The sequence below is a fragment of the Notolepis coatsorum genome (genome assembly GCF_963971535.1).
Source record: "Notolepis coatsorum genome assembly, chromosome: 10".
NCBI lineage: Eukaryota > Metazoa > Chordata > Actinopteri > Aulopiformes > Paralepididae > Notolepis > Notolepis coatsorum.
Genome location: NC_140174.1, coordinates 81,966,161 through 82,254,518, shown reverse-complemented (window position 1 = coordinate 82,254,518; position 288,358 = coordinate 81,966,161). Strand labels below are relative to the sequence as shown.

Below are 288,358 nucleotides of genomic sequence, written 5' to 3'. Positions count from 1 at the left end.
GAATGGTTGGTCTCCTCATCTGGCTTAATGCAGATGAAGAATAAAACGTGTACGCCAGACAAACCAGAATTGTAGTTCAACTCAGCTGATTTATTTGATCAGAGCCAGGGGTGAATAAAAGGTTGACTTCTACATACAACAGATGATCAGAGAATATTTAACAGCTGTCTGTTGTACAGAAATATCACACTCAGGTTTGCATCTCAAACCTAAATACTGCACATCAAACAGTCACTTGGTTAACATAATTTGAACATACATGTTTTACTGTACACATTATACATGAGTAAATCTGGTTTACAGATCAGGGATCTGTACAACATTACTCTAATCTATAAACAACCATTTGGTGTTTCCCATGATTTTACTCACGTAAAATGCAATCAGCTCACAGTTGTTTCTGGGTGGTTTAGCGGTGGGGGAGCCCCCAGACCCTCTTTCGGTGGTTTTGGCCTGAGAGCTCCTGAATAACCCTATGTAGGGCCTTATATCCTATCATTTCTAGCCAATAATACATATGGCTGGTCCAATCCAGCGTCTGCTTGTGGGGGGTGTCCTTGTGGGCGCTGGCAGCCCCCCCCCTGGGGTTGTGGGGACATGATGGGACAGAAGGGGCCCATCGGTGGCCCACGTCCGTGTGATCTTTTGCTGAGATGAAGGGACCTGGCTTGTCTCACGAGGGGGGGTGTGACATGATCGCTTTAACCCTTTGGTATGGCTATAGATGTCTAATATCATCCAAGTACAGTCAGTGCTTTCTAAGACTGATACCAGACATCATATGAGACCTTTTGATACTAAACAGTTGATTAATCGATTACTTTGTTTGTGAGTTAGTGTCCATGCTTCAACAAGTCTAAACTGGTCTGCCCTGTGGTCAACCCAGCTTTCTCTGATCAGCATTTACATATAGTCAGTTCGAGAAGGTGTCGTTTGTTCTCTAATTTAGTCATTGCTTGAGTGGGGGTTGAAATAACTGTTGCAGCTGTTATCTGATGCAGCTGTCTCAACTGACAGTTGAGACTGTTTAACCACTGAGTCCACTCTGCTATTGAAAGGTACATCTGGCTTTATATTTATGGTTCTCCAATTTATTCACACATATTAATTATGAAATTCCAAGGCAATATTACCACATTTCCCCACTTTGACAATTCTCATTGTCACATACTGTATATTGACTTGATTTTCTATACATACTAACCATACAATATAATAATAAAAATAATTTTTTCTTCAAATTTCTCAATTTTTCTTTTTTCTCATATTTTTTCTTTTTCATTATTCTTTGGTACATATCATCAATTAGTTTCTTCTTGTCTTCTTCTTTTCTCCCCCACATTCCCCTGACTATGGCCCCCTCCCGGGGAATCCTGGTGACCCCTTCATCCAGATCCCCAATTAAACTATTCTGCCTTTAATGAAACAGTGTTTACCACCTACTATCATCAGGCTTTGTTCCTCTGGGCTCACAGCCAGAGGCTTATTTGTTGAAAACAATTAAAACAATGTAATCTAAACATTACACATTAAAGTAAAACACAATTTTTTAAAATTATGGTATCCGTTGACATGATCTGTGGAGACAGAGATTATTCTTCATTCTTTCATACATTTTGCTTCTCCTCTCCTGTTAATTCCTTTTCCAAGTCAGCCCAATCACATTTTGCACAATCAACTCAGTTGGTCTTCTCACCTCTCCCCCCTTTTATGAACATCCCTATGGACATAAACCTTACCACCTCCGCGCACAGACGGACAGGGAGGGAGGAGCATCACGCAAGGGAAAAAAAATTTCACCATATCGGCCATAACCTACACCTTACTTTTTACTCTACCTATGTGTATGTGTTTAGTTTAGTACTCTTGCGTTGTGTCATAATCTATATCAGTCGTTACCGTTCAGTCACTTCCCGTCCAACACACCAATCAATCACACAGAGGCCCTTGTTCAACGCTTTGGTTGCACAGTCTCCGACCGTTTTCGCCCCCCCCCCTCCACCCCATGTCGGCCAGCCTCAGCTGAAGCCACTGTTTTTAGGCCTGGACCTCGTCATATTCTGTCCCATGACTGTATTTCCATGGATCTACAGACGAACGACTCCGTCAGTCTGGAGGTATGTCTCAACCTCCGGCCTTTGTATTCGGGGCTTATATTGAAGGAGGGGTAGAGTCCCAAGCGACCTCTCTTCATAATCCAACAATCTCCCACAGGAACTGACTGAACGGGTCACACCATCGTGTCATAATCTAATGAAATGTATTCCTACACATTTTCCCCATGATCCCCCACTTGTGATGGTCCATCCTCCCTCTCCGACTGAACTGCAAGGGAACAAAAACACAGAACAAATTTTCCTTATACAATATGTCAAATATTTCTCAAGAGACGCCAAATGGTTAATCATTATGCAAAACGTAATGGGACCACTTAACTGCCATTGATCTGATCCAATGTATCTCACGCTCCAACCGTCCTCACCCCAGATCATAGAGAAACAACAAACAAAACGCAAATAATCAAAAAAACATTCCAACAGATGTCACATGTAGACCACCTCAATGGTTATTAAAAAAGAAAAGAAAAAGAAATCTAAAACTCTACATCCAAACCTCATCACATCTGTCATTGTGATTTTGACACCTTTCAAGCCAGCACAGTCACCCTCTACAGGCTCCATTCACACCCATTCAGGCCACACAATCATAGATAAAAATAGAAAAGAAATCTAAAAATTTAAATTCAATACCTCATCCCTACAAAACATTCAACAGAAATCAAATCAAATGCAGTAAAACAAATGATATGAAACAAATGATAATGGTATAACCCAAGTGGTTCGATACACTCCTTACCTAAACACATTTTGTTATTTTTAAGACTAGTCTCACCTTAAGTGAAAGCTAAGTTGCGTGTGTGCATGCATGTGTGACCAAATTGTGTGAATGTGTGTCTGTGTGTGTCTGTGTGTGTGTGTGTGTGTCTGTGTGTGTGTGTGTGTGTGTGTGCGTGTCTGTGTGTGTGTGTGTGTGTGTGTGGGTGAATGTGAATGGGTGTGTGCAGTGGCGGACTGGCCATCGGGACGTTCGGGACGAATCCCGATGGGCCGGGACCAAAGTGGGCTGGTCCAAAAAAAAAAAAATTTTTTTTTTTTTTTTTTTTTTTTTTACTTTTTTACTTTTTTTTTTTTGGGTCAGTGTGTGGGCCAGTGTGTGGGCCACTAATGTGGGCCGATGTGTGGGCCAGTGTGTGGGCCAGTGTGTGGGCCAGTGTGTGAGTCGGTGTGTGGGCCACTAATGTGGGCCAGTGTGTGGGCCGGTGTGTGGGCCAGTGTGTGAGTCGGTGTGTGGGCCACTAATGTGGGCCAGTGTGTGGGCCAGTGTGTGGGCCGGTGTGTGGGCCAGTATGTGGGCCGGTGTGTGGGCCGGTGTGTGGGCCAGTATGTGGGCCAGTCTGTGGGCCGGTGTGTGGGCCAGTGTGTGAGTCGGTGTGTGGGCCACTAATGTGGGCCAGTGTGTGGGCCGGTGTGTGGGCCAGTATGTGGGCCGGTGTGTGGGCCGGTGTGTGGGCCAGTATGTGGGCCAGTGTGTGGGCCGGTGTGTGGGCCAGTGTGTGGGCCACTAATGTGGGCCGGTGTGTGGGCCGGTGTAGTGTGTGGGCCAGTGTGTGGGCCATATGTGGGCCGGTGTGTGGGCCATTATGTGGGCCGGTGTGTGGGCCAGTGTGTGGGCCGGCAATAAAACAATAAACAAGTTGCATAAACTAAATCAGATTAAAAATGATCACAGTTCTGGTTTGCCTTAAGATGCAGTTTAAGATGGGTCTTGAACATGGAGTATGTAGGGCACGCTCTAATCACAACTGGCAGGCTATTCCAGTAGTTACCACTTTTAACAGAGAACACAGTTTTTGCAATGGTAGTATACCGAAAAGGCACCTTACAGTCAGGGCCGCCTGGGAGAAATGCGAGGCCCTGTGCGAGATTTAAACGCGAGCCCTACAGACTATGTACACTGTACATAGTCAAGGATCTTCAGTCACAGTGCTCAGGTATTCTGCCACTGTGTACTCTCTGTTTAGGGCCAAATAGCATTTCAATTTCTTTCCAATGTGTCTCTCTCTCTCTCTCTCTCTCTTTGGATTTAAGTGTTGATCTTTGTCCTTTTGGATCTCTCATACATGCTCTCTCTCTAACACACACACACATGACAAACACACATGCTCTCTCTCTCTCTCTCTCTCTCTCTCTCTCTCTCTTTCTAACACACACAGTCTGCCTATGGCGGCCTTTCTCGATGGCTAGGCTGTGCTCGCTGAGTCTGTACATAGTCAAGGATCTTCAGTCACAGTGCTCAGGTATTCTGCCACTGTGTACTCTCTGTTTAGGGCCAAATAGCATTTCAATTTCTTTCCAATGTGTCTCTCTCTCTCTCTCTCTCTCTTTGGATTTAAGTGTTGATCTTTGTCCTTTTGGATCTCTCATACATGCTCTCTCTCTAACACACACACACATGACAAACACACATGCTCTCTCTCTCTCTCTCTCTCTCTCTCTCTCTCTCTCTCTTTCTAACACACACAGTCTGCCTATGGCGGCCTTTCTCGATGGCTAGGCTGTGCTCGCTGAGTCTGTACATACTCAGCGAGCACAGCCTAGCCATCGAGAAAGGCCGTCATAGGCAGACTGTGTGTGTTAGAAAGAGAGAGAGAGAGAGAGAGAGAGCATGTGTGTTTGTCATGTGTGTGTGTGTTAGAGAGAGAGCATGTATGAGAGATCCAAAAGGACAAAGATCAACACTTACATCCAAAGAGAGAGAGAGAGAGAGAGACACACACATTGGAAAGAAATTGAAATGCTATTTGGCCCTAAACAGAGAGTACACAGTGGCAGAATACCTGAGCACTGTGACTGAAGATCCTTGACTATGTACAGACTCAGCGAGCACAGCCTAGCCATCGAGAAAGGCCGCCATAGGCAGACTGTGTGTGTTAGAAAGAGAGAGAGAGAGAGAGAGAGAGAGAGCATGTGTGTTTGTCATGTGTGTGTGTGTTAGAGAGAGAGCATGTATGAGAGATCCAAAAGGACAAAGATCAACACTTAAATCCAAAGAGAGAGAGAGAGAGAGAGAGAGAGACACATTGGAAAGAAATTGAAATGCTATTTGGCCCTAAACAGAGAGTACACAGTGGCAGAATACCTGAGCACTGTGACTGAAGATCCTTGACTATGTACAGACTCAGCGAGCACAGCCTAGCCATCGAGAAAGGCCGCCATAGGCAGACTGTGTGTGTTAGAAAGAGAGAGAGAGAGCATGTGTGTTTGTCATGTGTGTGTGTGTTAGAGAGAGAGCATGTATGAGAGATCCAAAAGGACAAAGATCAACACTTAAATCCAAAGAGAAGAGGGTCTATACCAGAGAAACCAAAGCAGCAAGGAGCCAATGGCCGACATCAGCTAAATAGGCTAGCCAGGTACTGTGACACCAGGCCACACACAGCTTTGGCCAACGGCCCAACGCTACCCAAGCTACACAAACGACCAAGACATTCACACACAGCACATGTCGTATCTCCAAATGTTGTGAAGTAACATATGTTTTGCCTGGAAAAAAACATCGTTATTAACAAAACATTCGGGAGGGGAAGGAAGGAAGAGTGGGGTAATGTCATGACATTTTCATTAATCTTACCTGCACCAAGGAACGCAGGGCGAAAGGCCGCAACACAGGTCTCCACGTTGACGAAAGGCCTCTCGCTGTCGGGACAAAAATAAGCTATGGCCAGAGCCTTGTCATGGTGCAGGCCCGACTACATCTTCTGTCAAAGATGATGTCGTAGTCAGAGTGCCAGAACCCCCTGCTATTCTCACGGCTAATGTCAATGGTCGTAGCACAAGCTAACAGCTAACTCAAGGCTAACTGATAGCATCAAATGAACGTTCCCAGCCGAGCGCAGCCGGCAGCTAACGTCGAAGCTAAACAGCTAACTGGCTAACAGTTAGCTCAACCAGGCTATCGCTAACCATTAGCTAACGCAGAAGCAAGCTATGCGGCTACATACAGGTGCTGACACCAGGCCATACACCGTTAGCTACTAGTAGTACTACAACAGCTAGTCGGCCAGTTTAGCTCCAGAGAGAGAGAGAGAGAGAGAGAGAGAGAGAGCGATGTCCACGGCGGGAATAGAATAGAGTTAATAGAATAGGTTAAAAACTCACCAAACGTCCAAGAGGATGGAGACAACCGCGTGGAGTTGACGAAGTTCATCTGCCAAACGACCATCCTCTTCATCTTGGCTGCATGTCTCTAGGTTAGCTAACGCTAGTTAGCCTTTAGCTAAGCTAGCTACTAGCCGACATCATCATGGCTATATCCCGACTGCATCATGACAAGGCTCCGGCCATTTGTCCCGCCTTTCGTCAACGTTCCTTGGTGACCGACCGACTGATAATGACCGACCTCTTCGAGTTGGCTGGCATAACTAAGCATAATAGTCAAAAGCTGCACGCGCGAAATAGTCAAACGCAGCTGACTCACGCCAGCGTACTACACATGATGTAAGTAACCACTCGGCTCCCTTCGTTGAAACCAATAGTATGTCTGCTGCAGAGCCCCATAGCTCCCTTCGTTGAAACCAATAGTATGTCACTGCAGACCCAGGAACAAGTCAGACACATTCTACAAACGTGTCTAATGTGAAATATATAAGCATATAAGCAAAACTAGATTTTAGGTCTGTGATGAAAAAGGGCCTCGCGGGAAGGGGGGCCTCGCAAAAAAAAATAAAAATAAAAAAATAAAATAAAAAAAATAATAAATACAAAATATTTTTTTTTTATTTTTTTTTTTTATTTTTTTTGCGAGGCCCCCCTTCCCGCGAGGCCCTGTGCGACCGCACTGCTCGCACACCCCCTGAGGCGGCCCTGCTTACAGTCCCCTCTACTGATGGCCCTGGTGGTAATGCCAGTGTCTGCTTTCTGTTGGATGAACTCATTCAATGGGGGAGGGGCAAGTCCATGCAGAACCTTGTACATGAAGCAAGTATATTTGAAAACTTGGAAATTCTCGAAACTTAGCATGTTATGTTTTTCTAAAACATTACAGTGATGAAATGAAATTGGTTTCCTATCAAATACTTTTATGGCTTTTTTGTAGAGTAATTATATTGGTGTAAGAGTAGTGACATATAAAAGAGACCAGTTGATAAACAGTAGGCCTACTCGATGTGTGATAAAATCATTGAATGCAGAAACATGCAGCATTAACTGGCAGGCAGGGCCTGATCTGCCTGAAGTTTTCGATGTTAAACTTGACTGTTTGTCACTTTCTTCACATGACTTTTTGAAGGTCAATGTAGAGTCCAATGTGACCCCAAGATACTTGAATTAATGTACAATGTCCAGCTCCGCCTCTCCCAGAAACACATTAGAGTGAGTGACCTCTACTGGTGACTTTGTGAACATCATACACACTGTTTTCTTGGTGTTAAGTGAAAGACATGCTTTTGTTAGCCAGTCTTGAATGAGACATGAGACATCAGTGAATGAGATTCACGTTTCCTCCCAACCGCGAGTAGGCCTAGAAGCGCAGAAATGGAGAATGCAAAAAAAGAAAGGGTGGAGCTGAAAAAGCTAGAATTAAAAAACTAAAATTGCTAGTAAAAGACGCAGAACAATGTTCTAAAATTACAGACATGTTTACCCGCTGCTGCTGCTAATGATGATGAAGTTCAAGTGGAAGGAACCAACAGTAACATGACAGGTGCATGCAGTAGCCTAGTGCATATTCTACTGTTGGTGTCTGCCGGTTCATGAGGGCTAGCTAGCCTATACTAGCTCTTGCAGTGATTTCAGTCATTCTATTACAAGACAATGTGCTTTCCGTATTCCTGATTCCTTACAGCACGTGGACGTAAATAGTTGTGACTCGTGACGTTTTTTCTCTGACTAAAAGTTTAGTTAGCAATGTTAGGACTAGTGCCCACCACAGCATCAGAAGCTAAAGTGCTAACCTAGAGAGCCAATCAGAACCTAGGACGGGCTTCAAATTAATCGGCTACTAATATTATAATAGTAAATACTAAAATAAAATACTATTATGTTCCCTTGATTGATTGCTGATGTTCTTCTTATGCAGTTGACTCTGAGGAAAGAGAGAGCGCCCAATCCAGCACAGCTGACCCTGAGGGGAGAGAGAGCGCCCAGTCCAGCACAGCTGACCCTGAGGGGAGAGAGAGAGCCCAGTCCAGACAGACAGACAGACAGACAGACAGACACACAGAGAGAGAGACAGAGAGAGAGACACACAGAGAGAGAGACACACAGAGAGAGGGAGAGACAGAGAGAGAGAGACACACACACACACAGAGAGACACATACATAGAGAGAGAGAGAGAGAGAGAGAGAGAGAGAGAGAGAGAGAGAGAGAGAGAGAGAGAGAGAGAGAGAGAGAGAGAGAGAGAGAGAGAGAGAGAGAGAGAGAGAGAGAAAACAGGCTCTTGGAATGGGTGTCTGGGAGGAAGTGGGGGGTCTTTCAATGTTGATTAAACGGCAAGCAACTAATGTCATGAGTGCCAAATTAAAGGACAATAAATCCAATCTAACTGAAATTGTGTAGCACAGACCTTTCTATTAGGGATGCTCGATATTGGCTTTTTTACCGATACCGATATACCGATATTGTCCAACTCTTAATTTCCGATACCGATATCAACCGATACCGATATATGCAGGGTTTCCCGCCCCAAGAAATGGAATAATTTCAGGTAATTAACATTACATATCTCTTGTTGTGGAATTAACACAACATTATGCATACTTTTGACAATAAATAAAATAAGAATTGGTTCTTACTTGCTTGCCTGGGTAAATAAAGGTTATAGAAATGTAAATAAAATATTATTTCTTTAAAACCGATACCGATATTTTTCGATATCACATTTTAATGCCGATATCGGCCGATAATATCGGTAGGCCGATAATATCGGACATCCCTACTTTCTATGGATCAAAACCTCAATATTATTATGGTGTAGTTAATACTTCATGTATCCTTAATCTCTAGGCTAATGAGGCACTAAGATGTTAGTAAAAAAAAAACATATGCCAATGACGGGAAGTAACGGTATATGTATGTGTGTGTCTGTGTGTGTGTGTGTGTGTGCACTGTGCATGAGTGCACATCTAGGGGCGGTGTGTAGATTTGGTCTCCCTGATGTTGACTCCTTAGCCACAGCCTTGGGTTGTTTAATACTGGACAAGTGTTTCATAACGCCCGTTGTGTGGGCCGGTTTCGGGGCCGGTGCGTGGGCCGGTGCGTGGGCCGGTGTGTGGGCTGGTGCGTCTGAATGTCCCGGGCTGAATTTGTGTCCCAGTCCGCCACTGGGTGTGTGTGTGTGTGCCTGTGTGTGAATGGATAGACAAAGCCTCCTTGCCCCCATCCCCCGCTCAATCATTCACTAAAGGACATCTCAAACTCACACATACATACAAAAATTAAATTTAAATAAAAACATTCATATTATAAACATATATCTCTCTCATACACTCGTTAATCAACCACAGACCGACAATGGGTTAGTTCCCCTGCGCTCATCTCTTCTACTCTCTCATCTGGCTACACTCATCCCTGGCTAATACAATTCACACTTAATCTCTACACTCCTACCCTCACTTCAAAGATGGACTGGACCCATCTTAAATTTAGAACCATCCCTGCCGTCCAGTGCACAGACAGTTTCAAATTATTCCCTTATCAACCAGTTAACTTTCATAAGTCATAACCCCAAATGAATGCCACTTTCTTGATTGTCTCACTCACTTAACCCAGCTGTGTCCTGTATTAGCTCGCTTCCTGTCTCAACATTTCCCCTGTCATAAAAATAACTGCCAACTGTTCTCTCACTCTACAACTGTCTCCTGCATCTTCACCTCTGACCTCTCTCTCCTGTTGCATCTAATCTCACGTCATCCTGTCATAAAAGAACAAACAGCCATTGTAAACAACAGCTGTACATCCTGACCCCCCTTCTGGGCCTATTGGCCCGCCTCAAAAGGATTCCTACCCCCCTGGGTAATATAACCTTCATCTGTAAATCATTAAACGGTTAATCACACTTCTCATCTTCCCAGAGGCAAGCGCCCCCAGGTTTTTGAATTAATCACACATTCCCATGGAGAAGGCCAACCCCCTCCCCAGCGTATAAAATTATCAAGGATTAATAAAACACTCATGTCAAAATTTGTCATCTTCAGCAAGCCTCCATCAATAAATTATCCTACAAGTCGAAGGCTTGTGTCAACACTTTAACACTATATCAAAGACTTCAACAATCTAAAACAGCATAAACACATGTCCTAACCATATCAACAGTGTATTAAAGATTTAACAATCTAAAACAAGCATCAGTAAATTATCCTGCTTCACAACCGGGCTTGTATCAAATTCCACTACAAAAACATTTAGTAAATAATATAAACATTATCCTATTTAACTCTCCAGTGTTATTAAAGCTATAACAAGTATCAACCTCTGACATTTCAACATCAATGCATTCCATACAAGCATCTTAATACAAGCTACATAAAACAAAGCATCATTATTCCAAGCATACAATTGTACATGTTACACAAATTTAAAAAACTGGAAATGTCCATCAACTCTAATTATCATACATGTAGGCATCCTCCATCTCAGCATAACTTCTGTAGTGGTCAGTCCTAAATGCTCCTTTCTTCATACACATGTGATAAATTGATTTTACTGCAAGCATTGTGTAACTCTAGTGTAGAGCCATTTTCCAAATTCAGCCTATAACTACTCTCAAACTACCGTTTATATCATGTATGCAATAAAAGTTATGATGTATTTCAACACGGGTGACTGAATTTGCAAATCTGGTATGTAGTTGCAGCAGTACTGACTGACTATCTGATGAATTGAAACTGGGGGACCCTGATGTAAACAAGACAAAAGTCTTCCTCTGGTCTGCATCCCCTCAACAATTGTGTGTATTGAGCTGTACATATCTCTAATCAATCCCTATACATGTCACCGCTTCCCCTGCTTACACAAAAATACAATGCACAATATACAAACACCGCCATATTACATAATGCAGAATACCCTCTTACCCGTTTCTATCCCCTGAGCGAACTATTCCGAATGCACGAGACCCCATCCACGTTGTACCGCGCATGCGCAGTGGCAACCGAAGCGGCTGTTAACGTTGCTATGACAACCAAGGTCTGCCACGACAACATAATAACATGCCCCGATACTCATAATCTGCCACGACATTTATCACGTTTCTTTACCCCTTCCCCAACATCTTTCTCAAAACTCGAAACGTAACATATGCCGCCCCCCAAACGCCACAAAACAACGGCATGCAAGCTAACTAGCTTTAGCCAGCTCTAATGCGACGTTCAAGGCCCTCACGGGAACCGTGCCTTTCAAGATCCGTTCATCCACGCAATTCGCTCAGTACCATCCAAAGCATAAACAATTCACACAAGCCTAAAATAGCCAACCACTCTAACAGAAAATAATTTTTAAAACATTCACACCAACCAACGCCGCACACATAGTTCAACACGAACCCTTTCTCCTACCTTCTCCGCCTCACTCCATAGCACCGCGAACGTTACATACTCTCCACAACACCATGACGTCACCAAGCAGCGAATCCTCAATATCATTTACCACGTTACCGCATTAATAATAACCCTCAAAACGGCCACAATTTTGCCACCCTGCGTCTCAACCGCCTCTTACTTGTAATCGCCGCCACAGTGTTTAATCAATTCTCTCATAACGCCATCGTAACGTCCCCAGCTTCACAGCGGACTTTTCCACAGAGCTAGCCAGCTAGCCCCAACCAACAGCAGGGACTCGCCTCAAACATAATATGTCCGTTGGTCATTAAAATATCATAACAAAACCATTAAGTACTTATCAGCCAGTTCGACCGAATCGTTTTTGTATCACAGCGAACGTAATTAATCAACAGGCCGGTTTCGCTCAAGAGAACGTACTACGCACCCTGAACACGCCGGCACCCTACATTTCCATTAACTACTACGTTTTAATCCTGCAATCGCACAGACCCCTGCGCTGATCATGCCAGGGTCTAACAACCTTTCACCATACTTGACTCGTATGTTCTGAAATAGTAACAGAACCCTTAGCCCGACGCAATTATGCCCATACTGACCCGTCACTCACGGTCCCCGTCCCGCTATCTGTGACTACAAGCAGGGACACAATGCACCTTGGACCCAGCTCCCCTTCCATTTCAGAACAGTCAAATCTCCTCGTCTTACCTGCGCCCTCTTCCTGAGAATAATTTTAGGGCAATTATATACTCAGAACGCGCCCCTGTCGTATACAACAGAATAACCGTGCTTCCTAGCAAGAAAAGCCTTTTACCTGCCGTCATGCGACGCTATCTTCCACAACATGACCAGATAGTCTGTGCGCCACCACCCTTCTTGGTGCAACTCCCCCGTATAGTTCATAACGTACATTCCATACGAGTTAACTAACCCCCGTGGCCCGCTGGGCCGAGACCGGCCTCCTGTGTCTGAATGAACACACAAACACAAAAAGCCTACGTTTGCATGTTCACTGCACAACAAGCGCGATCGTCATACCTCCGGACACACAAGCTAAGATATTGTTGTTGTTGTTATTCTATTGTTAATAATATTGCATTTACCGCTCCAGTTGTTCCCACCGCAACCCCCAACCCTGCATGCAGACGCCATATTCACCGCGGGCCCCAAACAGTGGCGTACACAACCAACCTCCATCCTTCTCCTCTCCCTCATCCATTCAGACAACAAGCCCATCGTTAATCACTTCAAACGCAGCAACACCCCAGCTCTTCGCCCCGTGTCCCCAACACACAGCAAGATCCAGATATGATACATATAACAAGACCCTACCGCACCTTTCCAGGGGGAGACACAAAGGGTGGGGCAACACGGCACCATTTCTGTAGTAAAATCCCACAGACTTCCTACAATAATTTGTGGTTATTGTAGTACAATACAATGAGATTGATTATCTGGACGGAGGAGGAAAGATTCATATTTGATAGAATGGTTGGTCTCCTCATCTGGCTTAATGCAGATGAAGAATAAAACGTGTACGCCAGACAAACCAGAATTGTAGTTCAACTCAGCTGATTTATTTGATCAGAGCCAGGAGTCCAAGGTGAATAGAAGGTTGACTTCTACATACAAAAGATGATCAGATAACCTTAACAGCTGTCTGTTGTACAGAAATATCACAATCAGGTTTGCATCCCAAACCTAAATACTGCACATCAAACAGTCACTTGGTTAACATAATTTGAACATACATGGTTTACTGTACACATTATACATGAGTAAATCTGGTTTACAGATCAGGGATCTGTACAACATTACTCTAATCTATAAACAACCATTTGGTGTTTCCCATGATTTTACTCACGTAAAATGCAATCAGCTCACAGTTGTTTCTGGGTGGTTTAGCGGTGGGGGAGCCCCCAGACCCTGGTTGGTTCCGGCCTGAGAGCTCCTGAATAACCCTATGTAGGGCCTTATATCCTATCATTTCTAGCCAATAATACATATGGCTGGTCCAATCCAGCGTCTGCTTGTGGGGGGTGTCCTTGTGGGCGCTGGCAGCCCCCCCCCTGGGGTTGTGGGGACATGATGGGACAGAAGGGGCCCATCGGTGGCCCACGTCCGTGTGATCTTTTGCTGAGATGAAGGGACCTGGCTTGTCTCACGAGGGGGGGTGTGACATGATCGCTTTAACCCTTTGGTATGGCTATAGATGTCTAATATCATCCAAGTACAGTCAGTGCTTTCTAAGACTGATACCAGACATCATATGAGACCTTTTGATACTAAACAGTTGATTAATCGATTACTTTGTTTGTGAGTTAGTGTCCATGCTTCAACAAGTCTAAACTGGTCTGCCCTGTGGTCAACCCAGCTTTCTCTGATCAGCATTTACATATAGTCAGTTCGAGAAGGTGTCGTTTGTTCTCTAATTTAGTCATTGCTTGAGTGGGGGTTGAAATAACTGTTGCAGCTGTTATCTGATGCAGCTGTCTCAACTGACAGTTGAGACTGTTTAACCACTGAGTCCACTCTGCTATTGAAAGGTACATCTGGCTTTATATTTATGGTTCTCCAATTTATTCACACATATTAATTATGAAATTCCAAGGCAATATTACCACAATACCTTCCTTGAAGAGAGCTACATCACGGATTGACATTGACACAAATCTCGTTGCGCCTATTGATTGTAGCTGAGCTATAATGCCAGACCTAGACGTAAGGCCCATAGCCCCCAGAGCGGCCATGGGGTGTACGCGTCGATTAGTCCCTTCGGCACTGCTACCAGGAGCCGTTGGAATGCCCGGGGGAATCTCCATAGCCAATTTTTTACTTCTCCCAGAAAACAGGAGCAGCCAGCTAAAAATTACTCAGCTTCCTCTTCCCACCCAGGACAGCTGTGTCCTCTGTGCTGAGTTTGAGAAGGGAGAGAGAGAGAGGAAGAGAAAGAGAGAGCGAAACAAGAGAGAGATAGATTGATAGAGAGAAAAAGTTGAGAGAGTGAGTGAGTAAGTGGTGGAGGATGAAAAAGAACGAGGGAGAGAAAGAGAGAGAGAGAGCTTGGGAGAGAGAGAATAGTCAGGGTGAGCGCGAATGTAATAAGGAAAGGGGGCAATGTCAAAAACTGTTACTAAGGCCACAGGTAAGTGAATGTTAAGTGCCTCACTCAAAGGGGCTGTGGTGCTCTTTCACCCTGCGCCGGTTCTCTCTGTCGGGCAGGTAGGTACGGAGCCCTGTAGGGACATTCTCGGGACCAATGACCAGGCATAGAACACGAGAAACAATTTCCTGACCCTGGTTCGGGGCGTGGGTAGGGACATTCCCTGAACCGATGACCGGGCACGCCACACGAGAAACAATTTCCTGACCCTGGCACATCAGGTGGGTAGGGGGTATATGGACAGGGGCCTTCCCCGGACCACTGACCACACAAGGAACAGTCTCCTGATCCTGATGGGGGGTAACCCCGCGGTTCATTACCCCGCCCCCTTAGTACGCTCTCTGCCCATTTAACAAATTGTTTACTCGCTTTAGTCCTTTCTCTCTTGACTACCATGTCAACCCATCTTGAATGTGTGGCCAATAAAACCTGTTCAGTCATTTTTCTTGAGGAGGGAGAGAGAGAAAAAAAAGAGAAGGAGAGAGAGAGATAGACAGAGAGAGAGGTAGACAGAGAGAGAGTGAAAGAGAGAGTCAGTGAAAGAGTGAGTGAGTTAGTCTGAGAGAGAGAGAGAAAGAGGGAAAAGGAGAGCTTAGTTAGGGTGCGAGTTAGTGAGAGAGAATGTGAGAGAGAGAGGGGGAGAAAAGAGAGAGAGAACGAGAGAGTGAGAGAGAGCGACAGAGAGAGAGAGAGAAAAAGAGGTAGTGAGAGTGAGTGAGTAGGTCTGAGAGAGAGAAAAAGAAAGAGGGAGAGAGCGAGAGATAGCTTAGTTAGGTGAGTTAGTGAGGGAGAGAATGTGAGAGAGAGAGGGGGAGAAAAGAGAGAGAGACAGAGAGTGAGAGAGAGAGACAGAGAGAGAGAAAGAGAAAGAGAGTAGGGGAGAAGGGGAGGGAGAGGGTGCGAGTTAGTGAGAGAGAATGTGAGAGAGAAAAAGTATAGTTTGGGGTGCGAGTGAATTGTGAGCAACGGAGAGAGAGAGAGAGAGAGTGGGGAGAGAGAGAGAGGCAGAAAGAGAGAGAGAGAGAGAGAGAGAGAGAGAGAGAGAGAGAGAGAGAGAGAGAGAGAGAGAGAGAGAGAGAGAGAGAGAAAGAGGGGGAGAGAGGCAGAGGGGGGGAGAGAGAGAGAGGTTCTGTGCCACAAGCACTTTCCAGTTAAGTATTGAGTTTCACTTCTTAGGTCAAAGGTCAATCCTAGCCCTTTTAGAGAGAGGCAGGGGGGGTTTAGAGAAGGAGAGAGCGAGAGAGTGAGAGAGAGAGAAAGAATGAGAGAGAGAACGAGAGAGAGAGAGAAAGGGAGTGAGAGAGAGAGAAAGAGAGAAAAAGAAAGAGAGAGAGAGAGAACGAATACATCGCAACCAGTTCGAGAATGTGCCGGCTCACTGTATTTCAGCACCACCACGGAGAGAACAGCTCCAGTGCACGTCTCTGTGTCTGAGAGAGAGAGCAGACTCGCTCCAAACAAAAATAATCGAACAGTATAAAGTGGTATTATTGTCTAAGAAAAAATTGACAACCAGCATCAATCCAAACTAGGAACAAAATAACGCACTGGTTTTGTATCCCTTGATTAATATTAATTTAGCCACTTGACTCAAACAAAACACATGGCTTACATCATATGGAATTTCATACACTTGTTACACATTATTAATTCAACACACAACTATCAGCAACCATGAATAACTTCCTCGTACCACTTTCCTTCTAACTAATAGTGACCGTGACGACGGGAGCCACTTTGGAAAGGCGTTATTATACCAATAATCCACACCATATAGCTTCCTCGTACCACGTCCCTTGGAACGGTGCTATTTTCAATCAACACACAACTATCAGCAACCATGAATAACTTCCTCGTACCACTTTCCTTCTAACTAATAGTGACCGTGACGACGGGAGCCAATTTGGAAAGGCGTTATTATACCAATAATCCACACCATATAGCTTCCTCGTACCATGTCCCTTGGAACGGTGCTATTTTAACCAATAAACCACACCATGAATAGCTAGGCCTTCAACCCTCTTTCCAAAATGACTGTGAGTCATTGGAAAGGTGCTATACCAATAAATACCAATCCATTAATAGCTAGGCCTTTAACCCTCTTTCCGCCCTATATAAAAATGACTATGAGTCATTGGAAAGGAGCTATTTTAACCACCACAACCTGTAATGTCATACCTCTGGATAAAGAAAACAAAAAATGTATGAATTTCCATGTATCACAGCCACGTGCCTCACACCACATGTGTTCCAGAGTCAATATTCATGTCATCACAGATCTCAGCAGACGCAGGTACATTTCCTCATTAAAATGACAAAACAATTCTAAATTCGGAATTTGCCAATTTGCAGAAAATTATTAAAGGCTTTCTGCTTACCCTTTGTCATTTGAAGAAAAAGCACCGGCATTCGTTTCGACCTGGACCAATGCATTCAACCGTTACGACTCGTCAGTCAGTCCCGGGACGAATGCAGAATGGATAAGAAGACAAAACCAAATATAAAAAATACAGATTATGATCTACTCATCCTGTGTTCTCACCCCAGACAAAAATCATAAATTTGGAATATTCAATTTGCAGATAATCTACTCGGTCTTCTGCTCACCTTTTGATCAATTTCCGATCATCAATCCCAGCGGTGCCTCCAATTAAAAGGATAAAGATATTCTCTTGGATCTTCCACTTATACTGTAAATTAACCCTGGGTTCTTTTAATTGAATGTCGGCTTGGTGAGCAGAGATGAGACAGGAGTCAGATGGCAGTCCACAGTTTACTGAACTTCTCACAGACACAGGACAATAAGCATAGATCACAATCTGGACTCCAGGCATATGTACATCCACGCAGGGAGAGCACAGTTGCACAGGAGCCCCGATAATACAGAAGTCAGCTCATTTATACATTTGTCGTTGGACACCCCTCCTCCTGGCTTAATGATTGATAGTTGTCACCATCATAGCTTGAGGACAAAGAGAAACACGTGGGAAGAGAAGGTAGAGGGAGGGGTGTTTTCAGTACGTGCCTTTCATTAAGGGTGGGGGCCGAACTATAATTGGTCTCTGGGTCCCCCACATTTGGGCGGATTGTGTATCTGTGTGTATATGTTTGTGTATGCGTTTGAATGAGTGTGTGCGAGACTAGACACGAGTTCATGTCCTCAGTTTTAATCATTACTCTTTCACTTGACACTTTTGTGATACTTAAGCAACCAAGTGGTGGCCATAAATTCGATGTGTGTTTATCTGTGTGTATGTTTGTGTGTAAGTGTGTGTGAAACGAACTGTCTATCGGTGTGTGCGTGAGTGTGTTCGTGCATGTGAGACGGCCAGGGCTTCAGATGGCCAGGGCTTCAGACCAGGGGCGTTTTTAGGGTTAGAAAACATTGGGGGCTTCAGCCCGGGGGGCTTTTTTTTTTTTTTTTTTTATATAAACACAGAAATACGCAATTTTTTAGTAATTAGAGATGAATACTGAAGAACTCGAATCATTAGAGGTTCTCAAAGTGAGGTCCATGTCCATGAGAGGGATCTGGGCAGTTCCCATAGAAAATTCAAAGTTAACAGGACCAAATCATCAGTTTCTTATTTATTTATTTAACCTTTATTTTGCCAGATAAAACATTGATCTGGTCCAAGAGGCCCCAACAGGAGTACAAATATACATATATACACACATATATATATACATATATATATAATATATATACATATACTGTACATACATACACACATATACACCAATAACAAAATAAAAACAGTTAAGAATCATACACATAAGCAAATAAACAAACAAACAAACATTATGCACAGCCTATGTACAAAAGAAATAAACAGTTCATCTCTAGTCTTTACAGTTTTCTTCAATTGCATAAACACTCAAATCAAAAGTATTACACAATTATCAAAACCTTACACTCAAGGAGCAAAACGTAGGCCCAGATTTGCACCCCTATAAGCACAAAGTCAGCCTCACACTTTTTGCAAAACAATACACACAGTGATTTGCAAAACGCTAAACACACTTCCATTACATTAGACACAGAATGTCAAATTACCACACATATGAGCCAATTCGTTAAACACAGCCATCAGATGCACAAACACACCATTGCTTAATTGTAGATACACCAATCAGGTTTAAGCACTATAAAAATGCAGCAGGTGAGTTCACCTGTCTTCAACCAAAATGGAAAGAGAGTGAAGTACTGTACACAGAGAACGTGAAAATATACAATACATTCACCAAACACTACACAAGACAACCAATGATGCAGACTGATGAAAATATACATTTTCTCCCATTTTCCCAAATCAGTCAACATGTCAACATGGAGAATCACAACAAAAAATTATCTTGCCAGATCCATAGGCAAAGAGATAATGTCTAGTATTTTCTGTACTCTATTTAAAAAATTTCAAAATTGTTTTTGTTTTACTGTAATTTTAACCTGTACTGGATACAGTATTTTATGTTTGTCTGATATTTGCTGAGCTTACAGTGTTATGCACATAGTAGCATGAAAACTGGGACATGTTTTGTTGTGATTCTCCATGTTGAAATGGTGACTGATTTGGTTATATAGAGAGAACATTTATATTTTCATCAGTCTGCATCATTGATTTGGGTATATGGAGAGAAAATGTTTTTTTTAGCAGTCTGCATCATTGATTTGTGTATATGTAGATAAATAAATTATATTTTCATCAGTCTACTCTACAGCATTGGTCTTGTGTAGTGTTTGGTGAATTTATTGTATATTTGCACATTCTCTGCGTACTTCACTTACAGTACTCTAATCACTGAGAAGTAGAATTGCTAAATGTGTTTTAGGTTAAGCACAGCAGTGTGTGTAACTGGTTCAAACAGAATTGAGTCATATGAAACGTGTGTTTCATACGGTAACAAAATGTAGTTTTTATAAATTAGTGTATGGTTTTGACAAGTGTTTAATTTAGCAAAGGATCTGAGGTGTTCTGATAATTGTGTGTGTGGTTGTGCTAATTGTGTGTTTTGAAACACCGGGCCCCGTTTTCAAAATCATGCTTAAGCAATCGGAAAAAAACTATTGTGTGTTTCATTATAATTATGTTTCAGTCTTCTCATAAAAAAATATTCGATTTTTGGGTCTTTTTCTGCCTTTGGTCCGCTTTGCATTCACATCTCAAATGAACCGTAGCAGGGTTCACTTGCAAGAGTGAATGAGCTTTCACACCACCCCAAACCAACCGGACTATCCGAGGAAATGAACCAGGGTTCGCTTAAAGCTTATTATAGTTTATCACAGTATAGTGAGCATGTCTTTGTCAGTGGACACTGGACATGGGTATGGATGGCTCCAGGTGCTGCTGTGTTAAAGTGCACATCTTCAAGTCCACAAATCGGTGAATGAAAGAATGATATAGGATCAAATGAAAACTACTTACTAAAAATGGATTAAAAGTACTAAAAACCAACAAAAAATACCAAACACTAACAAACATTCAGCACAGACAATGGGGATGCTGACAAAAAAAAAAAAAAAAAAAAAAAAGTAAAAAAAAAAAAAAAAGATTTAATCTTTTTTTTTTTTTTTTTTTATGGTCCGGGGCTAGGAGAAAAACATCCGGGGCTAAAGCCCCGGAAGCCCAGGGCTAACGACGCCACTGCTTCAGACGCAAGCAGCAAGAGGAGATGTGCGCGTGCGTGCACGTGTGTGTGTGGAGAGGCCCAGAGCCAAAAGGTCAGCAGGTCAAACCAAACTGTGTGTGGAAAACAGACTGGGCCCTAGCCTGCACCACGGGTCAGCAGGTCAAACCAAAATGCAGGAGAGGGAACACAGACTCATCGAATAAGATATTAATTGATGGTTGATATCCTTTCACCACCGGTCATTGAGGTATGTGGATACACAGAATAACCTAGCAGATGCTATCATTAGAGGAATGACACTGTCTGATCTAGCCAAGCAGAGGTTCTGTATTATTTTTTTTTTTTTAAATCTTTATTTCGAACATGCAATGAATACAAACAAACAATAACAAAAAGCAAAACAACTCAATCTACATGTTCGAAAAGGAGTAGGAAGAAGTATACACTTATTTAATCCTACCCCTTTTCCACTACTCAAATGAGTGTACTATTTTAAAACATAAAAAAGAAAAGAAAAGAAAAAAAATATATATATATATGCAAAACAAAAAACAAAAACTATATATGTAAAACCTTTAAATTGTGTTCTCCCCTCAGATTATAACCCCCCTCCCTATCAAAGAACAATTCTTGAATGTTTCTTGGAAGTGCATGACTTTTTGCTTTATACATTAATTGTGCCGTTTAAAATTCCACAAGATCATTTAACTTCAATGTCTTTGACTCCAAAAACAATATGTTAGTGTGATCACGATAACGCAATGTGAACTATCCTTTTTTTTATCCACTTTTTCTCCCATTTTCTATATTTTCTCCCATCCCAATTTCGTATCATCCAATTCAACCCTCCCCTGTCACGAACGCTGTTTCTTGCCTCCCACAAGCCGGCTGCAATGTGGACTAAGTCATACATAGCACAAGTCCCCTCCGGTACTTGAGGTAACAGCAGTCGCATCTTTTCACCTGCGCAGCTCGATCTCTCAGTGGCGAGGAGTAACGCGTGGGAGGCTCACGCTGCCCCCGACACTTCCTGATTCTACTGCGCAGGCGCACCAACCGACCTGTAGGAGTCGCTGTCCACAACGCCCGATCCCCACCCATCAGTTTCCCACCCCCTAATACGGCCAATGTGTATTAGTACGGACGACCAGCTAAACTGAATGCAAATGTGGAGCGCTGGGCTCGAACAGGCAAGCCCAGCGTCTCCAGATTTCGTGGCGAGCGCCTTGCCCACTACGCCACGTAGCCGCCATCAATGTGAACTATCCTTATGGCACTTTTTTGGAGTATAAAAAGTGTTTAGACTTCCGGTTTGAACGCAATGTGAAGCGATACGCGTTTGGTTACAGCTCCGCTCCCGTCAACGTTAATTTCGTTTAAAAACCTTATTTGAACAATACTAAAAGAGATTAAACCACATCGTATGTATTGATAAGACCTTCTACTAACTATATCAAAAGACATAAAGACTCAACATGGATACTAAGGATAAGAGAAAGGGTGGAAAGAGACTCGGCACAGATACTCCAACGGCGCCGATTTTGACACGGTCAAAGAATACAACAGACGAGGCAGCGGCGGTACCGTTGTTGACTAGCCCCGATGGGGGGACTATAGTGGAGAATATACCGGGACCATATATATCGGGTCCCTCATTGCACCCACAACATCAACTGACACAAGCAGTGCAATTTCACAACCCGACTTCAATTCTCTGACTATCCTGATGAAGGAACAGATGGTCGCTTTCAAATTACACATAGAGGAATTCAAAGCACACGTCGATGCTAAATTCGAAGAGGTTATGGAAGCAGCCGCTGCACAGGCCGGGCGAATCACGGCAGTGGAGAATACGGTGATAGAAATTACACGGATGGTCCAAGAGAACGAGAAGAACGTCAACGATGGATTTACAGAGTTATCGAAGGAGATAAAACAGGTGGAAGAAGAGTGTCGGAAGAAAATACAAGAAGTCGAAGAGGAAGCAAGGGAGAGGCAGCTCGAGACCCAACGTTACTACAGGCGAAATAATATCCGCATTGTGGGACTGGATGAATCAGTCAATTGCACAGACGACAGTTTTCCAACAGTGTTAGTAGATATTTTAGGTAACAACATCCTTCCCACAGCGCCGATAGTGGACCAATGTTACAGAGTCGGTACACGACACCAAAGAGTCAACGGTCCGAGGGTTATCATTGTTACCCTGCGCAAGACGGTAATAAGAGACGCCATCATCAAAGGGGCGCGCAATCAAAGGGGGAAACTGAAATATGGTGAAAATTCAATATCTATCTACGAAGATCTATGCAAGGAGGCCATCGCTCAGCGTTTCCCCTACAAGGATGTGATGCAGAGAATGTTCAAGAGTGGTCTCAGGCCAATCCTTAAGTACCCGGCTCTATTATCGATTTTGGAAAAGGACGGTATTAGGCATGGAATACGCACGCCTAAAGCCGCCGAAGATTACATGAAGCAACATGGATCTGGTCCCCCCGGGCAGGACGCAACACTGGCTCGAAACAGATAAGCCTATTCATCTCTCTCTTTCTCTTTGTATTTTAGTAATTTTATTAGAATGACTTTACCACGGCTCAACAAAAGTAACAGATGATATGCATGCTGGCAACAACAAGGCACAAGATGTTTAATATGGTTTGTAAGGCATTATATTTACAGTCTTCTGGTCTCTGTGGAGACAATAATCCAACATTGACATTATGAACATTCTGGAACATTCTGGGCTCCTCTCTCGCCTGACACAAAGGAATATCCCGGAAAATACTAGTAGGTCATGACCCCTGGGTAGGAAGATCATTCTGGAACATAACAGCAGTGTTTACATATTTACTAGGGTATTCTACAACCTTCTAGAATATAATGCACCCCTTCAACGAAGGCCTGCAAATTTAACATTAACATCCGGTGTGAATAAGCATATTATGATCCAAGGACTGAAGTTTAATTAGGCTTTAATAAGGCTTTTAAAAAAAATACATTAGCCACATCTAAATGTATAAGCACGACAAGGTTATTCTAATATTTTAAATAATTACTCCACTGATTTCGAGATTTGCACAATGTAGCTCTAAAAGTATCTGTTTTTCTCTTTTCTCTCTTTACTCAATTTTATTTTCTCTGTTTTTCTCTGATGAGTTTTATTTTAGTTCTCACTCCTTTTTTAATTTTTATCTTTCATTGTTATTTTTTTTCATTTTAAGGTGTTAGTATTTATCTCCACTCTTTTCCTTTTTTCTGATGTTTCCTACATAAGTTAGTAGAAGGTTCAAATGAATATATCAATGAAGGTATATTTTTCATTTTTCACACTATTGTTAGTACATTAATGGGAAGGCGCAAGACCAAAAGCGATATTATATTGAATTAGAATGAAAGTTTTAGATCCTATGGCAATTAGCATAGGAAGATGGTACCACAGAGTACTACTTGGTACTGCATGGCATTACAGGGTACTACATGGCTTACATAGCTCTACATGGCACCACAGGGTACTACATGGCACTACAGGGTACTACAGGATACTACGGGGTACTACATGGCACTATGGGGTACTATAGGGTACTACATGGCACTACGGGGTACTACATGGCACTACAGGGTACTACATGTCTGCTCCTTTGCAGCACCACAAACATGGGAACTCTCTAACTCTTCCCCCCCCCCCCCCCTCTCCCCCCCCCCCCCCCCTCCCTCCCCCTTCTCTCTGAGTACCCGTCTCCTGGCGCTGACCAAGGTGATGGATGCCTCGGGGTCTTGGCCAAGCTTGTAGTGACTGCTCTACATGCACCTCCGAGGCATTGGATCAGTTATTCACCGCCGTCTGTCCGTGGTCCTGTCAACTGATTAACAGACTGTTAACAGATTAACAGTCAACGCGGTTTCATTGCTGGGTTAAGTACTTCTATTCTATTCACATAATACGCTTACTTCATATATCTACTCCATTCACATATATGCCTACCACTTGTATCTATTGCTATGTCCGCCTACTACAATCTCATGAGCTGTCTAACGCCTGTCCCGTCTCCCTGTCTTCCTATGACTTGCTGTCCTGGAGTGTTGACCGGAGTGTTGGACGTCCCGTGACGAAGGCCGGGAGATTGCGACCCCCTCTGCGTGCCCCCCTGTCTTCGGAGGTCTCGTAGTGGTGACCGGAGTGCCGGATGTCCCGCGATGATGTCGGGGAGTTCGCGACCCTCTCTGCGCCACCCCCCTTCCCCCTGTCTCCGGCTGTCCCTGAGCAACGACCAGAGTGTTGAATGTCCCGTGACTAAGACGGGGAGGACGTGACCCTCTTGCGCCGCCCCTGTGCCTCAAATAGATCCGCTATCAACTCTATCTTTAATCTTTCAAAATGTTCAGTTGCTATCGCTATTAGCTCTATCTTTAATTTTTCAAAATGTACAGTTGCTATTGCATGCACTCATCTGTGTTTCACCACACACATGAGTGCATGCTTACCAACTGTCCGTCTGCAACACTACTATCACCGACATCTAAGAAGGGAGATCCCCCCTTGAACGGCCCTTCTAAGGTTTCTCTCCTCCACATTGCCTGTGGAGCTTTTTTCCCTATTGTTAGGTTTTAGTGAGTTTTTCCTTACCTTCGCGTGGGGTATGTCTGGGAGTGCTTGCATTCTTTCATTTATTTGCATTCATCTAAAAAATGTTTGGACCCTATGGTGTTCTTGTTCTGTTCTTGACTTATTGTTATGGTGTCTTCTTGACTTGTTTAAAGAAGACCTGTACGGCCCATGGGGACATTAACGTGTGTTGTCGGGCCCTATAAATAAATTTGATTTGATTTGATTTGAAGAGTAGGATTACAAAGCTCAATTTGGGTAATCCGGTGGCCTAAGGGAGGGAGTCATATGCGTAGGATGTGTCTATGGAACACAATCCTGTACGACTCTCGGTGGGAGGGGGGGAAAAGGGATTTTTATTTGTATATATGTATGTTTTTAAGCTCGGCTCTCAACGGGACCTCACTAGTTGGATGTATATCTATTGTAGCCTCGCACTCCAGAAGCATTACCAACAACTACACAACAACATGTATAGATTATGGCTAGTTTGAATATAATGATCTGGAACATCATTAAGTAGCTTCTATCCCCAGGCCATCAGGCTGCTAAACGAACAATAATCGCTAAACGAACAATAATCACTATGCAACAACCATCAAATGCACACAGCACACACACCCACACGCACACACTCACTCAAACAAACAACACACTGCAGCACCCACTCTCCACACTTTAGATCACACAAACACACTTACACTTTATATTTATTGATAAAGGATTTGCACTACAACTCGTATACCTACTGTGAATTGTACCTAAATTGCACCTTGTCCCATTTCTCCATTTCTGCCTTGCACTATATAGTATTGTATATTAGTACACTGCACAGTATTGTATATTGTATGGTAACTACGTCTATTCTGCATCGAACATTGTACATATGTCTAAACTGAACACTGTGACCTCTTTTTTTTTACTTCTAATTTTACTATGTTTTTATTTCATACTTATCTTGTCTTGCACAGTCTCTGGAGCGCAACAGTAAGAAGCATTTTGTACAAAAGTATTCTGTACTTCTGTATGACAACTATTAAAGAAACTTGAAACTTGAAACACTGGGGGAATAAATAATCAACACAAACGCAAAAGCGTGCTCACACTGATGAAAAAAGAACAGGTTGACGTGGCTCTGCTAAGCGAAACGCACATTCTAGAGAAAGACATAGATACGTTAGCGGACAACACATATCATAACATTAGTCACTCTTCCTTTGGTACGAGAACTCTGGGTGTAGCCATAGTCGTTAGACGGAAGTTGAATATTGAATTAAAGGGAGTATGGTCTGATGTAGATGGTCGGATAACTATAGCTAAGATTGTACACAAGAACAGGAAAATAGCGTTGGTAGCGGTATACGCCCCAAATTTGTACGAAGTGGGTTTCTTCACTACACTAACCAAAGCAATGTTAGACCTTCCCGATTACTCATTTATAATAGATGCAGATTTTAATGCCATTTGGAACCTGTTCCACCCCAGGTGAAAATCTGCATAAAATGTATACCTAGGTAAATGGAATATTGCTCCACTTCTACAAGGGCTATTTGCATATTCTTGGTATCTAGGTATATCTATGGACCTCAGTGAATGTATTCTCAGTGTCAGAAATATTGTGTCTATTACTAGGCTTGCTTAAATTGTGATGAAACAAAGGAAAATATGAATTATGATTTTTCTTTTCATCTTTGACAGTGAATAACACCATGATAATAATGACCAAACTTAAAAAACTAAAACTGAACTCATTCAGTACCCTCTTGAGATCATGTGTACAAAAGATCTAAGGAAATTAATAAAGGGAAGATGATAAAACTGAAGGTTCTGTATATACAGTACTGAATTCTCCCATCCGGACCAATGCAATTTGAAATATTATTATAGAATATAGAATATATGCTTATACATTACCTTATTATAGCCAATTCGCACATTTATATATATATATATATATATATATATATATATATATATATATATATATATATATATATATATATATATATATATATATATATATATATATATATATATATAGTATCTTTCAAATGGCCGAGTTCAATTTGGATATAGTATCACCAGGCGTGCATAATAACAGATACTGATATTTACTGTAATCGACTGTACTTTTTTATTTCCCCCACAGTGTAACCATTTTGAAACTAATTTCAGATCTAACTGTTCTTACATGGTAACAATAGTGAGGAGAAACTGACTGCGTTTCAATATTTGTCAAAAACGTTCCCTTTTGTAGCTTATTATCGCGAATCATAACAATTATTGATATGATTCATTCAGAACGCTGAACTTTGAACCACCATAGTATGTGACAGGAAGTGTAGATCGGAGAAATTTCAACGCTGGCCGATAGCTATGAATCTCCTCTACAAAATGGCAGCAACTACAATTCCCATGGTTCAACATTTCCATTTCCGGTTCCGGGTCAGATAGGCGATTGCATATCGAAAACTTAAAACGATATAAGTACACTTTTAACCTATTGCTAAACTATTGCCAACCTAACGTTTTACATTCTACATGCATTTGTGACATAGTGGTGATGTTAATACTTGAAAACGGTTGATTTTAAAATCACTAATTATTTTCATCATTCATAAAAATATGCCTATATGATTATAATGTCAAAAGGGGTCGGTACCTACCCCGTCGAGTGGAACAGGAATTCATTACACAACTCAAAGAAGCTCTTACAGTATTCCTACGGGAGAATGAAAACTCGGTGCAGGACCCCAGAATAATATGGATGTCGGTAAAGGGTACGATCAAGGATTTCACTGATAGCTTTTCCTCCAAAATGCGCAAGAATCGATGCTCAAAACTGGCTGAACTGGAAACGCTTTACTCAACGTTATTTAATTCTTTACAATACAACAACTCAATTCGACTAGAAAATCAAGTTAATGTACTAAAAAAAGAGATCAATGCCATATACAGACAACAATCGGAAATACAAATACGTAGCACAAGACAACAGCAGTACTCCCAAGGTTGAATGAATGAATGAATGAAAACTTTATTTAACAGATTGCAGAATGGGTACAATACAGTACGGCTCAATACATACAATTGTTAAGGGGATGCAGACCCGAGAAAGACGTTTGTCTTGTTTCCATCAGGGTCCCCCATTTTCAATTCATATAGACATTTATGACATACACAACATACATGACATTTATGGCATAGGGACATATAGGTATTTAGTACTGATACATTTGTGACATAAACGGTATTCAAATATACAGTACTGTTACCCCTAGATCCTGACAGAGTATATACATATGATGGGGAGGGGACTGTACATTAGGAGGGGGTGGGTGGGTGGGAGAGAAATATACATACGGCGGGGAGGGAATATATACATGCAGTGGGGAGGAGACTGTCTATTAGGAGGTGGTGGGGGTTTTGGGCATTTACGGTGGCCAGTTTCGAATTGCAGCCTCCCGTAGGTGCTCTTTAAGAGCGGTTTTGAATGTGGGCAGGGATTCACATTCCTTTACAGCTTTGGGTAGGGCGTTCCACATTGTTGTGGCATAATTGCGAAACGTGTTTAGTCCCTTGTTTGAGCCGAATCTGGGTTTAACATGATTTGTTGAGCTTCCTCTGGTGTAGTGGTTGTGGTATTCACTGACCTTTGGGAAGTATTTTGACATGTACATGGGCACCCCGGTCGTATCTTGTAGACCAGGCCCATTGCAAGTTGCTGTACTCTGTCGTCTACTCTAAGCCATCCTAGGTTGTCAAAGTGGGCAGGGGTGAGGTGGGTTCTGGGGTTCAGGTCAAGTAGTAGTCTGACCAGTTTGTTTTCTGATGTTTGTAATTTTGTTTTAAGCGCCTTTGAGGTGCTTTGGTACCATGAGGTGCACGCATAGTCATAGTACCCTTGAATGAGTGCTCCTGCCAGAGTCTTCAGGGTATTCTTGTTTACCAGAGAGGAGATCCGGTACAAGAATCTAGTTCATTGGTTGACTTTTTTTATTACATTGGATGCCATTTTGTCACAGGAAAGATTTGCCTCTAGGATGGAACCCAGGTTGGTAATTTCGTCTTTCCTTGTGACAATATTGTCACCCACTGTAACTGAGAAGCCGTCGGTCTTGCTGAGTTTGTTATTTGAACCGACGAGAATGGACTCTGTTTTGCCCATGTGTAATGATAGTTTGTTATCAGCGAGCCATATGCAGATTTTGCCTAGTTCCGAGCTGAGGGTTTTTTCAACCTGCAACTTGTTCTTGTCAGAGACCAGCAGGGCTGAGTCGTCCGCGAACAGGAACAAGTTGCAGTCACAGGCTGACGACATGTCATTTGCATAAATTAGGAAGAGTAGCGGTCCTAGTATGCTTCCTTGTGGAACACCACAGCTCACTGTGAGGGGGGTTCTAAACCTAGTCACCTATTAGCCATGCGATTAAGAATTAATGCAAAATTTGCAGATATAACTACCATTAGAGCACAACAAGTACTTGTTACAGACCCTGAAAAAATAAACGTGACATTCAAAGAATTCTACTCCAACTTATATAAATCAGAAACGACCTTCGATCAAAACAAAATGGACACATATCTTAATCAAATTATTCTCCCTAAACTTTCAGAGGATGACGCTAAACAGTTAGAAACACCGATCACACTAGAGGAACTCAAGAAGGCCATATCCGAAATACAAAGTGGTAAGGCTCCTGGAAGAGACGGTATCCCACCAGAAATGTACCTCTCTTGTTGGGACATAATTGGACCCTTATTACTAAATATGATCTTATACTCAGTCAAGGAGGGGAACTTCCATAAGAATGACAATATTGCACTCATAACAGTCCTCCTTAAAAAAGACAAAGACCCCACAGAGTGCGGTAGTTACAGACCCTTAAGCCTCCTCGGAACCGATATCAAACTGTACTCTAAGGTATTAGCCATCAGATTACAAAAGCATATGACGTCTTTAGTTCATCCGGACCAAACTGGCTTCATAAGAGGCCGCCTGATCACTGATAACATAAGACGATTACTGCACGTACTAGATGCCGACAAGGACGACACCATACCTAAGGCGATGCTGTCCCTGGATGCAATGAAAGCTTTTGACAGGCTGGAATGGTCGTATCTATGGGCAGTATTAGAGAAGATGGGGTTAGGTAAAGGTTTCATTGATATGATTAAAGTAGTATACAAAGACCCATCGGCCATGGTTACAACAGGTATAATCACCTCCGGAATCTTTCCGGTATCATGCTCAGCTAGACAGGGTTGCCCTCTTAGTCCCGGACTATTCGATCTATCATTAGAGCCTTTAGCACAATATATAAGACAATCCCAATCCATAGAACCAATCGTAATCAAGGGCACACAACATAAAATTAGTTTATATGCGGACAACGTAATACTGTTCATGCAAAACCCCAACACCACACTGCCTCATCTGCTCAAGTTGATTGAGAACTTTGGAGATTTATCAGGATTTAAGATAAATTGGCCGAAGTCGGCTTTCCTTCCACTTAACGCCCCTGCAAAAAAAGATATAACCCTCCCAGGAGAGATACCTATGGTAAAACACTTTAGATGTTTGGGAGTGGAAATATTCCCCACCATAAGACAAACGGTGAAGCACAATTACACAAAAATCCAAAACAAAATTAAAGGCGACCTTGATAGGTGGGCAAAACTTAAAAACTCAGTACAGGCACGGATATCAATAGTTAAGATGGACGTACTACCCAGGGGCGGGGCTAGGGGGTGGCTACTTGGGCTCAAGCCCTGAATGTTTTCTGAAAAGCCCAGAATCTATTTAAAAAAAAAAAAAAAAAAATTTGGAATAACAAACCACCACGTATAAAAAGATCCACCGCACAGAGAAATAAAGCAGACGTGGCATGGCATTTCCAGATTTTTTCCACTATTTTAAGGCGTACACTTTAGGACCATTGACAACATGGTTTGATCCCCAAGCATTAGTATCCTGGAGAAAATTTGAAGAAAATATAGTAGCCCCACATAGACTGAAGGACATAGCATACACTAAACTATCAATTAAGCAGTGCGAACGTAAATTTGGCCCCATAATTACTTATGCGATCCGGATATGGCGTGAAACACAAAAAGAATATCCTAACCCACATAAATGGCACAATCATACTCCCTTATTCAATAACAATGCACTCTTGATTGGAAAACGACCTATACGATTCCCTATATGGGAAAAGCAAGGCATACACTCATTAGGGGATGTTTTTAACAAACAGGGTTTTTGTAGTTATGAAGAAATACGCAAACATTTTTAGATAGATAGATAGATAGATAGATAGATAGATAGATAGATAGATAGATAGATAGATAGATAGATAGATAGATAGATAGATAGATAGATAGATAGATAGATAGATAGATAGATAGATAGATAGATAGATACTTTATTAATCCCCTTGGGGAAATTCAGGGTATCTCGCAGCTCACACAGTATATAGACATTGACCGTTCTCATTCAGTTATTACACGTTATGTCTGCATCATGAATTAAAAATAAGCACATGATAAAATTCAATTAAATCATATCCATCAATATTAATAGGAGCGTGATTAGATAAAAGCAGGTGTATAAAACAGTGTATAAAAACAGGTGTAAAAACAGGTGTAAAAACAGGTGTAAAAACAGGTGTGTGGGTCAGAGGTCAGGTCCCCCGCACTATATTGCGCTGTTGTACATTCTGATGGCTGTGGGGACAAAGGACCTCCTGTGCCGCTCAGTCCATGAGTGCAGGGAAATGAGCCGTCCGCTGCGACTGCTGCTCTGCCCCACTAGGGTGTGGTGGAGAGGGTGGTTGGTATTGCCCATGATGGCCAGCAGCTTGCTCCGCGTGCGGCTCTCCACCACGGTCCCCAGTGGGTCCAGTCTCCTCCCCACCACTGAGCCAGCCTTCTTGACCAGCTTATCCAGCCGCCTGGCATCCCTGGCCGTGGTATTACCACCCCAACAGACAGCGGCGTAGAGGAGAACACTTGACACCACCGCCTGATAGAACATGAACAACATTTCCCCACACACATTAAAAGACCTGAGCCTCCTAAGGAAGAACAGCCGGCTCTGTCCTTTCTTGTAGAGCGCTTCCGCGTTTGCAGCCCAGGCCAGCTTATCGTCTAGGTCTAGGTCTAAATATTTGTATGTCTGCACCATCGCAATGTTGTTTCCCCGTATGCTGACTGGTTGCAGAGGTGGTTTCGACCTGCGGAAATCCAGTTTAATCCAGATTAATAGTATCAAATGCTTTTTTTAGGTCAATGAATACTCCAGCTACATGTTTTTTTTATCTATGGAATTTGTGATTTTTTCAATGAGTTCTATTAACGCTAGTGATGTTGACCGGTGTGTTCTGAATCCATACTGGCTATCGGTGAGTAAATTATGTTTATCAATGAATTTATCTAATATGTTGTTGAAGAGTTTTTCTAATATTTTTGAAAACTGAGGAAGTAGAGAAACAGGCCTATAATTTGTGAAGTGGTGTTTATCTCCAGTCTTGAACAGAGGTATGACTTTTGCTATTTTCATTTTATTCGGAAATCGACCAGTTTTGAATGATAAATTGCAGATGTGCGTGAGTGGTTTTGAAATCCCACTAATGACATTTTTTACTATTTTCATATCTATTTCATTACTGTCTGTAGATGTCTTGTTTTTACATTTATTAGTAGTTTCTATAATTAAATTTTCATCTACCGCTTCCAGAAACATTGAACTAGGATTTCTTTCAATATAATTGTCTTTTATGTTTTCAGGAGTCACTGGATCTGGGATTTTCCCGCTGGTCCAATATTTACAAAAAATGTATTAAAGTTGTTAACCACATCATCCATATTGCTAATAGTTTGATCATTTATTTCCATGAAATACTGAGGATATGTATGAGACAGAGATGAAGAAGCCTGTCTTCTGTGGCCTCACGTCAACTATTTGAGCTCCAAAGACCCCAGCCGCTGAAGACCATTCGACCTTTGAAGACCTCCTTGAGGTCAAGTGCAGAATCCTTCAGAGAGCACAGGGTGATAGCTTTTCAGAAGAAATCAAGTGCCTACAAACAGGGAAAGTGATTCCATCTGTAACGGATCCCCGTATATTGAGTGGCTTATAAACGTACTGATGGTATAATCACTGTTTTATTTATCCTTTTACATCGTATTACATTCCTTTTTAAAACAATAACATTCTCACCGTAAGAGATATGGCCTCATACGGGTCCATTAAAACTTGTTGCGTATTCCTTCTCTCGCAATGCACTGTTAAACTGTCAACAAAAGCCAGTGACAGCGACCGGAAAACACTGTTGCCTCGCGACATAGATTTACATAAATTAAAGTCACACACACAGGCTTCTATCAATTCTAATAACAAAAAAGTCCTGGATATTCATATTATATATACATGTAAATGTAAATATTCCTAAACACAAATATTACACAGTGTTATGGTTTGACACCGACCCCAAACGCAACGACACAAGAGAGTAGGATTCAGAGTTGCCAAATACGAGGGCTTGTTTATTTGGTACTAGGAATAAGAGAAACAGGGAAGGCAAGTCAAACAAGACAGGTACAAAGATCAAGGGGCAAAGTTCTGCTGCTCTGCAGCTTCTCCCGTGAGGGTTGTCTTGGGAAGCAGGTGTTGACTTCTGAACCGCTCTGCAGAATCCTCTCGGTGGGTTCTCAGATGTTGTTGCGAGACCGAGAGAGGGAGAGAGGGAACGAGTCAGTGACAGAGCAGTCTTAAACGAGCAGGAGAACAGGGTGTACAATTCTTCGTGTTAACAACACAGTGAGCACAGTTCCAAACACAGCCCAAGTGAATCTCTTCGTGTTAACAACACAGAGAGCACAATTCCAAAAACAGCCCAAGTGAAACTCTTCGTGTTAACAACACAGAGAGCTAAATCCAAACACAGTCCCAGTGAATATCTTCATGTAAACACACAGTGAAAATCTTCATGTAAACACACAGTGAATCTCTTCATGTAAATACACAGTCCAATTGTGAAATAATATCTTCGGTGTGAGCAAACACACAGTGAATCTCTTCATGTAAACACACAGTCCAATTGTGAAATAATATCTTCGGTGTGAGCAAGCACACAGAGGGAGATGGTAGATCCCAAAATATTATTCCATAAAGGAAATAGCAAAAATAGATAATGGCTGGGTGAGTGACTGTTTGACAAAAAGGTGGTAGTCTTCAGTGTAAATTTACACACGAAAAATGGAATAGGTCAAGAACAGTCAAAAAGATAACTCACCCAGACGAGATGCGTAATTGGAACTGGATCAACAGTGGAGGCGAGCGCGCGCCACGGGAGCAGGTATCCAAGCGAAGGCTTCTAGGAATTACTGGAGAACAGCACAGAGAAAAAAGCAGCAGCAACAGCAACGGGGAAAAATCTCCAGAGACAAATCAAGGCGACAAAACAAGACGATCCAACAACTTAGGGTGGGGAAAAACGGGGTATAAATAATGAGGTATCGATTGATTGAAAAGCGTGGGGAAGTGAGAGAACCAATCAGCGACGTCTCTGATGACGTCAATGGGGAGAAAGCAGTGACAGCTGGGGAATGTGATTGAAAAGCGTGGGGAAGTGAGAGAACCAATCAGCGACGTCTCTGATGACGTCAACAGGGAGAAACGTGTGAACGAGGGGATAGAACCAATCGACAGAAAATGAATGAAAACAAAGCGAGGGTGGTTAAAGGAACAGAACGAGTGAGAGAGCAAGGACAGAAACCTCACAGTACCCCCCCCTCCACGGGAGCCACCCGGCGACCAGGCCGACCCGGCTCGCCAGGATGGGCTCGATGGAAGTCGGTGATCAAGCCGGGATCCACGATGAGCTGCCGGGAGACCCAGCTACGCTCCTCAGGGCCGTAACCCTCCCAGTCCACCAGGTATTGGAACCCCCGGCCCCGCCGACGAACGCCCATCAACCGGCGGACCTGCCACTGGGGGTGACCATCCACTAGCACAGGAGGCGGCGGATCAGGAGCCGGAGGCATAAGGGGACAGAGGGAGACGGGCTTAACCCGGGAGACATGGAACACGGGGTGGATGTGCATGGATGCAGGAAGCTTCAGGCGCAGGGCCGCCGGACTGAGTATCTTCAGGACCTCGAAAGGACCGACGAAGCGGGGGTTGAGCTTCTTGGCCGAGGACCGTAGCGGGAGGTCCTTCGCGGAGAGCCACACCCTCTGCCCAGGGCGGTAAGTCGGCGCGGGAACCCGGCGCCGGTCGGCACCACGACAGGCGCGCTCAGATGTTCGGAGCAGCGCGGTCCTGGTGATCTCCCAAACTCGACGGCAGCGGTCGAGGTGGACCTGCACGGAGGGAACTGCCACTTCCGTCTCCTGTGCGGGAAAAAGAGGGGGCTGGTAGCCCAGGGAGGCCTCAAAGGGGGAGAGGCCGGTGGCGGAACTGACCATTGAGTTGATGGAGTACTCAACCCAGGGTAGGAAACGGCTCCAGGATGCCGGCCTCTCGGCTGCCACACACCGAAGAGCAGACTCCACGCTCTGGTTCATCCTCTCCGTCTGCCCGTTTGTCTGGGGGTGATAGCCAGAGGAGAGACTGACCGTTGCCCCCAATCCTTTGCAGAAAGCCCGCCATACCTGGGAGGTGAACTGGGGCCCCCGGTCAGAGACGATGTCCTGGGGAAAACCGTGAAGGCGGAACACGTGGTGCGTCAGGAGGTCCGCCGTCTCGGCTGCTGAGGGAAGCTTGGAGAGGGCCACGAGGTGGACCCCCTTGCTGAATCGATCCACCACGGTCAGAAGGCAGGTGTTCCCCTGGGAGGAGGGTAGACCAGTGACAAAGTCGAGCGCCACATGTGACCACGGACGGCTTGGAACGGGAAGGGGCTGCAAGAGCCCGGAGGGTGCCTGGTGAGAGGCCTTGCTGCGGGCACAGACCAATACGAACTACTTGACGTCGTTCCGCATGGTGGGCCACCGGAAACGACGAGCCAGGAAGGAGAACGTGCGATGGACGCCTGGGTGGCAGGCGAACCGGCTGGTATGGCCCCACAGCAGTACCTGGGACCGGACAGAGTCGGGGACGAAGAGACGGCTCCTAGGGACGTTGCTTGGAGCACGTTGGAAGCGAAGGGCACGCCTCACCACACCCTCGATGCCCAAGGTGATGGCTCCAACCACTCGGGCCTCCGGGATGATGGGAGATGGGACCTCAGAGGGTGGAGCCCCCTTGGAGTGCATCCGGGACAGAGAGTCGGCCTTCGTGTTGCGGGAACCGGGGCGGAAGGTCAGCGAGAAGTCGAACCGACTGAGGAAACTGGCCCATCTCGCCTGCCGACCGTTGAGGCGCCTGGAAGCGCGGATGAACGTTAGGTTCTTGTGGTCCGTCCAGATGGTAAAAGGCTCCTCGGCACCCTCTAGCCAATGACGCCACTCCTCCAGCGCAGCCACGACCGCCAGTAGCTCCCGATTGCCGGTGTCGTAGTTCCTCTCGGCGGGGAGGAAGCGACGCGAGTAGAAGGCGCAAGGATGTACCTTCTGGTCGGAAGGAGAACGTTGGGATAGGACAGCGCCCAGACCAGAATCCGAGGCGTCCACCTCCACGATGAACTGTCTCTTGGGGTCAGGGTGGAGCAGGATAGGGGCGGAAGTGAACCTTCTCTTGAGGGAGCGGAACGCAGCGCATGCCGCTGGGGACCAGTCGAACGGCAGAGCGGGGGAGGTCAGCTTGGTAAGAGGCTCCGCCACTTGACTGTAGTTCCGGATGAACCTTCGGTAGAAGTTGGTGAACCCGAGGAAACTCTGTAACTCCTTCCGAGTGGTGGGTTCCGGCCAATCCTCCACAGCCTGGATCTTGCGAGGATCCGCTCGGGTCAAGCCCTTCTCAACGATGAAGCCCAGGTACTCGACGGAGTTGGAGTGGAAACGGCACTTCTCCGCCTTGACGAAGAGCCGATTGTGGAGGAGGCGCTCCAGCACCCGGCGAACATGCAGGATGTGTTCCTCGAGGGTCCTGGAAAAGATAAGAATGTCGTCCAGGTACACCACCACGAACACCTCCAGCATGTCACGGAGGACATCGTTCATGAGTGCCTGGAATACCGCCGGGGCGTTGGTGAGGCCGAACGGCATCACAAGGTACTCATAGTGGCCCCTGGGGGTCTTGAAGGCGGTCTTCCATTCATCGCCCTCACGGATACGGACAAGATGGTAGGCACTTCGGAGATCCAGCTTGGTGAAGAACGAGGCCTGGGTCAGTGGCTCGAAGGTGGAGCTCATGAGAGGTAGGGGGTATTTGTTCTTGATGGTGATCTCGTTGAGCTGACGATAGTCGATGCAGGGCCGCAGGTCTCCATCCTTCTTACCAACAAAGAAGAACCCGGCTGCCACCGGGGAGGAGGAAGGCCGAATGAGTCCTGCTTCCAATGACTCAGAGATGTAGAGATCCATCGCCTTCTTCTCCGGGACAGTCAGACTGTAGAGGCGGCTGCCGGGAAGGGGAGCCCCTTGGCGGAGGTCGATGGCGCAGTCATAGGGGCGGTGAGGTGGAAGGGCCTGAGCCCTGGTCTTGCTGAATACCTCCATGAGGTCGTGGTACTCGGGAGGAATGGACGAGGGGTCCGGGGGCAACTCACCAGCCGGTCTCCGGGGCGGGGGACAGGACGCCGCCTGCAGACAGCGGGCGTGACAGGAGGAGCTCCAGCCCCTGATGGTACCGGAGGACCAGGCGATGTGGGGCTCGTGCAGCGCGAGCCAGGGCCTACCCAGGACCACCGGGACAAGGGGGGATTGGGTAATGAGGAACTGGATTCTCTCGACGTGGTTCCCAGCGATGGTCAGCACGACTGGGCCGGTGCGTTGAGAGATGTCGGCCAGGCGGTGTTGGTCCAACGAAAAGATCTCCAAGGGCCTCACAAGGGCCTCAAGAGGTATGTTGGCTTGGGTGGCAAACTCGAAGTCGAGGAAGTTCTCGTCTGCCCCAGAGTCGATGAGGGCCTCCACCGTGGCACGTTGGTCCCCCCAGGCCAGGGTGACGCTCATCAGATGGTCAGGTGGTGCGCGGCGCTGGGACTGGGAAAAACGGCTCACCAGGATCTCCCGGGGTCTTGGTGAGCCCGATCTTTTGGCCGGATTGGGCGAGAAAATGTCCCGTACCTCCGCAGTAGAGGCAGAGACCGGACCTGAGCCTTGCCTGACGCTCCACCTGGCTCAGACGAGAGCGTCCCAGTGGTATGGGTTCCTCCTTGCGCACCGGACGGGGAAGCCTGTTACCATCAGTAGTGTTGGGGACGGGGCGTCCAGGAGTCCGGGGTGCTTCAGGAGGTGACAGTCGGGTCCTCTCGTGCCTTCTCTCCAGGAGGCGTCCGTCAATACGGATGACAAGGCTAAACAGCTCCTCGAGGGAGTCGGGCACCTCCCTGGTAGCGAGCTGGTCCCGAACTGCGTCACTGAGCCCCCTTATGAAGGTTAGGCGAAGAGCAGGCTCGTTCCATCCGCTCTCCACCGCCGCCAATCGGAACTCCATGACATAGTCCGTCACCCTGCTGCTCCCTTGTCGGAAGGTCCCCAACCGGGCTCCAGGGTCCAGACCTCGGGCTGGATGGTGGAACACTCTGCGGAGCTCCGCCACGAAGTCTGGGTAGGAGAACAAAAAATCTGCCTCCATTGCCCAGGAGGAAGTGACCCACTGGGCAGCATGGCCTGAAAGTAGGTTGGTTATATAAGCCACTCGGGACCCATGAGCAGAAAAACGGCTTGGTTGATGACGGAAAACCAACTCACATTGCATGATGAATGTGGCACACTCCTCGGGATTACCGTCGAACAGCCGTGGGACGGAGAGATGGGGTTCCCGAGGTGCGAGATCTGCTGGGGCTGCGGGGAATGTTCCTGAAGGGTATGAGAGATGAAAAGTGTTAACGGCGTCGCCCAGCGAGTTAAGCTGAGCGAGAATCTCGGACTGTTGTCCCGCCATAGCGGCCATAGAACCCTGCATAGGCAAGACCTGGTCCCTGAGGTCTTGCACCGCAGCCGCAGCCCGCTCTAATTGGAGACCGTGATCCCTGGTCAACTCGACTTGAATAGCAAGTGCGGTCTTGACCCTCTCGGTGTCGGCTGGGGTCGTCATATTGTCGGTTGGATCGTAATGTTATGGTTTGACACCGACCCCAAACGCAACGACACAAGAGAGTAGGATTCAGAGTTGCCAAATACGAGGGCTTGTTTATTTGGTACTAGGAATAAGAGAAACAGGGAAGGCAAGTCAAACAAGACAGGTACAAAGATCAAGGGGCAAAGTTCTGCTGCTCTGCAGCTTCTCCCGTGAGGGTTGTCTTGGGAAGCAGGTGTTGACTTCTGAACCGCTCTGCAGAATCCTCTCGGTGGGTTCTCAGATGTTGTTGCGAGACCGAGAGAGGGAGAGAGGGAACGAGTCAGTGACAGAGCAGTCTTAAACGAGCAGGAGAACAGGGTGTACAATTCTTCGTGTTAACAACACAGTGAGCACAGTTCCAAACACAGCCCAAGTGAATCTCTTCGTGTTAACAACACAGAGAGCACAATTCCAAAAACAGCCCAAGTGAAACTCTTCGTGTTAACAACACAGAGAGCTAAATCCAAACACAGTCCCAGTGAATATCTTCATGTAAACACACAGTGAAAATCTTCATGTAAACACACAGTGAATCTCTTCATGTAAATACACAGTCCAATTGTGAAATAATATCTTCGGTGTGAGCAAACACACAGTGAATCTCTTCATGTAAACACACAGTCCAATTGTGAAATAATATCTTCGGTGTGAGCAAGCACACAGAGGGAGATGGTAGATCCCAAAATATTATTCCATAAAGGAAATAGCAAAAATAGATAATGGCTGGGTGAGTGACTGTTTGACAAAAAGGTGGTAGTCTTCAGTGTAAATTTACACACGAAAAATGGAATAGGTCAAGAACAGTCAAAAAGATAACTCACCCAGACGAGATGCGTAATTGGAACTGGATCAACAGTGGAGGCGAGCGCGCGCCACGGGAGCAGGTATCCAAGCGAAGGCTTCTAGGAATTACTGGAGAACAGCACAGAGAAAAAAGCAGCAGCAACAGCAACGGGGAAAAATCTCCAGAGACAAATCAAGGCGACAAAACAAGACGATCCAACAACTTAGGGTGGGGAAAAACGGGGTATAAATAATGAGGGATCGATTGATTGAAAAGCGTGGGGAAGTGAGAGAACCAATCAGCGACGTCTCTGATGACGTCAACGGGGAGAAAGCAGTGACAGCTGGGGAATGTGATTGAAAAGCGTGCGGAAGTGAGAGAACCAATCAGCGACGTCTCTGATGACGTCAACGAGGAGAAACGTGTGAACGAGGGGATAGAACCAATCGACAGAAAATGAATGAAAACAAAGCGAGGGTGGTTAAAGGAACAGAACGAGTGAGAGAGCAAGGACAGAAACCTCACACACAGGTAATTACTCAAAAAAATAATAAACCATTCTTGGGGTTATTTACACTCCCACCAAATTATAATGTTTTTCTTTTTCTTTTCTTTTTACTAAAAGTAAACCTTCAAAACATATAATTCAATTCAAAACAATATCACATGTCATCAATGCATAGTGCTTAAACAGCTTCTAGCAATAAAACCAATTTCTGGACAGGCCGCTCCACTATGGAGGGCCTGCCGTTGCGCTCTCCTTTGTGGTTCAGTCCCTTATCTCCAAGCAAGATCTTGACCCGTCTCACAAGTCAATCCTTGCCCTGAATGACTTCTGAGACGCTCCCAAGCCCCAATTGGCTTCGTGGCAAGGTGTCATCTTTGTCCATGACTACATCACCAACCTGCAGGTTCCTTTTAGTGTTATGCCAGCACTGTCTTGTCATGATGCTGTGGAGGTACTCCGTTTTCCATCTACTCCAAAATTGTTCTGTCAAGTATTGAACCTGACGCCATCTCTTTCGTCCATACAGATCCTCTCTTTCGAATTTGCCAGGTGGAGGCAAGGCTGCAGTGGATTTCATTGTGATCAGGTGGTTGGGAGTAAGTGGCTCTAAACTATTTGGGCTGTTTAGAGTATCGACCGTGAGTGGACGGCTGTTCACAATAGCCATGGTCTCATAAAAGAAGGTGCGCAATGACGCATCACTGAGCCTGCCAGGGGCGAGCAGCAGAGTGGCACTGAGGATGCTTCTCACAGTTCTTATTTGTTCTTGTTCTTATTTATAAGTTCTAACCTGGGTATTGTTGTGACCTTCAGCGGCGAGACGCGCGCTTTCCCCATAAGAAGAGCACAGTGAATGTTTCCTCTTTCATTCTTCAGTCTCATGTAAGTGCATTGGCCATAGCCTGTGGTGCTGGCGTCTGAGAAATGATGTAGTTGTGTTTTGATCACCTTTCCAAAGCCAGCTGGCTGGTAGCAGCGAGCTACGTGTATCCTTTCCATCTTAGCAAGGTCATCTTTCCATTTCTCCCACCGTGGCTTCAGTTGCTCTGGAATTGGGTCATCCCATCCTGTTCCTTGATGGCACATTTCCTGGAGAATCTTCTTTTCCGTATATGGAGGCGACAGATGACAGGATGCCACGCCGTGTCGCTGGCTGGTTCTTTGATGTGACTTTAACGGTGAAACAGTCACTCTCGACATTCCAGTGTATTCCCAATGCTCTTTCTAGGGCTGTGTCGTTGAATGTGAGATTCTTTGCCTTAATGTCTGTGGCGAGTTCTGTTGAGGGAATTCTCTGGAGAACAGCACAGTTGTTCGACACAAATTTGTGGAGGCGTAAACCTCTCTCTGCACACATCTCACGTGCCTCTTTTGCCATTTGAATGGCCTTTTCAACAGACTCAACACTGGCAACACCGTCGTCTACATAAAAGTCTCTGGTAATGAACTGAGACCCTAATGGGTGTGTGTGACTGTGTTCTTTGGCGAGCTGCTTCAATCCGTAGTTTGCACACCCTGGTGAAGATACAGCTCCAAAAAGATGGACCTTCATCCTGTATTCATGAGGTGGGGTGCTTAGGTTGCCGTTCTCCCACCAAAGGAAGCGTAGGTAGTCACGGTCCCTCTCTGAGACGTGAAACTGATGAAACATCTTTTCTATGTCACACATCAGTGTAGGGCTGGGCGATATAACGATAACGATAAATATTGCGATATATTTTAATAATCGATATCGAATATCGAAATAAAAAAAAATAAAAAAATCGTTTTTTTTTTTTTACCTGCAACAGGGCAGTTTTAAAACCAGAGACAGTGGACAGACTTGTCTTTCTTGTCTGCAACTTAAAGTAATGGCTTTGCTTGTCCAAATGACAATACTGACCAAATTCAGATTTCTTTTTCTCTTGTCCATTTATTTTGTTTGCTTTCTAATTTAAAATACATTTTGAAACCGTCTGTACACAGTAGGCTATGTGTGCTAGCAGAGCTAGACTCCAGTCACGAGTCACGGTGCACATGTGCGGTGGTTTGTCCACCAAAAAAGCGCCAAAAGATCGAAAATAAACTAGCAGAGCCAGAACTGTTCAACTCCTCTGGAGCCACAGCCAGCAGAGAAGCCGGTTTACTTTAGCTTTTAAACCAGCTGCAGCCTGAGAACTGGAGTGTGAGGGGATGCTGCAAAATAAACATACATCTGTTGTTAAAAAAAAAAAAAAAAAAAAAAAAATGTTTTTTTATTTATTTTTTATTTTTTTATACTTATAACAATTCGATAATTATCGATATCGAGAAATAAAATAAAATTATCATATCGTTATCGCGATATGATTTTTTTCCATATCGCCCAGCCCTACATCAGTGTAATGCCATGCTGACGGAAACTAATCAGTACACCTGTAAGATTGTTGATCATGTCTGGGCCTGCGAGAAGGTGTTCATTTAGGCTACTTCCCTTGTACTTTGCCAAGCAGTCGAACACTACTCTCAGCTTCTCAGGCTTTTTGGGGTGATATACACCATGGTGAGGTATGTACCATTTTTCTCCATTGGTGCCTTCAGTACGTACCTCCTCTATGTCACCCCTGTCGATGATGTCCTTCATGTAGTTGGTGTAGTCCTTCTTGTAACTTTCATTTCCATCGAACTTCCTTTTCAGGTGACTGAGCCTCACAGCAGCAAGTTGCTTGTTATCTGGTAAGCATGGCCTCTCTCTGAAGGGGAGTGGCATCTCGTAATGTCCATGTTCGTTTATCTTTTTTTTTTTAAACTTTGACCAGTCACCTGGTTCTTTTAGCGTTTATCGCTTTTTCTTTGCATACATACTTGGTCAAGTTCGACCGACAGAAGCAGGCTGAAAGGGTTCAGATGGGGGGGAAAGACACTCTGGGAAAGGCACGGCTGCCGTCCGGGATTCGAACGCGCTCAGCCCCAGATCCGCGCGAGCGCGGTTGTCCACGGCGCTGAAATAGCACTCGCGGTACGTGGTGAGCTACTGGAGCTCCCCCATGTTCGTTTATCTTTATGTTTTCCTTCAATTTGTCTAGAAAGATCAAATCCTCTTGAGAGACCATTTTGTCGTTTCCCTGAGTGTCTCGTTTCAAGGATTCTGATTGCATCCATTGGAGTCACTGCAGGCATCTCCTTCACGGTTACTCTGTGACAGTGACCGGTTGACAGTTGTGGAGAGTGTGGTGTTGAACAGCCAACGATACTCCACCCTAAGTCTGTGAGAATGGCAAAGGGTTCATCATCTGTTCCTGTTATGACCCGCCTGGGTACAAGACTTCTTGGACAATTGTAGCCTATCAGTAGCCCCACTTCACAACTGAGGAGAGGCGGTATTTGGTCTGCGATCGCTGTGAGGTGGTGCCATCTTTTGGCCGTTTCGTGTGTTGGTATGTGTTCTCTATTTACAGGTATGCAGTCTTTGGTGTAAGCAGGAGGCAGATTGATATGCTCAATGGAGTTGAATCCTCTCACACGCAGGCCAGATGTCCGCTCACTTTTAAAGACCATATTTTCACCCATCATGGTAGTGAGTTTCAGTTTGACTGGGCAAGTAGTCAGCTGTAGTTCTTTACATAGATCTTGCTCGATGAATGTTGTGTCGCTTTGTGTATCTAACATAGCGTACACAAGTTTTTCTGTGGATGGATTCTCGTCTTTCGACACCCACACCGGCACGATCATGGAGCTGTTTTCTGACTGACCTTGGCTGGTGACTTTGAGGGACAGAGCAGGTGTTGGTTCCATTTCACTGCGTCGTGATGAATTCTCCCTTTTTGCTCATTCATTGTAGCTGTCATTGTGAAGACAGGTGGGATGTCGTCCTTTGCATGAGTCACATGTGTGGCGATGCCGGCACTCCTTATCGCTGTGACCAGGCTTAAGACATCCATAACACAGTCTTTTCTCTTTGACGTACGTCCTTCTGTGTTCCAGTTGCATTTTCATGAAATCTGGACATTTGCAAAGCTGGTGACTGATATCCTGACATAGTATGCAAGGGGCCCTGATCCTTTCTTTTGTTGTTGTCTGTTGATTATTTTCCACCACTGTTTGTGTGTTGAAAGCGCTAGCTTTGTTTCCTTTGCTTACCCTTGTGTTCAGTCTGTCTTGATTGGATTCAGCTGAATGGAGAGCAAAGAAGGAGGTGATTGGATTGCAGGCAGTTTCAGCCTCCATGGACATGAACTTGGTGAAGTCTTCAAAGCTGGGAAAATCCTTTCCCTCCCTGAGACGCGCTGTCACCTGACAGGCGTTTAAGTAATCTGAGAAGGTCCTCAGCCCTTCCGCATCCTTATGCTGTATTTTTGGCCAGGTGGATAGCTTTTCTCTAAAGGCCCTTTGAATGACGAAAGGTTGGCCGTACCTCTGGTTGAGCTTGCTCCAAGCGTCACCGTACGCTTCGCTGTCGCTGCGATAGAATGTCCCTTCTAGGCATTTGTTAGCTGCGCCACCTACATATCTCTTGAGGTAGTGCAGCTTGTCGGCAGGGGAAATGTTTTTACCATCTATGAGAGACATAAATGAAGACTTCCATTCAACAAAGTCAATTGGATTGCCATTAAACACGGTAGGCTCCGGCATTGGAAGTCTGTTAATAGCAATGCTGTCCTGGATAGCCTGTGCTAGGCAAATTACATCAACAGGAGGAGATGGAGGGGCAGCTATGCGAGGGTGCATTGTTGCAAGGGGGTTAGAGCTGAATGGCAGAGAGACATGGGCAGACCGAACATCAGACTCCTCTTTCACTTCTCTGTCGTAAACTTCAAATCTTGCTTGGGCAGCCTTTAAGTCTTTTTCAACTTGTAATCTTTCCAATTTGGCCTTGTGTTCATCCAATTCCTTCCTGTGTTCTTCCTCTAAAGCTCTGATTTTTTCCTTTTGTCTCTTTTCCTCCAATAGCATCTTATATTCAGCCTCCTTTGCAGCTAACTCTGCCGCTGCTTCTGCTCGCTTGGCTGCAACATTTGAGTGTATGGAATAATGACTGCCAGACAGTTCTGAAGCAGAGGAACTAAAAATGGACCGGGCATAGTGAGGCTTACTTAGCTCACGCAAGCGCTGTCCTTCATGTTCTGCATCGTATTCTCCATTTACACCAGTCAGTCTCTCATTCAGTATTTTGACAATGTCACTCGTTACTGCTGCACAAGCATCAACGTTGCGCCTTAGCTCAATGTCAGGCGTGCCGTTCATCATATAATTTCATGATGTCAAATTTCCTTTTTTCCAAATAGTCTGCAAGGTGTGCTAATTGATTATCTGTTTTGTCAGATTTTAGGTCTTGCCGTGTTTCACGTGCTTGGGCTTTCCACTGTTCATAAAGACTCAAAAGTCTCTTTTCCAGTTTGTTCTGTTCATCTTCACGGTAAACTAGCATTTTCCCCGTTGGGATTCGCACTCTTTCTGACAGCCTAACTAAATCTGCATCATTATCTTCCTCATCAGCAAGATTTGTTTTGTTTTGCAATGTCCCTTTTTTTCCCCCTTGTCTGACAGCTTGTTCTGTTTCTGTTTCCTTGTCGCGCAAAATAGCACCAGATCCATCCATTCCTTGACTTTTTCCGTTGCTCCCTTTATCACAACCGCTTCAACTCAACGCTGCTCAGATCCCTTTTGTCCGTAAAAGTAGTCCTGTCCATCCATAAAAGTGTTCCTTTAGATCCGTAATGTACTTTTATTCATGAAAGTCATCCTTTTCGTTGTAATCTCCGTTAAAGAGTAGACGGTTAGTTGTAATCTCCGTTAGAGAGCAGACAGTTGATTGGCGGTTGGAGAGGTGAATCTCTTACTGTAACGGATCCCCGTATATTGAGTGGCTTATAAATGTACTGATGGTATAATCACTGTTTTATTTATCCTTTTACATCGTATTACATTCCTTTTTTAAAACAATTCTCACGTAAGAGATATGGCCTCATACGGGTCCATTAAAACTTGTTGCGTATTCCTTCTCTCGCAATGCACTGTCAAACTGTCAACAAAAGCCAGTGACAGCGACCGGAAAACACTGTTGCCTCGCGACATAGATTTACATAAATTAAAGTCACACACACACACACAGGCTTCTATCAATTCTAATAACAAAAAAGTCCTGGATATTCATATTATATATAAATGTAAATGTAAATATTCCTAAACACAAATATTACACAGGTAATAATAAACCATTCTTGGGGTTATTTACACCATCCAATAGGCTCCTGACACTTGCCCCAGAGTATGGTGTCTTCTTCAAAGGCCTCATCCGTGTAGGTGGTAGGTTACGTTCTACCAGCCTGGAGGAAGATATTGTGCATCTGATCGTGCCAGAACCCAAGCACCCTGTCACTAAGCTCAGCATACAACAGTATGACAACAAGCTACCCTGGAGCCGAGAGGGTCTTTGCTGAACTCCAATGTAATTTCTGGATCATCCGAGGCCACGAAGCAGTGCGTCGCCATCAGAGATCCTGCCCGGAGTGCCAAAAGTGGAGAGCGAAGCCGTCTATTCCCAAAATGGCAAATCTGCCCCCTTGCCGTCTCCTGCCCAAGGAAGCATCCATTCTACTCAACAGGAGTGGATTGCTTTGGCCCGTTTCAGATCAAGCGAGGTCGGGGTACTGAGAAGATGGGGAATAGTTTTCAAGTGTATGACCACTAGGTGTGTCCACTTAAATGTGATACAGACTCATTCCTTATGTTGCCCAGAAGGTTTGTGGCATGATGAGGAGCCCCCTTCGAACTCCTCTCTGACCCGGGGACCAACTTTCGTGGAGTAGAGTCTGAGCATAGAGCAAGTTTCCAGACCATGAGTAAAGAGCTGCAGACCCAACTGGCAAAGCGCCAGATCAGCTTCCAGTTCAACCCCCCAAATGCACCTCCCTTTGGTAAGGCCTGGGAGTGGGAAGTCCGGTCCATCAAGGCTGTGCTATTTCTCTTGGAGCACAGACGGTGACTGAAGACGTCTTGCGGACAGTCCTGATTGAGGTAGAAGGTATCCTCAATTCCAAGCCACTGGGCTATGTGTCGATGGATGTAGCCGATGTGGACCCGGTGACCCCCAACTACCTGCTCATGGGGCGGCCCGACTCCTCACTCCCTCCAGTGGTGTACCCTGAATCCGAAATCCTCAGTCGGAGAAGATGGCTACACAGTCAGGTGTTAGCCGACCAGTTCTCGACCCACTTCCTGCGAAACTACTTACCTTTCTTGCAGTCAAGGCAGAAATGTGTGAAGGATACAGAGAACCTCACCGTCGGTATGGTGGTGATGGTGATCGACCAGAGGCTACCTAGAGCGATGTGGCCTGTAGGACGGGCACGAATATCATCAGGTGTGCCGATGGGAAGGTGCGGACTGCAGAGGTGCAGGTGGACGAGAATACCTACACCAGACCAGTGGCTAAGCTTATTGAGTTACCAGCCATCCCAGAGGACACCCCAACAACAGCTCCTGTGGACAGCTCCAGGAAATAATTCACACTGTGAATTAGGTGTGGCTGTGCAAAAGGCTCAAGAAATATGTAGACATAAGGACAGTGAGATTTAACCCATTGTAGCAATTTATCAGTATGTTTTATAGAGTGCTAACCTAGCCTATTGAGTATCATTGATGTTGTAGATTATAGTATTTAGTACCTGTTTAGCACTGATTATCTCCTAATATAGTAATATGTAGATAGATACTATATATATCTCTGTACATATCCCTGCTGGTCAGTATGACTACTACCATATTGTTTCTATACCTGTATCACTGTACATAATATAATAACTGAATGAATGAAGTTTATTTTTCGGTCTTGTTTACAGACAAATCCAAAACACACCCGTGTGGACTTACAAAAAGAAAAGAAAAAAGAAAAAAATCACAAATGTACATATTCAAGGCAAGCTCACACACAAAATCCAAAATCAACGACAGGAAAAAAAAAGGAATAGGCTGAAGCACATGCTTATTTGTGCCTATCCTTTACAAATTCTTTTTTTTTATCTACTTTTTCTCCAATTTTCTATTTTCTCCCATCTCAATTTCATATCGTCCAATTCTACCCTCCCCTGTCTCGAACGCTGTTAAGCCATGCCTCCCACAAGCCGGCTGCAATGTGGACGAAGCCTTACATCACGTGTCCCCTCCGGTACTCGAGGAAGCAGCCGTCGCATCTTTTCACCTGCACAGCGCGATCTCTCAGCGTCTGGGGTCTGCGTGGGAGGGCACGCCGCCCCCGTCGCTTCCTGATTCTGCTGTGCAGGCGCACCAACCGACCTGTAGGAGTCGCTGTCCACAACGTCCGATCCCCACCCATCAGCTTCCCACCCCCTAATACTGCCAATTGTATTAGTATGAACGACCAGCCAAGCTGATAGCAATGCGGAGAGCTGGGCTCGAACCCAGCGTATCCTGCATTGGTGGTGAGCGCCTTGCCCACTGCACCACCTAGTCGTCCTCCTTTACAAATTCTTAAAAACGAAATATATTTACATATATATATCATATTTTTTTTTGGTGTTTTACTCAAAACTGTATTCCTGAATAATTGTATCCTTTAAGGCTTTTTTAAATCTCCTCTGATAAGTACACAACTTCAACCCATCACCAAGGCTATTCCATAATTTAACTCTCAAAATTTAAACACATCTAGCTTTTACATTAGTTCTTACCTTTTTACATGATTTAAGAATACACAACCCTCTTAAATGATACTTTCCTTCTCTTGGTTTAAAGAGACATTGTATACAAACTGGTAGGGCTGACCCCTATTAGTCGATTAGTCGACTAATCGGTCGAAAGGAGCCGTAGTCGACTGCCAACCTTAGTCGAATACAAAAAATAAATAAATAAAAAATGTATAAAAGAATAAATCTTTTTTTTATCATTCTTTCCAAAAGAAAAGAGGCCTAGAAGCGTGGCTAACGCTAATGGCACGCATACCAGAGGCTAACTGCCTACGAAAACAGGCACAGAGGCACTGAAAGAGGATTTCATCCATCTAATGAACACACTAGACTAGACAAATATCAAGATGTATCCATCAGTGGACCAATTGCATGCTTTTGCAGAGGACAAGAAGCCTTCAGTCGACTCCTTCAGACATTAAGCACTCCCCACAGCCCAAATGAAGAAAAAAATTATAATAATTATATATATATATATATTTTTGTCGACTAATAGTCAACTAACGGCAAATTTTGGCCAATCATAGTCGAATCATAGTCCAAATCCTTAGTCGGGGACAGCCCTACAAACTGGTAGGCTTTGTCGTATATTTCTAATCAATATCTAAGGTTATTTGCAGTACAATGAGGTTGCTATCTGGAAAAGGAAGAAGGTCATAATGATACAATGGTGTCATAATCACAGCACGGGCCTACTTCACTCCCCCTCCTTTTCCCCTCACGTCCTCCACACGCTCCTCTTCATCCCCCTCTTTATCCACTGCGCACTCCTCATCATCCTCTCTTTCTTCAGTCACCCCTTCCTTCACCCTCATTCACCCAGCTGTATTCCATCCCCCTAATTCACACACGGGCAAGCACCTCACTCTCCCCAGCTGCACCCTATCCTCCCCTGATGAGGGGACTATATCTACACCTCGACGCTGACCAGAAGCTGTCGTGGTATTAATTACCACTGCCCAGGTACGACGTCTCTGCCACAAGCTCTACTGCTAGATACCCTCCGTGTATTGGCTTACTCTAACCCGTTTCTCTCCTGTGCCCCAAAGGACCGCCGTCCCTGTCTGGACGTCACCTGTTCCCGAAGAGGAACACCTAATCTCCCGCTGCCACCCAGCAGCTCCAGCGTCCCTGTCTGGACGTCACCTGTTCTCGAAGAGGAACACCTAATCTCCCGCTGCCACCCAGCAGCTCCAGCGTCCCTGTCTGGACGTCACCTGTTCCCGAGGAGGAACACCTATTCACCCGCTGCCACCCAGCAGCTCCCCCGACAAGCACCAGGACCGCTTGCTCGCTCACTGCCGCCGTGGCAGCCACAGGACAGAATATTAACCCCGTTCTAGTTCCCCCCAATTCCTGTGTTGCTCAATTTCCATTAAACACCCTTGAAACCGCTCCTTTCTCTTCTCGTGTATTCAGCAATTGGGCTGTGCTCCAGACTCCAGTTCTCACAAATGGTATTTCTCTACTGGGTGGAGAAATAAACTGTGCAGGCCAGATAAAAAGGAACTATAGTTCAACTCAATTCTGATTTATTTCAGAGTGAATTAGAAGGTTGCTTTTTACATACAAGGATTATTTCATAGTACATCAACACATGTTGTACAAAGGATTAATAAGGTTTGCACATCAAACCCAGTCTGTACATAGAACTGTATTCATGTTAACATCAATGAAATAGAGAATCTTACTGAGCATTTACACATGAGTAAACCTGGTTTCAGATATTAAGGATTACACTAAACTTAAACAACAAATGGTGTTCCCCATGTATTTACTCACATGAAATGCAATCAGCTCACAGTAGTCTCTGGATGGGTGGATCGGTTGAGAGACACAGAAACCCCTGGGGGTTTCTGGCCTGTCTCTCTAACACCGCGCTCTCTGTTATATACCCGGATATCCACCAATAGTAACAGTCTAGTAGTACGTTTTGGTCCAATTAGATTTGTCTTCTGAGAGGGCGTTCTGCCCCTGTCCATGTCCCTCCTCGGGGTGTGGGCTGGTCTGTGGCCCCAGGGGGGTCCTATGGCGGCCCCCTCCTTTTTGGGCTGTGGCTTCTCAGTTGAACAGAGGGGTATTTCACTTAAACATTTTACAAAGTATCTCTAGTGTATATGAATTACACTCTTCCAATATTATCACAGTTTTACTCTTTTGCTTACATTTTGATACTAAACAGTTGATTAATAGATAACTTGATATGTATTTTACCAGACTAAGCTTTGGTGATTAAGCCTTATTTTCTATTATGGTTTACACCAGGGGTGAAATGACACTATTATCTTCATAATTAGTTTGACATTTCTAAATGGCATTCAAATACATTTTATCTAATATGGTTTAATTAGTTTGATCTTGTTTATGAATTAGTTTCCATGTCTAACATCCTGTAAATACATTCTGCTCTTAACAAGTCTGGGCTGGTCTGCCCTCTGTTCAGACCAGCTGTCCTCTGCACCCAGTGGGGTGTTATCACCACATTAACATACAGTACTCAGTCACTATTTCTGTAACACCAATATCACCTTTGGCTGAGCACTGAAAATCCATTCTACTGTCTACACCTGGCTTTTGCATTATGGCTTTCTAATATTCACACATATTAGTTATGAAATACACAGTCAAAGATACCACAGCTTTTACTCTTAGCACAAACAATTATTTCCAAGTTTTTTATGTACACCATATCTACAAATTTAAATGTGCAGGACTTTATGAATAATGGATTTATTTCCACTTCCTGGATGCTGTGAGACTACGGAGTGGATTTCAGTGTTCTACGGCCCCTCCTTAAACACACAAAGCCGTCCACTGTTAAATTAGAACTTTTAAACGTTCGATCACTTACATCAAATTCCTGCTCCATCCATGAGCACATTCTGGACAGAGGGATAGACGTGATGTGTCTTTGTGAGACTTGGGACCTACTCTGTCCTTAATGAAGCCTGTCCCCCCGGTTACACCTACCTAGAGAAAGCCTGCAGTACTGGGCGTCGTGGCGGTGGTGTGGCCATTCTACATCCAGGTGAAATAGAGCTGACCCCCCTCCCCCTGCCCCAGCTCTCCTCATTCGAATGTCTTGCTGCAAGGTGCAAACCCCCTTCCCCATGACCATATTGGTCATCTACCGGCCACCCAAACCAAACCCAGCATTTATTCCCGAAATGCATGACCTCCTAACCACTCTCTGTACTACATCTGCAAACATGGTAATTCTCGGTGACATTAACATTCATGTTGACACCCCCTCCTGTCACTCTGCATCAGAGTTTTTACAAATGCTGGACAGTGTCAACCTGACACAGCACGTGCACGTCCCCACACATGACAGGGGGCACACACTTGACCTTGTGATTTCCGACCCTGCTGCCCCTATTAACAACCTATGTGTATACGACCCGGGCTTGTCGGATCACATGGCCGTGGAGATGCTGCCCCCCCTCCCCCATTCAAAGCCCAAGCGCCAGATCTGCTTCAGAAACATAAAAAACATCAACCTGGACGCTCTGGCCTTGGATCTCCAACATCTCACCCCTCCTGCCCTCTCCTCAGCCAGTGACTCAGTAGGCTATTACAACAAAGCGGCCTCCTGGATGTTCACGCCCCTGTGAAATCTAAGATGGTCACGTTCTCACGCTCTGCCCCCTGGTTCACCAGCGAGCTGAGGGAGATGAAGGTGGCTGGCCGTGTCCTTGAGCGACGCCTCACTACGTCGGGACTCACCGTGCACAGAGAGGCCTACAGAGAGCACCAAAAGGCCTACTCCAAAGCCCTTAAGGACGCTCGCTCGCGGTTCTATTCCAACATCATTAACAATAGCCCCGGCAATTCTAAACAGCTTTTTTCCACCATACACCACCTCCTCAAACCCCAAACCCAGGCACACAGAGAGACCACTGAGAAGCGGTGTAATGATTTCATGTCATTTTTCACAGCCAAAGTTGAGGGCATCCGCTCTCTCCTCCCGGCTCCTCTTCTTCACCTGCTCCACCTGCTGTCCCACAGCCTGAAGTCTCCCAGCTCCTACGCTGTTTCAATGACACCACGCAGCGTGAGCTTGAGGTCATCATCTGGAGGATGAAGTCATCTACGTGTGCCGTGGATCCCCTCCCTACAGCCCTGGTGAAAGCCAACATCTGCACTATTGGTCCCCTAATGACCAGCACCATCAATCTGCCTGCAGGCTGGCCACGTTCCGCCTGTTCTCAAAACTGCCATCATCACCCCGCTCCTGAAGAAACCCACCCTGGACCCAGAGGCCCTCGTCAGCTACCAGCCCATCTCCAATCTCCCATTCCTCTACAAGGTGCTGGAGAAGGTAGTTGCGGTGCAGCTCCAAGCACACCTCAGAGACAACAACATCTTCGAGAAGTTCCAGTCTGGGTTCCGCTCTGCGCACAGCACAGAGACAGCCCTGGTCAGGGTCACCAACGACCTTCTGATGGCGGCGGATGCTGGAACCCCATCCATTCTGGTCCTTCTCAACCTATCGGCTGCCTTTGACACGGTTGATCATGTTATCCTCCTGGATTCCGACGTCGGACTCCGTGACCTAGCCCTGGGCTTGTTCCAGTCCCTCTTGGCTGGTCGGACTGAGTGTGTCTCCCTGGGAGGTGCAACATCCTCTACCCACCCCGTCACCTGTGGTGTCCCCCAGGGATCTGTCCTCGGCCCCCTGCTGTTCACCCTGTACATGCTCCCCCTCGGCCGCATCATCAGCCGGCACGGTGTGTCGTTCCACTGCTATGCTGACGACACCCAGCTGTACATTCTAATTTCACCATCTTCACCATAATCACCCCCCACACTGACTGCTTGCCTGGAGGAGACTAAGGCGTGGATGAACCACAGGTTTCTACAGGTCAACAGCTCCAAAACGGAAGCCATGCTGGTTGGTACCCCACTCCAGGTCCGGTCATCCACCATCACCACCATCTCCTTCTCTGGCCAGGACATTCCTCTCTCCACCCTTGTCACTAACTTGGGTGTGAAAATGGACCCCCACCTCTCATTCGAGACTCACATCAAATACATCTGCAAGACCTCTTTCTTTCACCTCAGGAACATCTCAAAACTCCGCTCCTCACTCACTGAGAAACTTGTCCACGCCTTCGTCTCCTCCAGGCTGGACTATTGCAATGCACTCTTCATCGGGATCCCTAGTAAAAGCATTCAAAAACTGCAGACCGTGGCGCTGCTAGGATCCTGATGAGGGTGCGCACATATGACCACATCACCCCCACCCTCAGATCACTTCACTGGCTCCCCGTGGAACACAGGATCGAGTACAAGGTCTCCCTCCTCACTCACCAGTGCGTACACGGTGGTGCCCCTGCCTACCTCAAGAACTCCTCACCCCCCAGTCCTCCTCACACTCACTCTGCTCCGGCACAGCCTACCTCCTCAAAGCCCCCAGGACTAAGCTGCACACCATGGGCGATCGAGCCTTCTGCTCGGCCACGCCCAGACTATGGAATGCTCTCCCCAACCACCTGAGAGCACCACAAATTGTTAATACTTTTAAACGTGGACTCAAGACCTACCTTTTTAGAAAGGCCTTTTATTAGTTTTTATGTCTTATGTTATGTTTTTATGTTGTTCTGCTATGTGTTCTTCTTTCTTATATATCCATTTGTATTCTATTCTTTTTAACTCTGTAGCACTCTGAGACTCTCAGGAATGTAGGGTGCGTTATAAATTATTATTATTATTATTATTATTATTATTATTATTATTATTATTATTATTATTATTATTATTATTATTATTATTATTATTATTATTACTGAACAGTTAATCACAGCTCATCACTGCCATGCCTCTGCACACTGCACCATAGCACTTTATGGCACCTATCTCTCTTTTATTAGTAGTTAATTGAATTAAATCAGTTTGACTGAATTAGACTAGGTTTTGATTGACTGGATTCGTTTTCTATTGAATTAATTCGTTTTTTTAATTGAATGATTAGTTTTTACTGGATTTTTATTTAATCAGTTTGTATGTCTATCATGAGGATCAGTATTTATTTTGGTATTTATTCGAGTTATTTAGTATTTAAATGGCTATATAACCGAGACCTGAGTACTGTTTAATCACCTGTACATTGTATATTAGTATTGCACTTTACTGTTGCATTTGCACTCTGGTTGGATGCCAAATTTATTTTCATTGTACTGTACTTAGTTGTGCTGTATAATTATTTATAAATTCGAATCTAATCTAATCTATTCATCATTTGGTCACATGATACATTTCCGAATTTACGAGTTGGCGAGGACCGATCGAACGCAACTTCATACGCGGGCGCGCTTTCCTCGGCCGGTTATTGGTGTATCGAAAGAGGAAGTGACATGTAGTTCTATGGTCGAGCCTCATTGGTCACGCAAAATAAACCGGGAAACTTTGTTGCACAGACAACAGAACAGAACTCACCTGACAGTCAAAATTTCAGTCATTATTATTCCCAATTCGCGAGCAGAATGCCCGCTACGTCAGACATGTTGACAGCTGACCGTCCTGAGGTCGACGGCTCTAAAAAGGAAGAAGTAAACAAAGCGCCGCAGAGTCAGTTCTCTCTGTTCTGCGATGAACGAGGCTACTTGGACCAGATAAACTACATCCTGCAACACGGACACCGCAAGGGAGACAGGACGGGGACGGGAGTCGTCTCGGTGTTTGGTTCTCAGGCCAGATATAGTCTCCGAGGTATGATTATGAAAGACCAAAGTCTTGATTTTAAAAACAATAATAACAATCAACTTTATTTGTGTAGCACCTTTCATACAAGAATTGGAGCCCACAGTACTTCACAGCAACAATTTACACAATACAAGTAATGCAGAGAATAAGATAATTTACGAAAGAAAAAAAGTTAAAAGCAATCAATAATAACAATACAACAAAATCATCAGAAATAGCAGCATAAACGACAATAAAACAGCTCAGTGTGGATGCAGTGAGTGCAACGTGGCAGAACTCATAGCAGTGTCTCTTGAGTTATTCATAATACCCCTTCATATTACAACTACAATAAAATGTACATTTACAATTGTATGTTTGTGTACAAGGCCATGCTGGGCAAACTCCCCTCTTATAGCTGTCATCTCCTGACTGATCTGCAGCGACCTTCAGCTTCCTTCAACCAGGTGGCCTTTTTAAATTAAATGTTGTATTATTATTTTTAAGACAGGTTCCAAGGGTCCTTACTGAGTCCTTTCTCCTACTCTGCTCCCTGGACATGGAATAATCTACACAGGTGCAGACATCTGACTAATCTAGTCCCTTTGGGAAAATGTAAAGTCAAGGTCCATGTAACTGAGAATTGCACCTGCTTTAATTGAGCTGGATTCAGTCTATTTCTTGTGTGATTGATGCATGTGATGTATTCCCTGTCTGTTGTCTTAAAAATAAATGAAAATAAATAAAAACATAGACCGGGAATGCAAAATCTGTCTGTTTTTAATTTAATTTATTTTCTATTTAAACTGTAACTGGCAAACTGTCTTGCCCAGGTCTCCCTCGGAAAAGAGATTTAAATCTCAAGGGACTTCCTGGTTAAATAATGGTTAATTAAATCTTTCCAGCAACAAGGGACCAAATATTATCAGTAAATGTTATGTAACAACCCTGGTTTATCAACCGTGACAGCTTGCAGTACAGTGACAATTATGACAAAACACCTCCAGATTTATAAATGACAATATCTGATACATTTTGACTTTCATTTGAAAATGTATTATTCAGCTTCCTTGACTGGGATGAAAATAATGAAAAAACACTTCTTTATGAAGCTCATCATACTTGCTATATTCATTAAATGCTATATCCATACGTGTAAATGATATATCCATAAATGTAAATGTTATATCCACAAGTGTAAATTCTATATCCATATGTAATTTTTCAAAGGGTAAGCCTTGTCTTTTTTGTATTTACCAAGGATGCTGAGCAATATTTAAAACCCATTGCATTTTTTAGTGTCCCCTTGTGTTGTGTTGTGTATTTTATATGTATATATTTTTTTAAATTAGTTGTATATGTTGCTGTTTTTATCGGTTGTAGCCAATATTGAATTTCATTATATATTATATATATATAAATCATGCACTAAGTATCTAATGCCTCTCTCTTTTCAGACCAGTTCCCTCTGCTGACAACTAAGAGAGTATTTTGGAAAGGCATTCTTGAGGAACTTCTATGGTTTATCAAGGTAAGAAGGACACAAAATAAAAACAACCATATTTTACCCCAGAGTGCTATCTATCTATCCATCCAGATTGTTTCAGTGTGAACATTTGTAAAAACTCAAAAAGCAATGTCTCTTCCCAAAAATCATGAACCGGTTACTCAAGATGGTGGGGCAGAGCAGAGCTAAGTTAACAATATACCAGTACTCGTTATCACCATACATTTTTTTTTCTTCATATTTAAAGTTTTTATTTTTCACAAGCAAGACACTACATACATGACAAGACAAACTAAGACAAAAATAATAATAATAATAATAATAATAATAATAATAATAATAATAATAATAATAATAATAATAATAATAACAACAACAACAACAACAACAACAACAATGAGGGGGGGGGGGGGTTGCAGAGTGTTACAAATGTTCAGTACACAAACATATTCCAGATAGTGATCTAATAAAGTTCAGGGGACCTTGAAGGCCATCGGGCATATCACTCTCCCCTTTTTTTTTTTATCTACTTTTTCTCCCATTTTCTATTTTTCTCTCATCCCAATTTCGTATCATCCAATTCAACCCTCCCCTGTCTCGAACGCTGTTTCTTGCCTCCCACAAGCCGGCTGCAATGTGGACTAAGTCATACATAGCACGAGTCCCCTCCGATACTCGAGGTAACGGCAGTCGCATCTTTTCACCTGCGTGGCGCGATCTTTCAGCGTCAGGGGTCTGTGCTTTGGAGGGGCGCAGCCCTCATCGCTTTCTGATTCTACTGCGCAGGCGCACCAACCGACCTGTAGGAGTCGCTGTCCACAACGCCCGATCCCCAGCCATCAGTTTCCCACCCCCTAATACTGCCAATGTGTATTAGTACGGACGACCAGCTAAACTGAAAGTAATGTGGAGCGCTGGGCTCGAACAGGCGAACCCAGCGTCTCCAGTATTCGTGGTGAGCGCCTTGCCCACTGCACCACGTAGCCGCCCGGCCTATCACTCTCTTGAAGAGATGGAGCAGCCTGTTCCATTGATAACAAGTCCATGAAGTCCTTGCGCCAGTTCTCCAAACTGAAGCTGTTCAGTTTGCGTTCTTTCCAGTTCATTAAAATAATCCGTTTGCATGCTAGAAAAGCCAGTGCTACAATATTATTTACAATCTTTGCTTGAGCAGTGTCCATTTTTACACCCAATATACACGTTATAGGGCAAGGATTAATGTCAATTTGGAGAGTAACTGACAGGTCCTCAGCAATGTCCAACCAAAATTTCCTAACAAGCGGGCAGTGCCACAGCAAGTGCATGAGCGTACCCTCTACTCCACACCCATGCCAGCACAATTTGGGTAGGGTTTGATTAATTTTATTCAGTGTACAGGGTGTTATATAGGCCCTGTGTAGTATCTTTAATTGTATAATTTTATATCTAACACATTTAGATATTTTAGTACTATTCCTAAGTGCTGCTTCCCATTGTGTTTCAGATATGGGTATACCCATGTCTCGCTCCCATTGGACTTTAGTTTGGGTATTGGTATCAGGGGTGGTTGAGCTGAGCATGATAGTTTATACATTGCAGAGACAATGCCTTTCCTGCCTGTAATTCCCCTTAATGAATCCCCTCGTATGAATGTGTATGCATGTGAATGAATGTTGGTGGTGGTCGGAGGGGCCGTAGGCGATGATTATTCGCCACGCTTCTGTGAGTCTGCCTCAGGGCAGCTCTGGCTGCAATTGTAGCTTACCACCACCGGTATGACAGTGTATGAACGAATAATGGACTCTGTGAAGCGCTCTGGGTCTCATGAAGAGCGCTATATAAATCCAAGTCATTATTATTATTATTATTAATGTCTCTTCCAAGACTCTGTTTGTTCCTATAGCTATGCCTTTAGACAACAATGATTTAATAACTGATTGTATTTGTAAATAAGATAAAAATTCTGTGTCTTTCAGCCCAAACTGTGTTTTAAGTTCATTTAAAAGGTATCATATTTCCCCTTTCGATCACTTGCCCCACCTGTGTTATATTATGTTGTTGCCATACATTATTTTTAAGGGTTTTACCTCCTGCAGAGAGCAACGGGTTTTTCCATAATGGACATGATGGTAAGGAATATCCACTAAAGGTCAGGCGTTTATGTAAGAGTTATCACCATACATAACGCTTACATTGAAATATGTTGACATAAGGGCCGTTCTTTCAACCTAAAAGTGCACTTTCTTCAACCTCGAACCTAAATTCCTTAGCAACCAATGTTGCCAAAGTAAAAAAATAAAATAAAACGCACGTTCGAGACACTGATATGAAACGAGTCATACGGAACAAATAACGTATAACGGAGGCTGAAATTAGAGCAATGTGAGTCACAAACTCACGACAGTAGTACTACACATGCAGACGCATAAAATGTATTCTGCATTGATTAAGTGATAATCAAAACCCAGCTTAAGCCGTTAAACCCATGTAGTGAATCGCGAAGCCAATACGCACACACAGTCGAACGAACTGGAACGGTTTACCAAACATACACTCCCAGCATTCATATCTTATATGAATATCTTATATCCCATCATATCTTATATCCCAGCAACATAACATAACTTACTTACCCAAACAATGTGTCCCCGAGTCCACTCATGCACGAATCCATTTCAAAACAGGAACACGCACGTGGCTCTGCTGAGCTCTGACTGAGAGAGGGAAAGACAGACTGCCCTGCCCTCTGCTGGCGCGTGCTGTGCACTACAACCATTGGCGCACAGTATGTGACGTCACGGTATTGAAAATCATACCGACGGGATTTCAAAATATCCTGGTATACCGTAATACCGTCATACCGCCCAAGCCTAAACAGCGTCTTGTGTTTTTACACCGAATGTGAGCCCAAGTACCCCTACGTGCTGGTCTCATGTATGCCTGAAGGTGTCAGTATTTCACAGGGTTCAACGAACGCCAAGGAACTTTCAGAGAAGGGCGTGAAGATCTGGGATGCCAACGGCTCGCGGGAGTTCCTGGACAAGAGCGGTTTCACTGAGCGAGAGGAGGGAGACCTGGGACCAGTGTACGGCTTCCAGTGGAGGCACTTTGGTGCAGAGTACACAGACATGCATGCAGGTACGTCACACCTCACATGACCTATATCTGTCAATGGCTAAAATGTTAAATTTATAAACTTTATTAGTTGATTTGAATGCCCCGTATGTTATTTTAGCCAGTATACAGTTTAAAATATAACTCTACAGGCAGTAGAGAACTTATTCTAAATAACATTTTGTTTGAATTTTGACAAAACAATATCATAAAAAAGGGTGTCACAGATGAGTAGGGTAATGTTAGGGCATTGTTAGGGTACTGTTGGAGCGTTTCAGCATCTACCACAGCCCCAGTGCACAGCCTTTTATAAAGAATCTACCACAGCCCCAGTGCACAGCCTTTTATAAATAATCCACCACAGCCCCAGTGCACAGCCTTTTATAAAGAATCTACCACAGCCCCAGTGCACAGCCTTTTATAAATAATCCACCACAGCCCCAGTGCACAGCCTTTTATAAAGAATCTACCACAGCCCCAGTGCACAGCCTTTTATAAAGAATCTACCACAGCCCCAGTGCACAGCCTTTCTTAAAGTTGAAGTGTAATCTCGGCCTTCTGCCCAATCGGGGAAGTTGTCAGGCAAAGGTCTATACCTCATAGGCTGCTGCGGTTGTCAATCACACTCATGTGAAGGGATAGAAAACAACCATGGTGGATGAGTAACGATGCAGAACAGCATCAAAAAGGAATGAAAACCACTTATTTTGCGGGGACATTTTATAATTTTCTCAGCATAAAAAAAAGGACATAGTTGTGTGCATTTGACCACGATCACAACCTGCTGGCTAGATACCCACAGCAGCTTAATGTAATCAAGACATACAGTATGTTAGTGTAAAGTGCACACTCTGCAGCAGCTCTCTCCATGGAACGGCAGATTTATTGAGAATAATGTGTTTTGGTACAGCCAGGTTGTGTCGAGTGTTTGGGTCCATGTAGTCCAACAGCTAGCCACAACTTAAGCGTGTCTGTCCGTATCAATAGTAAAATATGAACGCTACACGAACATGAACCATTGTTTTTAAATCTTTTAGATAACACTGAGGTAGCTGTATTCCAACGCAACAAATATTTAGTGGTAACGTTAATACCTCCAGTTCCATACTTCCAGCTTCCACTGTTTGTTCTCCTGCTCACACACACACACACACACACACACACACACACACACACACACACACACACACACACACACACACGCCTCACATGATTTTAGAGCGAGACTTCTGTAGTGTCCACACTTGGACTATTAGTAATTATAATAAGCATGCAGGAGTCAGTAGGCTGTGTGGTTATTCCTCCGTCTTTATTCCATCCTCCAAGAACATCAACATCATGCTTGCTTCACTCGCGTACATACACACTGGACACACTTCCTAGTTCTTGCCTATAGCCTATTGTGCCGCCTAACGGTGGCGGTGGTTATAACCTAGTATTAACAATAATGCTAACCATGCAGAACACAACATCTCCCTTTTTCTCATAAGGTTAGTACTCTACTCACAGCAGATGGGAATGGGAATGGGAACGTCTCTCAACCAATTGAATCAAACCAAAATCAAAAACGTAAATTGACAGTCTACTCTACACTGTCGCCTGGCAGACCTACTGGTCTCTGTCCCTAGGCCTGCTCCCCTGAACCATGCACTACATAATCATTAAACCATACCGGGGGGTTTCTATCCCGTGTCGGTCTCCCTGGATCCGGTTCCCTGACGACTGGTGGCTCTTGCCCAACTTCTGCTGGCCACATTGCGTTTTCTGGATAAAGGGTCAGGTGGGAGGCATTCCACTTCTTTCCGTCACTCAGAATGTAAGTGCCAGGCCAGGCCCTATCTGTTTCTAGATGAACAGCGGGTCTGTGAAACGTGCATCAGCCTTGTGCACGTGCATCGGCTTGCGAACGCGGACCCTATCTCCACACTTGAACCGCGGTCTCTCCGCTCCCCTCTTGGCGTCGGCATAGATTTTCATTGCTGTCTGTCTCTCTCTCACGGTCTTCCGGACTTCCTCATGCGCTTCCAACTTCTGGGGTGGCAGGATGGTCAATTTGGTCCGCATCTTCCTTCCTCGGAGTAGCTCGAATGGAGAGACGCCTGTAGTCGCGTGTGGTGTAGCTCTGTAGTTGTGTAGGAAGGAGGTCACCTCTCGTTTCCATGGCAGCTGCCGCTTCTCTGCGCCCTGAATGCATTCCTTAATGCAGCGGTTCACGCGCTCAACGGCGCCGTTTGCGCGAGGATAATAGACACTAGACCTGACATGTTTAATGCCTCGCTCCTCGAGGAATAGCGCGAAAGAGGATGAACAAAACTGGGGCCCATTGTCACTGACCAGGGTAGTAGGATTCCCTTCTCTGGAAAATACAGTAGTGAGAAACGAAATCACGTTATCTGTGGTCACCTGAGACGTAAATGCCACCTCCGGCCACTTGGAAAAGTAATCGACCATTGTTATAGCAAAACGACAGTCGTGTGTACCTCTTTCGAACGGGCCCATAATGTCTATGGCAACCTTTTGGAAGGGCGCGTCTGGCATCTCAACCGGCTACAGCGGAGCAGGGCGGGTCCTGGCAGTTTTATCACTGTTCTGGCAAGCAACACATGACTTTATGATATTACTCACTTCATTGTCCATTGACGGCCACCTAGGGCTGGGCGATATGGCCTAAATATGATATCACAATATTTTCTGACCTTTCGGCGATACACGATACGCATCACGATGTTTTTCTTTTTTTCCCCAAACAATTCATTATGAGGCTTACCAAGACAGTATTTGAGTTTGCAAGCTAACATTAAAGACAAAATAAAATGCATTTAGCATTTTTATATTATATATTAGATTTAGATTATTAGATTATATATTGCATATATTTAGCAATGAGATATTATATGATTTAGATATGAAATATGATTAATTGAAAATGGGGGACCCTGATGTAAACAAGACGAAAGTCTTTCTCTGGTCTGCATCCTCCAGTCCACTGTTGACTGTTGTTGTATTGAGCTGTACTGTATTGTACCCATGCTGCAATCTGTTAATAACGTTTTCATTCATTCAGTCGGCAAACAGAATCATTTTGATTGACAGTCGCGTCTGCCAATTACGTCACATCGCTTGCACCCGCCCTGCTGTTCTTAGCACCAAACGGCAAGCGCGTATTCATTTTTTACTTCCGCCATTGGAGAGCTCAATGACAACAACAATGGCAGCGGTAGCTTGCCGCGGCAGACGTTTAGCTTTTAGCTACGCAGGATGACTAAACGACTGGAGGCATAATGATTTTACTGCAACGGATGTTATAATAAAAGCCTTTCCATACATCTGTCTGATTGAAAACGTTATTAACAGACCGCAGAATGGGCACAACTGAGTCAGCACGGGCTGAGATATGAACGACTAATGCTTGCTATATCTAGGTCGACCTCGGTCGTTGCTATGTAAATACGCTGATGTTATTGAAAGTGTAACTATATAACGTTAATGCCACAAAACGAATGCCTTTGTTATCATAAGTAGTAACTTTTGATGCAGTAGTGTGTGTGGGGCGGCGCTGTTCAAAAGTGTCAACGTGTGGACCAGATTGACGCGACACAAGCCACTTGGGCAAAACATCATGATATCCACGATACGTTTAAAAATATATCGTTAATGAACTGTACCCGATATTTATATAATATCGTCATATCGCCCAGCCCTACGGCCACCAGTACAACTCACGTAGCCGTTGCTTGGTGCGGACAATCCCCTGGTGGCTCTCGTGAGCCAAATAGATCAGTCTGGGCCGCAGGGAGCAGGGCACAACCAAGCGACTTCCCCGCATGACGTATGCGCGCCCATTGTGACTGCGCCCCGCTCAATAGGGCAGAGCTCTGAACAGCAGACTCGAACTGGCATGCTAGTGTAATAGCTGTTTTAAGTGTCAGATTATCCTCCAGCAGAAGCCTGTCCTTAATCACAGTGAGGGTGGCACATTCGATCAGCTGATCACGTATCATCTCGGATTCCATCCCCCCGAACTGGCATGTCGCGGCTAGTTCACGTAATGCAGAAAGATATTGCGTCACACTTTCATCCGGTTTCTGCGCGCGCTGTCTGAATCTATGGCGCGCTGTCACAGTGTTCACTTTAGGGGAAAATTGCCGGTCGAGAGCCGTCATTGCGTGCGCGTAAGTAGTGCCTACTTCTGGTAGCGTGTAAAACAGTCTCTGGCCCTCACTTCCAAGACAGTGTAGCAGTATCGCCAATCTCCTCGCATCCGGCCATGCATCCCCCGTAGCATTAATCACCCTCGGGTAATTCTCGAAGATCCTTTTCCAAGTAGCAAATGGTATTGCAGGCTCCCCCACGTCAGGAAGGAATGGAGCCGGCGCGGGTACCGAAACCGACATCGTCGCCAATTTGTAGTGTCCACACTTGGACTATTAGTAATTATAATAAGCACGCAGGAGTCAGTAGGCTGTGTGGTTATTCCTCCGTCTTTATTCCATCCTCCAAGAACATCAACATCATGCTCGCTTCACTCGCGTACATACACACTGGACACACTTCCTAGTTCTTGCCTATAGTCTCTTGTGCCTATTCTGCCGCCTAACGGTGGCGGTGGTAATAACCTAGTATTAACAATAATGCTAACCATGCAGAACACAACAACTTCTGTTTGAGCAACATTTCTGTTGTGACCAAAAGTAGTAACTTTAGTAGTAGACCAGTACGTTACTTTGTAACCGATTACAAATCTGAGGGAATTATTTTCACAGGACATTATGACCAGAGAGATTTAAATATGTCGGACTTCAACAGATTTTCCCGGTAAATAAAAATAAAATGGTAATTACCGGATAATGGAGACGCTGCTGTCTGTATGTTTGTTCCCACAAAAGCAAACCAATCGGAGCAATTCACTGACATCATATGCTGAGAAGGAGACCAATCAGAGCTCATGATTTTGACTGACCACCTAGCTCTGAGCGCTGGCTGTCAAGCCATGACAAGAACCATGAATGCACGATGAAACATGCGGATTACACCGGACAAGATCCTTCTGACAATAACTCATCTACAGATTACTCAGGACAAGGTGTTGACCAGCTGCAGAAGGTGATTGATACAATCAAGTCCAACCCAGAAGACCGGAGGATCATCATGTGTGCCTGGAACCCTAAAGGTACAGTAGATCCTAAAGGTACAGTAGATCCTAAAGGTACAGTCGTTTCTAAAGGTACAGTAGATCTAAAGGTACAGTAGATCCTAGTAGTTTCTAAATGTACAGTAGATCTAAAGGTACAGTAGATCTAAAGGTACAGTAGATCCTAGTAGTTTCTAAAGGTACAGTAGATCTAAAGGTACAGTAGATCCTAGTAGTTTCTAAAGGTACAGTAGATATAAAGGTACAGTCGATATAAAGGTACAGTAGAGATATAAAGGTACAGTAGATCTCATCATCATGATCATCATTTATTTATTCATACATGGAATTACCACAGTCCAACAGTACATATTAATATAATTCACCAAATTCCATGGCCGAAAGGAACAGGAAGAAGAAAAATTCTTATCTATACCTGCCCCTACACACATACAACACACCGATAGACTTATTGCGTAAAACCAAACAGAATATACCCATCCCGCAAAAATGGAAATATCAACACAACCAAATTAAATCAACATAAATAAACCCATCCTGTGCATCTATCAGTCAAACTACATATTTAGGTTCATTCATTTATACACACACACACATGTATCTAAAGGTACAGTAGATCCTAGTAGTTTCTAAAGGTACAGTAGATCTAAAGGTACAGGAGATCTAAAGGTACAGTAGATCCTAGTAGTTTCTAAAGGTATAGTAGATCTAAAGATACAGTAGATCTAAAGATACAGTAGATCTAAAGGTACAGTAGATCTAAAGGTACAGTCGATCCTAATGGTACAGTAAGTATACCTGGGGCCAGCTGGAGAGGTTGGCTCAGGATCAGGATACTTGTAGAACCCTTGTTGACGGCCTATGCCCCAAACGGGGTAAAAGGCGTAAGTAAGTAAGTAAGTAAGTAAGTACACACATGCACAACATACAGAGATCACCCACTGTCTATGGCAAAGAAAAAAGCCCAACTGTGTTGACAAGTCACTAGCCTACCAAGGACAGCTGATACAATACAGGGTGTGAGAGTGAACCAGTAACTAGTACTAACTAATTTAGTGCGAGTAAAGATCACATCCTCCGACCTCCGCTCCATATAATCTACTCGACTACCAAGATCTGTTGCTTTGACCAACGTCATTTCACTGGTTGCGTGGCTGCGTCAGCAAAGCATGTGAGCTGCAGTGGCTAACAGCAGTCAGTGGCTAACAGCAGTCAGTGGCTAACAACAGTCAGTGGCTAACAACAGTCAGTGGCTAACAATAATCAGTGGCTAACAACAGTCAGTGGCTAACAACAATCAGTGGCTAACAGCAGTCAGTGGCTAACAACAGTCAGTGGCTAACAACAGTCAGTGGCTAACAACAATCAGTGGCTAACAGCAGTCAGTGGCTAACAGCAGTCAGTGGCTAACAGCGGTCGGTGGCTAACAGCGGTCAGTGGCTAACAGCACCCAGTGGCTAACAGCACCCAGTGGCTAACAGCACCCAGTGGCTAACAGCGGTCAGTGGCTAACAGCGGTCAGTGGCTAACAGCGGTCAGTGGCTAACAGTAACAGCGGTCAGTGGCTAACAGCACCCAGTGGCTAACAGCGGTCAGTGGCTAACAGCACCCAGTGGCTAACAGCGGTCAGTGGCTAACAGCGGTCAGTGGCTAACAGCGGTCAGTGGCTAACAGCGGTCAGTGGCTAACAGTAACAGCGGTCAGTGGCTAACAGCAATAGACGCTTGAACGTTTGGTTGAGCTTCACAAAAAAGATGGAAAATTAGTATTTTGTGCAAGCAAGGAAGCACCTCCAATATGACTCCCTATTTGAAACATGTTGCAGTCTCTTGTGTTCTTTATATTACATTTTTACATTTAATATTTCACCACAAAATTAATATTAGAATCGGAACAGAGACTTGAACCAGATTTAATAAGTAGAACCAGAATCGATCAAATCCAAATGATACCCAACCCTACTGAAGATCGGTATGAAATTATTAAAATGGAAAAACACATCATGTGAATTATTAAAATGGCTGCCATTCCCCCCCCTTTTAAATATATACAGTATATATATATTCTTTTGGATCACATTTTATTAATCATTCCACTGTTGTCTGGTGAGCGGCTGTTCATTGTGTGTTTCTTTCAGACCTCCCCCACATGGCTCTGCCTCCCTGCCACGCCCTGTGTCAGTTCTACGTGTGTGACGGGGAGCTGTCCTGTCAGCTGTACCAGCGGTCCGGGGACATGGGCCTGGGAGTGCCCTTCAACATCGCCAGCTACGCCCTGCTCACGTACATGGTGGCTCACATCACGGGACTCAAGGTGAGGGCGGCGCTGGCCTAGAGGTTAGACGAGTGGGGCCTGTGACCAGACAGTCTGACACCCCAGACCAGCAGGAAGAATCTGGGTGAGGAAGTGAATGAATAAGCTCCAAATGGAGCTGTTCAGTGGTCAACAGTGTCAGACTGTGGTTGTACTGGGCAGCTCTTAGTCGTCAACAGTGTCAGACTGTGGTTGTACTGGGCAGCTCCTAGTGCTCAACAGTGTCAAGACTGGTTGTACTGGGCAGCTCCTTGTGGTCAACGGTGTCAGACTGTGGTTGTACTGGGCAGCTCCTAGTGGTCAACGGTGTCAGACTGGTTGTACTGGGCAGCTCCTAGTGGTCAACAGTGTCAGACTGTGGTTGTACTGGGCAGCTCCTAGTGGACAACAGTGTCAAGACTGTGGTTGTACTGGCCATCTCCTAGTGGTCAACGGTGTCAGACTGGTTGTACTGGGCAGCTCCTAGTGGTCAACAGTGTCAGACTGGTACTGGGCAGCTCCTTGTGGTCAACAGTGTCACTGTGGTTGTACTGGGCAGCTCCTAGTGGTCAACGGTGTCAGACTGTGGTTGTACTGGGCAGCTCCTAGTGGTCAACAGTGTCAGACTGTGGTTGTACTGGGCAGCTCCTAGTGGTCAACAGTGTCAGACTGTGGTTGTACTGGGCAGCTCCTAGTGGTCAACAGTGTCAGACTGTGGTTGTACTGGGCAGCTCCTAGTGGTCAACAGTGTCAGAATGTGGTTGTACTGGGCAGCTCCTAGTGGTCAACAGTGTCAGACTGTGGTTGTACTGGGCAGCTCCTAGTGGTCAACAGTGTCAGACTGTGGTTGTACTGGGCAGCTCCTAGTGGTCAACAGTGTCAGACTGTGGTTGTACTGGGCAGCTCCCAGGTATGAATGTATGTAACTATGTGAATGTGAAGCAGTGTGTTGCTGGAAGACTTAAATATAAGGTTAAAAACGTATAAGATGAACTGATTTTCAAAATGAACATTGGACTATTATCTCGATACAGTATAAACTGAGTATTAACACTATAGAAAGTAGTCTAAATATGAATACATTATGGATCATAATTTATATAACCAATGTAGCCAGTGGTTTAAATAATGAGTAGATATGAAATATGTATAGAGAATAGTGGTAATAAATCTGAATACATTATAGGAGATCTAGCCAGTATAGACGGTGTTCTAAATAAAAGGGTTGAGGTGAGAGGTGTCCTTGACAATGCTGCGTCTCGACCTCAGACACCGTTTGTGCTGGACAGGTGACGGATGAGTTGGGCGGTTTTCTCCACCCTCTGCAGTGCTTTCTGGTCCGAGGCAGAGCAGTTGCCATACCAGACTGATGCATATTCAAAACTGCACTCCAGGTTGTTATGATTATACTGTGATTTGAACAGCGCTAAGCTGACCTATGGCAGATGCCCGTTATCGCCGCGGTGACGTGTCTACTGCTTCATTCATAGGTAGAGCAGACACTAATTGTATTCATTTATTAAAGGAACATGCCAACATTATGGGAAATGTGCTTACCATCTCCTCCCCACCATATGTATATATTCTCTCCCCACCGTATGTATATTTCTCTCCCACCCACCCACCCCCTCCTAATGTACAGTCTCCTCCCCATCATATGTATATACTCTCTGTTAGGATCTATGGGTAACAGTATCGTATATGTCACAAATGTAACAGTACTATATACCTGTATGTCATGTATGTCCCTATGCCATAAATGTCATGATGTCATGTATGTGTTGTGTATATGTCATAAATGTCTATGAATTGAAAATGGGGGACCCTGATGTAAACAAGACAAACGTCTTTCTCTGGTCTGCATCCCCTTAACAATTGTGTGTATTGAGCTGTACTGTATTGTACCCATTCTGCAATCTGTTAAATAAAGTTTTCATTCATTCATCTTCTCCAGAGTCAGCAAGAAGATAGATACCAAATTCCTCTCTGTACGTTCAGTAGAAAGCTATCCAGCTGCAAGCTAGTCTAGCTTAGCACAAATCAATGGAAGCCGATTCAGACCACTAGCCTAGCTGTTAGCCAAAAACACCTCTCCCAAACGCGTGAACACTTTAGGCAACCAACATGCGCTTCCGCGTTTCTCTGATTGGCCGAGCGCCTTCCGTGTTTCTCTGATTGGCCGAGCGCGGCTCCCCCTTAAGCTCCAGGAGAGAGGAGAGAGGCTGAAAACCCGCAGTTCTTGCCCGACTGATGGGAGCCGAATCCCGGATCCGATTTTTCTGATGAATACCCCCAAAACATGGAGGTCCCGAACGCATGGAAGTATTGATTGCGCCGTAACGAATCATTAAAAAAATATACCGTTAACTGGAATATGTTGTGCCTTTACACATATGTTGGATTATGTAATTGGTTTGTCATGACAAACTAATAAAAAATCACGATTTACCCGGTGGCTACTACATGTCACTGTGTTGTTGTAGCCACCGGGTAAATCGCGAATTTTTTTTATCTGGGATTCGGCTCCCATCAGTAGGGCAAGAACTGCAGGTTTTCAGCCTCTCTCCTCTCTCCTGGAGCTTAAGGGGGAGCTTAGTATTCCTGCCTCTGAGGAGCGCGTCGTGGCTCATGCGCATGCGCGCGCTCGGCCAATCAGAGCAATTCAGAGCAACGCGGAAACGCATGTTGGTTGCCTAAAGTGTTCACGCCTCCCAAACAGCCAGGCTAGTGGTCTGTATCTGCTTCTATTCATTTGTGCTAAGCTAGGCTAGCTTGCAGCAGGATAGCTTTCTACTGAATGTACAGAGAGGAATTGATATCCATCTTCTTGTTTGTTATCGTCTTGCATTTCCCATAATGTTGGAATGTTACTTTATGTGTCTTTTTTTTAGTTTTTTTTTTTACTTTATTTTTTAGCGTTTATCGCTTTTCTGGTCAAGCATGACCGACAGAAACAGGTTGAAATGGGATGTAGAGCAGGGGAAGACATTCTGAGAAATGACGGCGGGTCCGGGAATCGAACTCGTGTCCCCCAGATCCGTGACAAGCACGGTTTTTCCCCGACGCAGAAATAGCGCCGAGATATGCGGTGAGCTACGGGAGCTCCCCTACTTTATGTGTCTTTACCGGCTTCCAGTATTTGATCCTCTCTTCCTTTCAGCCTGGGGACTTCGTACACACCATGGGAGACGCTCACGTCTACATCAACCACATTGAACCGCTCAAGATACAGGTAGGTGTTTCCCAGTTTCTTTCTCACACTTTCTGTGGTAGCGGAAAGCTGGGATGTGCAGTACATACGCACAGAGCAGAGAAAAGAGCTTTGTGCAGTTTTAATGTGTTATCAGTTTAGGAAATGTATTTGTGCTGGGACTGTGATATTGTCCACCACAAGGAACGCACATAATACCAGGAATGTATCATTTAACCATTCTAACTATTAGACCAAGAATTATCGACCATCCTAACTATTTCTAGACCAGGAATATATAATTGAACCATCCTAACTATTTACATACTGTATACCAGGAATGTATCCGCTCATCCTAACTATTTATATATACCAGGAATGTATCATCTCTCTCATCCTAACTATTTATATATACCAGGAATGTATCCTCTCATCCTAACTATTTATATATACCAGGAATGTATCATCTCTCTCATCCTTTCTTTTTCCCCCGATTTTCTCCCATCCCAATGTTAGTCGTTATGCCAATTCCCAATCCCCTTCCTGGTCGCTGCGCACTTACCCCCCACAGTCGGTCTGGGAGAGTGGAGGCTACCACGTGCTTCCTCCGACACACGTCCAGCCAATCAACCGCTTCTTTTCACCTGGCAGCGCGGATTCTCACTGAGAGGGCGTAGCGTGTGGAAGGATCACACTATCCCACTTAGATCCTATCCGCACTTAGCAGGCGCCCCGACCGAACTGTAGGAGTCGCTGTTTACAACGACCCGGACCCACCCCGCCACCTTCTCCCACCCTCTAATACTGCCAATTGTATTAGTGTGAACGGCCAGCCAAGCTGGTGACGACCCCTCATCTCTCTCATCCTAACTATTTATATATACCAGGAATGTATCATCTCATCCTAACTATTTATATATACCAGGAATGTATCATCTCTCTCATCCTAACTATTTATATATACCAGGAATGTATCCTCTCATCCTAACTATTTATATACCGTATACCAGGAATGTATCATCTCTCTCATCCTTTTTTTTTTATTTTTAATTTTTTTTCTTTTCCCCCCTCCTTTTTCCTCCGATTTTCTCCCATCCCAATGTTAGTCGTTATGCCAATTCCCAATCCCCTTCCTGGTCGCTGTGCACTTACCCCCCCCAGTCTGTCTGGGAGAGTGGAGGCTACCACGTGCTTCCTCCGACACACGTCCAGCCAATCAACCGCTTCTTTTCACCTGGCAGCGCGGATTCTCACTGAGAGGGCGTAGCGTGTGGAAGGATCACACTATCCCACTTAGATCCTATCCGCGCTTAGCAGGCGCCCCGACCGAACTGTAGGAGTCGCTGTTTACAATGACCCGGACCCACCCCGCCAGCTTCTCCCACCCTCTAATACTGCCAATTGTATTAGTGTGAACGGCCAGCCAAGCTGGTGACGACCCCTCATCTCTCTCATCCTAACTATTTATATATACCAGGAATGTATCATCTCATCCTAACTATTTATATATACCAGGAATGTATCATCTCTCTCATCCTAACTATTTATATATACTAGGAATGTATCCTCTCATCCTAACTATTTATATATACCAGGAATGTATCCTCTCATCCTAACTATTTATATATACCAGGAATGTATCATCTCTCTCATCCTTTTTTCTTCTTCTTTTTTTTAAATATTTTTTCCCCTCCTTTTTCCTCCGATTTTCTCCCATCCCAATGTTAGTCGTTATGCCAATTCCCAATCCCCTTCCTGGTCGCTGCGCACTTACCCCCCACAGTCGGTCTGGGAGAGTGGAGGCTACCACGTGCTTCATCCGACACACGTCCAGCCAATCAACCGCTTCTTTTCACCTGGCAGCCCGGATTCTCACTGAGAGGGCGTAGCGTGTGGAAGGATCACACTATCCCACTTAGATCCTATCCGCGCTTAGCAGGCGCCCCGACCGAACTGTAGGAGTCGCTGTTTACAACGACCCGGACAGGGGGCGAAATTTAAGCCCGCCGCCCGCCAGGGGCGCTCAGTTTTTACCTTTGGCGCTTGCCACTGAGAGGTCTGCCCGCCGTGTGGCGTGTAGACGTGTAGTTCATAACGATACTCTTATTTTGAAAATCTGTGCGAGTCTCATTTCCGCCCCAAGCGCAGCTAGAGTCATAATATCGATGGCTCCGGCAGTTAGCAACATTCAGTTCGTATGATATTCTTATTTTGAAAAAAACCGTGGCAACGAGTCGTATCCGCCCAGCCGGGCCAGCCCTGCAGCGGGATACTATTGGCTTCTGCTCGTATCAACACAGAGGCAGTCTGCTCTAGTCTAGATCGGACCTCCATGAGCTACCGTTACTGTTTAAACAATGACCCAGTCAACTATTCACTTTTAGTTTAATACATGACGAGGCATTGTCTAACGGTATCTAGCTGGCTAGCTACTGATATCTGCTGATATCAACAAATGCCCCAGCAATAGTCGACTCGAGTGCATAATACCTCCGTTCCCTCGTTAGCTAGCTCACGTTAGCTAGCTCACGTTAGCTCTATATGTCCCAGTAAACTAAATTGTCTTAACGTTATCTAGCGGGCTAGCAGTAGCTACAGATAGCTCCTGATATCAATGTCTTATAACATTGATTCAATGCGTATTCTAGCTGAGGGCTTGATGAATGTGATTTGACCAAAGAACCGTAACGTTATACCAATAGGGTCCAGCTGCATCGCCGGTGAATCCTTGCATGCTGAATGTAGAGTATTAGTATAGGGTCTAGCTGCATCGCCGGAGAATCCTTGCTGGAGCTGGAGGCTACTCAAGTATACACAGACAGTGGAGCTGTTTGCAGATGGCGAGCATTTTGACTTATTGCGTGGTGGCGATGTCTCGCAGATAATACAACTACAAGTATGATTATATAATATATATTTTATTTAAAAAAAAAAATTATATAAAATATATATATATTTTTTTTAATCAAAAGAAAGAAATATGCTTGGCGGGTAGATTCTTCCCATCTACCCGCCACTGGCCGGTGAGTCAAAAAGTTAATTTCGCTCCCTGGACCCGGACCCACCCCGCCAGCTTCTCCCACCCTCTAATACTGCCAATTGTATTAGTGTGAACGGCCAGCCAAGCTGGTGACAACCCCTCATCTCTCTCATCCTAACTATTTATATACCAGGAATGTATCATCTCATCCTAACTATTTATATATACCAGGAATGTATCATCTCTCTCATCCTAACTATTTATATATACTAGGAATGTATCCTCTCATCCTAACTATTTATATATACCAGGAATGTATCCTCTCATCCTAACTATTTATATATACCAGGAATGTATCCTCTCATCCTAACTATTTATATATACCAGGAATGTATCAACCATCCTAACTATTTATATATACCAGGAATGTATCCTCTCATCCTAACTATTTATATATACTAGGAATGTATCAACCATCCTAACTATTTATATATACCAGGAATGTATCCGCTCATCCTTTTTTTTGATCCACTTTTTCTCCCATTTTCTATATTTTCTCCCATCCCAATTTCATATCATCCAATTCAACCCTCCCCTGTCACGGACGCTGTTTCTTGCCTCCCACAAGCCGGCTGCAATGTGGACTAAGTCATACATAGCACAAGTCCCCTCCGGTACTTGAGGTAACAGCAGTCGCATCTTTTCACCTGCGCAGCTCGATCTCTCAGTGGCGAGGAGTAACGCGTGGGAGGCTCACGCTGCCCCCGACACTTCCTGATTCTACTGCGCAGGCGCACCAACCGACCTGTAGGAGTCGCTGTCCACAACGCCCGATCCCCACCCATCAGTTTCCCACCCCCTAATACGGCCAATGTGTATTAGTACGGACGACCAGCTAAACTGAAAGCAAATGTGGAGCGCTGGGCTCGAACTGACGAGCCCAGCGTCTCCAGCATTTTGTGGCGAGCGCCTTGCCCACTACGCCACGTAGCCGCCTGTATCCGCTCATCCTAACTATTTATATATACCAGGAATGTATCCTCTCATCCTAACTATTTATATATACCAGGAATGTATCCGCTCATCCTAACTATTTATATATACCAGGAATGTATCCTCTCATCCTAACTATTTTTTTTTTTTTTTTTAAATGATTTATTTTACCAGTGGGCAATGGCCACTAGATACATTTTTTGGTACACATAAGTGAGCAGAAGTTGGGGAGGAAAGAGGGGGGGAAGGAGAGAAAGAGGGAAGGGGTGGGGGTGACAAAAAGAGGAGAGAAGAAGAAAACATAAAAGATAAAATACCAGACAAACAAAAATAAGATTCAATAATAAAAACAAGGACAAAATCAAATTTAAATTAAGATTAAAAAGAAAAGAAAAAAAAGGGGGGGGGGGACATCACATAGGGTGAGACATAAGACAGAACATAAAACAATAATACAATATATCAGACAGGCTAGCGGTTGTTCCTGGGGAGGATCCTTTACATTAGATCGTTATTACTTTTAGCAGAAGTCAGATCGTGTGTGTTTGACATATTCTGTCCATTTCGACCAGATCCGGTAGAACTTCTCCTGCTGAATTTGTATTGAAAATGACATCTTTTCCATTATGTAGATGTCATGAGTTACGTCTATCCAATCTTCTACTGTAGGCGCCTCTGGTTTTAACCATCTTCTTGTGATAGCTTTCTTGCTTGCTATCAGAAGTATCATTATCAATTTTTTGTCGTTGAAGTCCCATTTTTCAAAGGGAATATTTCCTAGGTATAGGGTGTCAAATTTGAAGGGGATGTAAATCTCAAAAATCGCTTCTAGGTTCTTGTGTATCTCTTGCCAGTATGGTACCAGGGTTTGGCATTCCCAGAATATATGTGAATGATTGGCTTCGTTTAGCCCACAGGATCGCCAGCATTTTTCCCCGGTCCCCTGATGTTTTTTTTGCCATGGGGTGGGTGATAAAAAACCTTACTAGGTTCTTCCAGCCAAATTCCCTCCAGTTGTTTGAGCCTGTTGTTTCCCATTGTTGTGTACATAATCTGTCCCATACCTCTCCTGAGATTGACATACTGCGTTCTTTTTCCCATTTCTCCTTTATGTACATTGTGTTAATTGATTTTGATTTGGCCTGGCAGAGTCCTCCGTATATTCTGGAGACGATCCTATTACATTTAGATGATTTGACTGCTGATGTAAACACTTCCATGATTTCTTGTTCTCCCGTTCCTATTTCTCCCACTAAATTTTGATTGAAGTAATGTCGTACCTGCAGGTATCAAAAGAAATCTTTTTGCTCCAGTCCGTGTCTTCTCTGTAGTGATTCGAAGCTCTGAAACACCCCTTTGTGGACAAAAGTAGAATAATTTGTTAGGCCTTTATCTGTCCATACTTTGAATCTGCCATCTGATTTATTTGGGGGGAAATTGGAATCGAATGCACACCATCTCAACATTCTGAGCGGACCCTTCACTCCACTCAGCTTGATCGTGTCCTGCCAGATTCTCAGTGCTACATTAATCCAGGGGTTGTTTTTTTCTTTCATGTTGTCTATTAATTTGTTATCTGCCACTATTGCTGCTAGTGGGACCCCGTCTGTCATTTCGCTTTCAATTTCCTTCCATCTTGCTGAGTACGATGGGGCGCACCAGCAAACTATTGGCCTCAGTTGGGCTGCATAGAAGTAGTCCCGTAAGCAGGGTAGGTTTATTCCCCCTTTTTCTTTTCTTGTCTGTAGCGTTTTGTATCTCATTCTGGGTTTTTTCCCCTGCCAGAGGAATCTTGATATTAGTCTATCCCATTCCATGAATTGCTTTGTGGGTATCTCCACTGGGAGTGTCTGGAACAGGTATAGCAGTCTTGGTAAAATGTTCATCTTTATTGAGTCCACCCTGGAGGTTAAACTTAGGAAGGGGATGAGGCTCCATCTTAATATGTCTGACTTTAGTTTTTCATTTAGAGGGCCGTGGTTGAGATAAAATATTTTTGAGATATCCCTTGGCAGGTTCACACCCAGGTATTTTAGTGAGTCTACATCCCATTTCAGATTGTATTTCCCTCTAATATGGTTGGGAGGGTTGTAGTTGAACGTCAGAATTTGAGTCTTCAGGATATTTAATTTATAACCTGAAAGCGTCCCATATACTTCTGGTACGTTCATTAGTTTTGGTATTGTCTGTGTGGGTTGCGTTAGGTACACCATGACATCATCTGCAAAAAGGCTTAGTTTATGTTCTCCGTCTGCCATGCCCACTCCTTTTATGTCAACATTTTGTTGTATCCATTGGCTCAGTGGTTCTATAAAAAGCGCGAACAGTCCTGGAGAAGCCGGACAACCCTGTCTAGTCCCGCGTTCTAGGGTGAAGGATTCAGATAGGTCCCCATTAATTTTGATCCTTGCAGTTGGTTTGTCATATAGGGCTTGAAAGGTTGCTATTATGGACTCATGAAAGCCAAATTTCTCTAATACCTTATAATGAAGGACCACCTTACCGAGTCAAATGCTTTCTCTGCATCTAAACTTATTAGGGCTGCCTCTATTCCCGTTTGGTTGATGTGTCTAATAATGTGTAATGATCTTCTGATGTCTTGTGTCAGCCTCTGTCTAATGAATCCTGTCTGGTCCAGGTGTATAAGGTTGGGTAGGATCTTATCTATTCTTTGTGATATAATAGATGTAAACAGTTTATATTCCAAGTTTAATACACTTACGGGGCGGTAGCTGCCACATTCCAGTTTGTCCTTCCCTTCCTTCGGGATGACTGAGATTATTGCTTCTCTCCAGGAGGGGGGGGATTTTTTTTTTTTCTAGTACCCAATTGAATGCCTTCAATAGAGTTGGGGTCAGTTGGTCTCTGAATGTTTTGTACCATTCTGCGGTGAAGCCATCTGTGCCCGGGGATTTATTTGTTTTTAATCTAGAAATTGCAGTGTGTAAATCCTCTATTGTTATTTCGTTTATCAAATTTTAATTTTGCTCTACTGTGACTTTGGGTAGGTCTAGAGAGGAGAGGAATGTCGCGTTCTGGAAGTTATTGTCTATTTTAGGTTGGGAGTACAGAGTTTTATAGAAGTTTTCGAAGTTCTGTTGGATTTTGTCTTGCCTACATTCAATTGTTCCTGTGACGGGGTTCCTTATTTTATATATTGCATTATCTGCTTGTTGTTTCCTTAATCTGTATGATAGGAGTTTCAGTGATTTCCCACCCACCTCATAGTGTCGTTGTTTTGTGAATAGTAGTTTTTTTTGTATTTCTAGGTTGCTTATTTCATTTATCTCGTTCTTTATGTCTTTCATCTCGTTTCACTCCTTTGTCTAGATTGTGACTATGTTGTCTTTGTAGGTATTTTAATTTGATCTCCAGGTTGTGTAATCTTTGTCCTCTAAGTTTCTTTAAGTGTGATGTAATGGCGATGATTTGACCTCTTAGTACCGCTTTTAGCGCATCCCAGAGTATGGTTGGTGCCACCTCGTCATTATCGTTTATTTCTAGATAAGTTTCAATTTCCGTCTTCAGGGTTTCTTTAGTTCCTGGGTTATTCAGTATTTCTGAGTTCAGCCTCCATAGTGTAGACCTTGGCTTTCTGTTGAGGTGTACCGAAGGCGACATATATATAGGGCTGTGGTCGGAGAGAGCGATCGGGCCTATGTCTCATTTATTTATTCTGTGTAGGTCTTTATTGTAGGTGAAGAAATAATCTATCCTTGAGTATACTGCGTGTGGGGAAGAATAATGTGTGTAGTCCCTGCTGGTTGGATAAAGTTCTCTCCATACATCTATAATTCCCAGTTCTTTCATTAATGCATTTATTTTCCTAATTATTGGTCTTGTCTCTGTGTTGCCACTTGAGGCATCCAGCCGCGGGTTTAAACGTACATTGAAATCCCCACCACAGATTAGTATCCCTTGGGTTTGTGTGGCCATTAAGTCAAATATCTGTCTGTAGAATGTCCAGTCACTACTTGGGGGCGCATATACGTTCAGTAAGCTTACCAGTGTTCCATCTATTTTCCCTATTATCATTATATACCTGCCTTCTCTATCCTTGAACTCTGATACGTGTTCGTATGCCACCGTTTTTGATATTAATATGGCCACCCCCCTTCTGTGCCCCGATCCGTATGAGGATGAATATTCATGTTTATATCCCAGTTTATTCAGTTTAGCATGCTCAGTATCGGTAAGGTGGGTTTCTTGAAGGTATGCAATTTGTATTCCATCTTTTTTTAGTTTTGATAATATCTTCTTTCTTTTTATTGGGTTCAGTAAACCATTGACGTTGAAAGACACAACTTTTACCTCTTGCATTTCAGGTTGTGGTATGTAGTAATTCCGCTATGTACATGAGGATCCTCCCCGTCGCTAGCAAACAAACAATAACACGCATAAAAGAAAAAAACAATACAAAACTATCATCCTAACTATTTATATATACCAGGAATGTATCAACCATCCTAACTATTTATATATACCAGGAATGTATCATCTCGCTCATCCTAACTATTTATATATACCAGGAATGTATCATCTCTCTCATCCTAACTATTTATATATACCAGGAATGTATCCTCTCATCCTAATTATTTATATATACCAGGAATGTATCCTCTCATCCTAACTATTTATATATACCAGGAATGTATCATATCGCTCATCCTAACTATTTATATATACCAGGAATGTATCATCTCTCTCATCCTAACTATTTATATATACCAGGAATGTATCATCTCTCTCATCCTAACTATTTATATATACCAGGAATGTATCCTCTCATCCTAAATATTTATATATACCAGGAATGTATCCTCTCATCCTAACTATGTATGATCAGTGGACAGCCACAGTGGCAGCAGTACAGTATGTAGGATCAGTGGACAGCCACAGTGGCAGCAGTACAGTATGTAGGATCAGTGGACAGCCACAGTGGCAGCAGTACAGTATGTAGGATCAGTGGACAGCCACAGTGGCAGCAGTACAGTATGTAGGATCAGTGGACAGCCACAGTGGCAGCAGTACAGTATGTATGATCAGTGGACAGCCAGTGGCAGCAGTACAGTATGTAGGATCAGTGGACAGCCACAGTGGCAGCAGTACAGTATGTAGGATCAGTGGACAGCCACAGTGGCAGCAGTACAGTATGTAGGATCAGTGGACAGCCACAGTGGCAGCAGTACAGTATGTAGGATCAGTGGACAGCCACAGTGGCAGCAGTACAGTATGTAGGATCAGTGGACAGCCACAGTGGCAGCAGCACAGTATGTAGGATCAGTGGACAGCCACAGTGGCAGCAGTACAGTATGTAGGATCAGTGGACAGCCACAGTGGCAGCAGTACAGTATAACATGCATGTCTTTTATGGTGTGGGGGGGGAATTATTTGAGAAGATCACACGGCACACAAGACAAATAAATATGCTAAGGTGCCAGAAGACCAGAGCAGTACTTAGGTCCATGATGAAAGTTTCTTGACTTAAAAAAAAAAAGCCTAGCTTTCAGTCATAAGATAAGGTTTTGCCCTGATGAGGGTCTTATGACTGAAAGCTTGGCTTTTGTGGAATTAAAGGAACCTCCTTTCCTAATGGTGTGGGAGGAAACCCACATGAGAACAGGGTTCAACTTCCCGCCAGGGTTCAACTTCAAACGGGACCTTTTCGCTGCTGCCTGCTGGACCACAAATGCATCTCTGCATTGGGAACCCCTGTAGCGTGATGTGAGTTGAAGGAGTTCGTGGGAACCCGCGTAGCGTGATGTGTGAGTTGAAGGAGTTCGTGAGAATCTCCAGTAAATACCCACCTGTGTCCCACTTGGCAGCTCCAGAGAGAGATCCGGCCGTTCCCCAAGCTGAGGATCCTCAGGACGGTGGAGCGCATAGACGACTTCCACCCAGAGGACTTTGAGATCTGCGACTACAACCCCCATCCCACCATCAAAATGCAAATGGCTGTTTAAAGCCCTGATCCAAGACCAGTTATTTGATCATTTATGGGTGATTGTGCACATTGTTCTTCAAGGCAAGGGCTCAGGCCCTCAAAATATAGGTTGGTTTCTCCATGTAACTTAGTTAAGAAAGCTTGTACAACAGTATATTTTAAATGAATGTTTCCTTCTATTTATTCTATTTTATCTTTTTTATGCTGATTTTCTTTTTGTCTATTTGGATTATGAGTTGGACCTTTTCAGCACATTAATGCATTTATTGTAAATAGGGATAGCTGTTTTTTTCCCTTCTAACTTCACACATCTATCTATTTTAACCCTGTGTTTATTCAATTCTGTAAATAAAGAAATAGTAACATTTTGTCAAGGTTTATTGATGCACATTCACACATGTACAAATTTGTGGTAAAAGAAAAAGCATAACTTTTTTATTTGACATTTTATGCTGATGATAAATCAAGTTGGTGAATGAGTGAAACCGTTGTTTCTAAAATGTAAGAGCATTTAAGCCTTGCTACGGTAAACGGGTGTAATATGGCTTATTCCTTGGATTGTGCCAGCGATACTTCCTTCTCTTCACGCTAAGTGGACGGCACTGGTGAATTCTTGAAGATGGCATCTTTCTCATTTGTTTAGGAGCTGTTTCCATACTTCTCCCTCAGGGTACTGGTGTGTCTGGACTGAAGCCTCCAGCATCTCACAAGAATAACCTGGGTCCTAAAGAGAACGATGATGATTATTATTACACACAGTGTAGCAAGACAATCATTCCAAGGCCCAGAACTGTTAAAGGGCCAGTTATTGATATGATATTTTCATTTATAATGTGACCCGCAGCCAATTTTTTCATTGGTCCGGGGCGCAGCCCGGGGAGAAAAAATAATAATACGAATAAATGACGGACAGACGGAGAACATAAGAACACCTCAGACACACTACAGCAAAGTAACTCAGTGATCATCCAGAAAGAAAAGGTGGGTTTTAAGCAAGGCCTTGAATGTCTGTACGGTGTTGGCAGACTTGATGTTGAGAGGGAGCGTATTCCAGTGTCGGAGCCATCACTGCAAAGGCCCGGGTAAAGGAGTTTGAATATGGCCAACAGTGATGTCATCAGGGACAATCTTTGTGTTGTGTTAATTACAACTCAAATGAAATGATGGGTACCAGTCCCTATAAGACGAGGTATTGCTATTTTTTATCTACATAATTTCATTGAGCTGTAATTAAGACGGGGATGCAATGTCCCTGATGACATCACTGGTGGCAACTTCATTAACTCAACTAAATGAATGTGTGCAAAACAGTTTTTCAGTGGTATAGTGGTGGGTATACCCAACCCCACCTGCACGCACTTTTAAGCCATAATAGGTTTGTTTACCTTTTGTATTATTTGTAAACATTAACACTTTGATTACCAGCAATGCGGTGCACCTTACCCCTGTTGAATGCCACCACCCACTTCAATGATAGCGTTGTGAACGCATATACTATATCTTAAATTATGGCTATGTGTATAATATGGCCGTCGCTTATCAATGACTTGTTTGCAGTCAACATTGTCGAAACGGATTGTTTTTTTTAATCGGTTCATTTCCGTTTTATACCATTTTGAAAAACCCTTGTTTTCTTGAAAGTTTCAGGAAAATATAAAGATTCTGTGATAAACAGCCTTTACTGGAATATTCTGGAATACACAAAAAACGTAATTTTTTCTTATTTCCTGATCGCACACACATACGGCACACGCTGATATATAGGTGAAAATAGCTGATTATGCCAAGACTGGTAAAATAGATTCCTTACCTCAGATCAGATGTTCTCCAAAAAGATTATTCCAATTCCTGATCGCCATTCCAAATATCGATCGCGTTTATTGATCCAACGCTGGGTACTGGAAACACACATTCTCCGCTGTTCTGGTGGTCAGCGAAGACTTGGATCTCTCCGGATGGCTTGCCGGATAAGTAAAATGAGGAAATTGGATTCCCCCCCCATCAGTATAATCCAATGGGGTGCAGTTACACAGGGAGAGATGATAGGGGGCGGTATTTTCCCAATGGAGCTCAGAGAGAGGTTGCTGGACTAACGTGAGACTAGATTGATGAAATATGAATTCAAATCGCTAATATAAATAAAAAAAAAACTACAAACAAACACTATATGTCGTTGCTGGCATTCAACGGTCGGCATGAACTAACGACATAGCGTCGTTGGCACTCAAAGTGTTAAAGCAAAACTTGTATTTTGAAGTTGCATATTGCACCTTTAAGTTCTACCTCACTGCATGAAATGTGTAAGAAACATTTCTGCATAGGTCTGGAAATCATAGGCATGTTAAGATTTCATGAAATCGATAAGAAACAAAGTCTTACATGATTATGGCCCCTTTCATATAGCTACTGTATATAAAACATGATCTTTCACATAGCTACCATATATAAAACATGATCTTTCATATAGCTACTGCATATAAAACATGATTTTTACAGACCTATAGCATATGGGTGTGCATGTACACGCATACCCATTTTGAAAATTAAAACCATCCTCTAAAAAATGTATCAGTCAGAAGATGCTCACAGCTAAATATCCCACTGTGTCTCTTCCTGGAATCACTGAATAAAGCACAAACTCATAGTAAGATTGTAGTTTTATTATTATTATTAGCAGTAGTATTAGGTACAGGGCTGATATATATAGAGTCAGAATAGGCTACATGTAGCCTATGTAGATTGAATTGAAGACAGACAAGTCAACAACTAAAATTTCTGTAAAAACGAACTAACAAACCATTCACCCCAACATGATTTTCTTTTGTATACATATTATTGACAGTCAAAAAGATAGTAAAAAAAACACAACTTGTATTAAATTAGCTAGCAGTGTAAACTTGGGTTATGCTCAATCAAGATTTTGATCAATAACTAAAGGTGAGCCACAAGGTTCAATTCAGGCTTAACACTGTACTCAATGTGACTGTAAATGAGGGAAACCTCAGTTGCCTTTTTGAGTTTAAATAAAGGTTTGAAATGAAAAGTAGCTTATATAGTAAGTTGGGTAGCTTACTTCATATACCGTAATTCCTCTAATAGTAACCCCGGCTTGTATTTGTTTCAACTGTAGCGGATACCAGGCTTGTATTAGGAGGAGGCATGTATAAGAGAGAGGCCTATATTTCTAATTTTCAAACCGATCATAATGAATAAATCAACATTTTGTGTCAGTTTGAACCCAGTAAAATGTACTGGGTTCATTTATTGAAACCAAGTACTGTATGAAATACGGTAGTAAACAGTGCAATTACAGGTGGTCAAAAAAAGTAAAATAAAGTAAAATAGTGCAATCACAATACTGGTATAATAATAATAATAATAATAATAATAATAATAATAATAATAATAATAATAATAACTTCGTTTTATACAATTCTGAGGTAGGCTTACTCTCTTGGTAAACATTAACACCATACCATTATATGGTATTTACTGCACAGCCAGGCCAGCATATAACAACAATAACAAAATATACCCGGCTTGTATTAGGAGGCCGGCTTATAATTGCTTAGCTCAACAGCGCACCCGGTCATTAATAGAGACCTGGTTTTTAATTGAATACCGGTTACTATTAGAGGAATTACGGTAGTACATTAGGCAGCTTATATAGTAAGTTGGGTAGCTTACTTCATATAGTATATTAGGTAGCTTATATAGTAACTACATGCTATACTATGTTATTTGATACTATCTTGGCTAGCACAGTCTCTGGAGCGTAACAGTAAGAAGCATTTTGTATGAAAGCATTCTGTACTTCTGTATGACAACTATTAAAGAAACTTGAACTTGGGTAGCTTACTTCATATAGTATATTAGTAGCTTATATAGTAACTTGGGTAGCTTACTTCATATAGTATATTAGTAGCTTATATAGTAACTTTGGTAGCTTACTTCATATAGTATATTAGTAGCTTATATAGTAAGTTGGGTAGCTTACTTTATATAGTATATTAGTAGCTTATATAGTAACTTGGGTAGCTTACTTCATATAGTATATTAGTAGCTTATATAGTAACTTGGGTAGCTCACTTCATATAGTATATTAGTAGCTTATATAGTAAGTTGGGTAGCTTACTTCATATTCATATCGTATATTAGGTAGCTTATATAGTAACTTGGGTAGCTTACTTCATATAGTATATTAGGTAGCTTATATAGTAACTTCGGTAGCTTACTTCATATAGTATGTTAGGTAGCTTATATAGTAACTTAGGTCGCTTATTTAGTATCTTATATTCACCATGCTTTTCTTACCTTGGGGGGCATGTAGTGGGCGTCGTGGATCACCACAGGGTAGGTAAAGTGCTCGTGGAGATGGTCTACATATTCACACATTCTTAGACACAATTAATCCATGATTATAAAATGGGTTATTATCTCACAACTGAATTAACTGAATTTAACTGTCCTGGGGCACAGGAAGAACATACCGACTGAACTGCTCTGGGGCACAGGAAGAACATACTGACTGAACTGTCCTGGGGCACATGAAGAACATACTGACTGAACTGTCCTGGGGCACAGGAAGAACATACTGACTGAACTGTCCTGGGGCACACGAACAACATACTGACTGAACTGTCCTGAGACACAGGAGGAACATACTGACTGAACTGTCCTGGGGCACAGGAAGAACATACTGACTGAACTGTTCTGGGGCACAGCAAGAACATACTGACTGAACTGTCCTGGGGCACAGGAAGAACATACTGACTGAACTGTTCTGGGGCACAGGAAGAACATACTGACTGAACTGTCCTGGGGCACAGGAAGAACATACTGACTGAACTGTCCTGGGGCACAGGAAGAACATACTGACTGAACTGTCCTGGGGCACAGGAAGAGCACAGGAAGAGCACAGGAAGAACATACTGACTGAACTGTCCTGGGGCACAGGAAGAACATACTGACTGAACTGTCCTGGGGCACAGGAACAACATACTGACTGAACTGTCCTGAGACACAGGAGGAACATACTGACTGAACTGTCCTGGGGCACAGGAAGAACATACTGACTGAACTGTTCTGGGGCACAGCAAGAACATACTGACTGAACTGTCCTGGGGCACAGGAAGAACATACTGACTGAACTGTTCTGGGGCACAGGAAGAACATACTGACTGAACTGTCCTGGGGCACAGGAAGAACATACTGACTGAACTGTCCTGGGGCACAGGAAGAACATACTGACTGAACTGTCCTGGGGCACAGGAAGAACATACTGACTGAACTGTTCTGGGGCACAGCAAGAACATACTGACTAAACTGTCCTGGGGCACAGGAAGAACATACTGACTGAACTGTTCTGGGGCACAGGAAGAACATACTGACTGAACTGTCCTGGGGCACAGGAAGAACATACTGACTGAACTGTCCTGGGGCACAGGAAGAACATACTGACTGAACTGTCCTGGGGCACAGGAAGAGCACAGGAAGAACATACTGACTGAACTGTCCTGGAGCACAGGAAGAACATACTGACTGAACTGTCCTGGGGCACAGGAACAACATACTGACTGAACTGTCCTGAGACACAGGAGGAACATATTGACTGAACTGTCCTGGGGCACAGGAAGAACATACTGACTGAACTGTTCTGGGGCACAGCAAGAACATACTGACTGAACTGTCCTGGGGCACAGGAAGAACATACTGACTGAACTGTTCTGGGGCACAGGAAGAACATACTGACTGAACTGTCCTGGGGCACAGGAAGAACATACTGACTGAACTGTCCTGGGGCACAGGAAGAACATACTGACTGAACTGTCCTGGGGCACAGGAAGAGCACAGGAAGAACATACTGACTGAACTGTCCTGGGGCACAGGAAGAACATACTGACTGAACTGTCCTGGGGCACAGGAAGAGCATACTGACTGAACTGTCCTGGGGCACAGGAAGAACATACTGACTTAACTGTCCTGGGGCACAGGAAGAACATACTGACTGAACTGTCCTGGGGCACAGGAAGAACATACTGACTGAACTGTCCTGAGGCACAGGAAGAACATACTGGCTGAACTGTCCTGAGGGCAGGCATAGGAAGAACATACTGACTGAACTGTCCTGAGGCACAGGAAGAACATGTGTGAATTATTAAAATGTGTGGCTCCTTTAAATGCTGTTCCACTAACTGGTCTCACCGGTTGCTGAGGTTTGCAGACACAGAGATGAAGTCAAAGAGGATGAGATGTTGAACAAGTTCACACAGACCGACTCCTCCAGCATGAGGACAAACAGGCACTGGAGAAAAACAGATTGTTATTTATTTCAAGTCAAGTCAAGTCAAGTCAAGAGTTTTATTTGTCACGGCATACGAGTATACAATTAAATGCGGGTGGTCTTGCCCGCAACGATGTGCAAATACAATAGTAATAATATATAATAGAATCCAATAGAACGACATTGTGCAATAAAACAATAAAACAAGTAAACAGAGTAGGGCATATCGGTATATGTACATGAGTTATTTACAGAGCATGGTAGGACATGCTAGGTCCTGTGGTAGTGCAATACACTGTTAGCTACGGATGAGGCATTGGGTCTTTATGTACATGCTATATTATACAATCTCAAGTTATACTATAGTACTATACTATTCTTAACACTTTGAGCGCCACTCACGGCTAATCTCGGGTTTACGATCGTGACGTTGAAAGCCACGTCACAGCTTTTCTCAGATTTAATTTTTATTTTTTTTATTAGCGATCTGAAATCATATTGCATCACACGAGCCGACCGTTGGAGATCCAGGGGCCGCCGGCGATCAGATGTGAAAAAAGTGCCCCCTATCGTCTCCCATATGGTAAATCACCCTTTTGGAATGGACTCAATGAAAATGAATGGGGAAAAAAAAGATTCCAGTCCACATTTTACTTCTCACCCATGCAGCCGGAGTTACCAGAGTTCATTCTGGAGCCTCTGAGCCGCGGCGATCATGGGTTATACTAGGGGTGGACGGTATAAACGGTATACGGTATAAACGGTATGAATTTGCTCTACGGTATGGATTTTGACTATACCGTGTAACCGGTAGAGCAGCTCTAAAATAGCAATGACGTCATGTAACCACAGCGTGACTATTTCAATCGCATTTGCCCCTAAAAATAGATAGAATTAGTCATAGATAATAGATATGTGAAAACTGGAAAAAGTTATTTAGGAGGCTTCGCGCAGTGGGCGTGTCAACATGCAATTGTCATTTCATAATAAACACATATCACCGCGGCGCACAGCAAGTTTCAATTTCAGTTCCTGGCATTTTTAACCAGTGGAGAAAGGTAAGAGATTTCCCTATCGTTTTTCTTATATGAATTATTCTACGTTAATAAAACATACCTGGTGATCAACTACAGTTTGCTGTAAACATTATGATATGTGTGTAGTGTTATGATAACGACGGCTGCAGCGGGAGGACGGCTGCAGCAGTGGATTTGCGAATAGCATGCAGCTGCAGAGCCGCAGAGCCAGGGGCGCTTTCAGGTCTGGTCACAGGCCCACCCAACAGCGCCCCCCCACCCAACGGCTGAATTGCCAATGGCTGAATTGGAGTATTGCACAGTGCAATACTCCAATTCAGCCATTGGCAATTCAGCCGTTGGGTGGGGGGGCGCTGTTGAGCGGGCCTGTGACCAGACCTGAAAGTGCCCCTGGCTCTGCGGCTCTGCAGCTACATATGCTTCTAGCAAAATCCAGCATCCAGCCCCGCTGTGTGCAATGGGAGCAGCACGGAGTCTCGACTCTGGACTTATTTTATTTGGAATATAATGACTTTATACGCAAAAGTAGCCTAGTTTTAAGTTAAAATATTATAAATCTACATGCCTTGAGGATGTCATTCTTTATATAGCCTGCCTATCAGGCAAAAAAAAAATTCTAACGGAAACACTGATACCGTGATATATACCGTTACCGTCTATGCTTCAAATTATACCGTGATATAAATTTTAGACCATACCGTCCACCCCTAGGTTATACTGTACACACGTTGGATCAATATACTTATCGATTTTTTTGAATGGTGATCAGGAATTGGAATATACCATTTGGATACCATCTGATGTCAGGTAAGGAATCTATGTTATCAGTGTTAGGATAATCAGACTCGTTTTCATGGATATATAAGCGTTTCCACTATATGTGATATGGCTGTTTCACTGTAAAAGCCATGAGGAAATAATAGCAGCGTTTATCAGCGCACGGCACGAGCGTGCGTACGCACACATATACTATCGACCATCTAGCGTTTATTTGAAAACGATTCATAAATAGACCGACAAATGATAACGTTCTGGAATATTCCAGTAAAAGGCGATTATCATGGAATGTGTTGTTTTTTCTTCGAAACCGAGTGGTTTTCAAAATGCTATAAAAAGGAAATGAAGTGATAAAAACACAATCTGCTTTGCCAATGTTGACTGGAAAATGATTCTTTGATAAGCGATGGGCAGATTAGACACATAGTAGGGGTGGACGGTATGGTCTAAAATTTATATCACGGTATAATTTGAAGCATAGACGGTAACGGTATATATCACGGTATCATCGTTTTTGATAAAAAATTATTAAATTAAATTTTATATAATTTTTTTTTTATAAAATATATATATTATATAATTAGACTTGTACTTGTATTATCTGCAAGACATCGCCACCACGCAACAAGCTCCACTGTCTGTGTGTACTCTAGTAGCCTCCAGCTACGGCCAGGATTCTCCGGAGCTGCACCTGGACCTATACTCGAGTAGCCTCGAGCAGAGCTACGGCCAGGATTCTCCGGCGCTGCACCTGGACCTATTGTATTGGTATAACGTTACTTAACTGTGCCCTCAGCTCGAATACGCATAGAATCAGTGTTATAAGACATTGATATCAGGAGCTATCTGTAGCTACTGCTAGCCGGATATATAACGTTAATACAACGCCTCAGTGAATTATTTAGTTCAATGGGACATTTCGTTTTGAACGGTGAACTAACTTGCGTTAACGTGAGCTAACAGCTAACAGGTAGCACACACGTCTCTACTAGACTTTGTGGAGTGTTTGTTGATGTCAGGAGCTATCGGTAGCTGGCCGACTAGATACCGTTCGGTTAGACAATGCCTCATCATGTATTAAACTAAAAGTGAATAGTTGACTGGGTCATTTTGTAACGGTAGCTAAGCTAACGTTAGCTCAGGGAGACGCCGCCGTCCCGTCCCACTAGACTACTAGACCCGTGTTTACATGCGTGCGGTAGGGGCTGGCACGCCCACTGCGCGAAGCCTCCTAAATAACTTTTTCCAGTTCGCACATATCTATTATCTATGACTAATTCTATCTATTTTTAGGGGCAAATGCGAGTGAAATAGTCGCGCTGTGGTTACATGACGTCATTGCTATTTTATAGCTGCACTACCGGTTACACGGTATAGTCAAAATCCATACCGTAGAGCAAATTCATACCGTTTATACCGTATACCGTTTATACCGTCCACCCCTAACACATAGCATAATTTAAAACATAGATTAGGCGATATTAACGTTACATGGGCCGTGGACCGTGGCATCAATGGGGTAAAAAGGAAAACACGGCCCGGCACTGAAAGTGTTAAAGTGACCTTTCCTTTTGTAAAGTGGCCATAAGTGTGAGTGTGTGCAGCATGAGTGTGTGCTTGCTCATGTTAAAGTGGCTGCTAGTGTGTGAGCTAGTACAGTGTGTGTGTCGTGTGTGTGCTCATGTGTGCTTGTGTATTTCATGGCCATTGTTTAAAGGGACCTATTGTGAAAATGTCCTTTGCCTGTGTGTTGCATTGTTTTTACAGAATGAGGAGTTGTCTCAACACTAAGAAAATGTTAAATATGTACATTGTGCCTTTTCTGCAGTTCAGCTGTGACAAGAACCCTCCCTCTTGAAACGAGCCATTCAGAATTGCAGCCACAATTGCCAGTTACTAACAAGCATGAAGATATCTTGATACAAATGTGTGTATACAAGATGGCATGTAAATCATCTCTTTTCTACCTAAAGTTGAACCTAAAATATGTTTCTGACAACATTATTATCAAATTTGTACGATAAAAGCAGCCCGCTCGTTACAGGCAGAAACAGCCCATTGAAAACATGACTGAAACAGAGGGGTATAGGGAGGTGTAGTCTGATGTCACTTTGGACCGCCCGCGAGGTCCACCCGTTTAGGGATTTATAATTGGGAAGATGGATTATCGGCTATTGTAACAATTCTGCCTCATGAACATTGGCAAGCTTTCCATTTTTGCACAAAATGAGTTCCCTTCTATCACTATATATAGCATTATTGTTTAAGCATTTTTGGTTGAAATAAAATTTGACGTAATTATTTTACGATTAATTGCAAATATTTTCATGTTGAGCTATAGATTGTGGATGAATACACACAGAAAGGTACACCATGCAAATGTTCATGCTTTATTTGTTTTAAAACGAGACGATTTAGAAATGGGCAATGGGGAAATACGTTGCAATTTCAAGCAAGGTGGACCGGCCGGAAACAGCAATGACGTAACCACTACATCTACCTATAGAGGCTGCTAAGGATGCATAATCTGAGTGGAAGACATGTTTAGGGGACCTGAAAGACCCATATTAACTTGTTGAACATTTATAAAATGTCCTCTTTAAAATACAGTGTATTACTCTTTGGCTTCTGTGCTCCTGATGGTGGAATGCCCTACAGGGTAGATTTAAATGAGCTGCACTAGTGTCCATGGGTCGATTTAGAGCACTGGTGACCAGTGGCGGACTGGGACCATAATTCCTACCGGGAATTTGACTCAGGCAGGCCAGGCCAGGCCCATGACAAGTTAACTAATTCCTGCCTGCTTGCCTGAACTTATATAGAGAGCACATCTCCGCGCAAATAGAAACATGTATATGCTGACCTGGCCTGCTTCGGAGTTCAGTGGCCTGACTGCGGGCACAAACAAATAAAAATTTTTTTATTAAAAAAGCATTTTCCAGTCTGTCAGGGCAGCCAGGCCATGCCAGTCTGCCAGGCCACCGGGAAAACTCCCGGTGCTCCCAATGGCCAGTCCGCTAGTGCTGGTGACCAAGCAGGTCACCACAAACTAAAAATTGTTTTTAAATCGTGTTTTGAGTGTGTAACATTTTAAAATTATTCTATTCTTCTATTCTTATAGAACAGTTTTACTTATTTTTTATTACAATCGTTTTTAGTTTTCTCTTTCTTTGTGTATTAATTGATGACTATTTATGATGACTATGTGCACCCGACAACACTGTAAATCCCTTCAGTGTAGATTTTGAGTCAAAATAAATATTGAATGATGATCCACGTCCATCTTCAGACTGAAGAAGAGCAGTAGCTCCAAACTATCTGGGGGCGACAGTGGCTCAGGAGGTACAGTAGAGCGATCGTCTGGTAATATGAAGGTTCCTGGTTAAATTCCGGCTCCTCCCGGCAGCGTGTCGAAGTGTCCTTGAGCAAAACAGTTAACCCCTAACTGCTCCTGATGAACAGGTTGGCACCTTGCATGGCTGCCTCCGCCATCAGTGTGTGAATGTGTGAGTGAAATGTGTGAATGTGAGGCACAAGTTGTAAAGCGCTTTGGATAAAAGCTGTTATATAAATGCAGTCCAGCAATAGCAACCCCTCCCCCTATCCCCACTCAACTCCACCCACACATCAGACCAAAACAAAAAATTAAAACAAAGTACAATACCAAGAGGGGCTTTTCCCCCCCCTAGAGGTCGCTGTTTGACAGCACTACAGATTCTATTTTTAATGATGTCATAACTATATGTTGTGTATATAACCTAGTTATATGAGTACTGGCTGAGCGTCTTGCTCTTCGCCATCGAGATGTACCTCATCTCCAGTACCTACTGTACTTCATTAACGAAAAAACAAATGCACCCAGCATCTGACCAGGCCCCGCCCCAGTGCCGTACTATAAGGCAGCAGGCGTGGTCACCACTCGCCCTTCCTCGGAAAAAGTTTCCATCAGAAAAGTTTCCCAAGGGACCTCAGGGCGCGCTAAGAGCAAGACGCTCGTTAATGCCTAGTGGCGCAGATCCTACCTGAGTGTGAGGTAGCTCAATAGCTACACATCACACGCCGTCCCTCTGTCTGCTGTCAACAAGACGAGGAGACCCCAGTACAGACTCGACGCGGAGATGCATCAAAATGCATCCAGCTGCAGAGTCGCAGAACCCATACGAGCGCCGTCGGAACATGCCGAAGATTCCAGGGGTTGGCAAATCTCCGGCGAATACTCAACATTGCGCAATTTCTCTATACTTTTCATAACGCTAGTTCACAGGGTGCAAGCATCCGCCATGATGGAAACGAAATAGAGGAAGGGCGAGTGGTGACCACGCCTGCTGCCTTATAGTACGGCACTGAGGCGGGGCCTGGTCAGATTCTGGGTGCATTTGTTTTTTCGTTAATGAAGTACAGTAGGTACTGGAGATGAGGTACATCTCGATGGCGAAGAGCAAGACGCGATTCGCCAGTACGAATATATAACAATAGAATTCAGAATTGCAATGAAACATTCCAGAGATTGTCCATCTGAAAAGGTTAACTGGTCCAAGTTGATCTCTCTCACCCCGGAACTTGTGGGCCATCAGCAGCACGGCCAGGTTCTCATTCACGCTGCCCAGTCTGCAGCTATCGATCTGCACGAACTGCAGCGCAGACGCCTGAAGGAACTGCTTAAACATAACCCTGTTGTGACACTGGAGGCAATGGCAACATAGGACTGATTACTGACTAGTAATATGGATGGAACACATCTCTGTACTGATTACTGACTAGTAATATGGATGGAACACATCTCTGTACTGATTACTGACTAGTAATATGGATGGAACACATCTCTGTACTGATTACTGACTAGTAATATGGATGGAACACATCTCAGTATTGATTACTGACTAGTAATATATAGATAGAACACATCTCGGTACCGATTACTGACTAGTAATATGGATGGAACACATCTCAGTACTGATTACTGACTAGTAATATATAGATAGAACACATCTCGGTACTGATTACTGACTAGTAATATGGATGGAACACATCTCAGTACTGATTACTGACTAGTAATATAGACGGTAGGCATATGTGTGAGATACATCTGAACTGTGCTATATAAATAAAAACTGATTTGAAACAAAGCTGTAGTGTAGCATCAGCCCTGACCTGTTCCCCTGTCGCCACTCCTATCCCCAGTGGAGCCAGGGCCTGCAACACCAGAACCATGAGTTAGTACAGAGCACAGAGAGGGATGCAAAGAGGACCTTCTCAACCGCTTGTTCAGAACACATATTTTCATTTAGAGGTCTGCAGCTGTCTCATTTATATATCTGCAGCTGTCTCATTTATATATCTGCAGCTGTCTCCTTTAGATGTCTGCAGCTGTCTCATTTATATATCTGCAGCTGTCTCCTTTAGATGTCTGAGGCTGTCTCCTTTAGAGGTCTGCAGCTGTCTCATTTATATATCTGCAGCTGTCTCATTTATATATCTGCAGCCGTCTCCTTTAGATGTATGCAGCTGTCTCATTTATATATCTGCAGCTGTCTGCTTTAGATGTCTGAGGCTGTCTCATTTATATATCTGCAGCTGTCTCCTTTAGATGTCTGAGGCTGTCTCCTTTAGAGGTCTGCAGCTGTCTCATTTATATATCGGCAGCTGTCTCATTTATATATCTGCAGCTGTCTCCTTTAGAGGTCTGCAGCTGTCTCATTTATATATCTGCAGCTGTCTCCTTTAGATGTCTGTAGCTGTCTCATTTATATATCTGCAGCTGTCTCATTTATATATATGCAGCTGTCTCCTTTAGAGGTCTGCAGCTGTCTCATTTATATATCTGCAGCTGTCTCCTTCAGAGGTCTGCAGCTGTCTCATTTATATATCTGCAGCTGTCTCCTTTAGATGTCTGCAGCTGTCTCATTTATATATCTGCAGCTGTCTCCTTCAGAGGTCTGCAGCTATCTCATTTATATGTCTGCAGCTGTCTCATTTATATATCTGCAGCTGTCTCCTTTAGATGTCTGCAGCTGTCTCATTTATATATCTGCAGCTGTCTCCTTTAGATGTCTGCAGCTGTCTCATTTATATATCTGCAGCTGTCTCATTTATATATCTGCAGCTGTCTCATTTATATATCTGCAGCTGTCTCCTTTAGATGTCTGCAGCTGTCTCATTTATATATCTGCAGCTGTCTCCTTTAGATGTCTGCAGCTGTCTCATTTATATATCTTCAGCTGTCTCATTTATATATCTGCAGCTGTCTCCTTTAGATGTCTGCAGCTGTCTCATTTATATATCTGCAGCTGTCTCATTTATATATCTGCAGCTGTCTCATTTATATATCTGCAGCTGTCTCCTTTAGATGTCTGCAGCTGTCTCCTTTAGATGTCTGCAGCTGTCTCCTTTAGATGTCTGCAGCTGTCTCATTTATATATCTGCAGCTGTCTCCTTTAGAGGTCTGCAGCTGTCTCATTTAGAGGTCTGCAGCTATCTCCTCTAGAGGTCTGCAGCTGTCTCCTCTAGAGGTCTGCAGCTGTCTCATTTAGAGGTCTGCAGCTGTCTCATTTAGAAGTCTGCAGCTGTCTCATTTAGAGGTCTGCAGCTGTCTCCTCTAGAGGTCTGCATCTGTCTCCTCTAGAGGTCTGCAGCTGTCTCATTTAGAGGTCTGCAGCTGTCTCATTTAGAGGTCTGCAGCTGTCTCATTTAGAGGTCTGCAGCTGTCTCCTCTAGAGGTCTGCACCTGTCTCATTTAGAGGTCTGCAGCTGTCTCCTCTAGAGGTCTGCAGCTGTCTCATTTAGAAGTCTGCAGCTGTCTCATTTAGAGGTCTGCAGCTGTCTCATTTAGAGGTCTGCAGCTGTCTCCTCTCGAGGTCTGCAGCCGTCTCATTTAGAGGTATGCAGCTGTCTCCTCTAGAGGTCTGCAGCTGTCTCATTTAGAGGTCTGCAGCTGTCTCATTTAGAAGTCTGCAGCTGTCTCATTTAGAGGTCTGCAGCTGTCTCATTTAGAGGTCTGCAGCTGTCTACTCTAGAGGTCTGCAGCTGTCTCATTTAGAGGTCTGCAGCTGTCTCCTCTAGAGGTCTGCAGCTGTCTCATTTAGAGGTCTGCAGCTGTCTCAGTTAGAGGTCTGCAGCTGTCTCCTCTAGAGGTCTGCAGCTGTCTCCTCTAGAGGTCTGCAGCTGTCTCATTTATATATCTGCAGCTGTCTCCTTTAGATGTCTGCAGCTGTCTCATTTATACTGTATATCTGCAGCTGTCTCCTTTAGATGTCTGCATCTGTCTCATTTATATATCTGCAGCTGTCTCATTTATATATCTGCAGCTGTCTCCTTTAGATGTCTGCAGCTGTCTCATTTATATATCTGTAGCTGTCTCCTTTAGATGTCTGCAGCTGTCTCATTTATATATCTGCAGCTGTCTCCTTTAGATGTCTGAGGCTGTCTCCTTTAGAGGTCTGCAGCTGTCTCATTTATATATCTGCAGCTGTCTCCTTTAGAGGTCTGCAGCTGTCTCATTTATATATCTGCAGCTGTCTCCTTTAGATGTCTGCAGCTGTCTCATTTATATATCTGCAGCTATCTCATTTATATATATGCAGCTGTCTCCTTTAGAGGTCTGCAGCTGTCTCATTTATATATCTGCAGCTGTCTCCTTCAGAGGTCTGCAGCTATCTCATTTATATATCTGCAGCTGTCTCCTTCAGAGGTCTGCGACTATCTCATTTATATGTCTGCAGCTGTCTCATTTATATATCTGCAGCTGTCTCCTTTAAATGTCTGCAGCTGTCTCATTTATATATCTGCAGCTGTCTCCTTTAGATGTCTGCAGCTGTCTCATTTATATATCTGCAGCTGTCTCATTTATATATCTGCAGCTGTCTCCTTTAGATGTCTGCAGCTGTCTCATTTATATATCTGCAGCTGTCTCCTTTAGATGTCTGCAGCTGTCTCATTTATACTGTATATCTGCAGCTGTCTCATTTATATATCTGCAGCTGTCTCCTTTAGATGTCTGCATCTGTCTCATTTATATATCTGCAGCTGTCTCATTTATATATCTGCAGCTGTCTCCTTTAGATGTCTGCAGCTGTCTCATTTATATATCTGCAGCTGTCTCCTTTAGATGTCTGCAGCTGTCTCATTTATATATCTGCAGCCGTCTCCTTTAGATGTCTGAGGCTGTCTCCTTTAGAGGTCTGCAGCTGTCTCATTTATATATCTGCAGCTGTCTCATTTATATATCTGCAGCTGTCTCCTTTAGATGTCTGCAGCTGTCTCATTTATATATCTGCAGCTGTCTCCTTTAGATGTCTGAGGCTGTCTCCTTTAGAGGTCTGCAGCTGTCTCATTTATATATCTGCAGCTGTCTCATTTAGAGGTCTGCAGCTGTCTCATTTATATATCTGCAGCTGTCTCCTTCAGAGGTCTGCAGCTATCTCATTTATATATCTGCAGCTGTCTCATTTATATATCTGCAGCTGTCTCCTTTAGATGTCTGCAGCTGTCTCATTTATATATCTGCAGCTGTCTCCTTTAGATGTCTGCAGCTGTCTCATTTATATATCTTCAGCTGTCTCATTTATATATCTGCAGCTGTCTCCTTTAGATGTCTGCAGCTGTCTCATTTATATATCTGCAGCTGTCTCATTTATATATCTGCAGCTGTCTCATTTATATATCTGCAGCTGTCTCCTTTAGATGTCTGCAGCTGTCTCCTTTAGATGTCTGCAGCTGTCTCCTTTAGATGTCTGCAGCTGTCTCATTTATATATCTGCAGCTGTCTCCTTTAGAGGTCTGCAGCTGTCTCATTTAGAGGTCTGCAGCTATCTCCTCTAGAGGTCTGCAGCTGTCTCCTCTAGAGGTCTGCAGCTGTCTCCTCTAGAGGTCTGCAGCTGTCTCATTTAGAGGTCTGCAGCTGTCTCATTTAGAAGTCTGCAGCTGTCTCATTTAGAGGTCTGCAGCTGTCTCCTCTAGAGGTCTGCAGCTGTCTCCTCTAGAGGTCTGCAGCTGTCTCATTTAGAGGTCTGCAGCTGTCTCATTTAGAGGTCTGCAGCTGTCTCATTTAGAGGTCTGCAGCTGTCTCCTCTAGAGGTCTGCACCTGTCTCATTTAGAGGTCTGCAGCTGTCTCCTCTAGAGGTCTGCAGCTGTCTCATTTAGAAGTCTGCAGCTGTCTCATTTAGAGGTCTGCAGCTGTCTCATTTAGAGGTCTGCAGCTGTCTCCTCTCGAGGTCTGCAGCTGTCTCGTTTAGAGGTATGCAGCTGTCTCCTCTAGAGGTCTGCAGCTGTCTCATTTAGAGGTCTGCAGCTGTCTCATTTAGAAGTCTGCAGCTGTCTCATTTAGAGGTCTGCAGCTGTCTCATTTAGAGGTCTGCAGCTGTCTACTCTAGAGGTCTGCAGCTGTCTCATTTAGAGGTCTGCAGCTGTCTCCTCTAGAGGTCTGCAGCTGTCTCATTTAGAGGTCTGCAGCTGTCTCAGTTAGAGGTCTGCAGCTGTCTCCTCTAGAGGTCTGCAGCTGTCTCCTCTAGAGGTCTGCAGCTGTCTCATTTAGAGGTATGCAGCTGTCTCATTTAGAGGTCTGCAGCTGTCTCATTTAGAGGTCTGCAGCTGTCTCCTCTAGAGGTCTGCAGCTGTCTCATTTAGAGGTATGCAGCTGTCTCCTCTAGAGGTCTGCAGCTGTCTCATTTAGAGGTCTGCAGCTGTCTCATTTAGAAGTCTGCAGCTGTCTCATTTAGAGGTCTGCAGCTGTCTCATTTAGAGGTCTGCAGCTGTCTACTCTAGAGGTCTGCAGCTGTCTCATTTAGAGGTCTGCAGCTGTCTCCTCTAGAGGTCTGCAGCTGTCTCATTTAGAGGTCTGCAGCTGTCTCAGTTAGAGGTCTGCAGCTGTCTCAGTTAAAGGTCTGCAGCTGTCTCATTTAGAGGTCTGCAGCTGTCTCAGTTAGAGGTCTGCAGCTGTCTCAGTTAAAGGTCTGCAGCTGTCTCATTTAGAGGTCTGCAGCTGTCTCATTTAGAGGTCTGCAGCTGTCTCATTTAGAGGTCTGCAGCTGTCTCATTTAGAGGTCTGCAGCTGTCTCATTTAGAGGTCTGCAGCTGTGTGCAGCTGTCTCATTTATATATCTGCAGCTGTCTCATTTATATATCTGCAGCTGTCTCATTTATATATCTGCAGCTGTCTCCTTTAGATGTCTGCAGCTGTCTCCTTTAGATGTCTGCAGCTGTCTCCTTTAGATGTCTGCAGCTGTCTCATTTATATATCTGCAGCTGTCTCCTTTAGAGGTCTGCAGCTGTCTCCTCTAGAGGTCTGCAGCTGTCTCATTTAGAGGTCTGCAGCTGTCTCCTCTAGAGGTCTGCAGCTGTCTCCTCTAGAGGTCTGCAGCTGTCTCATCTAGAGGTCTGCAGCTGTCTCATCTAGAGGTCTGCAGCTGTCTCCTCTAGAGGTCTGCAGCTGTCTCCTCTAGAGGTCTGCAGCTGTCTCATTTAGAGGTCTGCAGCTGTCTCATTTAGAAGTATGCAGCAGTCTCATTTAGAGGTCTGCAGCTGTCTCATTTAGAGGTCTGCAGCTGTCTCCTCTAGAGGTCTGCAGCTGTCTCCTCTAGAGGTCTGCAGCTGTCTCATTTAGAGGTCTGCAGCTGTCTCATTTAGAGGTCTGCAGCTGTCTCATTTAGAGGTCTGCAGCTGTGTGCAGCTGTCTCATTTATATATCTGCAGCTGTCTCATTTATATATCTGCAGCTGTCTCATTTATATATCTGCAGCTGTCTCCTTTAGATGTCTGCAGCTGTCTCCTTTAGATGTCTGCAGCTGTCTCCTTTAGATGTCTGCAGCTGTCTCATTTATATATCTGCAGCTGTCTCCTTTAGAGGTCTGCAGCTGTCTCCTCTAGAGGTCTGCAGCTGTCTCATTTAGAGGTCTGCAGCTGTCTCCTCTAGAGGTCTGCAGCTGTCTCCTCTAGAGGTCTGCAGCTGTCTCATCTAGAGGTCTGCAGCTGTCTCATCTAGAGGTCTGCAGCTGTCTCCTCTAGAGGTCTGCAGCTGTCTCCTCTAGAGGTCTGCAGCTGTCTCATTTAGAGGTCTGCAGCTGTCTCATTTAGAAGTATGCAGCAGTCTCATTTAGAGGTCTGCAGCTGTCTCATTTAGAGGTCTGCAGCTGTCTCCTCTAGAGGTCTGCAGCTGTCTCCTCTAGAGGTCTGCAGCTGTCTCATTTATAGGTCTGCAGCTGTCTCATTTAGAAGTCTGCAGCTGTCTCATTTAGAGGTCTGCAGCTGTCTCATTTAGAGGTCTGCAGCTGTCTCCTCTAGAGGTCTGCAGCTGTCTCATTTAGAGGTATGCAGCTGTCTCATTTAGAGGTCTGCAGCTGTCTCATTTAGAGGTCTGCAGCTGTCTACTCTAGAGGTCTGCAGCTGTCTCATTTAGTGGTCTGCAGCTGTCTCATTTAGAGGTCTGCAGCTGTCTCATTTAGCGGTCTGCAGCTGTCTCATTTAGAGGTCTGCAGCTGTCTCATTTAGAGGTCTGCAGCTGTCTCATTTAGAGGTCTGCAGCTGTCTCATTTAGTGGTCTGCAGCTGTCTCATTTAGAGGTCTGCAGCTGTCTCATTTAGAGGTCTGCAGCTGTCTCATTTAGAGGTCTGCAGCTGTGTGCAGCTGTCTCATTTAGAGGTCTGCAGCTGTCTCATTTAGAGGTCTGCAGCTGTCTCAGTTAGAGGTCTGCAGCTGTCTCAGTTAGAGGTCTGCAGCTGTCTCATTTAGAGGTCTGCAGCTGTCTCATTTAGAGGTCTGCAGCTGTCTCCTCTAGAGGTCTGCAGCTGTCTCATTTAGAAGTCTGCAGCTGTCTCATTTAGAGGTCTGCAGCTGTCTCATTTAGAGGTCTGCAGCTGTCTCCTCTAGAGGTCTGCAGCTGTCCCATTTAGAGGTCTGCAGCTGTCTCATTTAGAAGTCTGCAGCTGTCTACTCTAGAGGTCTGCAGCTGTCTCATTTAGAGGTCTGCAGCTGTCTCCTCTAGAGGTCTGCAGCTGTCTCATTTAGAGGTCTGCAGCTGTCTCAGTTAGAGGTCTGCAGCTGTCTCAGTTAGAGGTCTGCAGCTGTCTCATTTAGAGGTCTGCAGCTGTCTCATTTAGAGGTCTGCAGCTGTCTCATTTAGAGGTCTGCAGCTGTCTCATTTAGAGGTCTGCAGCTGTCTCATTTAGAGGTCTGCAGCTGTGTGCAGCTGTCTCATTTATAAATGTCTCCTCTTCACTCACCCTGGAGATGGTAGCGTGTCCCAGGATGTCGTCGGGACAGGTGGGCTCCTCGATCCACAGAGGCTTGAACTCCGCCAGGCTGGTCACCCAGGAGATGGCCTCCTCCACATCCCACCTCTGGTTGGCATCGATCATCTGATGGTAAAATGAATGACCATACGTCATCTAAGTAGAGCTGTCCCTGAAAGCCTGTTTTTGGGATTCGAACTTCGCCAGGGTTTTTCGAAGGGACGTTCGAACAATCGTTTTTAATCACGCAAAGAATTTGCTCCTAAATAAAGTTTACTGGTTCAGTACTGTCAAGTCTTGACTTTAGGCACATATAACGTAGCGCATATGTGCATATTGTTGTGGTTATTAAGAGAAGTAGTACCTACTTACTGGTCACGGGAGGCTTCAATAACGTTTGGATGATAATACATTTTGTGAATACATTTGTTGAAACAACATCTTTGTTGGCCGACGGCTCCTGCTATCTTAACGTTAGCAAGCTAAACGTGTTAGTCTGACTTAATTAACGTGCATAACATACCTGTGTAACGTAAAGTAACTTGTGTTCCACTGGGAAAGTTCAGCATCACTGCATACACTTGGTTTAATCCAAACATCCATTCGGAAACGTTGTATTATGAAATAAGACGGGTGAGTGTGAGTCACTCAACTATTTTTTTTTTGCATGATTGATTCATTTCCTGATAACGTATGACGGTGACCCCTCCTCATCTGACTAGACTGTGTTGTTGTGTCTGTGTTCGTGTGTGACTTTTGAATTATTGTAAACACAACATAGTACTGTGATATTCTGATATATATTCTTCTATTCTTCAACACTCCTCGCCCCTCGGGCAGAGGGGGTGGAATAGCCTCGGTGTTCAAATCCACGTTCCACTGCCGCCTGTCACAGCCGGCAGCGAAGTACACTAGTTTCGAAGTTCAATCTTTTGAACTAAACTTGTCATCCGTCGTGTTCTGTGCCGTCATATACCGCCCGCCTAAATACAACAAGGACTTTTTAAATGACTTCATGGACTTCCTCTCCGGACTGATGGTTAGATACGATCACATTCTCCTATACGGCGATTTTAATATCCATGTGTGTTGCGAATCACATCCCCTGTCGCGAGATTTCCTAAATCTCATTGACTCTCTCAATCTGTCACAGTACCAACGCATGAAAAAGGACACACACTTGATCTCGTTCTGTCATTTGGGCTATCTGTCAATATAATTGACATATGTGCTGCTGCTTTTTCTGACCACTCACCTATTGTTTTCTCCATTAAAATCTCCTGCTCTGCTATTTCCCCTCATGTACCTACAAAACAATCCCGCACGTTTACCTCTGACACTGCTGCCCACTTTTCTGAAGCCTTCTCCAGCTCCCCAATTTGTGTCCTAAATGCAAACAGTGTCCCAAATATCGATGACTATCTCTCCATGTTCAATGAGTCATGCACCGATATTTTAAATACTGTAGCACCTTTTAAAACTAAACGCATAAAACCCCTCCCCACACCCTGGCTAAATGAATCCACGCGTACTCTCAGATGTGCATGTAGACGTGCCGAGAGGAAGTGGAGGAAGGACAGGTTGCATGTATCCCTCCAAATCCTACACAGCGCTCTGTCCATCTACCAAACGGCTGTCAAAACTGCAAAAACAGCTTACATTTCCAACTTAGTCATAGCAAATTCAAACAAACCCCAGGCCCTGTTCAAAGTCCTAAACTCCCTCACCAACCCCCTGTGCCACCCCCTGTCGTACCTTCATTAGCTCTATGCGAAGGCTTCCAACACTTCTTCATCAGCAAAGTCTCTGCCCTTAGATCTCTCTCCCCCTTGCCCCCCTTGTCCCCCCTACCCCCCCTCCTCCCCCCCCACCCACTGCCTGCTGTTTTTGACCAGTTTGCCAATTTTAGACCCATCTCACAACTACCATTTTTATCAAAAATCCTGGAGCGCATAGTCTACATACAGCTACAATCATTCCTTGAACACAACAACATCCATGACAAATTCCAATCTGGCTTTAAACCACGACATAGCACTGAAACGGCTCTCCTCCGTGTCTTAAACGACCTGATTACAGCTGCTGATGCAGAAACTCATCCCTACTATTACTCCTTGACCTCTCAGCCGCCTTTGACACGGTAGACCACCACATCCTTATAGCTCGCCTCGAGCATTACGTAGGCCTTAGGGGCCCCGTCTTAGACTGGTTCCGGTCCTACCTGAGTAATAGGACCTTCTCTGTCCAACTCGGTGATCTCACTTCCTCTGTGGCCCCCCTCACCTGCGGGGTGCCCCAAGGCTCGATATTGGGTCCCACTCTCTTCCTCCTATACATACTCCCCCTAGGCCAGATCTTGGCAAAACACAATATCTCATTCCACTGCTTCGCCGATGACGTGCAGGTTTACCTCCCCTTAAAGCCCACCCAAGGGAAGACGTCAATAGAACCACTGCTTGACTGCCTGGCAGAAATCAAGTGCTGGATGTCCGAAAACTCCCTGACATTGAACGAAGGGAAAACCGAGGTCATTGTTTTTAATAGTGCCCCCCCGCCCCCCCTCATTGACGCACTTGGTCCCCTGGGCCTAAACCTCTCCACCTCTGTCAGGAACCTCGGGGTCATCTTCGACAGCAATTTTTTATTCGATAGACAGGTCAGCGCCGTAGTTAAAAACAGCTTTTACCACCTTAGACTCCTGGCGAAGACAAAGGCATACCTCTCCCAAAGTAACCTAGAGACGGTGATACATGCCTTTGTCACCACCCGCCTCGACTACTGCAATGCTCTGTACACGGGCATCGACAAGTCCCTCCTCCGCCGCCTACAACTGGTGCAGAACGCAGCCGCGCGCCTCCTCACCAAAACAAGAAAACACGAACACATCAGCCCAGTTTTGGCCTCGCTCCACTGGCTGCCTGTTAGCTTCAGGATCGATTTAAAATTAGCACTAAATGTTTTTAAATCATTAAATGGCACGGCTCCCTCCTATCTGTCCGAGCTCCTGCACCGTCACACCCCCCACCGATCCCTCAGATCAGCTGACCAGATGCTATTGGTGGTACCCAGAACCAGGGTCAAGACTAGGGGAGACAGAGCTTTCTCCACCGCAGCGCCTAGATTGTGGAACAGCCTCCCCCTCAGCGTACGGACTGCCCAGACCGTACAGGCTTTTAAATCACTCTTGAAAACCTACCTGTTCTCCTTGGCCTTCCCCCCTACTTAACCACCACTAGACCCCTGGCCCTTCTATCCTCTTTGTTTTACTGTGTCCTACCAGTTTTTATTACTTTCATTGCTTTATTATGTTTTTAATCCTATATCTTGCACCATATTGTTTTGTTTTTGTTGCTTTCATTGCTTTGCTATGTTTTTTTTTCTTTCTTTTAATCTTATACCTTGCCTCACACTATTTTGTTTTTATCAACTTGCTTGTGAAGCACTTTGGTGTCAGCTGCCGCTGCCTGGAAATGTGCTATACAAATAAAACTGACTTGACTTGACTATATATGACATTCTGATATATATATATATATTTTGTGTAAAATAAAAAAAAATTGTTTTAAACGATTTTCTTTTAAATTAAAATAAATACAAAAGCGGAGGTTCGAACCCATTAATTAATTCAAATGTGTGAATGGTTAACCCTCTGTAGTGTTGTAGTGAAAGGTTAACCTTCTGTAGTGTGGTTGTGAAAGGGCTAACATTACTCCAGACAAGTCAGGGTTGTAAAACATTTATCAGATGTGTCATTTTGGATGGTTGTGGGACGGTAAACAGGTGTAACTGTGCCTTTTATCGTCGGTGAGCCTGTGGTCTGCCGTTTTTAAGCACGTTACATAAACATATATTCATCAATGGAGTTCATAGCTACATGATCAGCCAGTGCAAAGTTTACTAGCAGTAGTAGAGCAACAAACATCTCATCTCTAGTCAACAATCTGCTATAGTAAGAGATTGATCTGATAGTTATAAGATACCCAACGTTAGTTACAGTCGGTTGCATTTGCTAATGGGCTAGATATAGCCTCAATTCAACAAGTGGGCTTATGTTAACAGGAGGAGTTCCCAACAACCTGTTATCTAACATAACGTTTCTGCACGTGTGTGTCTCTCTCCCTCTGTGTGTATTGATTGTGTGTGTGCCAAGCCAACTTGCCAACAAATGTTTTAGGGAACGAATGTTCATGGGCTTCTAGCTAACATAACATTTCTGCACTGGTGTGTGCGTGTCTCTCTCCTTCTACACGCACCTGTGTGACAATCCCATCCCTCTCCTACAGGTGGACTCAGGGATATACCTGGGTATCTGTATTAACATGTCTGTCATTCACAGCCTGGCAATCAGACACACCTATTCAAGTGTGTCAGGAGGAGGAGGCACACCTGTGTAAAAGGACTGGGCCCTCATGCATCAACGTGTTCTACGCACAGATCTGTGCGTAACCCGTGCGTACGATCATTTCTAAGCAAAGAGTGGGATTCATCAATTTCGATTTGAACTTGACTTCGTGCGTACATCTACGCACATTTCAGACCTGGCGTACCTAGCTCCCAGTGGTAGAATATCGTTACTACGCATAAGCACTCCTCAGTCCTGCATTAGTTCCAAGGCGGAAATAAAGTCACTGGCGCGTGTTCTGTATGACCCCCGTGATTCATCATAGTTCATTGTGAAACAGCGATATTAGTGTAATTATGGTCAAAACCCTATAAATAGCATTTGGAATAATAGATCTTTCTCTCAGAATGAATGCAGCATGTCATATATGTTACGATGAATTGAAAATGGGGGACCCTGATGTAAACAAGACGAAAGTCTTTCTCTGGTCTGCATCCCCTTAACAATTGTATGTATTGAGCTGTACTGTACTGTACCCATTCTGCAATCTGTTAATAAAGTTCTCATTCATTCATTCATTCATGGTTTATATAGCGTTATCGGAATATACGGGGTGTATGCTACTGACTGACTGCGCTCCGCGTAGCTTGATTGATTGATTGATTGAAAAGTTTATTAACAGATTGCAGAATGGGTACAGTACAGTACAGCTCAGTACATACAATTGTTAATTGGGGATGCAGACCAACTTTCGTCCTGTTTACATCAGGGTCCCCCATTTTCAATTCATCATAAATCATAAAGCTCAACTCGTTATTATTTTGCGCACAGACCGCCGAAACACGGGAACGTTTTGATTATATTTAAAAGGCTTTACGTTAAACGAAACAAGTGGAATTTCGAAGCTGTAAGCAGAATAAGTCATATGAATATAGTGTTCTTCCCCCTTTTTACTGTACAAGAAAGAATAGAAAACGCATTGCAATGACACCATGCAGATAGTGGACAGACTATATGATGGAATTCAAGTTCATGTATTGAAAGGCAGGATACATCATACATGCAGTGAGATTCATTGTTCTTGTATATGCTCTCGTATTATATTGTTTATATAGGCTACCCAATACTGACATCAAAATAGATTGTAGTAGTATGCCTCTAGAAATCATGCAGCAGGTAGAAAATTGACGGGAGATCCATCGCGATTTGGAATAGAATTGAGGAGAACTTTAATCCGTGGGTATTAATCAAACAACACGGGAAAAGGCAGTCATATTCCAGCGCGGTCTTTATTAGCCGACAACAAAATAGATGCCTCTAAAAATCATATAGCCAATCGAACACAACTAATAAAGGCATTCATATTGTACAGCACGGTTATAATGACACACAACACAACCAACGCCAAACAGTGGTCAACGAACGGTCTTTATTAGTATTTTGAGCTGTCCAGGCAGAATTGCAGCAATGGTCTTAGGGAGCCGTTGATATCTGACATCACCGTTTACAAATCCGCCTTTTATTTATCCACCTCCGTTACGAGGACCTCCACCTCGGTGTCTGTGTAGTTTCTCTTTTTCGTTCGCTTTGCCATCCTCCAACATTCCACGCACAGGGATTCCCTCATGGTATTTGAAGGGGAGGGCCTGACCATATTTGGTTGGTCGGGGCGGTTTTGGTATGCAAATACGTGAAAGCGTGCACGAGCTGCGGCGCAGGGCCAAGGTGGGATTCATCATGACAGGTGTGCGTAGAGCCTGCTTACGCACGTGTGATGAATGCCGACTTCCCTGTGCGTGCGCTAGTTCTAAATTCCGTGCTTACGTGTGGAAGTAGGTCAAGGTCAAAGTCCACGTTGATGAATGAGGGCCCTGGCTTCTCCATTTTGGCTGTCTCTCTCCTCCAAGCTGGTCATGACATTTTTGTTTTGTTTGGTTTGTTTGTTTCTCGTCTTATCACTTACACGCACCACACACTGACTCCTCCATGCACTCACTAAATTACTGATCCACTCATTCTTTAATTACTTTGTTTGTAAATAGTTTATTAGCATAATTAAATAACTTTTCTTTAAAAAAATCCTCAAGTACTTGTGTGGTCTCCCTTGTTTTGTCTGTACCCTGAGTTTGGTTCATGACACCTGTGTGTCTCATAGTCAGCTTTAGTGAACTGGATATGGTGTTTACATGCGCCAACTCATAGACGAAATACGCAAGTACGGTATTATTCACAGTATCACAGTATTATTGTACATGTAAACGCTTGCATTGACCCAAACAAAAACAATATCTTGAGGGATAAGACATACCAAGGTGTTATTGGGTCCAATCATCTGCCTTATGAGGCGGCACCTGCGTGTGTCATCCTGAAGGTCAGCCCCGACCTTCACCTTAAACCTGGTCCACCCACTGTTCAGAGCATCTGTACACAGCTTCAACACACACACACACACACACACACACACACACACACACACACACACACACACACACACACACACACACACACACACACACAAACAGTTTTTTATGCCTTTATCTGTCAATCAAAGCCATTAAGTATTAGCATGCTAACGCTAACAAACACACAAACGAAAAACTGACTGACAGACACACTGACCACTCTCCAATTATAGTTATTAGCATTAGCATGCTAACGCTAGATGGTAATAGGAACCAAAGGAAGGGTGATAGAAAGGATCTTAGAAAGCATAGGAAGCATGTTAGGAAGCATGTTAGGAAGCATAGGAAGGATGTTAATTAAAAAAATGTCCCCTTATTTTTCTCCCATCCCAATTTCGCCTCGCCAATTCTCCCTTCAATTCTCCCCTCCCCTGTCTCGAACGTTGCTAGACTATGCCTCCCACTGGTCGGCTGCAGTGAGGACCAAGCCTTGCATCACATGTCCGCCCCGCGTGAACACTTAAGGCAACCAACTTGCACTTCCGCGTTTCTCTGATTGGCCGAGCGTGCGCATGCGCATGAGCCGCGACGCGCTCCTCAGAGGCAGGAATACTAAGCTCCCCCTTAAGCTCCAGGAGAGAGGAGGAGAGAGGCTGAAAACCCGCAGTTCTTGCCCGACTGATGGGAGCCGAATCCCGGATCCGATTTGTCTGATGAATACCCCCAAAACATGGAGGTCCCGAATGCGTGTAGCTTAATCCCAGCGGAAGAGTCGCAGAACGCTTCCGCATTCTTCGCCGCACGCCAGTACGGTAATGCGCATTTCCTTTTCCTTCGCCCAGGCGAATGAGATCCCCGCTTGGTTCGCCGCTTTGGTTCATATTAATCACATATTAACACGCTTTGGTTCATATTAATCACATATTAACACGCTTTGGTTCATACTAACGCGCCATATTAGCACACATATATACACGTGATGGACGCAGCAGGCGATCATATTAATCACATATTAACATGCTTTGGTTCATATTAATCACATATTAACGCTAACGCGCCATATTAGCACACATATATACACGCGATGGACGCAGGCGATCACTGCTACTGTTATTCAGCCGCGCCGAGGTACATGATTGATTGATATGTACTTTACATATTATCCAAACGAGGACAACGCAGCTGTCAACTGTACTTTACATATTATGGAATACATGTATATTATCGCGACGCGATTCACTCGCTGTCAACTATACTTTACATATTATGGAATACATGTATATTATCGCAACGCGATTCACTCGCAACGCCATAATGTTATTTCCCTGTACATTGTAACGATAACACAACGCAGCTGTCAACTTTACTTTGTAACATTGTTCTTTCGGTCATTCATAAAATTGATTGAATGAAATTGATTGAATGAAAATAACAGATTGCAGAATGGGTACAATACAGTACGGCTCAATACACACAATTGTTAAGGGGATGCAGACCAGAGAAGTGAATTTCCTGTGAAAAAACATTTATTTTTTACAGTAAGTTACACACACAAATGCTACATTATGACACATTTGACAAAGAAAGTATATTTAGATTCAAAGACTATTTTAATAGCTTTCTTTGAATACACGGTTTCTCTCCTGTGACGTACAAATGCATGTACCTCGGCGCGGCTGAATAACAGTAGCAGTGATCGCCTGCTGCGTCCATTGCGTGTATGTGATTAATATGATTAATATGAACCAAAGAATATGAACCAAAGCGTGATTAATATGAACCAAAGCGTGTTAATATGTGTCGAACCAAGCGGGGATCTCATGCGCATGCGCGCGCGAGCACCTCGCGAGCACCTGGGCGAAGGAAAAGGAAATGCGCATTACCGTACTGGCGTGCGGCGAAGAATGCGGAAGCGTTCTGCGACTCTTCCGCTGGGATTAAGCTACACGCGTCCCGAATGCATGGAAGTATTGATTGCGCCGTAACGAATCATTAAAAAAAGATACCGTTAACTGGAATATGTTGTGCCTTTACAGTGACTACATGCATGTAGTCACTGTGTGTTGTTGTAGCCACTGGGTAAATCGTGATTTTTTTATTTGTTTGTCATGACAAACCAATTACATAATCCAACATATGTGTAAAGACACAACATATTCCAGTTAATGGTATCTTTTTTTAATGATTCGTTACGGCGCAATCAATACTTCCATGCGTTCGGGACCTCCATGTTTTGCGGGTATTCATCAGACAAATCGGATCCGGGATTGGGCTCCCATCAGTCGGGCAAGAACGGCGGGTTTTCAGCCTCTCTCCTCTCTCCTGGAGCTTAGCGCTCGGCCAATCAGAGAAACGCGGAAGGCGCTCGGCCAATCAGAGAAACGCGGAAGTGCAAGTTGGTTGCCTTAAGTGTTCACGTGTCCCCTCCGGTACACGAGGAGGCAGCTGTCGCATCTTTTCACCTGAACAGCGCGATCTCTCAGTGGCGAGGAGTAACGCGTGGGAGGCTCACGCTGCCCCCGATACTTCCTGATTCTGCTGTACAGGCGCACCAACCGACCTGTAGGAGTCGCTGTCCACAACGTCCAATCCCCACCCACCGGCTTTCCCACCCCTAACACTGCCAATTGTGTTAGTATGAACGACCAGCCAAGCCGGTAGCAACAGCGAGAGCTGGGCTCGAACCCAGCATCTCCTGCGTTAGTGGCGAGCACCTTACCCACTGCGCCACTTAGCCGCCCACAAGTATATTTTCTGAAAGTATATATATATATATATATATATATATATATATTAGAGCTGGGCCGTTAACGCTATACTAGTATCGCGCGATAATATAGTTAACGCAGTAATCAAAAAAAAAAACAAAAAAAAAAAAAATACATTTTTTTCTTTTTTTTACATTTTTTTACCCAGGGTAGGTTCGCTGAGCACAGATGCTCTTTTTCAGGAACGCCCTGCTTCACATTCACACAGTTCCATTCACACCTGGGAGCTGCCCAGTACAACCACAGTTGACACCATTGGCCACTGAGCAACTCCACTGGAGCAGTTGATTCAAGCCATGTCACATAGTTCAAGTTTGAAATGATTCTTTCTGTTTTGCTCCTGAGAGTGCTAGATACTGTACTGTACTGGTAATATTATTTATTTGTGTTAACTTCTGAATAAAACAACTTATTAAACACAAGTACATCTTATTGAACATTATTTTGATATTTCATTACCAATTATCATAGCAAACAGCTTTTTCAAACAGTCTGTAATGCATTTTGGAAACGGGAGATGGGCTCATGGTGTAATGGGCCACCTGGCCTGAGAAACATAAGGAGGAAAGAAAAAGTAAGGACTTACTTCTGGTCATTATTTGGGTAGAACACACATATTTTGAATGCCTTCGGCAGGTTTTTTTTTCTTTCTTTTTGAGCCATTTTAATCTAGATTAATCTAGATTAAATCCAGGATTGCAGATAGATTAATCTAGATTAAAAAAATTAATCTATGCCCACCTCTAATATATATATATATATATATTTTTTTTTTATTGATCTTTTTCCCCCTCCTTTTTCCTCCGATTTTCTCCCATCCCAATGTTAGTCGTTATGCCAATTCCCAATCCCCTTCCTGGTCGCTGCGCACTTACCCCCCACAGTCGGTCTGGGAGAGTGGAGGCTACCACGTGCTTCCTCCGACACACGTCCAGCCAATCAACCGCTTCTTTTCACCTGGCAGCGCGGATTCTCACTGAGAGGGCGTAGCGTGTGGAAGGATCACACTATCCCACTTAGATCCTATCCGCGCTTAGCAGGCGCCCCGACCGAACTGTAGGAGTCGCTGTTTACAATGACCCGGACCCACCCCGCCGGGTTCTCCCACCCTCTAATACTAACCCCGGAGCTGTGAGCTGGATTCGAACAGGGGAATCCAGCCGCTCCGGGGTTGTTGACGAACGCAATCTCCGTTACGCCACCTGACCGCCTGAAAGTATATTTTGTATACTTTTTATGTATTTAGAAAATATACTAAAATTATGAATAGATGTATTTAGAAAATATACTAAAGTTATGAATAGAAACCACTTAAGTTGTACTTAGTGTGTTAAAAATTATACTTAAGATGTGTTTAAAATATATTTAAATTATACTTTTGATGTATTTTTGGTTACTTTTGCTAACCAAAATAGTACACTTTTATAAGTTTACTAAAGTACAACTTAAAGGGGCACATTGCCAATGTTCAACTTGATCCTATTGTTCTGTTGTGAGGAGGACATGTGATAATAAACTCATTCTCTGTCTTGTCAGCTGAATCTGTACCCCGAGAAATTCCTCCGGGTGACGTCACAGAAAGTTCACTAGAGGTCTGCTCTCCTCTCTGTGACATCATCCGGAGGAATTTCTCAGGTTTTTCTCGGGTTTGGCGCCCAACGTTCGGCGAGTTAACCCGACTTATCTCGGGTCTGGTGTCCAATGTGTTAATATATAATATACTTAATATACACTTAATAATATACTTAATATTTGACTGGTTGGTTCTTAGGTTTCCTGGAGTTTGATCTGAACTAGGAAAAACAGCCTTTTCCTTTGATGCTTCCAACTCCTGGAATGCCCTCCAACTGACTCTGAAGCTGAAGCTTCTTCCTTATTTTGCTGCATTTAAAAGTATGATCTCTGACCTATGTGTGTCGACTTGTCTTAGCTGATTTTATTTTCTTATTTATTGTGCCTATATGTATGAATTTGTTGATAAACTGTGTCTTATAAAAAAATATTTGATTGTAAATCACAAGAGACCTGTGTGAGTTGCTGGTCTGAGTATCCCAGCCAGGCACAGGACGTGGTGTAGGCAGGATAGCCTTCTGTCAGCATCTGTTCCTCTGGAAGAGAGCGGAACAGAGGCCACACACACTACAACCTCATCACCTCAATCTGGATTCAAAAGGCAAGGAACCATTTCAGCAACAAAATCACACTCGGTTAAATGTCTCCCTCTAGGGGGCTCACCTCTCTGCCGCTTTCCCTCCTGAGCACTAGTGAGTATGTCTGAGAGAGAGACAGAGAGAGAGAGAGAGAGAGAGAGAGATAGAGAGAGAGAGAGAGAGAGAGAGAGAGAGAGTCAGAGAGAGAGAGAGAAAGACAGAGAGTCAGAGAGAGAGAGAGAGACAGAGAGAGTCAGACATAGCTATATAGAGACAGCCAGATTGATTGATTGATTGAAAACTTTAATTAACAGATTGCAGAATGGGTACAGTACAGTACAACTCAATACACACAATTGTTAAGGGGATGCAGACCAGATACATATATATATATAGATGAACAGATATTACATTTATTTTATAATAATAATAATAATAATAATAATAATAATAATAGTTTACATCATTGGTATATAATTTCATTATTTATTTTTTTTCCATTTGACACCGGAAATGCCACTCTGAAAGAATTAAAAAGGTCCACGCACGAATAACATGCACGCGCGAATCAAAAAAGCTTATCAAAGGCCGACGTCACAACAGGTGCATATTAATGAGCCGAATCTAAAAGCTTATCAGACGCTAGCACGGCCGTGACGTCACTTCAGGAAACGTATGCCTTATGTCCGTCCGAGTCATAGATCAATGGTGGCCCACTCGGTGCATCACAGTTAGCCTATAGCTCCGCCGTCCCTGCTACAGTCGGGACCACTACACTGACGTTAGCCTATAGCCCGCCGTCCCTGCGGGTGGTTCTCTCCTCTTTGTGTGCCCCCGTCCCCGCGGGTGTCCCGCGGAGGAGCTTGTGGACGCGACAACAGCGGCGGCCGCAGGGCGCCCGAGCCCGCAGCGCTAGTTAGCTCATAGCTATCGTGTACCACTAGCCTTTACGGGCTCGAGCACCCTACGGCTGCCGCCGCCGTTGCGTCCATGGGCCCCCCGGCAGGGCACCCGTGGGGACGGGGTGTACAGAGAGGAGAGAACCATTTTGGGTCGGCCGTTCATGCCGGCCAGCGAGCCGGATGTCGGGATATGTTGTTAGCACAATAGCTACCAAGCTAAGCTATGTTAGCTACTAACGTTATAAACACAATATGTGTACAACGACACAATGATTTACATTATTACAAATATGGTAACGTGGTTGTGGCTTTTACAAATAGTGGTTAGCTTTAGAGATGGATGGCTATAATCACGGAGCAATAGTGTTAGGTGAAACAGATACATTTTCATTCGGCTAGTAGTAGCAAGCATATATCTATGGTAGCAAGGCTCTCTGCCTGCAGTGCCTGCCACTAGCTGTGTGTGACTCTCAGCGCCCCCTGGTGAGCCCCCTGGTGCCCTGCACCTGTTGTGACGAGATCATTTCGATTACACACGCACGTTATGAACCATTGATTAAAATATCCACGTGCGTGGTGATTGTGTTGGGCAGACAAAATGTTTGTTAAAAACGCTAAAACTGGGTCAATTTCAATACTTTTTTTTCCCTTCTTCATGAAAGTCACCGTTGGCCTAGTCCACATTGTTTATTGAACAAAAATACAACGTGAAGGTTGGCCTTTAAGAGTAGTAGAGCTTCCTGCTCCGTCAGAGGTCTACTGAGCTACAGGACCATACATTACCTAGAGCTTCCTGCTCTGTCAGAGCATCAGTGATGTATCTGAAGTCAATACAAGAGATGATCTTCTTTGGATCCTGAGACAGTCACACAGAAAGAACACGGGAAATGTTACCCTAAAAGGACAGGGTGATGTGGCTAAAATATTATGAGAATTATTTTCTTATTTTTCATGGCATAACAAAATGTGAATTTTATAAAACAAACTACACCGTGATTGTCTGGTCTAGTCCCACCCAGTTTCCATTACAATTTATTTAGTGCAATGTGCAATTTTTACCCTTAAAAGATAAGCATACAAAAAATGTAGGTAAATGAGAAGAATGAATAAAATCATGTATGATGCAATAAACAAATAAATATTCTTGTCTGACTCTGGAGAAGATGATAAGCTAATTTCCCATAATGTTGGCGTGTTCCTGAGTTAATCTTGTGAACCTACTTCAGTGAAAACTGTATAAACACTTGAGTCATCAATAAAACTCTGAAACTCACCATGTCAACAAGCAGTTTCCACAGCGGCTGGAGTAAAACAAGTATAGATGATTATGAGTCATGCTACACATTATGATTATGAGTCATGCTATATTATGATTATGAGTCATGCTATTATTATGATTATGAGTTATGCTATATTATGATTATGAGTCATGCTATATTATGATTATGAGTCATGCTACATTCTGATTATGAGTCATACTATATTAGGATTGAGTCATGCTATTATGATTATGAGTTACCGGTATGCTATAATGCCCTCCACCAGCACACTCCATCCCGGAACCTACGATCCTCTGATCTGGGTCTCCTCTCCATCCCTTGCACCAGGTTGCGGACTTTCGGTGACAGAGCCTTCAGCGTGGTGTCCCCTACCCTCTGGAACTCTCTCCCCCCTGAAATCCGCAATGCCCCAACCCTGGACACCTTCAAAACTGCTCTCAAAACACACCTTTTCACCAAGGCTTTCCCCATTAGTTAGTTGATTAGATTAGGTTCATTATCCCTTACCTGCCCTCACCCCCCCCCCCCCCCCCCCATTTTTTCCCTTATTGCCCCCCTTTCCCTAGCCCTCTTGATTGTGAAGCGACCTTGGGTTTCCTGAAAGGCGCTATAGAAATTTTATTTATTATTATTATTATTATATTATGATTATGAGTCATGCTATATTATGAGTTATGCTATATTATGATTATGAGTCATAGTATATTCTGATTATTCTGATTATGAGTCATGCTATATTATGATTATGAGTCATTTTGCAATTCTGCTTCATCTATTGAAGCCTGTCTCCTCAAGTAAAATGTCGTCCCACCTTGCCCTCCTCTCTGGCCCAGAGGTCCCAGATGGCATTCAGGACTGCAGCAGTGGCCAACTGGATCACTCCTTTCTCTGGACCGATCTGTTTTCAGAGAAGGAGACACAAATATTCTCTTCATACTCAGCTGAAAGAATTCAGGAGCAGTAAAGGAGTCTCCGTTTGGATCATATATGCCACCGCTATCCTGACAGTGGAGGTCTGTCAGCTAATCAATCAGAGGGCCCCCAGAAGTCGAAGAGAAGGCTGTGGGTAGAACCTTATAATAGAGGCCTTGCACAGAATGTTTTGTGTAGTTATCTTTCTTCCAACATGGCTGCGTGTACATTTACATTTAGTGATTTAGCCTATGCTTTTATCCAAAGCGACTTACAAGTCAGCAGGAAGGTTACAACTCTGGCAGCTAAGGGTAAGTAAGATTGTTCGTCAAACAGTGTTGAACTTGAGTGCTACAGTCTTAATTTTTAAGTGCATAGTAGTATAGACTATTAGCATAGTAGAGTAATATAGGCAAGGTAGATTCCTTAGTAGCAAAGTGCATAGTAGTTTTCTCTTCTTCATTTCAGTAACCGTTAGTAACCACTTAAAAGAAAATGCAAAATGTATGTGCAGTCGGTAGAGTAGCCACAACACTTGAAAAGCATATTATTGTTCCATTGTGACATTCAAATCAAATCAAACCGCCGTTTCTTCCAACATGGAGGACAAATGGGCATTCTAAATATTCTGTGAGAGGCCTCTACTTCGAGGTTACGTCATGTCACTGCTAGTGTGTGTGTATGTATGTGTATCATGTATGTGTATGTGTATGTGTGTGTGTGTGTATGTGTGTGTATGTATGTGTATGAATGTGTGTGTGCGTGTATGTATTGTGTATGTATGTGCACTGACCCATCGCATCTGGCCATCGCTGGTCAGGAGGCGGTAGAATCCACGGAAGTCACCCACAATCTCCTCTAAGGTCTTCCCCAAGACGAGTCCGGACAGCGCCTCCACCGCGCAGACCACTGTCATCAAGACCAGACAACCATGACAGCCATCATCTGACTCACTCACATGCATGATGCAGTAACCTATCATTGGGAATTCGTCCCTGGATGGATGCATCAAATGGATGCACCATTACCTGTGTATTATACTTGTATCAATGTACATAATAAATACTGTACATGCATATATATATATTCCATTTAATCACTTGTTACAGTGTTGTTACCTTGCACTCTGGTTACCAGTGTATTATACTTGGATCAATGTACATAATAATAATATGCATTCCATTGAATCACTTGTTACAGTGTATATGGTTACCTTGCACTCTGGTTATACGCCAACTTACTTTCGTTATATTGTACTAACTAACTAACCCAACCCCCTCCAATGTACAGTCATTTACCTAGTATGGTTTTGTCAATAGTCCAATGTACAATTTTGTTTGTTTGTACAGAGTCTCCCCCCCCTCAATGTACAGTTTTGCTTGCTTATACAGTGTGCCCCCCCCCCCCCCCAACCACCTCCAATGTAAATTACCCAGTATGGTTGTCAATATCCCAGTGTACCCAACCCCCCCCCACCCAACCTCCTCCAATGTACAGTTTCTACGTCAAATGTATATACTCCCTTTTCTTGACTCCTTCTGTATCACAAACAGTACTGTATTTGCAAATCTGGTATGTCATAAATGTATAGATGTAGCAGTACTGACTATCTGTATGTCATGTATGTCATATATGTCCTGATGAATTGAAAATGGGGGACCCTGGTGGAAACAAGACGAAAGTCTTTCTCTGGTCTGCATCCCCTTAACAATTGTGTGTATTGAGCTGTACTGTATTGTACCCATTCTGCAATCTGTTAATAAAGTTTTCAATCAATCAATCAATCATCTAAATAAATGGATTGTTATGGCACTGCATTAAAGGATATTACCACAAGGTGGCGCTAAATGGTACAAATGTGCCCAACAGGCATTTTTTTTTAAATAATATAAAAGGCTTAGCAGGTTGCATAACTGAGTAATTAACTATCTTACCAATCTCAGTGCCTCTTCCCACAGTGAATGTCAGACCGTAGCCTCTCGAGCCTCGTTCAGTTTCAATAACAACATATGCAGCTGAATAGTCTGGATCTGTATGCTGTAGAAAGTTGCAGAACCAGTACAGACGTCTTGTCGTCAGAAAACAAAACGTGCATATTATGGCTACAATGTGTCCACACGTGCATAGGTTTCTTACCATCGCATCTGAACCGTGTTGCTCCAAAGACGTTGGAAATCTCACATCTCTAACCGTCAGTTTAGTAATTTTCTGAACCATTTTTGCACGAAAGCAGTGTGTCTTATGTCAACTAGGAAGTAACCCGCTGGCAGGTGACCAACGAGTATCACCCGATGTAAACACATACGTCACTGCTACCCTAACCTCGTTCCCAGTTTTATCTCACCCTACAGCTGAACACAAGTTGGTTGCCTTTAATATTCACGCCGCATCCCGCCGCTAGCGTCTATATTAATCCCAGCCGAAGAGAAGAGTGCAAGAGCGCTTCCGCATTTTGCCCTGATTGGCCCCGTAACGCCCTCCAAATGCGCATTTTCTTTTTCGCCGCTCAGACGCCGAAATGAAACGGAATACATTTATCACGACGCGGACCAGATTCACTCGCAACGCCATAACGTTATTTCCCTGTACATTGCAACGTTAACAACGGAATCAACTAGGATGCAGTAAAAAACTTAAAACCAGATTCTCAAACATAAACATAAAAACGGACAACACGCTCATCACAGACAAGCTGGATGTAGCCAATTACTTAAACATTTTCTTCACAAACATAGCCACAACACTGGTAAACAAACTACCCTCCCACTCAGGGCTTTATGGGGTAGAACACATAGTAGCTTACTACAAAAACCTAGGGGTCCGCAAGGACGACTTCAAGCTGGAAATGGTAACAACAGATGAGGTACTCAATAAACTGAGCGCCCTCCAACCTAACAAGGCCACTGGCCATGACAACATCCCCTCCAGAGACTCAGCAGCCGCCATCACCCCAATCATCACACACATAATAAACCTCTCCATAAAACAGGGACACGTCCCCAAGGACTTCAAAATTGCGAGGGTGACCCCTCTGCACAAAAAGGGCAGCAAATTAGACCCAGGCAACTACCGCCCTGTTTCTATTCTCACCTCCATCTCGAAAGTCATGGAAAAAATTGTCTACGAACAGGTCGAAAAGTACCTAGCGGAAAAAAATCTAATCTACGAATTCCAATCTGGCTTCAGAACATCCCACTCCACTGACACATGCCTTCTCTATTTGAATGACCACATCAAACAAGAGGTGGACGCAGGCAAATACTGCGGCATGGTCATGCTGGACCTACAAAAGGCCTTTGACACGGTCAATCACTCCATTCTGATTGACAAGCTAAAAGCAATTGGTTTTGATAGTCTATCAGTGAGCTGGATGCAATCCTACCTTGAGGGGAGGGAACAGATGGTGGAGGTAAACGGTACCCTATCCCCCCCCCTCACAGTGAGCTGTGGTGTTCCACAAGGAAGCATACTAGGACCGCTACTGTTCCTAATTTATGCAAATGACATGTCGTCAGCTTGTGACTGCAACTTGTTCCTGTTTGCGGACGACTCAGCCCTGCTGGTCTCTGACAAGAACAAGTTACAGGTTGAAAAAACCCTCAGCTCGGAACTAGGCAGAATCTGCATATGGCTCGCTGATAACAAACTATCATTACACATGGGCAAAACAGAGTCCATTCTCTTCGGTTCAAATAACAAACTCAGCAAGACCGACGGCTTCTCAGTTACAATGGGTGACAATATTGTCACAAGGAAAGATGAAATTACCTACCTGGGTTCCATCCTAGAGGCTAATCTCTCCTGTGACAAAATGGCATCCAATGTAATAAAAAAAGTCAACCAACGAACTCGATTCTTGTACCGGATCTCCTCTCTGGTAAACAAGAACACCCTGAAGACTCTGGCAGGAGCACTCATTCAGGGGTACTACGACTATGCTTGCACCTCATGGTACCAAAGCACCTCAAAGGCGCTAAAAACAAAATTACAAACATCTCAAAACAAACTGGTCAGACTACTGCTTGACCTTACTCCTAGAACCCACCTCACCCCTGCCCACTTTGACAACCTAGGATGGCTTAGAGTAGACGACAGAGTACAACAACTTGCAATGGGCCTGGTCTACAAGATACACTACACGACCAAGGTACCCATGTACATGTCAAAATACTTCCCAAAGGTCAGTGAATACCACGATCACAACACCAGAGGGAGCTCCACAAATCATGTTAAACCCAGATTCGGCTCAAATAAGGGACTAAACACGTTTCGCAATTATGCCACATCAATGTGGAACGCCCTACCCAAAGCTGTAAAGGAATGTGGATCACTACCCACTTTCAAAACCTCTCTCAAGGGACACCTACGGGAGACTGCAATTCAACACTGGCCCCTGTAAATATCCTAACCCAACCCCCTCCAATGTACAGTCATTTACCTAGTATGGTTTTGTCAATAGTTCAATGTACAATTTTGTTTGTTTGTACAGTGTCTCCTCCCCCCCCCCCCTCAATGTACAGTATTACTTGTTTATACAGTGTGCCCCCCGGCCCCCCCCCCCCAACCACCTCCAATGTAAATTACCCAGTATGGTTGTCAATATCCCAATGTACCCAACCCCCCCCCACACAACCTCCTCCAATGTACAGTTTCTACGTCAAATGTATATACTCCCTTTTCTTGACTCCTTCTGTATCACAAACAGTACTGTATTTGCAAATCTGTTATGTCATAAATGTATAGATGTAGCAGTACTGACTATCTGTATGTCATGTATGTCATATATGTCCTGATGAATTGAAAATGGGGGACCCTGATGTAAACAAGACGAAAGTCTTTCTCTGGTCTGCATCCCCTTAACAATTGTGTGTATTGAGCTGTACTGTATTGTACCCATTCTACAATCTGTTAATAAAGTTTTCAATCAATCAATCAATCAATCAATCAATTAATAACACAACCCCCTCCAATGTACAGTAAATTACCATGGTCTTGTCAATATTCCAATGTACAGTTTTGTTTGTACAGTGTCCCCCCCCACCCCTCCTACCCAACCCCCCCCCCCCACTCCTACCCAACCCCCACCCACCCAACCACCTCCAATGTACAGACCCCCCCCCCCACCTACCCAATCCAATGTACAGTTTCTACGGCAAATGTATATACTTTTTTTTTTCTGGGCTCTCTTTGTATCACAAACAGTACTGTATTTACAAATATGGTATGTCATAAATATATAGATGTAGCAGTACTGTCTATCTGTATGTCATGTATGTCATATATGTTACGATGAATTGAAAATGGGGGACCCTGATGTAAACAAGACGAAAGTCTTTCTCTGGTCTGCATCCCCTTAACAATTGTATGTATTGAGCTGTACTGTACTGTACCCATTCTGCAATCTGTTAATAAAGTTTTCAATCAATCAATCAATCAACACAACGCAGCTGTCAACTGTACTTTACATATTATCCAAACGAGGACCACATAACGCCATAACACACCATGAATGAATGAATGAATGAATGAATGAATGAAAACTTTATTTAACAGATTGCAGAATGGGTACAATACAGTACGGCTCAATACATACAATTGTTAAGGGGATGCAGACCTGAGAAAGACGTTTGTCTTGTTTCCATCAGGGTCCCCCATTTTCAATTCATATAGACATTTATGACATACACAACATACATGACATTTATGGCATAGGGACATATAGGTATTTAGTACTGATACATTTGTGACATAAACGGTATTCAAATATACAGTACTGTTACCCCTAGATCCTGACAGAGTATATACATATGATGGGGAGGGGACTGTACATTAGGAGGGGGTGGGTGGGTGGGAGAGAAATATACATACGGTGGGGAGGGAATATATACATGCGGTGGGGAGTAGAGGAGACTGTCTATTAGGAGGTGGTGGGGGTTTTGGGCAATGCGTTCCACATTGTTGTGGCATAATTGCGAAACGTGTTTAGTCCCTTGTTTGAGCCGAATCTGGGTTTAACATGATTTGTTGAGCTTCCTCTGGTGTAGTGGTTGTGGTATTCACTGACCTTTGGGAAGTATTTTGACATGTACATGGGCACCCCGGTCGTATAGTGTATCTTGTAGACCAGGCCCATTGCAAGTTGCTGTACTCTGTCGTCTACTCTAAGCCATCCTAGGTTGTCAAAGTGGGCAGGGGTGAGGTGGGTTCTGGGGTTCAGGTCAAGTAGTAGTCTGACCAGTTTGTTTTGTGATGTTTGTAATTTTGTTTTAAGCGCCTTTGAGGTGCTTTGGTACCATGAGGTGCATGCATAGTCATAGTACCCTTGAATGAGTGCTCCTGCCAGAGTCTTCAGGGTATTCTTGTTTACTAGAGAGGAGATCCGGTACAAGAATCTAGTTCGTTGGTTGACTTTTTTTATTACATTGGATGCCATCTCGTCACAGGAAAAATTTGCCTCTAGGATGGAACCCAGGTAAGTAATTTCGTCTTTCCTTGTGACAATATTGTCACCCACTGCAACTGAGAAGCCGTCGGTCTTGCTGAGTTTGTTATTTGAACCGAAGAGAATGGACTCTGTTTTGCCCATGTGTAATGATAGTTTGTTATCAGCGAGCCATATGCAGATTTTGCCTAGTTCCGAGCTGAGGGTTATTTCCCTGTACATTGTAACGTTAACACAACGCAGCTGTCAACTGTACTTTACATATTATCCAAACGAGGACCTGTTGCTCGTTCCACCACTGCCAAGCAGTTCAATGCATGCTCTAGTTCACCAATATGAACCAAAGGCTTTAATATGGCGCGTTCTGGCATCTGTGATTAACCGTGTTGAATGGGGGTCTGAACCAAGTGAGGACCTCATGCGCGTGCGCGGCGAGCACCTGGGCGAAGGAAAAGGAAATGCGCATTGCTTACCGGCGAATGGGGAAGAATGCGGAAGCGCTCTTGCACTCTTAGGCTGGGATTAATATAGACGCATCCCGCGTGGGCAGGGGGAGGCTTATTTGATTGAGCAATAATATATTTACCTGTTTATGGTCTTAGAACTCGTAATGTCATTCAGCGGATCTTTTTAAAAAAGGGATTTTTGTTGTATTTTGGGTATTTGGACGATTTACAGACAACGAGGTTAATTAAACTATGCTAGATTTTACATTAGATTGAGAACATAATTTTTTTATTTACAATGTTCAAATGGGCATTCCTGATAAAGCAGAAACTGCTAGTGATAAGAGACTCCGCCTCTTTCCCTGGCTGCTGGTCCACCGGAAAACAACCAGAAGAGTCTCATTTTCTCACAGCTTTTTCTTCCAGTTGTATGAGGATATCTTGCATTTTTTCAATTATTTTGAACAATGCAATACAAATATAGAATAACAATTCCATTTAAACAATTATATAGATAAACAAATTAAACATACACACATAGAAATAAAAAGACAAACTAACAAATAAAAAAAGAAACACAAAACATGCCAGGAGTCAAGATAAATAAAAAATAAACAACATGAAAACATTGATTGATTGAAAACTTTATTAATAGCATTTTGCTGAAGTTATTGTATTCATATTAATAATATATAGCTCCATTTATTTCTGAAAAACATGAAAGTGACGTTCAGCAAATTTACACAATGAATCATACATTGTGTTGATCCCTGTGTTGAACCCAACATTTTACAATAAAAACTCAAAATTACAAATAATAATATCTAGATAAATCTATAAATATCTTGCCACAATTTACAGGTATTTATACATTTCCAGAACAGATGGTCAACAGTGTCAGTATGGGAATAGCAGAAGGCGAAGTCTAAACTGATATCACTTTTGATGATCTACGGCAGGGCTGTCGACATGGCCAGATTATACCATTAGGGGGCCGTGGTGCAAAAATGACATTTATGGGGCTCCCCTGTCTCTGAGGGGCGTTATTTTTAAACCTAGCCGCATTTTGCGGAGACGCTCTCTGATTGGCCACTGACTGACGCTCTCTGATTGGCCACTGACATGTTTGCCCAATCGCGTGACGAGCTGTGTCTTTGCCCATTTCCGGGTCTAACAGCAGCAAACTACCTAATGCGTAGTTTATCACTGGTTAAGCTTAGGCGACTCTTTCGAAGTTGGTTAAGGTTAGAGTTTGGAATCAGAGCTGGTGTTCTATCGCCCTGCTCTAAGACAAACTCTAACCGTAACCAACTTCGAAAGAGTGCCTAAGCTTAACCAGTGTAGAAACAGGCGTCGGCCTAGGTTTAAAAATAACGCCTCTGAGGTCTCGCGTCTATATTTTCTACAACGGAGTTCGGCGATTTGCGAATCTGATTGGCCACTGACGTTTCTGGTCATGTGACATGTGCGCCCAATAGCGTGACGAGCAGGGGCGGATTTAGGATTGTAGGAGATCCGGGGCTTAGCCCAGGATTTTTTTAACTTCGACACCACAACCTTTAACTTATACCACCACCTTAAAGCGGACAAAAGGCACTAGAGAACAATTAAATTCACACCCTTTAATTAATGAAGCAAACTATAATAATAATAATAATAATAATAATAATAATAATAATAATAATAATAATACACTGTTTGTATAGCACCTTTCATACAAGAATTGCAGCTCAAAGTGCTTTACAGCAGTACAAAAAGACAGGCATAAAATGAGCACAACATTGGCAGATCAAGAGCAATGCATAAAGTGCAGACAAAGCATAAAATAGATAGCAGTAAAATAGACAAAGTCAAGGTAAGACATAGAACATTAAATCACATCGTTTTTCATATTAGGATCTAAGATCTAGGGTTAACTCGCCGAACGTTGAGCGCCAGGACCCCCGAAAACCAGAGTATAGTCGGGTTTTCATCGTTGTTTCTTTTATTCGATATTTCCATTCATAAAGACATGCCGGCAGCCTGTGTTATCACTGGGGATGGGTCTGAGATCTCAAAAGTCCAATACCGCCTCCTAACACCTTGCGGCCGCTATTGCACTCCATTTGAAACGATGTGGCTTGGTGTCTGTCATTTTGGAAATGACACCAGACCACCCTGAAACTACACTCATATTCACGACGGTATAAAACGGAAATGTATGGATGGAAAAATTATCTGTTTTTTGCATCTTGACCGGAAGAAACTCAATGACAATCGACTATATTATTAGATCCATAGCTATAATATATAATATAGCTTTAGGCCTGCAAACACAGCCACGTATCCCCATGTTAAAAGGCGCTGGCCTTTCAACAGTAACAGTAAACAGCGTCATCTGGTGCTGAAAGTGTTAATATGAGTCTTTGTTTGCGGTTTGATTATCACTGATACAAAGTAAAATAGTGCAGTGCAATAAAATAGTTAGTAAAATATAATAAAATAATGCAATAGTGCATTGCAATAAAATAGTTATCGTATTTTTTCGGGAGGCCAGTAAGGAGTGCATTACAGTAGTCGAGTCGGCTTGAGATAAAGGCATGGATCTGGTTTTCAGCGTCCTTTTGATTTATAAATGGCCGTACTTTAGCTATGTTTCTAAGGTGGAAGAATTAGGTTTTTGTCAACTTGTTGATTGTGATGAGGTCGCTTTCACACAGGGGCTGTTTGGTCCGGACTTTCGGACCAGAATTCGATAGTCTGGTTTTTCGGGTTTGGAAATTAGCTTCTGCTAAATCTGGTGCAAACATATTTTCATGTAACAATGATTCATTAAAAAAAAAAAAAAAAAAAAAAAAAAAATTGTTTGTTTTGGAAAATAGATTCAGGGCTTTTCAGAAAACATTCGGGGCTGTGTCTTTGCCCATTTCCGCGTCGAACAGCCTGCAAAGCACCTGGCGTTCTATCGCCATGCTCTAAGACAAACTCTAACCTTAACCAACTTCGAAAGAGTGCCTAAGCTTAACCGTCGGAATCAGGGCAGGCGTTCTATCGCCATGCTCTAAGACAAACTCTAACCTTAACCGACTTCGAACGAGCGCCTAAGCCTAACCAGTGTAGAAACTTGCGGTCCCACGATTGGGCGTACATGTCACATGACCAGAAATGACACTGGCCAATCAGATTCGCAAATCGCCAAACTCCGTTGTAGAAAAATAACAGGCGTCTCGCAGGGGTGTTATTTTTAAACCGGGCGTCTATATTTTCTACAATGGAGTTCGGCGATTTGCAAATCTGATTGGCCACTGACGTTTCTGGTCATGTGACATGTGCGCCCAATAGCGTGACGAGCTGTGTCTTTGCCCATTTCCGCGTCGAAAAGCCTGCAAAGCACCTGGCGTTCTATCGCCATGCTCTGAGACAAACTCTAACCTTAACCAACTTCGAAAGAGTGCCTAAGCTTAACCGTCGGAATCAGGGCAGGCGTTCTATCGCCATGCTCTAAGACAAACTCTAACCTTAACCGACTTCGAACAAGCGCCTAAGCCTAACCAGTGTAGAAACTTGCGGTCCCACGATGACCAGAAATGACACTGGCCAATCAGATTCGCAAATCGCCGAACTCCGTTGTAGAAAAATAACAGGCGAGGGGCGTGACATAACTAGGGCAGTCCAGGGGCATGCTGGGAAGATTTAAAGGTGCTATAACATTCAGCCACTAACGTGAGCACCGGCGTGTCATTTGTCCAATCAAGTGCATTCCATGTGAGGAAAAAAATTTAATAAAATCTAACCCTAACTAACCTTACTGTCATGCACTTGTCCTAATAAACTATTTGTTTTGAATGATTAATTAGACATGTTTGACAATTTAAAAGTATAATTGTCAGCTAGCTAACATTACTTTATAGCATCAAAAGCTATCAATAATGTTAGCTAACTTGCGCGTCAATCAACTTTCTTGACTTGCAAAATTATCTTTTAATTTAAATTGACAAAACGTCATGTGTTTTAATTCAAAATGATTTGTCTCTCACCGTACTATACATATTATTTCTGAAATAGGGTCCCATGGTGGTTAGTGGAAGGGGAGGGACTTCCACTCTATATTCGAAAATTATCTTTGGTGTACTTATGTAGAGAAACAACACAAACGTATACAATCTTTTTTTTACATTTTTAATTTATTGTACAAATTCTTCAGGTTAGCATCTAACCATATTTTTCTTCTCTTTTCCAACCAAACATATCTTGGCACCTTGGTCTTTTCCTTTATCATTTTTATAAAATGAGGATTTTACAACTTTGTACAAAGCCCTTCTAAGGGGACATACCATGGAAAATGGATTTAGCCTAATCTCTGTACGGATTTGGCTTCAGTCTGAAATGTTATTTAGGCGGGGGAGAAGACATATGTAGCCTACTCCATGCTGTCTGGCCAGAAGGTACGATCAGTAGAGCGCTATACGGCTGCAAGCTAGCCTAGCTTAGCACAAATTAATGGAAGCGGATACAGACCACTAGCCTACCTTAAAACACCAGGAACTGTGTTTTTGGCCAACAGCTTGGCTAGCTGGTCCGTATCGGCTTCCATTAATTTGTGCTAAACTAGGCTAGCTTGCAACCGGATAGCTTTCTACTGAACGCACAAAGAGGAAATTGGTATCAATCTTCTTGTCTGACTCTGGAGAAGATGGTGAGCGCATTTCCCATAATGCTGGAGTGTTCCTTTAAACCCTTAACATTTTCTATATTGAATACTTTGTATAAATGTTTTCTCCACCAAACCGTTCAATAAACTACTGAAAATGGCTTAGCAGCATCTCTATACCTTCACCCTCAGATGCAAGGCTCTATGAATATGCTAATTGGCAATAAGCACCCATTGACATTAACGAGGAATTCCAAGTCTGCAGCACACACATTATTCTCCCACATGTCAGTACATTTCTGCTGATGCTCAGGTTACAGAGAAGCTCTCCCTCTCAATTCCAAGAGGAATTAACCGTACAAAAACATGTTTTTGAGTGAAGGGGATCTTTAACAAGTTTGTATTGCCCTTGGTGGTGACACAAGGGGGGCACAAGCAATTCATTAGCTTTGATGAATCAGTTAGCTGTGCTTTTTGGAGCCAGGAACTGCCTACCTAATGTACTGCCCTGTTTGTAAACGTTTTTTTTTCTTCTTTTTTTTAACTCTTGTGTGTGTGTGTGTGTGTGTGTGTGTGTGTGTGTGTGTGTGTGTGTGTGTGTGGGGGGCAACGAGGCAAGGAAGAAAATCATTTAAAATGTGGTGCAATTTGGGTCCAAACAGCCACAACATACGGCTTGTTCAGAACAGGGGAAGAAAGGGTGCTCGGAAATAAATAATAACAATTAGACGCTACTTAGACTACTTTCTGCAAAAAGAAAATTACAAAAATGTTCCACAAATTCAAGGAAGTCGTATACAATTCTTTGAAAGATACATAATATGTCTTCTTTAAAAGATACATAATATGTCCTCTTTAAAAGATACATATCCTTAAAAGATACAGAATATGTATTTAAAGGCTCAGTCATCATTCAACATGTTATTAACATTATAATACTGTTCTGATGAATTCATACAGAAAACAATGTAAAAATGTTTGTTAGCATCCAGACAGACTGAGCATGAAGAGGGTATCTCATCTTAGCTTGCCTGAATTCGGTTATTAGGACCATTTGGTGAATCTGTTCCCATTTCTTTCCACATGCAAAAATGACAAGCATTAAAAGAAACTAAAACAAAAAAACAACCTTAGATCGGCTTCAGATTCCTTGGTTACATAGTGGTTTTGATATTAGTTGGATTATTCTGTATTGACAATAAGCCGTGGAGTCTGACCCTTGACCTCTACTCTCCCGTTTAACGTGGGTTTCTGTTGCGTTTCTGACCCTTGACCTATAGTCCCCTGTATAACGTGGGTTTGTGTTCCTAACCCTTGACCTCTAGTCTCTTGTTTAACGTGGGTGTGTTGTGTTCCTGACCATTGACCTGCAGTGATCACAATGGGAGGTACTGTAAGAGGTCAGCAGGGCTCATAGTCGTTGAAAAGGATTCTGTGTTGCAAATATTACCACAAAAAAAGAAGGATTCCGTGTTGCAGGGTTTCTGGCTGAATGACTGACATGGGGGGAAACCTTCAAATCAAGGGATGAAACCGGGTCCATGATATGAACACATTCAAATCAACAGCAGGAGCTTAACAGAGGAGGTGTGTGGTGTTACAGATCATGTGTCAGTCTAGGTCCACGCCGCTGAAGTGAGTTCCCAAACTTTTTTGGCCGTGCACGTGCACCCCCTATCACCTCCCGACCTAGCTGACGCACCCCCCAATGGGTTTCTGTTAGAAAAAATTGTTGCTGGTCTCCGTGCACAGATTAAATTTTTTATTTGATCTCTTCCCACGGCGACTATGGATAGGGAATTTCTTTATTTAATTAAAATGTTCACGACAACATGGATGCATGTACTCTGCCAGCATGTTTAATATCCATAATACTAAATGTTTGACTAAGATTTTTATGAAATTGTATTGTTTAAAAAAATAACCACAGGGGGTGCACGCACCACAGTTTGGGAACCACTGAGTAGACAAAATAAATGAAAATTGTAAATTTTTGCAACCGAAATGTAAATGAGGTTAACCGTGAAGGATTTTCTCGACATATATCACTGTTCAAAGAATAGTGATTATGACCATCAATGCTGTATTCTATTCATAGTACTCAATTGTATTACAGTATCATGGCAGAAAACTCTGTTAGACGACAAGTATATCACAATATTATACTAATATATCTGCATTTTTTTTTAATATACTTAAAATGATACATATATATATGTATATATTGTGGATGACTGTATAGTAATAATCCATAACTTTGCATGCATCCATGATGGTATACCTTCATATTTGGTAGACCTCCCAGCCTTCATTTGTGGTATGTAATTAAGTAACACATTGAATTGACCACCATGGCCTGTGAGCGGTGTTGACAGCCCTGCTGCTGCGAATAGACTCTCTGCTCTCCATCAGCATGTTTAATAACCCTCGTCTGCCTCGGAATCATAATTTAACATTCCACAGAAAAAGGATTTAGTTCTGATGCAAATAGAGCCTAATAACTCCCAAGATGAAGCATTCCATTTAGCCGTCTTCCTTTTTTCCCTTGCATTAGAATGCATAATCATATTAAATTTCACAGAAATATATAATTTTACAGAGAAAATCCTGCACGTAGCATCTTTTAAAAGTAGAATCTGTAAATGCGGTCAAACAGTGACCTCTAGGCAAAAGAGCCCCGCTTGGTATCGCACTTTGTCTACATGTTGGAGTTGAGTGGGGATGGGTGGGGTTGAGTGGGGAGGGGAGGGGTCGCTATAGGTCTTCAATAAGGCCTTGTCCAGACTAAAACGATTTTGATCTTTTTCGTTTTCATTTCGTTTTAAGGTTTCCATAAAAACGAAAACGTCTCAAGATAATAAGTGCGTGCCACAAATTTACAAAAGAAATGTCTTTCCTGTTTTAGACGTCGCTCTTTTATTTTGAAAACCCCCGACCGGAAGTGTTATAGTGTCTGTTGCTAGCAGCTTAACTTGTGTCGGCCGGTTCTGTGCTTTTCGAGCTAACGTAACATTAGTTTCCAAAGGAGAGGAGAGAAAGACTGCGGCTCACATGCAGCTCAAACTACCTGTTGGAATAAATTAATTGATTGATGTTTAACTTGTCCCTGTGTGTGTCCAGTAATTTCGACTAGCAAACGTTGTCTGTATTTAACGTTACCTCAGGATACCACTGTCTATTGTATTTAGTTGGTTAGCTATTTAGCTAATGTGGATAACATTTTGAATAGCATCAATGCTAGCTGGCTGGCTAGAGCTTTATTTACTAAATTATGGAGGCTTTTTAATCGTCAAGGTAAGAGAGGATTTGTCATGATCAAATGAAGGCGTATGCTATGGAACAATATGTGCTTGGGTTTTCAGAAAAAGGCCAGCTATGTGACTCTAATCTCTAGTTAGTATCGTGTATTATACAACGGCATGCAAATTTCTCGATTCTGATTGGCTGAAACAGTCCATTTACACGTCTTTATTGGCAACAATCCACGGTCCTGGGCTCAGGACCCGCCCACAACCGAATCACATATCACTCCGCCGGCTCACTCCGGGAGAAAACAAGATCGCGGACAACAAATGGATATGTTGATAGCGCCATAACGACTAAATATGAAGCGATTCTGTCACTGCGAATGTGTTAGTCCTTTAAACAATGTTGGATGATGTAATTGATGGGTCTTGAGTCATTCTAGAACAAAAGAAAAATCGCGATTTGATTGATTGATTAATTTGCATTTTTTTTTCAATTTCTTTTTCCTTCTCTCTGACTGTCAGCGCTAGCTCTAGTCTCCACCCACCGCCACACACCCCCCCCCCACACACACACACACACACTCCTGTCTGCAACGCGGGGGATAGTCAGACTGAGAGAGAGATGGGTGCTGCGCTGTTCTAAGTGAGCATGGCCTATTGAGTTGATTGATTGCTAATTTTATTACTGTACGCTTGGTTTCCAACTGGTTAAGTTTAGGCCCTCTACAGTAGGTTTAAAAAAATAAATAAAAAAATAGGGCGAAGAAAAAGTTTTTTTCCTATAGGGCAAAGAAAACTTTTTAATTTGTTTTACCTACTTTCTATAGAAGCATCTAAGAATGAAGTTCTATGGAAAGTAGGTCTGCATTCCCTTAACAATTGTGTGTATTGAGCCGTACTGTATTGTACCCATTCTGCATCTGGTAATAAAATTTTCAATCAATCATTCCAATAATACACAGTTGGACGTGTTAGTTGGTTGGATGCACTTCAAGCTGCTTCCACATGAGGCAACTTCTCTCAATCATTCCAATAATACACAGTTGGATGTGTTAGTTGGTTGGATGCACTTCCGATCTGCTTCCACATGGAGGCAAATTGTCTTTTTTGTAGTTGTGGGAACAACTTTTTCTGGCGGATGGTTTTTTCAATAAATCTTCGTTTAATGTGTGTTTATTGTATAGAAATAAGGTTGGATGAATGTGGCAGTTGTATAAAAGCTTTACACCACTTGCAGTCGTGATTTGTGAACAATAAACCATGCCTAGGGGGGTCTAACAACCCTCGGCTGCGCCTCGGGCCTAACGACCACCCCTAGGCATGGTTTATTGTTCACAAACCACTCCTGCGCGTGATGTAATGCTTAATTGCATCACAGTAGCCTCCCGATCAAGCTCAATAGCTTCTGTAACACGAACGCAACTACTCTGATGCCATTGTTGTTTAATAATAACTCCCGTTGTTGAATAAACACTTCTAGCCAGGACATATAAGACATGTATCATGTTTTTTTTTTTTTTTTGGGTTTGCATGCAGATTAAGGGAGATGCGTGTGAGCATGTGTGTGTGCGTCTCGGTCGGGAGTGTGTGTAAGCACAGCAGAGCCTCGCTCCGCTTCAGACAGATAGAGAGAGTACAGCGCGTGTGTGAGCATGTGTGCGCAACTCGGTCGGGAGTGTGTGTAAGCATAGCAGAGCCCCGCTCCGCTTCAGACAGATAGAGAGAGAACAGCATATGTAAAGCTGTAAAATCCCGATCAAGCTCAATAGCTGTACATGCCATTGTTGTTGTGATGTTTTCACACGCGGGGTAAGGGAGAGGTGGGCTATTGCGTCATCGGTTCAGGAGAAGACGCATATCGCTTGTAAAGATGGTGACGCAATGGGGGGCGTCTTCAGAATTGCGCACTCTGGGAGCTGGCATCAGAAAGTAGCGTCTTCAGGCTGCCAGAACGCAGTTCCGTGTGGCTGAAAGGTGCAAACGATCAAATACTTTGCCTGATAGGACCGAAATCGTTTTAGTCTGGACATGGTCTAAGCATTCTGAACGTCTTCACTGCACTCAGCTGATTGAGTCTAGAATTGGTCTGACACATTTTTTTTGGGGAACCAATAAAGACCCCCTTCATCGACTCCTCTGGCTGGACGATGGAAATCACCTATTGTTTGGACACAAACTCCTCCTTGTGTCTGAAGGGAAAGTAGGATTCAACCCTGAGAACGGAGAGTCATTGTGAAATGCATCGCATGCCCGTGCCTCAGCGTTTTAACTGACCATTCTGGCCATTTCTCTAGGAAGTTTTTGTAACAGACTTTGGTCCCTGCCGCCGCGGGTCACGAGCAGTCCAATAGGCGAAGCAAGACGCTTTGCCAGTATTAATATAACTATTATAGTACCTACTGTAACCTTTGTTATTAAACTCCAATGTACACATCGAACCAAAACAAAATTTCTTTAAATAACGCAATACCGGGGCGGCCAGGAGGTGCAGTGGGCAAGGCACTCACCACCAATGCTGGAGACGCTGGGTTCGCGTGTTCGATCCCAGCTCTCCACATTGTTTTCAGTTTGGCTGGTCGTCCGTACTAATACAATTGGCAGTATTAGAGGGTGGGAAAGCTGATGGGTGGGTCCTGGGCATTGTAAACAGAAAAATACTCCTACAGTTCGGTCGGGGCGCCTGCTCAGCGAAGGAAGGATCTGGAGGGAGGTAGTGTGACCTTCCACACGTTACACTCTCCCAGTGAGAATCTGAGCTGCCAGGCTGGCTGCCGGCTGGCTGCGCATGTGTCGGAGGATAGCATGTGATAGTCTCCGACCTCCCGGACCAACAGTAGGGGGGGTGCGCAACAACCAGGAAGGGAGTTGGGAATTGGCATAACGACTAACAGTGGGATGGGAGAAAAATCGGAAAAAGAGGAGGGGGAAAAAAGATAGTAAAAAAAATATATATATAAAATAAAAAATAACGCAATACCAAGAGCAGGGCTCTTTAGCCTAGAGGTTGCCGTTTGCTGGCATTACAGATTGTACATTTAACTGAACCAAACTGAACCCAAACCTGCTCCAACGTGTCCGTTACTAGTCCAACCCCGACCTCCCCCTGACCGAACACACACTGTAAAAGGCTGATGACTAGTGTTAATCAGAGTTCAACAACAACAACATCAAATCCCTTTGTACATGGTGATAAAACTCACATAAAAAAGACAAATTAACACAACTATTACCTGTAGTAGGCTTACCAGAAAACCAACCAACAAACCAAAAAAAAAAACAGAACTGAAAAGAACAAACTGGTAAAAAAGAAAGTAGTGTTTTGTGCAACTGACCACCGACTTCCAAACAAAAACAACCCCCCCCCCCCGGCACAGTGGTGGTCAGGCTCTGCTCTAGGACTATAGGTTATCTCCCGGCTGGTACTGTGGTTCTGTGGCGGTGAAATAGTCCTCCAGGAACGACTGGATGTACTCGAACGTGGGTCTCTCGTCAGGCTCCTTCTTCCAGCACATCTTCATCATGATGTCGTGGAGGGACTCCGGGCAACCGTGGGGGCAGGGCATGCGGTACCCGCGCTCCACCTGCTCCAGGACCTCCCGGTTCACCATGCCTGGAGGAGGGAGGCAACAGTACATCACACCAAGCCTTTTGCAGAACAATTCTGGAAATTACCAATATCTCCCAAGAGTATGCCTTCGAGAGGACAGAAGTCAAATACACTACATCTAGTGGAGAATCTTCGGTAATTATGGTAGGTGGCTGCTAGGACCATATTTAGACAGTGGAAAACACCCACATCTCCAGAATTAAGGAGTGGGCCAAAACTATGACAAAAACAGCTTCATACGAGTTTATGCTCAAGTGGATGAATAACAGAAACAAGATTAAGGCACCAGTTTGGGTGACAGTTTGACTTTTTCTGGACTATCACATTGACTGATAAGCCTGTCTGATATGTCTTCTGATGTCCTCTCTACCAACTTTAAACCACACTCAACTCTATCAAGCAAGCAATGTGATTCATGCAGACAGTGCTGCCGAGTCTGCTGAGTGTTGTAAACAGTGACTGAGTATTATGACTGAGTTACATGTAAACAGTGACTGAGTATTATGATGACTGAGTTACATGTAAACAATGACTGAGTATTATGACTGAGTTACTGTACATGTAAACAATGACTGAGTGTTATGACTGAGTTACATGTAAACAGTGACTGAGTATTATGACTGAGTTACATGTAAACAGTGACTGAGTATTATGATGACTGAGTTACATGTAAACAATGACTGAGTATTATGACTGAGTTACTGTACATGTAAACAGTGACTGAGTATTATGACTGAGTTACTGTACATGTAAACAGTGACTGAGTATTATAACCGAGTTACATGTAAACAATGACAATGAGTATTACGACTCTTAATCTCTTCTCCTAGTGGTCAACAGTGTCAGACTGGTTGCACACACTCTCATGACCAGCCCTCACCTGGATAAGGCACTCTGCCTTTGGTGACAAGCTCAGTGAGCAAAATGCCAAACGACCAGACGTCTGACTTGATGGTGAAGCGTCCGTACAGGGCAGCCTCCGGAGCCGTCCACTTGATGGGGAATTTAGCTCCTGAAAACCAGAACATAGGACATGACTGAAGAGTAGTGGTGTGAGGAGCCAGAGAGGAGAGAGGAGAGGGTTGAGAAGAGAGGGTTGAGAAGAGAGAAGAGAAGAGCACTTTACAATGCAATGCAACTCAAATACCACTAGGGGGCACCAAGAGACACAGAAATCAAACCTTTACTTGATTCAATGAACTATTTTGGGCTCAATTTAATAAAAAAGGATTACATCATACAGGACCAACACATTTCGATAGAAAAACAAAGCAAACAACAATATACATGATTCATGTGTTTAAACTGAAGAAGCAGCAGGTTGACAGAGTTTATTAAGCGCAACTAATGAGCATCTGCTTTCCACCATTAACTTAATGTACCATGATAGGAAACATCTATAGCAGTCAGGCCATTGTTCCAATCCCCTTTTTAACCATCTCTGCCCAAGTAAAACATATATTTAAGTATCTTTTCCACTTTAGTATATTTTCTATGTATTCAGAAAGTATACTCAACCACTTAAGTGTGTTAAAAGATGTGCTTAAATATATTGAAATGATACTTACCAAAATAGTACACTTAATAAAGTATAACTTAAGTTTGTACTTAAGATTACATTTAAAGCATATTAATGACTATCATACTAAATATGTGCTTTGAATTAGTACATGAAGGCACATAAGTATTCAAAATACATACATGCAAATATACCCTCAAAAAGGTATGTATGGATAGAATATACTTTTAACACACTTTATATACCTTCAGTATGGTAAAATATAAAATGTTTCGACTTGGTTAGAAATATACTTTAACACACTTGATATACAAAAAAATTTACTTTCATTATGTAAAAACAAACCAATGTGTGACTCTGACCCAGGCTGCCTGGCTTCTGGATCAGCTTTGTGTTAAAGGGGTTTTATTGTGGACCCATGTTAAGAGGCCTGGAGCAGGTGCACCAGTGTGATGTTACAACCAGCAATTAAAAGGGTGCTGTTCATATTTGATTCAATAGATCTATTCTCCATAGAGGGCTTTTACAGGATGTTTAAATGCCCATTTCAGTCTCAAGTCTTTGGTCGCAAGTCCAAGTCAAGTCTCAAGTCTTTTGTCACAAGTCCAAGTCAAGTCTTTTTTTTAATCCACTTTTTCTCCCATTTTCAATTTTTTCTCCCATCCCAATTTCGTATCATCCAATTTAACCCTCCCCTGTCTTTGAACGCTGTTTCATGCCTCCCACAAGCCGGCTGCAATGTGGACTAAGTCATACATAGCACGAGTCCCCTCCGATACTCGAGGTAACAGCAGTCGCATCTTTCCACCTGCGCGGCTCGATCTTTCAGCGTCGGGGGTCTGGGCTTTGGAGGGGCCCCGCCCCCGTCGCTTCCTGATTCTACTGCGCAGGCGCACCAACCGACCTGTAGGAGTCGCTGTCCACAACGCCCGATCCCCACCCATCAGTTTCCCTCCCCCTAATACTGCCAATGTGTATTAGTGCGGACGACCAGCTAAACTGAAAGCAATGTGGAGCGCTGGGCTCGAACAGGGAGATGATCTGTTTGAGCCCAGCCTCCAGTATTCGTGGTGAGCGCCTTGCCCACTGCACCACGTAGCCGCCCCTAGTCAAAGTCAAGTCTCAAGTCTCTCTACGCTCTAATACATTGATATTTTTGTCTGAATATAGAGAGGGTGAGGAACATATTGATATAGACTAACGTTACTCAAGGTAACAGGAACATATTGATATAGACTAACGTTATTCAGGGTGAGGAACATATTGATATAGACTAACATTGTGTCATGCCACATTAGCTAGCATGACACATAAGCCTTCCACAAAAGCGACAGTGGCTCAGGAGGTAGAGTCGTCTGGTAATCTGACGGTTCACGGTTAGATGCCGGCTCCTCCCGGCAGTGTGTCGAAGTGTCCTTGAGCAAGACACTCCCCTAACTGCTCCCGATGAGCAGGTCGGCACCTTGCATGGTTGCCTCTGCTGTCGGTGTGTGAATGTGTGAGTGAATGGGTGAATGTGAGGCATGAGTTGTAAAGCGCTTTGGATAAAAGCACTATATAAATGCAGTCCCTAGTCCAGTAAATCTGGGGCAAAACTCCATCTCGTAAGAGAAGACAGTGTCCTTCTCACACACTCCTTTCTTCCTTGTGTGACTTCAGATTCACCTTCTTTATGGTCAGGTCAGTATATACCTTTTTTTACAGCAAACAAATAAATGGTAAATGGTGCATTTATATAGCAGCTTTTATCCAAAGCGCTTTACAATTTTGTTTGTGGTTCCTTGGCCATGCAGCAGCAACATCAATAAGATATGAACACACGAATAGGATATAATAGGATAAAAAGATCCCAGCATTAAAATAGTATGAAGTAGTAGCAGAAGACAATGTTGAAGTAGCTCTAAATACAGTACAGTGATTACAGAATGGTGTAGTGTGTGCAATGTGTGTGCCACAGTAAATGTGCATGTAGATTGTTTACCTGTTGTGTGTTGTGTACGTCCGTGTGGGTGTGCGAGTGGTGTGTGGGCAGGCAGCAGGCTGTTAGTGGTCTTTGTTCATGGGCCTGATTGCTTGGCGGGAAACTGTTCAGGAGCCTGCTGGTTCGGGCTTTGTGGCTGCAGAATCGTTTGACAGACTGCATCAGCTGAAACAGTGTGTGGCTGGAGTCTTTGATGATCTTGCGGGCCTTGCTGAGACACCCGTCTGTTGTATATCCTAGATGGAGGGAAGTTCACATCCACTGATGTTCTGGGCTGTCCTTCCTCACAACCCTCTGTAGCGCTTTGCGGTTGATGACGGAGTACTTGAGGACACAGTGGCCTGTCATTCCTCCGTGGAGTTTGGGAGTGGGGTTCGCTGGTATCCTCGTGGTGGCAAGGTCGCCGGGACCGGTGGAGATGGAGCAGCCCACGGGGGTGTCATCCCTGTCACCGTGCATGGCGATGTGAGTGGCACGCGGGCTGTTTGTGTTTTCCTTCGGTCATGGCACGCTTTATCGGGGGGGGTGTCTTGGATGGGGATGTGGTGGGGATTGATGTGTGGGGTGTTTGGGGGACTGACTGTTCCAGGGGGGTTCACATGCCCTTGAGCAACACTGTACTTATTGTACTTGTTTTATGCCTATTCTTATGTCTGCACGTTCTACATTGCACTACTTTTATCGTCTTTTATACCTATTCTTATGTCTGCATTTTATACATTGTTTTTATTCTGTCGACTGTATACTGATTTTATGCCTATGTACATTTTGTGCTACTTGCTGTGGGGCACGTTGGGCTGCGGTCCATGTGTGAAGGGTGCTATATAGATAGATAGTTGTTATTATTTGTTAAATTATTATTGTATATATATAAAAAAAAAAGTATGCATTGAAATGTCTAAGTCTCGACGACTTGTGAGGGTGACTTCGATTGTCTTTTTCGAGAATAAATAAAGGTTTGAGTTTCCATACCAGGCGGTGATGCATCCAATCAGGAGACTCTCATTTTGCCTCTGTAGAAGCCTGTAGGATCATAGGTCCCATGCCGATCATCTTCAGCCACCTGAGGTGGAAGAGGCTGCTGTGTGGCTGGAGCGCTCGTCCCAGGTGAGGTCCTCTTATCCAAGTGGCTGGAGCGCTCGTCCCAGGTGAGGTCCTCTTATCCATGTGGCTGGAGCGCTCGTCCCAGGTGAGGTCCTCTTCTTCACTATGTGGCTGGAGCGCTCGTCCCAGGTGAGGTCCTCTTATCCACATGGCTGGAGTGCTCGTCCCAGGTGAGGTCCTCTTATCCATGTGGCTGGAGCGCTCGTCCCAGGTGAGGTCCTCTTCTTCACTACGTGGCTGGAGCGCTCGTCCCAGGTGAGGTCCTCTTATCCATGTGGCTGGAGCGCTCGTCCCAGGTGAGGTCCTCTTATCCAAGTGGCTGGAGCGCTCGTCCCAGGTGAGGTCCTCTTATCCATGTGGCTGGAGCGCCTGTCCCAGGTGAGGTCCTCTTATCCACGTGGCTGGAGCGCTCGTCCCAGGTGAGGTCCTCTTATCCATGTGGCTGGAGCGTGTCCCAGGTGAGGTCCTCTTCACCACGTGGCTGGAGCGCCTGTCCCAGGTGAGGTCCTCTTCACCACGTGGCTGGAGCGGCGAGCGCCTGTCCCAGGTGAGGTCCTCTTCTTCACCAGGTGGCTGGATCGCTCGTCCCAGGTGAGGTCCTCTTCTTCACTGCGTGGCTGGAGTGCTCGTCCCAGGTGAGAGAGAGAGGTTGTTCTCTTGGCACCACTTTGCCAGGTTGGTGATCTCCCTCTTCTAGGCCGTCTCGTTGTGGAGATCAGGCCTTGCACTGTTGGGAAACTGAATCACCATGTTGGAGCTGCAGTAGGCTGAGGTCCTTCATACTCTGATCACGTGTGTCATAGCATCCATTTTGATGTCCAATTCAAAGCAATCAGATGAAAAAATTTACAATTCCCGCACTCACTTTTTCTCTGCTTTTATTGTCGTCAACGTTTCGGCTATTCAGCCTTCATCAGGCGGTGTACTCGTTGTCCTCACTATAATGTTTAAACAGGGGTGTGTGTGTGTAAACCTACCCTGCCTGGTGGTGTACTCGTTGTCCTCACTATAATGTTTAAACGGGGTGTTTGTGTACCTACCCTGCCTGGTGGTGTACTCGTTGTCCTCACTATAATGTTTAAACGGGGTGTTTGTGTACCTACCCTGCCTCGTGGTGTACTCGTTGTCCTCACTATAATGTTTAAACAGGGGTGTGTGTGTAAACCTACCTTGCCTGGCGGTGTACTCATTGTCCTCACTATAATGTTTAAACAGAGGTGTGTGTGTAAACCTACCTTGCCAAGTTTCAAGTTCAAGTTTCTTTAATAGTTGTCATACAGAAGTACAGAATACTTTTATACAAAATGCTTCTTACTGTTACGCTCCAGAGACTGTGCTAGACAAGATAAGTATCAAATAACATAGTATAGCATGTAAATTAGAAGTAGAAAATGAGGTCACAGTGTTCAGTATAGACATATGTACAATGTTCGATGCAGAATAGACGTAACTGAGTTACCATATAATATACAATACTATGCAGTGTACTAATATACAATACTATATAGTGCAAGGCAGAAATGGGATGAGGTACAATTTAGGTACAATTTACAGTAAGGTGTACGAGTCGAGTTGTAGTGCAATCCTTTATCAATAAATATAAAGTGTGGGGAGTGGGTGCTACAGTGTGTTTGTTTAAAGTGAGTGTGTGCGTGTGGATGTGTGTGCGTGTGGATGTGTGTGCTATGTGCGTTTGATGGTTGTTGTGTAGCGTTCATTGTTCGTTGAGCAGCCTGATGGCCTGGGGATAGAAGCTTCTTCTGAGTCTTTCTGTGCTCGCCTTGAGACTCCGGTATCGCTTGCCTGACCGCAGCAGTTCAAAGAGGCAGTTGTTCGGGTGACTGGAGTCCTTAATGATTCTCTTAGCCTTGCCCCTGCACCGCTTGTTGTAAATGTTCTGGAGGGTGGGGAGCCCCCCTCCAATTGTGCGTTCGGCTGAACGTGTCACTCTTTGTAGTCTGCTTCGGTCTTGTGCAGTGCTATTCCCAAACCAGGAGGTGATGTTGCCAGTCAGGATGCTCTCTATTGTACATGAGTAGAAGTTCTTAAGGATCTTCTGACTGACTTGGAACTTCCTTAGGCGCCTGAGGAAGTAGAGGCGTTGTCGTGCCTTCTTCACAACACTGTCAATGTGTGTGGTCCATGTCAAGTCCTCGGATATGTAGGCTCCGAGGTACTTAAAGCTGTTCACTCTCTCAACCGGTGCCCCGTCGATGCTGAGGGGGCTGTAGTCCTTGACCCCCGACCTCCTGAAGTCCACAATCATCTCCTTTGTTTTGCTGACGTTCAGGGAGAGGCTGTTTTCCTGGCACCATCCCGCCAGGACCTTGACCTCTTCCAGGTAGGCCCTCTCGTCGTTTGCAGAGATCAGGCCCACCACCACTGTGTCGTCAGCAAATTTGATGATTGTGTTGCTACTCCGCTGAGCCACACAGTCGTGTGTGTACAGGGAGTAGAGGAGGGGACTCGGAACACAGCCCTGGGGGGCCCCTATGTTGAGGGTGATGGATGAGGAGGTGCAGTTGCCTGCTCTCACCACCTGGGGTCTGCCCGTCAGGAAGTCCAAGACCCACTGGCAGAGGTCATAGTTCAAGCCCAGGTCCCTGAGCTTGGCTATGAGCCTGGCGGTGTACTCGTTGTCCTCACTATAATGTTTAAACAGGGGTGTGTGTGTAAACCTACCTTGCCTGGCGGTGTACTCGTTGTCCTCACTATAATGTTTAAACGGGGTGTTTGTGTATCTACCCTGCCTGGTGGTGTACTCGTTGTCCTCACTATAATGTTTAAACGGGGTGTTTGTGTACCTACCCTGCCTGGTGGTGTACTTGTTGTCCTCACTATAATGTTTAAACAGGGGTGTGTGTGTAAACCTACCTTGCCTGGCGATGTACTCTTTGTCCTCACTATAATGTTTAAACGGGTGTGTGTGTAAACCTACCTTGCCTGGCGGTGTACTCATTGTCCTCACTATAATGTTTAAACAGGGGTGTGTGTGTAAACCTACCTTGCCTGGCAGTGTACTCATTGTCCTCACTATAATGTTTAAACAGAGGTGTGTGTGTAAACCTACCTTGCCTGGCGGTGTACTCGTTGTCCTCTATCAGCCTGGCCAGGCCAAAGTCAGCGATCTTGCACACCATATTGTCGCCTACGAGGATGTTAGCGGCTCGCAAGTCCCTGTGGATGTAGTTCATCCTCTCGATGAAAGCCATACCGTCTGCGATCTGAGAACACAAACACATCTCATCATCACAGACGCCAGAGGAAATTTATTTATAACTTTTATCCACTCCGAACGTCAAGCCTCTCTGTCAAGCACAGAGAGAAGAGTGGAGAGCGAGGATGAAAGACGATGGCAGAGTGTTAGATCTGGAAGCATCCAGCCTGTGTCCCGAGGAGCCAGACGACCCTGAGGTCCTTGTTCTTTTAAAGATCCAACGGTAAAAATACGACTCTAAAAATAGCAACAATATCCACAGATTTTAATAAAAGGCATCAACAAAACCTACTCAAATTTTTTAGAAATGTATTATTATTATCCTCAAGGAATCCTAGAGATTTTACTGATCAATTAGATGATACAGAAAACGGTGACACTCATTTCACCAGACAGGCGCTAAGTGGTGACCTGGTACTTCCTCGACCTAGGATTAATACATTTAAATCCACAGTGCGCTATAAAGCCATATTCAACTGGAACAAGCTACCAGGATCCACAAGGCAAATAAAGAATAAGCAAAAAAGAATAAATATGGTTTTAAAAGACATTCAAAAAAGACAATGTAATTCTATTTGATTGTATTCGTCTTTAAAAATATATATATCAATGGAGTTACTTTTTCAGATATATATTTTTTCTTTTGTATCTTCAATGTCGAGTATGAATTTTAGATTTCCTTTACGCATCTGTATTTGTATTCTGTTGTATTATTTTCTTGTGAGGACCCCAGGAAGACTAGCGCTCATTAATTTCACAGCTAATGGGGATCCTAATAAAACATCAACATAAACCTAGTCAACAGAAACATAAATGTCCCATGAGGCTCTGCTCACCTGGGCAGCCATGTCCACCAGCAACGGCAACTTCAGGAATTTACCATCGCCCTCTTTGAGGAAGTCCAGCAAGCTTCCTACAACAACAACAACAACACAATTATAAATGGACTGTATTTATACAGCTTTTATCCAAAGCGATTTACAAGTTATGCCTCACATTCACCCATTCACTCGATACCGATACCAGCCTAAGTATCACATTACAGATAATAAAACGATACCACGGCAAAAACCTAAAATATCAGGAAAAGTAATGGAATATATTATTATATGACAAAACATGGAAAATTCTTTATAAAATTCTTTAATTATTTATAATTAAAATTATAATTAATATGTTGACGCTATCGAAACGTAAATACCGGTAATCAAAAATAATAAAACATCCCCAGAACATGGCTGAGAGACAGAGAGAGAATAATAATAATAATGGCTTGGATTTATATAGTGCCTTTCACATACCCAAGGCACTTTACAATAAAAGGGGGAAGGGGGGAGAGGATAACGGTGGCCTAAAACTGAGAAACAAATGACAAAAACAGAACAGAGCAAACAGAACAGAACAACAACAGAACAAAACAAAATAGAACAAACGGAATGGAATAGGATGGTAAGGAGCATCAGAGACCATATGACTGGTTTTTCAGCAGGTTTTTAAAGTGGGCGAGAGAGTTCGCATTCCAGATGTTCATGGGGAGGGAGTTCCAAAGGGTAGGGGCAGCGACACTAAAAGCCCTGTCCCCAATGGTCCGCAACCTGGCTTGTGGTATGGTGAGTAAGCCTGTGTCAGAGGAGCGGAGATTCCGGGAGGGGGTGTAGGTGTGGAGAAGGTCAGATAGGTATTGAGGGGCAGTGGTGTGTAGGGATTTATTTGTGAGCAGGAGGATCTTGAAGGGGACACAAGATTTTACGGGAAGCCAGTGAAGGTGTATGAGGGTGGGGATGATGTGCTGCCGGGGTTTGGTGCGGGTGAGAACCCTGGCGGGAGAGTTCTGAACCTACTGGAGCCTATCCAGGATTTTGGGGGTCACCCCGGATGCCTGAATGCCTTCTACAACAGAACTGCATTTCCGCGTCTCTGATTGGCCAGGTCATTTCTGGTCATGTGACATGTATTGTACGCCCAATCGCGGGACCGCAAGTTTCTACACTGGTTAGGCTTAGGCGCTCGTTCGAAGTTGGTTAAGGTTAGAGTTTGTCTTAGAGCATGGCGATAGAACGCCAGGTAGTTTGCAGGCTGTTAGACCCGGAAATAGGCGCATAACTTGCTGTCCCACGATTGGTGCACATGTCACATGACCTGGCCAATCAGAGCGCAAAACTCGAACGCGGAAATGCAGTTCCGTCGTCGAAGGCATACACGCACCCCGGATAGGACTCCATTACAATAGTCCAAACAGGAGGTGATGAAGGCGTGGATGAGGGTCTCAGCCAGGGGCCGGAGTCTTGAAAATGTTCTTGAGGTGAAAAAAGGCTGATTTAGTGGCAGATTTGATATGGGGGATAAATGAGAGTGTGGAGTCCAGAATGACACCTAGGTTGCGGACTTCTGAGGAGGGGAGAATGGAGCAGCCATCGATGGTGAGGACTAGATCCCCAACCTTCCTGAGCAGTACCTTGGAACCCACAACCATGAGAGAGAGAGGAGGGGGGTCTCGGCCCCTCCCCTCCCATTCCTCACTGTAGGAGAAAGAAACCTCTCCGCTCCCATAGAGACGCTGCTGAGCGGCTCCAGGACTAGTTGTAACTGTTTTGGGACCAGCTTGGCTGACATTAGCAGTTAACATTAGTTTAGGTCATGGAACTCTCACATGTGCTCCTGGGGAGGGAGTTACAATTTGCATTGTCGAGTCTGGGTTTAAGGCAGAATCACGATATATTTGCGCACATAGCGTAGCAAATTCTGCAGTCACAAAATGGTTAGGAAAAGTTAGATGTACGTAGTAGCTACTTAACACATTGAGTGCCACGGACGCGTTTTGTCGTTAGTTCATACCGACCTTTGAGTGCCCCCGACGCTATATAGCGGTTTATTTATTTTTTGGCGATTTGAATTCATATTTCATCAATCGAGCCTCGGGTTAGTGCTGCAGAGTCTCTCTGAGCTCAATCGGGAAGATACCGCCCCCTATCGTCTCTCCCTGTGTAACTGCACCCCATTACTTTACACTGCTGAAGGGGGGGGTGGCCAGTTTGCTCATTTTACTTTTCCCTCAAGCCAACTGAAGGATCGATTGTGCTCGCTGGCCCGGAAAACGTGTGGATTATGTATTTACAGGACCCAACACTGTAATCAATAAGCGTGATCGATATTTGGAATGGCGATCAGGAATTGGAATAATCTTTTTGGATAACATCTGATCTCAGGTAAGGAATTTATTTTACCAGTCTTAGGATAATCAGAGCTGTTTTCACAGAGATATAAGCGTTTGCCCTATGCGTGTGTGTGTCTGTGTGTGCGCGATCAGGAAATGAGAGAATCGATAAAAATTACAACGTTTTTGTGTATGCTAGAATATTCCAGTAAATGCCTTTTATCACGGAATCTATATATTTTCCTGAAAAACGAGGGCTTTTCAAAATGCTATAAAACGAAAATGAACAGATTAAAAAACAATCCGTTTCGACAATGTTGACTGCAAACAAGTCATTGATAAGTGACAGGCAGATTAGACACAGCCATAATTTAAGACCAAGATAATGCGTTCACAACGCTATCATTGAAGTGGGTCCTGGCATTTAACCATGTTTCCCATGTTAATGGCCGGCACTGAAAGTGTTAATGGTCACAGGAATCTTCAATAATGTTTGAATAGTAATACATTTTGTGAATACATTTGTTGAAACAACATCTTTGTTGGCAGACGACTCCTTATCAACACTGCTATCTAACGTTAGAAAGCTAAGTGTGTAACGTTAAGCAACTTGTGTTCCGCTGGGAAAGACCGTTCATCACAGCATACAACTTGGTTTAATCCAAAACGTCCATTCAAAAACGTTGTATTATAAAATAAGACATTTGGGGATGTCTGTGACTATTTTCCCTATGCTCATTTGAGACTGTTGACACGCCCACTACACACACAACTCATAGAAGATATGCATCAGGCTATTATTCTAAAAGTATCGATACTAATAAAATAGAGTATTGAACCGTTATTTTAATAGCTGGGTACGATACTTTTCTAGTATCTGTGGTTCTTAAAGACCTCTAGTCAAGAGTTTGAGTTGAAGGAACATTCTCTTAGATCCCCTCCAGATCTTTTTAAACCTTAAAAATTCCAAAATGGTCAACAAACTACTGAAAATGGCAGCATCTCTACACATGTACCCTCATTGAGAATGCAAGGATCTATGCACAGTGGCAACAAAGCACCCATTGATATTTACCAGCAAATCCAAGTCAGCAGCTTATATTATATAAACTTATATTATTATATACAAGACATGTCTATACCTACTCAGCTTTCTGTGTAGCTGAAGCTAAAAGGTGTCGAGTTACCACATTTGACCATGATAGGTTAGACCAGTGGTTCTCAAACTACGGGTCGCGACTCGCAACCCAAATTGGGGTCACAGGTAGGTGACAGCGCATTGGCAAGTAAAAGAAAAGATAAAAAAATATATATATATTTGTTCTGCAAACATATTTTGGCTAAATATGCTTATTTTTATAAATGTGTATTGATAACATAGTGCTGTAATTAAATGTTCTAATAAATATGCATGATCAAGTTCAACAATGTGTGCTTTTATTTTGATATTTCCTTAATTCCATGTTGAAATTACGCGATACATGTGTGGGGTGCCCAAAAGAAATCCTAAATAAAATGGGGTCACGGTATGAAAAAGTTTGAGGACCCCTGGGTTAGACCCATCACACATGCAACTCAGATTTCAAGGAAGTACAAAGAAGCTCTCCCTCTCCAGGGTAAGAATGTGGAAAAGGCGCTCTGGTGACAAGTTGTGCACAAATAATCTGTATAGTCAAAGTAAAGTTCAAGTTTCAAGTTTCTTTATTAGTTGTCATACAAAAATACAGAATACTTTTATATGAAATGCTGCTTTCTGTTTTGCTCCTGAGAGTGTGCTAGATAAAAATAGATATGTATAAAATAAGTATAAAATAGAAAATCAAGTACGTAAAGTGTTCAATATACATATACAATATACAATGCAGAGTAGAGAAAAAGTAACAATACACAATACAATATACAGTACAAGGCAGAAATGGGATGAGGTACAACTTAGGGTAAGGTGCAATGAGGTATGAGTTGTAGTGCAAATCTCTTTACCAATAAATATAAAGTGTGTTAAAGTGTCTAAAGTGGGTGCTACAGTGAGTTGTTTATTTAAAGTGAGTGTGTACGTGTGGATGTGTGTGCTGCGAGTGTATTTGATGGTTTGTTACAGTGTTATTGTCGTTGAGCATCCTGATGGCCTGGGGATAGAAGCTCCTTCTGAGTCTCTCTGTGCTTGCCATGAGACTCCGGTATCGCTTGCCTGACCGCAGCAGTTCAAAGAGGCAGTTGTTTGGGTGGCTAGAGTCTTTGATTATTCTCTTAGCCTTACCCCTGCAACGCTTGTTGTAAATGTCTTGGGGAGTGGGAACTTGGAAGCCCACCTTCGGCTGAACGGGCCACTCTCTGTAGTCTGCTACGGTCTTGTGCGGTGCTATTCCCAAACCAGGAGGTGATATTGCCAGTCAGGATGCTCTCTATTGTGCATGAGTAGAAGTTCTTAACCCTTTAATCGCCAATGATGTTTTACAGCGTCTTTGAGATCAATATTTCAATCTGTCATGGTAATCATATTTCACAGACGGATCCTTGACTGGTGCTGGGGATCTCCACTCAACTCTCCAACGGTTCAATATCGCCACCTGGTGGCCGATCGCCAAACCGGAAGTGGGTACGTGGGGCCGGAAGTGCTTGGTGTCCCCCCTATTCCGTCCGCCACTCGCGATCGCTCCCGGGACTCCATCTTGACACACTGGATAATCGATCGGTTGCCATAGCTCAATAAACAACGTTATTTGGACGTATATATTATTATACAACCCGGAAATGGTTCATCTAGATCAGGGGTGGCCAACCCGCGGCTCGCGAGCCGCATGCGGCTCTTTGCCCGTCAATGTGCGGCTCTTTCTTCCATAATGGTCACTCATTCCATAAGGACATAGAATAAACATACATTTTTTTTTTTTAAATGGTCCATTTGCGTGTTCTTGGTATCTGAATCTAGGGACATATGGATCAGTGTCAGAAATAGTGTGTCTGTTACTAGGCTTGAGTAAATTGTAATGAACCAAAGGAGAATATCAATTCTATTAAAAAAATAAAAATTATCTTTGACTGTGAATAACACCATGCTAAAATTGACCAGACCTGAAAAATCTAAGCAAATGAATAAAGGGAAGATGATTAAACAGAAGGTTTTGTAGATACAGTACTGAATTCTGCCATCTTTTTTATAATGTAAATTTCTCCACCATTTTTGCAAGACGTTCACAGAAAGGTAGAGAAACTAATTGCGTTCTGTTTTATGGCAATAACGTTCAGGTTTGTGGGAGATAATCCCAAAAAATAAGAGAAATAAAAAAGTTTATCCAGAAGTCAGATGATTGACAGGGGCTGGTGTGAGCTGGGTAGGGTCGTTTTTCGAAATTCGAAAGCCCTGAGTCTCTTCCTTCAAAAGACTACACTCACTTTTGGCTGTGCCACTTCCTCATGTCAATATGCGCCGGTTTCCGACTCAATGCCCTGAGATTTCTATAATCTTATATTTCACTAATAACAATTAAAAGCATTGGTAAACAAACGTAATGCTGAAAATATACACTTTTACTGTATATCTCGGGCTTAAGAGGTTAACCCTGGGCCCAAATTAAAAAGACATTAGCAACTTCAGAGGCCAGAGGGTGGGACATATAAACACATTTACTATCAAATAGCATTGTGAGGCTGAACAACAGGACCAATTGACTATACATGTGCTTAACATTTTTTAAATAAACATTCTTTTTTTAAATGGCTAAAAGTGATTTTGTAATTTTGCAACCGTGGGTCTCACAGGGTACTTTTAACCCTGTGAGGCCCAAATAAAAAAGACATTAGCAACTTCAGAGGCCAGAGGGTGAGACCTAAACATGAAGGGTGCCGTGACTGAAAAATAAAAGTTGAGAAACGCTGGTATATGTGGCTCTTTGTGGTACCACAGTAATTTTTGTGGCTCTTAGTCTCTGACTGGTTGGCCACCCCTGATCTAGATCAACATCCCATAGCGAACTTTTTGCTCCAGTATCATCCCCCATCGCTACGAGGAAGCTGCGGTGAGTTTCAGCATTTTTGATTATTATTATCCATACAAACTGCTATGATCAATATATCACCCATACTACATGATTCATTTAACGTCGGTCATTGCATTATAAACGACCCCCCCCCCCCTCCGGTCACCAGCAGATGATGAGTTATGACGTTTAGGACCTTGTACAATTGAAATTTTTTATCTGACGTCAATCGCTAGCAAACTGCATTTGATGATGTAATATATGCATAAATGGCTATATCTCACGTTCTAGGAATTACTGCAGAAAACGATAAAAACATATTTATACTCTAGACCAGGGGTAGGCAACCCTAGGCACGCGTGCCTGCATAGGCACGCGGGGGCATTTTCTTAGGCACAGGGGGCAACATTAAAATTTTTTTTTTTTTTTTTTTGCTTTGAAATATTATAGTGAAATATTTTGCACTGTTGTCACATTTATCTAGTTGAAATCCTCCCACAGGTTATTTTTACTACCACATATTTAATTGAGACCCTTTATTTGTTTATTATTTCAATTTAGCTGGAAATACATTGCTACATCATTCAGTAACATTTGCAGAGCCTTATAACAAAAACATTATTACGGTCACCATTGTGACCAGTGGGATTAATCAACACATTTTATTATTTATTTTTCTATTTCATTGAACATTGCACATGTTAAAAGCAATTTTTTTACTCAAAATGTGAGTATTACCAAGTCAACTTGTGTTCTTAAAACAATGACAATAAACATAGTTTTATTAGGTTGAAATAATGTGGTTGTGTACTTATTTTTCTGTTGACTTATTATGGATTGAAAACTGAAAACCTTAATGCACAGTAACTAAACTCAATATTTTTAAGTTCTGGTAACTTATTATTATTTATTTTTTTACAGTGTAGTCTTGCGATCAATCAAAACGTATTTACACGATATACCTCACATTCACCCTCCATTCACATCCTGGTGTTCTCCTGGTGTTCTCCATTAGGCCTGTAGGTGGAGCTATGACAGCACACGTAGTACACACACCGATGGTGTGTGATGTGTCCAAAAATGAATGGGCAAATGTGAGTGAAATGGTTGCACTGTATGCAGCTGTTTGTCTGCATTGCATCCCCCCCCCCCCCCACCCCAACTCAGATTTAGGGTTGATACAACCATCATAATAATATTGTTAATAATAACAATAACAATAATGATGTAATAATGTAAAAACTATCATTAAAAAAGACCTGATTATGAGAGAAAAAAAATTACGATGCATGGAATATTGTTGAGGCACACTAGTTACAACTATATTTCAAACAGGCACTCCATGTCAAAAAGGTTGCTGACCCCTGCTCTAGACAGTATTTTTATATGAATGTGTGAATGAAAAAGTAAAACGTTCCTACACCCTGAACAATAGCTAATCGATGTTGAATGGGCCATAGTAATGTCAATTTAGCAATACAATTTAAAAAGTTATAGCCCTGCAAAGTAGGTGAACATCTCCATAGACAAATAGAGCTGGCAGTGATCAAACATTGATGGATATAAGCGTGGCAGAGAAAGGGTTAAGGATCTTCTGGCTCACTTTGGCGCTGCCGTGCCTTCTTGACTACACTGTCAATGTGTGTGGTCCATGTTAAGTCCTCGGATATGTGGACTCCGAGGTACTTAAAACTGTTCACTCTCTCGACCGGTGCCCCGTCGATGCTGAGGGGCACGCCTCCAAGAGGAGTTAACCATAAAAGAAAACATGTTTTTAGAGTGTGGGGATCTTTAAATTGACCCCTCTATGAAGATCCAGCACCCAGTGGAACATGGCAGACACACCAACACATAAACACATCATTGACTTAACATTAGCATTGATTGATTGAATTGATTGATTGAAAACTTTATTAACAGATTGCAGAATGGGTACAATACAGTACAGCTCAATACACACAATTGTTAAGGGGATGCAGACCAGAGAAAGACTTTCGTCTTGTTTACATCAGGGTCCCCCATTTTCAATTCATCAGGAATTGCACATAAAGACAAGTCAAATCACTAATGAAAAAGCCATCTGAAGGGGTTGAAGTGGCAGGGATCAGAATCAGAATCAGAATCATGGCCACGGGCAAGGACAAAGGCAGGCTGCAGCGTGTCATCCACTCTGCTGAGAAGGTGATTGGCTGCAATCTGCCCTGCCATCCCTCCAGGCCCTGTACGCCTCCAGGACCCTGAATCGTGCAAACCTCACGCCACAAGAACAGTTTCTGCAGTGAGCCTCATCAACAAGGCTCGGGCCCCTCACTGACACAATGGTCTGAAATCATACGTTTAAACATACCAAGGGAAGGGAGAACCTCCAACTTCAGAGAGAGTTGGAGGACATTCCACGAGTTAGAGGCATCAAAAGGAAAAAGCTTCCCTAGATCAGAACAAACTTGAGGGACCCTAAGAACCATCCAGTCATTTGATCGAGTTGAATAGGTTCCAATATTCCAATCTAACAGTGAAGAGATATAAACAGGTTGTTTACCAATGTGTGTGTGTGTGTGTGTGTGTGTGTGTGTGTGTATGTGTGTGTGTGTCTACACAGGAACATACCTTTGACCATGTACTCGGTGACGATGTAGATGGGCTCCTCTGACACCACGGCGTACAGCGGCACCAGCTTGTCGTGCCGGAGCTTCTTCATGATCTGGGCCTCCTGGAGGAAGGCCTCTGGAGACATGGTGCCTGGCTTCAGGGTCTTGATGGCCACCTTGGTCGTACCATTCCATGTACCTGGTTAGAGAGGGGGGGGAGAGGGGGAGGAGGGAGGGTAAGAGAGAAAGGGGGGGAGAAAGAGAGAGGGGAGAGAGAAGGGGGGGAGAAGGGGGGGAGGGAGAGAAAGGGGAGGGAGAGAAAGGGGGAGGGGGGAGTGACAGAGGGGGAGAGAGAGGGGTAAGGAGAGAGAGGGAGGGAGAGAGAAGGGGGAGGGAAGGAAGAGGAGAGGGAAGGAGATGGGGAAAAGAGGAAAGGGGAGGGAGAGAGGGAGGAGGGAAAGTGCATGTGAGAGAGAGGGCAAGGGAGGGAGAGAAAGATAGAGAGTGTGTGTGGGAGGGAGGGGGGGATGGAGGGAGAGAGGGGGGAGAGAAAGAGAGAGACGGACAGAGTGAGAATGGGAGAAGAGTGAGGTCACAATGCTGTCTCTTAACAGCAGAAACACCATGACCAGATTGTAAACGGGACACTAAGTCTATGAATTCTGTGTATAAAAAAAGAAATAAATACAATAAAATAAAAACTGGACGTGACGGGACGTGTCCAGAGATGGTTATGGAGCTTACGACCCCTGTTGTACCACATGTAACCCTGCTGGCCTGAGATCAAATCCCTACATTTTCCCCGGCCCACTCTCGTCTCTCTCTCTCGGACCTCCCTACTGGCTCAATACAGCCATCTCTTCACCTTTAGTAGAAGAAGAAAAAAAACATCATGACTGATAACAGCACAGTGACTTGGACGAGGGTTTAAAAATCTGAGATTAATCTGAGATTAAAGAGAAACAACAAACACGTCAGGTTGAAGTTCTTCTACTGAAGGACGAGGAGGAGACTACTGGACTTCCTGTGAAGATAAAGAAAATACCACAGAGGAAGCATCTGCAGGAAGCCGATTCCCCAGCCTCCACAAAAATAGCCCTTCGTAAATATAAGTTGTTTGGTGTTGCATCTGTGTGCATAAGAACTATTTTTGGATTTACATGTATAGATATTTAGATAAGATTCTTTATTGTCATTGCATGTTAAACACAACAGAATTTGGTTTGGCAGCAATCCACTCCACTTAGCAGCATACAGTATATGAATATAGAAAAGACAGAGTTGCTAAATAAACACATCTGTGCTTGCAATTGATTGAATGCTAATCCATTGTTCTTCCTTAGCAAGCAATGATTTGACAGTCTGACTGTCTACTGTCTATGTGTGTCTGTCTGTGGCTGGTTAGTGGCTTGTGGGCCTGCATATGGCAAGATTTTGTTGGATCTCCACTGTTAATTAGAGTTCCACTGCCAAGCATTATTTTACTGTATTTTGGCCAATGACTCATCTATACATTCATAATTGTGTATCTATTTTAGCATATAGACTTTCCAAGCCAACTGCTACTGGGACACAACAAATGGCACCAATTGGCCCATAGGAGGCGCTATAATAAGCACTTTCAGTCTAAGGCTAATTGCTGCCACGCAATTGGTCGTAGAGAAGTGAAACCTGGTAGACTTGTGTAGCTGGAAATTCGGAACAATTCTGCAACTGGAATCTATAATGTCCGCCTATCTCTTCCCCCCCCCCCCCCCCCTCAGAATGACAGGAAATTTGCAGGGCAGGTCCATGGGATACACCTGCAGTTTTGCAAGCATGACACGGAAATATATACCCAGTCACACACATGATGGTAAACATGTTTACTAAGTGCCATGGTGATATCTTGATATTTGAAGAAAATATGGCACTTTCAAAAACCAGCACACTCCATTTACCATAATGCAGTGTGTGTTGCATGGGCAAACATTTAAGTCACTTGTGTAGAGTAAAGCCAAAAACATGAAACCATGAATGGATACAAAACTACAACACTGCTTGGTCCATAGGGAGCGCTATAATAAATACTCCAAGAGTAAATATGCATCTAGGACCTGTGTCTTCAGGTCATTCATAAAGTATTACAAGTGTGTTTGTCTGTGTGAGTAAGAGAGATAGGTGAGTGAGTGAGAGATAGAGTGAGAGAGAGAAAGTGAGAGAGATAGGAGAGTGAGTGAATAAGAGAGAGTGAAAGTGAGAGATAACGACAGTAAGAGAGATGGAGAGTGATAGAGAGGAGAGAGAGAAACAGAAGTGGAGAGTAAATGAGAGCGGAAAGTGAGTGAGTGAGAGAGAGTGGGTAAAAGGAGAGTGAGTGAGAGAGGGTGAGTGAGTGAGCAAGTATGCATGTGTGTGTGTGTGCATGTGTGTCTGTGTGTGTGTGCGTGTGTGCTCCTCTCTTACCCATCCACACCTCTCCAAAGCAGCCCTGGCCCAGTTTGAGCTCCAGGCGCAGGGACTCGCGGGGGATCTCCCAGGCATCCTTGGCCAGGCCCTGGGTCTGAGGCTTCACCGTGGGGCACACCGTGGTCAGCCTGTGGCAAAGACCGTCTGCATGCTCTGACACACAGAGACACACACCTCAGCACCACGTTACACTCAAACAGTGGGACACAAATATATACCTTTATGTAAATCAGTCCATTAAGTCTTAGACCAAACAGACTTTGTTTGTAAATTAACCTTTATTTTCTTACATCCACACTGATTATTGTATTGTAAATTAGAGCTATTTTATTGATGTATCAAACAGGGAAGAAAGACCGTCAGGTTTTAAACTGTGGGGGTATCAAACAGGAAGAAAGCTTCGCTCTCGTGGCTGCGGGCGAATCACAGCGTGGCAATATTCATGACATCCCACTGGCTTCCGAGTGTATTATTGCTTAATTAGATTAGAAACACATTCTAAGCATTTGGAGGTCATTATTCTAGAAGTCAGAATTGATATGTTAAAAGTCAATGGACGTTTAACACACACACACACACAGTTTAATAGTATTGCCAATAGTTGACCGCTCCTACCAAGTGTCATGGAGAGGGACCCTGTCGGCCACCCGCCCCCTGCGGACGGGTGTCCCCCAGGGCTCGGTTTTAGGACCCCTTCTCTTCTCCCTCTACACTAAATCACTGGGTAACATTATCACGTCTCATGGCTTCTCCTACCATTGTTATGCCGACGATACTCAACTCTTCCTCTCCTTCCCTCCCTCAGATATCCACGTCTCTGTGCGGATCTCGGCCTGTCTGTCCGACATCTCAGCCTGGATGACGTCCAACCACCTCAAACTGAACCTAAGCAAAACAGAATTGCTCCACCTGCCGGCCAAATCCTCCCCCCTAACCGACCTTTCAATCACAGTCGAGAATGCAGCTGTGACTGCGTCCCCGACCGCCAAGAACCTTGGTGTTGTCCTCGACGACCAGTTGAACTTCTCTGCTCACATCGCAGCGACGACCAGAACCTGCCGATTCCTCCTGAGCAACGTCAGAAGGATACGCCCCTTCCTGACAAAAGAAGCCACCCAACTCCTCGTCCAATCAACAGTCATCTCCCGCCTCGACTACTGCAATGCACTGCTCGCTGGCCTCCCGGCCACTGCCACTAAGCCTCTTCAACTCATTCAGAACGCAGCGGCCCGCCTGATCTCAAACCTACCGAAGTCGGCCCATGTCACCCCACTTCTTAGGGACCTGCACTGGCTCCCCATTGCTGCACGAATCCGCTTCAAGGCCCTCGACCTAGCATACCGTGCGGCAAAGGGAACCGCTCCCGCCTACCTCCGGTCAATGGTCTCTAACTACACACCCTCAAGACCCCTACGCTCTGCATCTTCTGGCCGCCTCAGACCTACTCCTATCCAAGCTCCGGGAGGGTCATCAAAGAGAAGTCGCCTATTCTCAGTCCTTGCCCCACAATGGTGGAATGAACTACCCACCCCAGTTAGGACAGCCGAATCACGTCCAATCTTTCGCCGTCGACTAAAGACGCACTTCTTCAACCATTATCTGAATTAAAAAAAAAAAAAAAAAAAAAAAATCTAACCCTAACTAACCGTACTGTCATGCACTTGTCCTAATAAACTAACCTACACTGTAGCACTCAACACTTTGATGAACATTGTTGCTCAGCTGATAGAGTTGTGCCCTTCCTGATGGCTTGTCGTACAGAACTTGTAAGTCGCTTTGGATAAAAGCGTCAGCTAAATGACTAAATGTAAATGTAAATGTAGTTGAAGAAATAACAGTTGGAGAACTGTTAGGACCGTCTGACTCTTATTTACTAAACACTGCACAGACTCTGGTGCAGTGTGCTACTACTCTATATACACCATGTATATTATTATTATTATTACTGCCATTCTACTATTATTATTATGTTCTACTCTATTATTATTTCTATCATTATCTTTTTCCCTGCCTGTACCTCCCATCCTCCATGCCGTGATGACACCTGTATTTCCCCAAGGGGATTAATAAAGGAACACTTGACTTGACTTAAGTCCTTAAGTAATAGACACCGTCTACATGACTAGACTATGACACACAGCACTCATTCCATTTTACGCATAATTTAATTTCATTCATCGGCCATTTGATACGGACAGATTCAGAGACGCTACTATAATAACTGTGATGAAATATGAATGAAGAGGCTTTTACACAGCAAGCCGTCTCTACAGGATTTAAATGCAGTCGAGTGGCATCGCAGAGAAGGTTTGACCCTGCTCCACGGGGCTGGGGTTGGTGAGGGGGAAACCACTTAGCGATGAGAATGTCTCCATTAATGATTGAATTGGAGGGATATCCATCTGCCTTGAGAGCGTCCCTCTCTTAGCCCTACAGCCACGGAGCCACAGAGAGAGAGTGGTGTTAACCAAGACTGAGTTTCAGGATTATTCTTAGAGGTTGGATGATGAGATTGATTGATGCATAATGCATGAGAGAGACAGAGAGTGAGAAAGAGCTCATACATGTCCCATACAGGCTTAAAGAAACACAACAACATTATGGGAAATGCTCTTACCATCTTCTCCAGAGTCAGACAAGAAGATAGATAGCAATATCCTCTCTGTGAGTTCAGTAGAAAGTTATCCGGCTACAGGCTAGCCTAGTTTAGCACAAATTAATGGAAGTGGATACGAACCACCAGCCTAGCTGTTGGTCAAAAATACCTCTCCCAGAGTTTTAAGCTAGGCTAGTGGGCCGTATCCACTTCCATTCATTTGTGCTAGGCTAGCTTGCAGGGTAGCTTTCTGCTGAACGCACAGAGGAAATTGGTATCTTATCTTCTTGTCTGACTCTGGAGAAGACAGTACATTCAGATACAACGCAAAGAGGAAATACATCTTGCTGTACTTGTTGCGTCAGTTTAACAGTTGATAACTCACTAGCTAAGGCTAGCCGGCTAGCCTTTTTTAATATCTATCGCCTACAGAGCATTCATAGCGGTCTATTTCAGATTCATTGTTAAGATATTCATGTATTTGCTCTGTTGCACAAATGTAAAAATGTTCAACTGAAGCGAACAGCATTTGCGTGGTCTAGAGTAAAGCTGTTTCTGTTAGTCTCTTTCTGTTGAGTCTTCATGCATTCGCACCCCCTCTAAATTTCATTTAGCTACGTATTGTTATGTATTTTTGATAACTTTTCCAAAATAGTACAAGTTTATCACTGTACATAATAATACTGTACATACATCAGATGAACATTTACTCAGTAGCTTTGTTATATATACTCAATTTAATCACTTGTTACACTGTATTGTACTGTATATTGTTAATGCACTTTACTGTTACATTTGTACTCTGGTTAGATGCCAACCTATTTTCGTTGTACTGCACTTGTGCTGTATGATGACAATACATTTGAATCTAATCTAATCAATTTGAACATACTGTAACAGTGTATTACAGAATGATCAAAGATGGTGCCATCTTTGAGACAAAGAAGCTGAGAGAGAGAGATGTAGAGAAAGAGAAGCTGAGAGAGAGAGAAGCTGAGAGAGACACAGCATACCTGTATAATGTTTCACCAGCTTCTGCAGGGTGTCAAACTGGGCTCGTGTAGTGATGTAATATCCCCCGCTGTCAAGTTTACGGATCTTGTAGTGCTTCACATTGTCTCCTTTGGTATCGTCCCAGTCACGTATGGAGAGAGAGTAAGCACCTGATGAGACAATGACAATGTTAGCTGTCCATCCAACCAGGACAGTTACAAAAGTAAAAATAAAAATGTAATTAAAAAACATTATTTGAATAATTATATTAATTAATTATTATACCGTAATTCCTCTAATAGTAACCGGTATTCAATTAAAAACCGGGTCTCTATTAATGACCGGGTGCGCTGTTGAGCTAAGCAATTATAAGCCGGCCTCCTAATACAAGCCGGGTTTCATGTATATGCTGGCCTGGCTGTGCAGTAAATACCATATAATGGTATGGTGTTAATGTTTACCAAGAGAGTAAGCCTACCTCAGAATTGTATAAAACGAAGTTATTATTATTATTATTATTATTATACCAGTATTGTGATTGCACTATTTTACTTTATTTACTGTTTACTACCGTATTTCATACAGTACTTGGTTTCAATAAATGAACCCAGTACATTTTACTGGGTTCAAACTGACACAAAATGTTGATTTATTCATTATGATCTGTTTGAAAATTAGAAATATAGGCCTCTCTCTTATACATGCCTCCTCCTAATACAAGCCTGGTATCAGCTACAGTTGAAACAAATACAAGCCGGGGTTACTATTAGAGGAATTACGGTAATTAATAATAAAAAAGAAGAAAATATATATAAGGGCTATATATATTTAATATGGCTATAATTTATATAAAAGTAAATTTGTATTAACACCACAAATGTTTTGACGCATAACACACATAAAAATCAAAGATTCAGGGGCAAATTCACAAAGGCCCCTGACGCTATGCCGGCGCAAATAGCTCTGAAACACAGTTTGCTATTCACAAAGCAAGCGCAAAGGGTGAAATACGGTGGTAATTATTGCGTTGCCATCAGCATTGCGTCTCGTGCGTCTATGGTATTTGCGGGTATTTAAATTAGGTAATATGGGCGAAACATGTGCTCCTTTCTATGCAAATGAGCCTCATGCTAAAACACTCCAAATTCCCAAAGATCGGCACTAATTGCCACGGGCAGTTAAAGCAACGCTATTAACGTCTTCAGATATTTGGTGGTAACTAAGTGCATTTATAAAGAGGCGTCATTGCCAGCGTATCAGGTGATCATGGCAGCAGTAATTGTTGCCAGGCGAAGGCATCGTAATGCCAGGCGTGCTTGTGAAAGAATATTTCTAGAATATTTTTTATTCAAGAGAGACCGAAATCATCCGGAGATACAGGTTGCCAGCTCAAGCAATTCTTGATCTACTGTATGAAATGAAGGATGCTATTGAGCCAGCCACCCAGAGATCCCATGCAATCTTATTTATTATTTAAATATTGTTATTTAATGTTGTCGGCTTTCCCAATGTTGTCGGCGCTATTGATTGATTGATTTTGTAACAAGTTTTCGATTTTGCATCATGCTGCAATTTGTATTTGTGTTATGCATTGCTCTTGCTGCTTGTTTTATTATATCTTCATTATATAAAGCACTTTGAACTGCAATCCTTGTATGAAAGGTGCTATATAAATAAAGTTTATTATTATTATTATTGACTGCGCTCACGTTCCAATTGTACCACCAAGCGAAAACGAACATGTTTTTAGAAATAGGAAGCAAACGTATTCAATCAACACAGGTAGTGTGCAATGCCAGTAATATGATAACAAATGTGGTTGCCAAATTCCCTGGGTTCACTTGCCGTGCGTAATCCTGCAAACATTGGAGAGGCGGTGTACAATCAGGCTCACATCAGAATGCGCATATTTGATCGAGCATACATTTGGCATCTTAAAAAGCCGGCTTAGATGCCTGGGATCGTAGCGGTGGGGCAATGCTATATATTCCCCCCAAAGCACATCACTCCTTTGGGTGCTGGTATGGTAATAATCACAATGAAGAGAATAGAACCCGCACACTCATATAATCCAGAATAAACGTTTAATTTATAACGTTTAGTCAGGTCCATGAGGAGTAGACGCTGGAAACACGGCCAATGAAACGTTTATTCTGGAGTATATGATTATGCAGGTTCTATTATCTTAACTAAACATTAAATACAACTTTCTCACTCAAAAAAGATTCCTAAATTAGATAATATTTTCACTGGCACAGTGCCTAACTTAGGTCTAAAGATTCAGCACCATGGACAGGTCTGCTCAAAATTGTTTATTTGGGGATGACATGACAAACAAATGCAATGACGAAAGATAGTGACAAAAACAAAGGATGCAATGTGTCATGAAAATACAAATTAAGCAAGCTCTATACATTACGAAATAAACAAAATACAATACGAAATAAAAAATGGTGAAAAATACTGTTATGTCTATGCCTCATTTCGGGTTTATTTCTTCCCCTTCCTGATATTTGCCAACAGTACTGCCAGATGCAAACTGCGCTGGAGCAGATCAGGAGCAAATTGCACACCTATGGGTGTGTTTGCGCTAGTATCTCATCCGTGCAATATCTTTAGTGAATGGCTCGCAAAGACGGAACACATAGCACACGCTAATCGCGCGCAGTTAAGGATGCTATTAGCGCCGCGCAATCCATTCTTTGTGAATTCGCCCCTCAGTCAGTTCATATAAGAAAATTGTTTTTTAATTTCAGAGTACATTTTAACTACTGACATGAATTTATTGTATGTATGTGTATATATGTTTTTGTATATAAGAATTTGTTCTTAATTGCTTGCCTGGGTAAATACAATTTTAAAAGATATGTCTGTCCCTCTCTCTGTAGCCCATCTCTCTCCCCCTGTATGTACCGGTATCTCCCTCTATCACCCCCCTCTCCCTCTGTGTGTTTGCTTCCCCTCTCTCGATCTCTCCCTGTGTGTGTGTGTGTGTGCATGTGTGCCTCCCCTCTCTCCATCTCTCCATGCGTGTGTGTGCACGCGTGTGCCTCCCCTCTCTCCATCTCTCCCTGTGTGTGTGTGCTCGCGTGTGTGCCTCCCCTCTCTCTCTCTCCCTGTGTGTACCTCCCCTCTCTCTATCTCTCCCTGTGTGAGTGTGTGCGCGTGTGTGCCTCCCCTCTCTCTATCTCTCCCTGTGTGTACCTCCCCTCTCTCTATCTCTACCTGTGTGTGTGCATGTGTGTGTGTGTGTGTCTCCTCTCTCTCCCTCTGTGGCCCTCCTCCTATACGTCTATGTCTTTGCCCTGAGCCATTTGCTTAAACAGACAATCTTGTTTACATTGTCAGATGACAGGGCAGCTCCCTTCTTCTGAACAATATGTCCAGACAATGAAAATAAACCTCACATGGTGCTGTGTGAGAGGGGGAGAGAGAAAACTTCAGTTTTACTGTACAAAAGTACATTAGCCTGTGAAAGGTTGGCAAGAGATTAACTCCAGTCAGTTGGATTTGTGACACAGTTTTGATTCCACACAGTAGAAGGGATGTTTTTGTGAGCCTTTATTTTCCCCATGTGAGGTTGGACATAATTATGATTTGCTTTAGAAGTACAAGGGACCCAGGGAATGATCTTTGAGTAATGGGAAATTTAGTTGACCAATGTACCTGTTGTACAATGTGTCACAATGTGTCCACCGTTTTAATGCTTACATTTTCTTTTGTGAACCTTTATAAGAGTAAAGTTGGACACTAAATTGTGCGAGTACTCATATTAGTATTAGAGTAATGTTACATTTAGCGGGTCAATATGGCCATCTGTTGTTGACTATTGGACATTGCCATGTTATGAGACATGGCAATGTGAAAATATTTGTTATTTTGGTTATTTATTTAATTTAATAAACTAATTTGCATAAAGCACACATATGTACACTCTCAATGTTGATAAGAGTATTAAAGGTACATTTTGAACAGATACAAAACATAATTATGGACAACCACATGCTGCCCTAATGTCTGTCTGGGGATGGTGTAGACTACCACATGCTGCCCTATTATCTGTCTGGGGAGGGTGTAGACTACCACATGCTGCCCTAACATCTGTCTGGGGAGGGTGTAGACTACCACATGCTGCCCTAACGTCTGTCTGGGGAGGGTGTAGACTACCACATGCTGCCCTAATGTCTGTCTGGGGAGGGTGTAGACTACCACATGCTGCCCTAATGTCGGTCTGGGAGGGTGTAGACTATGACATGCTGCCCTAATGTCTGTCTGGGGAGGGTGTAGACTACCACATGATGCCCTAATGTCTGTCTGGGGAGGGTGTAGACTACCACACGATGCCCTAATGTCTGTCTGGGGAGGGTGTAGACTACCACAATCACATGCTGCCCTAATGTCTGTCTGGGGAGGGTGTAGACTACCACATGATGCCCTACTGTCTGTCTGGGGAGGGTGTAGACTACCACATGATGCCCTACTGTCTGTCTGGGGAGGGTGTAGACTACCACATGCTGCCCTAATGTATGTCTGGGGAAGGTGTAGCTACCACATGCCTCCTCCTCCACGTGGAGCTGTTGCTTCTTTTCACCTGAGTGAAGAGTTTCACTGGGAGAGCGTAACGCACGTGCCGGTTCACGCCATCTCCCTCAAACCCCCTCCCTGCTATTGCAACGACCAGGACTCCCACCCGCAAACACTGACAATTGTGTTCATAGGGGACACGTGACCAAGCTGAGATGACAGTGAAATTCTAACCCTGGGTTGTTATTATCACAGAGTGAGTGTGTGTGCGCATGTGTGTGCCTCCCCTCTCTCCATCTCTCCCTGCATGCGTGTGTGTGCGCGTGCCTCCCCTCTCTCTCCCTGTGTGTGTGTGCGCGTGTGTGTGCCTCCGCTCTCTCCATCTCTCCCTGTGTGTGTGCACGCGTGTGTGCCTCCCCTCTCTATCTCTCCCTGTGTGTCTGAGGTGCCCTTATCACAGTGTGAGGTGTTATTATTACAGTGTGAGGTGTTATTATCACAGTGTGAGGTGTTATTATCACAGTGTGAGGTGTTCGTTATTATCACAGTGTGAGGTGTTGTTATCACAGTGTGAGGTGTTGTTATTATCACAGTGTGAGGTGTTGTTATTATCACAGTGTGAGGTGTTGTTATTATCACAGTGTGAGGTGTTGTTATTATCACAGTGTGAGGCGTTGTTATTATCACAGTGTGAGGTGTTGTTATTATCACAGTGTGAGGTGTTGTTATTATCACAGTGTAAGGTGTTATTATTATCACAGTGTGATGTGTTGTTATTATCAGTGTGAGGTGTTATTATTATCACAGTGTAAGGTGTTATTATTATCACAGTGTGAGGTGTTATTATTATCACAGTGTGAGGTGTTCGTTATTATCACAGTGTGAGGTGTTGTTATTATCACAGTGTGAGGCGTTGTTATTAGCACAGTGTGAGGCGTTGTTATTAGCACAGTGTGAGGCGTTGTTATTATCACAGTGAGGTGTTTTTATTATCACAGTGTGAGGTGTTGTTATTATCACAGTGTGAGGTGTTATTATCACAGTGTGAGGTGTTATTATCACAGTGTGAGGTGTTATTATTATCACATTGTGAGGTGTTATTATCACAGTGTGAGGTGTTATTATTATCACAGTGTGAGGTGTTGTTATTATCACAGTGTGAGGTGTTGTTATTATCACAGTGTGAGGTGTTGTTATTGTCACAGTATGAGGTGTTATTATCACAGTGTGAGGTGTTATTAGCACAGTGTGAGATGTTATTATTATCACAGTGTAAGTAGTTGTTATTATCAGTGTGAGGTGTTGTTATTATCACAGTGTGAGGTGTTATTATTATCACAGTGTGAGGTGTTATTATGATCACAGTGTGAGGTGTTATTATTATCACAGTGTGAGGTGTTATTATCACAGTGTGAGGTGTTATTATCACAGTGTGAGGTGTTGTTATTATCACAGTGTGAGGTGTTGTTATCACAGTGTAAGGTGTTGTTATCACAGTGTAAGGTGTTATTATTATCACAGTGTGAGGTGTTATTATTATCACAGTGTGAGGTGTTATTATCACAGTGTGAGGTGTTATTATTATCACAGTGTGAGGTGTTATTATTATCACAGTGTGAGGTGTTGTTATCACAGTGTAAGGTGTTGTTATCACAGTGTAAGGTGTTATTATTATCACAGTGTGAGGTGTTATTATTATCACAGTGTGAGGTGTTATTATTATCACAGTGTGAGGTGTTATTATCACAGTGTGAGGTATTATTATCACAGTGTGAGGTGTTGTTCTTGGTGTCCGTCATCACCTTTCGTTGTTTCACTTTCCCGCACCAGGAAGGTTCCTCGATGATTCCCTGTCCCCAGCAGAAGCCTCTCTGCGTCTTTGCGTCCCATTTTACCGAAGTACCACCTATACAAAGACGCGGGTTGGCATCATTAATCCACTTTTTTATATGTTTTCTGTTACACATTAAATACAGTTGACATATCAATGTCATATAAACATTCCCCACAGTCCCGTTTCCTTTGCACCAAATTCACAATTAAATATACATGTATACATAGATTTAACATACATCCAAAAGGAGAATAATGTTTTATAAATAACTAAGAAAATGTAAAGAAAAGCTAGTAAGGTAATTATATTAAGGTGAGTTACTCACTTTTCATCTTCCATCTTCTCTTGTGGCATATCTGATTTTCTCTAATGTCAGATGACTCATTAAATCTTTAATCTAAAGGACGGGGGATATCCATCTTTCCATTTCAGTAATAATAACTAATAAGTCTTCTGGCCTTAAGGGTTGAAAATAAAGTAATGTAGGCTGTTTTGCAGAGTGCAGACTTGAACAAGCAGCAGGAGGTAACGTAGTCCCGCTCTCTCTCTCTCTCACTCAGATGTGCAAATGGAACAAGAGGTGAGCTAGGGGGATTCTATCAATATTGATTTAAATCCACAACCAAGAAGAAGAGGGAAGGGAACGCAAGTAATGACCTTGTTAGATCAGTAACCGTTTACAATGTGATTACTGGAGTTGGAACGTAATGCGTTACAATGAGTTACTCAGGACCATTTCGAATGTTTATGTTATCACGTTGGAAAATGTCTCAGAAACTGAAACACCCGTTTGGGATGGACTCTAAATGACTACCCAATTTGCAACAAAAGAATGGCTTCTAAAAAATAGCACTGATCAGACTAAGAATAAAAGTCAGACACAGCACTGATCACACTAAGAATAAAAGTCAGACACATCATTGATCAGACTAAGAATAAAAGTCAGACACATCATTGATCAGACTAAGAATAAAAGTCAGACACATCATTGATCAGACTAAGAATACAAATCAGACACATCATTGATCAGACTAAGAATAAAAGTCAGACACATCATTGATCAGACTAAGAATAAAAGTCAGACACAGCACTAGGTGTCCATGCTGCCACATCAAAACCATAATTTACTTTTAGATCCATCTCCTCGCAGGTTGCAGACAGTGCTTGTGTTTCAGTGTATACTTAGTACAGGCCGTGTGAGTGCAGTAGCGAGGGGACAGGATGATGAGGTTAAGAGAGTGAGGGGATGAGGCCTTACTCTTCAGCCTGGATGGAGTCAGCAGGGGCCACATAGTTGCTGGGGATGTAGCCGTTCTTCCCCGTGTTGATGGAGCGCGCCTCCCACCAGTCTCCCTCTCTGAGGGGGGGAAACCACAGAGGTGAGGTGAAGTTAAAAGAACACGCCAACATTATGGGAAATACACTCACCATCTTCCCCAGAGTCAGACAAGAAGATAAGATACCAATTTCCTCTCTGTGCGTTCAGTAGAAAGCAAGCTAGCTGGTCCTTATCCGCTTGGGCAATCCCCCTATTACTTTTTGAGATATTTTGTTCTCAATGTGGCTTGATGGTGGTGCTTGAGTAAAGATCACAGGGTCATCAAAATCAATAGGTTTCTTCATCTAGGGGTCATGAATGTTCACAGAAAAGGTTGTAACTGTACAACTAATGGGTCAGAAGTACCTTCCTTTGATCCAGAGGGTGGCGTCCCCTACCCTCTGGAACTCTCTCCCCCCCGAAATCCGCAACGCCCCAACCCTGGACACCTTCAAATCCGCTCTAAAAACACACCTCTTCACCAAGGCCTTTCCCCATCAGTTAGTTTAGATTAGGCCATTATCCCTTACCTTCCCTCACCCCCCCCCCTATTTTCCTTGCCCTATTTTTTGTCCTGATTGTGAAGCGACCTTGGGTTCTATGAAAGGCGCTATATAAATTTGATCTATTATTATTATTATTAGAAAATGTTGGCCTCATGATGGTGCTACAGGAAATGGGGTCACCAAAATGAATAGGTTTCTTCAATCATGGTTAAGTAATGCTTATTCAGATCTTAGTGTTACTTAGGGCAGGGGTTCTCAACCTTTCTGCTGCCAAGGCACCCCTGTGTTCAATAAAATATTCCAGGGCACCCCTACATACGATAATGACTTTTCCGGTCCCGTCTTTTTTGCTACAATGATGACAAAAGTGCTTGCTTTCAAAATAATGTTTATTTAAGAAACCGGTAAACACATTTGTGTGTATATGCCTATATAATGCATTATTAACAGGTGTTTCAGGTCTAAATGGCTTAGTACTGTTGACATTACACTGCTTGTAGTAGTAAATCAAATAGCATATTTCTTTAAATAAAATTACAGAAAATTATCACTGAAGTGCTATCTGTTGCAGCTGCGCACTTTTCCATAAAAATAGCATATTTGGATAAGTGTGACCATTTCTCAAATTGAAAATCATGTATTTTTTTTTAATACAGAAAAGGATCACTAAAGTGCTATCTGTTGCAGCTGCACTGTTCTCCATAAAAATTGCATATTTGGATAAGTTTGACCATTTCTCAAAAACAGAAAATCATGTATTTTTTTTTAAATACAGAAAATAATCACCAAGTTACCATTTCTAAAAAAATATAAATAAATACAGAAAATAAGCACTTGTTCACTCAGTGGACATCTCTAGCTCAATGCGAGGTCTGCTGCTGCTGGCTAATAATACGGTCAATACGTGGGGAGATCTTTGACAAGGCAACACGCATGTCATCCTCAAGGCTCAACTTGGCCCTATAGTTTTCAGAGCTGTCATGGATGAAAAGCCAGCTTCACACAGATATGTGGTGCTGAATGGTATCAACACCATAACTGCTGCATCATGAGATACTTGGTACTCAGCACCACACTCTGAAACGAGCTCTCCAGGTGGTATCAGATGAGATTTCAATGAGTTCTTCCAAGAGTTTGGATGGAGATGTGTCAGGAAGATTTGTCTCAATGTTGTCTGTAAAGTTTTTTTTTTATCCAGAGTAACTTGGTGATCCTTTTCTGTGTTTTATTAAATAATGATTTTCAGATTTTGAGAAATGGTCAAACTTATCCAAATATGGTATTTTCATGGAAAACAGTGCAGCTGCAACAGATAGCACTTTAGTGATAATTTTCTGTAATCCAAAAAGATTTTTTATTTAATTTTTTTTAAATCTCAAGGCACCCCTGGCAGCTCTCTGCGGCACCCCTGTTGAGAACCGCTGACGCCCTGTCCACACGATCACGGGTATTAATGACACCGGGTTTTAAAAAAAATTGCAAAAAAATAACTGTCCACACGACTGGTTTAAACTCTGCACCGGGTGACGTCATATACATGTAGTACAATGCCAAAGCAGTAGGTGGCGATGTTGTTGAAGGCCATTTCAACAATCAGAAAAGGTTGAACGCTCATTACACTTCCTGCTTAAAAACAACAAAGTCACCATCTTTAAATACCCCGCGTTAGCCATTTAGCCAACGTAGCATTTATTTTTAAGCAAAGAAAGTGCAATAAAAGTGCAATAAACAAAACGGATACATTCACTGTGTGTTCTGCCTCATTTGTTGATGAAACAAAACCAACATCAACACAATTTACCACCAAGAGCGGATAGTTTAGTCTCACAAAAAGATCTCCGGTGTTGTTAGCTACATGCTAATGTGAATGGCATTCTCCATGTATAGTTAGCATCGAGGCTAGCTGAGGCGATTTTGTTAGCTTACATGCTAACATAATAATGTGGTAACGTTAACGCTAGTAGAATGAATGGATGCAAACGTTATTTAACACATTGCAGAATGGGTACAATACAATACGGCTCAATACAAACAATTGTTAAGGGGATGCAGTCTGGACTGGGTTCCTTATAACAATAACTTGACAACACATGAGTTTAGTTTAGCCGCAGCTACAGGTTTTACTCTGGTCAGGTCAGGAATGCAACAACAGACATCATCAGTCGATCACAACACTCTTCAACAGACGATACGTTTCAAACAAAAGTTTGTTACAATCATTTTCATATAACGCTACTTGGGACAGCTCTGCTGTAAACACTGGGAATAACCTCGGTTGCTATGCCCACACGCACCCACTGAAACCAGGATGTGCGCAAAACTTCACCCTGGACTCCGGTTTTCAAAGACCGCGGTTGCAGTGTAGCAAAACCCCGGTTGTGTGTGGGCGAACAGTGCAACTGCGCACATACAATCACGGTTACATTAAACCCAGCGCTCGTGTAGACAGCCCCTTAGGGGATACTTGTTTTCAACTTTACAATAAGGTTCAAACAGCACAATTAATGGCCAATTAATTAATAGTCTATACTTATTAAGCACTCCTATGCATTTATTACATGTTACTAGGGCTGTACCGAATGTCATTTTTTAACATTCAAAGCTTCGATTGAAGTATTCGAACGAAGTTTCAAATATCTATAAAAAAATAATTACTTAAATTTTTTTTCTTTTTTTCTTTTAACTAAATCCTTAATTTGAATAAAGTGATTAATCTGATTAAATTTGTCTTTTTCCTTTATTAAATCAACTTTCTTTAATGAATATAACTCATCAGTTTCGTCAACATAAATAATCCAATAAGGGCACGGTTGGTATGAAAGTGATGGTGACGTCTTATAGTATAATTAAGCATTACATCACGAGACAGAGTGGGTTATAGAAATTAGATCACGCCTATGGGTGGTTGTTAGGCCCGAGGCGCAGCCGAGGGTCGTTACACCCCCATAGGCGTGATCTAATTTCTATAACACACTCTGTCGTGTGATGTAATGCTTTTATACAATGGCCGAATTCATCCAACCTTATTGCTATACAATAAACACACATTAATTGAAGATTTATTGACAAAACCATCAGCAGAAAAAGTAGTCCAAAAAAGAATTTTAATAAAAAATTGCCTCCATGTGGAAGCAGCTCGGAGGTGCACTGTTTCAAGGCTAGAATGCAGTGAGCGTGGGTTATTGAATTGATTGATTGAACATTTTATTAATGTCCGCCCTGTTTCAACCTTAGCTTAACCTTAACCTTATGCTTAGTTATTTATCGCCCTGCTCTAAAGATAAACTCTAAGCATAACCAACTTCGAAAGAGGGCGACTTCGAAAGAGGGCCTTTTATTTTTTTTAACCTACTTTCTATAGAAGCATCTAAGAATGAAGTTCTTAACAGTTCTTAAACAGTTCGAAACAAGGCGGACATTAATAAAAATGTCAATCAATCAATTCAATAACCCACGCTCACTTACAACAGCGCACCTCCGCGTGAGCATGTGTTAAAGCATTACATCACGCGCAGGAGTGGGTTGTGAGGATTAGACCATGCCTAGGGGTGGTTGTTAAGCCAGAGGCGCACGTGGTGTAATGGCTTTTATACAACGGCATGCAAATTTCTCGATTCTTTTTTGTATTTTATTTTATTATTATTTTTTAAACAAACATATAAACAAACATGACAACACACGATAAGATATACAAGCATTAATTGTCAGGGCACATCCAATGAGATCACATTTTAGTTAGTTGTCTTATATAAGATATACCCCTAATACCTGTTATCTAAAAAACCTACACACATATGCTCAGCTCGAACCCCCCCCTCCCGGACCCCACCTTGAGAAGTACCTCCACTATCCCTCGCACCTAACCAGACACTACCATTATAAGCTAGCTTTTATTCTCTCCACCACTTCTAACCACATTGACATTTTGGATTCATTGAGACCCAGAATTCTTGCTGTAGATATTTCATGGTAAATTACATCGAGATATGTAAGAAACCAAACTTTACGGCACATTTTTTCCGGTTGAAACCAGCGTGATGCGATCAGCTTTTTGGCTACTGTGATACCCGATAAAACCAATCTCTTTAGCTGTGGATTCACTGCAAACTCAAAAACATCATTCAATAGTAATACCGAGGGGTGTACAGGTATATTCCAAGATATGAGTTTTGATATTTGTTGGGTCACATCTTTCCAGAATGCCTTAACTGGTGAGCAGTCCCAATACATGTGCATAAATGTCCCTTCGTCCCCATTTGCACATTGGGTGCATTTGGAATATTGTTTAAGCCCCATTCGGCACAGTCTTATAGGAGTCAAGTATGTCCTGTGAATATAGTTAAGATTGATTTGTTGATGATCCGGGTTCCTTGATGTAAGTCGGACATTTGCCCAGGCTCCTTGCCAATCAAAGTCATTTTCCAGGTCTGGTATATCCCTCCTCCAGACAGAGTCAAGTTGGAGGGTTTCATACGAGGACGTTAGTAATTGATGATAAAATTCTGAAACAAAACCTCTCGATGTCTCTCTTGCGTAGAAGAATTTGTGGTATCTGTGGTGTTCAATTGGTCTGTCTAATGGAACACCGTGAGACTTCAAACATAGCTCTAACTGTTTGTGAAAAAGCCATGTGGACTTGGTGAGATTAAATTTTTTGCGTATTTCTTCATCACTACAAAAACCTTGTTTGTTAAAAACATCCCCTAATGAGTGTATGCCTTGCTCTTCCCATATAGGGAATCTTATAGGTCGTTTTCCAATTAAGAGTGCATTGTTATTGAATAAGGGAGTATGATTGTGCCATTTTTGTGGGTTAGGATTTTTTTTTGTGATTCACGCCATATCCGGATCGCATGAGTAATTATGGGGCCAAATTTTCGTTCACAGTGCTTGATTGGTAGTTTAGTGTATGCTATGTCCTTCAGTCTATGTGGGGCTACTATGTTTCTTCTATTTTTCTCCAGGATGCTAATGCTTGGGAGTCAAACCATGTTGTCAATGGACTTAATGTGTACGCCTTAAAATATAGGCAAAAATCTGGAAATGCCATGCCACCATCTGCTTTATTTCTCTGTGCGGTGGATCTTTTTATACGTGGTAGTTTGTTATTCCAAATAAATTTGTATGTGGAGGAGTGTAATCTTTTCCAGTAACCCTCTGGAGGGGGTAACGGTAGCATTTAACTGAAGAAGTTGATTTTAGGTAGTACATCCATCTTAACTATTGATATCCGTGCTTGTACTGTGTTTTTAAGTTTTGCCCATCTATCAAGGTCGTCTTTGATTTTGTTTTGGATTTTTGTGTAGTTGTGCTTCACCGTTTGTCTTATGGTAGGGAATATTTCCACTCCCAAGCATCTGAAATGTTTTACCATCGGTATCTGTCCTGGGAGGGTTGTATCTTTTTTTGCAGGGGTGTTAAGTGGAAGGAAAGCCGACTTCGGCCAATTTATCTTAAATCCCGATAAATCACCAAAGTCCTCAATCAACTTGAGCAGATGAGGCAATGTGGTGTTGGGGTTTTGCATGAACAATATTACATCGTCCGCATATAAACACATTTTTTGTTGTGTGCCCTTGATTACGATTGGTTCTATGGATTGGGATTGTCTTATATATTGTGCTAAAGGCTCTAATGATAGATTGAACAGTCCGGGACTAAGAGGACAACCCTGTCTGGCAGAGCGTGATACCGGAAATATTTGGGAGATGATTGTGCCTGTTGTAATCATGGCCGATGGGTCTTTGTATAATACTTTAATCATATCGATGAATCCTTTTCCTAACCCCATCCTTTCTAGCACTGCCCACAGATACGACCATTCCAGCCTGTCAAAGGCCTTCATAGCATCCAGGGACAGCATCGCCTTAGGTATGGTGTCCACTGTCCTCCTTGTCGGCATCAAGTACGTGCAGTATTCGTCTTATGTTCTCAGTGATCAGGCGGCCTCCTATGAAGCCAGTTTGGTCCGGGTGAACTAAAGACGTCATATGCTTTTGTAATCTGATGGCTAATACCTTAGAGTACAGTTTGATATCTGTTCCGAGGAGGCTTAAAGGTCTATAACTACCGCACTCGTTGGGGTCTTTGTCTTTTTTAAGGAGGACTGTTATGAGTGCAATATTGTCATTCTTATGGAAGTTCCCCTCCTTGACTGAGTATAAGATCATATTTAGTAATAAGGGGCCAATTATGTCCCAACAAGAAAGGTACATTTCTGATGGGAAACAGTCTCTTCCAGGAGCCTTACCACATTTCATTGCGGTTATGGCCTTCTTGAGTTCCTCTAGTGTGATCGGTGTTTCTAACTGTTTAGCGTCATCCTCTGAAAGTTTAGGGAGAATAATTTGATTAAGAAATGTGTCCATTTTGTTTTGATCGAAGGTCATTTCTGACTTATATAAGTCAGAGTAGAATACTTTGAATGTATCGTTTATTTTTACAGGATCTGTTACAAGTACTTGTTGTGCTCTAATGGTAGTTATATCTGCAAATGTTGCATTAATTCTTAATCGCATGGCTAATAGGTGGCTGGGTTTGGAACCATGGGAGTACTGCTGTTGTCTTGTGCTGCGTATTTGTATTTCCGATTGTTGTCTGTATATGGCATTGATCTCTATTTTTAGTACGTTAACTTGATTTTCTAGTCGAGTTGAGTTGTTGTATTTCAGAGAATTAAATAACGTTGAGTAAAGCGTTTCCAGCTCAGCCAGTTTTGTGCATTGATTCTTGCGCATTTTGGAGGAAAAGCTATCCGTGAAGTCTTTGATCATTCCCTTTACCGACATCCATATTATTCTGGGGTCTTGCACCGAGTTTGCATTCTCCCGTTGGAATACTATAAGAGCTTCTTTGAGTTGTGTAATGAATTCCTTGTTATTAAGCAGCAACGAGTTAAATCGCCATCTTGGGGCTCGGGAGGATAGTATACCAAATGTACCTTTAAGGAGTAAATAACAGTGATCTGATAGTGCGTTGGGTATCATTTCCACTTCATAATTATCAAATAGTCTCTGTGATGCAAAGACATAATCTATTCTGGATAGTGTATTATGTCTCGCAGAACGACAAGAGTACTTTCGGGTCGTGGGATTAAGTAACCGCCATAAGTCATTTACACCTGTAATCTTCTACCAATCCTTTAATGCCTTCGATGAATTCTTTTGTTCGCTGGAAAAGGCGAGGTAAGATTTGTCCATCCTTGGGTTCCAGATGGCATTAAAATCCGCTCCTATTATAAATGAGTAATCGGGAATGTCTAACATTGCATTGGTTAGTGTAGTGAAGAAATCTTCTTCGTACAAATTTGGGGCGTATACCGCTATCAACGCTATTTTCCTGTTCTTATGTTCAATCTTAGCTATAGTTATCCGACCTTCTACATCAGACCATACTCCCTTTAGTACAATATTCAACTTACGTTTAATGACTATTGCTACACCCCGAGTTCTCGTACCAATAGAGGAGTGACTGATATTATGGTATATGTTGTCCGCTAATTTATCTATGTCTTTCCCTAGAATGTGCGTTTCGCTTAGCAGAGCAATGTCCACATGTTCTTTTTTCATCAGTGTGAGCACGCTTTTGCGTTTGAGTTGGTTATTTATTCCCCCGGTGTTCCATATCATTATATTCAAACTAGCCATAGTCTATACATGTTGCATTGTAATTTTTGGTAATGCTTCTAGAGTGCGAGGCAATAATAGATATACATCCCACTAGTGAGGTCCCGTTGAGAGCCGAGCTTAAAAACATACATATATACAAATAAAAATCCCCTACCCTTCCCTCCCACCGAGAGTCGTACAGGATTGTGTTCCATGAACACAACCTTTGCGTATGACTCCCTCCCTTGCACCACCGGATATCCCAGAATGATCCAATTATCCTTAACATTCCTATGTATACCATAGGATCTAACACTCTAAATTCTACCATAAGTAGAATGTCAACTGTGGCTTGGCCACTTTCCCGTAAAAAATAAATAAATACAAATTTAAATGAGATAAAACTAAAAATAAAGACCAAAAATAAGCTTCAATTGTCATGCCCTAATCACTTACATTTTATATGAACTTGTGTAATTTATAGTAACCCATGAATAATATGAAGGTATTGAACTGAAGAGAGAGCCTCAATAAATCAGAGAGAGCAGATGAAAAAGAAAAAAACAAGTAAAAGGAAGAGAACATTAACTTAGATCTTAAAAGAGCATTGCTATGCTTAAACATCTAAAGTATAAATTGGAGAAGTAGTGGAATTATTTCCCATTAATAAAAAACAGTTTTTAAATACGTATATGCAGCATTTCCCCTGACCGGGGTGGGCGATGATCGTTGTGTAGAGTGATCTTTCTGCCGGCCGGCTATGATGGCTCTGTGGTTCTGCATCTAGATAGCTGTTGATTATTCCCCCGATTCTGGGGATTAGTTAGTTAGCTCCCGGAGCTAACGCTGGTACCCGGCTGGTGCTAACTAACTAGCCATCGCTCCGGGAGCTAACGCTGGTACCTGGCTTAGCTAGCCATCGCTCCGGGAGCTAACGCTGGTACCTGGCTTAGCTAGCCATCGATCCGGGAGCTAACGCTGGTACCCGGCTGGTGCTAACTAACTAGCCATCGCTCCGGGAGCTAACGCTGGTACCTGGCTTAGCTAGCCATCGCTCCGGGAGCTAACGCTGGTACTCGGCTGGTGCTAACTAACTAGCCATCGCTCCGGGAGCTAACGCTGGTACCTGGCTTAGCTAGCCATCGCTCCGGGAGCTAACGCTGGTACCTGGCGCTAAGTAGCCAGCAGGCTAAATGGTCCAGACGCTCGGCTGGTTGAACTGGAGCTAGGTAGCCAGCAGGCTAAATGCTCCCGACGCTGAACTGCCTGCGCCGGTCTGTCTGTCGAAGACCGAGGGAACCGCATCAGGCCTTCTTCAGCTGATTAGTGGTCTTCTGGACAAACCTCCCACCCCCAACAACATAATCCGAGGCAATGAAGTGGTCGCTGGAGATCTTCATTCCCTGTCCAACAGGCTGATCGCGCCGCCTGAGTGCAGCCAGCCTGAGCCAACGTGCCAACAACACTTTTTTTCACTGGTAGTTTGTGGAAATTAACCAACTTTCCTCTCTCTTTCACACGGTAAAATTTGTTTGAACAGCCAGGAGCAATACAAAAAGAACCACGCGGTCCCGTTGTTTGGTAGGCAACATTTGACTGACCCGACAGTCCATGTTTACTATGCAGCTAATCAGCAGTGTATACACCAAACCAACACCGTGACGTCAGCAACAAAATGGCGCCGCCCATGGCGAAAACAGGGAAATTATATTTGATTTTTCAGACAAATAAGCAGGATTTCACATTTTATTATAGGACCCTGTCTTACACAAGGTACACCAACAAACAAACTAGGATCACATTGTTCACGGCTTCATCTCCCCTTTAACCAACTTCGAAAGAGAGCGACTTCGAAAGAGTGCCTAAACTTAACCAGTTGGAAACAAGGCGGACAGTAATAAAATTAACAATCAATCAATCAATTCAATAATCAACGCTCACTTAAAACAGCGCACCTCCCAGCTGCTTCTATAGAAAGTAGGTAAAAAAATTTATACAAATTTAATTTGCAATTAATCAATCAATCAATTGACGTGATTTTTATTTTGTTCCACAATGACTCATGACCCATCAATTACATCATCCAACATTGTTTAAGAAACTAACACATTCGCTGTGACAGAATCGTTTTTCATTTAGTCTTTATGACCCTATCACCATATCCTTTCGTAACGTTTACTGTCCGCCATCTTGCTTTCACTTCTAAAAACTCGCATGGCGGATTGATAGTAATGCGGTTGTGGGCGGGTCCTGGGACCAAGAGCGTGGGGTTATTACAAATACCCACGTGTAACTTGACTGTTTCAGCCAATCAGAATCGAGAAATTTGCATGCCGTTGTATAATATTGGTTTGATTGATTGCTTGAACATTTTATTAACAGTGAAATGAATGTCCTTTTGACGAATGGCAGACTTCCCGCAATTTATATTTTGTTCCACAATTACTCATGACCCACCAATTACATAATCCAACATTGTGTAAGAAACTAACACATTCGCCGTGACAGAATAGTTTTTGATTTAGTCGTTATGACGCTTTCAACATATCCATTCGTAAAGATTATTGTCCGCCATCTTGCTTTCATTTCTAAAACCACGAACGGCGGAGTGATTGTAATTCGGTTGTGGGCGGGTTCTGGGACCCCGAGCGGGGGTTATAAGAAATAACCACGTGTAACTTGACTGTTTCAGCCAATCAGAATCGAGAAATTTGCATGCCATTGTATAATATTATAATATTAGTGTAGCCTAATCTTTAACTGCAACTGTGAAGAAACCCCCCATTGGTTTAAACAGATTGAATAGACACAAAAAAAAAATAAAAAAAAAAAATATATATATATTTTTTTTTTATTCAAAATAAAAAATGCTAATGTTGATTTAGAATTCGAATGTCAACATTATGATCGAAGCTTCGAAGAATTCGGTACAGCCCTACATGTTACATAAAGGGGAATTCACAAAATATGTATACTAAATGAATAGTAGGGCCAACAATTTTTGTAATTGGTCCAGTATCGAGGGAGATCACTTCAGCAGACAGCTGCAAAACGGGCTGCACGTCAAAGTAGGGCTGGGCGATATGACGATATTATATAAATATCGGGTACAGTTCATTAACAATACACTTTTTAAACGTATCGTGGATATCATGATGTTTTGCCCAAGAGGATTGTGTTGCGTCAATCTGGTCCACACGTTCAAACTTTTGAAGAGCCGCCCCACACACACTACTGCATCAAAGTTACTACTTATGATAACAAAGGCATTCGTTTTGTGGCATTAACGTTATATAGTTACACGTTCAATAACATCAGCGTATTTACATAGCAACGTCCGAGGTCGACCTAGATAGATAGCAAGCATTAGTCGTTCATATCTCAGCCCGTGCTGACTCAGTTGTGCCCATTCTGCGGTCTGTTAATAAAGTTTTCAATCAGACAGATGTATGGAAAGGCTTTTATTATAACATCCGTTGCAGTAAAATCATTATGCCTCCAGTCGTTTAGTCATCCTGCGGAGCTAAAAGCTAAACGTCGGCCGCGGGGAGCTACCGCTACCATTGTTGTTGTCATTGAGCTCTCGTCAAAATCAATGGCGGATATAGCGGAAGTAAAAAATGTATACGCGCTTGCCGATTGGTGCTAAGAACAGCAGGGCGGGTACAAGTGGTGTGACGTAATTGGCAGACTCGACTGTCAATCAAAATTATTCTGTTTTCCGTCTGAATGAATGAAAACGTTATTAACAGATTGCAGCATGGGTACAATACAGTACAGCTCAATACAACAACAGTGGACTGGAAGATGCAGACCAGAGAAAGACTTTCATCTTGTTTACATCAGGGTCCCCCATTTTCAATTAATCATATTTCATATCTAAATCATATAATATCTCATTGCTAAATATATGCAATATATAATCTAATAATCCAATAATCTAAATCTAATATATAATATAAAAATGATAAATGCATGGGTATTTTATTTTGTCTTTAATGTTAGCTTGCAAACTCAAATACTGTCTTGGTAAGCCTCATAATGAATTGTTTGGGGAAAAAAAGAAAAACATTGTGATGCGTATCGTGTATCGCCGAAAGGTCAGAAAATATCGTGATATCATATTTAGGCCATATCGCCCAGCCCTACGTCAAAGTAAGTATTTTTGCTACCGACAAAAATTCAGACTGTGCCTGAAGTCTCTTCCAATTCTTTTACGACTGCCGGGATCAAACAGAAGACTTGCGCTGAAGCAGCACGTTATCTAAAAGATATAAAACAATGGTTCATGTTTATGTATATCCAAATTGTACCAAGAAAATGTCAAGGCACACTTTGCACCATTTACATAGACTACCTTTGTCAGATAGGGACACGCTGAAAGTGTGGTCTACTTCCTCAGAAGGCTGAGATCGTTCAATGTCTGTACAAGGATGTTGAGGATGTTCTATGAGTCGGTGGTGGCGGGTGCCTTCTTGTACGCTGTGACCTGCTGGGGCAGCGGACTGAGAGCAGGGGACACAAACAGGCTGGATAAGCTGGTCAGGAAGGCCAGTAGCGTGGTTGGGGTGGAGCTGGACTCCCTAGCGAGGGTGGCGGAGAGGAGGAGCCTTGCTAAGCTCCAGGCCATCAGGGAAAACCCCTCCCACCCACTATACACAGACTTGGCTGACAGGAGGAGCATGTTCAGTGCTTGGCTCACACTACCTAAATGCACCACTGAACGGCACAGGAAGTCCTTCATTCCAACAGCCATCAGACTATACAATACATCACTGTGCCTCACTGCATCACTGAGCACAGAGTGACAGTTACCATCTTCCTGGACTCTTACTTTTGAAACAGCACTGTGCAATACTACACCTACTGTAGACCTCAGTATATTTTTACTGTATTTATTTACTGTATATTTTATTCCATTTTTATTCTATTTTATTCTACTCTTATCTTAGGCAATTTGATTTGTTTTGTTATTCTTATTCGTGACCTGTTCTGTCTAAATGTTTAATGTTGAGCGATTTGCAGTGTCAAATTTCCCTCGGGATAATAAAAGTATTTCTATTCTATTCTATTCTACAAATGGATGTAAACACTCATCCTTATACTGAAACATTGCAGACCATTGGGTCTGTATAGCGATAATTTTTACCATGATGACTACTGCCAGTCCAAGAGAAGAAATACTATACCAAAGCACCTTTTCCTAAAGAAAAATGCTGACTGCTGCAGACAGAGTGGAGGTAATGTTATTAGCTAAAGTTATTGTGTTGACCTGGCATCAGAACACAAGAAAGCTTGGCAGGATAACGGCAAAAACAATCACTCAATAAGCCAGTAGTAACATTATGTACAAAATGTCAACTGAGTCATGAGGGATTAGTGTTGCACGATACACAGATACTAGAAAAGTATTGCGATACCAAACTGTTAAAAACGGTTCAATACTCTATTTTATTAGTATCGATACTTTTAGAATAGCCTGATGCGTATTTTCTATGAGTTGAGTGGATGCATGACCGGAGCAGTATGCGTTTCTGAATAGATGTTTGGATTAAACCAAGTTGTATGCAGTGATGAACGGTCTTCCCCAGCGGAACACAAGTTACTTAATTTTACACAAGTCGTGCTATGCACGCTAAGCTTAAAATCTAAAATAGCGGCGGTTAGGTGGCCGAGCGGAGATTGCGTTCGTCACCAACCCCGGAGCTGTGAGCTGGATTCGCCTGTTCGAATCCAGCTCACAGCTCCGGGGTTGTCACCAGCTTGGCTAGAGGGTGGGAGAAGCTGGCGGGGTGGGTCCGGGTTGTTGTAAACAGCGACTCCTACAGTTCGGTTGGGGCGCCTGCTAAGCGCGGATAGGACTTGAGGGGGATAGTGTGATCCTCCCACACGCTACGCCCTCTCAGGGAGGATCCGCGCTGCCAGGTGAAAAGAAACGGTGATTGGCTGGACGTGTGTCGGAGGAAGCACGTGGTAGCCTCCACTCTCCCAGATGATCTGACTGTGGGGGGTAAGTGCGCAGCGACCAGGAAGGGACTGGGAATTGGCATACGACTAACATTGGGATGGGAGAAAATCGGAGGAAAAATGGAGGGGGAAAAAGATAAAAAAATAAAAATAAAAATCTAAAATAGCAGCGTTGATAAGAAGATGCCAACAAAATGGATTACCATCCAAACGTTATTGGAGATTCCTGTGACCATTAAGTAGGTACTACGTACGTCGTACGTACGTCTAACTTTTCTTAGCAATTTTGTGACCGCAGCATTTGCTACGCTATCTGCGCAAAATGTATTGTGATTATGACTAAAGCCAAGACTTGACGTTTCATTTTTACTCACATTTGCGACTAAAAGAGCCAACCCGGAAAAAATTATATAGGAGCACACATGATGACCTAGACCTACTGTAAACTAACGTTAACTGCTAATGTCAACCAAGCTGGTCCCAAAACAGTTACCGCTAATCCAGGAGCCAAACAGAGGTTTCCTTTTCAAACAGTGGGGAGAGAGGCTAACAATCCTGATTCCTATTTTATTCAAAAGGAAGACATTGATTTACATGTATATATACATATATATATCATCTTTTTAAATATAACCTTATCTCCTGTGCTGCACAAGCTCTAACATATTGTGGAGTGGAGAAATAACACATAATAAATGTAGATTAGATACATTATATACTGTAGCTCAGAAGCTGTATCAATAATTTTATTATTTTTAGTTTCAACAGCATCTAAATATGTAAGGGATAATGTATAGCTACGAGGTCATTGTCGCAAAATAATTGACCGACACGGAGTTTAAAATACCGAGCCGCCTCGGCGAGGTGTTTTAACGTCAGTGTTGTGAGGGGCCAGATTAAACCGAATATGTATATTTATTATATATATATATTTAATTGTATTTGTATATTCTCTAATATTCCCTGATATTCCTTGTATATTCCTTGTACAATATGCATTGAATATCCATTCTAGCCTACTGAACATCCCATAATAGTCTCCATTCTACTATTGGTCGAGACCTTGGTGCCAGGCTGCCATACCCCCCAGACCCAGTTCAAACGTACCGCTCAACATGTACGAACAAGTCCTAGTTCCGCGTAGGAATCTGGCTACCGCACCACTAACGGTACTATTTGTTCATAGTGCGTATATATACTGCGCTACTAAAGTAGGACTTCCTTTTTAGTCCAGTTTCTTACCCTCCAATAGAGTGACAGACGTAAAGCCTCCCCGCGACGCCACGTGTGGGAGTAAGGCCAAGTTCGGCCTACCATCGGTATTGAGACATCGTGTATATTAATATTTGAATAGTCATATTTGGCACTATATCGTCGAGTTGGACGTAGTCTATTAAGCTAATAATAGTCTATTCATATGTAGTGCTTCGTGCGGTGAGAATACTATCGTAGTCACTACCCCATCGTTTCGGGCAGAGAACTGGCTGCTTATCCAGGGTGGCCGACCCCATGTGAGGCTGCACCCGAGGAGCCCCAGAGCCGACGAGCGAGTGGACCTGCATACCGGATTATTCTACCGACGACAGCCCGCCTTCCCAGGCACGGATTATGCTTTGTATACAGTGATTATTCTATGGATAAAGACCAACACTGCCGTGTGTTGGAAACCCCCCCCCCGGAGAGGACGACAGGTGAGGAGACGCTCTACACGACGAGGTCGCTTCACGTCTCTCCATCGTGGACCGAAGGAAGCCGGCCCACAGAGAGTCCAACTGCTTTCATCTGTGGATCGAGGATCGCTGAGGCACCGAGCCGCACAACCGTGGGTTCTCCCAGGATACCCTCGGCCAGACGGATACAGCCAGACTCTACCCCCCCCCCCTTCTCCAGTTGTCTTACAAGCGACCGGATTTCCCCCCTAGTGTATCCAGTTCTATAATCATTAAAGTATCATTGCTATTATTCCTTAAATATTCCAGGTTGTATATTTACCGCCTGCGCCACCAGAGATTGGACGTTCTCTATTGATATACCAACGAATACTCATTTGCCATAAAAGTGCATCCTATTTCAAATCATAAATGTAATTAAGTGATTGCTCTACATACCTTTTGCTATGTATTAATTATTATTAAACGCAGACTTTCGACTTGGTACATTTGTGTTGGATCGTTTCATCTACGTGGGAGTGTTTACCATAATTATTTATGCCTAGTACTGGGTGGCCAGAGTCTAAAGTACAAGAGGTAGTGGTAGTAAGTATCATATCTAACAATACAGTCAGGGAATTGTACCCCTCAGTTACAGTCAGTGAAGGTCAATTATTTTGCGATGATGACCGAGTATAGCTATACATTATCCCGCTTATTACATGGCTAACTTAACAATATACCTAATTCATTTGACAAATCGCAGTTGTTCTGTGGCTCTGTCAGCCCAAATAAAGTGATTATTATTATCGCGGGCAGCCCGGCAGGTGTGTCTGATTGGCTGCACTGAAACAGTGTGCGTCAGTGGGGCTTGATTACTCCAGCTGCGAAAAACAATAATCACCGGTGGTTATCGAAAAATAATTCACTGCTGTCGGGGGCTATTGACCAATCACAAGCAAGCATTTCGGCGAATGTGAAAACGCCATGTAATAATATTAATTAAAGGGGTCATATTAGGGCTGCACGATTTTGGGAAATAATCTAATTGCGATTTTTCTGACAGATATTGTGATTGCGATTATAATATTTTTTTTTAAGCAGCCCCACAGAGGTTTATTGTAAAATGCGGCTTGCATCTGGCCTACGCGTGGGTCTTTTCAGGACACCGAGCCTGAAAATGTTTCTTTTTACCTGGGAATCGATACCGGTACCAAACGGTACCTTTTTTTCTGTACTTTACTCTCCCTCTCTGAAGTCTAAACTTCACAACACACAATCTAAAACCCCTTACCTCCCTCTCCCAAACCGATCTTGTATCTCAATGGGACTTCCTGGTTAAATAAATAAATAAAAAATTATATATATAAAAAAAAATATATATATATATGTATTACCGGTAGTACAAAAAAAAAGATTTGCGATATTTTTTTTGTTTTTTGTGATTTGATAATTGCATCATTCCAAATCGCGATTTAGATTTAAAATCTAACACTTTGGGTGCCGGAAAACGCTTTCCAGCGTCATTCCCGGCCATGCTCAAGTTGCCGAAGGACGCTTTACAGCGTCTTTAATATCAATATTTCAAAAATCTGTGATCGGATTCATATTTCCCCTCCGCTGGCCTGAGATCCACCAGGAGGACCCACTGAGCTCTCTGGCGGTTCAGGAGCGCCATCTGGTGGCCGATCGGCGCAATCATAATCTGTTATTTAGTTTGAAATGTTCGTTGAAATAAGTAGATTTTTCGTTTTTGTTTATTTATTAAGTTAATATAAAACCATATAGTCACATTTTAGAATACAATAGAATAGAATTTTAGAATACAACTAGAAACACTGTCCTGGCCTGCTTCTAAGTTCAGTGGCCTGACAAAAAAAGAAAAAAAAAAAAAGAAAAAATTGATTTTTAATTTCTTTTAATCATCTCGCGGCCCTCCCGTGGCTGCTCGCGGCCCACTTTTGGGTCGCGACCCCGACTTTGGGAACCACTGCATTAGACCATACTTTACTATGAATATGTGAATGAAAAAGTTTAACGTTGCTACACAATGAACAATACATATAGGACTTTGAATGGGCCCTAATAATGGCAATGTAGCAATAGAATTTAAAAAGTTATAGCCATGCAAAGAAGGGGTACTTCTCCATAGACAAATAGAGCTGGCAATCTATGGTATATCATGAATTTAACCCATGGCACCCAAAGTGTTAACCGTGCAGCCCTAGGTCATATTTAGCTTTATTTTTCACTATTTGGGCAATTTTACACAATTCCTGTGAGTCTATGGAACACATCTGTACGTTTTTTTTGGTGCACCACTTTCTCCCCTTGCAAAGTCCAAGCTGTTTTTGGCTGGGCTCCGCCCATACTCGCAATGAGCTTTGAGTGACCAACATGTCTCAATGACTACAGACCGGTGGCACTCACCTCTGTGACCATGAAATGTTTCGAGAGGCTGGTCAAGGATCACATTTGTGCCTCCCTCCCCAGTGATATGGACCCTATGCAATTTGCATACAGGCCAAACAGGTCCACTGACGATGCGGTCTCCCAAGTACTGCACAGCACCCTCTCTCACCTTGACCGCCAGAAGGGGGGCTATGTGAGACTGTTGTTCATTGACTACAGCTCAGCGTTCAACACCATAGTCCCCACCAGACTGGTGGACAAGCTGATCAAGCTGGGTCTGAGCTCCGCTCTGAGCGCCTGGGTACTGGACTTTCTGAGTGAAAGACCCCAGGCGGTCAGGGTGAGGGGTCAGACCTCCAACACCATCACCCTGAGCATCGGGTCCCCCCAGGGCTGTGTTCTGAGCCCCCTGCTGTACTCACTTTACACACACGACTGTGTGGCCAAGTTCAGCTCCAACTCCATAGTGAAGTTTGCGGACGACACGTGGTGGTGGGGCTGATCTCGGACAATGACGAGAAAGCCTACCGGGAGGAGGTTGAGGTACTGGAACGCTGGTGCCAGGACAACAGCCTGCTCCTGAACATTGGTAAAACCAAGGAGCTGATCGTGGATTTTAGGAGGAGACAGCAGGAGACACACACACCACTGAGGATAAACGGGGCTACCGTGGACAGGGTGAGCAGCTTCAAGTACCTGGGGGTCCACATCTCAGAGGACCTGACATGGACAACACACATACTCAGTCGTAAAAAAGGCGAAGCAGCACCTCTACCACCGGAGACAGTTAAGGAAGTTCAGAGTATCTGGGAAGATACTCCAGTCCTTCTACTCCGGAGCTGTAGAGAGCATCTTGACTGGAAACATCACTGCCTGGTATGGCAACAGCACGGCACAGGACAAGAAGGCCCTACAGAGAGTGGTGCGCTCAGCCGAGCGTACCACGGGTATTGCACTACCAACCCTGCAGGTCCTATACAACAAGAGGTGCAAATCCAGAGCCTGCAGGATAATGAAAGACCCTCACCACCCCAACAACAGCCTGTTCATGCTGCTGCGGTCAGGCAAACGCCTGCGAGCACCAGTAACGAGGACAGAGAGACTTAGGCTCAGCTTCTTCCCACAGGCCATCAGAGCCTTGAACACTGAACTCTCCACGCACAAGCACACATGAGCACACACACAACACACACACTGTACACACTCACACACAAGCAGCCACTTTAACATGAGCACACACACACTCATGCTGCACACGCTCACACTACGGCCACTTTACAGAAGGAAAGATCACTTTAAGAATGTACAGATACCGATATGCCTACTTTGTTTACTTGTTATTGCACTATGTCGCTCTATTGGTTGGACTCTTATATTATATTATTACTTGTATTATGCACATCGTTGCGAGCAAGACCCCCCGCATTTCACTGTATACCTGTATGCCGTGACAAATAAAAACTCTCTCTCTTGTATCTACCCACCTGCACTGGCAGATACCTTTGGTGGAGAGAGAGAGAGACTATCTCATACACGCGAGGCGTCAGCAGCCTGGCCAATTTGTGTGTGCATGTCTCTGTGTGTTTTCGTGTGCGTTTGTGTGTGTGCTGACTGCTGACGCATGGTTCTGTGGGACTAATTAATTTCGCCGCCGGGGGGGGGGGGGGGGGGGGCGGGCATAATCCCACCGGACAATGCATTGGTAACCTGTCTCGCATGACAAGATTTACCCCGTGAATATTATTGCACGGATCGGAATACGGGCGCGCGCGTGGGAGCGTGCACTATGATATTTTGCAACAGGTTGACAGTGATACAGTGAGTGCTCTCTTGACGGAGAGAGACATAAGCCCCCTCTCTCTCAATGCGGTGGCTCCGAGACTCGCACCGTATGAGCCTCTCTCTCCCTCTCTCTATCAGTCTCTCCCTCTCTCTCTCTTTTTCTCTCTTTTGAGGAAGTGCTGACTGACAGGGAAACCGCTTCCGCATTATTTCCACTCTCTCTGTTTTGATAATAATTTCAACGTATCACAGTTGATTGTGGGCTGGCAGTGGCAGATCAGCGCCTTAACACGTCAGAGAGAGCGAGTCAATTCAGAATGGCTTGGTTCAGTGTGGGAGGTTCTTGTCTCAGCTGAACTGGAGGAATGGGACTGGGTAGAAATTTCACATCCAGTCAGTGTTGGTACAACCCCACATTGCTAGAAAACAATGCAAACCACTGGAAAAGGCCATTTATAAGATAGGGGACCTTTAAAACATTTCCATGTTCTGTCATCTAATATTCCATTCCATTACTTTTCCTGATATTTTAAGTTTTTGCTGCGGTATAGTTTTAGAACCGGTATCGTGATACTTATGCTGGTATCGGTATCAAAGTCAAAACAAATCTTGGTATTGTGACAACACTATGAGGGATTGTAAAATATATAGAGATTTATTTCCCCTTTGAGACTTATTTTGTACACATCAGAAAAAACCACGGTGGAACAGTGGAATGGATAAACAGAGACCGGAAGAAGATTACATTGCAGCCGGTTTTGCGGTTGCTGACCGAGGCGATCTCTCACTAATTACAAACATTGTTATCCCTATTATTGATTTAGACCCCATAGCATTGTTTTCAACTTTACAATTACAACATTATAGGGGTGTAACGGTACACAGAAGCCACGGTTCGGTACGTACCTCGGTATTGGGGTCACGGTTCGGTACGAGTTCGGTACAACAGAAAAAAAATATTTATAATAATTACATAATTTTTCTTTTAATATTTTTTTTTATATTATATTTATGATAATAATAATTATTATTATTAAATAGAATAATTTTCTATAGGCTTGCCGTGGTAGTCAGTGATACTGGTGTCATTCTGTGTTCAGGCATCCACTTGCCTACTGCCCCTTTAACAACTTATCCTTGCGTATCCTTAAGTTTCAGTTTAACTTCCAGAGAGAATTTACTTCACGACGACTAGAGAAGACTGAAGACTAGAGAACAGATGACATGTTACTTACAACAATGGCAGAGGATTACACAGTGGAGCTCAGATGATCTGTCCGGAAAAGTATGTTTCTTCTTTTTATTTGATTGTGCCTGTGAGTCCGGCGGGGGAGAATGTTGATGTGTTTGTTGGCACACGTGTGTGTGTGTGTGTCGGCGTGTGTGTTTCTTTCCATTGGTTTGGAAAAATCGTTGACGAGATATTGTTGCGTCGATTAGTCATTAAAAAAAATATAATTTTTCTTTTTTTTTTGCACCACCTATCTTTGTGAAAGTGGCTTCTCAGCTCTGGTCCAGCCAGCTGAAGACTTCTTAGCTTAACATAACAGACCAACAGTAAGTTTGGGGGAACTAATGGGATAACTGGGGATGTTGTTTGGTCCTGACAAGAGTCTCAAAGCAACTCTGAGGTCATGCTCAATGTCCAATCTGTTCCTCTGCTCTGTCTTCAGCTGGACCAGAGCTGAGAAGCCACTTTCACAAAGATAGGTAGTTAAAAAAAGAAAAAAAAGAAATTATATATTTATATATATATTTTTTAATATACCGGTAGTTGTTTTTCGATTAGTCGACTAATCGAAAAAATAATCGACAGATTAGTCGACTACCAAAATAGTCATTAGTTGCAGCCCTAATTACTAGAGACCTTCGTTAACGGTTCATTAATGCTTATTATTACTATATTAACTAATGTTAATCCATGTACCCTTGTTGTAAAGTGTCACCGTTAGACCTTGTAGAAAAAGCTCAGTCCACCAACCGGAGAATGAAAACATGTCTCCATTCAAAGGAAACGGGGGTTCGACAAATAGAAGAGGAGCGATGAGAGGCTTACGTGTTGTTTATGATCTGGAAACGGTCTCCTTTTTTGAACGACAGATCATCCGACGTCCTGGCTTCATAGTCGTACAAGGCCACGAAGAATGTTACCCCACCTGAAATGGCAGGAACACAGACGTGGTGTGCAAATTTTTTAATTCAAGATTCAAGAGATGTATTTGTCACGTACACAAGACATGTAGTGAAATGAAGGTGGCCATGCCTGCCTCGATTGTGCAAAAAATACAAATAATAAAATAGAATAGACATGCTAAAAAGTAATAAGAATTAAATACAATACAATGCAAAGCTTAAGAATTAAGGTAAAGTAATACAATAAGTATACTAATGTACAAGCACACACACGCACGTGCACACGCACACTGTATATCCGGTGACCTGCGAGACATAAATAGAAGCGTTTCCAGCACATAACTGCAGGACAAAGAGGACAGCGATGCAGGTAGTGGGACACTGAATTGACGGCCCTCAGGGGAACCATGCAGTTTGTTTACAAGGAGCAAAGAGCGTGTGGCGTGTTGGTGTGAGATTCTGAAAGGCTGATTGAGAGGTGCGACTGCGGTATGACTGTGTTTGACGGCGGTTCTGAGAGCCCCTATCGATTTCCCTGGGCTTGTATTTCTATTGTGTGCGGTTGTGTTTTCCTGCTGCATGGTAATGTGATGGTGGCTTTACGGCACACAGTAGGGACATGATATATATAATAATAAAACACAGATGTGGCCATATGGGCTGAGGAGGCAGAGAGAACACAGAGGCTACTGCAAGCCTTAGTGCTCAATTCTGATTTGTTGCTCAGATCCAGGGTTGACCTCGACTAATCGAATAGTCGACCAATCGATCGAAAGGAGCCGTAGTCGACTGCCAACCTCTTAGTCGAATGCAAAAAAATATATATAATAGTAATAATAATATTAAATTTATTAAAAAAGATTTGGGATCATTCCTTCCAAAAGCAAAGACGCCTAGAAGCATGGCTAACACTAATGGCGCGCATACCAGTGAGGCTAACTGCCTAAGAAAACAGGCACAGAGGCACTGAAAGAGGATTTCACTCATTTAATGAACACACTAGACAAATATCAAGATGTATCCATCAGTGGACCAATTGCATGCTTTCGCAGAGGACAAGAAGCCTTCAGTCGACTCCTTCAGACATTAAGCACCCCCCACAGCCCAAATGGAATGATAGATTTTTTTCTTTTTGTTATTCCTTACTACCAGTCGACTATCTGCACATTTTGGCCAATCAAAGTAGACTATACAAATCCTTAGTCGGGGACAGGCCTACTCAGATCCCATTACTTTTGTTTGGCTGTTCAGTGTTCACATTATTATATATACTCCTGAAGTGACCCGCAAATGAACAATAACGAAGATGGAAGTAAACATGGAGGACACTGAAGTCACAGTTTATGTTTTAATTTACAAGTTGATGTGCAGTGGGGGCTAACTAATTAGTGATGGTAATGGTGGCGAGGAGGAGGTGAAAGAGAGTAATTCCTTCTTTCAATATGCTTTCAAACAGGCCAGTTATGATACGTCCCTTCAGGTTTTGCCATCAGTAGCACCCCAAAATAAAGATAAACACCTCACTGTCCCTCCACTGACCACCACCATCACTGTCTTCCATGTTTGCATTCACTGGGACTCCTGCTAGTGCAGAATTGTGATGAATGTCAATTTAGAGTGACGTAAAAGTCGCATGAATTCTGATATGACTGTTCAGACTGAAGTCACATTGCAAAGAATCTGATTTAGGATTAACATATGAAATTGGCCCAAATCAGAATTGAAAAGATCAGATTCCATGTGATTTGTGCTGTTCACACCGCCATGAAAAAAAACCAATCTGAGTCACATTATGAGCAAAACACAAATTGGGTCACTTTCACCTGCAGTGTGAACGTAGCCTAAGTTATATCACTAAAGCGTGCAGTGTGAATGTAGCCTCATAGCACTAATGCCTGCAGTGTGAACGTAGCCTCATAGCACTAAAGCCTGCAGTGTGAACGTAGCCTCATAGCACTAAAGCGTGCAGTGTACTGTGAACGTAGCCTAAGTCATATCACTAAAGCCTGGAGTATGAATGTAGCCGAAGTCATAGCACTAAAGCATGCAGTGTGAACGTAGCCTCATAGCACTATAGCGTGCAGTGTGAACGTAGCCTAAGTCAGACTCATATCACTAAAGTGTGCAGTGTGACCGTAGCCTAAAGGCCTCTACATGCTACAGCAACTTCAAAGCAACTTCAACACAACATCAGCACGATTTCAACGCGATTGTTTTAGAGGGTCTTGTAGACTGTGTTGCGAGGACGTTGCGTACATGTCCCCCAAATCTAATCTAAACAACTGTTGCGTTGATATTGCGTAGCAGTGATTGGTTGGTAGTGAATGGGGGCGGGGCTGTCATATAATAATATTGGTCAGAGGAATACCATCCGCCATTGTTGTAGCCAGCCAGCTAGCGTTGAACTTGATGCTATTCAATGCTCTATCATACCCAACTAACGTTAATGCCATTCAGAATTTATTAACATAGCTACAACAACACACAGTAACGTTAATATAATTACATGCATCATTGTTTACAATGAACGGACGGTGGGGCAGTTCGAAAGGACTCGACACGGACAAGTTGTTAAACAGCAATCAATTAATTTAATATAACAGGTAGTTCGAGCTGCATTTTCGTGCCTACAACCACAGCCACAGGGATATATCCAGCTTTGACGAGCTCTCTCTCCTGCCGATTAAATTCAGCAGCTCTTCCTCGACCTCGAGTGCCTGTAGGCTGTAGCTGCCAGCTAACGTTAAAACTAACCTAAAGTTACACAAGCAGAATACATCACAAATACTTCCGGTCGGGGGATTTCAAAATAAAAGAGCGACGTCTAAAAGCACCGGAAATACGTTTATTTTGTACATTATCTAACGTTAACACGAACCTAAACTAACTTTAGTTAAACTAACTTTGCGCGTCGATTTTGCAGAGGCATAAATGCAGAATGTCTGCAACACCGTTGCTTTGTCGATGTTGTGTTGCAGTTGCTTTGAAGTTTCTGTAGCATGCAGAGGCCTTAAGTCATATCACTAAAGCGTGCAGTGTGAACGTAGCCTCATATCACTAAAGCGTGCAGTGTGAACGTAGCCTCATAGCACTAAAGCGTGCAGTGTGAACGTAGCCTAAGTCAGTGGTTCCCAAAGTCGGGGTCGCGACCCAAAGGTGGGCCGCGAGCAGCCACGGGAGGGCCGCAAGATGATTTAAAAAAAAATAAAAAATATCTATTTTTTTTTTTTTTTCTCAGGCCACTGAACTTAGAAGCAGGCCAGGACATTGTTTCTAGTTGTATTCTAAAATTCTATTCTATTGTATTCTAAAATGTGACTATATGGTTTTATATTAACTTAATAAATAAACAAAAACGAAAAATCTACTTATTTCAACGAACATTTCAAACTAAATAACAGATTATGCACATAAAACGCTGAAAACAACCGAAGCAACAATAGTATTTTAATGAGGCTATTATTATTATCATTATTATTTTGCAACAAGTTAGCCCTCTCATAAATAGCACATATAAATGAATAACTAACTTGAACTAACTTAATAGGATTGAAGTGATATTTGGCTTAAAAAATCGGTCACCTGGCAAAAAAAAAGAAAAAAAAAAGCCTGACGATGTGCATTGGGCCGCGGCTCTCTGACGCCTTATTTTCTGGGTCAGGCCTGAAAAGTTTGGGAACCCCTGGCCGAAGTCATATCACTAAAGCGTGCAGTGTGAACGTAGCCTAAGTCACTTGGGACTGGATTTCATAGTATTCTCATGATGTGTCGTACTTTTCCAACTGAAATGGCACAATGCCCATAAAAACACAAAGCTGTCTACACACGCATCTCTTTTCCAGGTGCCGAGTTGAAAGAGTTAATCCATGTGATTCAAAGAGACTCACAACACTGCATCAGCTCCCAATGCTTTTCTTACTTTATTGCATTAAAAGTCTACCATGGGCTCTTCTTCAGGTAAGTTTTGAATGAAAGCAGGTTCAGGTGTTTCTCATGTATACAAAGTGCATATAGGTCCTACCCATAGGTGTGGTCATAGAAAACCAATGGGATACACATCAGGATACCCATGAGATTTTGTTCAACCATAGCTCAAGAAGTAGACTTAATCAATCGCCTAATCAATTTACATTTAAATATCAAACAAATGCACAAAGCTGCAATTCAAATTTTCTGACTGCCTTCACATTTCACATTTTCAAAACGTCTCATAACCACCTGCCGTTATCCAAAGGTCTCATTGAGTCAGGGTGTCCATCTCAAACAAACCTGCTATCAGAAAGTCTCATTTAGTCATGATGTCCTTCTCAAACAACTCTGCTATCAGAAGGTCTCATTGAGTCATGTTGTCCTTCTCAAACAACTCTGCTATCAGAAGGTCTGATTGAGTCATAGTGTCCTACTCAATCAACCTTACCCTGCTATCAGAAGGTCTCATTGAGTCATGGTGTCCTACTAAATCAAACCTGCTATCAGAAGGTCTCATTGAGTCATAGTGTCATACTCAATCAAACCTGCTATCAGAAGGTATTGTGGAGTCATGGTGTCCTACTCAATAAACGCTGCGCCACCAGCAGCCAGTCTGTTGTTATTCCATTTATTTTCTTTGTTGACAAAACACGGACCATGCTTTAGTTCTGCCTATTTTTCAACCGTCCTACGGACGCATCCATGTAGTTGATAAACCTAAGGATTAAAACCTTTTAACAAAGTATTTAAAGCTACAAAGAATACTGACCTCTGAATAGTCTAAATAAAGTACAATATCTTTAGTATTGAATAATAAAGTATGATATATCTTTAGTATTGAATATATAAAGTATGATATACAGTATCTTTAGTATTGAATACATAAAGTATGATATATCTTTAGTATTGAATATATAAAGTATGATATATCTTTGGTATTGAATAAATAATGTTGTCTCTAAGAGCAATGTTGGTTCACTTTGTTTCAAAGGGTGATTTTTTCTGGATTTGTGTCGAGATTATAAACAATATTTCAAGAATTTGTAACTAGTTATTGTAGATGTATCTTTTTCATCTGAAAACTACCCTGTGCAGCTTTAATGTTCACTATTGGTCATTTTGGTCACCTCGTTCAATAACCAGGACATGTCCTCAAAGACCGTCAATGAAGTTGATGAATCTAGTAATCTATGCATGAAAACGTTGTTTTCTCTCCAGTGAATCTCCGTTAAAAAGAACTGTGCGGGGGAGCTCCCGTAGCTCACCGCATATCTCGGCGTTATTTCTGCGTCGGGGAAAACCGTGCTCGTCACGGATCTGGGGGACACGAGTTCGATTCCCGGACCCGCCGTCATTTCTCAGAATGTCTTCCCCTGCTCTACATCCCATTTCAACCTGTTTCTGTCGGTCATGCTTGACCAGAAAAGCGATAAAACGCTAAAAAATAAAGTAAAAAAAAAAAAAAAAAACTGTGCTGCAAGACAGTGTTATGTTATATGTGATGTGAGACTGAGCTGCTCTCTCGGCCAAGCTCGCCCCTCTCTCTCTCCCTTTCTCTGAAACACAGTGTTGTTCCTTAACACTTTCAATGCCGGAGCTCGGTGCGAGCTTTAGTGCTTCCTTGCCACCACCCACTTCAATGATAGAGCTCTCATATTTGCAAATGCATAAACTATGTCTTAAATTATGGCTGTGTCTAATCTGGCCGTCGCTTATCAATGACTTGTTTGCAGTCAACATTGTCGAAACAGATTTTTTTAATAATCGGTTTATTTCCGTTTTATACCATTTTGAAAAACTCTTTTTTTGAAAGTTTCAGGAAAATATAAAGATTGTGATAAACGCCCTTTACTGGAATATTCTGGAATACCCAAAAAACGTTGTAATTTTTCAGCCTATTTATGAATCGTTTTCAAATAAACGCTAGATTATCGATAGTATATGTGTACTTATGCAGCACGCTAGAGAAGCGAGCTGAAAAATCGAATCTCTTATTTCCTGATCGCACACACACACACATAGGGCAAACGCTGATATCTCTGTGAAAATAGCTCCGATTATCCCAAGACTGGTAAAATAGATTCCTTACCTCAGATCAGATGTTCTCCAAAAAGTTTATTCCAATTCCTGATCGCCATTCCAAATATCGATCGCGTTTATTGATCCAATGCTGGGTACTGGAAATATGTATTCCACGCTGTTTTGGGGCTCGGAAATGACTTGGATCCTCTCGGGTGGCTTGCGCGAGAAGCAAAATGAGGAAGCTGGATTCCCCCCCCCCCATGTGTTTTCATGCAATCCATTCCAAATGGGTGCAGTACCACAGGGAGACGATAGGGGGCGGTATTTTCCCAATGGAGCTCAGAGAGAGTTTGCAGCACCAAGGTGAGACTAGATTGATGAAATATTCATTCAAATCGCTAATAAAAAAACAAACGACATATCGCAGCGTTGGCAATAACCGGTCGGCATGAACAAACAACATATTGCGTCGTTGGCATTGAAAGTGTTAAGCAGGAATCATAAATCATTACTAGAGAGCAAATGGTTATAAAAAAAATAAGAGACATCTCTCCTCACTGCTCTGCTGTGTGTGCCACTATAAAAAGGAAGTCACAATGACACTCTTACAACAGACACCGCTTACCTGAGACAGTACCGGGGAACGAGTTGGGGATGGAACCAGAGAGAGACGACGTGGCTCCTCCAAACGGGGTGATGGTGGACGAGGCGCCACCGAAAGGGGTGATGGTGTGATTGAAGGCTGCTGCGGCAGGACCAGACGAGGCGGAGGAGGGAGGCTGATTCTGCTGCAGCTGGGTGGGGTCGGGCCCATAGTGGCCTGTGTGGGCGGCGGCGGTGGTGGTGGTGGCAGTGGGGTCTGAGGCCATGGTGTTCTCTGGACGATACTTTATTGCAGGGCCCTTGTCTTTGCTCTTGATGCAGCCCATGGTCTCTTCTAAAACACACAAACGCATCAACTAAGAGCGCAGCACAAACACATCAACTAAGAGCGCAGCACAAACACATCAACTAAGAGTGTCAGAGAGAGAGAGAGATTTTATTTGCCATGTATGGACGAATACACATTGGAATACAGGTACAGAGCAATACTGTGTGTCTACAACTAAACCAATACAGGAGCAGAGCAGAAACAGCACAGAAAAAAAAGACATGGACAGTAAGAAAAAGAACACACAGTATAAAAGGACAAATGCTAGGTTTAAGATCAACATCCCCTAAAGTGCATATTATAGTAAAGTGCATGATGCATAGAGGCACAATTTACAATAAAAGTGCATAATGCACAGACACACAGAAACAGCACTTCCACAAACCTGACGAGTAACACACCAAATTCAGTGTGTACAGCACTTCACATCAGGTCACAGTGCACTAGACTGCCACAGTAGTCAGTGATACCATTGTTACTCTGTGTTCAGGCATCCACTGAGTACATTACTTGCCCACCAGTGTATGCTTAAATTATTATATTTTTTTTAAGAAATAAAAGCCATTTAGTTAATTCTCACATATCAGTGCCCACATTCGAGTAGATTTAATTTCACTTGAAGCAGAGAAAGAAGACTAGAGACAACACGACAGGTTACACAACGATGGTGGAGGATTTGGCAATATTTCGGATTTAAACCCTGCAGCAGCTCGACTGGAGAGGATCTCAGAGGACCAGTCCAGACCAGCCAAAGTATGTTTGTGCTATATACAGTATGTGTGCACATAAAGAGCACACACACATACAGTACATACACAGCACAGCACACACATACACCGCACACAAACATACAGAGCACACACACATACATACAGTACACACAACATACACACAAACATAGAGAGCACACACACATACATACACAGCACACACACACACACACAGCAGACACACATGGCACACATACACTACAGCACACACACATGGCACACATACTGTACATAGTACTAGGGATGGGTGTGAGTAATCGATTACACTTTTATTCGCCATTTCAACTGAACTTGAGTGGTTTTTGAAGGTGCTCGTTTTTTTTGGTTACCATCAAATACGTCCACCAAAAGTGCCCGTTTGTGCCAATGAAACAGAAAACACGCTTTGAAATCCTGCTCTGAAATCCCACAAGGTGTGAGTTTCTTGCAGGAAGCTGGAAGCTGTGGAGCATGGAGAGTACATGTGTTACCACGAAAAGGTTTGTTAGCTTAGGGTTATCCAAAAGATAAAAAACAACTATTCGTGTTTGTGCGTTTCCAAATTGTGCCAACGACATATTGCCCACATTGCATAGCATTCATAGACTATTGATTGACAGACATGCCGTTTCCATGAGTGGAGAGAGCTGCTGCAGACAAGAGTGGAGGTAATTATTAAATATGGTAACAGACTGTTTTGACTGACAATATGCATTAAGCATAGAGTATATTGTGGTGCATTGTTATGTCCGCAGAGCGAGGTAGTGTGTGTGTTTCTGCGCAATATCTCATTATGGCTGCTGCCATGCGCTTTAAGATGCGTTCTAAAAATAGATTTCCCTAAACAAGCACTACTTGAGTAATTCGTTTCGGGGTACTCGATCTGGGAAAACATTACTCGAGCCCATCCCTAATACATACATAGCACACATACATACAAGGGTTGGGTACCGTTCACATTTGAACCGATACTGGTACCTGGTACTGGTACTGGTACTGGTACTCAAAATGGTACCTTTTTCTGTACTTTACTCTCTCTGTAATAATGTTTTAGTAACTTTTGTAATAAAGTCTAAACTTCTCAATTTCAACATTGTTACCACACCACACATCACACAAACTAAAACCCCTCCCTACCTCCTGTTAGTTTTTATAGTGTAACTTTTGGCTACTTAAAATCATTGAACTAGAGAGAGAGGAGGGGAGAGAGAGATACAGGCTCAGTCCCTCCCATTCCTCACCATCTGCTGTGAGAGTTTCCAGGGTTAGTTTAGCTTAGTTAACATTAGCAGCTAACGTTTAGGTTTTTATTTTTACCGATACAGGAATGACAATGATGCAAAGCATGCTAGATGCATTGGACTGGTTGCTCGCAGAGTTTTCACTGCATATAGAAAGTTGTCACAGGGCTGTCGAACGCAGGGCTGAATAGCAGATGTCATAGCTTCTAAAATTGAAGGTCTGCTCTGGTCTGTGTCTATTATGAAATGACAATTGCGTGCCATTGAAGGTCCGTGCTGGTCTGTGTCTATTATAAAATGACAATTGCGCATCCACGCTGGTCTGTGTCTATTATGAAATGACAATTGCGTGTCATTGGAATTCAGATAATTTTCTAACTGAGCGGGTCTTAAGGTACCGGAATGTGAATCGGTACTCAGTAGTACCTACGTAATTCGGTCGGTACCCTTAAAAGTACAGAGTTCGGTACCCAAACCTAATATACAGCACACATACATAGTACACATAGATAGCACACATACAGTACACATCACACACACATGTATTTCTCATGCTTCTATTTTCTGAGGGAGAGCAGAGAGGGAGAGCTGTGAGGAAAGCAGAGAGGGAGAGCTCTGAGGGAGAGCTGTGAGGGAGAGCTGTGAGGGAGAGCTGTGAGGGAGAGCTGTGAGGGAAAGCAGAGAGGGAGAGCTGTGAGGGAGAGCTGTGAGGAAAGCAGAGAGGGAGAGCTCTGAGGGAGAGCTGTGAGGGAAAGCAGAGAGGGAGAGCTGTGAGGGAGAGCTGTGAGGGAGAGCAGAGAGGGAGAGCTCTGAGGGAGAGCAGTGAGGGAGAGCTGTGAGGGAGAGCTGTGAGGGAGAGCTGTGAGGGAGAGCAGAGAGGGAGAGCTGTGAGGGAGAGCTGTGAGGGAGAGCAGAGAGGGAGAGCAGAGAGGGAGAGCTGTGAGGGAGAGCAGAGAGGGAGAGCTGTGAGGGAGAGCTGTGAGGGAGAGCTCTGAGGGAGAGCTGTGAGGGAGAGCAGAGCGGGAGAGCAGAGAGGGAGAGCTCTGAGGGAGAGCAGAGAGGGAGAGCAGAGAGGGAGAGCAGAGAGGGAGAGCTGTGAGGGAGAGCTGTGAGGGAGAGCTGTGAGGGAGAGCAGAGAGGGAGAGCTGTGAGGGAGAGCTGTGAGGGAGAGCAGAGAGGGAGAGCTCTGAGGGAGAGCTGTGAGGGAGAGCAGAGAGGGAGAGCTCTGAGGGAGAGCAGAGAGGGAGAGCTGTGAGGGAGAGCAGAGAGGGAGAGCAGAGAGGGAGAGAAGAGAGGGAGAGCTCTGAGGGAGAGCAGAGAGGGAGAGCTGAGAGGGAGAACAGAGAGGGAGAGCAGAGAGGGAGAGCTCTGAGGGAGAGCAGAGAGGGAGAGCTCTGAGGGAGAGCAGAGGGAGAGCAGAGAGGGAGAGCTCTGAGGGAGAGCAGAGAGGGAGAGCAGAGAGGGAGAGCTCTGAGGGAGAGCAGAGGGAGAGCAGAGAGGGAGAGCTCTGAGGGAGAGCAGAGAGGGAGAGCTCTGAGGGAGAGCTGTGAGGGAGAGCAGAGAGGGAGAGCAGAGAGGGAGAGCAGAGAGGGAGAGCTCTGAGGGAGAGCAGAGAGGGAGAGCTGAGAGGGAGAGCTGAGGGAGAACAGAGAGGGAGAGCTCTGAGGGAGAACAGAGAGGGAGAGCTCTGAGGGAGAACAGAGAGGGAGAGCTCTGAGGGAGAGCTGTGAGGGAGAGCAGAGAGGGAGAGCAGAGAGGGATAGCTCTGAGGGAGAGCAGAGGGAGAGCTCTGAGGGAGAGCAGAGAGGGAGAGCTGAGAGCTCTGAGGGAGAGCAGAGGGCTCTGAGGGAGAGCAGAGAGGGAGAGCAGAGAGGGAGAGCTGAGAGCTCTGAGGGAGAGCAGAGAGGGAGAGCAGAGGGCTCTGAGGGAGAGCAGAGAGGGAGAGCAGAGAGGGAGAGCTGAGAGCTCTGAGGGAGAGCAGAGAGGGAGAGCAGAGGGCTCTGAGGGAGAGCAGAGAGGGAGAGCAGAGGGCTCTGAGGGAGAGCAGAGAGCTCTGATGGAGAGCAGAGAGGGAGAGCAGAGAGGGAGAGCTGAGAGCTCTGAGGGAGAGCAGAGAGGGAGAGCAGAGGGCTCTGAGGGAGAGCAGAGAGGGAGAGCAGAGAGGGAGAGCTGAGAGCTCTGAGGGAGAGCAGAGAGGGAGAGCAGAGGGCTCTGAGGGAGAGCAGAGAGGGAGAGCAGAGGGCTCTGAGGGAGAGCAGAGAGCTCTGATGGAGAGCAGAGAGCTCTGATGGAGAGCTGTGCCTCCTCACACTCTCGTGTTTTTGGCTTTGTAACGTGATGTAAACATTACCTGGGACGCTTGTTATGGGTGTTTTTCTTTTAGATCCTGACCGTGTCAAAAACATCTACATTTTGTTTTATGATTTTTTTCCTCTCCCTGGTTGGATAGCTCACGTTGCAACCTAGCAACCGTGTTTGTTTACAGCTCTTGTGTTCAACACATTGTATTTAAATCTGAACACATTTATCTCTGCTCTTTTGTTCCACTGATAGATGGCCAGATATCTCTCCACACTGTGTTAGCGCTGTGCCAGCATTCCACTAGACTAGTGGAACAACTATTATGGGAGCGTCTTTTTTCTCCCTCCATCTCATCTCAGCGCATCTCAGTCTGGGAACCACTGCTCTATCTGTTCTGAAGGTGATTATACAGTCAGACTATTGATGTTCCGCTGTCTCATCATCACAAACCTTTTCCATTCTGATTCATTCTCCAGGTGGTCCAGAACAGGGCAGCACGGTTGGTACTGGGCTGCTCACTAAGGTCTAATGTGAGCCGTATGCATGCCCGCCTCTCTTGGCTTAACACATCCTGCGCCAATCACGTTGTACGACGTGTTTCAAGTTCATGCTAATTCTGCCAGATCACGGCGTACGACGTTATTGTGATCATATTTCATATTTTCGCCATGGTATTCATATTTCCCTCACGGAGCCTTGTCTGATGCAGTGGGACTCGGCACAACTCTGCAACGCTTCAATACTGCCCCCTGGTGGATGATCGGCGAGTTGCCAAACCGGAAATGGCCGGTTGGATATCGGTGCGTCTCCTAAATCCGTCTGGCCTCTCGCATATTGTCGCGGGACTCTAGCCACACACCGTGGATATGGATCGCTGCCATAACTCAATAATCGACATGATTTGGGCGTGTATTAATAATATTATACAAACCGAAAATGGATCTACTCGATCCCCATCAAATAACTGGGATCTTTTTGCTCCAGTCTCATCGCCCAACGGTAAGAGGAGGCTGGCGTCATTTTCAGTGTTTATTATTATCCATACAAACTGCTCTGATCTATATATCACCCATATGCGTGGCTCAGGGGTAGAGCGGGTTGTCCAATGATCCAAGGGTTGGTGGTTCGAATCCCGCTCAAGCCCATGTCCATCCCACTGCCGTTGTGTCCTTGGGCAAGACACTTAACCTACTTGCCTCGTATGAATGTGTATGCATGTGAATGAATGTTGGTGGTGGTCGGAGGGGCCGTAGGCGTTGATTATTCGCCACGCTTCCGTGAGTCTGCCTCAGGGCAGCTCTGGCTGCAATTGTAGCTTACCACCACCGGTATGACTGTGTATGAACGAATAATGGACTCTGTGAAGCGCTCTGGGTCAGTGAAGAGCGCTATATAAATCCAAGTCATTATTATTATTATTATTATACTCCATAAAGCATTTAACGACGATCACGGAATTATAAACGACCCCCCCCCCCCCCCCCCGTTCACCCGCGCATGATCAGTCATAACGTTTAGGACCATGTACAGTTGACATTTTTTATATAGCGTGGATCGGTATCAAACAGCATTTGATAATCTATATATGCATTTATGCCTATATCTCACGTTCTAGGAATTACTGCAGAAAACAATAAAAACATATTTATATTCTAGACCAGGGGTGTCAAACTCATTTTCACAGAGGGCCACATGAGCATTATGGTTGCCCTCCAAGGGCCAAAGACCGTATAAATGTTAATGTAAAATAAATGTAGCTACTCATTTACATATTGTTAAACATGTTGTTTCTGTATTTATTACTTATTCAAGTTATATTGCATGCATTTGCATATATGTAAAAATATATGTTAGCTTATGTTATTTTAACAAATTATTTTAGTTTATCAGAACCCCATATTACTCCATTAATCAATGATCAAACCATTCAAGTAAATAACAAAGAAGAAGATCATCAAATACAAGCTATGACATTAAGTTTGTTCAAAACCTTTTTGTCACAGTCAAGAGGGGCAGAACTAACAACTGAGCTGCAAAGAACACGTGGGACAGATGTAGCAGATGTTACAAAAACAAATGGCTGCACACAACCTTGCAGAGGCCATACATCCAACTAATGGAAGATAGTTTAATTAACTTTAATTAACAGATTGCAGAATGGGTACAGTACAGTACAGCTCAATACACACAATTGTTAAGGGGATGCAGACCAGAGAAAGACTTTCGACTTGTTTACATCAGGGTCCACCATTTTCAATTCATAATGAAATTGCTATTATGTGTCTGCATGAACACACAACTGTAACTGTACTCAAACATAACAAAATAAGGGTTGTCTCAGTTCACAACTATATTGGTCAAGTTTTGGGTGGGACTTGTTTGCGTCCCTACAGCTTCTTATTCAATTGAGCGAGATGCTTGGTTATGTCACACAGCCAGTTTGCATCTGACAGTTCAGACAATATTTCTTCAACCCTTTGTTACCTATTCCGCCTGGATCTTTTTTGTATTTTGGGCTGTAAAATTGTCAAAGAATATCTGAGGAGTAAGTGCTTTTGGCTTTTTTCCTTTGTTACTTCATCAATACCTCAGATGTTCAACATACATGTATGTGTAAGAATGTGTAATAACTAAGGCTGTCAAAGTTAAAGCTTTATTAATACATTAACCCACAATTATTTTAACGCCACTATTTTTAAACCCAAGATTAATGTTAAAAAAAAAAAAAAAAAAACTTTTATTTTTTTACCAGAGCTCTTGGGGGGCCACATCAAATGACGTGGCGGGCCACATTTGGCACGCGGGCCATGAGTTTGACACCTATGTTCTAGACGGTATTTTCGTATGAATGTGTGAATGAAAAAGTAAAACGTTCCTACATCCTGAACGATAGATAATCGATGTTGAATGGGCCATAGTAATGTCAATTTAGCAATACAATTTAAAAAGTTATAGCCCTGCAAAGAAGGTGAACATCTCCATAGGCTTACAGTGCTGGCAGAGAATGGTATAAGATGATCAAACTCCGTGGCAGTTAATGTGTTAACGTTGAAAATAGATTGTCTTTTAATATACTTGTGCTGTTCAAGTTGGTCATGAGCAGTAAAACTCCTGTTTTTATACATAATCAGATTGTTTTTAGTAATACTGTGCACAAGCATTACACTAGAGCAGTGGTTCTCAAACTTTTTACACCAAGTACCACCTGAGAACGTAGCTGGCTCTCCAAGTACCACCATATGACCAGCGTTAAAATACAGTCTATTCAGCTATGCACAGTTCACACAGGAGGCAAATGTAGTCCTAATACCATTATTTATTGTTAACTTTTGTCAGACACAGCCACAATGTACAAAGGGATAGCACTAGAACTAGCAAACGCTTCCACACAACTCATACAATGCAAGGTGCATTGAGAACATAATAACTAACATTCTCACATAGCAAGTGAGAAAATTAAGAACAACTGTATTTCAGCAAATGTACTTAATTCTCTCTCTCTCTCTCTCTCTCTCTCTCACACAGCAAGCAATTGTCCGTCATTCTCTCTCTCTCACACTCACACACACACACACACACACACACACACACACACTTATTTTGTTACAAAAACTTAATTTCCTGCATTCTGGTGCAGGAATATTTGAATTTTTACCCTTTAAATGCCAGTGTTTGTGATGGACATCACAAATTATTGTAAAAAAGAAAAGAAAACACATATTCAATACATTTTTGAATGTTTACCCTTTAAATGCCAGTTTGTGTGATGGCATCACAAATTATTGTTAAAAAAAAACACAAAAAGTAAAATATTTTCAATATATCAAATGCAAAGTAAATTTTTCTGGGGGGGATTATTACAGGCTAGGCATGTGTCAATGATTAGCAGCAATTACAAAAAAAATCTAAAAATAAATGGTTATGATCAGGGCTGAAGTTGAATTAAAGATTTATGACTGTTTAGACTGCATTACTCTCTGTCACAGTGATCTCCTGGTTGTTCCCCACTTAGATTATCTAACTATCGCGCCGCCGCAACCAGAAACACTGGCCTGGCCTGCTTCTAAGTTCAGTGGCCTGACAATTTTTTTTTTTTTTGCTTTTTTGGAACTGTTTTCAAGTACCACCAGCAGTACCACCAAGTACCACTAGTGGTACGCGTACCACAGTTTGAGAACCACTGCACTAGAGGTTCCAGTAGTGGGCAGCTTGAATTGCCAGGTCCTAGAACCAGCGCTTTGGGGAGATCTTTTATTTTTAGAGCATTAAATCTTTGGAATGGCCTGCCTCGGAACCTCTGCTGCATTTACAGTAGATTCACTTTTAAAAAGAATCTTAAATTGTTTTTAACACTAAATTTTTGTTTTCGTTTTACACTAATGCAATTTTAGCTATCTTAATTGTTACAGTTGTTTCATTATGCATTGTGTGTACTGACTTTTAATAATTTTGTTTTTGCAATAGTGATTGTTTTTGTATGTTTTTTGTGTGTGGACCCCAGGAAGACTACCTGGTTGCTATCGCACCAGCTAATGGGGATCCATAATAAAATAAAATAAAATAAAATAAAATAAAATAAATTCTAAACTGTTTCACTTATTTAGCCTGAACCAAGGAAGCAGTGTGAACTGGGACAGAACATGTCAGTAATAGTCAAATACATAAAGCCTATAGTGTTATCAGTGTTGGGCAAGTTACTTTTAAAAAGTAACTAGTTACAGTTACTAGTTACTTCTTCCAAAAAGTAACTAAATTACTTACTCAGTTACAAATTATAAAAGTAACTAGTTACTTCAGAAAGTAACTATTGCGTTACTTTCAAGTAATTTTTTTTACATAAACAACATACACAAATCTAAACTATTTTAATGTTGCTGTGGGACAAAGTGAGACTAGCCTCCAATCAAATGCCATGTATGTAGATATTATTATAATTACTACGTTTATATAGTGATCATACAAATACAATAGATGTTTTGGAACTTTTGATATCATGTATTGCCCCTCAACAGGCCACAACTGGGCAACATTCAATTATGCTTGTTAAGCACTATACCAAAATAAATAACAAATATATACTGATTGATTGAACATTTTAATTAACAGATTGCAGAATGGGTACAGTACAGCTCAATACACACAATTGTTAAGGGGATGCAAACCAGAGAAAGACTTTCATCTTGTTTACATCAGGGTCAGGGTCCCCCATTTTCAATTCATGACATTTATGACATACACAACATACAGATATAAGAATCTAATCTAATCATCTAAACAAATCTAATCATGACATTTAAGACATGCATGACATACAGTCTATATATATATCTCTGACTCTGAGTCTGAGCACCTGAAGACTGTGCTATTAAACCAGGAAGTGCAGCACTATGTCAGCAGAGTAGAGCCTCCACTACTGCAGTGCAACACACAACTAACACAAGACTAGAGTGAACAAAAACGCTCATGGACCCGCGGTCTGTCATTGAATGCTCGCGTGTGTTGTTCGTTGGATTCGTTTTGGATTATTTGGCCACCAAAACAACTATCAAAACGTACACGGACCGCGGTCTCACGTCGACTGGCTTGTGTTGTCGCACTGTGTTTCAGACTCTGGATGAACCCGCCCACCTCTACCTTTGATTGGCTTACCATGGCATTTTACTCAAGCTCAGCCAATCGCGCGCTGAGGTTGGCTGAGAAGGACTAACCTCGTTCCCAGCTTTATAGAATGCCTATCGTCGCAGAGATCTTTCTGATGAAAAAAAAAGCTTCAATCATAGACAGTAACGCGCTGCATTTTTTGCCAGTAACGGTAACGGCGTTATTAAGATTGGATGAGTAATCCGTTAGATTACTCGTTACTGAAAAAACGAATGCTGTTAGTAACGCCGTTCTTTATAACGCCGTTACTCCCATCACTGAGTGTTATGCTATTCTCCACTTGCACAATGTGGGCACGTCATATCCGGTTAGGTCTTTAGCCCCGTAGACTTCTTCCGGTCCCATCACAATACATTGAGTTTAGCAACTTTTCTCCCGTCAATTAAACAACCTTATCATCACTTTTTTCTTTCCAGAATATCAAACATGGGTCTAACAGATCCCACGTCGATACTAATTTAGTTATATGTCTCATTTTATTCCCCATATCTAACAGATTAATGTATTGGATTTAGGCGGAGCTAAATGCTAATGTAACAGTAATCTTTTTTTTTTACATGAAATACAGCCCAAAGACCTTAGAAAAAAGTGACGATAAAGTTGTTTAATTGAAAAGTTGCTAAACTCAATGTAATGTGATGGGACCGGAAGAAATCTTCGGGGTTAAAGACGTAACCGGATATGACGCCCCCACATTGTGCAAGTGGAGAATAGGCTCTGTAGCACACAAAGGAAAGGTTATAGTGATCAGGAAAATGTTTAGGCGCAGGCCATAAGTACCACGAAGTATAAGTAAATAGAAATAAAATAAAAATAAGAATTAAGTACACATTCGACAAGTTCAAAATAATTGCACATTATATTGATGCACAAGGGTGCAGTAAAGTGGCTGAGCATTGTAGCAGCATTTGAGTCCAGTAATGAGCGGATTAACTGTTCATCAGGCGTACTGCCTGTGGGTAGAAACTGTTCTTGTACCGGTTTGTGTTTGTTCATATGCTGCGGTACCGGCGACCGGATCGCAGGGGGGAGAACAGCTGGTGTCCCGGGTGGTTGTGGTCCTGGATGATGGAGATGGCTTTGTTCCGACACCTGGACTCATGGATCTCCTCGATGGACGGCAGTGAACACCAGATGCTCAATTCTCAGACCCTCTGGATGGATTTCTTAGCCTGAGTGGTGGTGTTGCCATACCACACGGTGTGATAATACTACACCCCCAATATTGCGTGTTGTCTCCCCTCTTATTTATTATGCACAGCTGCAGAGCTCTTCATGACCACAGGCATCTGGTTACGTTTTCAGATGACACCATCCTTGTATCCCTACTGCAGCACTCTGAGACTGATCATGGACCTGTACTTCATGACTTTGTGAAATGGATCTTGGTGTGTTGCTGGTGAATGGATCTTGGTGTGTTGCTGGTGAATGTAGCTTGGTGTGTTGCTGGTGAATGGATCTTGGTGTGTTTCTGGTGAATGTAGCTTGGTGTGTTGCTGGTGAATGTAGCTTGGTGTGTTGCTGGTGAATGTAGCTTGGTGTGTTGCTGGTGAATGTAGCTTGGTGTGTTGCTGGTGAATGGATCTTAGTGTGTTGCTGGTGAATGGATCTTGGTGTGTTGCTGGTGAATGGATCTTGGTGTGTTGCTGGTGAATGTAGCTTGGAGTGTGTTGCTGGTGAATGGATCTTGGTGTGTTGCTGGTGAATGGATCTTGGTGTGTTAGTGGTGAATGGATCTTAGTGTGTTGCTGGTGAATGGATCTTGGTGTGTTGCTGGTGAATGGATCTTAGTGTGTTGCTGGTGAATGGATCTTGGTGTGTTGCTGGTGAATGGATCTTGGTGTGTTAGTGGTGAATGTAGCTTGGAGTGTGTTGCTGGTGAATGGATCTTGGTGTGTTGCTGGTGAATGGATCTTGGTGTGTTGCTGGTGAATGGATCTTGGTGTGTTGCTGGTGAATGTAGCTTGGTATGTTGCTGGTGAATGGATCTTGGTGTGTTGCTGGTGAATGGATCTTGGTGTGTTAGTGGTGAATGTAGCTTGGAGTGTGTTGCTGGTGAATGGATCTTGGTGTGTTGCTGGTGAATGGATCTTGGTGTGTTGCTGGTGAATGGATCTTGGTGTGTTGCTGGTGAATGGACCTTGGTGTGTTGCTGGTGAATGTAGCTTGGAGTGTGTTGCTGGTGAATGGATCTTAGTGTGTTGCTGGGGAATGGATGGGATACCAGTGGAGGTCTTCAACTGCTTCCGGTTCCTAGGACTCCAGATCTCCGATGACCTAAGGTGGACCTACAACACGGAGGTCATGCTCAAGAAGGCCCACCAGCGCCTCTACCCCCTGCAGTGCCTCAGGAAGTGTGGCATAAGCACGCAATGGCTTGTGAACTCCTACAGAGGCACCGTAGAGCGCGTACTGACGAGCTGCATCCTCAGATTCAGACAACTTTATTGATCCCACATGGGCCAATTCTAGGGATGCCCCGATCGATCGGCCAGTGATCGGTATCGGCCAATATTCAGTATAAATATGAGATCGGTGAATTCCGATAATGCTTTATTTTCGCCGATCGTGAAAACCGATCGAAAAACATGATCCAATTCTTAGCGGAGATCTCACTCGCTGACTTCGGGGGCCGAGCTTTAATTCGAAGCTTCGAGAGGAAAAAAAATGTTTTCTTAATTTTTTTTTAATTTTTTATTAATTTTTTTTATCTTATGTTGTGGGAATTGTACAGCACTTTGGTAAACTTTGTTGTTTTTAAATGTGCTCTATAAATAAAGTGGATTGGATTAATTAATTAAGTAGCCCCTTTCGTGACTGTGACGCAGCCAAGGTTTCACTCGGCTGTGTGATTTAATTCGAGGTGGATCGCTGTTGTCGTTTGAACAACTTCAGATTTCATGGGAACTACCAATCCCCCAAATCAAGAATGTTTAAGATGAATGAAGTAAGATTTTGATTATTTGAAATATGGCCTGTGTAGACTAAACTATGCACAGAATTATGTCAGTCTACAAGGTCCGGATTCTACATGGTCCGGCAATGTAGACCTTGTAGACTCCACTACAGACCAATTATCAGTGAATGTTCATGCATTTTTAAGAAGGGCTACTTCCTCACCAAAACATCTCAGTAGCACCTTATCTAAATGTTCTATTTCATATATGGAGATTCATATTTATTTATGTATTGCATGCATTTCTACATTTTATTTCCTATTTTGTTTATTCATCCCAGTATCTTTCTTTCTTATGTGTGGAAGTCTACAAGGCATGTAGGTAGGTGTATATGTGTTTGAGGATGATATCCTTCAAACAGGCAATAGTGATGATATAATTTGGGCAGTGCTGAGCTGGGTTACTTTCCTCCAGTGTATTTGTCAAGTCAAGTCAAGAGTTTTATTTGTCACGGCATACAAGTATACAATGAAATGCGGGTGGTCTTGCCCGCAACGATGTGCAATACAGTGGTACAACATATAATAGAATCCAATAAAAACAACATTGTGCAATAAACAGGTAACAGGTAACATGGTGTGACATCTCGGTATCTGTACATAAAAAATATTTACAGAGCATATAGGACATGCTAGGTAGCTTTGGTAGTGCAATACACTGTTACTGTTGTTATACTAATTTAAAGTGGCCTTTCCTTTTGGCCATAAGTGGTTGTGTGCGGCATGAGTGTGTGCCCGCTCATGTTAAAGTGTTAAAGTGGCTGCTAGTGTGTGAGCGTGCACAGCGTGCGTGTCGTGTGTGTGCTCATGTGTGCTTGTGTGTGGATAGTTCAGTGTTCTGTGGCACTCAATGTTCATTGTTCAAGGCTCTGATGGCCTGGGGGAAGAAGCTGAGCCTAAGCCTCTCTGTCCTAGTAGCTGGGGTTCGCAGGCGTCTGCCTGACCTCAGCAGCTGGAACAGGCCGTTATTGGTGGGAGTCTTTCATTATTCTGCAGGCTCTGGATTTGCACCTCTTGTTGTATAGAACCTGCAGGGGAGGTAGTGCCATACCCGTGGTACGCTCGGCTGAGCGCACCACTCTCTGTAGGGCCTTCTTGTCCTGTGCCGTGCTGTTTCCATACCAGGCAGTGATGTTTCCGGTCAAGATGCTCTCTACAGCTCCTGAGTAGAAGGACTGGAGTATCTTCCCCGATACTCTGAACTTCCTTAACTGTCTCAGGTGGTAGAGGCGCTGCTTCGCCTTCTTTACTACTATGTGTGTTGTCCATGTCAGATCCTCTGAGATGTGGACCCCCAGGTACTTAAAGCTGCTCACCCTGTCCACGGTAGCCCCGTTAATCATCAGTGGTGTGTGTGTCTCCTGCTGTCCTCTCCTATAATCCACGATCAGCTCCTTGGTTTTACCAATGTTCAGGAGCAGGCTATTGTCCTGGCACCAGCGTTCCAGTACCTCAACCTCCTCCCGGTAGGCCTTCTCGTCGTTGTCCGAGATCAGCCCCACCACCACCGTGTCGTCTGCGAACTTCACTATGGAGTTGGAGCTGAACTTGGCCACACAGTCGTGTGTGTATAGTGAGTACAGCAGGGGGCTCAGAACACAGCCCTGGGGGGACCCGATGCTCAGGGTGATGGTGTTGGAGGTCTGACCCCCCACCCTGAGTGACCGCCTGGGGTCTCTCACTCAGAAAGTCCAGTACCCAGGCGCTCAGGGCGGAGCTCAGACCCAGCCCGATCAGCTTGTCCACCAGTCTGGTGGGGACTATGGTGTTGAACGCTGAGCTGTAGTCAATGAACAACAGTCTCACATAGCCCCCCTTCTGACGGTCCAGGTGAGAGAGGGTGCTGTGCAGTACTTGGGAGACCGCATCGTCAGTGGACCTGTTTGGCCTGTATGCAAATTGCATAGGGTCCATATCGCTGGGGAGGGAGGCACAAATGTGATCCTTGACCAGCCTCTCGAAACATTTCATGGCCACAGAGGTCTGAAGCTCTTATACAGCATGTGCTAAGGATGGAGCATACATATAAATGAGTGTCATCAGCAAGTCATTGATTAAAAAAAAAACAGATGTGTGGCCCTCTGCATGGACACAGAGTTTGACCTACGAGGTAATTTCTGAACCATTTGGTCCTTATGACTAGGGATGCACCGAATGGGAAATTCTTGGCCGAAACAGATACCGAAAATAGAAAACAGTTGGCCGAAAACCGAATGCCGAAAGGCCGAAAATGATTCATAGAATAGAATTTTTTTTACCAATGTTGTGGAACATTATGATTATGGAAAAATATATGATTATGGCTAAACTCAACTTAAATAATAAATAATCACTATTATGGGTCCATAAAACATTTATTCAGCACTTCTGAATGCATACACCACATTAATTCCACCTTTTCTCTGGCTGCCGCGGCGGACATCTGTGCTCTACTGAGCGCACCTTTCTAGTCCCCAGTTGAATGTGCTCTCTTGACTCGGCACAGTAGACGCGCGACGTGTATGCTCGAGAAAGATTATATTATCAACGACAGACAGCGTCAATGTGAGAAACACTATCCCCCCCCCTCTCGCTCTGAATAATATGCATATTAGATCACTCAGTGATTAACCGCGACGGGCATATAGTAAATAAGGATGTTAAAGACGCATTTATTGGACGCGTTGCGCGCAGAGTTTACATAGAAACAGCGCGACTCCCGACAGCGCGACATCATCACAACAACACGCGTTAGGTTACAGGTTGTTTCTGTTTCGGTATTATATTTTCGGTGAAAAAACTCTTTCGGTAGCCGAAATTTCGGTGCATCCCTACTTATGACCAAATCTATCATCCCTAACTTTGTTAAGCAACTATTCATAATCAACTGAATTGAATGCCTTAGATAGATCCATCCAATTGAATCAGATTATGATATAAACCAAGTGGTATTAAGAGTTTTAACAGATTATCAGACTAAAGAAATCACATGCAGGGGGGGCCTGCATATATCGGTATCGGTTGATATCGGTATCGGAAATTAAGAGTTGGACAATATCGGTATAGGTAAAAAAGCCAATATCGAGCATCCCTAATTAGTACCAATCCTGATCTCAGTCACTGTGTAGTAGGGCTGGGCGATATGACGATATCATATAAATATCGGGTACAGTTAATTAACGATACACTCTTTTAACGTATCGTGGATATCGTGATGTTTTGCCCAAGAGGATTGTGTCGCGTCAATCTGGTCCACACACCCATTCAAACTTTTGAACAACACACACACACACACTACTGCATGAAAGTTACTACTTATTATTAACAAAGGCATTCGTTTTTGTGGCATTAACGTTATATAGTTACACGTTCAATAACATCAGCGTATTTACCCAAACATAGCAACGTCCGATGACGACATAGATAGCAAGCATTACTGTTCATATCTCAGCCCGTGCTGAGTTGTGCGTGCCCATTCTGCGGTCTGTTAATAAAGTTTTCAATCAGACAGATGTATGGAAAGGCTTTTATTATAACATTTGTTGCAGTAAAATCATTATGCCTCGTTTAGTCATGCTGCGGTGCGCTGGTAATCACTCGTCGGCCGCGGGGAGCTGTTGTTGTTGTTGTTGTTGTCGTTGAGCTCTCGTCAAAATCAATGGAGGACTTTCAGGAAAGTAAAAAACGCATAGCGCTTGCCGATTGGTGCTAAGAACAGCAGGGCTGGTGCAAGCGGTGTGACGTAATTGGCAGACTCGACTGTCAATCAAAATTATTCTGTTGCCGGCTGAATGATTGAATGAATGAAAACGTTATTAACGATTGCAAAATGGGTACAATACAGTACAGCTCAATACAACAACAGTGGACTGGAGGATGAAGACCAGAAAAAGACTTTCGGCTTTTTTTCCATTTTCAATTCATCAAAACATTTAGAGACATACAAATATACAGTAGTTTCATAAAAATGCTAAAATGCTATTGATTGATTGATTGATTGATTGATTTAAAACTTTATTAACATATTGCAGAATGGGTACAGTACAGCTCAATACATACAATTGTTAAGGGGATGCAGACCAGAGAAAGACTTTCGTCTTGAGCAGGGTCCCCCATTTTCAATTAATCATATTTCATATCTAAATCATATAATATCTCATTGCTAAATATATGCAATATATAATCTAATAATCCAATAATCTAAATCTAATAATATAAAAATGCTAAATGCATGGGTATTTTATTTTGTCTTTAATGTTAGCTTGCAAACTCAAATACTGTCTTGGTAAGCCTCATAATGAATTGTTTGGGGAAAAAAAGAAAAACATCGTAATGTGTATCGTGTATCGCCGAAAGGTCAGAAAATATCGTGATATCATATTTAGGCCATATCGCCCAGCCCTACTGTGTAGCCAAGATACGTTTTTTCATGGATTGGAAATACTTGCTCATGTACTGTCACTGACTGAACCCACATCAAAAGGCAGTGAATTAGCTTCCATCATCAGTTGAGTTTATTAAATGTGAAAACACTGAACCTGAGCAGAGCCGTGTTGAAAACACTGAACCTGTGCCTGGTGCGGTTTCATGGATAGTCCTGAACTAAAAAAACTCCTCTACATGGGATCCTCTCCAGTAAGATCGGTCACAATATGAGTCATCTGTGCATTGAGCAGTCTATTGCACGAGACCTTTTTCACACGTCAGTGGAGTGTAGGGCTGTCTTAAATACTTTTTTTTTCTTCAAATTTTTTTATTTTATTTTTATTTTTACTTCGGTGTGTGTGTGTGTGTGTGGGTGTGTGTGTGTGTGCATGGGGCCATTGGGTGGGGCCGGGGGACAAATACACTGGAGGAAAGTAACCCAGCTCAGCACTGCCCAAATTATCACTATTGCCTGTTTGAAGGATATCATCCTCAAACACATATACACCACCTACACGCCTATTCTCAGTCCTTGCCCCACAATGGTGGAATGAACTACCCACCCCAGTTAGGACAGCCGAATCCCGTCCAATCTTTCGCCGTCGACTAAAGACGCACTTCTTCAACCATTATCTGAAATAAAATTAAAAAAATAAAATAAAAAAATCGAACCCTAACTAACCTTACTGTCATGCACTTGTCCTAATAAACTAACCTACACTGTAACACGCAACACTTTGATGAATATTGTTACTCAGCTGATAGAGTTGTATCCTTCCTGATGACCTGTCGTACAGAACTTGTAAGTCGCTTTGGATAAAAGCGTCAGCTAAATGACTAAATGTAAATGTGAATGTAAATGCCTTGTAGAATTCCACACATAAGAAAGAAAGATACTGGGATGAATAAACAAAACAGGAAATAAAATTTAGAAATGCATGCAATACATAAATAAATATGAATCTCCATATATGAAATAGAACATTTAGATAAGGTGCTACTGGGATGTTTTGGTGAGTTCTTTGTTTTTTTGTGGACGTAGCCCTTCTTAAAAATGCATGAACATTCACTGATAATTGGTCTGTAGTGGAGTCTACAAGGTCTACATTGCCGGACCTTGTAGACTGACATAATTCTGTGCATAGTTTAGTCTACACAGGCAATATTTCAAATAATCAAAATCTTACTTCATTCATCTTAAACATTCTTGATTTGGGGGATTGGTAGTTCACTAGTTCCCATGAAATCTGAAGTTGTTCAAACGACAACAGCGATCCACCTTGAATTAAATCACACAGCCGTGTTGGCTGTGTCACAGTCACGAAAGGGGCTACTTAATTCATTAATCCAATCCACTTTATTTATAGAGCACATTTAAAAACAACAAAGTTTACCAAAGTGCTGTACAAGTCCCACAGCATAAGATAAAGAAAAAAAGAAAAAAAAATGTATATATATATAAAAGAAAAAAAATGTATTCGAAGCTTCGAATTAAAATCGAAGCTCGGCCCCGAAGCTTCGATTGCCAAAAAAAATTCGAAGGTCAGCCCTAGTGGAGTGGACACATTAGCCTAATCTTCATGGCTCTTTACACTGCGGTGGAAACGCCGAGAACAATGGGTTGAAGGAACTTAAAAGTTCCATGAAATGTAGTTCCTGGCAATTAAACGTTTCTGGTAGTTTCGGTGCAAACGTAGCTCATCTGTGAAACTGTGTGTCCTATCTATGTGTTAGAAATCAGTGTTTTACATATTCCAGAATTGGTCAGAATGACTCGTATACTAGCTGCTCTCAGGAATGACATACAGCTGCCTCCACCTGATCTAGGTTGCTGGTTTGTATGGGTAGTACATACAGTGCCTGCGTGCCCCTGAGCAAGGCACCCAACCTTCCATGTATGTAACCCACCAATAGGGCTGGGCGATATATCGAGTATACTCGATTTATCGCGGCTTCTATCGTGAACATCGAGTATATGTTGTCACGTCGCGGCTGATGAGACTTGCTTTAGCGCAGATCTGTCCTCTCATTTCATTATAGACACATGACCAGTGCGGACCTAAAATGACATGCAATTGTAATTTCATTAGACAGACCATGGCAGACCTTTAATGACATGTAATTTAATTGATGCAAGCAATGGGCTAACGTTAGCTGCTAACCAAGATGACTAGGCTAAGCTAAGTAGCGTTAGATGCTAACCCTGGAAAACGCTCAAAGCGGACTCCACAACACTAGTTCCATTTGTGAGGAAAGGGGGTGGGTTATATTGACGACGCTTGACAACAGAAGTTTAAACATAACTTCATATTTATTGGTTATTCGTTTCTTTATATCATCCAGTTTCCATCTCCGTGTGTTAAACTCTTCCTGTTTACATTCGAGTGTGACATCATCACTACGGCAGCTTAGACGATCAAAACGCAAACCTAGAACAAAACCCGAGGGGGGGGGGGGGGCTGGCTCTCTCTCGCCCTCTCTCTCTAAAACCAAGGAGCTGATCGTGGATTATAGGAGAGGACAGCAGGAGACGCACACACCACTGATGATTAACGCAGGGCTGTACGCTAAGCTTTTTCACTAGGGGCACACTTGCCCCTAAATGAGAAATTTAGGGGCAAAAAATATTTTTTAGGGGCAAATTTTTTAATAACAATTTTACCATTATTAAAAAAAATATGTTCCTCCTGCCTCATTACTGTGGTCCTTTTATTTAACATTTAAGTGCGTTTGTTTTCAGGTTTGTATCTTTTATAATGAACCAACTGAGTGTGTAAATCACTAATAGAACAAAAACAACAAACTGTGTGTGTGTGTGCGCGCGCTTGTGTAGTGCTCCTTGAATGAGATCATCACAACACACACACACCATTAATCAGGAGGAGAAGAAACTCTGCATACATTTGTTTCACAATGAAAAGTGCTTTAGAAATCAAATGAATTATTATTATTGTAAATAACCTCATGAAAGGTTTATTATTTGTATGGGTAATTACCTGCTTCATATTTGTGATGTTACTGGTTTCAGTGTGTGCCTAAAGTGATCAATGTGTTGGGCCGTTTATAGAGATCTATGCCAATTAATGTTTATGTATATCCGGGACTTTTTTTTTATAAGAATTGAGAGGTATTTGTATATATGACCTTTATTTTGAAAACTGTTGCAACGCAACCTTATTTACATTTGCGCTTTTGACAGTGAAATGTTCAGTCCAACTTAGCTCGAAGGAAAGACTAATAAAAAAGGTTTAATTGACCCGTATGAGGCTCTTACGGTAGGACTTTGATTGTTTATAGAAGTGGAATGTAATACTATGCAAAACGAGAAATAAACAGTGATTTTACCAGCAGTCATTTCATTTCATATACGGGGAACCGACAATTATTAGTATTATATTATTTGCATATCGTCTCATTATTAGATAGATAGGTTGATACTTTATTGATCCGCGGTGTCAATTTAAGTAGACAGTATTTCACGTCCTAATAGTGGGGTACTCACGTAATGCATGGCTGATCCTGAACGTTAGAAGTTTCCGTGTCCCCGTCAATCAATCATCACATCATCACGTCAATCATAATCATCTTATCATCTCTCCACATCGGACGTGGTTGTCATAAAATTGACTGATATCCATTATCCACTCCGTTGTTCTTGCGGAGCAAGAGCCATATTATTATTTAAAGGAAGCGGCTACATTCAGTTTCGTTTCGCTAGGAATTATGGGATTTGGTGTTGGATGTATAGACTACGCAGATAGGGACATGGTCTTTAATCGCACGATAGACTACAAGTTCCAAGTATATAGCGTGACCCAGATTCACTCCGCGCAAATCTTTTTTTTCACTCAGGCTATCGGTGATCGCAGTAAGTTCATTCATTGCCGACAGATTCTTTCATAGCACCACAAGTAGCGTGAGTGGCGTCATCACACGCCTTGGATAATTTAGGAGTGAAATGCGAATGCAAGGCTTGAAAGCACTACTCGCAAGCCCGCCCCCAGATAATATTTACCAATCGCAACGGCCAATTAAAGGGGCAATTCGCGATCATATCATCGCAGCGTACAGGCCTGTAACGGGGCTACCGTGGACAGGGTGAGCAGCTTTAAGTACCTGGGGGTCCACATCTCAGAGGATCTGACATGGTCAACACACATAGACACAGTAGTAAAGAAGGCGAAACAGCGCCTCTACCACCTGAGACAGTTAAGGAAGTTCAGAGTATCGGGGAAGATACTCCAGTCCTTCTACTCAGGAGCTGTAGAGAGCATCTTGACCGGAAACATCACTGCCTGGTATGGAAACAGCACGGCACAGGACAAGAAGGCCCTACAGAGAGTGGTGCGCTCAGCCGAGCGTACCACGGGTATTGCACTACCTCCCCTGCAGGTTCTATACAACAAGAGGTGCAAATCCAGAGCCTGCAGAATAATGAAAGACCCCCACCACCCCAATAACAGCCTGTTTCAGCTGCTGAGGTCAGGCAGACGCCTGCGAACCCCAGCTACTAGGACAGAGAGGCTTAGGCTTAGCTTCTTCCCCCAGGCCATCAGAGTCCTGAACAATGAACATTGAGTACCACAGAACACTGAACTATCCACACATAAGCACACATGAGCACACACACGACACGCACGCTGTGCACGCTCACACACTAGCAGCCACTTTAACATGAGCGGGCACACACTCATGCCGCGCACACCCACACTTATTGCCAAAAGGAAAGGCCACTTTAAATCAGTATTAGCAACAGTAACAGTGTGTATTGCACTACCAAAGCTACCTAGCATGTCCTATATGCTCTGTAAATAACTATGTACAGATACCGAGATGTCACACCATGTTACCTGTTACCTGTTATTGCACAACGTTTTTTGTATTGGATTCTATTATATGTTGTACCCACTGTATTGCACATCGTTGCGGGCAAGACCACCCGCATTTCATTGTATACTCGTATGCCGTGGCCCGTGACAAATAAAACTCTTGACTTGACTTGACTTGACTCGCTCTCTCTCTCTACATTCAATGATTTAAAGTAGTCAAACCTTACAGTATAAATACTAACTGGATAGTTGATGATAAACATTTAATTTCATTATCTGAAATATTCTAAAATCATTAAGTCTGCTATAAGCCATTATCCCTTTGTGTGTGATTATTATTTTCTCACAGTAGTGTGTATATGTAAGGGATAATGTACATATACGAGGTCATTGTCGCAAAATAATTGACTGACACAGTTTAGAACACAGAGGCGCCTCGCCGAGGTGTTTTAAACGTAGTGAAGGTCAATTATTTTGCGACAATGACCGAGTATAGGCTATACATTATCCCGCTTATTACATGGCTAACTTACTAACAATATACCTAATTCATTTTACACCATCGACAAGACGAGATCAAATGCAGACGCAGTTCTGTTCTGTCGCTCCGCGCTGTCATCGCCGGCAGCCGGCAGGTCTGTGGTCTGATTGCACTGATGACTGCAGCTGTGCATATGCTGAGCAGCTTTCATGACTGCGATCTGTGTGTCAGTGGGCTTGATTGGTCCAGCTGCGCACAGCGGTCATTATTGCTCGGCAGAGGTCCGTTATCGAGTAATAACGGACCTCTGACTAGCGCTATTGACCAATCACAATCAAGCATTTCGGCGAATGTTAAAACGCCATGTAATAAATATATATATATATATGTGTGTGTGTGTGTGTGTGTTTGGCTAAAGTGGATAGAAAACACAGTACTGTGCAAAAGTCTTAGGCATTTTTTTTAATATAAATTGTCTTAGATGTAAATAATTTTTTTTATTAGTGTGTCAGTAGACTACTCTTAGTACATTTTCATTTAATTATTTTTTAAAGCATCTTCATGGTTTAATAATGCAAACATATGTTGCAGGGACTTATTATAATCATCATATTGGCGTGACTGTTAGGGATGGGTACCGAATTCGGTACTTTTGAGGTACCGAACCGAAACACGTCGGTACTACCGAGTATCGAATCAAGTGAGAAACCGAGAAAAAAAATAAAAAATAAAAAAAATTATTAAATCTTTTTTTTTTTTTTTTTTTATGTCAACGTTCACACGCACAATATATGCTTACCTAGGATTTGACTTGATTCAACAACAAAGCAGTCGGAGCAATGACAAGCCGAAAACTGTCGAAATTGTAGTTTGGATTTTTTTTTTTACGACTGAGGTAGGTAAATTAAATTTCTTGAGACTAAAGTACAGAAAAAAGGTACCGTTGGGTACCGGTATCGATTCACAGGTACCGGTATCGGTTCAAATGTGAAAGGTACCCATCCCTAGTGACTGTATGCATCAAAGGGTTAAATCAAGCATTTTTAAGTGCTTTAGAGAAAATGTCAAAATATCACGATATATATCGTGTATTGTGATATGGCCAAAAAATATCGCGATATCATTTAGAGGCCATATCGCCCAGCCCTACCCACCAACCTGCTCCAAGGACACCTAACCCTCCATGCATGTGAACTATCAACATGCTCCAAGGACAGCTAACCCTCCATGCATGTGAACTATCAACCTGCTCGCAGCCCAAGTTATCAAGTGACAGCAGACAGGATGATGATCGATGTTGAAAGGCTGATTTGGCGTGTGTATGGCAGGGTGGCATCAGCCCGAGGTCTTCGAGATATGGGTGGCCGATCCACCCTGAGGGTGGTACACTAGCACCAGCCGGTGAGAGGGTGTGTGTCTGAAAACGGTTGTGGACTGATCCACAGGTGTGTGTGTGTGTGTCAACCCTAGGTTATTTAAACCTAGCTTGAGCTGGCATCCCCCTCAAACTCTAATCATTAACACTGAGTGCCAGCGACAAGATTTCTCGTTAGTTCATGCCAACCGTTGAGTGCCAGCCGATGAGAGATCTCGTTTTTAATCGTTTATTTTTTTTATTAGCGATTTCCATTCATATTTCATCAATCTAGCCTCCCGTTACCACTGGAAGTCTCTCTGAGCTCCATTGGGAAAATACCGCCCCCTATCGTCTCTCCGTGTGGTACTGCACCCCTTTGGACTGGATTGAATGAAACGCATGAAAAAATAAATCCTGCTTCCACATTTTACTTCTCAGGCATGTAACTCAAGCCGATCGGATTCATTGGGGACCATCAGAACAGCGTGGAATCAGTGTTTCGACCACCCAGCGTTGGATCAATAAACGCGATCGATATTTGGAATGGCGATCAGGAATTGGAATAATCTTTTTGGAGAACATCTGATCTGAGGTAAGGAATTTTTACCAGTCTTGGGATAATCAGAGCTTTTTTCACAGAGATATCAACGTGGGCCCTATGTGTGTGTGTGCGTGTGTGTGTGTGTGTGTGTGTGTGTGTGTTGATCAGGAAATGGATAATCGATTTTTCAGCCCACTTCTACACATATACTATCGATAATCTAGCGTTTATTTGAAAACGATTCATAAATAAGGCCAAAAATTTACAACGTTTTTTGTGTATTCCAGTATATTCCAGTAAAGGGCGTTTATCACAGAATCTTCTGAAATGTTCTGGAACTTTCATAAAACAAGCGTTTTTCAAAATGGTATAAAACGGAAATGAACCGATTAAAAAACAATCCGTTTCGACAATGTTGACTGCAAACAAGTCATTGATAAGCAACGGCCATATTATACACATAGCCATAATTTAAGATATAGTTTATGCGTTCGCAAATATGAGAGCTCTATCATTGAAGTGGGTGGTGGCACGCAACGGGGTTCCAGGGCACCGGACCCGTGGCACGGAAAGTGTTAAGTTAGGGAGTATGGGGTGGTGGTGGGATGCGAGATGACAACAGCGCATCTGAACAGCTGTCAAGACGGTGCTTAAAAAGTGGGAGGAGTAATACAATTGGAAGATGGAAAACAAGGTATGACGATGTGATTGGCTGTTAGACATGAACGGAGGCAGCAGGGCTGTACCTTAACTGTTTTTGCACATAGCGCTGGTGCTACAGAGGTAGTTTTGTACCAGCACCAGTATAAAACTCTAAAAACAACCACAAGTAGTGCAGTTCATCACTTAAACAGGTATGTGACTGACAAAGGACATGCATGTTGCATACAGGACACACAAAATGAAACATAACTGTATACAAGAAGACATGCATGTTACGCTTCATTTGGCTCGTTCCTTTACTTTCATTTAAGACTTGAAAATAAATTTTTCTTTTATATTTTCAAAGGCGAAGAGAGGCTCCATGATGAATCAGTGATGTAACTTTCATTATGAATGCTTTTGTTCCCGGTAATAAACAACATTGTGCCTGGTCGGACTCCCAAGCCAGATAGCTTGCTTGTTTGATTATCTCATGTTTGCTATTAAATAAAAAAAATAAAACCATATGTTAGCGGGGGGGGGGGGGGGGGGGGGGGGATCTTTGAATAGTAGTTGAATAGTTCCCAGTGACTATCGAATAGCAGTTTTTCCCATCCCTATATCCCACTGTGCCAAATAGATAGCTCGCTCACTCAACTCACTGAGGGAAATTGGATTGATCACTAGGAATTGTGGGATTTGGTGTTGGATGTATGTAGTCTTGTCGAATGTAATGTTTTATGTTTTGTGTGGACCCCAGGAAGACTAGTTCTTGTCATGCAACAGCTAATGGGGATCCTAATAAACTCAACAGACAAGGACATGGTTTTTAATTGCACGATAAGACTGCAACTACCAAGTAGATTCAAGAGGTTTATTTGTCACATACATACCAGGGCATACAACTGCGAATGGCCATGCCCGTTTCGATTGTGCAATAATACTAAATAATAAAATATGCATGATAAAATAGACATGCTAAAGTCCTGAGATTGTATTGCACAATGTTAGCTACGGATTAAGGCACTGGGTCCTATGTACACTACTATACAATATACAGTTTTTACTCTATATCCTTATGCTATACTTGCTATTTCTAAACTATACAATACAAGAACCACATCAGTTCTTTCCTTAAAGTGACCTTTATTTTCCTCGTTCCTGTGTGCTCATGTGCAGGGCCGCCGCTAGGGGCGTGCGAGCAGTGCGGTCGCACAGGGCCTCGCGAGAAGGGGGGCCTCGCGAGAAGATTTTAAATTTTTTTTTTTTTCACTTTTTCTCCATTTTCCTCCCATCCCAATTTTCGTATCATCCAATTCAACCCTCCCCTGTCTTTGAACGCTGTTTCATGCCTCCCACAAGCCGGCTGCAATGTGGACTAAGTCATACATAGCACGAGTCCCCTCCGATACTCGAGGTAACAGCAGTCGCATCTTTCCACCTGCGCGGCTCGATCTTTCAGTGTCAGGGGTCTGGGCTTTAGAGGGGCCCGTCGCTTCCCGATTCTACTGCGCAGGCGCACCAACCGACCTGTAGGAGTCGCTGTCCACAACGCCCGATCCCCACCAATCAGTTTCCCTCCCCCTAATACTGCCAATGTGTATTAGTGCGGACGACCAGTTAACTGAAAGCAATGTGGAGCGCTGGGCTGTTCGAGCCCAGTCTCCAGTATTAGTGGTGAGCGCCTTGCCCACTGCACCACGTAGCCGCCAAGAAGATTTTTTTTTTAAATTTTTATAAAAATAAATAGAATGTTAACAATCACTTTCCATCACAGACCTAAAATCTAGTTTTGCTTACATGCTTATATATTTCACATTAGACACGTTTGTGTAAAATAGTGTTCCGGGCTCTGCAGATATACTATACAGATAGACCCGTTTACTTTTGTGCAAAGCATCGTGGGAGGACTAACACTAGGGGGAGCTGGTTGGCATCGGTCTGGTAGTCGGTAGAGAGATGTGAAGAAGACCGGTATTATCCACGAGGGGAAGGGGTACAGGTACGGGGTCTATTCGGCACTATCTACGGGAGCGAGTGGATGTCTTGGCCAAGAGCATTTTACTTTTGAAAACCAAATGTGCAGCATCGGAGCAGAAGAAATAACGCTGCGTGCCATAAGCTTATCAATACCAAGTATAGTGATTAGGTTATGCCAAGACAAAGAGGACGTTCAGCAGATGGACTGAAGATGAAAGTTGTTGCGTGTTAGAACGTTCAGTCAGGCCAGACCCGGCGCCATGGGCGGGCATTAGGGGGCCGGGCCCGCCCACTGAGTCAGCTGTGCCCACCCTGGTAATTTGTTTTATTTTTTTTTGTCAATCAAAGTCGACTATCCAAATCCTTAGTCGGGGACAGCCCTAGTGGGCACTGATGTCAACAACAACACTACTGAAGCTAGCACGACACTCTGTGATAATTCGTTTTCTACCCTCAAGAACGTCTTTACAGAACATCGCCTTAGTATGCTTCATCGACGCAAGGCCAATTTAATTCAGTTGGCATTTGAGAAGGACTTAACAAAAAAGTTCAGGAATGAGTGGAGGGGCAGTGTTTTAAGAAGATTTCACTCTGTCCCCAAACGCCGCTTGCCGCCAGGGAGCGAAATTAACTTTTTGACTCACCGGCCAGTGGCGGGTAGATGGGAAGAGTCTACCCGCCAAGCATATTTCTTACCTGCCAAATTTTTTTTGATTACAAATATATATATATATTTTATATACATTTTTTTTTAAATAAAATATATATTATATAATCATACTTGTAGTTGTATTATCTGCGAGACATCGCCACCACGCAATAAGTCAAAATGCTTGCTATCTGCAAACAGCTCCACTGTTGCATGTGTGTATACTTGAGTAGCCTCCAGCTCCAGCAAGGATTCTCCGGCCCTGCAGCTAGACCCTATATTCAGCTAGACCCTACATTCAGCATGCAAGGATTCTCCGGCGATGCAGCTGGACCCTATTTATAACGTTACCGTTCTTTTGTCAAATCACATTCAACATGCCCTCAGCTAGAATTCGCATTCAATCAATGTTATAAGACATTGATATCAGGAGCTATCTGTAGCTACTGCTAGCCCGGTAGATAACGTTAAGACAATTTCGTTTACTGGGACAGATGGATCATCTAACGTGAGCTAGCTAAGCTAGCTAATGAGGGAACGGAGGTATTATGCACTCGAGTAGACTATTGCTGGAGCATTTGTTGATATCAGCAGCTATCAGTAGCTAGCCAGCTAGATACCGTTAGACAATGCCTCGTCATGTATTAAACTAAAAGTAGTTGACTGGGTCATTGTTTAAACAGTAACGTTAGCTCGTGGAGGTGCGATATAGACTAGAGCAGACGGAAGTAAACAAGCCAAATGGGAGCTTCCGATTGGTCATTTGCTTTTTTTTCTCATGAAACCAGTCACGTCACTCTACTGTGATTGGACCGTTGACTTGAGTGCAATGTGGGACTTGTAGTTTTTTAACGATCTCGTGGCGGAGAAAAAAAAGACGAGCGGCTATAATCTGTACTCGCACAAGAGTATCGTTATGAACTACACGTCTACACGCCACACGGCGGGCAGCCCTCTAAGTGTCATGCGCCAAAGGTAAAAACAGACCGCCCCTGGCGGGCGGCGGGCTTTAGTTTCGGTCCCTGCTTGCCGCTCTACTAATGATGGTGAGTAGCCTGTGGAGGAATTTTATTTGCTTTTTTATGCACCTTATTTTTGTCAGTTCAGGTCAGTTTGTCAGTGAATTCAGAAGTGTTGAATAAATGGAGACTTTTCAAAGATATAGAATAGAATAGAAATGTATTATCCTGAGGGAAATTTGACACTGCAAATCACTCAACATTAAACATTTAGACAGAACAAGTCACAAATAAGAATAACAAAACAAATAGCCTAAGAATAGAATAAAATGAAATAGAATACAAATAGAATAAAAGATACAGTAAATAAATACAGTAAAAATATACTGAAGTCTACAGTAGGTGTAATATTGCACAGTGCTGTTTAAAAAGTAAGAGTCACTCTGTGCTCAGTGATGCAGTGAGGCACAGTGATGCATTGTATAGTCTGATGGCTGTCGGAATGAAGGATTTCCTGTGCCGTTCAGTGCTGCATTTAGGTAGTGTGAGCCTATAACATGCTCCTCCTGTCAGCCAAGTCTGTATGTGGGTGGGAGGGGTTTTCCCTGATGGCTCCACAAATCATGTTAAACCCAGATTCGGCTCAAATAAGGGACTAAACACGTTTCGCAATTATGCCACATCAATGTGGAACGCCCTACCCAAAGCTGTAAAGGAATGTGGATCACTACCCACTTTCAAAACCTCTCTCAAGGGACACCTACGGGAGACTGCAATTCAACACTGGCCCCTGTAAATATCCTAACCCAACCCCCTCCAATGTACAGTCATTTACCTAGTATGGTTGTCAATAGTTCAATGTACAATTGTGTTTGTTTGTACAGTGTCTCCTCCCCCCCCCCCTCAATGTACAGTGTTACTTGTTTATACAGTGTGCCCCCCGGCCCCCCCCCCCCCCCCCCAACCACCTCCAATGTAAATTACCCAGTATGGTTGTCAATATCCCAATGTACCCAACCCCCCCCACCCAACCTCCTCCAATGTACAGTTTCTACGTCAAATGTATATACTCCCTTTTCTTGACTCCTTCTGTATCACAAACAGTACTGTATTTGCAAATCTGGTATGTCATAAATGTATAGATGTAGCAGTACTGACTATCTGTATGTCATGTATGTCATATATGTCTATATGAATTGAAAATGGGGGACCCTGATGGAAACAAGACAAACGTCTTTCTCAGGTCTGCATCCCCTTAACAATTGTATGTATTGAGCCGTACTGTATTGTACCCATTCTGCAATCTGTTAAATAAAGTTTTCATTCATTCATTCAGCCTGGAGCTTAGCAAGGTTCCTCCTCTCTGCCACCCTCGCTAGGGAGTCCAGCTCCACCCCAACCACGCTACTGGCCTTCCTGACCATCTTATCCAGCCTGTTTGTGTCCCCTGCTCTCAGTCCGCTGCCCCAGCAGGTCTGTTATATATATCCGTTCAGTCTGTTTTTGTATAAGTGAATGTTCTTAAGATAGCGAGAAATTAGATTTTTCAATTGGCTCTCTGCTGTTTAGTTCAGCACCGTGGGCAGCGCCAAGCAAGCCACAGCGCCGTTGTCCCAGCTGAAACGTATAAAAGGGAACCGGTGTTGAAAAACCATTGTGCCCCCCCGAGAACATTTTATGCCCCCCCACTAATTTGTTTCTGCAGCCTGGTCTGAGTCAGGCTAGCCATGTCGGCTAGTAGCTTAGCTAAAGGCAGGGACAGCTAACTAGCGTTAGCTAACCTAGCTAGCTAGCTAGCGTTAGCTACGTTATTGAGTGCTAATGTGTGGCAGATAAACTAGGAACAGACTCCCAAGTTCATCCCAACGGGGGGGGGGACAATATCATGGGACTGGTGAACTTTGTTATCTCCACGGTCGTCTCCTTCCTCTTGGACCTGATTCTGCATTAGGGTGAGTTTTTAATGCAATCTATTCTGTTCCCGCCGTGGAGTTCTCTCTCTCTCTCTCTCTCACTCACTCACTCTCTCACTCTCTCTCACGCACTCTCTCGGTCTCTCTCTGTCTCTCTCTCACTCACTCAGTGTGTTGCATCATGCAACAGGTTTTGCTCCGGTATCAATATTGAATGTGCAGTAATGCTATGCACTGTTCTGCTGCCTGGACATTACTGCTCAACATGATCACTCCAGCTTTACAAGTTGCTCTCTGGGAACATTTCACACTGTGCTCGTGCAGTTTGTGACGTGTGTACTAAGCTTATAGAGTTCGATTCAAATAAGGCAAAACTGCAAATCTGCATGTCGTGCTTGAAAAATTAACCTGGCTTTAAGCTTGTTTATCAGGTTCCAGGGGTGTTTTATGCATTTTCCCTGTTACTGTCAGGTGTACGACTGTACAGGTGCATTGCCACTAAGCCTCGGGCAGCGCTATTAGAATACGTTGACTGTTAGGGATGCCCCGATCACGTTTTTTGCCACCGATACATATCACCGATCGTCTTGAGCCATATCGGCCGATACCGATCCGATCGTTTTTGGTTTTATATATATATATTTTTTTTAATAAAATATATATATTATATAATTATACTTGTAGTTGTATTATCTGCGAGACATCGCCACCACACAACAAGTCAAAATGCTCGCTATCACCACTGTCTGTGTGTATACTCTGCTTTGTGTATACTCGAGTAGCCTCCAGCTCCAGCAAGGATTCTCCGGCGCTGCAGCTGGACCCTATACTCTGCCCTCATGCGATGGAAGCCAGGGGTTCGAATACGCATCGAATCAATGTTATAAGACATTGATATCAGGAGCTATCTGTAGCTACTGCTAGCCGGCTAGATAACGTTAAGACAACGCCTCAGTGAACTATTTAGTTTAATGGGATATTTCATTTTGAACAGTGAGCTAACGTGAGCTAACGGAGGTATCAACATGCACTACTAGACTATTGCTGGAGCATTTGTTGATATCAGGAGCTATCAGTAGCTAGCCGGCTAGATACCGTTAGACAATGCCTCATGTACTAAAAGTGAATAGTTGACTGGGTCATTCTGTTTAAACAGTAACGATAGCTAGGTAGCTAACGTTAGCTCACGGTCCCATGCACTATAGACTAGAGCAGAGGAGCCTCCTCTGCATTTACACGGGTGCGGGAGGGGCAGAAGGAGGAGGAGCGGCAGTTTGCAGCTCCGTGTGTCTGAGAGCGAGTGAGATCTCCGCTAAGAATTGGATCATGTTTTTCGATCGGTTTTCACGATCGGCGAAAATAAAGCATTATCGGAATTCACCGATCTCATATTTATACTGAATATCGGCCGATACCGATCGCTGATCGATCGGGGCATCCCTATTGACTGTATCATATGCCCATCAGCAGCGCTATTATTTAAGAATACGTTGACTGTATGAAAAAAAATATATATAAACAAAAATAAAAAAAATTACATTTTATTTAATTTTTTTACCTTTAGGGGGGGGGGGTCGCGTTTAAATCTCGCACAGGGCCTCGCATTTCTCCCAGACGGCACTGCTCATGTGTACTTGTACTGTACTTGTGTGTGGAGAGTTCAGTGTTCAATGTTCTGATGGCCTGGGGGAAGAAGCTGAGCCTTAGTCTCTCTGTTCTTGCTACGTATATGCGTAGGCGCTTGCCTGACCGCAGCAGCTTGAACAGGGTGGTTGGGGTCTTCATTATTCTGCAGGCTCTGGATTTGCACCTCCTGTTATATAAGTCCTGCGGGGGTGGTAGTGCAATACCCGTAGTACGCTCTGCTGAGCGCACCACTCTCTATAGGGCCTTCCTGTCCTGGGTCGTGCTGTTTCCAAACCAGGCAGTGATGTTTCCAGCCAGAATGCTCTCTACAGCCCCGGAATAGAAGGAGTGGAGTATCTTCCCCGATACTCTGAACTTACTTAATTGTCTCAGGTGATAGAGGCGCTGTTTCGCCTTTTTTACCACAGAGTCTATGTGTGTTGTCCATGTCAGGTCCTCTGTGATGTGGACTCCCAGGTAGGGCTGGGCGATAAAACGATAACGATAACTATTGCGATAAATTATTTCCTCGAAATAAACATGAAACGTGGTTGCAAGGTTTCGATATATAGATTTTCCAAGCTTGGATATGAGCACTAGAGCTGCCGCGGTATCGGTATTACCGCGGTATCGCTGTTACATCATGCCCACCGCAGCGTTGGGCTGAATACCGGCATCACCGCTGTTTTTTATTATATTATTATTATTATTACGCTCTCGTTGGGCTTGCGGCTCTGCAGATATACCCTACTTCTCTGTCGAGATTCCAAGCGACCCTATTGGGTACCAGAAAAGTCACATGAAACACTGCAGACCACTGATTGGTCAGAAGAGATACGCGTCACATGCTTGGAGCATCTTGCAGTGCGTTTACTTCCTGAATCTCAGCCATCACAACACGGCTAATAGTACGTTAGCTCCCACCGGAGACCGGAGTGGATTACCGACGCCGTCGCTCCTCAGGGAACGAGGCATAATGATTTTACTGCAACGAAATGTTATAATAAAAGCCCTTCGTTCTATACACTTGTCTGATTGAAAACTTTATTAACAGACCGCAGAATGGGTACAACTCGGCACGCTCTGAGCAAAGAAAGGAACTTAGATATTAATTGAGTAACGCTTGCCTTGCTATGTGGTCCGGTAAATACGAACGTGTAACTACTATACTAACGTTAATCCCACAAATCGAATGCCTTTGTAATCATAAGTAGTAACGTTATAATAATAAGAAGAAGAAAGGGTCGGGGGGGTAACCGGCGGGCGCGACACCGAGGGGAGACTTCGAATCCGTGTTTCACTTTTAATAACGAATGCGTGCATGCCGAATCCCAAACAATATTCATGCTGCAAAGTCATCCTCTAAAGATAGACATTTAGACTAGAGGCAGGCTATATGCTATATAAAGAGTAGACTACAAAAAAAATGCATTCAAACTTTTTTTTTGTGTGTGTGTGTGTGCGGTAATACCGCGGCGGTAGGAAATATTTTGCAAATGTGTGCGGTAAGGAAAACATCAATACCGCGGCAGCTCTAATGAGCACACGCACTAACAACCAATCAGTGAAGGAGATGGCCGACAGCGAAGGAGACCTGCGGTGCACCTCTGGGTAGAGAGGTAGGACTCTAGTAGTAAACAAGGCTGGCTAAGATAATTAGCTTGCACGCCGCTATTTTATAGTTTACGTGCCGAGTGGGTGTGTGGTGTGAATTCTGAGGCCACGGTTAGAGTAGTGTAGGGTATGCGGTGGACGTCGTTGCAATGTATTGGGGCGGAACGGAGTATTTTAGGGTGATTTTAGTACATTGTCGTGGGATACACCGCTTGCTCTGGCTAACTGTGTTCCATTCTTATAATGCATATGATCCAGTGGCGGTAGGTTGCCCCCTGGTGGAATATAATAATCTATGCACTGGGGTAGAAGAACGTGCGCGGACTGATGACGACATCAACTCGAGACATTCGCAGCAGCAAAACAAGTCTATTAATAGCTCGTCCATCGGCGCCGGGCATAAGAAGTTAATTAAACTTGACAGAAATGATATCGACGATAATTATCGATATCGAGTTATATGAAAATAATTTTATAGCAAAAACTTTTTTGGCCATATCGCCCAGCCCTACTCCCAGGTACTTAAAACTGCTCACCCTGTCCACGATAGCCCCATGTATCCACAGTGTGTCCCCTGCTGTATTCTCCTAAAATCCACGATCAGCTCCTTGGTTTTACCATTCAGGAGTACGGAGTAGGCTGTTATCCCGGCACCAGCGTAGGCCCGGTAGAATAGTGAGACTCATTGATTCACTTCACATGCTAAATACGTTTGTTTTTTCCTCACACACAGGCTATCGCACACATTAATTCATTGTATAGATAGACCGATTCTTCATAGACTTCAGTTATTGCTCGATAGACACCGTGGGATGTGTTTTATAAAATGCCCAATTATAGTTATTCTCCGTTTGCAGTGTGTACGTATGTGAGTCTTTAGAAATAGACAGATAACCTGGACTGAACTTGCTTCCACTCTGTACTCCAAGGCCACCTGCTGTGGGTATCACCGCCAAGAATGCAAGCAGACACAGACCCCTCCCCACACGCACTGAATAAGCCACATCTAGAACAGCCAAGAACCTGTCTCTGCCTGGCCCTGACATATTGTTTTGTGTCTTCTATGTCAGGAGAACAGAGAAGACTGGATTAAGTACAGAAGAGATAGGAGAGAAGTAATTTCATCCCAATCTGTAATCTTTGTGATATCACTCACTATGGGGTGTATTCCATTCTTGAGCAGTTTGATCTATAGATGGATAATATACTTTTTGGAAATGTCATGGAACCCGGACTTATCAATTATGATCGTAGACTGATCTTCATGATCAATATAGGTTTAATTATGAAACGCATAGTACAAAGTACATGTAGGTTAAATGAGCCTTGCTGAGAGGAGTGTTTTCCAGTGGCCAAGGGTGGTGGAGAAGGGGATCCAGCTCTGTTGTGGATAGAGAAGGGTGGGGGTTAGGGGACATTGGCTTTCTAGGTTTGAGATTAGGGATGGCTAGTGTGACGTCGTCACAAATTACTTCCGTGTCCACTAGCATGTTTAGTCTAATGCGGCCAATGTAAACAGCAATGGCTATAGTCCCTTTAATAACCTCTAAACTCCCAAATAGGTGGGATTATCTAGATTCTACTGTAGCTGTGGTTTTATTGGATGACAGCCAGCCAGCCAGGCAGACAGAGGTGTGATGGGGAGGTCAGACTGGAGTGAAGCCCGCCCCCGCCTGGCTGGACAGCTGTTGGTCTGGACAGGGGAGATCCTGGGAGCAGATGCTACCATCACCTTCCATCACATTCCCCTGATGCCAGGGGTCAAAGCCACGCCTAGGAACGTGAAGTGATCATATTATGTTACCGAGCAAAAGCCTTCTGGAGCGTCAGGAAAGAGAATCAGTAAATGCTACGTTGCCGGTATTAATACTGTTTTGGGTGAAACATTGTAAACAAGTTCAAAGCAATGTGTTCCTCTGGATGATCCGGGTTTGAATGACACGAAGGCCTGCCTGCACGGTGTAAAGCTGTTGACATGACAGCTCGAGCTGGCTGTGCGGTGCTGTGTGCTGGCTGTGGGGTGCTGTGTGCTGGCTGCGCGGTGCTGTGTGCTGGCTGTGTGCTGGCTGCGCGGTGCTGTGTGCTGGCTGTGGGGTGCTGTGTGCTGGCTGTGCGGTGCTGTGTGCTGGCTGTGGGGTGTGGGGTGCTGTGTGCTGGCTGCGCGGTGCTGTGTGCTGGCTGTGTGCTGGCTGTGCGGTGCTGTGTGCTGGCTGTACTGTGTGCTGGCTGTACCCCCCAACGGGTCCAATGCATCGAACATGCTTTGCATCCTCGCCAAAACGAACGCTAGCTGCTAACGCTAACTAAAATAAGCTAAGCTAACCCTGCTCAGAGATAAGGGATAAGATAAGATAAGCCTTTATTGATCCCCTTGGGGAAATGTCAAAGCAGCATGGGGGGTGGATACAGGGTGGGGGATGCATAGCTTCACAGTCCTATAAAGTCCAGTATCTATATACACTCAGGCAGGGCTGTACACTGCAACGAGATGGTCGCGAATTGCCCCTTTAATTGGCCATTGCGATTGGTAAATATTATCTGGGGGCGGGCTTGCGAGTAGTGCTTTCAAGCCTTGCATTCGCATTTCACTCCTAAATTATCCAAGGCGTGTGATGACGCGATGACGTCACTCACGCGAGCTGAGCAGTGAGCACTCAGCAGGTATGATCAGCGGGAACAATCGACTGAGCACTCACTCTGATAGACTGGCTGACTGTCTGATTCATTTAGCTATGAAGAAAAGTAAAGTTAGTATTGCTTCATATTTTCGACGCGTTCGACCTCCTATAGTGAGCCGAACTGAACTGAACTCGGACACACGGAGAGAGCTGCGGCGTCTGCTGCTCCTCCTCCCTCCCGCACCCGTGGCTGTTGTAAACACTAGTCTCTAGTGGGACACTGGGACCTCGGTGAGCCTGCCAGCCGGCTAGCTACTGATATCAACAAATGCTACAGCAAGTCTAGTAGTGCATGATAGCTCGCGTTAGCTCACTGTTCAAAACGAAACGTCCCATTAAACTAAATAGCTACAGATAGCTCCTGATATCAATGTCTTATAACACTGAGTCGATGCGTATTCGAGCTGAGGGCACGCTGAATATAGTCAATAGGGTCCAGCTGCAGCGCCGGAGAATCCTGGCCGTAGCTGGAGGCTACAGTATAGGGTCCAGCTGCAGCTCCGGAGAATCCTGGCCGTAGCTGGAGGCTACTCGAGTACACACAGACAGTGGAGCTGGTTGCATATAGCGAGCATTTTGACTTGTTGCGTGGTGGCGATGTCTCGCAGATAATACAACTACAAGTATGATTATATAATATATATATTTTATTAAAAAAAAATTATATAAAATAATTTTTTTTCTTTTTTTTTTAAATCAAAAACAATCGATATAAATAATGGTAAAATTGTTATTTAAAAATGTGCCCCTAAAAAATATTTTTTGCCCCTAAATCTCTCATTTAGGGGCAAGTGTGCCCCTAGTGAAAAAGCTTAGCGTACAGCCCTGTCAGGGGTCAGCAACCTTTTTGACATGGAGTGCCTGTTTGAAATATAGTTGTAACTAGTGTGCCTCAACAATATTCCATGCATCGTAAATTTTTGTTCTCATAATCAGGTCTTTTTAATGATCATTTTTACATTATTACATCATTATTAGTGTGGGTGACCTGGCGAAGCCAGGTTGCAACCCACACTATACATATCCATACTCTTTTTATTCTTTATTTATTTATTTATTCCACCGATTTTGCCAACACACTCGTGCCAGAGCGTTCGCGCCCCATACACGTGAAAGGTATCAAAACGACCGGCTTGCTCCAACTCGATATGCTATTCGAACTCGTAAAGTTTCACCGCACCGTCTGGCTACGAATCGACTTTAAACGGTAAAATTTCGGAAATACAGTGCAATTTAGAGTTTCAAACACTTTGATTTTGCCAACACACTCGTGCCAGAGCGTTCGCGCCCCATACACGTGAAAGGTATCAAAACGACCGGCTTGCTCCAACTCAATATGCTATTCGAACTCGTAAAGTTTCACCGCACCGTCTGGCTACGAATCGACTTTAAACGGTAAGATTTCGAAAATACAGTGCAATTTAGAGTTTCAAACACTTTGCAACACGTAAGCGTTCGCGCACCATACACGTGAAAGGTATCAAAACGAGCGGCTTGCCTATGGCAACTGCGGTCTTCGAACCCCGTAAAAGTTTCACCGCACCGTCTGGCTACGAATCGACTTTAAACGGTAAAATTTCGGTCCCATTGGGAATGCATTGCATTTTAGAGTGTAGCAGCTGAAATAATCTTTTTCCCCCTACCTTGGGTGAATTGCGAGTGTGATCTCAATTTTGGACGTAGAAATAAAACAAACACATCAAAACGATGACACGGCTGTCATCCCGCTCACAAAAGAAAAATAAATGGAATTGGACATTTCTATCTCAACTGACGACCATTTGTTTGAAGGTTCTCCTCCCCATTGACCGCCATGCAATCGCCCTCTAGAAATCCATTTTTTTTTAGCCTTCTGTTCCGATCGCCGAAGGAGTGCCACAATATCGCACGAATGCCACAATCTCGCGGACAACCCTTCGCCTACTCGTTGTAGTGCTCTTGTGCGAGTCACAACGCTTCATCTCTTATAGTTTTCTTTTAATCAACGTGACAATGCAGTCATGTAAAGAAATTTCAGAATATGCAAGTCATTGTGCTCATGGCTGATTGGTTCAGGCTTAACAGCTGTGAGGCTCAGGGCTCATGGCTGAGCTGACCTGCCAATGACATCATCCACTTAACCCATCATTGGCCATCACTGTGTTGCACTACTGAATTGCTGGACAGCGCCCTCTGTCTTGTGGGTTGTGTCATTGTACTCAGTAGGGATATCCTCTTTCATTTTTCATTGGTCCATGTTGACCACCTTTCATTGGTCGATGTTGACCACTCCCCCGATCCTTAGACCACGCCCCCTTAGGCCACACCCCCTCAGTGTATCTCTTGAACCGTTTGTCGTAGAGACTTGCGGATTGTGCCATTGGTCGATGTTGACCACCTTTCATTGGTCGATGTTGACCACTCCCCCGATCCTTAGACCACGCCCCCTTAGGCCACACCCCCTTTCAAAAAAATCGAAAACCGAAAAAGTTCAAAAACTCGGAAAAATCCCAAAACCCGAAAACTCGGAAAAATCCGAAAAATCCTAAAAATCCGAAAACTCGGAAAAATCCAAAAAACTCGCAAAAATCCCAAAACTCGGAAAAATCCGAAAACTCGGAAACATCAAAAATCCGAAAAAGTTCAAAAACTCTGAAAAGTCCGAAAACCCGAAAAAATCCCAAAACTCTGAAAATTCCAAAAACTCGGAAACATCAAAAATCCGAAAAAGTTCAAAAACTCGGAAAATTCCGAAAACTCGGAAACATCAAAAATCCGAAAAAGTTCAAAAACTCGGAAAAGTCCGAAAACCCGAAAAAATCCAAAAACTCGGAAAATTCCGAAAACTCGGAAACATCAAAAATCCGAAAAAGTTCAAAAATTCGGAAAAGTCAGAAAACCCGAAAACCCGGAAAAATGCAAAAACTCGTAAATTTCCGAAAACTCGGAAACATCAAAAATCCGAAAAAGTTCAAAACAGGCGTCACCCACACTTTCACAATTTCCCCCGCGCGGAATTGTCTAGTTGTTATTGTTATTATTAACAATATTATTATGATGGTTGTATCAACCCTAAATCTGAGTTGGGGGGGGGGATGCAATGCAGACTAACAGCTGCATACAGTGAGACCATTTCACTCAAATTTGCCCATTCATTTTTGGACACATCACACACCATTGGTGTGTGTACTGTACGTGTGCTGTCATAGCTCCACCTACAGGCCTAATGGAGAACACCAGGATGTGAATGGAGGGTGAATGTGAGGTATATTGTGTAAATAAGTTTTGATTGATCGCAAGACTACACTGTAAACAAAATAATTATAATAAGTTACCAGAACTTAAAAATATTGAGTTCAGTTACTGTGCATTAAGGTTTTCAGTTTTCAATCCATAATAAGTTAACAGAAAAATAAGTACACAACCACATTATTTCAACCTAATAAAACTATGTTTATTGTCATTGTTTTAAGAACACAAGTTGACTTGGTAATACTCACATTTTGAGTAAAAGAAATTGCTTTTAACATGTGCAATGTTCAATGAAATAGAAAAATAAATAATAAAATGTGTTGATTAACACTTTGATCGCCATGGGTTAAATTCATAATTTACCATCCCTAGCCAGCTCTATTTGTCTATGGAGAAGTTCCCCTTCTTTGCAGGGCTATAACTTTTTAAATTATATTGCTAAATTGCCATTATTATGGCCCATTCAATGTCCTATATGTATTGTTCAGGGTGTAACAACGTTAAACTTTTTCATTCACATATTCATACTAAAATATGGTCTAAAGTATAAGTATGTTTTTATCGTTTTCTGCAGCTTTCTCCAGAACTTGATTTATAGCTCCAAATGCATTATATTGATGATGAAATACAGTTTGATAGCAATCGGCGCGAGATAAAAAATGTCAACTGGACGTTGTTCTAGAAGTTACTACGTATCATCTGATATTGACCGGATGGGCGAGGGGGCGTTTATAATTCTGTGGGCAGCGTTAGATGATTCATCCAGTGTGGATCATATGATCATCATAGAAGTTTATATGGAACACGTTAGAATATAACGCTGCAACTCACCGTGGCTTCCTCGCGCCGCTGGCAGATGAGCGTGGAACAGAATTTTTTCTATTATGGGATGGAGAAATGCCCGATCCATTTCCAGGTTGTATAATAGTATATACGTCCAAATCATGTTGTTTTTTCGAGTTATTTGCACCGATCGATGTTCACTGTGTCAAGACGGAGTCTCTCTAACGATAGCGAGTGCCCGGACGACATATGGATGAGCACTTCCGGTTCACAGGGTCATTTCCTGTTGGCGATCTGCCGATCGGCCACCAGATGGCGCTCTTGAACCGCTAGAGAGTTGAGTGGAGCTTTGCAGTGTATCTCAGGGCTCCGGAGGGGAAATATGATTTCGATCACAGATTTTTGAAATATTGATATCAAAGACGAGTTACGGCGTCTTCGGCAGAATGAGCATGGCTAGGAATGACGTCTAAACACGTCATCGGCAACCATAGTGTTAATCCCACTGGTCACAATGGTGACCGTAATAATGTTTTTGTTATAAGGCTCTGCAAATGTTACTGAATGATGTAGCAATGTATTTCCAGCTAAATTGAAATAATAAACAAATAAAGGGTCTCAATTAAATATGTGGTAGTAAAAAGAACCTGTGGGAGGATTTCAACAAGATAAATGCGACAACAGTGCAAAATATTTCACTATAATATTTGAAAATCAAAAAAAAAAAAAAAAAAATCTATTTCTTTTTATTTAATTTTTTTATAATTTTTTTATGCTGCCCCCTGTGCCTATGAAAATGCCCCCGCGTGCCTATGCAGGCATGCGTGCCTAGGGTTGCCTACCCCTACACTATAGATACACTTAAGGTTAGGGCTGGGCGATATGGCCTAAAAATAAAATCCCTGATTATTTTTTTTTAAATCCGATTTACGATTTTAATCGATTTTTTTCTCTTGAGCTAAAAAAAAAAAAGAAAAAAAAAAACATTGTTTTTATTTGACACAAAAACCAAGATGAATGGCCCTATTGGAATTGAAGTGCAAACCTAACTTTCACCAATCTTCACTTAATTTTCTTATATATATATATATATAATATAAAAGGTTACTCTTGATCAAACAAAGATGAATGTCCCTATTGGGATTAATAGTGCAATAACTAGCTTTTTCACCATACTTGACAAATAAAAGGTGCCTCTTGATCATCAAACAAGAATGAATTTCCCTATTGGGATTAATAAAGTGCAAATCGAAGTTTCACCAAACATAACTTTTTGTAAAATAAAAGGTGACTACAAAAAAAAAAAAAAAAAAAAAATTAAATCAAAATCGTCCAAAATTATTAATTATTTCGAATTAATCTAAAAATCGCTTAATCTCCCAGCCCTACTTAAGTTGTTTGTTTTCTCCTGTTTTGGTTAGGTAAGAGTAGTTTAGGTAATGTAATCTCTTTTACCATAGATTAGATTGTGTTTATTTGGAGTATAGTGGTGTTTGTTTGTTGTTTTGGCCTGGGCTCACCCCTGAGCTACATGTGCTTCCTTTGCCTCTATTCAATAAATATCATTGTTGTTTACAAACCTGGTCCATCTTTTCTGTCAACCAACTGTTATGTTACAGCCCTTTACCCTTAGACACACAGGGGTCGTAACAGTATAGATACAAATACAATATAATAATATAAAAAGTACAAACACAAGATAGTCCAGTGGTGAGAGTCCAGTGATATGAGTCTCTACTCTCTAGTTCAAAATACAAGATCGGTACGGTGATGCGAGTCTCTAGTTCTCTAGGGGGCGGGGTCTCTAGGGGGGGGTTACACTATAAAAACTAACTGGATAGTTGACAATAATAAACATTTAACTTCATTAGCTGAAATATTCTAAAATCATTAAGTCTGCTATAAGCCATTCTCCCTTTCTGTGTGTTTGGAAAGACCAGATGAGGTCAGAGGAGTTTGATAGTATTTACGGAGGATGGCCAGATAATGTTGATATTTAAACCATAACAAATATGATACATTAATAAATACATGATCATGCAACATAAAATAAATTGTTGTAGGAACGGTTTGGGAGAGAGAGGAAGGAAGGGGTTTTAGGTTGCGTGTTGTGAGTAGTTATTTCAAGTTTAACCCTTTCTCTGCCACGCTTATATCCATCCTTGTAGCCAGTCTGCCAGCTCTATTTGTCTATGGAGATGTTCACCTACTTTGCAGGGCTATAACTTTTTAATTTGTATTGCTAAATTGACATTACTATGGCCCATTCAACATCGATTAGCTATCGTTCAGGGTGTAGGAACGTTTTACTTTTTCATTCACACATTCATACAAAAATACGGTCTAGAGCAGGGGTGTCAAACTCATTTTCACAGAGGGCCACATCAGCATTATGGTTGCCCTCAAAGGGCCAAAGACCGTATAAATGTTAATGTAATGTAAAATAAATGTAGCTACCATTTACATATTGTTAAACATGTTGTTTCTGTATTTATTACTTATTCAAGTTATACATATTGCACATGCATTTGCATATATGTTAGCTTATGTTATTTTAACAAATGATTTTAGTTTATCAGAACCCCATATTACTCCATTAATCAATGATCAAACCATTCAAGTAAATAACAAAGAAGAAGATCATCAAATACATGCTATGACATTAAGTTTGTTCAAAACCTTTTTGTCACAGTCAAGAGGGGCAGAACTAACAACTGAGCTGCAAAGAACACGTGGGACAGATGTAGCAGATGTTACAAAAACAAATGGCTGCACACAACCTTGCAGAGGCCATACATCCAACTAATGGAAGATAGTTTAATTAACTTTAATTAACAGATTGCAGAATGGGTACAGTACAGTACAGCTCAATACACACAATTGTTAAGGGGATGCAGACCAGAGAAAGACTTTCGACTTGTTTACATTAGAGATGTTCCGATACCATTTTTCCCTTTCCGATCCGATTCCGATACCTAAGCTTTGGGTATCGGCCGATACCGATATTTATCCGATACCAGTGCATACATAAAAAAATTTAAATAAAAAAATTATATAAATTAAATTTTTTTTTTTTTTTTTTTTTTTTAAGATACTGTTATACTGTTTTTTTAGTCATAACTAGAAAGTAATGGTATTTATTCAACAACAGGTGATTGTATAGATTTGTATTAGTATTATTAATCAATGAGTATGGGCTGCAGCACTGCAGATATACCCTACTCCAATGATCCACACGGACTGAGTTGCACTCGCTACTCAGTGGCTCTGCAGATATACCCTATTCAGTCTGTAAGCTAGTGGGAGATAGAACGTTCATGTTGTGATTTTTGATGCAAAATAAATATTCAACATTCTCTTTTGAAACTCCGCCTCAGACTCTTATCCTTTGGCACTTGCTGTACTTTGCTTGCAGGTCTGCAGCCATTATTGCTGGATTATGCACCAACTTTAGACACGGTAACGTTATCAAGCTAAGCTAACTGACCTAGCTCGTCTTCCCGCATTGACATTTGATAACGTTAGTAATAGTCAGCTAACGCTAGTCAGTAGCTACTTATACAATTCACCGTGGGGGCATTATTGTTGATAGCCGGTCATGGACAGTGTTAGGTCCTGGAGAAAGGACAGGCGATCATCTGATTTGATGTAACGTTAAAGCGGATGTTGTTCCAACTAGCTATCTTTCCAGCTAATGCTATCATAACACCAGCAAAACACATCCCGTCCGAGCTCCCCGTCACACCAGCACTGTCGGGGACAATGGGATTTAAGAAAGTGTATCTGCTGTTAAAATGACACAGCATCACACTTTAAAACATGTTCATTTTATAATCCTCACTCTCCGCAGGACTCGGCAGGAGATAAATTACATCATGGGATCGGAGGCTACAATTCACGTGTACTTGCCGATACCGATACCAGCATTTTAGGCAGTATCGGCGGCATTTCCGATACTGGTATCGGTATCGGAACAACTCTAGTTTACATCAGGGTCCACCATTTTCAATTTGTAATGAAATTGCTATTATGTGTCTGCATGAACACACAACTGTAACTTTACTCAAAAATAACAAAATAAGGGTTGTCTCAGTTCACAACTATATTGGTCAAGTTTTGGGTGGGACTTGTTTGCGTCCCTACAGCTTCTTATTCAATTGAGCGAGATGCTCGGTTATGTCACACAGCCAGTTTGCATCCGACAGTTCAGACAATATTTCTTCAACCCTTTGTTACCTATTCCGCCTGGATTTTTTTTGTATTTTGGGCTGTAAAATTGTCAAAGAATGTCTGAGGAGTAAGTGCTTTTGGCTTTTTTCCTTTGTTACTTCATCAATACCTCAGATGTTCAACATACATGTATGTGTAAGAATGTGTAATAACTAAGGCTGTCAAAGTTAAAGCTTTAAAGCTAAAAAAAAAATAATAATAATTACCAGAGCTCTTGGGGGGCCACATCAAATGACGTGGCGGGCCACATTTGGCCCGCGGGCCATGAGTTTGACACCTATGGTCTAGAGTATAAATATGTTTTTATCGTTTTCTGCAGTATTTCATAGAACGTGAGTTATAGCCATTTATGCATATATTAGATCATCAAATGCAGTTTGATATCGATTGACGGCAGATTAAAAATTTCAATTGTACAAGGTCCTAAACGTCATGACTCATCATCTGCTGGTGACCGGAGGGGGGGGGGGGGGGGGGGTCGTTTATAATGCAATGACCGACGTTAAATGTTTCATGTAGTATGGGTGATATATTGATCATAGCAGTTTGTATGGATAATAATCAAAAACGCTGAAACTCACCGCAGCTTCCTCATAGCGATGGGGGATGATACTGGAGCAAAAAGATCGCTATTATGGGATGTTGATCTAGGCGAACCATTTCCGGGTTGTATAATACTATATACGTCCAAATAATGTTGTTTATCGAGTTATGGCAACGGATCGATTATCCAGTGTGTCCAGATGGAGTCCCGCGAGTGATAGCGAGTGGCGGACGGAATAGGGGTGACACCAAGCACTTCCGGCCCCACTTCCGGTTTGACAACTCGCCGATCGGCCACCAGGTGGCGGTATTGAAGCGCTGGAGAGTTGAGCGGAGTCAAGGATCCGTGGGTCAAGGATCCGTGGGTGAAATATGAATACCATGACAGAAATTTGAAATATTGATCTCAAAGACGCTGTAAAACGTCATTGGCAGATTAAGCATGGCGAGGAATGACGTCTTAACACGTCATCTGCGGAGAAAGGGTTAAAACTCAATATATCAAAACGTGGTACTTTACAGTGAACAGGAGGTCTATACTAAATATATTGTTTTTCATTGAAATGTCTGGAAGAGCTAAAAAATAAAAATGTCAAATGATATTTCCGTTGCCTTTTTTTGGTTGATCTAAATGTTACCGATTGTGTTAAATGGGCATATGATATCATCTCATATCGATCGCATTCACCTGAATCAAATCGTATCGTGGCAGACTTTGTGATATAGGCAAATATCATATCGTTGTCCAAAGAATCAATATCGTATTGCATCGTGATGAAACTGGTGATTCCCACCGTTACTATTATCTGTACATATCCCTTACCTACTTTTACTAGTTACACTGCTGGCCAGTATGACTACCATAATGACTTTATACCTGTATCACTGTACATATTAATACCACAACCCTGTACATACCAGGGCTCCAGACTAACTTTTTTCACCACCGTCCCAGAACCGTCCCGAAATACAATTTTAACCGTCCCAAAGTGAATGTAACCGTCCCAAAAATCAAATGTTGTTTCTTTACTTTGGTTTTGTCGTCTATAATAATATTGCCATAAGAAACACCATTCAGAGAAGGGGAGAATAAATTGATTTAGTCAAAAGGCTCCCATGGTGGAAAGATTTCACAAGAATAATTATGATTAAAAATAAATATAAAAAAGTGTTTAACAAGGTGCTAGTATAGGGATATTTGGTCACGGTGCTGTTATAGTCAACCAATTGGAGCCATGTTGATTATTCCTTCCATAGGAAAATATATTTAAATGTATTTTATTTCGTTTTATTTTTTTTTGTTATTACAAATGTGTGTTTATGGTTGAAAATGTTAGAGATAAATAAAGATCAAATCAAATCTAACTGAATAAGTTATCCCTCTTCTAACAAGAAAGAAAAACGTAGTTTAGCTTTAAACTACATAATGTCATTGCGTCCAGAGATTCCACCTTTGATAACTAAAGTAATGACACTTGACTAGTAATGAAACATGTCCCTTAGATCGCGCTGTCCTCCTGGTCGATATTGATAATTGCTGCTAAATTCCAGCGGGCCCTCCTCACTGAATATGGATTCATTGTGTAGCTGAAGTGAAGTTTGCCTATAGCCTGTCGTCTATTTCTCCGCGTTCGTTTAGATAAATGTAACGTTATGCCAATTAACTCGCAATGGTAGTAACATTACGTGTTAGTATAGAATAGAATAGAATAGAAATCCTTTAATAATCCCGAGGGAAATTCGGCACTACAGAGCAGACTATGTATCGCTCACATTGAACAACAATAAACATTTAGGTCAATAGGACTAAAATAGGAATAACAATATAATAATATTAAAAATAAGAATAAAATAGTGTGAACTATGGATTAATCAGTGGCAGTCTGATACGTTAGTCAGTAACGTTAGCTAGCAATAAGCAGCTATAACTAGAACGCGTCGATAACTGTATACAGTTCCAATAGACTAACATTACACTTCTGTGATTTAAATGTGTCCTCACCTTAGACTCAGGGGTAGTATTGCTGGATGCAGTTCCCTGTTAGTCATTTTGGGTCTGTGTTTATCCTCTTCAAATAGCGCAGCATGTTTGCGGTGCTCTCTTCACTGAGAGGATGCCACAGTATAGCGCGTTTTTTTTTTTTTTTTATAACATTCTGATCTTTCCGCGGTTCTTGTACAGTGGTCTCGTGCCGTGCGACTGTCAATTACCAGCTGTCATTCACTGTGTCAACCAGGGTTAAATACCAGTGGAGAAAGCCTAGGTAAGAGATATTTCCCTCACCTGTTAACATGTTTTTCTTTTTCGATGCAAGATTAATTTGGGGTGTGACGCTGCTGCAATGCGACTGGCTGAGGAGAGGTGGGTAGGAACTTGATGCTGGATTAGCTAGGGGTGGGACGATACATCGATCCAGATCGATACATCGATGTAATTATCAACGATCGAATCGGATCGATGCGATGTAATAAGATCGATTCATATCGATACTCTTATTTTGAAAATCCTGTGGCGAGTCTCATAACTGATTGTGTTAAATGGGCATATGATATCATCTCATATCGATCGCAGGCACCTGAATCTAATCGTATCGTATTGTATCGTGAGAGACTTTGTGATATCGGCAAATATCGTATCGTTGTCCAAAGAATCGATATCGTATCGTATCATGATGAAACTGGTGATTCCCACCCCTACGATTAGCGTATCGCTGCGTTGGGAGGCGGAGATAGTCATTGGATTTGGCAAATCACGCTACGTTTAGACTTCAGTGAACTTAATCAGCACGAGACATTCACTTGACAGCAATATATGCGCGCACTGACAGTCGGCCAATTGACATTTCCTGTGAAAAAGAAAATCCTCTCCGTCCCGGTTGCGTCCCAGCAAAGATTTCTGTTCGTCCCAAATCAATATTTGATCGTCCCCGGGACGACGGGACATCGTTAGTCTCGAGCCCTGGTACATACATCTTGATTAGCACCATTACTCAGTAGGGTTGGTTGGGTACCGTTCACATTTGAACCGATACCAGTACCTGGGATTCGATACCGGTACCCGACGGTACCTTTTTTGTCTCTGTAATAACAACATTTTTATTTCAGTTGTGAAACTAAACTAGAGTCTAAACATCTCAATTGCAACATTGTCATCACACCACACAAACTAAAACCCCTCGTTATCGCAGCTATCGTTAGTTAAGGTTTTTACCGCGACGTGGGCATTCAGAAGTTGTGATGATGCAAAGCATGTTAGACACATTGGACCCGTTGCTCACGGAGTTTTCACTGCACAGAAACAGCGATACTCGCGAGGAGAGTTGCCACAGGGCTGTCGAATGAGAGCTAGATGTATCATGTCATAGCTTCTAAAATTGAAGGTCCGCGCTGGTCTGTGTCTATTATGAAATGACAATTGCGTGTCATTGGAATTAAGATTATTTTCTAACTGGGCGGATCTTAGGGTACCAAAATGTGGCACAGATTGATCTAACGTGAATCAGTACTCGGTACTACCGACGTAATGAGTTCGGTTATCCAACCCTATTCTCCAGCATTTCCGATTCTGCTATCACTTGGCACTATTTTGTTTCTTGAAAAAAGCCAGTCTATTACAACACGCTGGAGCCTGTTCACAGGTAATGCCGCCTATCAGCGGTTGTAATTTTTTGTTGGAAATTGGTAACTCTTGTAATGTTTTCCCAGATGCATAAATTAATTGTTTAGGGAAATCTATTTTTAGAACGCATCTTAAAGAGCATGGCAGCAGCAATATACCCATATCTTAATGCATATTGTCAATCAAAACTGTCAGTTACCATTTGTAATAAATACATTACGTCCACTCTGTCTGTCTGCAGCATGTCTCCGCTCATGGAATGGCGTATTTCTTCTGTATCAATATTCTATGAACGCTATGCAAAGTGGGCAACATGTTGTTGGTTGGCACAATTTGGAAATGCATAAACACAAACAGAGGCTTTCTGTGTCATGCCCTTGCTCTACCTAGGTGCTGCACCTCGCCTAAACTAAGCGCAGTATTTCTATATGTCCGAAGGCGTCTGATATGTGTGCTACATGTCCCAAAAGGCAACTCAGGTTGCATTCAAAACGAATGTCTCATTCCTCTCAATACAGCTTATAACAAATTATGCAAATTTGCTCTTGGATGCCCTTTTACAACTCATCACTGTCTAATGTATGAAACACTGAACTTGCCCTCTCCCACTGTAAGAAGACAGTGCCACTGGTTACCATTTATTTTTAAATGTATTCATTTTAAATTATCCACAATATCTAAAACAATACTTGGCTCCATATTATTCCAATTATTATTTAAGGCATTCTAGTCAACTCTATTTTTCCATACCTACACGTTCAACACTCTCAAAAACAGAAAGGAATGCCTTTTTGTTCAAAGCCGCTGCTGATTGGAATAACCTACCTGCAAATCCATTTCAGCTTTTTATTTATTTAAAAATGTGCTGTCTTCTTACTATCAAAGTACATGTACATGTTTTTAGTTTATCATTTATATACTGTACTGCATACTATCATGACATTCATGACTGATCTCTTCCAAAGTAACAATCCATTCTATCCTTGCTTGATTTGTGTTTTGTTTGTCCTGTGTATTTTGTGATCTCATATGTTGGTTTACTTGTTTTGTATTGTTATTTCTTAGTTGATTTCATTGTTGTAGATTCATGTTGTTGTAGATGTTTTTATTTATTTGATTTTTTTTTTAACACAATGGCGCCCAAGGACGTATATTTATCCGTGTTTCGATTCCAACGGTTGTGGACAGAGGCACGGATAAATCCGTGGCAAGTTGTTATTGCTTTTATTCCATTTTAATAACCTATTCAAGGTCGCCGAGCAGCACTGCAGATCTACCCTACTCTATGAATTCGAGAAGGTGCAATACCGGCCAGATCCTCTTAGGGGCGCTATCGCGATAATGCAGTGTTCCCTGTGGCCGAACGGTGGACTCTTTTTTTTGGAGTTTCCAGTAGCAGGATTCTGGATGTGTAGCCTGTACCTTGGATTACGTTTTGCATCGCAGATTTCACCATGCAATAAGGGGATTTATCATCAGCCAATGGACATATCGATCTACCAGATGGCGATCGATAACGGGGCAATGCTCGGGGGGGGGGATCAGCCCGGACCACGGTAAGATCTTTTTCACGTAACGTACAGCCCAATCGGGCATTTTATGATACTCAACCAGGCGTTCGGCCTATGAGGCTAACACGGTTATTGGTAATCGATAATCAGAAACGACGTCCCCCGCCCCCCCCCCCCTTTCATGCATACATGCTTTGGGATCGTGCCGATCATATGCAGTTTGAGTTATTTCTGTAGCATCTGTAAAACGGAAATGCCATTGGATATAACGTTAGCAGCTATTAGCCCTATATCTAGCCTTCCAGAAAATATACTAGACCAAATCCGGTATAATGCTTATATTCACGGCGCTATAAAATGAGAACCTATTGATGATTTTTTTTTCTTTAAGCCATTTTGAAGGGACGGTTTATGGACTCAATTGACAATGAGAATGGACAGATAGCAATACTATAAAGTATAGATTTAGCTCTACAAAAAGCCGCACGTCTGTTTCAATTCCCCGGTCCTCTTGAGATTAATTAGACTCATCCCAATGGCCCCGAATGTGTTAATGTGCATACACATTGTATATTGTGTCTAGGAGCCCCTCGAAAACGAGATGCTACATCTCAAAGGGTTATTCCGAATAAAGAATTTCAATATAAACTCATGTCCATGCCCACACCCGATTCTCAGCTCATTGTCCTGAGTGTATGTCCGAAAAGGGCTTTATATAACGCTAAGCAGGCTGTATCCCAACGTAACAAACTTTTCACAGTAACATTAGCGTAACTATCCATAGAATTTTCCTTCCATGAGATTTCAGTTTCGAGTTCCACTCGAGTTCAATTGAAACAGCTAGTACTTGAGTAACTCACGCCAAATCCCTAGTGTGGATTAAAACTTGTTTTTTTTCATAGCCCCCAAATCCCTGTTTGCTGCCAGTCTAAAAGCGTCCCTGTTGGCTGTTCAATCAATATTTGTGAACATGAGCTACTCTCTCCCAAAGCAAAAAAAAGAGAAGTAACTCAAACTTGTGATGTCATCGGGTCTGGAACTGCTATATTGACAATGAATGGGAGACTGACTGGATAATGGATATTGATGGATCGGATATTGATGCTGGGAGTTGTTGTTTTTGGCCAATCTGATGTTTTAGTCACCAAGTGGTGTTCCCAGGGGCACATTGGACCACCATCGCCTTCATCGTCAAAAGGTAGGCATACACACACAATGTGAAAACAAACTGCCAATCAGAGGCTGGGAAATATTTGTAATACTTTTTTTAAATAAAAATGTATTCAGTTTAAACCTGCTGGTGCCTCTGATAGTCTATGGAAAACCTTTGTGGCGCGGCCGTGCATAGACTTCAAAAGATGACGCAGAGCTCGCTCTATTTCTGCTGGGCAGGTAAACTCACTCTTGCTCATTTATCAGAAGTTGTCTACTGCAGCTTTAACGCTTCAAAAAGAAAAGTTATTTTGAGTTTATTATTTTGGGAGCTTTAAACAGGAGTTGCAAACCCTTCTTCTTCATGACTTGAACTGCTGTTTCACAGCTTGGCTCAGCAACAAAGAAAGTGGGATGTGCGTAAAATCTTAATAGAGACTGCTTTTGTGGACCCACAGAATGTTTGGGTTCTTTATCACAAATTTGAGTTTCAGCGCTCTTAAAGGATAACTCCACTTTTTTTTAAATTAGCTTATTTAACATCTTCCCTGGAGTTAGACAAGAAGATGCATACCTTTTTTGTCTCTGTGCGTGCATTTTAGCTTTGGGAATAGACGCTCCGTTAGCATAGCTTAGCTTCATCACTGGAAGTGGGGGAGGACAGTAGCCTTACAGTGCCTTACAGTGTATTGCAAGGTCTGACATTGACCAAACTTGATATGCATGACCTTGGTGGGCTCTAGGTCAACTCCTGAAAAGGGGGTCAATGTCAGACTTTGCAATCAAAAGTTAGGGGGCTAATAACCCTTGCCATAATTTCAGTGCGCCCCTAACTTTTGATTGCAAGGTCTGACATTGACCCCCTTTTCAGGAGTTGACCTAGAGCCCACCAAGGTCATGCATATCAAGTTTGGTCAATGTCAGACCTTGCAATACACTGTAAGGCACTGTAAGGCTACTGTCCTCCCCCACTTCCAGTGATGAAGCTAAGCTATGCTAACGGAGCGTCTATTCCCAAAGCTAAAATGCACGCACAGAGACAAAAAAGGTATGCATCTTCTTGTCTAACTCCAGGGAAGATGTTAAATAAGCTAATTTAAAAAAAAAAGTGGAGTTATCCTTTAACATGTATCTTTAAGTGAGTGTAGTTTCCCTTTGGGAGGAGGTCGAGGACTGGTTTACTGCAGATATAGCAATATGTGAATTTGCATGCAGATCGTCTGGAAACTACATCAGATAGTTTGAAAAAAGCATCCAGTTTAATATTTGTCTGATAGCTTGTTTGAAAGGATGAGGTGGCAGTCTCGATTCAGATGTCTGGGTTTTTGTCTCTTAGGTCATCAGGCCTGGGCTAGACTACTCAGTGGTCTGACTTGACTGGCTGGCATCCTTTTACTGGTCTCTCCCTGTTGGACTGGGAATGACAGGCAATAATACACAATAAATGCACATTGCTTCAACTTTTGGATTCAAGCTGCCTGAATCAGACGTTGTATCACGGGTATATCCTCTGGGGTTCAGAGCTGAAAACCAACGAACCGATACTACAATTGACCATTTTAATTGAGTTACCCTATAGTTGCGATATTCCTCCAATGGCGCATTTTTTTTTACACATGGAATTGTCGTGTTCCTCTTGATTCCATAATAGTATTTGTCACAGAAGGCAAACATCCAGGCTAATTTGGGATATATTACATTGTAACTATTAGAGAGACAGAGAGAGGTGTTTACCGGAGGAAAGCGCGAGGTTTCCCCATGTGTTCAGGGGGAACAGCAACTACACACTGTATGAAAATCCCTGTAGGCTAATGTAACGAAAACTAGGTTATATGACAACACACACAGGTATGTCCTATTTTTTAACCTATCCGGAAGATTATTATTGTTGTAGTATAGAGCAAATGATACGAATGTCAAAACAAACAGGAACGGTAAAAGGGGCATCGTTTCGGCCCATCGTCGGAAAATGTTACATTATTACCTTTTCTTTAAATCCACGTCCTTGAGTCACATGCGCCACGGTGTGTTCCCCCTCTCTCTCCCCACAAATCAGACCCGTTCAATCGGGGGAAAATAGTTATTCCAGGCTGGAAAGAGTCGCCCTCATCATCCTCCTCCTCACTTCATCCATCCAGCAGGCAGCTTGGGGTTTGTGTTTGTTGAATTCGGTCAGATAAAATCAAATGTAAAAAATGAAGTAAAATCAAAGCGAGGCATCTGTTACAATAAATAAAGGAATACCGGAAGTAAAAAAAAAAACACACATTTGGGTCAACAAGTCTATCGGGATGTATCAAGTGGCATGGATGCAGAATAGAAGTGGCTCTTTGTAACCTACACTTCTTCCTACCAATAAACTTGCAGCAACCCCCACACAACAACACAGAGCTCTCATGCGATCACGTCATCATAACAAGCACCCGGTGCATTTTATTTTCAGTCTATGGCAGAAATTAATGTATTTTCCTTTACCCTGTACCAGTAATTTTGTCCTTGGTATTAGATGTGCGGTTAATGGAAAAATTGCGTTTCGCCAAAAAGATTTGATGTTTTATTAACGTCCCGATTTTTAAAAGCCTAATTGCTAACCCCAAACGACCGGATGTTGCAGAGAATGCACTGACGCTGGTGACGGCGGGTGGCGTGAATATTAAAGGCAACCTACTTGTGTTCAGCTTTTCTCTGATTGGCCACGACCCCCCGCCCCCTTTTGCCGCGAACGCAGCAGCAGAGGTCCCTGCAAGGTCCCAAATTAAATGAATGAAGCGCACAGCGAGCGCGGCAGCAGAGTGTATAATGTTATTTCGCGGAGCATAATGTATAATGTTATTTCGCCCGTTTGTAAAGTCATAACATCAGTGGAGGCTGCTGACTGATTAACTCGAAACTGTACAATTGTAACGTTATATGTTGGTGCTGACTGCTGACTGATTAATAATAAGCTCTCTTTATTTCACTTCCATTCATTTTGGGGACGATGTTCAAATATCATACTTCTGAAGTATAAACAAACTATACTGCTGTGACGTTATTTCGCCCGTTGGAGGCTGCTGACTGATTAATAATAAGCTCTCTTTATTTCGCTTCCATTCATTTTGGGGACAATGTTCAAATATCATACTTCTGATGAAGTATAAACAAACTATACTGCTGTGACGTTATTTCGCCCGTTGGAGGCTGCTGACTGATTAATAATAAGCTCTCTTTATTTCACTTCCATTCATTTTGGGGACGATGTTCAAATATCATACTTCTGAAGTATAAACAAACTATACTGCTGTGGCGTTATTTCGCCCTTTGGAGGCTGCTGACTGATTAATAATAAGCTCTCTTTATTTCGCTTCCATTCATTTTGGGGACGATGTTCAAATATCATACTTCTGAAGTATAAACAAACTGCTGTGACGTTATTTCGCCCGTTGGAGGCTGCTGACTGATTAATAATAAGCTCTCTTTATTTAGCTTCCATTCATTTTGGGGACGATGTTCAAATATCATACTTCTGAAGTATAAACAAACTATACTGCTGTGACGTTATTTCGCCCTTGGAGGCTGCTGACTGATTAATAATGAGCTCTCTTTATTTCGCTTCCATTCATTTTGGGGATGATGTTCAAATATCATACTTCTGAAGTATAAACAAACTATACTGCTGTGACGTTATTTCGCCCGTTGGAGGCTGCTGACTGATTAATAATAAGCTCTCTTTATTTCGCTTCCATTCATTTTGGGGACGATCAGGTTCAAATATCTGGCTTGCACGTTGGCACAAAAGCTTGCATGTTGGCGGCAGGGTCCATCGCGAATTAGTTAGTTATATTAGTATATTATTATTAGTATATTAGTTAGTTATATGGCGGCGTTAAGTGATGCGGCGATGCGGCATTAACCAACAACATTAACCAACAACGAGAGCGGCGCGGGCGCGTGCGGATAAGGGCGTGTGCTAGGGCGGTCACGTGGCCGTGTGGCCAATCAGGGAAACGCTGAACGAAAAGCTGAACACAAGTAGGTTGCCTTTAATATTCACGCCGCCGGCGTGCCTGAATCATAGATATATATAGAACACTAGATAGCTTAAGGCGGAGTCACCAGCGTCACTGAACCGCCGCCATCTTGCTCGAGTCAGCCTTGAGTGAAGGTGAGTGAGCTGCACAGACAAAAATACTCATAACTCGCTGAAATATTGACGGATTTACAAACGGTTTGGTTTATTACAAGCATTATTAACGTGGCTATGATTCAAGCGGTTTGTAAAAAAAAAAAACATCTTTAAAAAAATATTTCAGCGAGTTATGAGTATTTTTGTCTGTGCAGATCACTCACCCTGGCCTCACTCAAGGCTGACTCGAGCAAGAATCAATACTACTAACTATCAACTAACTCTAACTATCAACTAACTCGCTACCGCCCGTGCATCAATATACGCCGTGCATCAATATCACTAACTATCAACTAACTCTAACTCGCTACCGCCGTGCATCGCTATACTAACTAAGATGGACGATCACTGCTATTCAGCCAAGCCAATAGCCAAGCCAAAGCAGAGGTACATTTTAGTACATAGTTATAACAGCTAAGGGGTGTTGTTAATGCATTTTATTCTAAAACCTGGTGTGCTGTAGGCTACATGATTGATTGATTGATGCTATTCAGCCAAGTCAAAGCAGAGGTACATTTTAGTACATAGTTATAACAGCTAAGGGGTGTTGTTAATGCATTTTATTCTAAAACCTGGTGTGCTGTAGGCTACATGATTGATTGATTGATTGAAAAGTTTATTAGTACAGCTCAATACATACAATTGTTAAGGGGATGCATGCAGACCAGAGAAAGACTTTCGTCTTGTTTACATCAGGGTCCCCCATTTTCAATTCATCAGGGCTGAAAATTAACACCTGCCACCGGCCAAATGCAGGTAAAACTTCCATTTGGCGACTAGATTTCAGAAGGCTACCTGCCATGTACACATAAGCAGGGCTGAAAATTAACTATTTAACTAATTTACTATTATTTGGCTGGTAAAAAATATACTTGGCCGGTGGATTTTTTTCATCTACCAGTCCCCCTTTCACCCCTGATCATACACTTGTGCCAATTGCGTGCGTTTGTCCCTAATCTTTAGTATTGGCATTAATAAATCAGATGTCATGCTAATATGTCATGTTCTAATCTACGATACCCATTTCATCGTGCGTGTGTGCGAGGCTCGCTCTCGCATTATTATTATTTCTACGAGGCTCGCTCTCGCATTATTATTATTTCTACGCTGCTCATTATTATTATTACGCTCATCAAAACCCATTTCAGCGTGCGTGTGTGCGAGGCTCGCTCTCGCATTATTATTATTTCTACGAGGCTCGCTCTCGCATTATTATTACGCTGCTCATTATTATTATTACGCTCATCAAAACTAGCGTAGGCAGGGGCGGTCAGGCACGTTGAAACTTTAAATCGGTAGGGGGTGCGGCCTTTGAGCCGCCGCGGGGGGCGTCGCCAGATGATAAAAACATTTTTTTTTTTTTTTTTTTGCAGTCAGGCCACTGAACTTAGAAGCAGGCCAGGCCAGTGTTTCTAGTTGCACCAGCGCAATAGTTAGATAACCTAGGTGGGGAACAACCAGGAGATCACTGCAACTAACACAAGTTGGAGAACTATCTCTCTTTCTCTTGCTCTCACACACACACAAAGGGAGCCGCATGTGATTGGTGGAGGCGGGACCCTTACAAAAAACTGCTAATCATTGACACATGCTAGCCTGTAATAATCCCCCCCAGAAAAATCTACCTTGCATTTGATATATTGCAAATATATGCCATCACACACACTGGCATTTAAAGGGTTAGAATTATCAAATGAATATGTGGTGTTATGATCAGGGCTGAAGTTGAATAAAATATTGTAGGCCTATTTATCAATTACAAAAAAACTGAAAATCCATAAAAATCGTTGTTGCTAATCATACATATGCTAGCCTGTTTTTTAACAATAATTTGTGATGCCATCACAAACACTGGCATTTAAAGGGTACAAATAAAAAAAAATCCTGCACCAGAATGCAGGAAATGAAGTCTTTGTAACAAAAAAAATCCTGGTGGGGGACCCCCAGACCCCCTGCTTAAAAAGTGACCTGACTGGGGCTATATTTTGCACTATATTTCCTGGCCTGAATGATTTCCCCAGTCCGGCCCTGGTTAAAAGCCTCCAATGCTTATTAGTGTGTGTGCGTTTGAACGTTTGCATGTTTCAACCATACATTTCCATTTATTAAAAAAGAAAAAAAGTTCTGAGCTTCCAAGTTGTCATCGGCGAACTGTATATAACGAGAATTGTTCTTTTCCAGTGAGTGACATCAGTGGTTCCGTCAGCGCTCAAGCCAAAGAATGGGCTTTTGGATGCTTTGCCTCTAATTTGTCGCTGAATATCATGGGCAAACAGCTGTAAGATTCTGTTTTGGATGTTGTTGGACATCCAGTTGTCTCTCTTTTGGAGCCAATTCTTCAACTCTGGATCAGACTTGGTGCGCACTCTTTCCATCATCAGCTGCCATAACACCCCATCCCTATTTGCATCACCCCTCAGTGGAAGCCCCTGGCGCCCGAGGGGGGGTATAGGGGAACAGACTCAGTTAACTCTTCAATACCTGATGCTGAGGCTGAACCTGTCGTCTCTGTCTCTCTCTGACGTTTATCAGATTTAGTGGGACTGTCACTGGGACCGGCGGGACGTTTCGAAAAGAAATCTGATATTTTTATTTTCTGCAAGTGAGACATTCTGTGCTAGCAAAGTCTGACTACTAGCTCAAATCGACTGATTGCGCAAGCACTGTATCACAGTAGCTCAGTGGTTCGTGGCGCGTGGGAAGGGCGGGAGACGGGAGGTGAATACAATTAGTTGTTTCACCTGTCATTCAATCAGTCTGTGACAGTCTGTCATCACTCGAAAATCTACTCTGCTGCAATCTTGTCGGTTTTACACCTATGATTGTGTACGTACAGTAGTGTAATGAATGAATGAAAACTTTATTTAACAGATTGGAGAATGGCTACAATACAGTACGGCTCAATACACACAATATTAAAATGGTGAAGTGCTTTGAGCAGGATACACTTATAATATACAGTGTTACAGTTATACAGTTACAGTATATAATATACAAATATATAAATACTGTCATAAAAAAAAAACATTATTTTTTTTATTTTTTTTGCAATAACTGAGGGGGGAGTGCTGCAGCACCCCCCGCACCCCCCCTTCCAACGTGCCTGGGGGCGGTCAGTGGCCAATCAGAGCAACGCGGAACAACAACTTGCTTGTGGAAAGTATAGACGCGACCTGGACTGCGATTAAAATGAAAAGTCCCTGGATTTGGACGGGAGTGATACATTGGTGCATCACTAATGTAAATGTTTGGTGGTTTTATATTTAACTAAGGCAGACATCAGGGCTGTACAGCGTGCTATGAAAAAATCGGTCTGTGCAATGAATGAATTTACTGCACTAGCACCCGTGCGATAGGCATTCGGTTCATATCGATACTCTTATTTTGAAAATCCTGTGGCAAGTCTCATTTCCGCCCAAGCGCAGCTCCAGCCATAATATCTATGGCTCCGGCAGTTAGCAACGTTCGGTTCATATCGATACTCTTATTTTGAAAATCCTGTGGCATTTCCTCCCAAGCGCAGCTCCGGCAGCCCAACAACAACAGTGTGCTATGTTATGTTAGAGTGCGCATTTTGCGACCAGGAAATAAGTCCCTGCCTGTTTTTCCCCGCAACACTTCCAATGCATCTTACATGCTTTGCATGCTCACCAAAACTAACTAGTTAGCTGCTACCGGGTAACTAAACTAAGCTACGGCCGGCTGCGTGTATCCTTTCCGCAACGGAATTCGGTTTCCGGGTTCCTCTGATTGGCCGCAACCCCCACGTGACCCGCCCCCCTATCCACCGCTCTGCCGCTGCCGCGCGCGGCAGAACGAGCGGCCGCGGACTCGCTCGCTTCCTCAATTTATACGCATGGAAGTATTGACTGAATGAATGAATGAAAACTTTATTTAACAGATTGCAGAATGTGTACAATACAGTACGGCTCAATACACACAATTGTTAAGGGGATGCAGACCTGAGAAAGACGTTTGTCTGGTTTACATCAGGGTCTCCCATTTTCAATTCATATAGAACGACTACGCCGTAACAAATCATTAAAAAAATATACCGTTAACTGGAATATGTTGTGCCTTTACACATATGTTGGATTGTGTAATTGGTTTGTCATGACAAACAAATAAAAAAATCGCGATTTACCCGCTGGCTAGTGGCTACAACAACACACAGTGACTGCATGTAGTCACTGTGTGTTGATGTTGTAGCCACCTCCTCAGAGGCGATGCCGCTCGCTGCAGCACATTCTCGCCGCGGGCTGAGCTCTGGTGTCCGCTGGAGCAAGCCAGAGACAGCGGGGATTCGGCTCCCATCAGTCGGGCAAGAACTGCGGGTTTTCAGCCTCTCCCCTCTCTCCTGGAGCTTAAGGGGGAGCATCCTGCCTCTGAGGAGCGCGGTGTGTCACTGTGTGTTGTTGTAGCCAGCGGGTAAATCGCGATTTTTTTATTTGTTTGTCATGACAAACCAATTACATAATCCAACATATGTGTTTACTGTTTAGGCACAACATATTCCAGTTAACGGTATATATTTTTTAATGATTTGTTACGGCGTAGTCGTTCTATATGAATTGAAAATGGGGGACCCTGATGTAAACAAGACAAACGTCTTTCTCAGGTCTGCATCCCCTTAACAATTGTGTGTATTGAGCCGTACTGTATTGTACCCATTCTGCAATCTGTTAAATAAAGTTTTCATTCATTCATTCATTCATTCATTCATTCATTCAGTCAATACTTCCATGCGTATAAATTGAGGAAGCGAGCGAGTCCGCGGCCGCTCGTTCTGCCGCGCGCGGCAGAGCGGTGGATAGGGGGGCGGGTCACGTGGCAGTCGCGGCCAATCAGAGGAACCCGGAAACCGAATTCCGTTGCGGAAAGGATACAGCGTCAGCGCGTCTCTGTCCCTCTCTCTACGTCAATGATTTTAAGTAGGTGAGGTCAAAGGAGTTTGATAGTATTTACTGAGGATGGCCAGATAATGTTGATATTTAAACATAACAAATATAATACATAATAAATGTATACATGATCATGCAACATAAAAAAAAATTAGGAACTGTTTGGGAGAGGGAGGTAGGGAGGGGTTTTAGGTTGTGTGTTCCAAAAAGTTATTTCAAGTTTAAAGCTCAATATATAAAAACGTGGCACTTTACAGTGAACAGGAGGTCTATTTGTAAACAATAGATTGTTTTTCATTTAAATGTCTGGAAGAGCTAAATTTATTTCTTTCAAATTATATTTTCGTTACCTTTTTTGAGTTGATCTAAATGTTACTGATTGTGTTGAATGGGCTTATGATATCGTCTCATATCGATTGCAGGCACCTGCATCATATCGTATCGTGGCAGACTTTGTGATATTGGCAAATATCGTATTGTTGTCCAAAGAATCAATACTGCTATTTGTCAAAATGCCCTTAAATAACCAACTGCACAACCGGGGTACAAAGAATAACAACTTTATTAGATAAAAGTACCTGTGATAATCAGATCATACAGGGGACACAGGATTAATAATCAAGGGGACTAATCGTGTACCGTAGAGGCTCCTATTATACAGTATAAGTAACTCAACCCAATCGGGCTAAGTTCAATGACTAGTACTTGGCCGTTTAGGGCACACCACCACTCTGGCGTGCAATCACCCTCTATATGAGGCACTGCAATTGTAAAACATGGTATGTCTAATCACACACGCTAAAACACCCTCTTTTTGAGGCACTGCATGTCTCAAAAAGCAATGTAGTGTAGTCAAACCCGACACGCTAATCACCCTCTGTAAGAGGCACTGCACTTTGAACAATGTATGCCTAATCAACCACGGCACTTTAAACACCCTCTCGAAGAGGCACTGTAAATAGACATCAAACCATAACAATAGTTAAATAAAGAATACTCTCCAGGTACTAATTACCCCCCCCCCCCCCCCCCCTCTCGCCTTCCCACGTCACCCTTCAATCGGTCACACCAAATATCCTATCGGCCTGAGCTATACAATAAATAGGGCATATGAAAGAATAGCTAATATGCAAGTTAAATTAAGAGGCACGATATACATACAGACAGTATAAGATACACGATATACAATACAGTATACCAATTACACAGTATACACAATTATAAAATAGGCCATACTATTTACAATACAATCATTACTAAAATACAATATCCTATAGTAAGTGCAATGTGTAGCAGTGGACTTAACTCGCCCTCGCGGCGCGACCCTCCCCGGGGGTCTGTGCTTTGGACACCGTCCAACTCCCCGGGAAAACGGCTTCGTCAAACGGTGTTCCACCAGGTTGTAGCTGTAACCTAGGAATCGTACTCGGCGTCCGCAAGGACGTTCCGAGTATAGCGTTTTAGGAGCGAGGTAGCACAGTACTATCTATAACCCGTCCCTGTCTATCTCCAGGAGGGTAAGCCTCCCCTCCTCGTGCTACTGGAACCTGTGGACGGCTGGCTGAAATATCTTCGTCGCCGGCAGATAACTGACCGCGATCGACCCCACGTCATTACCCGGCCCATTCACATCACACTATCGTATCGTGATGAAACAGGTGATTCCCACCCCTAGTAGAGTCCATACATCCAACACCAAATCCCATAATTCCTTACACGTAACGTGTCTGGCTGTGTGACGTCAACTTGTCAGCATGAAAATGACAGCCAAACATGGCACTGCAACTAAATAACACAAAACAATAGGCATATTTGTGACTGTTACAAATATAATACGTTTTATACTTGTGCTACAAGATTTTGGCCTGTGCTACAAAACTATCAACCTCTACAGTATGTGCAAAAAAAGTTAACGTACAGCCCTGCAGACATGATGTGACCCATGTAGGCCTACTGCATATTTTATACTGAGGAAGAAAAACGGAGCAGGATTGGTAAACGGGAGTGGGATGGGAGTGGGATTCTATAAAAGTTTGGCTCTGGATTGGGACGGGATTGGGATCAGTCCTCGGTGGGAGTGGGATATTTTCTAAACTGTCATTTGGGATTGGGATGGGATGGGATTATTTCTGTGGGAGAGGGAAGGAGCGGGAGTCAAAATCCACTCACATGTCAGCCTCTAGTCTAACTAACACATCGAATTCCATAGATTGGTCTCCAGTGCCCTCTACTGGATTCACATGCATAGTGCTTGTTGTGTTCTGGTGGGCAACACATGAGGGGTTGATGAGTCTCTAGATTACAATTCATATTGGGCCTGCTTGCATGGAGTGTTTGGCCTTATGTAATGATAACGTGTTGTTTGATCACAATCACCTGTTGTCTGAGATATCAATACAGGGAATTACAGCGACTATAGGTAGCTAATCTAAATAAATTGTGCTTTCAGTTATTGCTTTCTCCCCACAATTTCTGTCAGATATCACATGCAGGCTATTTTGTATTTTCTAGTTTACTGTGCATGCTATCGTAACACTTTTAAAGGAACACTCCAACATTTTGGTAAATACAATTATTTGCCATCTTCCCCAGAGTCAGACTGGTCACTCCACAGAGACGGCCCTCATAGCAGCCACAAAATCTCCTGGACCTGTCAGCAGCCTTTGACACAATCAACCATGAGCACATGCCCTGCAGGAATGGGAATTGTAGGTTTTGCGCTGGCATGGCTGGCATCCTACATTGACGATCCTCCTACCAAGTATCATGGAGAGGCACCCTATCAGAACAGCAACCCCTACAAACAGGTGTCCCTGTTTTCTGTTCAGTCCTTGTGGTGTCATTGTCTAAGTAAGTCTTTCCTAGTGTCTTTAGGTGTTTATTTCAGTTTATGCAAGTGGTTCTCTGTTCATGTTTTTTGGGTTAGTCACCTCGAGTTTCCAGTTCATCACGATAAATAATAAAAACAGATGTATATAAAGGTAAGAAAAAACAAGTATGATACAATAGGCATAAATAATACAATAAAAACTATAAAATACAGGCAAAACATAAAGAACATAGATCATAGATCATAGGGAGCTCCAGTAGCTCACCACGTACCGCGAGCGCTATTTCAGCGCCGTGGACAACCGTGCTCGTCACGGATCTGGGGTTTAGCGAGTTCGAATCCCGGACTGCAGCCGTGCCTTTCCCAGAGTGTCTTCCCCCCCATCTGAACCCTTTCAGCCTGTTTCTGTCGGTCATCCTTGACCAGAATAAATGTGATAAACACATAAAAGAGCCAGGGGAATGGCCAAAGTTTAAAAAAAAAATATCATAGATCATAAATAAAGAACATGCCAACGTTAGATCAACAGGGTCCTGTCTCCACTGTCATGGCCAAAATGATGATGGGTACAGCAGGTCCCCAGTCTTGGGGGCAAGCACACGTCTAGTCAGCACCAGGTGGTTCCACTGCATCAACAACCTGCAGACACCAGGGGACAGGGAAGTACAGGCCCTGGCACTGGAGTGCTCATCTTTCTCCTTCCACAGGAGCAGCTGGTCGATGTTGGGGTCACCGAGCTGCCACTCTCCATTGCTCCAGGGGCTGGACAATGCAATAGCATAAACCTGCAGTGCCGCAGCCCCATACATAGAAGGGGCCTGTACTGTGCGTTGGGGGCCTGTACTGTGCGGTGCACTACTGCGAATGCGAGAAACAAAGTAAAGTAATTCTAATCTAGTCTAAGGGTTAAGTTTAGGCCCTCATCCAGAAGAGGTTAAGTTTAGAGTAACAGTCAGGGCTGGTAATCCAATTGATATTCAGTTTAAGATAAAAATTCTAGTCTATAGACAATTGGTTGCATTGAATGCTTTATTTGGTTACTCCTAATCCAATTGATATTCAGTTTAAGACAAAAATATTTTGGACATTAGGTCCTATTTTCCGTATGTTACTTTATGTTGCGTATGTTACTTTATGTTTCTAGTGTCCTATATTATATGTTACTTTGTTTCTCGCATGCGCAGTAGTGCAGCGCACAGTACAGGCCCGGGCCCCCAACGCACAGTACAGGCCCCTCCTATGTATGGGGTTGCGGCACTGCAGTTATACCCTACTCGGACAGTGGGGGGTTTAACAGTGGTTGTTAGGTTCCGGCCAGGGGGTGGCGCTGGTCAGGCCTTAGTCACCAGGGCTGCTATTTTGCAAGGTAGCCGGGACGCGTGTATGCTTTCTACAACGCAGTTGCGTTTCCGGGTTGCTCTGATTGGCCACTGACCCCACGTGACCCTACGCTATTACGCCCCCCTTTATCTGACGCTCTACAGCTCTCCGTAACTTCCTCGCAGAACAGCTGCTTCCGTATTTATAATATTGGAAACGCCGCGCTGTGATAACAACATTAACAAGCGCTGTGATAACAACATTAACGAGACTCTCGTTGTGTCTATTCTGCTAACGCTAACGTTAACGCTAACGTTACCTCTCATTGTGTCTATTCTACAAGACAGTTAACCCTTTGCTTTCACAAAACTGTCTGTAGTGTGGTAGTGAAAGGTTAACCTTCTGTAGTGTGGTAGTGAAAGATAAGATGAGATAAGATATTCCTTTATTGTTCATAGTTAAAGACAGTAGCGGTTGAGTACTTTATTATCTAAAGATGGTAAGTTAGAGTGTTGTGTTTGTTCATAGTTAAAGACAGTAGAGGTTGAGTACTTTATTAGCTAAAGATGTTAAGTTAGAGTGTTGTGTTCATTCATAGTTAGACATTAGAGGTTGAGTAAATATCTAAAGATAAGTTAGATGTCAATGTTTTGGTTTGATTGTTTGTACTAGTAACGTTAATGCTAGTAGAATAGACACAACGTGAGGTAATCACCATCCATTTTAAACCGGTTATTACCTAATGCTAACGTTAGCAGATAGACGCGAGAACGTTAGCAGATAGACACGAGAGCCTAGGTAACGTTAAAGCTTGTAGAATAGACACAATGAGAGGTAACGTTAGCGCTAGCAGAATAGACACAACGAGAGTCTCGTTAATGTTGTTATCACAGCGCTCGTTAATGTTGTTATCACAGCGTGTCGTTTCCAATATTATAAATACGGAAGCAGCTGTTCTGCGAGGAAGTTACGGAGAGCTGTAGAGCGTCAGATAAGGGGGGGCGTAATAGTGTAGGGTCACGTGGGGTCAGCGGCCAATCAGAGCAACCCGGAAACGCAACTGCGTTGTAGAAAGCATACACGCAGCCGGGACAGGATGTCATCATTCTGGTTTCCGGTAGCTGGCCTGTACTTCAGAGTATAGGAAAAGTTAGCTAATTGTATGACCCACCTCTGCTCTGTTGCACTAAGCTGGACTGTCTCCAGATTTACCAGATGGTTGTTGTTGGTAAAGATCCCCAAAGGTAGTCCATGATAGCCCATTTCATTGTCAGCAGCTCTAGCTTGAAGGAGCTACTTTGCGATTTTGGTAATTGTTTTTGCTTGGATGATGGCTCCAACTAGGGTAGGCAATCGGAAGGTGATGTTAAAATCAGTGTAAACCAATATTGAAGCACTCAAGAGGGCCTGTTTGAGATGGTCTAATGCCTCCTGGCACTCCAGGTCCCATGCAATGTCTGTTGATACCCCTGCAGCACGCTGTAGGAGCCGGTCAGCCAGGCAAACCCTGGGAGGAAGTTTTGATAATAGCCTGTGAACCCCAGCGGACTTGCTGAACGGTGGTAGGGCAAGGCCAGCCTCTCACACTGTCTCTCTTGTCTGGATTGGTGGCCACTCCTTCCCCGCTGACCACATTGTCCAGGTACTTATAACAAGCTCTGCTAGGGGTTGACACTTGAATTCACAAAGGGATTGCGCTGCTTTTTCTGATGCTATGCCTGTGCAAATAGCTCTGAAAGACAGTTTGCTATTCACAAAGCTTGCACAGTGCTAACTGCGCTGCCATCAGCATTGCGTCTCTGTGTGTCTATTTACGTCTTCAGGGATTTGGTGGTAAATAAGCGCATTTATAAAGGCGCATTGTCAGCGTCTCAGGTGATCATGGCAGCAGTAATTGTTGCCAGGCGAAGGCATCGTAATGCCAGGCATGCTTGTGAAAGAACGTTTCTAATGAGAATATCACTTTTTTATTTAAGCGAGACCGAAATCATCCGGAGACACAGGTTGCCAGCTCAAGCAATTCTTGATCTACTTGATGAAATCAAGGATGATATTGAGCCAGCCACCCAGAGATCCCATGCAATCTTATTTACAGTATTATTTAAATATTGTTATTTAACGTTGTTGGCTTCCCCAATGTTGTCGGCACTATTGACTGCACTCACATTCCAATTGTACCACCAAGCAAAAACAAACATGTTTTTAGAAATAGGAAGCAAACGTATTCAATCAACACCCAGGTAGTGTGCACCAGTATTATAATAACGAATGTGGTTGCCAAATTAAGATAAGATATTCCTTTATTGAATAAACGCTTAATTCTGAGGTAAAGTCCAGAATGATTGTTTTACTGTAAATGATATATCATATCATCATATTCATCATTTTGATAGCAGACATCTCGCAGACCAATTACAGGTGATTGTAATCCAATAGCAGGTGATTAGATTATCATTAAATGATGAATGAGGCCCATGAGATGTGGCATTGGACTGTATTGTATCGCAAATATGTCACAAGAATACTATGAATTTTACTCACTACTCTTACAACCAAAAATAAAACTCACATAAAGAATAAGTATTGATACTAATACTAGTTCTAAGTAAAAGTACAGGCTTTTAAAAGTTGTAGCCTACTCAAATCTACTCTATTACACTAAACGTTAATTATTAACTAGAATTAGTTTAATTAGTTACTTTCCACCTCGGCAGTTTAGCCGCCTTCCCTGGGAAAGTATGACCACTTCCTAGAGCTCTGTCAACACTAGTGGCTGTTATTAAAAGTCAACATGAAATAATTAGAATGAGTTGGCCTTCCTGTTCAATGTGATAATGCTGGGTTATACGAGTTACCGTACAGCTGGGTTTAATTATGTCCTGTGACCAGGTATAAAATAATAAATAGTGTGAATTGAAGGCACTTACTGTTTGCGAGGCCCAATTGGCCAAACAGTAGGCAGGATTTCTTTTTTTTCTAATTTCTTTTTACTATGTACGTTGGAACAATGACAAAATAAGAACCAATATCACACAATACACACATTATAGGGATTAGGGAGTTCATGTGAAATTCATCTTAATGTTTTGTTTGCTTTCTAAGATCAAGATCCCAATGCAATTTCCTCGGTAGAATCAGAAAATGCTGGTGCTAGTGAGTCATCCAGTCTGTGTCGGCATTATAGGAAATGTTGTAAAACACGCAGCCCTAAGGAAAAGAGACGATGACCTCACAGAGGAGCACCATGGTAGTTTGATGGATTACAGTTTTACCATGGAACAGGCCGTTGTATAAATAATTTAAAATCATGGTATTGCCATGGTAACAGCCATGCATCACCATGGTACCACTTCTGCACTTAAGGGACAAGCCAACATTATGAGACATGTGCTTACCATCTTCTCCAGAGTCGAAGATAGATACCAAGTAGAAAGCTTTCCTCCTGCAAACTAGCCTAGCACAAATGAATGGAAGCTGATACGGACCAGCTAGCCTAGCTTAAAATTCTGGGAGAGTTGTTTTTGGCCAACAACTAGGCTAGTGGTCTGTATCCGCTTCCATTCATTTACATTTACATTTAGTCATTTAGCTGACGCTTTTATCCAAAGCGACTTACAAGTTCTGTACAACAAGTCATCAGGAAGGGTAAGGGTTACTCAGCTGAGTAACAATGTTCATCAAAGTGTTGCGTGTTACAGTGTAGGTTAGTTTATTAGGACAAGTGCATGACAGTAAGGTTAGTTGGGGTTAGATATATATATATATATTTTTTTTCATTATTTCAGATAATGGTTGAAGAAGTGCGTCTTTAGTCGACAGTGAAATATTGGACGGGATTCGGCTGTCCTAACTGGGGTGGGTAGCAGGCCATGTGAGCGGATCGGCGTGGGCGAGAAATCCGCTCTTCGCTCTTTAAAGCTTGGTCCGCTCCGCTAATCGCTCATGTTGACCCCGCCCCCAAGTCGCTCTCCGCTCGCTCACCGCTCACCTTGAATCGAGCGCTCCCCGCGCCACATCGCTCGGCAGATTTTTTTTTGGGAGCATGGTGTAAATTAGCTCAAACTACAACAGTCTACACCCCCTGGGCCCCTTAACAATTGTTTGTATTGAGCCGCATTGTAATTGTACCCATTCTGCAATGTTAAATAACGTTGTTTATCCATTCACTAGCTCTATTAAGCGATGATAGCTAGCCTAGCCACAATGCTATGGTCGCTGCCATTAACGTTAGCATGTAAGCTAACGACAACAACAATGGCGTCAAAACTTTTTCTAACAGGATGTGAGTGACAAAGCCTGAACAGGATATCACAGGTTCACCCTTGTCATTGGTTGAAAATGGCCTTCATGTTTGTACATCGCCATCTGTTGCTTTGGCATTGTACTACATGTATATTACATCAGTGTTAAACCACTGTGAGCGGCCTGGAGTGGATTGGAGCGGAGGAGAACTCTCGCTCCGGACGTCGCGCCGACCCATTTTAAAACCCACTCCTCGCTCATGTCAAAACCGCCCGCTCCGCTCCCCGCGCCGCTCCCCGCGCCGCGCCGCGCCGCTCACGTGCACTGGTGGTTAGTTCATTCCACCATTGTGGGGCAAGGACTGAGAATAGGCGGCTTCTCTTTGATGACCCTCCTGGAGCTTGGATAGGAGTAGGTCTGAGGCGGCCAAAAGATGCAGAGCGTAGGGGTCTTGAGGGTGTGTAGTTAGAGACCATTGACCGGAGGTAGGCGGGAGCGGTTCCCTTTGCCGCACGGTATGCTAGGTCGAGGACCTTGAAGCGGATACGTGCAGCAATGGGGAGCCAGTGCAGGTCCCTAAGAAGTGGGGTGACATGGGCCGACTTCGGTAGGTTTGAGATCAGGCGGGCCGCTGCGTTTTGAATGAGTTTGTGCTAAGCTAGGCTAGCTTGCAGCCGGTTAGCTTTTTACTGAACGCACAGAGAGGAAATTGTCTTCTTGTCCGACTCTGGAGAAAACGGTAAGTGCATTTCCAATAATGTTGGCGTATTCCTTTAAAGGGGAACTATTTTACTATTTCTTTCACTATTTGGGCACTTTTACACAATTCCTGTGAGTCTATGGAACACCTCTGTAATATATATATATTTTTTTATTCATTGTTTTGTATTTCTAATCAAGTCCTCAAAAACAGCATTTTTCTACCTCAAGATCTCGAGCTGTTTTGAGCCTGGGCTCCTAAACCACTGCGCAGCGGCGGCGGCGCCTGAACATTAACATGCAGCGGTGTCTCTCTGACATCACATATCGTGCACATTTTCAAATGACTCAGTTCAGTGAGGGTGAATATTGTGAGAGGAGAATTGGAAGAATGCGCCAATATGAGAATTTTGAGACATAGATCATATTAATATAAGTTCACATAGCTAGGAAACAATGCTAAACACGCAAAAAGGCCATTTATAAGATAGTTCCCCTTTAAATACTACCATGGTATAATCCAATATATTTATTGGGAATATCATGGTATTTCCATCATTTTTGGTTATTACCATCTAATGTGAAATATCACCTGGCCAAGAGGAAACGCTTTTTGTGTGCCCAGATCAAGTCTAGAATATTTCCTTTACATTTGGAAACTGGACATTATGTTGGCAGTGCACTGTAGAACATAATAGGCTTTGCCATTTATGTGGGCTAAATGAAATTGTATCTCTGTATCATGTTCAGAGAAAGGGTCTGTTTAATAAGATAAATAGGGAAGATCTTGACTCAGAAATACTGACACGTTTGTGTGTGAAGGAAACATAACATTTGTGGATTATTTAGATAAAGCTTGTTAACCCATTCTCTGCCACGCTTATATCCATCGCTGTTTGATCTCTGCCAGTACTGTAAGTCTATGGAGATGTTCACCTTCTTTGCAGTGCTATAACCTTTTAAATTGTATTGCTAAATTGACATTACTATGGCCCATTCAATATCGATTACCTATCGTTCAGGATGTAGGAATGTTTAACTTTTTCATTCACACATTCATACGAAAATACCGTCTAGAGTATAAATATGTTTTTATCGTTTTCTGCAGTATTTCCCAGAACGTGAGATATAGGCACAAATGCATAATATTAGATAATCAAATGCAGTTTGATACCGATCGACGCTATATTAAAAATTTCAACTGTACATGGTCCTAAGGGTTATGACTGATCATGCGCGGGTGAACGGAGGGGGGGGGGGGGGGGGCATTTATAATTCCGTGATAGTCGTTAGATGCTTCATGTAGTATGGGTGATATATCGATAAAAACGCTGAAACTCACGTCAGTCTCCTCGTACCGCTGGGCGATGAGAGTGGAGCAAACAGATCCCAGTTATGTGGTGGGGATCTAGGCGATCCATTTCCGGTTTGTATATTACTAATGCATGCCCAAATCAAGTTATGGCAAAGATCCATATCCACGGTGTGTGTATTGAGTCCCGTGACGATAAACGAGTGGCCGGACGGAATTAGGGGACGGACCGAGCTGCAACGGGCATTTCCGGTTTGGCAACTCGCAGATCAGCCACCAGGTGGCAGTATTGAAGCGTTGCAGAGTTGTGCTGAGTCCCGCAGCATCTGACAAGGCTCTGTGAGTAAAATATGAATACCATGGCGAAAATATGAAATTATGATCAGAATCATGTCGTACGCCATTATTGGCAGAATTCGCATGAACTTGAAACCCGTTGTACGACGTTTTTGGCGGGGAAAGGGTTAAGAACACAGGTTGTTTCTACAGGTTGTTGTTGTATTATACTGGTTACCTGAATTCTCTATTACTGGTGATTCCCACCTGTTAGGATGGGGTTTGGCGGAGCCCAATAGCAGAACACAGGAGGAGAGAGAATGGAGCGTTTTAGGGCGGTTTAATGTTATTCCCCAAGCAGACAGGTTACAGAGTATTCAGAAATGTGCAACAGGTACAGGAATGTATTATTGGTGAGAGCAGGATCACTCCTTGTGCAGCACGGGGCAACAGACACAGGAATTACAGTTGGTGAGAGCAGGTGCACTCCTTGTGTAGCACGGGGCAACAGGTACAGGAGGCGTCTATACTTTCTACAACAGAGCTCGGTTTCCGGGTTCCTCCGATTGGCCACGACGCCCCCACGTGACCTCCGCTAGCACGCCCCCCTTCCTGCCGCGCGCTGCGCTCGCCAAGCTCCTGCTGCGCCGCGCCGCGCTCCCAGCTTCCTCAATGAAATGGAAATCGCTACTTTACATCAGGGTGAACGCTGGCTGTTGGTAACACCACCCACTTCAATGACAGGCTCTCATATTTGCGAATGCATAAACTATTAAATAAATATACCGTTAACTGGAATATGTTGTTTCTTTACACATATGTTGGATTATGTAATTGGTTTGTCATGACAAACCAATAAAAATCGCTACTTTACATTAGGCTGAACGCTGTTATGCTGCCACCACCCACTTCAATGACAGAGCTCGGCGCATTACATCAGGCTGAACGCTGTTATGCTGCCACCACCCACTTCAATGACAGAGCTCGGCGCATTACATCAGGCTGAACGCTGTTATGCTGCCACCACCCACTTCAATGACAGAGCTCGGCGCATTACATCAGGCTGAACGCTGTTATGCTGCCACCACCCACTTGAATGACAGAGCTCGGCGCGGCAGGAGCTTGGCGCTCTGGAAGCTGGCGAGCGCGGCGCGCGGCAGGAAGGGGGCGTGCTAGCGGAGGTCACGTGGGCGTCGTGGCCAATCGGAGGAACCCGGAAACCGAGCTCCGTTGTAGAAAGTATAGACGCGTACAGGAGAGTGCCGTAGATGAGAGCAGGTGCACTCCTTGTGCAGCACGGGGCAATAGGTACGTGAAGGGGTAATAGGCGAGAGCAGGAGCACTCCGTGTGCAGCACGGGACGTCCAGGTAGGAGGTGTACTGGAGTGGAGGTCCTGGGCATATAGAGAACAAGGGTTAGGACAAGGTATAACAACAAGGACAGGGTTGCAAGGCTAGGGTTCATCGTCGTACCTAGGAAGCTAGTTTAACACTCCGACGAGGGTAGAGCAGGATCTGCGGGCTGAAGTATCCTCTCGCTGATGAGGGAATCCATCACAGCCGTGTTGATTGATGTAGTGGCAGCGTGGGGATCCGGGGAACGGATGCTGCCCATATAGGGGTGTGAAAGGATGAGGGGTGAGGGAAGCTTCCGCCGTGATGGTGAGGAAGGAGGAGGAGGGGTGAAGAAGGCTCTCGCCGTGATTATAACACCCACCCCTACCCACCATCCCGTAGAGCTGATAAAAAAAGAGTAACCCTTTTAATATCAAAATCAAATCAAATGTATTTGTATAGCCCGAAATCACAACAAATCACTCATTCCCTGTCAACAACGATTTAATACGTGTTTGTCCGCCAATCATTGAACGCCAACCACGTATATATACGTTATTTGATCGTTATTTCTTTTATTAGCTATTTCCAATTGTTATCCATCCAGGGAGCCTGTGTAACCATAGGGAATGAGTCTGAGATCGCAAAAGTCCAATACCGCCGCCTGGTGATATGCGGCCGATGTTGCACTCCCTTTGAGACTCTGTGTATGGGGCTGTGTGTCGATGAAATTCTTCCGGGCGGACGTTTCTAGTAACCTGGACCGAGGGCTTTACCCGATCGCATTGAATAGTTTTCGGGACCCCCGATTCATTATGCTGTGGTGGGTTATGTCGTGGCCCAAATGGACATATGATCTACCAGATGGCAATCAAATAATTGGAATATTATTTTTGGAATCTCACCGGCCACAGGTAAGAGCAATTTAACGTCAATTTCAGCTTGATTGTGCCTTGTTTTCATAGCCATCGCCCTGATCAGCGTATGCTGTTGTACTAACAAATGGCTTTATTGACAATCAATTAATCAGAAACGACCCCCCCCTTTCATGCATTCATGATGGAACATAATATACCGATCATATGCATTTGAATTTTTTATTGTAGCGTGTATAGGGACGAAATGACAATGGATGGTCGCGGCCTATTACTAGCCTCCCAGGAATTACCCTAAACCGCTCTAAAACCATACTTATATTCACCACGGTATAAAACGGGAATGTATGGATGGAAAAATTATTCCTTTTTCACATCTTGAATGATAGATACTCAATGTCAAATGGGCCATTTATATTGCATCCATAGCTATAATATATATATAGTTATAGCCCTGCAAACAAGGTGAGCGACTCCATTGGTTTTAATGCGTGGCATTTGTAGTCATAGTCATATCCCGTTCCCAGCGTGGCGGTCAATGAGTTAATGGGCTTCACAGATCAACAAGTAACATCACAATAGATCCACAATAAAAACCACCATAAAATCCACAATTTTGCAACAACACCAGACTTTCCCCAATGAAGATAAGGGACAACTCTCTAAAACCTAGCAATAGGAAAAAAAGGGAGAAACCTCAGATGGGCAATTCATCAGGGTGTCGGTGATATATGGGTGTTGCTATGGATGATAGATGAAAGGAAAATAGAACAGGCGAATAATTGGTATGTATATGCATATATACATGTAATATAAACACATATATACATACATACATAGTAGCAATAGTATCTAAAGTATTTAAGAAAATCTTAACATTTAAATAATAATAGAACTAAGAACAAAAAAGCATAGGAATACAAGCGCTGGTATGAAAAATATGGTGATGGCTCAAGGTCACTCTCTCCATGTTATGGTTTGACCGTGAGACTCTAGCGCAGAGAGAGAGCAGACAACTGGACAGGTTCCAAGGGTGTTTAATATCAAAAAGGGGAGAGTAGTTAGACAAGCGTGAGGTCAAAGACGAGGCCGGGTTCTCAGACGGTGCGTGGGATGATTCAGGACAATCGTAGTCTGACAGGCGAAGGTTCGTAGACTGAATTAACCAAAAGAGCTTTGGTTGGCAGAGAATGAATGTTAATAAGACCAACCTTCAGGCACCTTCAGTAATGTTTTGATTTTCTTATGTTGAAGGTAAATAATAATTTGTATTTGGCTGGGATTTACAGACCCCATCTGCTGATATTGACTCAATTGATAAAACTGCAGATTTATTTTCTCAGTGTTAGAATACTGAGTTGAGTTGTCTAATACTGTGATGGGTGACTTCAATCTCGATTGGCTGAATACTAATTCTAATTATTTTAAGGAAGTTAGTGGTAACCTCAACCTGTCCCAGTTGGTCACTGAACTCACTAGGCCAAATATTAAAAAGAATTGCTCCAAATCCACCACAATTTACTTAATTATTTCCAATGAGAGTGCTACAAGAGTGAGTGCTCCTGTTAGAGTCTTCAAGGTATTCTTGTTTACCAGAGAGGAGATCCGGTACAATAATCTTGTTCTTTGGTTGACTTTTTTTTATTACATTGGTTGCCATTTTGTCACAGGAAAGACTTGCCTCTAGGATGGAACCCAGGTAGGTAATTTCATCTTTCCTTGTGACAATATTGTCACACTGTAACAGAGAAGCCGTTGGCCTTGCTGAGTTTGTTATTTGATCCAAAGAGAATGGACTCTGTTTTACCCAGGTGTAATGATAGTTTGTTAGTTAGTTTGTTCTCTCTGTCTCTAAGCTGTCTCCTTCTCTCTGTATTATCCCCACTATGTCATCATTGTGAAAGTCCATGTACTGTGTTTGTCCATGTACTGTGTTTGTCCGTATACTATAATGCCATGTATGTAAAGCGCTTTGAGATGCCTAATGTAAGGCGCTATATAAAATAAATGTATTATTATTATCAGCGAGCCAGGTGCAGATTCTGCCGAGTTCAGAGCTGAGGGCTTTTTCAACCTGCAACTTGTCCCTGTCAGAGACCAGCAGGGCTGAGTCGTCCGCGAACAAGAACAAGTAGCAGTCACAAGCTGATGACATGTCATTTGCATAAATTAGGAACATTAACGGTCCTAGTATGCTTCCTTGTGGAACACCACAGCTCACTGGGGGGGGGGGGATAGTGTACCGTTTACCTCCACCATCTGTTCTCTCCCCTCCAGGTAGGATTGCATCCAGCTCACTGATGAACTATCAAAACCAATTGCTTTTAGCTTGTCAATCAGAATGGAGTGATTGACAGTGTCGAAAGCCTTTTGGAGGTCCAGCATGACCATGCCGCAGTATTTGCCCGCTTCCACCTCTTGTTTGATGTGGTCATTCAAATAGAGAAGGCATGTGTCAGTGGAGTGGGATGTTCTGAAGCCAGATTGGAATTCGTAGATTCGCTTTTTTTCCCGCAAGGTACTTTTTGACCTGTTCATAGACAATCTTTTCCATAACTTTCGAGATGGAGGTAAGAATAGAAACAGGGCGGTAGTTGCCTGGGTCTAATTTGCTGCCCTTTTTGTGCAGGGGGGTCACTCTCGTCTTTGGGGACGTATCCCTATTTTATGGAGAGGTTTATTATGTGGGTGATGACTGGGGTGATGGTGGCTGCTGAGTCTCTGAGGAATTTGGAGGGATATTGTCATGGCCAGTGGCCTTGTTAGGTTGGAGGGCAGTCAGTTTTTTTTAGCACCTCATCTGTTGTTACCATTTCTAGTTTGAAGTCGTCTTTGCGGACCCCTAGGTTTTTGTAGAAGGCTAGGATGTGTTCTACCCCAAAAAGCCCTGAGTGGGAGGGTAGTTTATTAATTCAAGGGTACTACGACTATGCTTGCATCTCATGGTACCAAAGCACATCAAAGGCCCTAAAAACAAGACTACAAACATCACAAAACAAACTGGTCAGACTACTCAATCAATCAATCAATCAATCAATCAAATCCTTTATTTAACCAGATAAGCATCATTGAGATTAAAATCTCTTTTTCAAGAGCGATCTGGCCAAGCAAGGTAGCAGAAAGTTTCAACATAAAAAAAGAACGTCACAATAAAATACAGATATAACATTCACAGCAAGCTCCAATTTCAGGCAAGTTATCAAACAGGCAAGTTATCAAACACAGTTGCACTGTCCGAGAGTTAAAATGGCTTTAAATTATCAGAGGGTGACCAGTCCTGGTAATTTTTAGGGATGCACCGAATAGGAAATTCTTGGCCGAAACCGATACCGAAAATAGAAAACAGTTGGCCGAAAACCGAAAGCCGAAAGGCCGAAAATGATTCATAGAATAGAATTTTTTTTACCAATGTTGTGGAACATTATGATTATGGAAAAATATATGATTATGGCAAAACTTAACTTAAATAATAAATAATCACTATTATGGGTCCATAAAACATTTATTCAGCACTTCTGAATGCATACAGTACATTAATTCCATCTTTTCTCTGGCTGCGCAGCGGACATCTGTGCTCTACTGAGCGCACCTTTCTAGTCCCCAGCTGAATGTGCTCGCTTGACTCACAGTAGACTCACAGTAGACGCGCGACAGACAGACAGCGTCAATGTGAGAAACACAATCCCCCCCCCCTCTCGCTCTGAATAATATGCATATTAGATCACTCAGTGATTAACCGCGACGGGCATATAGTAAATAAGGATACAAAAGCATGTTAAAGACGCATTTATTGGACGCGTTGCGCGCAGAGTTTACATAGAAACAGCGCGACTCCCGACAGCGCGACATCATCACAACAACACGCGAATAATATGCATATTAGATCACTCAGTGATTAACCGCAACGGGCATATAGTAAATAAGGATATGAAAGCATGTTAAAGACGCATTTATTGGACGCGTTGCGCGCAGAGTTTACATAGAAACAGCGCGACTCCCGACAGCGCGACATCATCACAACAACACGCAAGGTTGTTAGGTTGTTTCTGTTTCGGTGATATATTTTCGGTGAAAAAACTCTTTCGGCCGAAAGCCGAAAGGCAATTTTTTGCCATTTTCGGCCGAAGACTTTCGGTGCCGAAATTTCGGTGCATCCCTAGTAATTTTAGGTCCTCCTGTATCTTGTTCTAGGATGAAGGAGCAGCATATTTAAAAGCCCTTTTTCCCAATTCAGTTCTCATATAGGAAACATCCAGTTTTAGAACATCTTGGGAACGAAGGGCATACTTGTATTGCTTAGTGCACAGAAGCATGCTTAGGTACGAGGGAACCAGTTTAAGCAGAGCTTTGTGCACAAGAGAGAGCTATCAAGAAAATCGCCTGTTTTGTAGAGATGGGTAACTTGCAATGGCATATAGGGTGCAATGGTGCATTCGATTGCCACATCCCGTGACAAAGCGTAAGGCAGAATGGTACACAGTATCCAGCTTTCTAAGGTACTGATCAGGTGCATACATGTAAAGTAAGTCACCATAATCGAGTAGTGATAAGAAGGTGGTCGAGATCAGGTGACTTCTCACTTTAAGTGAAAAACAGGACCTGTTTCTGAAAAAGAAGCTGAGTTTAAGCTTCAGCTTTGACACAAGTTTATCTATGTGAGATTTAAACGTAAGGTTCTCATCCACTGTAATGCCTAAATATTTGTAGGAAGCAACCCTTTCGATGTCAGTCCCTCCAGCAGTAACAAGTGTGGGAAGATCAGCTGGGAGTCTCTTCCCATTTGAGAAGAGCATGAACTTTGATTTGCCAGCATTTAACACAAGCTTAAGCTGGGTAAGATGTGACTGAACAATGTCAAAGGCAGATTGCAAGAACTCCATCGTTTGCACAAAACTGGGAGATGAGCAATAAATTACCATGTCATCAGCATAGAAATGGTAAGTAGCATTAGACAGGTTGATACAAAGATCATTAACATATATGGAGAACAGTAAAGGTCCCAGTACGGAACCTTGTGGTACACCCTTAAGTACAGGAAGGAAAGAGGATGAAAAACCAGCAGACTGTACACACTGCGATCTACCTGTCAGGTAATTTTAAAACCACTCTACAGCCTGTCTAGATAAACCAGTTTTATGTAGACACTTCGATAAAATGACATGGTAAACCGTATCAAAGGCTTTGGATAAGTCTAGGAACAGAGCTGCACAGTATTTATTGGAATCCAGTGATTCAATGACATCATTGACTACTTTAAGAGTAGCAGTGATCGTGCTGTGCTTCTTTCTGAAACCTGATTGGTTCTTGGAAAGCAGGCCATGTGAGTCTAAGAAATCTTTTAGCTGCTGACTTATTAGTTTCTCAAGGACTTTGGCTAAAACACACAGCTTTGAGATTGGTCTGTAATTTGACCTTACTCCTAAAACCCACCTCACCCCTGCCCATTTTGACAACCTAGGATAGCTTAGAGTAGATGACAGAGTACAGCAACTTGCAATGGGCCTGGTCTACAAGATACACTACATCACTAAGATACCCATGTACATGTCGAAATACTTCCCAAAGGTCAGTAAATTCCACGACCACAACACCAGAGGGAGTTCCACAAATCATGTTCAACCCAGATTCGGCTGAAACAAGGGACTAAACACATTTAGCAATTATGCCACAACAATGTGGAACGCCCTACCCACAGCCGTAAAAGACTGTGGATCCCTACCCTCCTTCAAAACCGCTCTCAAAGAGCACCTACGGGTGGCTGCAATTCGAAACTGGCCCCGGTACTCATACTTCAGAAATCCCTGATGTAGAATTAAGCATTAAATCACGCGCAGGAGTGTGTTATACTCATTAGATCACGCCTAGGGGTGGTTGTTAGCCCAACGCGCAGCGGAGGGGCACTAGACCCCCATAGGCGTAATCTAATGAGTATAACACACAACTTCAAGTGATTTAATGCTTTTATACAATGGCCCAATTCACCCAACCTTATTGCTATACAATAAACGATATATTAGTATTGGCTGAGCGTCCCGCTCTGAGCCTTATGAGATACCCCTTATCTCCTATGATACCTATTGTATCCCAACGAACAACTAAATGCACCCACACCTGAAGGGGCCCCCGCCCCTATGGAGGCGTAGCCTATATAACCATGACTCTGGTCACCAAACACTCTTCCTCGCCAAATCTCGTTCCAGGAAAAGATCCCTCAAGAGGGAACTCAGGGCCGCGCAGAGCGGGACGCTCAGCCAATACTAATATAACTAGGTTATATACATAACCTATCGTTATATATCGTATTTGCTTATCGCGTCCCGCTCTGAGCCTTATGAGATATGGGTTAGAGCGGACGCGAGACCCGACAGATGTACCCCCTGAGGACCCGTAAGCCCACATCAAGGGGTGCGGGGAGCCCTGTCACCCCATCCTTCCTAATGAAGGGGGGGCGCAGTCAACTCCACCTGAATGCGAACAAGAGGGAACTAGAACCCCTTGAACACACCGCACAGGCGGAACCACGTGTGAATCAACACACTGTGGCCCATACCCATACACTCCTGCTACCCTTCCAAAGGACGGGAAGCAGGAAGGCCACAGACCCCAGAACCGCCTGGGAGACAGAACCCCCGGTCATGTCCATGAGGTAAAACCTTACAAAGGGGCCCGGGGAGTACCATGAAGCTGCAGCACAGATGTCCTCCACCGAGGCCCCACCCAGGAAAGCGGCAGAGGCAGCCACCCCACGATTGGAGTGCGCCCTGACGCCCCCAGGGGGATCCTGCCCAGCCAACGTGTAGCAGAGGGCAATGCCCTCGCACAACCAATGGGACAGGCGCTGTTCGATAGTGCCTTACCGGCATGAGAACCACCGTGACAGAGAAAAAGCTGAACGGTGACCCCGAGGTCCTGAGTACGGCTGAGGCAATTCCCAAAGCACGGACCGGACATGACAGGTGAAGGCCCGCATCTAACTCACCACCGTGAGGAGGCGGATGAAACGCCTGAACCACAATATCCCTGGAGCGGAAGAACTCCGGATATTTACAGGCACGAAGGCAGGATTAGGCCGCAGAGTGGCACCGCAATCGGAACGAAAGACAGGCACTCTGGGCGTACCGAGAGAGCACAAAGCACACCCACGCGTCAGCGGAGGTGACGGCCAGCAAGAACGCGGTCTTGAACGACAGCTGTTCCAACGGCGCCTGCTCGAGCGGCTCAAACGGGGCCAAGGACAACCGACCGAGGACCAGTTGAAGATCCCAAGTCGGAGCCCAGGAGCGTTGCACCGGCTTAACGCGTCGAGCGCCAAGCAGGAACGCTTCACAAGAGGGTGGCTGAACAAGACATCCCCTCAAACCCCTCATGATAGGAGGATATAGCTGCTGCATATACCCTCACCGTCGAAGCCGACAGTCTATCAAGGAGAGACTGGAGGTAACTAAGGACAGCATCCAGGGGGCAGGAGACTGAGTCCCGGCCCCCCGCCTTACACCACACTTGGAACATACGTCATCTGCCCGCGTAAGCGCGACAGTGGAGGGAGCATGCGCATTCCGGATGGTAACACCATCAGGATCAAGAACCTGCGCCCCTCAACGTACCCGTCCCAACAACTGACCTAACAGATGTATGGGGAAGAATCCCTGGCGGCACAGCATCGGTCCCAGACCTGCCTGGCTATGTCCAGACGTAATCCTCACCCGTCAGGATGAGGACCGCCCCGCGACAGTACATCTGCACCCACATTCTCCCTGCCGGGGATGTGGGGAGCCCTCAGGCCGCGCAGATGGAGGACGCCCATAGCCAGCCGCCCGCCGCCTGGTGCAGACAGGGGGAGCGTACTCCTCCCTGTCTGTCGATACACGACACTGACGTCGTATCGTCCGTCCTGATCAACACCATTTGTGGACCAGAAGGACCGCTTTCAACACCAACACATTGAACGTAGCGCAGACCGGGCAGCATGGTTTGCCAGCTGCCCCCTACTGCGTTGGCCCGACGCATCACCAGCGAGGGAAAAACGTGACGTGAGACAGCGCCGTAACCGTCCTAGGACGGAACCTCCCGAGCGTGTTGACAACACGCTCTGAGAGGGATGCCCATAGCCCTCCAACCGTTGACTGGGAAGAGGAGTACTCTACATCCAGTCTACAGCAACCCCAGGCTGGTAGAGACCTGCCTGGTACGAGACCTGACGATCCACCTTGACCGCGAAGGACCAGAACGTCATCAGGGCAGAACACTCCGTAACCCCTGACGACGCAGAGGCCCCAGTGCGGCCTCCACGCACTTGGTGAAGATGCGGGGAGCCAGAGAAAACCGAACGGCAGCCTCTGGTACTCATACGCTAACCCTGCAACGGAAGCGTAGGTAAGCCCTAGGATGGAAGATCGGAGATGCACATACGCATCCTACAGGTCTATGGAGGAGAACCAGACCCCCACCTGACAGTGTTCAACAGGTAGGAGACGATCCAAAAAATGCTGAACCTTCCCATGGGACAGGTCCAGCCTGGGTCTTACACCCCTCCCTCCCGACTTCTCAGGCAGAGAACACCGGGAGGAGAACGCCACGACGATGGCTTGCTTCGTCCACAGAGATTGGATCTCGTTGACCAGAGCTGTCACTGCTGGAGACCCTGACAATAGGGTCTGTACCAAACCTGAAAACAGGTGGGGTCCCCGCCTCAGCGTTCTCTCCATCCACCTCGACATATGGTACTGCCGTAGTCATATGTGATGACACTCCCAACGCACCCGCCGTCATGTGGCGCAGGTCCGCCAGGAACTGTAGATAGTTGGCCCGGTCCCCCCGCTGTGTGTAGCCAACCCTGGAACCGTGCGAGCAGCGCGTTCCGTGTCGGGACATCTGACCCTGACACCACCCACGAGGCAATCGCACCCAAGGGGGGACCCAGACAGAAAGGGCCGGTTTGATACGGGGGGCTTTCGATGAAAAAAGCCCCCCCACTGAACACCCCTCCAGAACATGCTGAGGAGTTGTTCTGCAGCTGGACATGCAAGGTGTAAGGACCACATGGGTTCCTACACACCGTAGCCCTGCAGTGATATTACTACCACCCCAAATCACGCGTGCCTGCGACCACTGCCAATATTTCAGGAGTGGGAGGCACCAACATGATACCTGGCCTGGCGAAGGCGAGGCCGGGGAAGCCCGCACTGTGTGCCTCAAAAGGTTTCGAGCCCCCCTGCTGACAACACTTAAGTTGACAGACGTAACACCAGGCTCAACCAACACAGCTTATGGTGTGGGAGCCGCTTGACAGCACAACATTCTCACGGACAGACCCAGGCTCAGCCATCAACTGGTTGTCAGCCCCTGTCCCCATGAGAAGCGAAAGGGGGGCCGCCCGCGCTTCAACGAAGGCACGCGGCCCGCAGCCAAAGGAAACAATCAGAGCCCACTTTTTCCGCTGGTGTTGGGGAAGGGAGTGATCGGAGAGCAGGCTGCTCGCGGCAGGACGGTGACGGCTTGTTTGTTCAAGCCGAACCCATCCTACATGGCCGATCCCTCGGCCGCCAAGGCTGTCGGCCTTGTGGACACCTGTCGAATCAACGGCCAGGATACCTCCGGCGGGGGAAAACATGGCCGCCTGTCGAGGGCCTCGTCATCGCCGCTGACGAGGCCGTGCTCTCTCTTCTTCTGGCTGTGCGGTGTGAGGCGGTGTAGGGCCTAGGACAATACCGCCCGTGCTCCAGCAGAAGACCAAAATCCCCTGCGGAGAGGGGAACCCTGAGCGGTTATAGCTTGCGGCTGGGTCAAAGCTAATAACGTCAACAACCTCGCGCGATGTGTCGACGTCGGCTGGCCCTCAAGGTCCCGCCACCAGACACAATTTTTTTTTTAATAGAAAAAAACAGCAATTCGAACACAGTTCTAATCGCTGCCAATTCCATACCGTGGCGGTACAGGCTTTAACAGCCCACCAGCCACTCGCCAGGCCGACCCACCCATGGCGTCGGCCGGGCGGGGCACTGTTTCAATATGTCAACAACAAAGGACTGATGTTAACACGGAGCACCAGTGGTGGTTGCAAACAGCAACCTCCACTGTGGTGTGCACCATGAAAGGGTTAAATGAATAAAAGAACTAAACCACAAAATACTGTAGAATGAGCAAACCCATATACACAACGTTAAGGGGAGGCGGACCAGAGCGAACTAGTCCTGCCTTCATTCAAAATATTCACAACAGCACACCAGCCCTAGCTTAGCCCATTTACCAAAAAAGGTAAACAACTCCCCCAGTATACCGATTGACCGTCAGTATGAATGGTTGAGAGGAGAGAAAGCTGTAGCAAAGACAGACCTTCTCATAGCAGAGTGACAGAACGAAACAATAGCCCACTACACAGGGCCGCCTCAGGGGGTGGGGGGCCTCGCGTTTAAATCTCGCACAGGGCCTCACATTTCTCCCAGGCGGCCCTGCCCCTATACTACTACAGCCTAGCGTGAGGCGATGTGGGACCCAGATCAATAACCGCCTGCGCACAGACACGCAACATGTTTACCATGTCGGCTGGACCCATAGCCCCACTACCCGACGCCAATGTGGATAGGAACTAGCCAGCTGAGCCATAACCCGCCGTTAAGTCCCATCCTGCAGTAATATAGCTCTACTGCTACACCGCCGAGCTCACGCATCGGCCCCAGATGGGGACACCGTTCCATAGACCCCGCCGGAACACAAGGTAACATACCTGGCTAGGGTACCTAGCCACGGCCTACCCTGTTGTCAACCCATTTACCCGAAAAAAAGGTAAATAGGACTCAGCAAAAAACCCCACAACAGCTACCGACTGACCTTCATTGATGAACCGGGCAAGAGGAGGGAGAAGTGACAACATCTCACGGCGGAGACATTAGAACAGCGTAGCAGTTAGTATGTAGCAGTAGTGGTAGCATGTGGCATTAGCGATAGCATGTAGCATAGCATTAGATGTTTAGCAGCACGCCCAAGACAGTTTGGAAACCGTTCACTGCAGTGAACGTTCACCAAACCATCCTGCCCCCGGCGCCAACACACAACAAAACAAACCAGCATTACTAACACTAATACCCATGCCTGAAGACACAGGGCCTACCTGGGTACAAGCTGGCCCGACAGCCAATCTTGTACAGCTGAACCTTGGTCTGCTGTCATCAGACGAGGAACATCAACATAGGCCCGTCGTGTCGCTGAAAACATGCTTCGAAGATGCCAGGGGCCAGCAACCTCCGGTAAGCTTTCAACATTATGAATCTTCTCTGATCTTTTCATCCTGCTAGTTACGTATGGTGCACGCAGCCGATACGATGGAACGAAAATAGAGGAAGAGTGTTTGGTTGATTGATTGATTGATTGAAAACTTTATTAACAGATTGCAGAATGGGTACAATACAGTACAGCTCAATACACACAATTGTTAAGGGGATGCAGACCAGAGAAAGACTTTCATCTTGTTTACATCAGGGTCCCCCATTTTCAATTCATCAGGACATATATGACATACATGACATACAGATAGTCAGTACTGCTACATCTATACATTTATGACATACCAGATTTGCAAATACAGTACTGTTTGTGATACAGAAGGAGTCAAGAAAAGGGAGTATATACATTTGACGTAGAAACTGTACATTGGAGGAGGTTGGGTGGGGGGGGTTGGGTACATTGGGATATTGACAACCATACTGGGTAATTTACATTGGAGGTGGTTGGGGGGGGGGGGCACACTGTATAAACAAGCAAAACTGTACATTGAGGGGGGGGGGGGAGGAGACACTGTACAAACAAACAAAATTGTACATTGGACTATTGACAAAACCATACTAGGTAAATGACTGTACATTGGAGGGGGTTGGGTTAGGATATTTACAGGGGCCAGTGTTGAATTGCAGTCTCCCGTAGGTGTCCCTTGAGAGAGGTTTTGAAAGTGGGTAGTGATCCACATTCCTTTACAGCTTTGGGTAGGGCGTTCCACATTGATGTGGCATAATTGCGAAATGTGTTTAGTCCCTTATTTGAGCCGAATCTGGGTTTAACATGATTTGTGGAGCTCCCTCTGGTGTTGTGATCGTGGTATTCACTGACCTTTGGGAAGTATTTTGACATGTACATGGGTACCTTGGTCGTGTAGTGTATCTTGTAGACCAGGCCCATTGCAAGTTGCTGTACTCTGTCGTCTACTCTAAGCCATCCTAGGTTGTCAAAGTGGGCAGGGGTGAGGTGGGTTCTAGGAGTAAGGTCAAGCAGTAGTCTGACCAGTTTGTTTTGAGATGTTTGTAATTTTGTTTTTAGCGCCTTTGAGGTGCTTTGGTACCATGAGGTGCAAGCATAGTCGTAGTACCCCTGAATGAGTGCTCCTGCCAGAGTCTTCAGGGTATTCTTGTTTACCAGAGAGGAGATCCGGTGACCAGAGTCATGGTTATATAGGCTACGCCTCCATAGGGGCGGGGGCCCCTTCAGGTGTGGGTGCATTTAGTTGTTCGTTGGGATACAATTATAGGTATCATAGGAGATAAGGGGTATCTCATAAGGCTCAGAGCGGGACACGATAAGCAAATACGATATATAACACACAGTAATTGAAGCATAATGGAGATTTATTCACAAAACCATCCACAGAGAAAGTAGATCCAATAGTAGATCCAATGGTCTGACCAAAGAAAAGAAAATAAAAATCTGTGGCAATTTTTTTTTTTTAAAGTCCGCGATTTTTATTTTGTTTCACAATTGGTCATGACAAACAAATTACATAATCCAACATATGTGTAACGAACTAACATATTCCAGTTGACTATCTTTTTTGGAGTATTCGTTCAAAAGATATTCATACTTCCATTTGTCTATCTATGGCGGACTCATTCAGACTCATTCAAAAAAAAAAAAAAAAAAAAATCGGTTGTGGGAGGGATCTGGGGTCACATGGAGTGTGTTATACGATATAACAACGGCTAACTTGACTGTTTCAGCCAATCAGAATCAAGATATTTGCATGCCATTATATAATTAGCTTTAGATTTCTTCATAAATCTTTAGGGCTGTCAGTTTATCGTGTTAATTACATTAATTAATTACACAGCAAATTATCGTGTTATGAAAATGAACTCAAAATTAATAATACATATATTTTTTTTTTCTTTTTACATACTTTTTTTTTTTTTTAAATCTCATTCATACCATAAGAACGTAGAATACACACGTACAGACTTTTTTTTTAAAATATGGTCCATTTGCATGTTCTTGCTATCTGATTCTAGGGAAATCTATGGATCTCAGGGAATGTATTCCCATTGTCAGAAATACTGTGTCTGTTACTAGGCTTGAGTAAATTGTAATGAACCAAATGAGAATATCAATTAATTTTTTTTAATCTTTGACTGTGAATAACACCATGCAAAAATGTTCCAGACCTGGAAAATCTAAGCAAATTAATAAATGGAAGATGATGGGTGGCTGATTGGCGCAGTGGGCAAGGCGCTCGCCTCTAACGCAGGATACGCTGGGTTCGAGCCCAGCTCTCGGCATTGCTACCGGCTGGCCGGTCGTTCATACTAACACAATTGGCAAGTTTTAGAGGGTGGGAAAGCCGGTGGGTGGGGATTTGACGTTGTGGACAGCGACTCCTACAGGTCGGTTTGATGACGCCGGTGTGACGGAAGCAGGAAGTAGCGGGGGCAGCGTGAGCCTCCCACGCGTTACTCCTCGCCACTGAGAGTTTGAGCTGCTGCGGTGAAAAGATGCGACAGGCTGCCTCCTCGTGTACCGGAGGGGACACGTGATGCGAGGCTTCTGTCCTCACTACAACCAACCTGTAGGAGGCATAGTCTAGCAACAATCAAGACAGGGGAGGGATGAATTGGATAATACGAAATTGGGATGGGAGAAAAAGTGGATAAAAAAAAATATATGGAAGATGATTAAAGGCCAACCTTCATGTTGTATTTTTGTTCAATAAACAATGTGGACTAGGCCAACGGTGACTTTCATGAAGAAGGAAAAAAAATGTATTGAAATTGACCCAGTTTTAGCGTTTTTATCAAACATTTTGTCTGCCCAACACAATCACCACGCACGTGGATATTTTAATCAATGGTTCATAACGTGCGCGTGTAATCGAAATGATGTCGTCACAACAGGTGCAGGGCACCAGGGGGCTCACCAGGGGGCTCTGAGAGTCACACACAGCTAGTGGCAGGCACTGCAGGCAGAGAGCCTTGCTACTACTAGCCGAATGAAAATGTATCTGTTTCACCTAACAACACTATTGCTCCGTGATCATAGCCATCCATCTCTAAAGCTAACCACTATTTGTAAAAGCCACAACCACGTTACCATATTTGTAATAATGTAAATCATTGTGTCGTTGTACATATTGTGTATACACCGTTAGAAGCTAACATAGCTTAGCTTGGTAGCTATTGTGCTAACAACATATCCTGACGTCCGGCTCGCTGGCCGGCATGAACGCCCGACACAAAATGGTTCTCTCCTCTCTGTACACCCCCGTCCCCACGGGTACCCTGCCGGGGAGCCCATGGACGCGACAACGGCGGCAGCCGTAGGGTGCTCGAGCCCGCCGTAACGCTAGTGGTACACGATAGCTATGAGCTAACTAACGCTACAGGCTCAAACACCCTACGGCCGCCGCTGTTGTCGCGTCCACAAGCTCCCCGGCAGGACACCCGCGAGAACGGGGGCACACAAAGAGGAGAGAACCACCCCAAATCGAGCACTCATGCCGGCCGACAAGCCGGACGCCGCGGCACGTTGTTAGCACAATAGTAGCCCACTGTGATGCACCGAGTGGGCCACCATTGATAAACATGCAGCGACGTGTAGCTTGCATGATGCGTGTGCAGTGCTTTGCCACACAGGTCTGAGAAGAGGACCTGCACATGATTTTACTCGTTCCCCAAACTCCTCTACATGCCCCGATCTCAAATGGTTCACGACAGTAGACATAATGCTAACGTTAGCCAGCGCCATATATCGAGTAGTACTATGACCCGGACGGGCATAAGGCATACGTTTCCTGAAGTGACGTCACGGCCGTGCTAGCGTCTGATAAGCTTTTAGATTTGCTCGTGCATGTTATTCGTGCGTGGACCTTTTTAACCATTTCTGAGTGAAATTTCCGGCGTCAAATGGAAAAAAATAAATAATGAAATTATATACCAATGATGTAAACTATCCATAATTGATCAGTAGGGTTTAACCTGGAAGTTGGGCTTTAAACAGAAGGTTTTGTAGATACAGTACTGAATTCTGCCATCCGGACACATGTAATTTTAAATATGATTATAGAATATAGAATATCAGGCATAAAATGGTTATGCGATTAAAATGCGATTAATTAGATTAATTAATTACAAAACCTGTAATTAATTAGATAAATTTTTTTTATCGCCTGACAGCACTAAAAATAATGTCTTGCTATTGTAGATTAACTTACTTTACTTACTTAGGCCTTTTATTCTTTTCGGAACTTAGGCTATTGATGAAAAGTTTCCACCCCGTCTGTCTTGAGCCATCCTCTCCAGCTGTTTCCATGTCAGTCCCTTCGTCTTGAGTTCCTGCTCAGTGTCTCTTCTCCAGGTGTTTTTGGGTCTTCCTCTGCCTCGCTTGCCTTGTGGGTTCCAGGTTAATGCCTGTTTAGTTATTGCGGTTTTGTGTCTTCGAAGTGTGTGCCCAATCCAGCTCCATTTTCTCCTGGTCAGCTGGACCTCCACTGATTCTTGCTTGGTGCATTCCCACAGCTTGATGTTGGTGATTGTGTTTGGCCAGAAGATCCTGAGGATACGTCTCAGACAATGGTTGATGAAGGTCTGTAGTTTATTAATGATGTTAGTGGTGGTTTTCCAGGTTTCAGAGCCATATAGCAGTACGGATTTGACGTTGGAGTTGAAGATTTTGAGCTTGGTGTTGAGTTTGATGTTTCAGGTTTTCCAGATCTTGTTTAACATGTTGAATGTTGCTCTTGCTTTTCCTATTCTTGCCATTACGTCTTCCTCAGTCCCGCCATCCACAGCTATAACACTACCCAAATATGTGAATTTGTCAACCTCTTCCAGTGTCTGGCCCCCGATGGTTATGGGGTTCGTGTTTTTATGATTGACTTTGAGTTTTTGGTCCATTTATTTTGAGCCCAAGTCCAGCTGCAGTTGTTTCTAGTAGCTGGGTTTTGTCTTGCATCTGTTGATGGTTGTGTGAGAGTAGTGCGATGTCATCCGCAAAGTCCAGGTCTTCGAGGTGCTCCGTTAGACTCCACTGGATGCCAGTCTTTTTATTGGTTGTGGTTTGTCTCATGATCCAGTCGATGCATAGGAGGAAGAGGAAGGGGGAAAGTAGGCAGCCCTGTTTCACGCCGGTGAGCACTTTGAAGTGTTCTCATGCACATGATCGACCCCTTTTCGCAGTCTGTCCAAAATAATGCGGTTGAACACTTTGCCTGGTGTTGAGAGCAACATAATCCCACGATAGTTGTTGCAGTTCTTAAGGTCTCCTTTCTTGGGTATAATAGCAATGAGCCCGTCCTTCCAGTCTGTTGGTACATTTCCTTCTTTCTCCCAGATCCTTTTGATCAGCTGGTGTAGCATGGTTGAGGTTTCAACGTCTGCCTTTAAAGCTTCTCCTGGAATGTCATCTGGCCCTGCTGCCTTGCCACGTCGCAATGCATTGATGGCCTTTTTCACCTCATATCTAGTTGGGGGGGGGGCACAGTTGATCTCCAGCATGTGTGCAGCTGGCGGAATCTCCACCTCTTGGACAGGGGGTTCTCTGTTGAGGAGCTCCCTAAAGTGCTCAGTCCACCTTTGGTGTTGTTCTTCCTTGGTGGTGAGGAGTCGTCCTTGTTTGTCACGGATTTGTGTGTTTGTCTGTCTAAACCTCCCGGTTAGTTTCTTGGTGGTCAGGTAGAGTTCCTTGAGGTTATTCTTTCCCGCTGCTTCCTCTGCTTCCTCTGCTTCCTCTGCTTCTTGCGCCAAGTCATTGATGTATTTCTGTTTGTCGCGTTTGATGCTTTTCTTCACCTCCTTGTTTGCTACTTGGTAGTCTCTGTGAGCTGCTCCCTTTTTTGCTTGAGCATTTGTTTATAGTGTCTTTTTTTGCCCTCCTCTCCTCTATTCTTTTCAGTGTTTCAGTGGATATCCAGGGTTTGTGGCTTGTTTTCTTTCTCCCTACCACTTCTAGGCATGTCTCCTTCCATACGGTTTTCAGGTTGTTCCAGTGCTCTTCCACTGGTTTTTGAGCTTGTTCTTGCAGGGCTTGGAACCTGTTCTGTAGGGTGATTTGGTATAGTTCCGTTGTTCCTATGTCCTGGAAAAGCTTGATGTTGTACTTTGCTCTGTTGTCAGTGGGGCTGTTACAGCGCTTCAGCTTGAGGTGGAGTTTTGCGGCCAGTAGGTGATGATATGACCCCGCATCTGCCCCCCTCTTCACTCGTACATCCAGGAGGGAACGTCTGAACTTCCTGTTTATACATATATGTTCTATTTGGTTTTCTGTGGTGTGGTCAGGTGATATCCATGTGGCTTTGTGAACGAGTTTGTGGGGGTAAACTATGACCAGGTTATAGTCTGCACAGGCGTTTGCAAATCTTTCACCATTTTCATTCATGCTGCCGATTCCATGCTTTCCCATAATCAGTTCGTATCCATTGTTGTTGTTCCCAACCTTTGCATTCATGTTGCCCATGAGGAGAAAGATGTATTTTTCTCTCCTGGCCTGGAGTAGCTGTTGTAGCTGGTTGTAGAAGTTGTCCTTTATTTCCTCATCTGTGGTGTTGGTGGGTTCATAACATTGTATGACATGTAGGTTAATTCTTTTATTAGTTGTTTTAAATCTTGCTGTGATGATTCTGGAGTTGATGGGCTCCCAACTGATGAGGACCCTCTGCGCTTCTTTGGAGAGCATGAGTGCCACTCCCTCCGTGTGTGGTGCTTTCTCATCCGGGTGTCCGGAGAAGATTATGGATTCACCACTGGTCAGTTTGACTTCTCCTGTCTGGAGCCATCTGGTTTCACACAAGCCGAGGATAGAGAGCTTGTATCTTTTCATTTATTCTGCGATGACTGACGTCTTCCCTGCTGTGTACATGGTCCTGATGTTCCAGGTTGCGATGTTGGTAGACCGCCTAGGGCAGCGGTTCTCAACAGGGGTGCCGCGGCACCCTAGGGTGCCGCAGAGAGCTGCCAGGGGTGCCTTGAGATTTAAGAAAATAAAATAAAAAATCTTTTTGGATTACAGAAAATTATCACTAAAGTGCTATCTGTTGCAGCTGCACTGTTTTCCATGAAAATACCATATTTTGGATAAGTTTGACCATTTCTCAAAATCTGAAAATCATTATTTAATAAAACACAGAAAAGGATCACCAAGTTACTCTGGATAAAAAAAAAACTTTACAGACAACATTGAGACAAAGCTTCCTGACACATCTCCATCCAAACTCTTGGAAGAACTCATTGAAATCTCATCTGATACCACCTGGAGAGCTCGTTTCAGAGTGTGGTGCTGAGTACCAAGTATCTCATGATGCAGCAGTTATGGTGTTGATACCATTCAGCACCACATATCTGTGTGAAGCTGGCTTTTCATCCATGACAGCTCTGAAAACTATAGGGCCAAGTTGAGCCTTGAGGATGACATGCGTGTTGCCTTGTCAAAGATCTCCCCACGTATTGACCGTATTATTAGCCAGCAGCAGCAGACCTTGCATTGAGCTAGAAATGTCCACTGAGTGAACAAGTGCTTATTTTCTGTATTTATTTATATTTTTTGAGAAATGGTAACTTGGTGATTATTTTCTGTATTTAAAAAAAAATACATGATTTTCTGTTTTTGAGAAATGGTCAAACTTATCCAAATATGCAATTTTTATGGAGAACAGTGCAGCTGCAACAGATAGCACTTTAGTGATCCTTTTCTGTATTAAAAAAAAATACATGATTTTCAGTTTGAGAAATGGTCACACTTATCCAAATATGCTATTTTTATGGAAAAGTGCGCAGCTGCAACAGATAGCACTTCAGTGATAATTTTCTGTAATTTTATTTAAAGAAATATGCTATTTGATTTACTACTACAAGCAGTGTAATGTCAACAGTACTAAGCCATTTAGACCTGAAACACCTGTTAATAATGCATTATATAGGCATATACACACAAATGTGTTTCCCGGTTTCTTAAATAAACATTATTTTGAAAGCAAGCACTTTTGTCATCATTGTAGCAAAAAAGACAGGACCGGAAAAGTCTTTATCGTATGTAGGGGTGCCCTGGAATATTTTATTGAACACAGGGGTGCCTTGGCAGCAGAAAGGTTGAGAACCCCTGGCCTAGGGGATTGAAGGTTATGACGCACCCTCTCCATGTGGTTTTCAGCATAGTCTCTTCAGCTCGTATGCTTGGAGAGCTTCCATCTCCTAGGGTGCAGGGTTTCTTACTTTTGTTCAATATTTTTGTAATCCAATTATCCACTTCACGGGGGATTGGCCCATGAGTTTTACCATTGCCCTATTGGTCAGCTTCACCTGCTTCCCCCTCCCACGATGAGGACGTTAGGGTTAGGATTTTGGGAGGGATTTTGTAGATTAACACACACCATGAAATATAGACCTTGGTTTACAACAGAACCTTCAACCTTATTCAAAGAAAGCCTGGTCATCTGCTAGGTTCTCAGGTGATCCCTCCCATTGGGCTTTATTCAGACTAATTAGAAATAAATGTACATCCGCAGTGAAACATGCCAAGACAAATGATTTCTTAGATTTAGTCACCAGCTCTTATTCAGATCCATCAAAGTTCTGGGAAGCAGCAAATACTGATAAAGGTAAAGCCACTATATCTTTACCCACATGTTAAATGTAATGATTGCTTAGTATGGGAACAGAAAGGTTTTAATACTATACTTTAATATGAATCTTTCTAACACTGGTCATTTATTCAAAAACAATTATGCACGGCCCCCTCCTGGTGTAAATTAACATGTACAGGCTGTAGGGCATGATCCACAAATCCAATTCCATCTTCAGTCCTTCCCTAATAATGTTGTTCTAGAAGCACAAACTCTGCATATAATCCATTGATACCAG

At 43.4% G+C, this 288,358-nt stretch overlaps 3 protein-coding genes across 5 annotated transcripts; 1 reads left to right on the top strand and 2 right to left on the bottom strand.

Annotated features, from left to right (window-relative positions):
- The first annotated feature begins 55,542 nt into the window (after window positions 1–55,542).
- On the top strand, window positions 55,543–81,336 carry tyms (thymidylate synthetase). The gene is made up of 7 exons (XM_084322360.1): window positions 55,543–55,848; window positions 57,279–57,352; window positions 60,271–60,445; window positions 65,490–65,591; window positions 67,711–67,886; window positions 71,026–71,097; window positions 80,854–81,336. The coding sequence occupies exons 1-7, from the start codon at window positions 55,623–55,625 to the stop codon at window positions 80,989–80,991; spliced, it is 963 nt and encodes a 320-aa protein (XP_084178486.1). The 5' UTR covers window positions 55,543–55,622; the 3' UTR covers window positions 80,992–81,336.
- Window positions 81,335–118,320, bottom strand: enosf1 (enolase superfamily member 1). 3 transcript variants are annotated; one of them, XM_084322356.1, is made up of 15 exons: window positions 118,184–118,319; window positions 117,982–118,084; window positions 116,841–116,956; window positions 115,947–116,033; window positions 115,130–115,156; window positions 114,639–114,711; window positions 113,039–113,077; window positions 112,829–112,911; window positions 107,942–108,064; window positions 101,283–101,417; window positions 94,221–94,262; window positions 93,622–93,751; window positions 87,177–87,276; window positions 85,287–85,368; window positions 81,335–81,696 (listed from the first exon to the last, which is right to left on the bottom strand). In XM_084322356.1, the coding sequence occupies exons 1-15, from the start codon at window positions 118,262–118,264 to the stop codon at window positions 81,604–81,606; spliced, it is 1,314 nt and encodes a 437-aa protein (XP_084178482.1). In that variant the 5' UTR covers window positions 118,265–118,319; the 3' UTR covers window positions 81,335–81,603. The 3 variants fall into 3 exon arrangements, with proteins under 3 accessions (XP_084178482.1, XP_084178483.1, XP_084178484.1); XM_084322357.1 differs by having other exon boundaries at window positions 85,287–85,351; XM_084322358.1 differs by lacking the exons at window positions 116,841–116,956; window positions 117,982–118,084 and having other exon boundaries at window positions 118,184–118,320.
- Window positions 118,321–134,211: 15,891 nt separating this feature from the next.
- On the bottom strand, window positions 134,212–248,416 carry LOC311235811 (tyrosine-protein kinase yes-like; the record flags this gene model as incomplete). Its single annotated transcript, XM_084323311.1, has 12 exons — window positions 248,286–248,416; window positions 194,346–194,657; window positions 187,653–187,752; window positions 165,614–165,712; window positions 164,324–164,427; window positions 158,018–158,167; window positions 154,406–154,561; window positions 151,980–152,159; window positions 143,078–143,154; window positions 142,095–142,248; window positions 135,301–135,432; window positions 134,212–134,423 (listed from the first exon to the last, which is right to left on the bottom strand). Exons 2-12 carry the CDS (start codon window positions 194,647–194,649, stop codon window positions 134,212–134,214), a joined length of 1,668 nt encoding a protein of 555 aa, XP_084179437.1. The 5' UTR covers window positions 194,650–194,657; window positions 248,286–248,416.
- Between the last annotated feature and the right edge of the window lie 39,942 nt (window positions 248,417–288,358).

Excerpts from the sequence above, each read along its gene's own strand:
- tyms (XM_084322360.1), top strand. The coding sequence starts at position 55,623 with ATGCCCGCTACGTCAGACATGTTGACAGCTGACCGTCCTGAGGTCGAC. Across the intron at positions 57,353-60,270 it reads AACTTCTATGGTTTATCAAG|GGTTCAACGAACGCCAAGGA; the intron begins GTAAGAAGGACA and ends AGTATTTCACAG. Across the intron at positions 65,592-67,710 it reads GTGTGCCTGGAACCCTAAAG|ACCTCCCCCACATGGCTCTG; the intron begins GTACAGTAGATC and ends TGTTTCTTTCAG.
- enosf1 (XM_084322356.1), bottom strand. The coding sequence starts at position 118,264 with ATGGTTCAGAAAATTACTAAACTGACGGTTAGAGATGTGAGATTTCCA. Across the intron at positions 116,957-117,981 it reads GGGAAGAGGCACTGAGATTG|TGGTCTGCGCGGTGGAGGCG; the intron begins GTAAGATAGTTA and ends TCTTGATGACAG. Across the intron at positions 81,697-85,286 it reads CCCACTACATGCCCCCCAAG|GACCCAGGTTATTCTTGTGA; the intron begins GTAAGAAAAGCA and ends CGTTCTCTTTAG.